At 30.8% G+C, this 243,285-nt stretch overlaps 1 protein-coding gene across 1 annotated transcript; it reads left to right on the plus strand.

Moving 5' to 3' along the window:
* Window positions 1-12,506: 12,506 nt before the first annotated feature.
* On the plus strand, window positions 12,507-147,787 carry LOC148274007 (opioid-binding protein/cell adhesion molecule-like; the record flags this gene model as incomplete). The annotated part of the gene is made up of 5 exons (XM_088237762.1): window positions 12,507-12,769; window positions 14,122-14,332; window positions 68,395-68,572; window positions 144,686-144,822; window positions 147,264-147,787. Coding segments are annotated over 5 exons (884 nt in total), but the record flags the coding sequence as incomplete, so codon positions are not given.
* Between the last annotated feature and the right edge of the window lie 95,498 nt (window positions 147,788-243,285).

Consider the following 243,285-nt stretch of genomic DNA (forward strand, 5'->3'; position numbering starts at 1 on the left):
GTCACGACGAAACCGGTCACTGGTACAAATTATAAATAAAAGTGGTTCACCATCCTACCCAACCTATTTCGTGTTTTTATAATTTAGGACTATATATTGTTTTTATTGTTTAGTCATAAAACATACAGTCATACAAAATAAGTATGAAAAACAACAATTTTTTAACATAAAAAGACCAATTAAGTTTTCATAAATTAAAAAGATATAAACATTAAATGTGTAACAATACTGAGTCCGTTATAATTTCTACAGGTACGTCTAATAAATGAATTCGAGGTATAATTGTTTTTACAAGTTGGTACATAAAAAACGGAATTTAATCTAGTATAGCAAAGAGGACAACGGAAACCAATATTATGTAAAAGATACGGCGAATCAACTATATTATTGATAATTTTGAAAAGAAAAATTAAATCATATGTAAGGCACCTTTTTTGTAGTGATTATACATTAAAATTGATCAAAGATGCGCCATATGTACGTATACATTAGTATTTTTGTGTTTTGGTTTACATAAATAATGATGACTGAGAATTTTAATAGATAGGTATTCAAAATTGTTTTCCCATCACTTGTTTGTAAAAATTAAAAAAATATTTTGAAAAAAAAAGATCTTTAACATTTTTTTTGTATCTGCATTCTCGACGAATGCAACCCTCTTGAGCAATTATAAAAACATTTACGCTCCTTACTTTTTTTCTACTTGATAAAATGGAAATTTTTAAGAGCTATAAACCTGCTCGTGGCAAAGATGTAAATTTCGCTGAAAATTGGATGTAAATCAGACCAATAGATTTTCTAACCGCCGAGGACACACAAACAAATTTTTTTATGTATATTTATAGATTTTATGAGGGTACTATTTGCAAACCCCGCAAAATACATCTTTCTTTATTTTGAGCAAATTGCAATAAACTGATACAATACTTACCTTCCACTTTTTTATACTTCAATTTACTTCAATTTACTTCAATTAACTTCAATTCAACTTCAATTTTTCATTTTACATTCCAACATCCCAACATTCCAACATTCCATTTTTACAATACTCAAGTATAGGTTACCATGTTTGCGACAAACCCGACATATAAAAGTCAAGTTTTTACTAATAAAGCCGTATTTTTAACTGAGAATGTTATAATTGTACTATAAAAAAGTGTACTCTGAATAAGTTTCAATTAATATCTTACTTTTTATTGATTTTGGATTTTGCCGGATTTGCAAGTAGTTTCCTCATATATATGCTTACCAAATAGCATCTTAGATTCAATATTTATACCAAGATCCCTACATCGAGTTTAAGGACCAATGTTTTCATTCATAGAAATTTCAATGGATTTTGAGTAAATATTATGAAAAAACATTTTAATGTTTTCAGTTTTCAACTATTGTTTGTACCATAGTTTAGAAGACGATCCAATTCCTTCTGCAAAGCTTGGCAATCAGATTTGTATATGCATTGTTGAATTTCTGTTTGTCGTTTGATCATTGTATGGTTACATAATATGTTTATTTTATTTTATTACAAGACTGGACACCTTTGTGACGATTAACGAATCCAAGGGTCGATACCGTAAAGCTACAAGCCCCTGTTTGATGCAAGGCGATACTAGGTTCCGATTAGCAGAAACCAACCCGTTTCCTTCACAAGTCTTATTTTTCCGTGTTTTACGAACAAGTGGGGCCCATCACTTAAGTCTCCCATCTTTACTGTTTCGGAACTAGCGTGTTATATTGGGGTTGAGATGAGAAATTATGTGTTTTATGTGGCACGTTCCTTTTTTAAGACCACAGAGATTGTTTTCGGTTAACTATATGTTGTTAAGGGCAGGCGATTTTTTCCGACCATAATCCATTTAAGGGTAGGTGATTTTCCCTTTTTTCTATTAGTAGGTCTGTGCTTCAAGGCGAGTTTACACCGAATCAATGTTGGCGTACCCTTATACAAATGGTGTCCAGGCGTATGAAGAATACAGCTATGTCTCTCAATTAGAACCATAACTGGACGGACAAGTGTTTTCCTCTCGATGGCTGCTCTAAGATGATTAAGTTGTTATAAAAGTACAGAAATAAACAAAAAAAAAACATTTTAAAATAAAAATTGTTAATAGATAAAATGTGCGTCTCATCATGATACAAAAATCGGTCGTCTAACTGTTTTATATCTTGAGCAATCAGCCTATATGTAATGTTTTTATTAAAGGAATAACTATTATATTTTTTTTATTTTATCCAGCGGGAGATTATTGTAAATGTTTGGTGCATTTAAATGACGATGTGCAAAATAACTTTTATACTTGGGTACCATGAGTATTTTTTTTTAGCTTAGTTTTTTTGTCTCTATTGTGTTTAGTGTAAACCAACACCACCAACGATGAAGCAGTGAGTGTCCTGACGAAGAGATGGGTACGTCTCGAAACCGGTAGGCATAAAAATTTGGTTGGTGGTTAAATACTTATATTTACCAACATTAATTAAAAAAGTTAACCACAAAGTCAATGCTTTGAACATAAATAACAAAAGTGAAACTTATTTTACGTGCTATTTGGCTGAAGTAATATTTTAACTATCATTTTTTTCTTATTTTAATAAATTAAACTTATATTTCAAAAGTGTTGTGTGATTAGGTGTTTCGATAAGAGTGTGCTAAATACATTTTTTATGGATTGGGTTGTTGCGATTATTTGCAGTGAAAAGTGATTTTATAGAGCACGAAATTTCTCTTTCAGACTTCAGAGATTATCTACGTCATATTGTTAGGATAGATATTTTTTAAATATTTTTTTCCCTCTGAGACAGTATCAATAAGCACATATTTATACACAGTGAGTAAAATGATCACTTCAGGCAATACTAGATCATAAGGCTCAATTCTTAGACGTAAATTCCCCCTTTAAAAAATGCCTTGTACTTATTTATATATATCTCAAAAATGGCTATGGAAACCGATGTGATCTAACACATCCCACAGCAACGCCTTACCTCAAGCTGCGTCTTTTTCACACCTACGTTGATGTCAATCTTTCGGCTTTTCTCAGTGGAACTGAAAAACGAGAGATTGGCGTTGGAGAAACTGAGAATGCTGGCTAGCGATTAAGTCTCCTGGGGTACTATTTTGAATCTTCTCGCGGAAGTAGAGAGTGAATAATTTGTAATTTTTATTTTTGCATGCGACTACCTTTTGCTTAATTTATGACCACACCAATGATATAATGTTTAATGATCAAACAAAAAAAATTATGAACGCATTGACAAACAACCGATCATAAAAAATATAATTAAAATAATGAATTCATTATTAAATAAATGATATGATGTGTATGTAAGAATGAATGAACGAAAGCATGGATTAAAAAAAAAATGTTAGTAATAAAACCATGAATAAACAACCATAATGTTCAAATATGGCAAAATATGTCAGTTTTACAGTGCATTAAGTTACCGCAGAATCCTTGTTTTTCATAATCTCTTCTAAAAATATATTTATATAAGTTGAGAAATCTATCAACTCTGTAACTATTTAATATTTGAAAATCTTTTCACTATAATATCTTCGAAAATGACTTCCAATGGTGGCCAGTAAGGACCGTAATTTATTTCAGTGGCCATATGTTTAAATATTGAGTTTATAATATATTCATGGCACGTGTGTGCACGCTTGGTACAATCAGGAGTTATTATCATTTGATATAAAGTAGTCAATTTAATCCTCGTTCGACCTAATCGTGGCAAGAATCAAAATCAAATCCATAATAAGAAATTAATAATGGTCAGAGCAAATTTAAAAGGATTTTGATGGCAAATTTTATTTTATTTTATTTTTATTTTATTTTATTAATTTTTCACGCCAGTAAGGCTTTTACATACATGGAAGTTATATAAAACACTAGCGGACCCAACAGACGTTGTCCTGCCCGAACGTTTGCTTGCCTGCTATCATCTTGGAAAAATACTTTTCATGTAGGTACTAGACTTGTTTGTGATTAAATTCCAAAACTAAAAATTGTTGGTATTCAGAAAATATTGAATATGAGTAGGTACCTAATTGTTTATGGTTGAATTCCAAAACATAAAATAATTATTTTTACAAATATGTCATGCTTTTTGAAAACGTCAAATTCCGGTCGTCTCACCAACAAAAGATTGTACTTATTGTAGGAATACGATTTTTAAAAATGTATTGAATTTAATATTATTTTAGTGTTACCAAAAATCTAATAAAAATAAAAAAATGGATAGAAATTATTAGAAGCTTAATGAAAGAATCTGATTGAGATCCACAAAAAACAAATGCTGTTTGTAAACATTCAAAAACAAACTTTTTAATACACAAAAAAACAACATCTTTCCATTTTTTTGCAAATGCATTCTTCTCGAACGCAACCCTGATAGATCAACTAATAAAACATTTATGCTCGTAACTTTTATTTTACATATTCGTTTGAAGATTTTAATATCTACGAAACGAACATGGACAGCGCAAAGATCTATATTTCTCTGAAAACCGCACGTAAATCGGTTGAGCCGTTTAGGAAGAGTACGGCGACATCACACGTATAGATGAATTATATATATAAAGATGAGTATATAAAAAACATAAAATTTAAAACATACTATTTAAAGCAATTAAAGATAGAACTGTGATAAGAAGTTCAGTTGGTTTTAAAAAAAATAGATAAAATATTTTTTTTTTTTTTTTTAATAAAAAAAAAGCTAAAGAAATGCAGTAAAGGGTTTAAAGCAGCTGGGTACATTATGTTATAAAATACAATATAAACAGAATATAAAGTATTATTTGATATGGAACAAATACATTGATATTTAAAATTTACAAGACTCACGTTAAAGACATCGATGTTGTTAGCATATTGGTTCGCGAGTACATGCATCCGCATTACTGGCGAATTCGCGCTGTAATTGGTCTATGATAGACCGCAGTAGAACAGAGTATTACATTGGGTAACTCGACCAGGCACTCGCATATTAATATGTGGATCTGATGGCCAACAGAACGAATTTTGCACTCTTCAGTCAGTTAGTCCGGATTTGAGTATCGCTTTGGGAGCTCCTCAGATGCGCGGACGCCTAGATGAGTAAAATATGGTGGGACAGGCAACTGTTCATGTGGGATGCTCATTCAGTTGGGACTGTGCTTCTTTCCGAGCGGAACGCACACATTCTTTTGTTTTGTCCCCTTGCGGGGTGGTATTCGGATCCTCTGCTTCTGACACCCAGGGAGTTTTTTTTATTCGAAACGGTTCTCTCATTATAAATATCCGTGTTTTTACTCATGTTTGTTTTGTAAATTATGTTTTTTGTGTTTACTACAGTTAAAAGAAATTGTTTTTGTATATTTGAATACGTTTATTTATCTTCCGTGTTTTTATAAATTCGTATTTTTGAAAAAAAGCATTGAGGGAATCCTGAGGGGTGGGGACGACGTCTTGGCCTATGTTCATACATCCTCCTCCACCCTCCTTAATCTGCACAGAGTTTGTATTTCTTAGGAATATTTATAATAACTTTCCTCTATGCGCAGCTGACAGAGAGTCCTCCAGGACTCTATAACAGCTGCGGGTGGATGGTGGGCTTAAGAATTTCCCCTCAATGCTCTAATGCCACTTTTCATATCATCTAACCATCCTAATTTTAGTCTACATCTGTTTTGTCTTTCTCCCGGAGCAGTACTAAAGGGTTACGATCATCATTCATTCTGTAGACATGATACAACCATTGTAATCTCCTATTTTTTTTTATAAATAGCATATTATTTGGTTCATCATACAGTGCTTCTGATTCACTAGTTAATTGTCTCCTTTACACTCAATCTCGATTTGCAGCACAAAATATCTCCCATAGTATTTTCATATCAAATACTAATTACACAGTTTGATTTTTTTGATCACACTCGTAACCCAACATTCGGCACCATATGCGATGGCCGGTCTTGGGAGAGTTTTGTAAATAACGGTCTTAGTTTTTCTAGGAGCAATTTGGATCCCAGATGTTTAAACAAGCCTTAATAATATTATGTTTGCTGCCGATAGTTGTGCTCTAATTTTGGTTCTTAAATAATAACACCAATTATTGCTGTCAAAACGCACTATTAGTATTAGCATTTTTTTTAGTTTCTTCTGCTGCTATTTGGTATGGAATAGTACCAATAAAATATTTACAGTCTGCATTAAGTAATGCTGATTAAATGAACAAAATAAAATAATCTCTAAGCAACTTTTAACAACTGTTTATAAAGTATATAACAGTTTTTGGAATCAAAATCTAGAAGTTATAGGAATTATGTTTATGAATTAAATTTTTTCTTTTGATAAAAATTCAGTGTAAATAAAACTAATTTAATGTATATTTGAAAAAAAAAAAACTTCTCAAATTATTAATTTTTCTTCAAACTGTTGATACTTATTTACTCTGCTTATTTTAAACTAACTCCGTGTCTAAGTGGATGAAATATACAATCATAAATAAATCTAGAACCTTGAACGAGTGTTTTCGACTAGATGCCTGCTCTCAAGCAAAAGTCGTAAATAAGGAAATCCGGTGGAGATAAATTCGTTTTGCTGTGTAGTAAGTTGACGTGTGAATTATTATTTTTAACTTTGATCGTCTGAAGTACATAGATGATCAAACTACGTTGCTTTTGGTAAGTTAATGCGGTGTCCTATGTACCACTGGGTGCGGTGAAAAAAATGGTGATGTGATGGTGGACATCTGTCGCCTTCCAACCCCACGCTTTCCCTCGATCTTTCCCATCATAATAAGCTGTAGAAGCATATATTTGCTTCCGCGCATGATATGGCCCAGATATGCGAGTTTTCTCTGTTTTATTGAGGACAGTAGTTTTTTTTCGGCACTGGCTCGTCTCAACACCTCCACGTTGGTCACTAAATCTGTCCACGGGATTTTCAGCATTCTCCGGTGAAGCCACATTTCAAAAGCATCTATTCGGTTCATGGAGTTCACCTTGAGAGTCCATGTTTCATTTTGAATTAATAATATAAATTTTCGATTTACCTTCAATCTGCAATCCTAGCACCATATATTTTGCAATTCAAATGAATATTGTTATTTTCTTATTTCTTACTGATTGATTTCTAAGAATGCCGTACAGTTTTTGCAGCATCAGTTGGGGATCGCTCAGAAAACTCGGCCGAAAGGGCACCGGGCAACGGGACGAAAAGTATACGCACATTAGGGTGACTTGAAAATGTATGAAAACATTGAGAAAATGTTGATGTTGAAACAATGAGAGTGATTAATTTGAAGATTATTATTTGCTTCATATAATGGCTACACTGACGATTAAACGTAAAACAAATACGAACACGTGCAATTAAATATTAAAATTTTGATTAAGACCATTATTGCGACCGTAAGCATTACCCAAAACACTTCATTACGTTGAATTGACCAAATCGTATTCGTTTTTTTTTCCATTTTTGAAGCAGTTTTATACACCATTTAAGATTGAATCATCAGTGTGGCCATTATATGAACCAAAAAAAACAATAAACATCTTCAAATTTATCACTCTCTAGGGGGTAGAGAAGATCCAAAATACCACCCCTGGAGTGGCTACCTAAAAATTCCTTAATAAATGACAAAAATATTTCATACAACTGCACTTACGAGAAATCTCATCAAGTTTCTTAACAATATTTGCTTTCACATCGCAAAGTAAGGTAATGAAATCTAATGAAAAAAGTCGTCTAAAATATTCAGAATCTTGGGTTGATCCCATGCTTAAATAGTACTTGAACTTTAGTTGCTCGGGTTTAGCATTATTTGTCGCCATTTCCTGTTCACGCCGCGTTTTTTCTCCTTGTAATTGTTTCCAGTTGGAGTATCGTGTTTATTTGACTTTTTCAATGGTTTGTCCTTGTTCGATAACCACAATAGCCATTATTATAGGAAAGATCATTAAAAACTTTGCTTTTCACACTTTTCGGCTAAAGTGATTTTCTTTTCTTTTATTGTTTACTCTTACCGCTAACTCGAGTATTTACACACAAAAGACTTTCAGTTTTAGTGATTTTAAAAAGTGTTTCCGCTTTCAAAATAAATTCGACAATCCGGTTCCCGTCACGAATAAACAACCTTCCATATTCAGTTCAAGATCGTTTAGAATTTCATTTTTAAAATAATATTTGTTATTCAACATTTTGAATATGAACAAATCTGTCAAAAACATAATTTTTAAAACTCTGTTGCCTTTAAATAGAAATAATGTTTATTTGTTTAAAAAGTCAACGCAATTTATAATTATTGAATCAAAAAATCATAGATATGAAAATCGAAATAACAGTTTTGTGAAAATATGTAGTTGAAGTATTATAATAACATTTTTGAAAAATACGTTTAACTACAATATTTCGGATTTGTCCAAATGTTTGTAGAAAATTTCACCTAGTTAGGATTAATTAAAATAATCAAATAACAACAGAGACGGAGAACATTTCAAAGATGGACATTTGGAAGTCCAGGCATTTACAGGGCTTATAAACCATCATTGGGTGGTTCAAGTGATCATTTTACGCACAGTGCAACATTCAACATGTTGCCTTTGTTTGAACAAACGAACTGGTCCAAGAAGAAGTATAAAAATTGGAAAATGGTTTTCAGGCGTTGGCATTGCAAAATATGTGAAATGATCCAATCAGGTCAATCAAATCTTTACAATGATAAATGCTTAGCTCTTTAACGAAAAACGATTGAAGAATTGGAGAAGTACGGATGTTCAAAAATAACATTAGAACCTGATTGTTGTTAGTAAGATTTAAATGTAACAACAGAGATTGAGCTCTGCGTTACTGTTGTAATATTTCGAAGTGTGTGTTCTCACGGAAATCGAACACGAAACTTTTCGTGCGTGATTCAAGCGTCTTAGCCATTACGCCACAGAGGTTACCTTGATTTGTCATTGATTGACGAGATACCCATAAAACTTTTTTTTTATACAACTAAAGACATTTTTTAATACTCAGTTTACCCTGATGATGGCTCCTGCAATGGTACCCTTGAGGTGATTTTCACAAAAATAGGGCTATTTAAATTATCCAAATATATGTAGCTGAAACATTGGAAAAAATCCAACACACACGGCATCACCCAAAAAAGAAACATAATGACTACTTAAGACAATTTGCATTAAAAAATATTTGTGTGATAATAATGATTTTGTTAAAATCTGCAAAATGACTCGTAGGAAAATAAGTTTACTTTGACACATATTCACCAATATCGACAAAATTGTTTTTTGTATGCAACTAGCACTCATTAGTTTTTTTTTAAATGATTGTTTTATATTTGTATTGAAACTGATATAAAATCGACAAACCCCCGAATTCGTAGAAAAAAAACTATTTTGTAGCAAGGGTTGATAAATATGTACATTACAGAAAAATTTAGACCTACTTGACAACGAATTGTATTATTCGGCTGTGTTCGTGGATAAAACAATTACTTTTTACACTATCCATTTAATTATTTTTTTGGAAAGCCAGCATACAGTTAATCAATTGTAAGATGGTTATAAACTAATTGATTGCAGCCTTTATAGGCTTCTTGTAATTATGTACTTACGTAACATTAATATAATATGTATATTTACACTGTATAATATTGCTTTGGGAATAAAAATCTTATATTGATGCTGTATTTATTATTTATATATGTATTCCATATTTGAATAAACTAAAAAGTGATGCTTAATAATTTGTGAATACATATTTTAACTATTGCTAATCAAAACATAAAATTATTTATAATTTTGTGTATTAAATTACATATTCTACCATATAGATGTGTTACTATTATTACTTTATTGAATTATTTTGTATTTATTTGTAGCACTAATTAATAACTGAATCGAATTATAATAAAACTATTCTTTATTAGTTACACATTGACATGGATTATTGAATAACTCTTTTGCATTCCATTTCTTTACATGCATACATTTTTATTATGTATTTATCTTTTTTATTATTATTTTGTATACTGTTTAATGTGTTAATAAATGTTTTGATTTATATGAAGAAGAGTCTCGGCTTAACACATTTTTTTAACAAGTCTAAACATATAAAAATATTATTGTACTATGATAAAATTGTGTAGTATTTGCATTAAATAAAAAAAAGTAAAACAAAGATTTAAATATTATACAAATTACGATGGGAGGTACAGGTCCTATCGCTGGTTTCCAGATTAAGACAATTGCCTAATGTATTAGGCTCATTTTAGAACGTCCTGGACATTGGCACTCTCAGAACTGTGTATTTTTCTCTTTTTCAGTCAGTAGCTACCTATAGTATAGTGGGCTGGGAAGGATGCGAGGCGTCTAGCATGAACCCCGTAATAAATGTAATTCTGATAGTAATGCTTCGATCTCCCCCAACTTTCTCATCTGAGACATTGTTTCAAATTATGAAGTTACTGGATATTTGTATTTTTTTAAAAAAGAGTCATTGACACATTTCTGGTCGTGTGGCTATAAGAGCAGATCCCAGCAGAATGCTCGTACAAGGTTTTCCTGTAATTTGAATATCGTAATACCGAAAACGCGTACGACTTTCGTCAGATAAATTTTTATTTTGTGGCATCAAAAGTGTTTAATGTACTGGATAAACATATTAAGTTATCCAAAACGACGGCCATTTTTAGGAAAAATGTACAAATGTGGGTTTTGTCTAGGAGAAGAGACCATTGCAGGAGACTGCTGCGAGACATTGCATAGATTTATAAATGGTACTGCTGAGCGTGTTGTCCAGATGTTTATCGAAATTTATGTTTATGTAATATTTTTTGGTTTTAAGTATTCTTTAATAATATGGATGTTTCCACTTTTTATTTTTGTTGTGTACCAACTCAGCACTGGGCTCTTGGAAATAGATTTCAGCATATCAGCTTTAAGCTGCTTCCTAAAAATTAATACAATAACTACTACTTCTACTACTACCATCACGCCATTTCCCCGCAGGGGTAGGCAGAGAGAATGGACCGCCACACTCGTCTATCCTGGCATACAATCCTAGCCTCTTCCACATTCATACATCTTGTCATACATGCCCTTCGGTTCTGTCTGCTTTTGACATGACCAGACTTAAGATTTTGCTTTTTCTGATCACGCCACGTCTTCCTTGGTTGTCCTCGTCTCACGATGCCGTTCATTTTTGCCATATATACTTGTTTTACCATTCTTTCGTCGTCCATTCGTTCTACGTGACCATACCATCTCAGAGACCCTTTTTTAATCTTATCAATTATACTTGACTCAGATTTACACTATCGCCTGATTTCATCATTCGTAACCCTGAAGTTTGTCAAAACGTATATTTTGAAAATATTCAAATAAGTTAATGAAATTTCTTGGTGGAAGTTTATTGTGAAAATATATTAAAATTTTAATAAACGCTAGGTTTTCACATTGATCCAGTTAGTTTGATAGACCGACAGACTGTTTTACGGCTCTCGTAAAATCCTTTAATGGTTTAAAATAAGTTCATTACTCTAATATAGGATGCGAAATCAGGATAACACAATTAGAAATAATCTTGATTGATTTGATGATAGCAGCACAGTAAATGCAAATAAAAGTCTGGTTTACGAAATGGAAATTCAACAAGGCTGGTTTTTTTGTGGAATGTGTGAAACCGATTAATGAAATACATTTGATCTTCAATATTCAATATTTTGAGTTTACAAAAGAAGTGCTTTTTTAGTTGATGGTTGATACTTGACGTTAAAGATCTGAAACCTTTATCGATATTTATTTTTATGTATATTTATTCATTTTTTCACATTATATACAATGGTAAATAATACAAATAATAGGATCTCACTGGGGTGACTCGTGCTGAGGACGCTTTACAATATCCAAATTTGTTTATTTTCATTGCAGGTGAAGAATAAAAATAAGAATATTAATATTATAAAGCAAAAAAATATTTTTATTTAAGATCTTTATGTAGAAAACGTTGAAGCGTTGCAAATTGCATTAAATTTATTAATATACAGGCAAATACGATGAATATTATTAATGTTACACAGTGTGTAAAGTGACCACTTAAATCAGCCAATGACAGATCATAACTCCTGTAAGATACCTAGACTTCTAAATTCCCTTCTCTAAAATGTTCCTCATCTCTGTTGCAGTGTGTTATTTTTTACTTTTACACTTTCAGCGCCCTTGAGGTGATTTTCACAAAAATGGCGCCCTATAAATTATTCAAACATTATTATTATTATAATAAAAAAACATACGTCACATGTTTAGACAAAGTAGATCATTGTAAATGAAGTATTTTGTTTATCAGGATCTACGAAAATAGCAAAATATTAAATGCGACAAATATATAAAACATTTATTTTTCTAGTTAGATCACCAAACAAGATAAGACAGGTTTTAAGACCTGTTAATGTCAAGACTTCTACGTCTCATTACTAAGGCATTATTTTTTTAAAGATCTGTAAATATTTCATTTTGTTTTCAGCTGTAAAGACCGACTCCCCTACGGGCCAAGTCAATCCGGCATACTACTGGAAAGAATACCCCCATTACTTCACCGAGGTATATGGAGACGCGCACCAAAAGGGAGCCACTACGCCTGAGGAAGATGCCGAGGAAGAGGAGGAGAAAGGTCCACCCCCTGACCCGAAGCCCGCTTTTATAGACGGGCCGAACGAGAACGTGACAGCCCAATTAGGAGGGAAAGTCATTCTCACTTGTAAAGTGTCAGATTTGGGTGACAGAACGGTTAGTATTTTTTGCTGTTAAAATCTGACATTAAAGGTCGGATATTAAAAACATCGCATCGCATCATTCCAATAAGGAAGAAATGTTACTTATTATTGAACTGTTAATCATTATAAACGCATATAAAAGGTAAATATCTAAATCGTTATATTAAGTCAATCACACAAGAGTAAGAGATCCTTTATTATTATCCTTCAGGGCTTACCTAAATGAAAGAAAACAGTTGAAAGAAAAAAGAAAAAAAAATCTTGACTTCTCCAATCACTGTAACTTTTCCCGCTCCAGAGCACCTCAAGGAGCCCACCTTGCTCCATTATTATTTAATATTTTTATAAATTATATAATCAATACTTTTGAATACACAAAATTATGGCTTTTTGTTAATGACAACAAGATACTTAAACTTATCGAATCTCCCAATGATTCTCTTCTTTTTTTGTGGTGCTACATAAATTGTCTTAAACTTAACATAGACAAATGTAAAATTATATCTTTCTCGCGCCATACAAAACCTAAATAAGTCATCTGAAATACTTATTTTTCAATTGTTTATTCAATAAAGAACATCGGCGTTAATTTCGACATTTAACTTTCCTATTGTGAACATAGAGATAATATTGTAAACAAATCTCTCGAACTTCTTGGTTTTATCAAAAAGATGACGATGGGGCCCAAAAACATTAATACCATAAAAACTCTTTACTGCTAACCTAACAAGTTCGACCCCATCAAGAATATGCTTCTCCAATTTGGTCTCCATTAAAGGATTTATAGTGACCACATCGAGTCTGTCCAACACCGTTTTCTAAGAAATGTGGCACGGTTGCTTGGATTGAAATGGGGTAATTATTTTTATTTTGAAATAGAACAATATGTCTTCATTGGAGAAATGTAGAACATAGATGGACCTTAAAAGCAATTTGAAAACACTAAATGCTTTAATTGATGTCAAATAAACACTTATCCATACCTGGTGGTACATATGGTACTACATTGTTCAGTAAAGTGCAGTGAATCTCGATTATCTGTCGCATAAAAGTAAGGCAATCAGTATAACTGTTCAAGTCTCAGTCCAGGAATAATCGAGTATTTTGATGAAGCTCACCTTATAAACAATTATTTCATATTGACCCTCCGAGGAATTAAACCCGGAATCTCAAGTATGGTAAGCAAACGTGCCAACAAACTTTTTCTACAATCGATTTCTTTTATTATGATTTTTACCAGTAAACAGCCATCAAGTCGAAATAACTCTTTTAGGATTCGGATTATATTTTACACAAATAACTGTTTTCTTCATCCGCCCGCAGAGTAAGGATTTGTAGTTTCTAAAATTGATATTTGTTTTGCAGATATCCTGGGTTCGAAGACGAGGTGATGATTTTGTCCTCTTGTCAGCCGGCAGACTGACGCTGGCTAACGACGGTCGGTGGTCGCTGCAGGCGTCTCCAGGAGACTGGAGGATGGTGCTCCACCCGGTAGCAGCGAGAGACCAAGGGACGTACGAGTGCCAAGTTTCCATGCATCCTCCGCTCGTGAGACGGATAGACTTAACTGTGTTAGGTATGTGAATAATTATTTCTAAACATATTCCATGTCAGTGTTTATCAACGTTTTTGAATACGCGATTCCTTCACGGATAAAAAAATCTGGTGACTCCCCAGGGCCTGATTTTTTTTTTTTTCATATTTCATTTTGAGAGCTATTTTCAACAAGTTGTAAATAACTCTCTATTAGAAAATATGAATCATGTTGGAGTAGAGTGGAATTTGAACCACGGATCATTGAGTCGTGAGTCCAAAACCATAATATTATTAGTCCAAAAATGATGTGCAAGGTAAGTGTAAGGGTGCAGCGGGATTTATAAATATTTTAGATCTTGCTGACAGTATGCTGATTTGCTGAGACAAAAAAATATGGGTCTTTTTTTATTATATATTTTTTAAATTACATTCCTCGTGATAAAAATAGTTAAAACAATAATGGAATTTAATAATACATAATATTGACGACTTTCGGAGGATAAGAAAATATATATGGAGAGCTAGTAAGGGACACATTCAAATTAAAAGTGCCATTTGCCATATTCTACCAATGTGAAGTAACATTGGTATTCGCGTTTTAAAAAAATACGATTCGTCAAACTGTTTAAAAATAAACTGACAATCTTCTTACGGAAATTATTGTATTTTTGTTGATTGCGACCACGTTCCCAAAGAAAAGCTTTGCGACGCTTCTAGGGGTCGCGACCTACAGGTTGAAATCCACTATTCCAGGTCACTGTCTAAGGGCACGTTTTTTTTTGAAAAAACGAAAACATTCTAATTATCTATAAAAGGAGTTGTAATTGATTCACATTTAAAATGGCTCAAATCGATAGTCAAATCGACAACTCAAAAAAAATCTGAGCTGGATAAAAACTTAGATAAAGGTGATTTTTTTACTGTGTCAAAGCTAGATTGAACATACAACTATTATGTAAGGCAGTGCCAGAGAAAATGCCAATTAGAAAAAGCAAACACAAGGCTTTACTTGGGGTTCCTAATCCACAGCTGAGGTAATCTGGACGGCAGGCAACTGTACTCAAAGACACTTTTCGTTCACACTTATTTAAATGGCGTTGGCAAATATAATACTAAAACGCCATTTTTTTAAACATTTTTTTTATTTATTTTTTTGCACCACAACAGACCAGAAAGCCTAATTACAGTGGTGAATTACATCACAGAGCACCCAGACTTGAGAAAAATCACATTTAAATTTTTGTGTTCTCACCGGGAATCGAACCCGGAACCTTCCGTGCGTGAGTCAAGCGTCTTGACCACTACACACGGAGGCCGCCAATTATTTATACACATATATATACACAAACAATTTTTATGTTTGTGTATATATATGTGCATCCACGCATATGTATATGTGAGTATAGATATAAATAAAACGTATAACGTGCGTCTAAACACGGATTTTCTAGCGAGTTGCGGCAAGTTTACAGGTACGGGGTTCCTGATTGTTTCACTTTAAGCTGCCTCTATAGTCAATAATTGTATGTAATATGTTGTTTTTAAATCAATAAAAGAAATATGTTTAGATTATTAAGATGAGTTGTTATATATAATTACTAGGAGCACGACATTAAAAATAATTTGAATAAATGTTTTGAGACCAATTGTGTCCAGTGAGGACATAGAAATAACATAAAATGTTGAATTAATTTAAATAATAAAATATTTTACAAAATGAACGCCGAAAAGATTTTCAGATAAGTATAACAATGCATCTGATTTATTTTAGGGATAAAAAAAATATAAAATAAAACCTTTGGTGGAAGTTTAAAATGCTGTTAGGGACAAAATGTAAGTTGATAAAGAGAGGATAAAGGATAAAGTTGATAAAGGGAGATAAAAGAACAGATTTATTGATTTCGGTAATACTGTAGAACTCTGTTTATATCAATTCCAGACATCCGAATTCCCAAATATCCAAATTCTTTTAAGGAAACAAAAAATAAAAAATATTTTTTTTATTTTAATTCGATGGTGCAATTTACTTTGCAGTACATGTTTAAATAAGTTTTAATGTTATTCCAATTAGCTGTATTATTTCAAAAGCAATAAAATTTGACACTCATTAATCCAGATAATTGAATTTGTGCTGTAAGTTCATACGAATATTGATAGTATTTTTTTTTCTGTAAAATTACCAAACCTGTTTATTTAACTTTTTTTTTTCTCTTTTGATTTTTTTGTGTTTCTACCAACGATATTATTTTATAATAAATAAAGTTAAAAAAATGTCGTTCAAAGAGTTAAAGGTAAGAATGATATCGTTTTTTGCTAACAGATTATGTGATTTTCTTCACCAAGAAAGTTTTATCTTGTATCTTCTAAGACTCTGGCGTTGGCGTTGATTGCCTTCACTTTTGTTAGTTTTAGTTAAACTTTAAGTTAACATAGAACTTAATTTTGTTACCACACCTCTTAATTAAGAACGAACGTAAACTTCGGTACTAGGTAGATTTTCTACACTTTACCAAGAGCATAAAACCTTTAACACTGCACTAACTATAATAAAAGTTAAGTTGAACTCGATAGAGGAAGTCATATATTTTACCAATGATGTTCTTGAGCGCTTTTTTCTTTAGTTTTGTATCCGAGCAGGTGAAGAACACAGTTATATGTGAAATAAATACAGAATTATTGAAAATACGTATAACTTTACCTTCCACAAATATTTGCATGTGTGTTTTTATTTGCTATTTCATGTAGTAAACGTTTATCGTGTTGAGTTATTTTGCTAATGTGATATGTTAGATAAATTACAGAATGTTTGTACTATAAGACACCTTGGCATCACACTTGATTCAAGACTTAAACACAATCATCATATCGACGATATAACAAAAAAAACTTTGGAAACTTGCGTATTCATTCTACGAATAACAAAACCATTCAAAAGCCCAGTAGTTGTTGCAATAACGTTTTACAAATCCTGGATCAGGAGTATGCCATAGTTTAATTTGATAATATAGTCTGCCATCTACGATATCCATAAAAAGCTAATTGAATCCGTTCAACACCAAAACAATTATACGCTAAAACAATACTCACTTACATATTCAAAAACTGCTCTTATTCAAATGAAAGACATAACCCTACAGTACATCACATACAAATAATATAATCACTAGATTGTCAACACAAAGAAAACTTAAACAAATACAAACTTAAACCACTTTCGGACAAAGGGATTTTGAGTATTATTCAATTAAAATCTATAACCTACTTCCACTATCTATTAAAACTATTAACGAGAAAATGTTTAAAAAGGCTATAAAAAAATAGATAGTGGAGCTAGGTAAAAGTAAAATGAATTGTCTTATTCGCCCAAACCAATATTGAATCAACTGCTCCACAAGTGTATAGCTTAAGTTAGGTTTTTGTTATATTCATTGTGCGTTTCGTAATATAAATATTATAGATGTACATATATACCTAGTTTTTAAAACAGTCTGAATATTTTGTTAATTATCTCTGTTTATTAAGTTTGTCTTCTTTGTTTGTTCTCAAGTGTAAAAACATTTCCAAAAAGTATATTAGTAGTTAAGTGTCCTCGGCACGGGTAACCTCAGTGAGGTCACATTATTTTTATTATTGTTTATAGTTTGTAAGAGTAAAATATAAATAAATATATATTTTTAAAAAATGCAAATTTCTTAGAACAATTACCTATCAAAACAGTTTAATCAATACTTTAGATAATTAGCTTGATAGACTGGAATACTTTCATATTTTTAGCTAGAAGTTTAGGAGAAATGTAGCTTCATTAATAGTTTTTCATACATAAAGTTTTATCCGGTAAGATAGACCCACTAGATAGTCTATCTTCCGAATCGCGCCACTTGTATCAACACTTTTTTGCTGTGTAAAATTAAAGAACCAACACTGGCTTCTTTCCACAAATGCCAAGGATGCTTAGGCTTTACAATGAAGTGTCCAAAGACAGATCGATTGATGTATTCCTACAGCAAAGTGAGTTATTCAAAAGAGAAATTATCAACTCACTTTTCGAAAGATAAAACTCACCGACAGGGCAGTAGCAATAACATCTTGTCTCTTGTCTTTCTGATATAATAATAATCTCGTTGTATTCATTTTTACCTTAACATTATACATATGTTGTTTACAATATTATGTATCTTATGTTTAAATCATACTTTTTGTGTATTTATTTAATTATTTAAAAAAAAACTTCAATTTATCCCAATTCATAAGCGCTTATCAAATAACCTGTCAATTGGTTTAAATAAATAAAAATAAAAAAACATATTTAACTAATATTATTTATAAGTAGACTTACTAAAAATTCGGTTTTGCGAATAAATTTAAATGAAAATATTCACCAATGTATTAAAATTGAATTCATAAACTTTAATTTTATTTTAATGTTATTAACAGTTATGAATAATGTAAATCATCATCGTTATTCCCATTCCGCACTTATGGTGCAAAGGACACTGCATCGGTATACAAATTGCAGTTTATCTTAATCATGTTTGTTACATAAAGGTAAGATGATCAGTCTTATGCTTCAGGTACCAGTCCAGGGACTATGAAATATTCTAGTTTGGAAACAGCTTTTTAAATCAATATTCCATATCAACCATGTCGGAAATCGTACCCGAGACCTCTTGCACGGTAGGCTAATGCGCTGACAACTACACCGCGAGCTGAAAATATACAGTTGAGATGAATATGTAGATAATACTGGAATTTTTTTTTATTAAATTAATGATTTTAGGAAATGAATAGAATATTGTGAACAATGAGCAACCAGCTATGATCGGAAAAGGTCTGGGCGCTCTGTCAGCGGAAGCTGGTTGCGGGACGCATTATTTTTTTGTGAATATGTGAGCAACCAGCTATGATTGGAAAAGGTCTGAGCGCTCTGTCAGCGTAAGCCGGTTGCGGGGTACATTTGTTAGTGTGGACAGCATGTAATTGTTAAACTCCGTTGTTTATTTATTTATGCTTTATTAAGTTAGTTCATAACATCTTAAGAACTAATATAAACTTTTAATAATATAACAATTTTTATATTAAAATTTCTCAATAACATTTTTTTTTAAAATTAATTTGAAATGTTTGGATTTTTTCTATTTCCTTTATTTCTTCAGGTAACTCATTGACAGCTTCAATCCCTTGTACAATGAGTTTTGAGATTCTGTTTTTCTCCTAATTAGTAATCTTTTTTTTTTACCCCTTGTTTCATATGTATGACATTGTTGGTTATATTTTGTTATTGTTTTTGATTTATTCATCCCCTTAATTATTTTATGCAAAAAAAATGCTAGATTATATTTAATTTATCGCTTCACTGTGAGCAAGCCAATTTCTTTGTGCATTCTTTCTACATTAGAATAGATATATTTTTTTAGTATTATCTTTGTCGCCTTGTTTGGAAGAATTTGTTTATTTTTTTTATGTGTGGACAGTTTATTGTTATATATATATAAGAATACTTTTTTTTATATCTATAACATTTCTGTCATTTTCTGTCAGGTAGTCCATGTCGTTTTATTCGAATCATTGAAGCAACGCAATATTTTTTAAATATGAAATTCAGTCACTATAGAAGTGACGTGTCTTTTTATTATACGCCTGTAAAAATAGGGTTATGCAATGTGATGTATAAGTTCAATGAAAATATATCACCTTCTTACTTGTTTGATACCCTGTGATCGCGCCACTTACCGGATGATCGAAAAGCGCCCATATACAGGTCTCTGGTTCGCGAATTTATATATTTTGGTTGCAAATTGCGATTTGAACAATGCTCTAAACTCCGATTCAAAACGACAACGGACACTCACCTTATACTGGGGTCCTTCACTTTTTGCTCGAATTTTCTGGTGGTCAGACTCGGCACTTGCACTTTAATAGTGACGCGCGACAACTCTACGGGTTTGTATAAATAAAACCAATAGCAATTCCGTGATACAATTTCCTAAAAATTACAAAAGTTGCGATTCCTCAAATAAATTATTGATCACATATACTTGAAAAGGATATACTCGTAGTCACCCACGATGAAGTTGCTACATTTTGATCAGAGTTCAGGAAGCATATTTAAATAATAACATAGTAACATTTATAGTAAATGTGACGAAAGAACTGATATGCACGTAAATTAAAGATTTGACAAGTGTTTAACGCGCTTTGCGTCAATAATATTTTTTTATATATTCAATAATAATTGTTTACACAATTTGTATTTTATTTGCTGCTTTTGACGCATTCGTAAATACACAACCCTGACATGGATGCAAGGGGCTGAACGTATTAACTTGTCACCTCTGTACTCTCCTGTCACCTCGGTTTGTATATGTACATACAAATATTGTGACGTAATACCTCCTGGTATGTGCTAGAGCGCTGGTTCTAACTTTCCATGATAAAGTAATTTATTTTCTGAAGCGACGGTATATATGTACATTTACTGCGCTCCTGGTTGTGAAAAATTAGTTTCGCCTAGAAGTTTTATTTTTTTAAGTTAATCTGACTTGCTCACTTTAGAGCTTCTTGAAAAACTTAATAAACTACGTTTCATTGAATTCGTTAAGTTGAATGAACCGGGTAGTTCCATAGTAGTGTCGTATTGCGTCGTGACGCTTAGGTATTGCCAAATTGTTAACTGACACAGACACCCCTAGTCTTTGTTTGACCCCTTTGTACTTTTTAACCTTAAAAATACTGAGAGAAAAACCTCATTCGGATCACTGTGCACTCACTAAGGGTTAGTGTCGCCAACTCTTCCGATTTTTCAAAAGATATACCGACCTTGGGAGCAATCTGCTGATCTAGCAAATTCGATGGTAATTCTACCGAATTTTAAATATCTTGAACAATTTTCTATTTTATATCTGTGCCGTACAATGAAAGCACTCACCCCATTTCCGAAATTCTAATTAAGCGAAAATTTAATGTTTCCTTACAATCAAATTGCAAAAATAACAAAATTTGAAAACTTTTAAAGCTTTTATTGTACCCGTCGCTGCAGTATTGTCAATTTGCGATTAATGAAATACACATGGTTAGTACAATCACCTTTTTCTGATTTCTCAGCATGACAGTGAAGGAATACAGTGTTAGTTCCAAATTGAGACAGCGGCCGTATGCTCCAAGTCCCACTTCAGAAAGGAAGAAGAACGTAGTAATACAAACAATGTCACAAAATCCAAATACATATAGGATATTTGAAGTATTTGCCCAATACAACATGCACTCAGGCAACCGAAAAAAAACAGTACGCATTTTTGTTAATTAACTTTTATGACAAAACAGCAGCTACCTCTTTCCCCTGCCACTAATTTCTGGCATCGGATTCGTCGTCTGATAGACAAAATATTTTATTTATAACTGTCGAAGATACTTAAATATCTGCTATGATTTTGATTTTTTACTTGTGTGAAAAAATAGTTGCAATTGTTAGAGGTATAATTGAGTATTTTATTATAATAGAAGTTTTAAGTATTTTAGCAGTATTACTTTGATATTGCACCATCATATATTCACATTGCTACCGGGGAGTGCCTCTACCACGTGACCTTCTTCGTGACTTCCCTTCGTCGCCACTTGGGGGCGCTGCAGGCACGATAACTAGTTCCACGTGATCCTAGCGTTCACAGCGCTACAAAATGCCCTTAATACAATATATGTAGTAGTTGAAAAGATATTAATTAGTTAAGTGCAATCTGCAACGCCAGTTACATCACAGAAACAGGTGTGTAAAAATGCATTATTTGCTGAAGCGAACTACGTACGAGAGTAGAACAATCTGTATCGGTATATATGTATGTAGTTTGCTTGCATGTTAATAAAACAAACTAGTATGTTATTGTAATATTGATAAAATTAAATAATTAAAAAATAATGATTCAATGAATCTATTCAAAAAAATCTTCGCGTATTGTAAAGCAAACTATGCTATAGATAGCTCTATATAGATAGATCTATAGATAGATCTTTATATATAAAAATGAATTGCCGTGTTTTGACTTGCGAAAACTCGAAAATGGCTTGACAGATTTACGTGCGGTTTTTTGCAAAATAATATCATCTTCAGTATATTGAGTAGAAAAAAAGTTAGAAGCATATATGTGTTTTCATCGATTATCTTTATTATCTTTCATCGATTTTCATCGGATAATTATCCAGGGTTGCCTTCGACTGAAATGCATATTCCAAAAACATTGTAATGTGTTGTTTTTTTGTCAAATAAAAAAGTTTGCATTTTAACGTTTACAAACATTTTTTTTTTCAATGGATACTGAATTGATTGATTTCCCAACAATGTTTTAATTTCTACATGTAAACATTTTTTTAGTAATGTTTTAAAAAATAATCAACAATAGAGACATTTTTGAAAAGCGGACTCTTACACAGAATGCACCACTGCCGGTAAGTACCGTAAAGTTTTACATTTGCAAAAATAATTATTTATTTGAAAAATTGTTATTTCATATTTTGGAATTTAACAACAAACAAGTACTTAGGCACCTACAAATAAATAAAAAGTATTTTTTCTTTTATCCGGAAAGATTTTGCATGTTTTCACGATACAGTCATTTTTCTTTTATTATTATTTATTTATTGATTTATTCATGGACTTATATAGTCCATTAATCGTAAACACACTTTCTTATATTTAATACATGTACAAATTAAAAAATAAATAACGAAATAAAATTAAAGCGAAGACAAAAAAAAATACTTCCTCAGGACAAGATCTGGTCTATCTTAGTTTTTTCTTTTCTTTTGGTCTCAAATTAAATGTCAAATTCACGTCAAAACGCGGCTAATGATTAAAGAATGACTAAATTTGCGTTGGGCATGCGTTGAGTTTCATAATTTTAAAAGGCTAAGGGTAAAACACTGTCTGATTTTTCTTCATCAACACGCATTTAAGTATTTTCTCCATAGATTGTGGCACTAGAGTAGTGATTTTTGCATGATTTTTATTTAAACACGATGAAGCCTCTTAGCCAATCACACGTGGAGATAAAACAAACCAAAAAAACCTTTCTTCGAATATATAAACAACTTTAAAACGTCCAAAATAAATAACGTAAGTAATTAATTACGAAAAAAATGTTTGCGCAACCAGCTAATAGCAGGCAAACTAACGTTTAAGCAGGACAACGTCTGTCGGGTCCGCTTGTTGCTAATAAAAATATATTGTGAAAGTTGATTGATTTACAATAAGCTATTTAAATATTCTTGTAAATTAATGTGTTTGTTGCTTAAGCAGCAATTGAATCTGGTACCCTTTTATAATGTTGTAGTTATGGTATTTTGTTTTAAATTTGACATTATTAAATAACTGCAACAAAAGATAATAAAATTAACCACTTTTACTAAATCTCAAAACCAAACCAGCACGTATCAGTCGTTATGACTATCATTATTCTTTATCTGCAAAGACAGGGAAAAATACATAATCCTCTTCACTTATAAAATTGTTTTCGGAATAAAATAATACTCGCTAACGGTAAGTAATAGCGACGTGAAATTCGATAAATTACTAAATTTACCACTTTTGTGATGAAATTACATAGCAATGTATTGAAAATGAAAATACATCAACATAACAATTTTTTTGTCCAAGAAAAATTGAGTTTTAATTTATCCTGAGCAAAACGGAATAGAAAACGAGTAAAATTACGAAGATAAATAAACTCCGTTCTCATTTGTTCATTTCAGGGAAGTACCATATTATTTTTACAGGCTCAGCACTCCACTCTTAAGCCCTTCTATCTATTCACAGATTTATGTAAAGTTCTCTTTCATCCGTTCCCGAGAGCTGAGAGTCCTTTTCAGAACATCTACCGCATCATTTAAACTCTACCTCTTCATTTTCTCCTGGTTTGCAGAAGGAGATATATGATGCCCAAATCGTCGTTATAAAATAAGTCGAATTGAAACTTATAATTTCAATTTTCAGATAAAAACTACTGACTTAAAGGAAAATCATTACTTTTCTTTATAATGTTTACGTTAATAAATTTCTGGATATTTAATTTTTTAAATATTATTTTAATGTTATCTTACAAAAAATAAATACGATATGCAAAGTTTATAAAATGAATATTATTACATTAACACTATTTTTGAGCATTGCCTTGAGCATAGGAACTGATCGCACCACTCGCTGCATAGCAGTGGTATCTCAAATTGTGGTTTCGCTGGTTCGTGGATTTTGCAGTTACAAATTCCTATTTCTTCAAGTAACTCACTGTTGAACTTCAATGCCTTGTACAGTGAGTTTTAAGGCTCTGTTTTTCTCATCATTGATAATCTTATCTTTTTTTTATCACTTGTATCAAGTAACTAATATTATGAGTATCATAGGTGGCCTCCAAGGTGTAGTGGTAAAGACGCTTGACTCTCGTACTTGACTAGTAATTTTTCTGAAGCCTGGATGTTTTGTTGTGTAATTTACCACTGTAGTTGGGCTTCCTGGCCTGTTGTGGTGCAAAAAGAAAAAAAAAGTATTATCAGTATATTTTTTTTATAAGTTTACTTTCCTACAAATTTAGAGAGTTAAAATTATTAAACATAACGAATGTTTATGTATGCTGTTCAATTACAAATACTTAAAGATGGACATGTCAAAAGTCGGAATAATTGACGTGCGTGCACGAGAAGATGTATGAGTATAAAGAAAGTGAGCTCTGTACGAAAATACAGAGTGATATGGCGTTCTACCTTCTCTGCCTACCCCTATGGGAAATGGCTTAGTGGTTTGTTTGTTTGTTTGTTTATACTTTGTTGTTATGCATTATAATAAAAATAAAAATTAAGTAACTTTGGTTTTCAATATTGTGTGTCTGTGGTGTAATATGAGTCTACATTAATTTATTTATTTATTCATACAAATACATACATATAACAAAAAATATAATAATAACATATCCCAAACTCTATGAGACCAAGGGCCCTGTGTTGAGTTGGGATACAAAATAATGGAAAGTGAAAGTACGTACATTATTAAATGATTGCAAAAATAAAAATAAAATATTATTACATAAACATATATTTATATATTTCAAAGGGCATCTGGACAACACGCTTAACAGTATATAAATCTATGCAATATCTCGTAGCAGTCTCCTGAATTACATACAAGACTAACATATCTCTCTTATAAATTTTAATAATAAAGTTATATTTTTTGTAATCTTGAAATGAACATTTTCACACCGGATTTGTAAAGTAAAATTTGTATAAATATGCAAAATTTTAATGCAAAAAGTATTTATTCTAGCTATGCAAAGAATAATAAAATGATTAAAAGTGATGCCAATACCACAACAAATCTGTTTAAGAAAGAGCTCGGAAATATAACTTTTAATAAAGAAGATAGAGACTCTGTTCTGTGGCCGGTGTTTGTGAGAAAGAGACAATAGCAAAATGAGAAATTCGTCAGTCGGTTATTGACAGAGAGCGGGAGTACACGCTAGATTTATGATCGGTGTGTTTATCTTATATCGTATGATAATTTTATAAATTATGGAAAAAAAATTTAAATAAATATGAAATATTAATAAAAAAAAATTCTATTAAACAACGAAATATAAATCTTTTGTTGTAAAATTATCGCATAAACTTGCTTTTTAGATTATTTTAAAGCATAATACTTGAAATACTGTATTTTAAATTTATTTTATAGAAACTTACAGTCAATTACGATAAAATTACAAATCCTACACATTAAATTATAATTTGTTTTCAAATGTGTGCGTGCACAAAAAACATTCATGAAAAAGAACAAAAAATAAACATACATTAATAGATGAAAAAAACAAACATTATAATTTGAACAAAACTGATAGAGGAAGTGTGTGGGGAAGGGTGTGTTGGGCATAGTTAGTCCTACATACTGGCAGATTGAATAAATTATGTATTTCGTGTCACGCGAAAGGGGAGTTAAAATGTATTTTAGAGAATAGGTGTAAAGAGCCTTTTTTGTTATTTGATCATTTGAATAAATAGCATAATTCAGATAAAGTGCGTCTATTTTCAAAGGTAAAAAATCAATTTTATTCAGTAAGCGAGCTGTAGGTGCTGAGAGTAGATATAATTTTACCTATATTTCTAGTACCAAGAGACTGCAATATTTCTGAATGCTTTAAATATGTAAAACTGTATAAAAGTTTATGTCGTAAAACTTTAAAGTTTGGGTAAAAAGTTTCAACCACTTGTGACTCGAAATGAATAAATGCTGCAAATTCACTAAAGGTGAATAATTGTATTAATTTTTCCTGTTTTTAAATTTAACCGGTAAACCGGATATCCGTTTGAAAAGTTTCAAGACGATATTTCAAAGAGACAAAAAGATATCCTGAAAATTAGTTTTACATAAAACGGAACAGTTTGTTCACTCCTGACACTCTTCAAAGACCTGTTTTGAAATTTACAGAATTTTTGTAGCGTGAAATTCCGTTTGAGATTTATCTCTTGAAATAAATTTTGCATTTACAGTAGCTGTACAAAAAATGCAAGCGTCTGATTTATCGATACATTTTAAAACATTTAACATAATAATAATCTCATAATTATAGTAATATATATTTTTCAGCTCGATTAAACAAGTCCGGGTTGTTCAATACTCAACCCGCACCAAAATCATTCAATTTAGTTATACATACTTATATATTACAATGCAGAAGTCTAGGCATTTACGTCGCTTATGACTGTCGTTGGCTTAAGTGGCCACTTCACACACTGTGTAACAATCACTATTCTGCCTATGTTTGAACATTTATACTCCTTCCGACTTAACCCGGAATTTCCTAACGAGTCGAGACATAAAAATTTATAATTGTGGTGTAGTAAAATTATGTTTTTTTTCATCTGTTGATGCGGATGACATTCAGACTGAATTATTTCACCTACATTGGGCAACACCTAAAATAAATTTTTTAATATTTGCACTTCTTTTTGGACCAGCTGGTTTTATCAATAAAATTAGCCTTCTCCAAAATGTTTTTTATCTCTGTTGATTTATATCACAAACTCTCAAGGAGGTTGAATCTCGTTATTTCATTCAAAATTTGGATGTACTAAAAATCAATTATTTATTTTCGAAATTATCTTATGTTTTAAATGTACTTATTATAGCTTTTACACAGGCTGTTAACAATTATCTTATTTTTCGTTTTATACACCATTTTGTAAAAAGGACTGAAATTATATTGTTATGGTATTTGTCACAATCAATATCGTGTAAAGTTTTCGCAAACCAAGTTTTATAAAATTTCCATTGAAAATAAACCAAAAAATGGCATTTTTCAATAAAAAATTACAAAAGTGCCATTTTTTTATCTCTCATTGAATACATTTTTGTTATTTTCTTATGTGAACCTTTTCATTTATTTCTATCTTATTTTATTTACATTTTTTAGATCTTATTTTAAAAAGTTATTTTTAATTTTCTTTTTATTTTATTTTTTTCTGCGGATATGAAATGAAATTTTTGATTTAGTTTGTTTTATTTTTTATTTTGTTTTGATTACATTTATGAACACACACTTTTGATATATGTGTTTAATTTTTTTCTTATATTTAAAATATATTCAATTAAACTGCTATTATTTAATTTCAATTGTATCATTTTACTCTATTTTCTTACTTTAATAAAAAAAAAAATTTAAACTATTTTTTATGTTTATTATTTTACACGTTTACAGTATTATGTCTGTACTCTTTTTATTTGAAACTAATGTCTGAGCACCCGATGACAAACTAATATTGAATAGTTTATCGGGACGAAATATATTTTAACACTTTGTTTTCTTTATAATGTAATTATATTGTAATAATGTTTATATTTTATTGAATAAAGACTCATATATAAAAAATAAAAAATGAAAAATTAGTTTCATGTTTTTGTTTAGAATCACCTAAATTGCAAATTTTCGAAAAATAAGATGTCTTCGTGAATGATATCAAATATTCTTGATTTGAATTTCATATAATTAATAAAAATTATAATATTGTATAGTGTTCAGCTTGAAGTTTTATTTAAATGGTTAATTTGGGATAAGGTTTAAACTTTATAAGTGCAATATATTACAACTAGTATAATGTAGATAAGAACTTGTGCCAGAAAACGGACGATATGCGATACGTGATCAAACGATGTATTATAGAGACAATACACTCACAACTCATTTCTTGTTTGGTCATGATAATGGGGATTCAGATGGAACTCGAGTTAAGCATAACCGAGTTAGGAAAGTAAATAGAAGATTCCCACCTTACGGTCTAAGTGCCAAAAATAATATTTCGAGTCACGTACAAACTAGTCACACATGTTCAATTCTTTTCCAGAAAGTTCGCAAGGTGTAATTTAATAAAAAGGTTTGATTCTCAACGATCCTAATAAGACGTGACAACCCCGTTTGTAAAAGAAATAAATATAACGTATCGAGAAGGTAAGAAAATCTACGTGATTTTGTCAAATCCAAAGGCTTTTTTTCTTCTATTTTCGAAAGAGATATTGAAATATTTTAAATGTAAATTGAGGTATGTTTGTTCCGTAGGAAAAAATGCAGTTCACTTCCAAAACCTCAATTAAATCTGGCAGTTGTAAAAAGTATTTGATGTACGAGAATTATTATAAGATTTTGTTTTGGTTTTTTACATTATTGTTATGTTAGTTTGTTATGTAAGTTTGAACGGCAGGCGCCGTGGCGCAGTTGGTAAGACGGCCAGCTGTGAGACTAACGTCACGGGTTCGATTCCCGCCAGTTGAAAGAAAAAAAATCCAAGAAAGATTTTTTTCTCAATTGGTCTGGGTGTTGTAGTGTATTTTTTCATTACTTTTTTCATATCCCCTCTATCCAACCTTCTAACGAGCCTCTAATTAGAGGCTTAGCGGGTTATTCATAAAAACAAAAACAAAAAATTTTAAAAGGGTGATTTGAATCGATATGGGAAAAATATACCAGTTGCTAAAATCCAATTATCAATATAAATTTTGCTATGAAATATTAATTTAAAATGGTGTTTTTGAACCAGAATATTTCACAGTCCCTGGACTGGTACCCAAAACGTAAGACAGATCATCTTACCTTCATGTTACAAAAAATACGATCAAAATACATTGTACTGATGCAGTGCCCTATGCACCATAAGGTGTGGAAAAAGAATAGTGATGATTATGACAATGATTGCTGGATGGATTTCTCGGATTGCAAATTTTATTTTTTTATTTTGTAATAGAGCAATCTCTCAATATATCTTCATTGGAGGAACGTAGAACGGAGGTACCTTATACAATCTTTTAATAAATATATTTCATCATTATTTCCTTTCCGCACCTTATGGTGCATAGAGCACTGCATTGGTAACCAATCGCAGCGTATAGACTTCGAACCCCAGAAGCCCATTTTTATCTAGCTTGCATATTTGATACACAGTTGTAATTCGTAAGGCTCTCACAATCTCTTTTGTCTTTTAATTGTACCGACATCTGTATTTTTAATTAAAAGGCATAACTCTGCAGGGATATTATATTTTGTATGCAGATGTAACATTTTGCAACCATTGTGAGCGAATTCACTGCGTCAGTTAGCGGTTTCAAACGCGGTTAACAAGGCGAACGGTATGACTATGGGCGGGAACATTTACAAAGCCATACCATATTATATTTACTAGCAAAATGGACCATCTGTCAGAACATTTACATTTTGAGGTATTTAATATAAGGGATTATTTGTTTGACAGAAACAAAACTTATCTTTTTAAAAATATTATAATAGAAAAAAACCACGTACGGATAAACATGCACATCGATGTTATGATAAACGATAAAATATAAAAAAGCTTAATTTAAACCAAAAGAAATACTCAACCAAAATCTAAAACCTAATTGGGTACACATATATTTTTTAAACATATATATTTTTACCTGTTTCTCAACTGACATATGTTTTGTACATATTTTTACATCATTTTTCCAAAGTTTTAGGAAAAACTAATTTAATGACAAGCGTCATATTTGTTTATAGACGTATTTTCAAATGATTTTTTAACAATTATGTATTGCGTGTTAACACGAGTGTTTTGTGATTTATGTCTGAATTTTTTCAAATGTTGAAAATTAGTTCCAAAAGTGTAAATACATACATAATGATCGTTATATACGTCATTCGAAAAAAAAACTGTTCTTTTTTATTTCATTACAAGCCTGTATAATGAAAAGTCTAGTAGACAAAAGTGAGGATTTTCGACACCTTTTTCTTTTCGCGTTTAATCTAGGTAAAAAAGCTGCTAAACCTGCTCGCAAGTGTATGATGAATATGCCATGAAAAATTGACTAATTTGTTGGAAAATAATAAAGGAGAATACATTACTGACAATTTTGTTGTATTTTTTTTTTGTTTTTTGCTTTTGTTCTCTACATTTGGAAAAAAACGGAAACAGCGTATGTTTTAACACCTAATTCATATTTTATTGTAAGCAGACAACTTAATTGAAAAAATGATATAATTGACAATTTATTTTCATAATTGAAAACTTCGAAACAATCAAAAATTACAAACTACAAATTACCAAACGAAAATATGGAACTAATTATTTATAGATGGCGCGGCGCTTATATATCTTTTATTAAAAAATACAATTTTTATGTCTGCAAAACTTGGTTTGCGGAAACTTTATACTGATTGTAACAAATACCATAACATAATTTAGATCTTTAAGTTTGTCCAAATGTTCGTAGACAAAAGACTGGGTTTCACCCCCTCAGGAGTCATTGATTTTCATAAGCCCTGTAAATGCCTAGACTTCCATATTCCCTTATTAAAGGTATTCCCTATCCCTGTAGTAATTTGTTAATCTTAACGACTCCTGAGGGGGTGAAATCCACTCTTTTGTCTATGAACATTTGGACAAACTCAAATATTGTAATGAAACCAACTGGTCCAAGAAGTTTAAAAATTGAAAAATTGTTTTCAGGCGTTGCCTAGTACGTAAAATAATTCAGTCAGATGAATCTCTTCACAACAATAAAGGTTTCAGATCTTTAACTTCACTAAAAAAAACAAATGGAAGAATTGAAGAAATTTGGATGTTCAAACATAGGCAAAATGGTGAATTTTACAGTGTGTAAAGTGGCCACTTAAACCAGCCAATGACAGGTAATAAGCCTTGTAAATGCCTAGACTTCCATATTCCCTTATTTGAGGTATTCTCCATCCCTGTTGTAATTTGTTAATAATTTGGATCCTTTCATAAAATGGTGTATAAAACAAAAAAAATCTTAGTTTTTGTTATTTTATTATGATATAATTAAATTGTTTTGGTACTTGTTACAATCAGTATAGTGTAAAGTTTCCGCAAACCAAATTTTGTACAATTTCCTTTCAAAGTAAACGTAAAAATTCCATTTCTTAATAAAAAAATATAAAAGCGCCTTCTATGAATAATTAGTTCCATATTTTGTTTAGGAACACCTCAAAAACTATCGGTAAGAAAATTAATTAAGTATTTTTTTCAAATCACTTTAAGATTCACTTGTCTTTTCGTTTTATTTATTTCTTATTTAGTTACAGAACTATTAAGCATTTTTAGTGAGAGTAAAATTTTTTTTTTTCAAATGCAGCTATTATAAAAATAAAATCAAACGAACAATTATTAATGCCAGGACAACAAAAATAATCAGGACGCCGAGAAAAGATCTGGTGATCTGGATTTATTTTATTTTTTTAATTTAAAAAGACTTGCACCAAAAATGTTCAGATCCTGTCTCAAATTTATAATACGACACAACTGGAACATCGGCGCATGCAAGTCTTAGTTTATGCCGTACTGATTGAGGAATTGCTCATCATTATTTCGCAATCGGCAAATCGGAACATTGAAAGCCACTTGTTCCAGTAACGATTGCACAACAATAAAACCATTTAGTAAACTAATCACGAATGTAGACTTTTTTTTTTAGAGCACAGATGATCAAAATAATGATTTAACTATGGAGGTATTTGTAAAATCACCGTCATTTTGATTTATTTATTAACTCTTAAAATACTGTGGTCAATAATCCTTTTGTGCGCGGTGATGTAACATCACTAGTAAAATACGGAATATTCTAAAACTCAGATATTTGAGGAAAAAAAAACATAAATACATACTGTTTAATAATTATTTTTCCATCAATTATGCAAATAAACATTTAATTAAGCCCTGTTATAGCAAAGTAAATTCAAAATCATAAATACGCCGCTCATACTACGCGCGTGCGTCCCTCATCACTGTCATCAACCGACTGAAGACTGAATCTGTTTTACGCAACACCCACTATAGAACAGCGTCTCTGTCTTCCTTGTTATGAGTTATGAGTTCTATCTTTGTGCTCTCTCTTATTATACAGATGATGTGTTGCTGAATTAGCGGACATTCATTTTTCGCGTAGCAAGGATAAATAATTTTCGGATTAACATCCAGCATAGCTATACAAAATTTAACTTTTAATTCCGGTGAGAAAATGTACATTTGAAAATTACAAAAAAAACAGGTTTATCACTTAAAAAAATACGAGAGATATTTTTTTTTAAATTTTATTTATTGTGCAAACAACAAGTACTTTGGCAAATTTAATGCTTAAAGCAAAAACTTTGAGCCACTTAAAAAAATATACTGGTCAAAAGAAGAGTTTGTAAAAAAAATATTCTAAAAAACAAAATATATATCAAAAGATACATGCATGAAAAAACTTGATTAATTCAAAATAAATTATTGTTATTTTATGGGGAGTAAAAGCTTGCACACATAAACTTTTAAAAATAATATTATGTTATGCACATTAAAGGTTGAGAAATGTGGTATCAGCTATTGAGTTCGAAAGGAGACAGGAAGAGAAGAAGAACCAGAAAAGAAAAGGAATATTTTAATTTTTTTATAAAAACGATAAAATAAAAGGAGGTTAGGGTTCTAAGGGTATATGGTAATGTTTCAGGCGTATCTTGAAAATGAACAGGGCTTCAATTATGAACGCTATCTTCATCTGTATATATCAAAACGGTATACTTAACTTTTGTACATCTGTATCTACCTCGGTATGTTCTACATACTTGTCATCTCGACATCATATGATCGAAACAAACCAATGAATGACCCCAACAATTCAGTCCGCATCCGTTACGTCACATCATTGACATTGAAAAAAGTTCTCATTTATATTTTGAATAGGTTTCTGTGATAAAAAGTGCTCATTTCAAAGCAATAATAAACTCCAATAAGTCTCAACTCAAGCAAAAAATGCTTGATTTTGAACATGATTTATATATTTTTTTTTACTTCTTCCGAACGATTACAAAGCCGGCTCCTTTAATGTCTTGATCCATACACTCCGGAAAATAGTAAAACAGACGGGAAAAATATAACAACTAATAACTTTTCTAAAGTGGCAACTTTCTTACGCCTAGATACTCTTAAATGTTAATAAGGCAGGATCTAACGACATCATATTTTGCATCTAGCCACTCGTTTCGGAAACTGTCAGTCATGTCAGAATTAAATTCGACTTCAAAATTTACTCATTTCTCTCGTATATTTTGTAAAGGCTTTTAAGAAAAAAATGCCAACCTCAAAACGATTAAAAATTGAAGTAAATCGTAATTAAAGGAGAAATTGCTCTGTGGAACAAAATTTTTGTCACTTTTAATGCGTAGATAAACGTATCGAGGGGTTCTAGATCCGTCGGTATAAACCGATGTACTTACATTTTATAAAGTTTTTTTTTACATTATACATAAGAAGTAAAACGGAGTATTAAAAAAATTAAGGTTGATTACATAGCAATGAAATACAAATTGATGAAGTACATACTGACAGTATAAATAGTAAACAAAAATCCCACAAAGGCAAAGCCTGTTTGTGGGTATACAAGAAATGTATATGAATTTTTCCTCCTATAAAAAGACAGGTATAAAGTTTTTTTATAATATATAAGAAATAGAAAAGAAAATATTCTCTAAAAGATTATGAGGTATTTTTTTTATTTTAGTAATTCAAAAAGGAAATAAAAAAATATGAAAATAACAGAAAAATATTCCTTGTAATTAAAAGGTTACAAAATATATCATAGAATAAAAGAGTTATTTTCTTTAGTTTGAATCCAGGATAGTGCGTATTTTTAAAAAGTAGGAAAGTTCTGAAAGTTTGGGATCAATAAAATATCAACAGTAAAAAAATTTTATTTTTTTTTGAGTAAATAATAACTTAATGGGGGGGGGGGTCGGTAGTGTATCTTAGTAGTCGGTTAATAAATCTGTTTGAAAACTCACTATTCAATTATAACGTTTCATATTCGTAACTGACGTTTTTTCATTAATTTTATCCATTTATTGTGAGCATCTTGACCTTTTACCACAGTTGGTTCTATCGAGAAAAGACGGTTCAAGAACGAATTTTACAGGATAGCTAAAAAATATTTTTTGTTAATATTTTAAATGGTGTTTACTTTTTCTATGAAATGAAATTTTGCTCAAAGACAAATCCAGTCTTCAATCGTCTTAGGGCACTAGATGATGAAATTCACTCTGAATTGTGTAACTATTAATGATGATTATCACAACGACGCGGTACGAATCCGAAAATTCTTATGGAGTGTTTTATGCATAGAATTAAGAAAAGTCCAGAAGGAGCGTAGAATCATATTAGAATACATAGGACTGTGTCCACAAATTCCTCCACTATGCCCTACTTTCACCGCGCGCATTCGTGATGTCACCGCGTAATGTTGCACGATGGGAAAAAAATAACCATAACACAAACGTGAGGCAAAAAAAAAGCAATCTCTCAATTCCCTAAAATTTTATTGTGCACACGGAAATATTGATTGATAACATTGATAAGTAAAGGGTCATTAAGAGTAATAGTCAAATAAGAGTAATTGAATTAATGAACTTTCAACTTAAAATATAAAACAAATTTTATTTTACATAAAACGGATATTTGATGTTTTGAAGATAATGTCGGTCAAATGTCTAAAACAGAGTTGTTTGATCTGAGATCCAATTTTCATTAGTGTTCTGATTAAATGAGCAAAGTAGGGTAAAAAAAATTACCGCCGTGGCAACACTAACGAAATGTTTATTTTGTTTTTTCGACAATCTGACAGATGGAAAAATAATTTATTTTTTAAGTAATGCATTTGCAACTTAAACATTCGTTTGATAATTACACATGAAATGTGATACCATCTTGTTTTTTTAAGATTCTAGCAGTATTTCAACACTTTGAAAGGACACAACACGGCATAGTTGAATTTAAATCAGGAGTTGCGGACTGAGCGACGTCTACACAGAAACTAATGGGTCGAAACGTAAACCTACTCATTTATGAGTAGTTAAGTTGTCTTCTGTTTCTGGACTATTCTTAATTCTATGGTTTATTGTAGTGTCAAAATTTAGTTTATAATGTTACAAATCCAAATGTTCTACTTTTGTATTTCTTCTATCTTGATGAAAGGTAGGTACCATAAAGATGAATGAAAGGTAATCGTCAAGGAATAATATCAATAAATGCTGTTTTAAACTGAACAATATATCGAGGTTTTACTGACAGAATGCATTAAGTCATTGAAACAAGTTCGGAGATAATCGCATTAAAAGCATTTTCATTATTTCAACGCTTTATTTCCCCAAATATTTGTTTTAAAGCTTTGAAAGAATTATCTTAATTCTAGGCGTATCATAAAAAAATAAATCAACGTCTTGCACCTGTACTTAAAAATATTGTACTTAAATTTTTTATGACTGTTGACTTTATGCATTCTTCAAAGATTTCTCAAAAATATTTCTCAAAAAGTATCCCTATTTGTAACAATACATTTTTTAATTTATTTTTGTTTTTTTTCATAAACATAATAATAAAACAGAGTTTTGAAAAAATAAAGCATAATTACATATCAATGAAATACATATTAATAGAAACATAGTAAACAAAAAAATTCCACAAATGCATGGCCTGTTCGTGGGTATACAAGAAAATGTCAATGAATTTTTGCTCCTATAATAAATAATGGACAGTTATAATGTTTTTGTATAACGTAAGAAAGAAAAAATCAAATATTCTGTAAAACACAATAAAGTTTTTTTTTATAGTAATTAAAAAAGGAAATAAAAAATATTTAAAAAAAAAACACAAAAATATTCCTTATTATTAAAAGGCAACAAAATAAATCATAGAAAAAAAGAGTTCATATCTTTAGTTTGAATCCAGGACAGTGCATGTTTTTTAAAAGAAGGAAAATTTTGAAAGTTTGGAATCAATGAAATATTATCAGTAAAAAAAGAATAAAAAAATTTTGGGCCTGTGCGAGCCTGCCTCATGTCTCTGTGCGAGCCTCGTTTTACAATGTGGTATTTATAACACACGATTCCTTCTTTGACTTGATCTATTTGAATTACTTGTAAATAAATTTTGGATTTTAAATATATATATTATACATTGAAAACAATATACTTGTATTAGATCTAAAAGTTTAGCTTCTTGAAACAATTGGAAAGAGGGAAAAGTGCGATTTTTGTGAAGCATTATTTTAAATATAAATTTATGAACAGTTTCTAATGGTTTAATATGATTGTTGTATGTTTGAAAGAGTTTTCTTAATTCTAGGCATATCATAAAATTTTAAATCAACGTCTTGCACTAATACTTTAAAATATTTGAAATTTATGACTGTTGACTTTATGCATTTTTTCAGTATTGCCTTCATATAAAATTTTCGTTATAAGCACCTACTGACGAACTACAGTAATGTAGTTCAGTAGATCTTTATGTTTTTTTTTATTTATGAATAAATAAATAAACATTTGAATAAACATCATTTACTGTTAGTGTAGCGCAACCGTTTCTCAGAAAAAATCCCTATTTCTTGCAATACATTTAAATGGGTGACGTATTTTATGACACCCTATACCTCATCTCTAGAATACTTGTGTTAAACTTTGCTTGGTATAATTGAATTCAGAATTGTAAAGGTAGGGTTACGATTTATCTGATGAAAGGTTCGATTTAAGTTTTCTAAGGAAATTTATAACCATAGTTCAGCTCCTCTTTTGCCATACAATCTAACCTGATTTACGCTCATTTCCTTAATCTATTGTCATCCTGAAAATCCATTAAAAAGGCAGTTTTATGGAAATTCATCCATACTTATTGAAATTAAAAATTCAAATTCACATTATTTTTTTGTTTATTGGGTATGAGAAAGCATCCAAAGCTCAATTCTGGGCGATTTATTTCTATAAAAAATCAATATTTATCATAGTAACTCGAAGTTAAATTATTGGCTCAGTGTTCAAATTCCCTATCGGAAAATAAAATGTTGGAAAAACATTAATAAACCATCAGAAAACTTGGTTGTAAATTTTAATAAGTAATAAAGGTAAATGTTTTGTGACTTTGAGAGGAAATCTTTTTTTAACTTAAATTGATTTTTCAGTTTACACAAAAAAATACAAATAATAAGAAATCTCTTTTGAAATAATTTAACTAAAGAATTCCATTACGCGCGGTTGTACAACATCGTGTTCAAACAAGCAAAAGACGGAATATTCTCGAGGTTAGACATTTGATATAAAAAACATCTCGTCATTATGTTTAATAAATTCTTTTTCATAATTTATAAACATATAATTTAGCCCTCTTATGTAGCAAAATAAATTCAAAACATTAAATACACCGTGTTGGGGCCAAAACTAAATTGAGCAATATTTCGTTTATTAAATAATTCTTTACAGAACGCATTTAAATTACTAACTTCGTTCCAAAGATTTGGCGGGTTAAAATAATACTTTACAAAGAACGCTTTATTGGTTAATTTTGTATACCAACTAGCAATTCAAATGTTATTGTTCGGCTTTGCAACGTGTTCATTTATTTCAAAAGTGTCGTATATCGTGAATTATTGTTTTGTGCCCTTTTAAATGTCGTCTACTGAAGTTGAGATATTTATTTTTCTGTGTATACTTTGTACCCTTGTATTTTTTATGTAATATTTCAAAGAACCGGACATTTGTCCTGTGTTAAGATCCTAGTTTAGTTTATTGTTTCTTGTCCTAGGATGTCACATATAATTTAATTTATTGAGGAAGAAAAATCTCGTAATTGTTTGAAAAGGTCTTAGATATATTTTGTTTGGCACTAAAATATCAGTATTTTTTGTAAAATGTAATCGAAATAGGTTTTGGAAAGCTTGTGAGAGAGGAACAAGCTTTAGTCTTCATTTTGAAGTCTGCAAGTGCGCTTGTAGAGTTGCTGACGGAAAGTCAGACCGTAGCAGGCGAGGAGTGTACGCATCCTCGAGTGTTACGTGTATTAGGTAAATGTGGTTACCTACGTAATCATTTAAACTAACTGCAGTTATCTTTTAAGATAGTTGCAATAATTATTATTTCTGTGACATTCAATAGTGAGCCTCTAGAGACAATGACGAAAGGTCCTAAGTGACAGGCGAGGCTTGTACGCATCCTCGAGTGTTACGAGTTACGATTGTGAGGGTGTGATTGCCCTGTGGTTTTATTTGAACTGATTTGTGTAGTTAATGACTATGTACCGGCTCAACTTTTTCAGACTATTTTCAATTATGATTTATGTGACATTGCGGAATTAGATAATAAATAATATTTTGACGAAACTGTGTGTCTTTTTCCTCGTTCGCATGTCACCCGAGATTGGCGAGACCGTCGAAGCGAGAACCCTGCACCAGCTGGCGTGAACAACACACTGCCCATATTACATGCGTGCGTCTCTCATCACTGTCAATAACCGACTTAATCTGTTTCACACAACACCGGCCACAGAACAGCGTTTGTGTTATTATTTTATTTTTTTTATTTTTCACGCCCATACTACTTCAACACTTGTTTGCTAAAGTAGATTTCAGTGTAATTGTTTTTATGTACGTTGTAATTGGCTGTAGTATTGTATTGTACATTTATATATTTGGTTATTTATTTATTAACTTAACTAACGCCTGGAGCCAATTTGTACAAAATTAAAGTTTAATACAAAGTTATGTAAAATAGAGAAAACATAGTTAGTTGTTACGGTTAAACTCAGTAAAAGTAATGTTTAGTAAAAAAAAAGGATTTACAGTAAAAGAGTGAAGTAAGTGAAAATCGCATATTTTTTCATGTAAGATTCCTAAAGCGATTGTATGAAAGGAAAAATGTAAAATATATTTATTGTTTGAAAAAAATAATTTATGAAAGGTTGGAAAGATCCTTGTGGTTGGTTGGTTAGGATTTTAGCGAAATCTCAGTACCCAAATCTTGTAAGGAATAAGGCTATGAAAATAATGGATGGGTGAACAAGGGGTTATGAAAAGAATAAAAATCCTTACAAGGGGGTTTGGTCATGTAAGAAAATATTCCAGGAGAGACGATTGTCAAACAAATCATTGTAAATAATATATTATGTAGCAAATATGAAAGGGAATGTAGAGTTCCTCAGAGAAAACCCTAAATGGATGATGGAAAGATACGGATGTGACGTCATAATAAGCAAAAAAGGTTTTGCGTAATGTAAAAAACATTGTTTATCATAATCTAAGGTAGGTCCAAGTAGGATCTTATATTACTGAATATTTTCGGCCGCTGCGCTGGTATAATCATATTAATAACACAGTTCTACAGGCAATTTAAGACGAGACTTTTGAAGTTTACACGCTCATAAAATTCTGTAAATATTGACAGTTAAGTATAGACAATAAATGCTGCACTATATTGTTATAGTCACCGCAACAGTGACTTACCAGCGGTAAACTTTACTATCGATCGACAATGTCGACGTTATATTAAATATCGAATTATATTGTGTGTTCATTTTGAAGAGTTTGCAATACGATAATTTAATTTAATGAACGATAATTTTGGAACGCCTTGTTTATGCGCCCATTAAAATAGTTAAATTTAAAAAATAAAATACACTAGCATGCGTGATGGTCACTTTAAATAAAGGTTGTTAACAAATAAGTAACTAAGCTTTATTTTTCTCGCGTTGCCCAATTTTAACACTATTCCTCATCCCTATCACCATTTTACATCCCTACCACCATTTCTTATCGCCAACCTAATATCAAAAATACTGTCGAAAATCACTATTTTACTCACGAATATTATTATGTGATCCATACTACAATTCAGTAAGTGAAGATTACGCTCCCGAGTAAATCTTAATAAAACAATTACTACTTTTTTCATTATTGTATGTATCGTATCCATTCCGTGTGTCATCTAGACCGACAAGACAAAATCTTCTGTTTTACACTGAAAACGCGTCAACAAACTATTTTAAACAATCTACAGTACCAAGAATTTGCGACCAATATAACAATATATTTACCGAGGCTGATATTTTTTGTGATAATGCATGTAAATTTAGGTAATAATTTAAGAAATTTTGAGAGAACCAGATATTTAACTTTATTATTATATAAATATTTTTTATTTCGTTTCTTTTACATTTATTATATTGAACATAATTTAAATTATTGCATTAAGTGAAAACAATTTTTTCGGTGTGTGCATGAGTTTCTTACACTAATATACAAAGAAATTGGCAAAATTTGTGTACATACTGTTTGTTTATCTAATAAAATAGATAAAAAATTAAGTATTGTCTTAATGGTACTGGAACTTTGCAGTCTTGTTAATCGATATGTAAAAAAAACACTTTTGGTTAAAATTTCCTTTATTTGACTAACAATTTTAAAAGTACAACAGTAACAAACGGGCAAAGGTTGACTGCGAAGATAAGGCGTAAGAAAACAGAGGAAGCAAGGTCCGTAAGCACAGACAGATTAAAACGGCGTTCTATCCTATCCACCTACCCCAGCGGGGGAACGGTGCGAATAACATCATCCACTAGTCAAACAAACTGTTTCACTGCCTCTTAATTCTGACTCTGATTTCGATGCGTTCCCTTTTATATAAGAGAACACTTAGTTTTGTTACAAAGCAAATGGCCGGCACCAAGATGCGCCAGTTAAAATTAAAGTCGCCTAAACAAACGACATATTTCCAAAACACGAAACGAGTAGGCGTTTCCTTTATAAGAAATTTTACCGCGCAGTAAATCTAAATACTCTGGTGCTTTTTTTTATTTCTTACACAACAGTCTAAAAATAATAATTAAATAAAGTCCATATTTACAACTACCAAGTAAAAATACAGGTATAAAGAATATGTTAGTATTAATTATATAATACAAAAAATATCCACGTGCATACGTAATAAGACATTATCAGAATATTATAGTAGGCCAAATTCTTAAATTATAAATGTCTAGAAATCTACACATAAAATGTCTAAACAATTGTTATTTGCTATTTTCGTTACTATCTTTGTCGTCTAATAGTTATTTTGGGAGGCATATTATAACTTTTTCACTTGTATCATTTTGTCATAATTTAATTTTTATTTATTTGTTTTACGGAAACAAACAGTCGATAATGATATAATAACATAAAAAAGATACGGTTTAAGGACAGACCAGCGAAGTTTCTAAATAAAAATCATACATTTTAAATTGTAGTACAACAAAACATAACATTTAGCATTTTCATATATACCCAGGAATAGGCCATGCCTTTGTGAGATATTTTTGTTTACTATTTTTACTATTAATATGTATTTTATTGCTATGTAATTATGCTTAATTTTTTTTAATACTCTGTTTTAACTCTTATATTTATTGTAAAAAAACACAAAAATTAAAAAAAATATATAATTTTAAAAAGGGTGTGTTTATGTGTATTTGTATGAAAGTAAGTGTATGGGTGTGTTTGTGTGTATGTGAGAGTGAGTGTTTAGGTGTGTGTAAATGTGTGTAAATGTGAGCGTCATTAAATAGAAAGTGAAATCGTCATACGGCTACAAGAGTAGATCTTAGCAGAATGCCCGTACGAGGTTTACCTGTAATTTGGGTTATTTAATTCTGAACACACGTAAGACGTTTCCTCAGAGGAATTTCCTTTTTGTGGCATCAAGAGTAGTCAATGTCCTGGGTGAACATACTTAGTCCGGCAAAACGAAAGCAATTTTCAGAAAGAGTGTACAAGTCTAGATTTTGCCTAAGGGAAGAGACCATTGCAGCAGACTGCTGCGAGATATTGCATAGATTTAAATACTTTTAAGCGTGTTGTCACGTTGCCTTTTGAACCATATGTATGTTAATGTAATAATATTTTATTTTTATTTTTCATCAACATCAGTGGCGCAAAGCCCGTTGTGGGCCCTGGCCTCATATAGAATTGGTCTTCATTCGTCCCGGCACCCCACGGCTCTTCTGCAGTTTCTACAGACCAATCGATCTAATGTCACTTTCCACACTATCCAGCCATCTTAATTTTGGGCTGCCTCTGCTTCGTCTGCTTTTCGGAGTGGTATAAAAAGTATTTTTTGGGGTACGGTTATCATTTATTCTGTGCACATAGCCCAACCATTGTAATCTTTCAATTTCGATGAATTGTGCAATGTTGGGTTCGCCATACAGTGCCTCTAATTCATGATTAAACCGTCTCCTCCACACTCCGTTTTGGTTGACAGCACCAAATATCTTCCTTAATATTTTTCTTTCGAATACTAATACCATATTTTCATATCTTTTGGTCATAACCCAGCATTCGGTACCATATGTAATGACCGGTCTGAGGAGAGTTTTGTAAATAATGGCCATTTTCAGAAAGAGTGAACAAGTCTAGATTTTGCCTATAGGAAAAAGACCATTGCAGCAGACTGCTGCAAGATAGTGCATAGCTTTATATACTATTAAGCGTGTTGTCCCGATGCCCTTTGAAATATATAAATATTCATGTTACAATGATGTTAAAACTTATATTTACATATAAATTATAAATTAAAAAAATACTTGTTACACTTCCATTTATTTATTTTAAATAATTAGCGTTTTCACCCTCTAACGGGCATCTTCAGACTGGTGAATATTATACAGAGTAAGGATAATTTATATAAAACTAAATATTATCTTTAGTGTGGGTACATTAAAAACTAAGTTGAAAAAGATACAATACGCAATATTTCAATGGAACAGAGTGAGACAAATTATTGAAACATGTGTTGGCGGTGTACTTTAAGAGAAAATTCTGTTATATGAAAAATATTAATTATTTTATTACAATGTACAGGGTCCCACTAAGGGGGCTAATAAGGGTGAGTTTTTGAATTCTATCTGCTGATTTCTTAAAATTCTATCGCTTTTATTTTTTATTTTATTTATTTCTAAAATTTCCAATCTATTTAACTTTTGACCTTCATGTCCTACATGTGATGTCCTACATGTTTATGTTAAAATATTTATTTTTACTATTATTAAATTCTGTACGTGCTTCCACTTTCCATAATGTTGTACCCCAACTAAACACAGAGCCTTTGGTCTCAAATAGTTTAGGATGCGTTATTATTATATTTTTTTGGAAGATATATGTAATTGTACGATCAAAATAAATATTATCGAATATATAAATCGACATACCTAAGCTGCATTTGGTTTTTAACTGTAGTGTTTTATGCACCATATGGTACAAGTAGTGATATGATGGTGATGATCTTTTATAAAAGAAAAACAGCTGTTTTTTTTACGATGAACCCTGTACAAATATGTTCGGTTCAGCAATTTTGGACCGTTTCCAATTCCAGGCTATCCTGTCTATTGAAATAATATTGGAGTCTCAATACTCTAAACTCTAAAGCCCTGTGTACGAGCAAAACTACCGTACGCAGTTGTTTGCAAACCCCAAACTCTAAATTGAAGTTTTTTCCATGGTCGCGAAAGTTTTTTGAAAAACAAATTTCAAAGTTCCTAAAGCTAAATTAACATTTTGTGGCGTGTTTAAAAACTCGGCGCTGCGCTGTAGAAAACGGCATTTTTTTTTCAAAAGTTTTCAGATAAGTATCTTACTGGAAGTTGTCTGAAGATTTTCAAGAACTACGAGAAATGTTTACGTTGTTATTATCAAGTGTTTTTTTTTAACTTTCACCTTCGATTTCACCGTAGAATTAATTTTAATTCATTTGAAATTTATATTTAAGTTTTTAATTAAGATCACATTAATTTTTTTTTGTTTCCTAGATGAAGGATGTACGGAAAAAACGGCTCACTGATTTTTTCAATTTTACGAGGTATTATTAACTCGATTGTTTTTTTTAAATATATTTGATCAAATGTAATGTTAAAAACTATCGAATTGTGGCTCTTTGTCTAATAAATTACAGGAAAAAATGTTCACGACTGGCAAAAGTAAGTAGAATTATTATGTGCGCGACATGTTTGGCCTTGATAGTTTTTTTTTCTTTTTAATTTTTATATATATTTGGACCCCTGTATTTAGTAGCCGTGTCAAATACAAGGCTAAGGTACTCGAAAAAAATCGTTTTTGTTTGTCTTGGAAATGGGATGTTCGATCACTGATTTTGGTTTATTACCTTAATGAGTCCAATCACCATTGTTGCAAAATTCAAGAACAATGGCGCGTGATAACTATTTTAACTAAAATGTGGATATCTGTTAAGGATATTCCATCTTTTCTGCATTCTGTTTCAAAATTATGGCGTTTCAAACTGAAAAATGGGCACTGAAATAACAGATGTTCGATACTCTGTGAATAAATATCATCGCATGGACAATAGTCTTCATTCCTTAATTTAAACCTATTTAGATAACGTCGTTTCGAAAGTACTTTGGTGATGATGATGGAAGTTTGCTGCATCAGCCAGCGTTGGCCTTGATAGTTGTAACGTCAAGATTTGTGACAATATTCCAACCAATCAAATGGTCAGGAACAAATCAACATGATAAGTTACGTATGAGGGGCGTGGCTTATGAAAAAGCCGTTTTTGAAAAAATTCTAAATTACAAATTCAAAAATATTTTTTATGCTATTATTAAGTAACAATTTAATTTTTTTACTGAACCGCGTGTTTATTACTTTTAAAATGTAAAAAAAAAAAATGTGATACCCTATTGCAATCGTTGAACTGAAAAAATTGAAATACAAAAGTAGATTAAAATAATTATTTATAGTTTTATAGCAAAACGACTAACGTATAACTAATAATAAATTATTTGTAGTATTATAGCGTATGTTATGTTACATGACTAAGACAATGCGAAATAGAATTCTATCTTTTTTGTACATTGACCTATTAATGCACATAGACGAGTTTGAGCCCTCAAAAATTTTGACATTTAACTAATGCCCAAATGCTCAGTGATGCCAAACGCGTATTAATTCCGCCTGCCGAATGTGACGTCAGCTTGACGCTTGAAATTAAAACCAAAATGCCTGCTTGTGTCATAAAAACCTTTCGGATAAACACTGCAAAAACACTGGCGTATCTTTTCACTGGAAAGCATTTTTTTATAAGTGATTTAAAAACCTTTGAATAATGAATCATCAAATAATATATGCATCATTTATTTTAAATGTCAAACTACATTTGGCAGCACAGTTAATGTTTTTATTACAGGCAAGTGTTCACTGTAGGAATAAGTTTTTTTATAATTGAGAGTTGTTCAAAAAGGGCGGGTAGATGTTGAAATGAAATAATACAAGTTGTGTTTGAGGTATTAACAAAATACTTTTTTATTTGGAAGGGCCCATATGTGCTATAAAGTGTAAAATATGAAATCGTTTAAATGCCTACCTCGGCTTCTTACGGTGGCATGGATCCGAGTGGTCCAATTTTCAATTTTCAATGACTTTTCCAAGTAGATCCGGCTGAATTTGAGCGATGGCCTGTGTTATGTTTACCTTTGGGGCATCGGTCGATTGTGGTTTATTTGCATAAACCTGAGATTTTTAAAAACCCTACAAAAAAGGTCTAGCGGGGTCAAATTGCATGACCTTGGTGGCCAATTCAGATCACCCCTGCGAGAGATACCTTACCCTCAAATCGTTCATGCAGAATGTCAATCGTGGCGTCCGCTGTGGGACACGTGGCGCCGCCCTGCTGAAACCACATGCCATCTAGGTTCCAGGGGCGAATGCTCCTTATAATCGATTACATGCAGCTTACCATATTTTTTTGACATTGTAAGTAATGTTTTATAATACTGTAGTATTATTAGGAAAAAACACATCACCAAAAAAAAATTTTTTTATTTTTTTATTTTATTTTATTTTATTTTATTTTATTTTGGAAAGCCAACAGATTACAATATTTATTAATTACAGTGTAGGTTGAATTATATATTAAAATCCAATTACAGGCCTTCTCGTAAGCTAAAAGATAAATATTACTAATAAGAAGTTAAGAATAGATATTAAATTTAGATATGTATGTACATTTTACAGTGCGGATAACATAATAATAAGTATACATACATATGCAGCGAGTATAACATTTGCGATAATTATTGAGCCTTATAAGAAGAACAACTTAATTGAAGAAAATAATAATTATAAAAAATAAAATAAAAAACTCAAAAACTAAAATAAAATAAAGTTTTTATAATAATTAACCAAATATCAAACTCACATACATATGCACATGTACATATCCATACACAATGTAACTGCACAGGTAGGTATTTCGGTTAAATAAGATATTATATAAGAGAATATTAAAAAACATATTTTTAAAAAAATAAAAAATAAAAAAAAATAGTGAAACATAAATTGATTTTCAATTACTTTTCTAAAATTGTTGCATGTTATATTGTTAATATCAATATGGTTTAATTTATTGTTATACAGATTGCAAGTTCTACATATATAAGAATTTTGGCAAGCATTAGTTTTATATTTAAAAATATGAAATTGGTTTTTGTTTCTGGTCTGCGCTACAGGGATCCTAAAACCAATTAGGGATAGGAGCTGTGGACAGTCAACCTGATTATTCATAATTTTGTACAGATATACAAGGTCAGCTACGTTTCTACGGGTTTTCAGTGGTTTTAGGTTAAGATGAGTGAGAAATTCATTGGTTTCATTTTCTGAAACCTTTAATTTAAATCTGCAGTATGATATAAATTTTGATTGAATAGATTCAATCCTATGAATGTATTTTTTATAATGAGGGTTCCAGGCATATATTACTTTTCTTTGGTTATTAAATTTATATCATATTCCTTTATTCCATATAGCGACCAGTTGCGCCTCTGTTGGCCAAAATTATTACTACTGGATTACACGAGATTACTCTGCTCCCTTTAAAATCACTAATTCAAATACGTCTTTAACCTAAAACTTGAGAATCTCGTTCGAAAAATTACACTTGCGATTACAGTAAAATCTTGCAGCTTTCATTAGTGCAATTTAGTCTTTCAATACTTTTTCATAAGGGCTAGTATTCTTTAAAATACATCAATTTGACTAACGACAGTCTAAAGGAGGTGATAATATACGCACTCGTTATGTGTAAGAAAGAGATAACGAATATATTTTGTATGTCGTAAGTAATTGATCATACTTATGTTTCGGTGGTTTGAAAGTAAATTTGCTTTAAAATAAATAAATATTTTGATATTTTAATCGAAACAAATTGATATTTTAATCCATAATATAGTATAAATCCTTTAGTGGGTTTTAAAAAACAAAGATTTGCTTGGTTTTTTAATTGTGATTCGTTTTTGTGCATACGATGACAGTTGAATATTGTAGGTTATTCTTCAGTATACATTTAAACTTTTAAAATTTAGTTATGATAAAAACGTTACTAGTGTATAGTGTTAAGAAAATATAAATATGAAGAATTGTAATATGTATAATTTGTGTCGTTTTGTGTATAATAATGTGATATAAAAGTCGACGAAACAATGATTCTTAAAACGTAATTTATGTTTTGTTTGGTGAACTATCGTACTCGTAAGGAATACTTTTAAATTATTATCATTTATTAAGAAATAGTGTTTTATTTCAAGACAAGTTTTAATAGTCTGACTTAACCAAAGATGCACCGGTGCGCATAGAATTATCCAGTTTATTAATTACTTTTTCGACGCTTAGCCCAATACGCGAAATAGCTGCGCGGATGGGTCATTGCTTTCTAATGACGTAGGTGTGGGTTCGAATCCATAGGGGTTCCATTTTTTTTGCAATTATGTTTTTTTAAATTGTATTTTTTAAATCAAATGTTTGTGCTACATTAGAGAATATTTTTACTGAAACTATTAGCCGCTGGAGCCATTTGTTAGGAATTATTTATTAAATATAAAATATACATGTTTTTTATATGCCATACTACCGCTATGGACATTTTATCAGAATTTTCATAGCTTACCAATTTAAAAACTCACCGCTCGCCACTGCTAGGTTCATACGGTTCAATTTGGGCCATACAAAATTGGTTATCATCGTTCTGTAGCGCTCCAGATTAGGGCCTGCCATCGTGTTAGTGCCGCTTGCAAATGTTAAGTCGGATACGGCAATTTCATCAAAAACAAAGATTAGGTAAGTAGCATCCATTCCTAATCTATCTTATTTGATGAGGTTGTGACTGATTGACACTGCATACCGCATGGTGAAGATACTCACTTCGTTTGCATTAGATCAACAAAAACATTAATTTATTTACAAAATTCAAGTACAAAGAAAAAGTACTTTGGTCGAATTATTGCTAAAAGTAATATCTTCCAGCCAACCAAAAAACAAACTGGTCAACAGAAGAGATTGGTCAAAATTGTGTACTAAAAAACATAAATATGTAATTCAACAATGTTTGAGTATGTCCAAATGCTTGCAGACTTGCTAGATTTTCTCCCTAGGGAGTTATTCATGTTTGAATTTGTGTGTAAAGTGGCCACTTAAACCAGCCAATGACAGGTCATAAGCCCTGTAAATGCCTAGACTTCCATATTCCCTTCTCAAATTTTTTTTCCCTCTCTGTTGAAATAAATTCAAACATAAATATGTAAATCAAAAGATACATACATTTGATAAAATAAAATTTAAAAAAAAACTTAATTAATCAAAAATAACATTGTTATTTAATTGGGAGATGAAGCATGCACTTATGAACTTTAAAATATATTTTTTTAAAAGAACATAATTTTAAACGTTTTTCAATGATGAGAAATGTGGGATCAGATAGTGAGTTTGGAAGGAGAAAGAAAAAGGAACCAAAAAAAGAAAACGGGATTAAAAAAAATGAAAAAAAAGCAGTCAAAACTCTACTTCAGGATTCTGGAGATTTATAATAATGTTTCAGGCGTTTCTTGAAGGTGGATAGAGAAGGTGCATTTTTTTATATCAAGAAGTTGCCCATTCCAGAGTCTGGCAGCTTGGACAAAAAAAGAATAGCTGAAAAATGATGTGCCATGTCGAGAAATGGAAAGTGTTCTCTCCTGAAAAGAGCGAAGCAAAAGATCATGATCAGAAAGGTAAATGAAATTCTAACAATATATTTTGGAGCGCAAGGATTATGAAGAATATTATTAAAAAGTGAGAGAGATTGAAAGTTTTTGCGCTGATAAAAATGAAGCCACTTGAGTTCGGAGCGAAAGGGTGGTACATGGTCATACTTTTTGAGATTGAAAATAAAGCGGATGCATTGATTCTGCAATCACGTAAGACGATTAATGAGTTCCGTATTGGCGTCAAGATGGCAAATATTTTCATAGCTCAGAGAAGGCAATAGAATAGATTGGGACAGTTTTTTTTAGTTGTGGTCGGAAGAAAATTTTGCAGTCTTTTATGTGAATGGAGGATGCGATGAATTTTTTTCTCAAGCCCAGACTGTTCTTGCCACGTTAGGTTTTGGTCCATAATACTGCTAAGAAAAATACAGTCCACTTAACATATATCTGAAGAGTCTAAGGACTACGTTGCTCGCTAGCGCGTTCCAGCGCCGCCGCAGGAAAACTATTTTTCCACCCATGAATGAGTCAATAGATCCACATGGGAATTCGTTTACCCACCACCCTGGTATAAATAAACATACTCGGTAACTGAGTTCGTTTTCATGTCACTACGTTCTACTTTTTTGGATGTTGTATTTCTTGTTTTGTTGATTTTTATTTGACTTAATTCGGGATTTTTACCACTATTACATAAAAAAATATTTATAAGACCCAAATAAAAAACATAATAATAAGTCTTCGACCTCCGTGGTGTAGTGGTCAAGACGCTTGACTCGCGCATGGAAGGTTTCGGGTTCGATTCCCGGTGAGAACACAAAAATTAAAATGTGATTCTTCTCAAGCCTAGGTGTTCTGTGATATCAGTAGTCAGATGGCAGAAGACACTATCTGTATTTTTGTCTTTGTTTTAATTTTCAAAAGTTTTAATTAATATTTCAGTAAAAACACGCAGCAAAAAAATAAAAAGATCGGCGTTATTTAGAATAGTAATTTGTTTTTGAAAAGCAACACTAAAATATTTTAGTTTGTGGATTAAAGTCTTGAAACTGAGACGTATTTCAGCTCTCTTGAACATTTTTGAAAATTACAGATGGTCCCTTCTGCCATCTGACTACCGATATAATAAACCATTGTAATTGGGCCTCCTGGCCTGTTGTGGTGCAAAAAAAATAAAAAAATAAATTAAGCAATAATAAAAGTTAACAATGTGATAAATACAACAAATAAAACAAGTGTATATATTGTTAAATGGTGGACTTATTGCCACTAGCAATTTCTTAGAGCCTAAACAAAAAAAAATTAAAAGATTTTTTTTTTAAATAAGATAAAATAAAATAATAAATTAAGAAAACACGAATATGAAAAACATTTTACAAGATTGTGGTGTCTATTGCTTACATTATAAGAAAATAATTGACAAAATTGGATTTGTGCGACTTTTGCAATTATGTGTGTATGTGAATGTGTGTATATGTGTGTGGGTACTATTTATAGTTGTATTTGTATCAACCGCATTTGGCAAAAAGGAATACAATGGTATTGCTACAAAAATATTTAATGATTTATTGCCAAATATAAAAGACTCAAAATTTAAAACAAATTTTTAAATAAAAATAACTGCACATATAAATAGTGTAGAGAGAACTTTTTTTTTAAATATATGTAAATCAAAAAACGTATTACTTTATATAATTGGTACACATTTTATTTGTATTTTTATGTATTTTTATGTATTTTATTGCTTTATATTTGTTTTTATTAAATATTATACTATATTATTTATCAACAATATTTTGAGTTTGTCCAAATTTTTGTAGACAAGAACTGGATTCAACTCCCTGGGGAGCTGTTTATATTAACATATTACAACAGAGGTGGCCACTTTACTTAAACACTTAAACCAGCCATTGACAGTTCATAAGCCCTGTAGATGCCTAGACTCCTATATTACCTTCTCTTGAATGTTCTTCATCTCTGTTGTAATATGTTAAAATATAAAAAACTCAAAACGTAAAACAAATTTTAAAATAAAAATAACTGCACATATAAATAGTCTAGCGAGAGATTTTTAAAAAAAAAATATGTAAATCCAAAAACGTAGTACTTTATATAATTGGTACACATATTATTAATGTTTTTATGTATTTCGTTGCTTTATATTTGTTTTATTATATATTATACTTTATTATTTATGTTTAAGTAACTTGTATTCTTGGCACATATATATAATTTATTTTTGTATAATAACGATTTTTAATTTCTTACATTTGATAAGCTAGGCATTTATAATTAAGTAGTTTTAGTTTTTCTTTTTATGTTGTTGTTTTATTAGTATAGGACTACTTATGCTCCAAAGATAGAATATCTCCATCTTAGAACAGGCTGTGCCATGTTAGATGGAGACTATCATAAACAGAGAACACTTCGTTTTCATTTTACATTAATTGGTTTTATATAGATTCCCTGTTATAAGTATACTATATGTTTTTTTTTCAATAAATTTATTAATAAATAAATACATTGTACCTAGAGCATTTATGTGTATTAACAGGTCAATAATACTGTGTAATTCTATAATAGTATGCAAAGAACTGAGATGGACCTTATATGCATTTTCAAAATACTTAATGCTATAAGTGATGTCCCATCTCTGTTGCAATAAATTTTTTTTCATGTTTCCAACCGTGTCACCAGAAGTCAAAATCTGCTATTTATAAAATCTCCTAAGAGCAACTTTAGTTTTTATGCCCCAATGTCCAGAATGTGTAGATTAGTCAATTCATCACACGACTTGGAACTTTTTGGGATAGATCTTTCGGCTTTTCGTAGATCTCTTCGCGACTAAACAGTTTGGGATGAAGTCGGATTGGCATGGTTTAGCTCAAAGTTGTTGGTCTTTCGTTTTTTTTAATATATTGTATAATATTATTGTTTTGCCCTTGTTTGTCTTTGCTAAATAATTTTATGTTCTTTTTGTTCAGTTTCTTGAATTTGTGTTTCTTCATGTAACTGTTGTAATTGGCTTAGACCGTATATATATATAATAAATAAATAAATAGTTTGAAAATCCGTAAAACAATTTGTTACAAAAAAATAAAAGCTTTTATTGGTGTTGTGAAAAAATTTAAAAAGCAGCCTTCGAACCACAAAATAGTAAATTATCATATTTGGACAAATTCCATAGTATTACGTTGGAATTTAAATTCAGTTGAGGAATGGATTAAAACGGCTAACCAGTATAATATTACAAAAGTTCGAGTTGAGAATAATCTTAATGGCGGCACTTTGTCATAGTAACTCGTTTAATCATGAATTTTGTACTAATATCCCAAATAAGGGAGGCAAGGGGGAATTCTTGGTGATAAACTTTATGCCACGTCTCTGAATATAAATTCAACATTGTCTATACTCTGTTTTGTACACTCCGAAGCTAATTTATATATTCAGGTTAAGCTGTTTTCTGTCTTATGCAAATGTACAGACAAAATAAAAAAATCCATGGAAATAAAAACGACAAGCTGGTTTTCTTTACCTGTCTACAGTGCGTTTGAATGTTAAATAACCCAGTGGTAATGTAATATCACCATTTAAAGTGTTGAACTTGAGGATGAATAATGTATTTCTCGTACGGAAACAAAAGACTGTTAAAACATTTAAATACCTAACTAACAAGAAACTGCTGAAACGAGCCGATATAAAATCGCTGAGTAACACGAAATAAGTACACGACCTTTACCAAATAGTAGAATGAATACTGGACATCACTGGAGCATCTTTAGTTAGCCCATTCAGACAACTTCAGTCAGTTCCATCATGTAGTCAGATAGTCCAGTACATGTTTACGTAGTTACCCTTTTTGCTACTGAATTTATTTAATATGTACTAAATACACAAGCACAACATCCTTTTTTTTGTCGACCTCCAATTGGGTAGGAGCTCCCATGTATTAACATACATCAAATCCTTTAAAACAATTGACTTTGTGGCTAAATACGTTATTAAATGTAAGCAAATACTTGTATTTAACCACGTACCGACTTTTCTGTCTATCGGTTTCGAGTCGGATGGAAATAAAAAAGTCGGTGAGTGATTGCATATTTTTATTATTTACGAAAATTTCATTCAATGTTAAACTTTAAATATCTGTCGGAGAATCAAGTAAGCGTACAATTGTATTTATGTTAGTAGACACACTCTAGAATAATTTATATAAACACGTTTTTATGTAAAAATTTAATTTCATTAAAAATAGTTAATACTCAGTTCTCGCGGTTTCTAGAGAAAAGTTTATTCATTTGGTATTTCTACAGTTCTTTACATAAAAAATAAGAATAAATATATTGACAATACTAGATCCTATTCAAAAATCCACTGTTATTCTTTTAATACATAATATATGAGAAAAGAGTTTATATAGTTTGTATTCATGTATGTGCATATGAATGTGTTGTTATGAATGTGTGAGACGGTGTATGTGTCGGTGCGTAAATAAAAAAAGTTATTTAAAACGTGTATAGGAGAAAACTAGGTTAGATGTTTGACTGTTAAGAAAATGAAAATAAATAGCTTATACCTACTTTCGAAACCTTTTTAAAAATATATTTTTTAATTTGTCATATTTTGATTGTATTTTTAAAAGAATTCTGAATAAAGTATTTTATTTTAAAATTTATTTGGTACATATTCAATGAATAATGTGCAACGAGTCCCATATAGCACGGTAGGTAACCACAAGATGCAGTGTATACGATGCATTATCAACAATAAACAAAGTAAATATGACAATACGCGTCCGTTAGTGCAAAATAAAAATACATATTATGTGCTATGGTTCCCCGTAGGCAGAAACGAGTCAACACCATATCACTGTCTTTTCATATAGACCTCGCTTCCTCTACATTTGTACATATTTTCGTGAACGTGCGCTGACTATTCCGACTTTTGACATTTCTATTGTTAAGTATTATTTGTTTAATTCAGTCATGCCATATGGTTTTCGGTCTTCTTCGTGTTTTGCATCCATTAACGTTAACATCGTAAATATTTTTAGCCAGTACTTCACTGTTCATTCGTTCCACAAGTCCAAAACAGCGCAGACCTCTATTTATGTTGCTGATAAGGCTTAGAGCATCAGGGCAAAATGCAATGCTGACATAGCCAAATATTCCAATTCGATATTATTTAATATCTAGGACTGTCACAAAATGATAATGTTATTGTAAAACAGTATTTCAAAACTGTATGAAATGTGAGATCGATTTAATTTATAATGTATCCCAAATTTGGTACCAAAAGGGTCTAACATTGTGAAAATCCAAAATACCATTGTATGTAAGAGTATATTATGAGATGGTCCATACAATAGGCCAGATTCAATAAAGACGCTGATAGAAATGATGAGATATTTCGTTATCAAAGACGTATCTGTAGGCAAACGACAGATAGTAATTATTGGAAAATTAGATGACTAGGATAGATTTTGAGAGAAATTACAAAACAATAACTTTAAGAGGACCCGATAGGCTGAAAGCTAAATTAGTGGTGCTTTTAGACGGTAAATCTTGTTCTCGTTTCACTAGCATTTAAACAAAAAAAAATATGTTAATACTTTATGTAAAACACTTCAGTGGAAAACTACCTTTTTTAACAAATATTTCCTTTCGACCTTCTCGGGAATCGAATCCGGGACCATAAACATAATTTTATACTCGTATATTATTACTTGATTTTATTTATTTATTAGAGGCCTATCGGGACCATCGGGCTTTTCTGTTTCACACGACAAATGCCAAAGGTCATTTTTTCCAGTACAAACTTTGTCTGCTTATACGGGGCAAATTGCCATCCCAGTAATTTAATTTCCGAAAGCTTTAACTGTAAATACAGATGGTAAAATTATCGTTCTAATTGATAAGTTTAAATTTGAAAAGGGAAACATCACGTTTTTTTGAAGAAATTTAATCTACGGTCTGTGAAATAATATCAAGTAAAAAAAAACTTTTTACTTTTTATTAGTGGCATAAAAAATGATTTTAAATTCTAAATTCCCACGAAAAGGGTCATTGCATTGGCCACGCCCCTAGTACGTCAAGATTTATGTTAGGTTTGAACTTAGATTGTAACTGTTTATTTTTTTATAGAACATCGTCACGAATCTTGAAGTCACAATTATCAATGCCAAACATGTCGCATTTTTCTAGGAGTGTTTTTTTTTGCAATTTATTTTTTAAAGTACTGAATGAAAATTTTTTTCTTTGATTTTAAATATAGTTGTTTTTTCTTAACCCATTTCGTATATTTTTATCGGTATGTGATATTATCGGTATGTAATTTGTGGTATGTGATACGATATGTGATATTTTCCAATTGAATGGTTTGAATGATATGAAACATTTTTACATACTAAATGTTATTAAATATTTGTATAAAATCACTTACTGACTTTTCTGTGTCTACCGGTTTCGAGACGTACCCGCCTCTTCGTCAGGACACCGATCAAACTAACATGCAAAACTCACCATACGCCTTCAACTATGGTGAAGGGCGGAAGAGACAGGTACGTCTCGTAACCGGTAGACATAGAAAAGTCGGTAAGTGGTTATATACAAATATTCAATAACATTAAGTAAAATGTTTAACCACAAATTTAATATTAATAACATTTTTACTTAATTCAAATTGTATTGCACGTGTTTGCGACCAGTGGTATGTTCAATAATAATTATTATAGGTTACCGACAAAAAAACTTATATACTAATATACATATTCTCTTACGTAAATATTTATTTTCCTTTATACCACCTTGATTTGTATCGTTCTACTGAACAAAGCCGGAAGATCCTTATCGGCTGTCTTCCAGGACGGTGATTGTCCGTAAAGAAGAGGCAACTTGGGTGAAGACACTCCTGAGGCATCTGCCGCACGTGTATAAACCAGGTCCAACGAACCCTAAAATCGCTTATTGTACATAGCAGGCTTCCGCTTGTATTTTCGGACTTCAACGTTGTTATAAAATCTCAATGCTCAACTTATGAGACAAATTTATTTTGCTTTTTGCCAAACTCAAAATATTGTTGATAAATTACCTGGTCCATGAAGAAGTATAGAAATTGAAAAAATAATATTTTCAGGCGTTGCCTAGTATGTGGGTGAAATAATTCAATTTGATGAATCTCACCCGCATAAATAAAGGTTTCAGCTCTTTAACTTCACAAACATCAACAGATGAAAGAATTGAAGGAATATAGATGTTCAAATATAGGCAGAATGGTGAATGTTACACAGTGTGTAAAGTGACCACTTAAACCAGCCATTGACAGGTCATAAGCCCTGTAGATGCCTGGACTTCTATATTACCTTCTCTTAAATGTTCTTCATCTCTGTTGTAATATGTAAAAATATAAAAGACTCAAAACTTAAAACAAATTTTTAAATAAAAATAACTGCACATATAAATAGTGTAGCGAGAGATTTAAAAAAAAAATATATGTAAATCAAAAAACGTAGTACTTTATATAATTGGTACACATATTATTAATGTTTTTATGTATTTCGTTGCTTTATATTTGTTTTATTATATATTATACTTTATTATTTATGTTTAAGTAACATGTATTCTTAACACATAAATATACTTTATATTTGTATAATAACGATTTTTAATTTCTTACATTTGATTAGCTAGGCATTTATAAATAAGTAGACTAAGTTTTTCTTTTTTATGTTATTGTTTTATTAGTATAGGACTACTTATGCTCTAAAAATAGAAAATCTCCATCTTAGAACAGGCTGTGCCATGTAAGATGGAGACTATCATAAACAGAGAACACTCCGTTTTCTTTTGAAATTAATTGGTTTTATAAACATTCCCTGTTATTTAGTATGTATATTTTTTTTTCAACAAATTCAAAAATAAAAATAAATAAATAAAAATCGGACTACATTAAAAGTAATATTTTCCTCGATCGCGAACTATCAAAATTCAAATGTTTGGTGTTTTGATTTTGATCAAGATGCCCAGATTCTTACCTATATACGAATACTGCCATTATATAAATGTTTAATAATTAATTTATTTATTATATACACGGCTTAAACAAATTACAACAGTTGAATAAAGAAACATAAATACACAAAACTGACCAAAAAGAACAAACAACAATGCAACAAAGACAAACAATGGCAATACAATAATGGTATATAACATGTTCATAAAAATGAAAGACAAAATACTTCGAGCTAAACCATTCAACTTCATCCCACACTGTTTTAGTCGCTAACAGATCTTCGAAAAGCCGGAAGATCTATCCCAGAGAATTGTAAGACCTGTGATAAATTGACTAATCTACACATTATGGATATTGGTGCATAAAAACAAAAGGTGCTCTTAGAAGATTGATTAAATAGCAGATTTTGACTTCTGGTGACATGGTTGGAAACATGAAAAAAAAATTATTGCAACAAAGTTGGGACATCACCTATAGCATTAAGTATTTTGAAAATGCATATAATGTCCATCTCTGTTCTACGCTTCTCCAATGAAAACAGATAAAGAGTTTGCTCTATTTCAAAATAGGAATAATCACCCCCTTGAAATACGAGCAACCATGTCACTTTTCTTAGAAAACGGTGTTGGACAGACTCGATATGGTCAATATGAGTTTTCTAGAATGAAGACCAAATAGGAGAAGCGTATTCTAGATGGAGTCAAACTAGTGAGCAATAAAGAGTTTTGATAGTATACATATTTTTGAAGTCCGTCATCATTGTTTTGATAAAACGGTGAAATTTAAGAGATTTGTTTACAATATTATCAGTGTGTTCACGATGGGAGAGTTTACTATTTAAAGTAATGCCAAGATCGAATAATCGACTGTAAATTTTGACAGCATTTAGGCTAGAGTTCCATACAGCACGCATCGTGTTTAAAGTTGCTCCAGTAATTCTACGGCGAGTTGCAAGCTCTTTGTGCATACCCTCATCTGGATGGTGTAATGCAAAAATCTATCAACCTACAAAATCGAAAAAAATAATAAGTGTCAGAATTATAATCCAAAAGTGACACTTGGAAACACAGTTTTACGAGTTTAAACCTACAAATAATCTGTAATATCTCGATGTGGTAACCAAAAACCTTGCTACTAGACTAAAAACAATGTAACATTGACTCCAAGATGCTTGACGTATTGTTTATATTTATTTATTTATTTAATTGTACAATACAGCACTACAATCAATTACAATGTACATAAATTTTTTAATTCGGTAATTACAAAAACATGATAAGAAAAAAAGCGCAATAGATTATAAAAGTTCATTAAAACGATAGAAAACGAAGACAATTAAGCCACTTTTACATATTACGATGCATAGGTACTGAGTAATACTGCTAATCTCGGCGTGAAAAAGATCAACCTCTCGAAGTTTTCAGCCAAATGTAGATCTTTGCACTGCGCGTGTTCGAAGAAATTAAAATTTTCAATCAAATCTGTAAACAAAAGTTAGATGCATAAATCTTTTCATCAACTAACCAGGGTTTCGTGTGAATGCAAATACGAAAAAATGGGTGGATGTTCATTTTTGTGTTTAAAAACGTTTGTTTTTTAATGTTTACAAATAACACTTGCCTAGCTTGGAACGGGGTATGTACCCTTGTTAGCCGGGCAAAGTGAACGTAAAATTGTATTTTTTTATGAAAGGTGTAAATAAATAAATAAAAATAAAAACATTTGCTCTTTATGGATGCCAATCAGATTTTTTTCTTACATTCCGGATAATTTATTCCCATTTATTTCTTTTTCTACAGTCAATTTGTAGTTACAAAGTTGTTTTACCGGCAGGACATTATAGAATTTCAAAAATACACCTTCACCCATATGTTTCGCCTCACGGATTATGCTATTCAGTATAACTCCCTTAACAATCTCACCTGAATATTAACATGTTTGAAACATGTTTGCGTTATTGTTATTACAAAGTTGATAATTTTTAGAGTGTTCTTTGAAAATGTGTTATCCCACTTTTGATATTTTTTTTTATTAAAAAATAATATTTGCAAAAGCTTTATTACACTTCTTTGTTGTAAAAAGTACATTTTAAATATATTAAACTAATGATTAATCACAATTTTGAAGATAATGTTGTTAAACATTAATTATATCAGTTTGAGGTGGGTGTGGCTTACTCATTTTTGCATAACACTATCCAGCTGTATGTACCACTTTAAGTATTTGATGCTATCAACTTTCTCAGGATTGGGTTTAACACCAACAAATTACTGCCAAAACGCAATATAAATACGAATTTTTTTTTTTAAAAACTGAATATTTTTAATTTTCAGAATAAATAAAACATTCTTTAAGTTACCCCAACCGTGTTTTAGTAAGAACTTGTAAATTTTTTTCTTTTTAGTATAAATGCAAAATATTTCAAGCTTAATATTACTCTTGGTCTTTTCGTAATATAGGCTTTAGATAAAGGGCTACGGGAAAATGAATAGCTCTCTATATTTGCCATGAATACAAGCACTTTTGTAGAAAGATCTCAACCCCAACTAACAAAAGGAATGGGGTCATTACCCAAATATAATACACTCCTCATACACAATTACTCGGGGTACAGATTGATCGCATCGATGTGGAAATATCGGTTTTAGGTGCGTGTTGGAGATTTGGAAACTAACGTTTGTTATGAATATTTCGTCAATATTTTCGAATAGAAAAATAAATTCTGTAGGCCTTTGCGAGAGTCGCTGACAAAGAAATGGGTAACAATACAATTCGACCTTCAAATTTATCGTCTCAATATTTAATACGTGTTTACCCAGTAGAATTTATTACGGAAAACTTCTTTTCGATAAATATTTACAATACTCACATATTTGACAATCTCAAGTATACTTTTTTTTATTTATTTATAAATATCTATTTTCTGTGCCACCAGTTTGTACTAACTGCGCTCAGAACTCTCCACTTATTCGTTCAGCTCGTGAATATAATTTAAGCTTTCCTCTTATTGATCCGTTTGATTGTCACAAATAAACATTTAAAATGCGCATTTTAAAACAAACTTTTTTTTCTTATACATAGTTTCTATAATAAAACTTTATTTTATCTCTAATCCTTAATATTTATACTTTTGACACTTATGCAATAATATTTACACACATGTCCACCCTTATTCCATTAAAGCACCCACTCATCCACCCTCTCACACACTTACACGAAAACAAACACACTCGCATGTATTGTACGAGTATTGAATGTATTTCTGTGGATATCTGTCATTGGTTTTATTCTTTGTATATTTTATTTGTTATATATTTTTTACATGTATTACAGTTGATATCCCTAATAAATAAAATAAAAAATGAAAAATATTAAATTTACAATGTTAAGAATAGTGAATTAAATGCAAAAGTGAGGTATGCTAAAATTATGACACATGAAAAAAAAAATTGTAACAATGATTGTTGTCGTTTTTAATAATATTTATTTATTTATTTCGACGGCTTACACCTTTGACAAAGTATAAAATAACATTTAAAAACAATCATTATGAAACAAAACACCTGTTCACAAGTATAGAAAATATAGATACATAAAATAAAATAAAATCAGCAGATGATTAAGAAATAATAAAGGAAAATTAAATAAGAAATTATAACATAGGTATGCAGCAAATGAACAATAAATAAATAGTTTGAATTTAAAAAGTATTGAAGTAACGGAGGCGATGTATCATTTTATAAACAGTAAAACAATTATAACACTCTTTGCATTTTTATAATTTAGAAAAGGGTGATTAAAATGTGTATACATATAAATTAAATAAATCAAAGTTTCCATGTTTGTTTGCTAACATGTACAGTGTACAGTCGTAGCAAAGGTATTGAACATAGTTTGAACTATGGAAATCAACAGCAAAAGAAGTATTTTGTCTCGTCCTAAATAAAAATTCACACAATCTAAAAGTTTGAACTGTCAAGAACATTATTTAATAACTTGAAAAGCAGCACTAAATCTGAAATTTCCCTTCTATCACTAATACAAATTAATTTTAACTGCTTCATCAAACATTTATAGTTTAGCTCTTAATATTATGGGATATAAAATGTTGTTGAAAATGTAATGTTTTTCAAATAAAACTATTATTAATGTAGGTTGAGTATAAAACAATAAAAGTAACATACAAAAAAAAATTGTTTATAGACAATTAAACTAAGCCAAAGAATTTTTTTTCACAATATTTGAGTTTGTCCAAATGTTTGTTGACAAAAAACTGGATTTCACCCAGGATTTCATTAACAAGAACGGAGAATACCTTAAAGATGGGATTATGGAAGTCTAGGCATTTACAGAGCTTATGACCTGTCATTGGCTGGTCTAAGTGGCCACTTTACACACTTTGTAACATTCACCATTTTGCCCATGTTAGAACATCCATATTTCTTCAATTCTTTCATTTATTGAATTGAGTGAAATTAAAGAGCTACAAACAGCTTTTTGTCTACAAAAATTTGGACAAACTCAAATTTTGTAACAAAACCATTTGGTCCAAGAAGAAGTTTTAAAATTGGAAAATTGTTTTCAGGCATTGCCTAGTGTGTGAAATAATTCAGTCAGATGAATCTCTTCACAACATCAAAGGTTTTAACTCTTTAACTTTACTTAATTCAACAAATGGAAGAAATGAAGAAATATGGATGTTTTTACATTGGCAAAATGGTGAATGTTACACAGTGTGTAAAGTGGCCACTTAGACCAGCCAATGACAGGTCATAAGCTCTGTTAATGCCTAGACCTTTAGTTTACTTTAGTAGACTTAAACCTTTAGTTTGTTTTTTTTTTCAATTTTTATGCATCGTATTATCAGCGCTACAACTTCTAAAAGTTCTGTATTTCTGAAGTAACTCCAGAGGTTCTTTTCCGGTTATTCTAGATCAGTTCTTCCCATCCACGGCAAGCAAACCGGAAGTCTTCCATAACTCTTATATCATAGGTTGATTCATGCGAACCAATGACGTCATTCAAAGTCGTTTGTTTTTGTAAAAAAATGTTGTTTTTTTTTCGTACATTTTCAGGAAACTTTGCTGTACAATTTAGTGCGCCAATTTTTACCCCGCGCAAACAAACATTTATTGGATTAAATTTTCCGTAGGGCTCAAGTTTCTTATTCAACAGAAGTTTTATTTTAAGATTATTTTGTAAACACTTTTGAAATTAAAAAAAAATACACAAAAAAGTACCTAATAAAACATTAAACAAATTAATTTCATTCCTAAAAATAACCACGTATATAAGGAACATCAATAATATTGACATTTTTTTTGAAAGTATATATTCAGAACAACAAAGAAACGAAGCAAATTTAACATTTTTGTAATAAAATATATCACGACAGTATACAACAGTGGTTGTGGGTAAAAAAATATGTAGAAGTTGTGACAATACTTGACCCATGCATACCCACATAATTCGCCACCAAACGTATTTTCTTATTAAACACATTATCATTTGGCGCTTTGAGCAATGCGTTAATACTCCAATTGCAGTGTAACTACATTATATTTTTGTTTCATGGATTTAAGATAATAAATTACCGTTTTAGATGCCAGGGATTATGAAATAATGCAGTGTAAAAAAATATATATTTGGGTTCTTATGATTTACCAATATTTTTTTAATTGGGGACATTTTCTTATAGTCGTAAACAACCACGTTAGAAAACGTAAAACAAGTTATAGTGTTTAAACCTTGGACCTCTTGATCCAGAGTCTGTTACACTACTCATAGGCCCACGGCCCGTCTCGTTATTGTTCACATAGTTGAAATTAAACCCGGTTCCGTAAGAGGTTGTTCAAACTGAACAGGCTAGTTACAATAATAATGATTTAATTTGGCAATCAGACGTTAATACAGGTACAGTATTCTGTTGATTGAATTTTCAATTAAAATTGAAACCGACTAGGGGTTATTATGGCAGAATGAATTCATTAAATTTAATGTTAGTCACTTGGTGTTCGGTATTCACTCATCATTGTCAATATTAATACTTAGGTTAAGTTTGATGTTGAGAATGGGCCTCTGACGTGTAGACATTAGACACGTTATTATCTTACAACCGCATCTCATGTTTAGTAAATATTTTATTTCCTTTAACAATAATTTGAAATATAATTACAGGACATCGCGATACATATGAAAAAAATCGTCTTAGAAACGTTGATGAATATCTATTTATTTATTAAAATCCACGGTACATAGTGCTTTTTATTGTACAAAAAATGCAAAGTGTACACACTTTCTACAGAAATAAACACGTAAAAATATAAATTAGACAAACAAAAAAAATACAAAAAAAAATTTACACTTTTGTTTCATACAATGATCACGCTACCATATTGTGTAAAAAATAACTAATTTAAAATGAAAACAAAAAACATATTACAACAGAGATGAAGAACATTTAAGAGAAGCTAATTAAGAAGTCTAGGCATCTACAGGGCTTATGACCTGTCAATGGCTGGTTTAAGTGTCCACTTTACACAGTGTGCAACATTTACTATTCTGCCCATATTTCAACATCTATTTTCCTTCAATGCTTTCATCTGTTGATGTTTGTGAAGTTAAAGAGCTGAAACCTTTATGCAGGTGAGATTCATCTATCAGACTCAATCTATCAGACGAGATTCATCAATCTAGTCCTTGTCTAAAAAAATTTGGACAAACTCAAAATATTGTTGAAAACAAAAAATATATATTTTTATTTTTTAAATAAAAAAGGACCGGTAGGTTTATCTTAAATCATATCCATTATCCAAAACAAATCCAAAATCTAACTATACCAAGTAAGACAAAAAATAATAATTTTTAAGTTGAAAATAACAACCCAAAAAAATGCATTTTCATAAAAAATAGCAAAAAAGTAAATAGAAAGCAAATTAAAATTAAAAATATACATGAAAAAAATTTGGAAAAATATATATATATTCATATGTATACACTAGATTCAGCTGTAAGTACCTGTTTTGTGTTCTATTCAACTTTGGTTCCGGAACTTAACATGTAGTCAGTAAATGTGAAGCAGCGTAAAAAGACGCGATATACGCATTTGAACTCACAGCAAACTGGCATGGACAGTTAGTCATTTTTACTCTACTACGCTTTTGCATAGCAATGTTGACGCGATAACGCTCACTTTTCGGAACATAATTTCAAACTCATATCTATTTAATTAAACCTTAACGAAAGAGATATCGTCTTTGTAAGTTTAATACAGCGCGCTGACTTAGTTCTTATATGTTCAATAAACCATTTTTCGAAAATTCAGTTTTGAATGCCAATTTGTTCATTATCTTATTTCGCGTCCATGTAGCTAAAGAATTATTATTTTTTACGTCACTTACTTATCATATCTTGTCACTTACTAATTTTGCTTATTGAACTTTAAAAACAAATAAAATGTATTTTGTAAAATTTGCAAAATAGTCTATTAAACATACAAGAACTAGAGCAGCGAGCGGTAGAACCATTCGTTATGTAATTTTTGAATTGGCATTAACTTTATGGAATAACATGATTACATATAAATTGAACTAATTGTTTTAAGACCACTTGAGTTCGATTTGGAGCACTACTAGTTTCGGAAAGCACAGATCTTTCCATTATTTACAATATTCCCTTTAAATAAACCACTCTCTTCATGATTAGCTCCTCTTACCCCTGTCACTACCTAGATTTTACATTTCTGTTTTGTATGTTAAGTTTATAATACCTGTAGATGAAAGGATCTGTATTTTTCAAAACTGGCAGTTCTTCGAAATAATTCAAATGGTCTTAAAACCAAATGTTTAGTTTGATACATTTAACCATTTTTATGGTTTGGGAGTAAAAAATCAATTTGGAAACAGTTTGTTTTTTGTTGATGATAAAATCTATTTTTACAATCGTGTGCGTCTATACAAAGCTATATATAACAGTTGAACTGGTAGTTACGCATGGCGTATTTGCTATATGGTACCTAATTGCAAACGAGTAAGTCTCATCAGCTGTATTAGATTAAGGGATATACGCGGAATTATTTATATTCTGATGCTTCAATGTCGGGGTCAGTGCTTTACAGGCCACTGATGTCATTGCGATATGTGAAGATCTATTATGATGGGCCCCCATAAATAGTTCTCGCCCTCCAAGCCCGGGTCCTTAAAGAGCCTGGCTGTATCAAAGGCTAGAGTTCTCATTTTGCCAAATCTTCCCCTTCATGCCCAGATCCGTAAAATATAGAGCAATTAGTTAAGGAGCAAGCTGTTTAGCATTCTCAGATTTAATAAGAAGCCCCCCAACGGCTAATTTTATGATGTAAAGTATCACATTCACAAATAATGTGTTAAGGTGTTTCCTCATCTGCACTGCAGAACTTACATCTAGAAGTTTTGGAAAAGTTCATTTTGACAAGGTGTTTGTTTAATCTGCAGTACCATGTAAGGGCTCTAGTGATTTTGTCTAAGCTTTATTAAGTCAAAAGCAAACCTTTGCAAGTACTGTTTCAAATTAATTTTGGTAATTTTTTTTTGAAGTCCGAATGACCACACAACCTTAAATATGCATTTTCCAGAAAACAGCCAGATCAAATGTTGAATGATACCTCGTTCAAACTTTACAAGCATGAGGTGACATTTTTTATTGAAACGTCTGCTATAAATTAATGAACTTATAAAATAAAAATACTTGTTTTAATCCACTTTAATGTACGAGTATTTAAGAGAAATATATTTCTGAGGAGATTCATCTTCCCATCATTTATACATAAAAATTAGTGCTGTGGGTGTTTTCTGCAAATTGAGAAATGCCGTTTTAGTGATCAGCACTACTTTCAGAAGGTAATTATATCAGTTTTTTGTACAAAGCAGCCTGGTTGTTTTTAACAGAACATAGAATTGACCTTATAGTACCCGATAACACCAATATCTCATTTGTTCAAAATTGTTGCCAGTCAATCATTTTCAACAATTTGTCTAAATTGTTGACTGGCTGCTTTCTGTACAACCAAATTCAATTGTTTGTAAGTATAAAACCTGTAAGTGTCATATCGATACTGTATTTTTGGTTATGTCTGATTTTTTCCCGCTTAGTGTTGTATATCAAACGATTCGAAATTTCTTATGGAGCGTACTTTATATGAATTCATTTTGTGATTTTTGTCAAAAAGCTGCCTTTTTTCTTATGAGGGCAGTGTTTTCGTTACCAGACGTGATCCAAATTGCTGTATTAAAACCCCGGCTATTTAATATTTAAATAATAAATAATGATTATTTGAAGCTTCGTAAGTATTCTTCTGTGTCTCATCCTCAGCCGCTATGAAATTTATTTAATCCAAAGTTCACATAGAAAATTAGTTTACAGTTATTATTTATGGTGAAACTTTTATAATATTTTATGAAACACGATGTACTTTACGTGCCTTACTTCGCCATTAAATGTTTTACAGTAGCGTTTTCATGTAAAAAATGACATTTCCGTTTCAGATTGTAAAATGTTCATCAGATAACTTGAGAATATAATCAAGCTTGATATTATTTTAACTTATGTATTCTAAACTGTTCAAAATGACTAATGTAACCTATTCCAAATTTTAATTACTAACAACAACTTTTTTCACAGTCTTTAACAATAGGAATATGTTTATATTGTTTTGTAAGTATTTATAATACTAAGCATTATTTTTAAGAATAAATAACCCTTTTTAAAAAAATAATGAGAAAGTCTAGATATTTACAGAGCTTACTACAGTTAACTATTAAAATAGTGTGGTAAATAATCCCTGTACGTGCGGTGGTGTAACATCGTATTACCATTAGTAAAAGACGGAATATTCTAAAGTTTAGACATTTGGAAAAAATAAAAAAACATGGAGACCTACTGTTTAATAATGATTTTTTCATAATTCATGTGAATAAATATATAATTTAGCCATGTTACAGCAAAATAAATTAAAAATCATCTCGTGCGTCCCCCATCATTGTCATCAACAGACTAAAGACTAAATCTGTTTAAGACGATACCCGCCGCGAAACAGTGTCTTTGTCTTTCTTGTTTTGACTTCTATCTTCGTACTTCTCTGGTATAAGGTATCTGTATAGATGTGTTGTTGAATCAGCGGACATTCATTTTTCCCGAAGCATGGATAAAGGTTTTTTGTATTAACATTTAGCATAGCTTTACAAATTTAACTTTTCAAATCGGGTGTGAAAATGTTCATTTGAAGATAAAAAAAATACGAATTCATCATTTAAAAAAAATATATATATAATCATGAGAAGATGTATGAATAAAGAGGAAACGAGATCTGTATGCAAAGATGTGGCATTCTGTCTTCTCTGCCTACCCTTATTGGGAAACGGCGTGATGGTTTGTTGTTGTTTTACAAGTCATAAGCTCTGTAAATACCTAGACATTTTTATTTCCTTTTCGAAATATTTAAGCCCTCTGTCGCAATAAATTTTTGTATTGAAAAATCCAGTATTGTCTACAAACATTTGGAAATACTAAAATTAATAATGATTTACTTTTATTTATTTTTTACATAAGAGCAGCCATTGTGTCAGAAATACTCGTCCAAGGTTCTGGTAGTATCAGCTGCAAATAATTATGTTATTTTTTCAACCCGAACACGGAAATTTAAAAATTATTTTTTTGGTATTGAACAAAAATTTTTGTTGGTTTTTTCAGTGCCAAAGGTGGAAATAGTCGATGAACGAGGAGTATCAGTGTCCGATAAATTCTACAAGGAAGGTTCCATCATAGAACTCCGATGCGTCATCTCACGGGTCCCCCAGCTGACTGGACAAGTGCTGTGGTCCCACCAGGGCCGTCAACTAAATTACGACACCAAGAGGGGAGGCATCAGGTTAGTTATATTTATTTGGCTTAAGTCCATTTGAGAATTACAAAAATAAAAAATCACTTGTATTTTTCATTTTATTACATCGGGTAATTCAACAAATTTTTGTACTTGTTAAGTAAAATTTATTCCAAAGAAATTATTTGCAAAAGTTGGGAGAGTATCATGAAATATTGTGTCGATTTAGTTATTCCGGCAGTATATGTTATATTCCCGATACATGCGGGCCATAGGTGAGTGGTATATTGCATTACTTGAAAACAAAGGCAGTTTAAATATAGGTGCGAAGGTTTTCGCGGTCACTGTTATCAATATGTTTCACTCAGTTTGCCCTGAAGATGGCTCCTGCAATGGTAGCCGAAACGTCGGAACAAATCCAACTCACACGGTATCACCCAAAAAAAGAACATATTGCAGTTGAAATATGTCCCGATGTCTTAATGTTCTCAATCCTGTATTTATTTGTATTTTTTGAGGAGGCTAGCACATATAATAAAATAATTAAAAAATCTCTTTTCAGATTTAAGTTACTAACCATTTTTTTTCCTTTTTTATTTTTATCATGTTTACTAAATACTACACGTGGAGCAAACAAATCAAGTTTTTTTCCCTAAAAGAGTGGTAATTTGGTTTGATTATTTTTGAAGCTAGACAGGAGTGGACTCAAAGAAAAATTGTTTATTTGGTTTTCAATTATTATTTTCTTATTATGAATCGCTTTTTCAATTTCTAAATAGTTTAATTTAAGTACTTTTAATCCAATGTCTTGAAGTTACGATTATTTTCTCTCAGACGGTTTGCGAAATCAGAAAAAATATTATTATTCAAGTATTTTAAGTGTTCTTTTACTTATATATTAAAGTTTCTTTTAGTTTTTCCAATGTATATTGAATCGCATCATTTCAATTTAGTTGGTTTATCCCAGATTTATTATATTTATGGACTTCGTTAAATTAGCGGTTAAAAACAAAATTGTTTTATTTATTTATTATAATGAATACCCACAAAGTTAGTGATTCAAATATTAAATTTAGGTTAGCATTTACATTAAAGTTTAATATATTATAGAGAAATTTTATATCGAAAACAACGTAGCGTTTTTTCAAGGAATCAGAATGAAAAAGAGTTAGAAGTTGCTCGTAATTTGAATTTGAACGTGGGTTTCAGACTTATATTAGAACTTTTTTTGAAAAGATTCTATAGAGTTTTTTATGATTTTAATATTGCGGACATGCGGTATCTAACAGGGGCGAATCGTGTAAATAAGCGATTATGCGCAACTTACCATTATACTATATTTTACTATCCATAATAATGTTATACGGTAACTTTATTTAAAAAAAAAACAAATTATATTTGCTATTTCTTATAAATCTTGTATATTTCTCTAAATATTAATAAAGCGCGCCCAGCGCCAACAATGAGCCAATAAACTAGCTGATTACTCTAGCTTATTTTGTCATACAAATAAGTGTACTTTATTTTGAACATGTTAAACTCAGTAGTGGGGTTTTTCTCCTAGAGTAAACTTTCACATTACACATATTTTTTGAAAATTCTCGATTTGGAAAACAGTATTTCAAACATTGTTTTACGAGGACTATTTTTCTTTGAGATGATGCTTTTGACATATGACTCACAACACATGTGGCAATCAAAGCGGCCGTTTTGGCACAATTCATTTCTAGAACAAATCGGCCAGTTGACATTTCAATCGTGATGAGAATTTTTAATACTGACTGTAGCTGACGTCATAGTCCTTTCTTTTATTATTGTTTGTTAGTATAAATGTTTCAATCATTATTTAAGTTGTATTTAATATGTAACCTAGTATGTATGGGTCTGTGAGGCTAATTCCGCGTCTAACCGGCCGCTGCCGTATAAAAGACGAATTGAGCGGAGCGTGTTAAGCTAGCGGCCCTTTCACGTCCACTCTAGTCGGCACTTGATTGTGCAATGGAGGGACGGGGCGGGGGTCGAGGCTTATACGTTGGATAGAGGGCGCCTATTTACGTTGGCCGCTCGGGAGAATACTTGGCAAGGGTGGGGGGCCGGCACCATTCCCATACCTAAGTTAACCGTAGGGTCAGATTTTGTAACCTTGTATAAATATGTGCACATGTGAGAAATAAAGACATCAATCGAAAACAGTAAACACTCTCTTTTAACTCTACTCTGCCCGATTACTTCGCCACGTCGTCTTCAGATCTTCATTGCACCTTTCCTGGACGCCGAATCCAGAAGCGGATTTACAACCTGCTAGCCGCCACTGTCAGCCGACAGTATTTTGAATAAATATTCATACCTCCGGGCTACTGATACCTATCGCAGCTCGCAGTAGAATACCAGCGCCTTGCCGAGATTTTACAGTCTCACAATTATTTATACGAGGCGGAAACGCGTCTCGTACTGAATTCATTGTGCTATTTTTTTTTTTTTTTTTTTTTGTTGTTTTTTTAACAATTATTATTTTTTTTTTATTATTATATTGAAAAACATATTATACATAATTATATACAATATTCCAAAGGATTTTTTAAAAAAAAAACTCATTTAGGGACATACAGATAATAATTTTTTTAGAGACGTTTTTAAATTAATAAACATAAGTAATGAAAAAAGTATTCTAAAAATAAAGCATTGCAAAAAACATAGCAATAAAATACATATTAATAGTAAGAATAGTAAACAAAAATCCTATCAATGCATGGCATGTTCGTGGGTTTACAAGAAAATGTCATTGAATTTTTGCTCCTATAATAAATAATGGACAGTTATAATATTTTTGTGTAACATAAGAAAGAAAAAAAAAATATGGTATTTTTATTTATGGTATTAAAAAAAGGAAATAAAAAATATTTGAAAAAAACACAAAAATATTCCTTTTAATTAAAGGGCAACAAAATATATCATAGAAAAAAAGAGTTCATATCTTTAGTTCAAACCTAGGAAAGTGCATGATTTTTAAAAGGAGGAAAATTTTTAAAGTTTGGAATCAATGAAATATTATATATTTAAGTAATATGTTAAATTTATGGATAATAAAGCTACATAATATAATATATCACGAAGTTACGTCGTTTGAATTGATTTCATTGATGAGAGTTGTTGTATTACACAGAACTACAGAAAAAATAACAATTTGTAGTTTATAAACATTATGTTATGTACCTATCATGTAGATACAAATAAACGTTTTTTTTTAAAGCTTTACTGTAAATAAAATCACCGTTCGCCACTGATATCCATACGCATGAGGCATACTCAATATTACTGTGTTTAAGTCGTACATAGACATATAACAGTTTCCGTTCTTTTAGTCAACTTTATACTTTTACTTTTTTAACTGCTTAAAGTAAAGAATAAAATAAATAAGGAATTAAAAGGGATACATCAAGTTTCGTTCAATATTTTATCTAGACTTATTTTACATAATAGCCTCACAAGAGTTAAGGAAATACCTACATAAAAAAACATCACTCATGTCTAAAAATTATGTTTTTGTAGCCAGTTCATAACATAAAGATAGTAAAATACGAGTGTCTGAGTATTTTATGATTATTTGACATGTTATGAAAGAAATGACGAGGATATATTCGGCGTCAGTCTTAGATACAAAATAAATATTAGACTCAAGAAAAACATTTTTGTAAAATCGAAAATATGTTATATCAGCTAAGAAAGAATCTCCCACACAACCAACAGAAATGTTTTTATAGAGCTTTGTAAGTTAGGGGTCAAAATCAAAAGGTTTAAAAAAAGTATTGGGTTCTTTTATTAAAAGAAAATGCCGCGTTGGATGAAATCTCTCGACAGAAATGAAATTGCGAATAATATGCTCGGGCATATTATATTCAAGAAATTTTACTTGCCAAAAAATTCCCAGCCTCAAAGTGAACTAATTATATCGAACACATTGAAAAAGCAGAAATATTTTGAATAACATGAATTTGATTTTTGAAAACAAAATTTTTGCTGCTTAATCCCAAAGGGAACACTAAAAAACCAGGATTCAACCTTGAGGATGGGTCATGGGATTTACCACATAACCTGAATTCGGGCAAAAAAAAAACATGTTTTTAAGACCCAAAATATTCAATGTTCTGCTCGAATATCGGAAAATCATGACACGGATTCAATTGAATAAATTTTATTAATATTTCAAGCATAAACTTCGTGGTGAAACATTTTACTAAATGTTATTAAATATTTGTCTTTAACCACTTACCGACTTTTCTATGTCTACCGGTTTCGAGACGTACCCATCTCTTCGTCAGGACACCAATTAAACTAACATGCAAACCAGCTTGCAAAACCCACTAAACGCCTTCACCATAGTTGTTGCACAAAAATATAAAACCATCACGACATGCATTTTAATAAGCACATGCACTGATTAGGACAAACATGCACTGATTAAATTATGAAAGTTTTCTCCCGTTTAAAAATTAATGAAAAAAGTAAAGGGGATGGAAGGAGGGCATGGAGGGAGGGGATAAGTTTAATCGGTTTTATTGTATAGTATATTTTTCTAGTATAGTTTTATAGTGGGTTTTGCATGTTGGTTTGAATGTTGGTTTAATCCTGTCCTGACGAAGAGACGGGTACGTCTCGAAACCGGTAGACATAGAAAAGTCGGTAAGTGGTTATTTACAAATATTGAATAAATTTGTTAAAAAATGAGTGCTGGGTTCGGGTAGAGATAAATCAAAAGAATTATCTCAATGTGGTGATAAATAATAGTATAAATAATCAAACTTGTATGATGAATAACCTCCAGCGGCCATATGAAAACAAACTCTTGGCCTCATAGATTTAGTGAAACGTTTTTATCTTATTTTTTTTGTAATATGTATCTTTATTTGAATAAATAAATTTTTTTCTCACACTGGAAACACTTTTTTGTAGTGTTTATTTGGCATAGTTTAGTGGTTATTTTTTCCGTCGAAAATCCTCGAGTGTGAAATACTCCAAATTAAGTAAAGTTTTGCAACTGTGCTTTTAATAACAGTGTTTAAAAAAATATAAATGTTTAAGTGAGAATGCATTATAGCCAATACCCACCAATGTACAATTTATATTATGTACAGCACGTTAAAAATTCAGAAATAAAAAATTACGTATCCATAGAATTAAGAATAGTCTAGAAACCGCATACGCACATATAACAGAAGGCGACTCAACTACTCATAAATGAGTAGATTTACGTTTTGACCCTTTGTTTCTTTGTAGACGTCGCTCAGTACGCAACTCCTGATTAGAATTTAACCATGCCGTGTTTTGTCCTTTTAAAGTGTAAACATACTGCTAGGATCTTAAAGAAACAAGACGCAATTACATTTCATGTGTAACTATCAAATGAATGTGTTTGTCACAAATGCATTACTTAAAAATTGAATTATTTTTCCATCTGCCAGATTGTCGAAAAAGCAAAATGAAAATTTTGTTTGTGTTGCCAGAGTAGTAAAAAATTTTATCCTACTTTGCTCATATAATAAGAGAAATAATGAAAATTGAACCTCGGATTAAACAACGCCGTGGTGGATATTTGGCTGACATTATCTTTAAAACATAAAATATTATTTAACATGATATAAAAATATCCGTTTTATGTAAAATAAAATTTGTTTTATATTTTAATTTCAAAGTTCATTAACTCAACTACTCTTATTAAATGACCCTTTACTTATCTATTTTGTTGTGTCAATCAATGTTTCCGAGTGCACAACAAAATTTTAGAAAAATTGACAATTTTTTTTTTTTTACCTTATATTTGTGTTATGGTTATATTCTTCGCAATCTGGAAATATTATTCGGTGACTTTAAGTATGCGCGCGGCGAAAGTGTGTCTAAATGGGGGAATTATTGGACACAGTCTGATGTGTTCAAATATGATTCTACGCTCCTTCTGGACTATTCTTAATTCTATGAACGTATCCAACAAAACAAAGTCAAATTTAATAATACATTTTTAGATAAATCCATTGCTTTTCTAAAAAATAATGAGTGAGGTGATATTTTAATTTATTAAAAGAATTTGTATTGAAAGTATTATATATTTGTTCAAACTGATTTGCATACCTGTGGGTGCTGGGTATTGGTCAGTGCATTTTGAAGTTAGTTCGTAAATTGTTAAAACCAGGTATTTGAATTTAAATTAGCAAGCAGACTAGAGCGGTCTATTTATTGATATCATTATTCTTAATACGAATAACGAATCAGCTATAATACTACGGTCCGACAGTTCAAATGATCTCATTTCACTTCTGAGGAAATCATAGTTTGAGGATTCTAAATGTATTTCTAATTTATAATTTCTAAAGCGTAAGAATTTATAGTGCACCCTTTTGATAGCATGAGAATGAATTTCATAAATGGGTGACCAAACCGAAGAGTTGCATTCAAGTCTACTTCTTACTAATGAGGCGTACAATAATTGTTTCACAGTAAATACATTTTTTAAATTTTACGCCACTCTCAAAACAAATTCTAGCATCTTCATTCGATCATTAGTTTTTTGATTAATACGATAATTACTGTAATTTTCCATCAAGCAAAATACCCCGATCTTTTATTTGAGACTCACTTATCAAATCGATACTAGGTATTTTAAAGAAATGTTAATTTAGTTGGGTTTTAGCATCTACAAAAGGTTTGTACCGTGACAGTAACCTATATTTAACTAAAGTTTATTTAAACTACACCACTTGTACAAAATATTAACATTTTTTTTCAAGAGTAAAAAAAACAGTTACATTTTTTATAATCTTATACATTTTTAAGTCGTCGGCAAAAAGTAAAATATTAACATATTCAAAAAATGTTATTACGTCATTCACAATACTAAACAAATCGGTCTTAAAGAGGATCCTTGGGAACTCCACTTGTCGCTAAAAACTGTTTTGACACAACATCATTAACTTTGGTTATCATACGGGTATATTTACCAGTTATATAACTTTGAAATCAATTCAGCATATTCCCTTTAACTGCTAACAAATCTAATCTTTTTACAAAAAAATATCTGAAATTCTGTCAAAATCTTTACTAAAATCGGTGTAAATGGAATATTCTTGACATTTTTTTATTTTAAGCATTTATTTTATCAATTTGGTCAGTAATTAAATTTGTAAGAGTTGATTTGCCGAGAGTACAACTATGTTGAACTAATGAAATCGCGTGTTTTCTTTGAAAAAAATTGTGTCAAGTACAAGGTTTTCAAATTTGAAGAAGTTGATTGAATGAAAATAAGTCTGTATTTTTAAAAAGCATTTTTGTTACCATTTTTAATTATTTGATTATTAATTATAATTGCATTTTTCCCTCTTTTCAATTGTTTCCAAGAAGCTTTACTTTTAGATATACGTCAAATATATTGTTTTCAATGTTTAAAATATACATTTAAAAACCAAAATTTATTTACAAGTAATTCAAATAGAGCAAGTCAAAGAAGGAATCGTGTGTTAGAAATACCACATTGTAAAACGAGGCTAGCACAAAGACATGCATATTTAATAGGCCCGAAAATGTTTAATTCCCTTTTTACTGATAATATTTCATTGATCCCAAAGTTTCAAAATATTCATTCTTTTAAAAAACACGCACTATCTTGGTTCAAACAAAAAATATGAACTCTTTTTTTCTATGATATATTTTGTTGCCCTTTAATAATAATGAATATTTTTATGTTTTTTTTTTCCTTTTTTAATTATTAAAAAAAAATTAAACAAATAAGAATCTTTTAGAGAATATTTTTTCTCTTATGTAACACAAAAATATTAAAACTGTCTATTTTTTATGGGAGCAAAAATTCATACACATTTTTTGTACACCCACGAACAGGCCACGCCTTTGTGGGATTTTTTTTGTTTAGTATTTCATTTCTATGAAACTATCCTTAATTTTTAATACTTTGTTTTACCTCTTATGTATACTGTAAAAAAACAAAAAAATAATAATAATAAATAAATGAAATTTTTTAAAAATTTACAAAATTTTCTCTAGTTCGGAAATAGACCAAATGACAATGACAACCTTAACAAATATTTTTATGTAAAACTCAATTTATGCACATAATGTTATAAAAAAGTCGAATGAGTCTTATCCGGATGAACTATTTTTCGAATATCTAATGATTTTGTTTTACTTATTATATTTGAAACAGAAATATAACAACAATATCTAGACATTCCTCCAGAGAAAAGTGTGGTAAATTATCATCTAGAACTTCAAATTTACAGTATCTTGCATATGTTAATCGTGTATAGTGAATTATATGACATGGACACCGGTTTATTTGAATCATGATTCTTAAAAATACAGATTTTTAAAATGTCTAAAACGTATGATTTCCTTACATTTTATTAGACGACTTAAATTGTTAATTCAGATATATTATACAAACTTTAGACGGGATAGTTGTGTTAAAACCTTCTTAGCCGTTGCTCTTGTAAGATCTATTTAGTTGCAGACAAAGTAGATTTCTCGAAATAGAAAAGACGGTCAACTTGATAGGAAATTTATCTTCTTTCGTCACTAAAAATCCCTCAAACGAATAAACCGTTTGAAAGTAAGCGAGTTTTATAAAACTTCCATATATAAACCCATTCAGACCTGAATTGATTCCTGTGGATATGAAATATATTTTGTATTCTATATGTACTAAAATAATTATTCGCACATCATAATTGTAGGATTCTAGCTTGATTATGTAGGGAACTCCTACACCAGTTGGAGTTGACTGAAGAAATACGATATGTATGATCAGATGGGGAACAGTGTAATCAAAAAGTTTTGTTCACTTTTATAAAAATCTGTATTTATTTTACAAACCTTTTTCTTACAGCAAATCGAGTGAGAAAGTTTAAACGTTAGCTTAACTTTACTAAAAAGAAACAATAGAAAACATACTTGTTGATTATAAAATTAATGTTTTTTGGAAGTAACTTACTTTTAACGTTAAACCATAGAGTAGAGGGACCCCAGGGGGTCAACAATATTTTGGGTATGCTTAAATGTTTGTAGACAGGTTGGATTTCCTCCCAGGGAGTTATTAAGATCTAAATTAGTTGAAACAGAGAGGCAAAGCATTTTTAAGAAGGTAATATCGATGTCTAGGCATTTACGGGGCTTATGACCTGTCATAAACTGCTAAATGAACCAGCCAACGACATGTCGTAAGCCCTGTAAATGTGTCTTATTGATCTTGAGTGTTCTTTATCTTTAACATCAAAATAATTATTTTTATAGCGTCGAAACCAATCTCTGCATGTTGTTTCCGACAGAACATGTTTGCTGTAAGTCTCCGCAATAATTATTTATGCTCCAATCAGTTTTTTTTTTTAATTGTAACATTCACCACATTGCCTATGTTTGAAAATCCATATTTCTTCAATTCTTTCACCTGTTGATTGAAGTGAAATGAAAAATCTTAAACCTTTATTGTTGTAAAGAGATTCATTTGATCGAATTATTTCACATACTAGGCAATGTTCTCCATCTGTGTTGTAATTTGTAAATCTTAATGACTCTTTTAGGGTGAAATCCAGCCTTTTGTCTTCATATATTTAGACAAACTCAAAATATTTTAAGTTCAATTTTATCTAGGCGTATTTAAATGCTTGAAATTCTATTTGGTAGGATAACAGGAATTCGTTTTGAAATAAATAAACCAGCCAAAAGCTAGCAATAAAACTAAAAAAAATAACTTTTCTTTGTTATTTTGACTAAAAACGTAAGTAAAAGAAAACAGAGACGTAAGTACTTAGGGCTATCAGTAATTGAAAAAAAAACTTAGCCGCTTTTTAACTTTTAAAAGACTGTAATAAATAATTACTCTACGCGCGGCGATGTAACATTATGTTTTCACAAGCAAAAGACGGAATATTCTTAAGTTCATATATTTGAAAAAAAAAATGGAGACTATGTTTAATGTACTTTTTCCCAGTTATAGCGAAATACATTAAAAATCATAAATAATTCGGTCATCTTAGATGCGCACGTCCCCTATCACTGTCAATAACAGTAGCTCAATATAACTCACCTATTTTTAGATTACAGAAAACCGAGAATGAATATGCATCATATTTTGATATATTTAGTTTATCTCTGCCTAACTTAAAAAATAAAGTGACCAACATATTTTTTATCAAAAATAACAAATCAACTTCTGGAGATTTGGTTGGGATAGTTATAATTTGATTGATTAATGTATTTTTTTATTGTATAATTTCTTTAAATATGTATGTATTTCAAGTCATTTATAATGTGTATAGTACGAGTATATTAATACATCATACTCGATTTTTTATTTTTAACCACTATTTATACCACATTTATGTAAATGGTAGAAATGCCGTATGTAAATAAATACGTTAATAAATTAAAATAGTCGACTGAATCTGTTTCACACAAACACCGGCTACAGGAGGCTTATTCTCTCACAATTTTGTTGCGTATTTTCTTTCGTTCATCATGTATCCATGTCACTCTAACGCAATCAAAATAGTAATTCGCTTTCGTTCTCTTTGATATGATCTGGATGAATTTATGAAACATATTAGTTAGAAAATTAGGCCACAAAACAGCGTTTCTGTCTTCCTTGTTATGAGTTATATCTTCGTGCTCTCTCATTTATAGATTTATTGCTGTACTAGCGGACATTCAGTCATCGCGTAGCAAGGACATTTTTTTTTAAATTAATAGCATACACATGCAAATTTTACTTTAAAAATCCGATGTGACAATGTCCATATGAAAATTTCAAATAATACAACTTGGTCATTTAATAAAATAATTAAAAATATATTTATTAAACCCCGTATCGTATGTAGACTAGTGTGACATCACAGCCACACAAAAGCTGCGAAACGATTCCACTAGCAATTTAATGATGCTCACACTTACACACACCTGAACACATTCTCCTACATACACACACTTATTCTCACACAAAAACACAAAAACACACACTTTTGGTGTACCACAATTTAATATGTATGATTTTTATTTAGAAACTTTGCTGGTCTGTTTTTAAACCGTATCTTTTTTTATGTCATTGTCGACTGTCTGTTTCTGTAAAATAAATAAAGAGTTAATTTTGGTTGGTACGTAAGTAGATAAATCTTAAATTTCGTGTATATTTGAATTCACACTAGTGTTGAAAGAGTTAAATCCATTTTCATTTGGATTCTCTGAATTAGCTGACGATGCTTTCAAGAAATAAATAAATAAATCGAAATGTGTGATCAATAGTAAAACATTTATTTAATTTAACCACTTGGCACATTACTGCGACATGGCAGTATCTTTCAACCAGTTTAAATAACAGTTCGACCTCATGAGAAATTGAACCCGGGTAGTACATCAATAATCATCATCATCATCGTTCCCTTTCCACACCTAATGGTGCATAAGGCACTGCATTGGTACACTAATTGCAGCGTATCTTGATTATTTTTGTTACATGAAGGTATGATGATCAGTCTTACGCTTCAAGTACCAGTCCAGGGACTATTTTTTTAAGTTTTTTTTATTATTGAAATTTTTTTGTTTTTTACAACATACATAAAATGTAAAACAGAGTATTCAAAAAAATAAAGCATAATTACATAGCAATGAAATACATATTAATAGTAAAACGAAAAAATCCCACAAAGGCATGGCCTGTTCGTGGGTATACAAGAAAATTTTAATAAATTTTTGCTCCTATAATAAATAATGGACAGTTATAATATTTTTGTGTAACATAAGAAAGAGAAAATAAAATATTCTGTAAAAGATTATATGGTATTTTTTTATAGTAATTAAAAAAGGAGAAAAATACATAAAAAAAAACATAAAAATATTTCTTATTCTTAAAGGGTAACAAAATATATCACAGAAAAAAAGAGTTCATATCTTTTGTTTGAATCCAGGATAGTACGTGTTTTTTAAAAGAAGGAAAATTTTGAAAGTTTGAAATCAATGAAATATTATTAGTCAAAAACTAATTTTAAAAAATTTGTCACATAAAACATGCATGTCTCTATGCAAGCCTCGTTTTACAATGTGGTATTTCTAACACACATTTTCTATGAAATATTCTAGTGTGAAAACACCCTTTTAAATAAGTATTTCATGTCAACCATGTCGGGAATCAAACCCGAGACGTCTTGCGTGGCAGGTTAACGCGCCGACCATTACACCGCGAGGCCGACAATGATACATTCCAACAAACCACTATAATGCATTACATCGAAATATTTTTTTTAAGTTTCACCCGCCATACCTTCCAATGGCACCTCAAATAACTTAATTGGTAAGTATACCCTTGTACCAAATTATGCTGTCAAGGTAAATTATTGTGAATTCTCTATAAACAAGCAATTTAAATTAATCATTTACGAGCTTATGCGAACTTACAGAACTCTGTCAGAAGTAATTAATGTATGGAGATAGTCGAGAGAAAACGAGGGAACAAAATCAAGAAAACAATTCTGTTTGAAGTCTAATCCGGGAAATTAATTGTTTTTCCTCCCCAAAATTAAATGAACAATATTTTAAGAAAAGGATTCATTAAAAATTTAACTATATATGTCGCTTCACGCGTCAATAGAAATGAAAAATATTTTTTGTTGATTTAGCTCGATTTACCCTGTTCCCCTTCGGATGCGAATCGTGACACCTCACTAGGGCTCAAAGCAGCAAAGTTCTGAGTTTTGAGAATAGGTGTCTCAGAAGAATATTGGGTGTGCGGTGGTTTGGCTTTGTAGGGAATGAAGAGTAATAGGAGAAAGTACGCAGCAGCGTTGGGAGGATCATTACCGCGCTTCTTCTGCAGGTAAAATCACTAAAAAGTTTTTCCCAACGCTGGCTGATGCAGCAAACTTTCGTCATCATCACCAAAGTACTTTCGCAACGACCCAAATTTTTACCAGACACGGAGCTATGAGAAGTTATCTTTATAGGTTTAAATTAAGGAATGATGACTATTGTCCATGCAATGATATTTCTTCACAGAGTATCGAGCATCTGTTATTTCAGTGCCGATTTTTCAATTTACAATGCCATAATCTTAAAGCAAAATTTAAAACTGCACTTATTGGTACTTATGAGACAAAAATCATGTTGACCTGTGCTTTTAAAGTATTTTAGTTTTATGAAAAGAAAATACAAGTATCTTTATAACAATTTGCCAAAAAAATACTGTTGATTCCTACCATACAGCATGAAAAAGATGTTGAAAGATATTAATATAATAGAATATATAAACTTTAAACGAAACATTATAAATTATTGTTATTGTTAATATGTTTTATTTAAATTTCTGACCAAGTTTTTTTTCTTCGAGAAGAACTTTTTCAAATGTATCATTTAATTTATTCAAAAATAACTATTTATCACAAATACCGAATATTTAAAAAAATATATTTTTCATGTTTCTGATCCTATATTTGTGGTGATATACTCATTTGTCTATGTCAACTAATTGCTAGTCCCATCTTTAAGTCGGGATGGGATTTATGTCTCAAATAATGTACAATAAACTTATGTATGTTAATAAATCAAAAAAATATTGTTAATTGATTTTTCTTCGGCTATACTTTTTTTATGCTTATGCCTATGCTTTATGCTTTCTTATGATTTTGGCTTGTCAAATTGATTCAAGTATGTAGCAAGGTCTGTAAGCATAGTTTGAGTTACCAGAATAAACGGTATTTGACGAGTCATTCCGTATGTAAATTGATGTGATATCCCTACAGTGGTGAGTATTTGACCCTCTGTATTTATGAGCGCCTGGTTATTGCGTCGAAATGGAATTGCAATACAGCCTCTAACCTACAGTTAACTGCAACATTAATCAGCTAAGCTTCCGTTAAATTGCTCGGAATTCCAGAATATCCCCGTTCACCCATCAGATAGGCTTACAAACAAACAAACAAGGGGCGAGAACAACCCCCAGCTTTAAAAAGAGATTTTCTATTTGCTGCCAAATAAAACGACAAGGTGATTATACAACCGCTTTTTACGTCCAGAAAATCTGAAATTAGTACATTTCTACTCGTAGACTCTTTTAATAATAGGGTCAAAGCACCAATGAATGACTATTTAAGGTGCAGCTTGTAGTGAAATCCACATTAAAAGTATAAATTGCATTATATAAGCGTACAAAAAAAAGAAAACAATAAAAAACACATATTTTTTTCTTAGTACTTTTACTTTTTATTGAAATACGATAATAATTAATATTACTCTAAAAAAATAGCAGAATTACCAGTAAATGGCCACTACCCACCTCAGTAAAAATAATACTCAGATTTAGTTAAATCATAACATTATAAAACACCCTAACACATTAAAATATGGATAAATTCAAAAAATTGCATCAGAAATAGCAGCAAATAAAACACTTACCACACCTTTCCTTATAAAAACACTATCAATCACAGAACAATAACGGGAAGAGGCATTATTACCTTTTGACAACTCACAGTTCAAAACTGATAGATTTGTTTCTTACCAAAAGATGTGTCCGCCTACTGCTTTTGTCATAGTTTCTAGTGTTAAAAGTTTTTTGACTGGACACATGTAGCAATTCTTACTCTATTGTGTTTTATTAACCGATGGTCATTTACTGGGGGGTGGTTATTTACTGGTGCTTTGACAATAACAATATAACCTTTAGTTTTTAATCTGCCCGTTCCTGTGATGTAACCGGCGCGACTTAGCAAATTGCGCTAATTAATTAATGTATCGGCAATACTATGAATATTACCACGAAACATTTACTTATCTTCTAAGAAATCTTAACATATAAACAATAAATTAAATCACATATTTTGGTTTATTAAATAATTTTAAATTAAAATATTTTTTCAATCAGAATCTCTGAAAGTGACACATCTTGTACCCTGAATCAAATATACAAAACATTTATTCGAAAGAGACACAAATGTAATCTAATGAGATCACTAAGCAAGACAAACATATAATTTTTTTCAATGCTGTTAAATATTTGTATTTAACCACTTACTGACTTTTCTATGTCTACCAGTTTCGAGCACCCGTCTTATTGTCATGACACCAATTTAAAAGAATATTTAATCTGATTTCGTAAAATGTTTGACCACAAAGTTAATTCATTACAGATTAATAATAAATGATTTTAATTAGATATAAATAATCAGTGGTTATCGGGCTATCATCCCTTAGCCTCAAGATATCAAAGGTTAATCTAAGATACCCTCAGGGTAACACACAGTGTCTAGAGGCAGTCTTTTCACACACAATGCTAAAGGTTAATGTAGCTTCCTGACTATTTATTGTATAATCTCTATCATACATACTTACTCGTACGTTTTTGACACAAATGTTTTGTAAACATATTACAACACAGATGAAGAACATTTTAAAGAAGGCAATATAGAAGTCTAGGCATTTACAGGGATTATGACCTGTCATTGGCTGGTTTAAGTAGCCATTTTACACACTGTATAACATTCACCATTTAGCCCATATTTGAGCATCTATATTACTTAAATTCTTTCATCTGTTGATGTTGGTGATGTTAAAGAGCTGAAACCTTTATTTATAATAAAAATTGCAGGCGTTGCCTAGAACGTAGGTGAAATAATTCAATTAGATGAATCTCACTCGCATAAATAAAAATTTCACCTCTTTAACTTCACGAACATCAACAGATGAAGAAATTGAAGTAATATGTATGTTCAAATACGTGTAAAGTTTGCAAAGTGTGTAAGGTGGCCACTTAAACCAGCCAATGACAGGTCCTAAGCCCTGTAGATGCCTAGACTCCTATATTGCCTTCTTTAAAATGTTCTTCATCTCTGTTGTAATATGTTCATGTTAATAGCTTCCCAGGGAGTTGAATCCAGTCCTTGTCTACAAAAATTTGGACAAACTCAAAATATTGTTGGGTTACTTTAAATTTTAATTTCAGTTTCATAAAACGCGATTTTCTTATATTTTTTATTATGATTAAAAACCATATAATACGTGAACAAAATAATATACTCCCAGAAGTTTTACAAAATACTTATTTGGGACGATACACAAAAATAAAGAAAAATTATGACATAACATAATATTAGGTAATACAATCCTTAATAGTAAGAAAACACAATGTTAGCAACTTAAAACACAGTATTATAAATAAAATATTTATAACTTCTTCTTCTTCAGCCTTTTTTTCTCCACTGCTTGATAAAGGCCTCTTCCAAACGTCTCGATTCCTTCCTATCACCTGCCTTCATCATTCATGTTTTACCGGGTATAGAGGCAATGTCATCGATCTATCTTTTCGTGGCCTTGCAACACTTGCTTTGTTTGCCCATGGTCTCCACTTTGTAATTCTGTGTGTGCACCGGCCATCATTTTGCCTCGCCAAGTGTCCTGCCCACTGCCATGTAAATTTCGGTGCACGATCCAAAATATCCACGACTACGGTTTAGCGCCTTATTTCTTACTTTCTTATTCTGTCTCTTAGACATACACCGAGCATATGTTTTTTCATGTATTGTTACGTGTTTTCCCAAGATACCTTAAACGGTAATTTTTAGGCAAGAGTTTTAAGAAAAGATTCTCTTTACAGTAACAGTTTACATTTGTAGAAAAGTATTTCAACTGTTATGAAAAAAAAAAATTATTTTTTTTACCACCTCTAATGGTGAGTATAACTTATGATCAGGGATATACCCAAAGAAACTTTAAGCGCTGGTGGATAAAAAATAAATGTTGTCCTTCCTAAACTTCGTTTATGACATATTAGCAAAATACACAAACATTCAACAACATTGCATTTAATATCCAAATTAATGAAAAACATGTTGTTTTTTTAATTTTTATTTTCATTTTAAATATTTTTAATCTTGTCAGTTTCTTTTATTAGGTAAACCTAATGAGCAATTTTTAACCCTTGTGCCTACAGTTTTGAGACTTTTTTTCCCCTTCATTGATTATCTTATCGTTCCTAATGCAGTTATGTGAGTAAAATATAACTTAAACCCTGGACATGTGTTTTTGACTCAATTTTTGGATTAAAATACTTAAAAAATCAAAAAGAGTGTAGTGGTTGGAGTTATTAACATAAATAATCAGCAAGTTGAAATGAAAAAAAATATTTATAAAAACATATATACCATGTCGAAAATCAAACCCAAGACCTCTTGCACGGGAAGCAAACAAACTGATCAATAGACTGTCATGTATTTTATATCGATAATTGTACAATATCTAAAAAACATTAAAAATAATAACTGTTAGCTATCTTCGACTAATACATTTAGTGAATTCGGCATTTTTGGCCTCATTTAATCAGCCTTGCTGGCCTTAATGAATCTATCTTAATAGCCTTATTTTATCAGCCGTACGGGCTTCAGTTAATAGGCTCTTAGAGTCTTTGTTATCGGGATCTCGGATGCGCTTTATAAGTTTTCCATAATACAAATAAAAATTATTAATCTTAGCGCTTTATAAGTTATCGTTATCCATAAAAATAAAAGACATATTATGTTATTTAGAATTCAACGTAATGATTTTAGCAATTCAAAAATGTTTGTTTGTAAACAATTTAAAGTGTAATGGTCAGAGCGTTTGTCTACCATACAAGAGGTCTCGGGTTTGATTCCCAACATGGCTAGCATAAAAAAATTAAAACAGTGTTTTTACAATACAATTTCTCATAGTTCCTAGACTGGCACCTGAAGCATAAGACTGACCCCATTTAAGCATATAAAGTTTATACTGGAAGAAATCTTAGAAAAAACTGGATTTTTTACATAATTTTATTGATGGGAAAGTAATTATAAAATGCACAAATGTTATTGATTCAGACACTCTAGTTAACTATGTTTGTTTTCTACTAAAACCGTCGCCATTTTACAAAACGACGCAATAGAAACAACATCCTTAATATCTTTCGGCAACTCATTAAATATCTGAACTCTTTTACGGTACACGCTGTTCTGAGTTCCTTGATTCTTGTTTTTGGAAGTTTTTAGAACTTTTACTTCCGGTAGTAGGATAGCAATGAAAATCGTTATCACGCTGAATATTACTGAACATGAATTTGGGAAGCAATTCACTTTTTAACTTGAGGTTGTTTTTTTTTGTATTTCGTTTTTGTACCCCACCCCAACAAGCTAGGAGGTTCGATAACAATGGTGAATAATAGCTTAGAACACCAAAGCTTGAGAAAAATCACATGAGAATTTTTATGTTCTCCCCGGAAATCGAACCCGGAACCTTTTGTGTGTGAGTCAAGCGTTTTAGCCATTACACCACGGAGGCGGTGAAATATTAATACTAATGAATTGAAATTACTCTTTGCTTGACTGATACTTTGGTGAGTACCGTCAACATTTATGTTAAACCTAGTGGTTAGTAGGGTTGAGTGGTTTGCGGCTAGATGGACCGCCAGTTGATGAAAGTCAACCTATCCTACCCATCCTGTAATTTCCCAACTTCCAATGTTTATTTATTCTCCTCGTCGCTATGGCCATGGGTAGCCACGGATGCAATGAGAACAATTTTCCATATCCATAGCAACTAAAATCAACCATCTCGTTTTTTCGCTATTGATAATTTTGTTATATCAACAACCACATGCATCATATTTTATCTGTCCGCATCCGCTCGTTTTTTAATCGCATCCGCACATTTTTACATATTCTGCCCACCGCGCTGCCACATTCATCTATATATTCCCCATATGGTGAAAGTACTGTGTAAACCAAAAAAGGAAACACTACCTAGAAGCCGGGACTTGGAGATAGCATCCGGATTTCTGTCCCTGATTTCCTTCCCGGCTTCCCAAAAGTAGATTTTTTTTTCTTTTAAATTGTTATTTTCCGCATGTACCATCATTGCGCCAACGAATTTTTTCTTACCCCGCAAAAATTAACACAGATCAACGATTCATTCAATTAATACACACGCAAATTATAATCTCTACCCCACTTAGTAAATCTGTTACATATAAATATTGTTCACATGCTTCTTTTTAATATTTGTATTGACAATAAATTCCTTCCACATCTAAAAAAGAAAATATGTGTTTGAAGTATTAGGATTAATTATTAACATTTTCGGTGACAAAGTCTCATAGAAAAAAAACGTTTTCTGGAACCTTCAGTAGCTAATGGTGAAAAATATTTCGAACAGAATAATGACGGTATTATTCTCAAAGACTCGAGCTTCCATAGTCGCATTAATGTAAATTGAAACACATTTGACGCTGAATTATTACTCCTAAATCTCTCTTTTAAGTCTTTTACATTAATTATACCTTTAAGGTATTCCGTTGATGACCTGTACTATGCTTATTATTTATTATAAGTTATTTAACGAAATTCATTTTAAACATTTAAGTTTGTTAGAGAAAATCTCTATCTTAAATCATAAAAAAAGGGAGCCCAAGACCCCATTTTTTGCCACTTTGAAGTTAAAAATGCAAAAAATTATCACAAAAAGATTATTATATATAGGGATAAGTCTCTAAGTCCACATTCATCATATGAATGCATTTTTAAGTTGAAATCCATTTTTTTATTTTTTTTTCTATTGTTTCCCTTTTGGAGAGCCGTAGAACAGAGATTTGCACAAAGGCAGAATGATAAATGTTACACAGTGTGTAAAATGGCCACATAAACCAGTCATTGACGGATCATAAGCCTTTTGGATGCCTAAATTTTCATATTTTCTTCTCAAAAATATTGTCTCTCTCTGTTGCAACAAATTAATATGTTATAAACTAACTGAATTAATCATCAATCATCAAGATCCTCAATTTACCTATCACTTAATTGAAAAAAAAATAAAGTTCATATCTCAAAAAAACCAATTCCATTACATGTTGAAAACAAAGGGCGTAAACCTAATATACTCCAACAATTAGAAATTATAAATATCTAAACAACTCTAATTTTAAAATAATAAATGAACAAACCAATATTATATCTTCACCACTATTAAGCATATTTAAAAAACTGTTATTTTACACCATGTCCCTTTATGTACACGCTTGTATGATGCGTTATTAATAGATGAATAATTTTATAATTGCATTGAAATTTTTATAAATTCTTAAAATATAAATATTGTATAAAAATACATTTATGTTTATATAATTTTCTTCATAATATTGCAATCGGGTAGTACAATTAAAAAGAACACCAACCTATAATAATATTATTGACATATTTTCCACAATATTGTCTAAAGATACAAAACTTTAAAGCTTCCTTAATCAATTATCTTAGCATCATTTGTCCAATTATCTTACAATACATACATGTATGTCATTTAATACTTACTTTGTTGTACATTTTTCCGAAATTTAAATATAAATACCTAAATTCCCAATTACTTACCAAGCACTTAGCCTTGCCCTTAACTATTGGTTTTCCCCGCAATTATGATTAATGGACGTATGTTCATAAGATTATTTTTATTTGTTACTTAAGAACCTTGAAATATATACTCATATAAGGACATTTAATCCATCTAATCTTCACATTCGTTTAAAAATGCCCTAACAAGGCGAAACAATTGTCACGAAATTTTTGTTTTTATATTTGTAAAAATAAAATAAAGTGTACAGTAGACTCAAATCAATGTTTGATTTCTTAATAATGTTTGGATAATTTATATAGCGCCATTTTTGTTAAAATCACCCCAAGGGCGCTGTACAATAAATAAATATCCCAGCACGTCATGCAGCTACAGAGCGCATGGACGGTTGGGATTCTAGTTCCTCGTCTCCAATTATGATATATTACAATTATGATAAATATGAGCTAGATAACAGCACGTCTTGCAGCTACAGAGCGCATGGACAGTAAGAAATCCAGCCCCTATTTACATTTTTATTTTTTAACATTTTATTTGACATTAAAAAGCAAATTTCTAAAAATAGAAGTTAGATTACAACAAGTCTTGCAGTTACTGAGCGCATAGACAGTTAAAATTTTAGACCCCATTTACTAAATTTAGATATTTGATAGTTGATAACATTTACATAATATGATAAAAGTAATATGATAGCTTACATAACAAAAAGTCTTGCAGCTACAAAACGCATCGCCGAATGGAATTTCAACAATAAAAGAATGATTTTAAAAAGGTAACAATAAAAAATAATAAAAAAACACAATAATAATACATTGAGCAAAGAACTAGTATGTATGGCAATTAAGTGAACATGTAACAGCACAAAAAGTAAAATATAAAAAACTAAAAAGAAAAATAGCATTCCTTAACTTATCATTAAGGTTAACAAGATGATGGACGCTACTCGAACGGTCCCTGTTTTATTTTGGTAAACAGTCTTATTTTATAAGTTTTAATCATCAATAAATAAGTAATTCAATCTGTATATATTTATATTCAAAATCTATAAGAATGAAGAATTCAAAATTATTTAAAACCATTTTGACTCAATGATTTTTATCCGATGGTCCTTTTCAAATATTGAAAAAAAAGAAATATTAACTTCTTTTAACTTACCCAAATATTTCAATTTTGGTTGTTATTTTCAAAAAATTATAAATAACTCACTATTAGAAAATGAAAGTTATGTTAGGGTAGAGTGGGATTCGAACCTCAGTCCTCTGATCCGTTTGGCAACACTACTCATGGGACCAAAACCCGATTAAAATTTCCGTTATATTTCTGTACCTAATATGCATTGGGTGCTTTATTTAAAAACCAATTGTAGCATTCGCAAATTGATCATTTTCGTTACATGAAAGCAAAAGGATCAGTCTTACGCTTCAGGAGCCAGTCCAGTGAAAATAACTACTCTTGTGTGTTCTTTTTTGTTTGCCAAATTTGTCATGTCGAGAAACGAGCTCAATAGTAAACTTATAATTAGAAATCAAACACTGATTTGAGTCTACTGAACACTTTATTTTATTTTTACAAATATAAACATATAAAAATAAAAACTTCGTGACAATTGTTTCGCCTTATTAGGGCATTTTCAAACGAATGTGAAGATTATTTGGAACGAATGTGAAGATTATTTCATCCAAATAATCTTCACATTCGTTTGAAAATGCCCTAATAAGGCGAAACAATTGTCACGAAGTTTTTATTTTTATATGTTTATATTTGTAAAAATAAAATAAAGTGTTCAGTAGACTCAAATCAGTGTTTGATTTCTAATTATAAGTTTAAATATGGAGTTCTACAAAATAAACACCAAATCAATCAATGAGCTCAATAGTTTTCGTGTTCTAGAAGAAGAACCTTTTATTTAATACATTAGTTCATGTGTTTTTTAAATCATCATCATTTCTTTTTCACACCGAATGTTGCATAGGGTACTGCATTCGTAAACTAAACAAATTGCAGCGCATTTTGATCATTTTTGAATTGATAAGGTAAGATGATCAGTCTTACGCTTCAGATGTCAGTCCAGGGATAATGAAATATTCAAGGGTGAAAACACCTTTTTATGTCAGCCATCTTAGGAATTGAACCCGAGACCTCTTGCGTGGTAGGCAAACGAGCTGACCGAGTTATGTTATTTGAATATGTACATTGTATTTTTCGCATCGTGACTAGTGATTAGCGTGCTAACCTACTACGCTTTAGGTCCTGGGTTCAACTCCTGAAGCTGAAAACTGATCACTTTATATTTCAAGTATCATAAAATATCGAAATACGCTGCAATTAAAGCACCGATACAGTGCTTTATGCACCGCTGGATGTGGTTAGTAAAAAATCGATTTTTGGTGTCAGAATTTTAATTTTTAACACGTGCCTCTTAATGAAAACTCAATCAATGAAAAATAATCAACCCAAATGGTGATTTTCTAATAAATTTGATGAAGTAATTAGTGTGGTAGGCGTGGGAACTAATTACGCAACCTTCTCACGGTTAATCTGTCTTGAGATCCGTTCATCGGAAATCAAACGAGGGTTGTTACCCTAATCAGAATCTAACTTACTCAGAACAACTAAGCACTTCATCTTATATTATGTGTGATGTGAAGAGTGATGAAAAGTTATGATCGCAAACATAATTTCATCGCTTTTATTCTAAATTGGTTTTGGACCCCTGGTCGACCTTTCTAAAACTATAATTTAAGATCACCATCACCAAAAGCTTTTCCGCAGCTGGTGATGCAAAGAAAACTGCTTTTTTACACCAAATACTGCGCATTTAAATTATTTAATAATTTATTTTATTTTTATTTTTTTTTTATTTTATTTATTTCGAATACAAACAGATGTACAGGTTAAATGAATATTTAAAAATATATATATATATAAAATGTAAACATAGTAGGGCCTGCCATCCAATTATATGTATTCACTAAATAATACTGTAATAAAGCGACGACGGTTTGAAGTTTAAACTATATAAATAATAAATATACTATATATTAAAATAAGATAAATATGGACAAAACAAGGAGATAGTGGAAAGGAAAAGAAGGAAATTGATAAGGAGTGGTAAAGGATGATTGAAGGAAAGTGAGAGTGGAAAATTGCATTTGATTTATTGATTAAACGAATTATGAATGAAGAGCATGAATCAAGCCTATTAATTCTCTTCTGTACATATTGTATGGAGTGTTAAATATATCAAGACTATTAAAATTTTTGTTAAAGGTTTCACATATACGAGGGATTGTAGAATGTTTCCGATGATTAGTTTTAAATTTACGAATATAGAATATATTTAATCTTCTTCTTATTCAGCCTTTTGTCTTCCACTGCTGGATGTAGGCCTCTTCCATTTCCTTCCATTTTTCTCGGTCGGTTGCTACTTGGAGCCAATTTTTACCCCCTACAGTAGCGATGTCATCAGATTACCTTCTTTGAGGTCTTACGACGCCTCGCCTATTCTACCGAAGTCTCCATTTTATAATTTTAGGAGTCCATCTTGTGGGCTCTTCTCTCGCAAAATGTCCTGCCCATTGCTACTTTTGTTCTGCTACGCGATCCATGATATTCGTTATTCTGGTTCTGTTCCTAATTTCTTCATTTCTTTTTTTGCTTAGACTTATACCAAGCTTGGATCTTTCCATGGATTGCTGTGAGCATTTGAGCTTTTCTACATTTCTTTTTGTGAGGACCATGGTCTCTAATGCACACGTAGACACTGGCAGTACACATAATTAATATGTTTTCCTTTTCAGACAATTATTTTATACTTCATATTAAATGTAAATACTCTTTTTGCTAAATACAATATTCAGATAATCAAAAAAATGATTCAAGAGTGTTTTAAGTATGTCCAAATGCTTGCAGACTGGCTCGATTTCTTCCTATGTATTTATTCATATTTAAATTGTTGACATAGAGAGGGAAAACATTTTGAAGACGGGAATATGGAAGTCTGGGCATTTACAAGGCTGATGATCCGTCATTGTCAAAAATTTTGTTCCATTGAACAATTTTTCTTTTAATTACGATTTATGAAAATTTTTGATCATTAACGTTGGCACTTTTTTTCTTAAAAGCCTAAAAATATGAGAGAAAAATAAATTAATTTGGAAGTCGAAATTAATTCTGACGTAACTGTAAGTCTTGAAAACGAGCGACTAGATGCAGTAGCTAGACTGGTTAGATGCTCCCCTGTTAACATACAAGAACACCTAGTCATAAAATGTTGCCACAGTAAAACATAACTTTAGTTATTATATTTTTCCATCTGTTTTACTATCCTTCTGAGTATACGTATACAAACGCTAAAAGAGCCGGCCTTGAGATCAATACAGACAATCGTCAAGCATAACGTATTGGTCATTGTCAAAAGTTATGGAAAAATTATGGTCAAGCGAGCATTTTTTGCTTGATTTAGAATTTGTTGAAGTTTATAATCGCTCTGAAGGGGGCAATTTTACTCACAAAAACCTATTTAAAATATAAATGAGAACTATTTGAAACGTTAATGAAGTAAGGAACGCGGAATACATTTTTGGCGTCATTCATTGGTTCTATTCAGTCATATGACGTCGAGATGACAAGTCGATAGAACACACCGAGGAAGATACAGATAGAACAGAAGTTACTTTTTCGATGAAAAAAGCGTTTATAATCGAGGCCCTGGACAAATTTGTACCGTCAGGAAGCAAAGGGTTTAATCAGGCCTGAAAAAAACATTTTGTATCTCTTCCTTTAACTCTCCTCTGTTCCTTTTCTCCGATGGCATTGATTCAAGTTGATTTATTTTCACACGTTGGTAGTTCTATTTAAGTATGTATTCTTTCCACATGTGGGTTGAAAACAAACATAAATAACACCATCAATTTTATTAGTTTATAGTAAGAAAATGGGTGTCTGGCAATAAGCAAAAAATGTGTAAATATTACTGCAGACAAATAATTTTCTTTTGTTGTTTAAAGTTTTTTTTAAATAATTTAAAAAGACGAATGTCATAAAAAATACGAATATATTACTGGAGAGCAGCAAAAACATAGAAATTCATTGTATTTATGAGTTGTCGTTTACAGGTTCTCTGTATATATTTGACATTTAGCATTCTCCCTATTTTTTAAACATGCACTTATAATTTTTGAAGAATACGCTTAACGCGCTATGTGAAAATAATTTTTTTTTTATTTCAGATTTTTGTCTTAGTTTTTTTTGTGTCCGGGCGAATAAATAATACATTTCTGAATGAGTGAAACAGAACGAGAATTCCGAACTTGAAACCTTTTTGGCTCGATAACTCCTCTCAGGTAAAAATCCTGAATCAAATAATAAGTGAAAAAAAATCCGCTTCGTAGTGTAGTGGTTAGCGCGTTCGCCTACATGCTTGAGGTGCTGGGTCACTGGACTAGTACCTGAAGCACAAAATCGATCACTTTACAATAGTGTGACAGATGATCGTTATATGATGTACCTATAATCCTTAAAATATAGCCTGAATAAAATGACAGCTGCCAAACTAATGTCAATAGTGATGGGAAATTACTGATCACTTATCATGTACCGACCAAATCGATTTTATCAATGTTTTTATGCTAACATGAAACTCTGTTTCCAAAAATTGGTATTAAAACGCAAAAACAAGCCAATTCAAGTGTATTTAAGACATTTATTTACATATTATTTACTTTTTTTTATGAAAAACAACAAATGAATTATTTTTAATTCGATCAATTTCCATCATTTAATTTGTCCCATCTCCAACATTTTTTAAAAATGACGTAACTTTGTAAAATTAGGTTTAAGATTAGATAAATTAGGTTTATATTAGGTTTTTTTTAGTTTTAAAGCTGATTTGAAATAATTATGTTAATATGTCAAGCATTGTATAAAAAATTTAATTATTTTGCCAGATACGAATGATACGAATAATTCGTGTGTCTATATAAATTACTTCTTAGACGTCACTAAAAAGTTATGTCGTCACTTTTGCTGATAACTGTCATTCTAATCAAGCTTCATTTTAAGGACTATAGTGTATCAATGCAGTGTACCTATGCACCATTGGTTGTGAAAAAGGTGTGATTATGATAGTTTATTTTTTTTGGATTGAACTGAAAACTACTTAAATCTAATTCTTATGGTCTTTTCATTCTAATATATGTATTTTTATTCAATGACTGTACCAGATGTGACCTAATTTAATAACGACTTTTTGTAGAAGAATTACAGAGATCGGCGCCACACTATATAAAGCATTGACGCAAAAGCAGACATTCTACTATCAACCCACCTTTATTTGCACATAATTAATCATTTTTTTAATTTAAATGTTCATTGGTTCTCTTTCTTTTAATATTAACTATATATATGTACACGTATGTACATATTTTTGTATATGTATATAAATATGTATTTATGTATTTTTTTATTTTTTATTTAGGAAACATACAGTACAGTTACAAAGTTTAATATTTTACACAATTAGACTTAATTCTAATGGACCAGTGAAGTTTCCATATTATAAAGCAAATATATGTTAGGTTAATTATGAAAGTATAAAAAAGAGAAGGAAAAAGAAAAACAAAAATTAAAAATGTTTTAAAATTAAAATTTAAGTGAACAAAAGATATTTTAAAGTTTGTAGTGAGTATTTACAAATGGAAATAATATTAAAAATGAAGAAAATTTGTAAGAGTAATTAAAAATTAAGAATTGAAATAAAGAATGAAAAACATGCTCAGATGTAAAAATAAAATAAAATAGTAATAACATTTTTTTCAAAAAAAGGAAAAACATAAATATACACAAATTTATTTTAAGGGATTCAAAGAAACGATGAGAAGAATCTTTAAATGAAATATAATACAATAAATTTTTAAAAAACATCTTCAAAATAATGACACATTATAGTAAGAGCAGCAATATATTGGTTTTATTTACATATATAATATAAGTAATTAAAAGTATAAAAACATGCCAATGCAGCAGAGAAAAAAGAAAAAATAAAGAAGGAATAAAGAAGGAATAACAAGTATAGCAAGTAACCTTAAAAATTTGATTTTGTATGTTGTATGTTTATGTTTATATTAATTTTTAGTTATTTTTGCATTGTTTTATATCTCGACATACTTTAACTTCTTCCTTTTTCTCTTCCTTTTCTCTTTTCCTATCCCACTTCCATTCTCTTTTAGCAAACTGTACGTTTTGTTTTTTATATTTTTGTTCCTATGTGAAGCCCGTAATTAGTCTTGTTATTTGTTGTTATTCTGTATGTATAGGCGGCCTCCGTGGTGAGGTGTATTTTTGTTCCTATGTGAAACCCGTAATTAGTCTTGTTATTTGTTGTTATTCTGTATGTATAGGCGGCCTCCGCGGTGAGGTGGTCAAGACGCTTGACTCACACATGGAAGGTTCCGGGTTCGATTCCCGGGAAGAACACAAAAATTTAATGTGATTTTCTTCAAGCCTGGGTGTTCTGTGATCTAATTCGCCACTGCAATTGGGCCTCCTGGTCGGTTGTGGTGCAAAAATTATTTTTTTTCTAAAATAAATAAATAAATATTTTAATAGTTCATTGATACAACTGTGGTGGTTTGGTGGTGCTGATTTCCAAAAAAAAAAAACAAAAAAAAAAATCCTCTGCTACTAATATTTATGTAGCGTATTTTGTCGGTCCAATTTGTATCCATTTTTTCCACAAAACTGGCGTTATTTCAGAAATGGTGAGTGTTATGTTGGTTGTTTGGTTTCCACAGATCGTCGACTTAGGCCCGTAGAAAATAATCTGGCGTCGAATCACGGGATTGTGGAAGCCAATTCTGTGGACTGGATCTATAAAAGCTGTCGTTAATCGTAATATTACAAGAGGGTAATTATTTAGCCGTTTTGTGGCAATATAATGTACTATTTTGACGTCTTTGATAAGAAATATTTATAAAAATCATTACTAAGCATGTATGTGTCAGGCGCGTGCGGTGAATAATATCAGCAGGGATGCTGACAACAAATAATCATGTTCTCATTTTTTGTCGGTACAATAGTAATATTCAATTCATAATATCATTGCGTGCGCTTAAGGCATTTAATTACAAATATTGTGCTTTATAAGTTTTCCATTATAATAAAAATATCAATTGATAGTTGATTTTTAATATACAGAATATGAATGGTAATATTACTTCATATGCTGATAGTATACTCATTTTAAGGGAATCTTTATGGGACGAAGTAAATTTACAATCAAATATAGATAAAATAATAGATTTAAGAATGAGAGCAAAACTGAGTGGTATAACTGTTAACTGTCTTCTGTATGTGGATGATGCCGTGCTTCTTGCTAGCAGCAAAGAAAACCTTAAATTCTTGTTAACAAAAGTCTACGATGTATGCAAGAAAAGAGATTTGCTTGTGAATGTTGATAAATCGAAAGTGATGGTTTTTGAAAGGGATGAAAATATAACTAAATGTGAGATCAGCGTGAACGGAGATATTCTGAATCAGGTAGAAGAATTTGTGTACCTGGGAAGTATGTTTACTAGGGACGGAAAGGCCGATAAAGATATTGAAAGGAGGGTGAGTGCCGAAAACAGGGTGAATGGTGCACTTAAATCTACTTTGGCAAACAAATGTTTATCGCAGGAGGCTAAAATAGCATTTCACAACGGAGTTCTAGTTCCAACTCTAATGTATGGGAGCGAAGTATGGAATTGGAAAAATAATGATGAAAGTAGGTTGAATGCTGTCGAAATGCGATCCCTCAGGCGAATGTGTGGTAAAACGATGTATGATAGGTGCACAAATATCAAGATTCGTGAAGTGTGTAAGGCTGAGACATGCATTATTGACAGAATCAAGAAAGGGGTGCTGCGTTGGTTTGGACATGTAGAGCGAATGGACAGCGAAAGAACGGCTAAAAGGATCTACGATGCAAATGTTGATGGATGCAGAAAACGAGGAAGACCGAGAAAGACATGGCACGATCAAGTCCATCAAATACTTGAAGATGGACATGTCAAAAGTAGGAATAATCGGCGTGCGTGCATGAGAAGATGTATGAATGTAGAGGAAGCGAGGTATGTATGCTGTATTACAATTCTTTTTTCTGTAGCGCTGATTAAAAACATCGTTTATATTATTTTTTTGTAATTTGAATGTTATATTAAAAGTATTAATAATTAAAAATAAAATAAGCAAACTATTGTAAGACGTCACTCCCCATTATGAATTGTTTTTTCTTACGTAATGAGAAACGTCAACGTAAATATATTTATTTGATTAATATAAATGTTTTGTAATATTGTTATAAACATTAAGACAGTACTCGAGATGTTCTGAATGTTGGCCAAATTACAATAATACGCTATTTAAAACTTAATGCACTACCTTATTAGTTTTTTTTTAGTTGGATGCTCTTATCTCTACGAGTCTCGTAGAACAATACGACAGCGGTATGAACCTTAATACACATGCGCAGAAATTCGAACATTTGTAACACATCTGGACTCAAAATGATGAGTAGTATCCGGATTTCCGAGTATAATACGAATACTATTAAGGCCAAGGTACCTTGATATTTAGGACGTTGATATGGGAAATAAGCATACATATCGGTGGATATTTTATTGAAAATTTAATTTGAATTTGTAAATCGCGGGCGCATTAATAAACATTTTCGTTAATAGTTTTAGAAAGATTTGTGGATTTCTTTTTTTAAAATAATTTTTAATAACTTATTTTATGTTATTTATTTATTCATGCAAATTCATATATGTATATATCACAAAATAAAAAACATGTTTATTACTTTCAAATATTTAAGGAATGTGCCGCATCTACAGTATGTATAGGTGGAACGCGCCTGGTATATGTAAATAAAATTTGATTCAATTCAATTAATTTATTTTAAATATAACGTATACATTACAAAAATATATTCAATACGTACATGTTATAAAAAAGAAAAAAAAATACACGAAAGAGACTCATGTCAAATTAGTAGAAGAATCCTGCTCCGGAAAACCCCTTCGGATACATGGAACAGATCAATATCGAGAACGATGTTGTTCAGCATAGCGGTAGACCCCTTCTAACAGGCATATCCATAGGCAGGTTGGTCCTGAATATCAGAATATGAAACAAACTATGCTGACGCTGTCTTAGTTAATTATCAGGAACACACAAACCAATGCTCATCATAATTTTAGAATTATAGATCATACCGCGCAACAATCGATTAAAATGTGAAGTCAAATACACATTCCTTCTAGTCTCTAAACTGTTGTAGCCAAGCATACCCTGGAGAAACTCGGTCGAGTAGAGCCTAGGATAATACCCGCACTCTCTCATGTAGAGATATCTCAGAAACTGGGCCCTCAAACGTTCGAGCCACTCTCTAGCCTACTTCGCACCAATGAGTTTGTATTTTGTCTTTGTCAATTATTATGCCTTAAAATAGTCGACTTTAACAAATGGTGGCAAGACAAATACGAAATGTGACTTTGGCCTGTCGATCCAAGTCTAGAATTAACAGGACCATTTTAGGAAATAACGTTGTCACGCAGATTTATTTACTATATTTTTTTCCACATAATCAACATTGATTAACGATAAAAATAATGTGACCTAACTGGGGTTACCCGTGCCAAAGACACTTAGCAATATATATTTAAACATATTACAGCCAAGATGAAAAACATTTTAAAGAAGGTAATATTGTAGTCTAGGCATCTACGGGGCTTATGACCTGCCATTGACTGGTTTATGTGGCCACTTTAAACACTGTGTAACATTTACCAATTTGCCCCTACTTGAACATCTATATTCCTTCAATTCTTTCATCTGTTGGCGTTTATGAAGTTAAAGAGCTGGAACCATTATTTATGCGGGTGAAATTTATATCATTTAATTATTCCATATGCATTTTTAAAAAATATTTTTACGTGTGAGAATATACCAATAAGACTTAATATACAGATATAATTAACAAAATTATGTTCATATATCATTTTTGTGTACCTATTTAATTTATATTTAAAAACGCACAATAAAATAACATAAACTATACATTATACATTTGTGGAGCAATTAATTCAATATTGGTTTGGGTGAATGTGACAATCCATTTTTCTTCTACTCAGCTCTACCATCCATTTTTTTAAAGCCTTTTTTAACATTTTCTCCTGACAAATTGTTTTAATGGACAGTAGAAATAGATTTCACGAGGAACCAACTGAACACTGATTTTTAAAGTAAATTTCCATAATTTACAGCGTTATTCGGGTGTAAGGCATTTCGTTGTTAATTTAGGTACTTTTTTAAAAAGGAATAACCCGCTAAGCCTATATTAAGAGGCTTGTTAGCAGGTGAAAAAGAGGAGATTCAGAAGGAGTTTTTTTAGAGTTATGCAAACTCCTGACGTCACTACGACCCGTGAAGATCTATTGTGATGGAAGGAGGTTATTAAAAATATGAAGAAAAGATCTTTCTTGAATTTTGTATTGCAACTTGCGGGAATCGAACCCGCGACGCCAGTTTAACAGTTAGCCGTCTAACTAACTGCGCCACGGCGCCCGTCTATCATAAAAAAAACTAATACTATTTTTTATAAAACTGACAAGAGATAGTGCAAACAATCGAAAGTTCTATGACGACAGTTCTTATTATAATAGCTTATGTAAGCTCTTTTATTTCAAATATTTTCTCGAACGCATTAATTCATTAAATGAAATCATTTATTGTATTCTTTTTTGCTTTCTTTCCTTTCTTACTCATATCTTTATTTTTGCTGTATATATTTTGATGTGCCGTTTTATTTTTTAATATCGTTTAAACCGTTATTTATTTCTTTATATTATTTTATTTATTTGGATAACCAACAGCTATAATTATTTTATATTTATATAAAACAAAACAAAAAAGCCAATTACAGGTTTTCACAAGTAGCATCACAGTAAGTTTAAAAAAATTATCGAATATAAAATGAATAGTAATTAAAAGTAAATTTAAAAAAAAAGAAAAGAAAAAATACTACGAATTATCTTGAAAGCAAACGCCGTACGTCATTAAGATTATTTGCAAATAAATCAATGTTATATGATTTATTTATTACAATTAAATTATTAAAAGTTCGCCATAAATATGTTATTTCGTTTCATTTTTGGTTACTTCAATTTATACTTTATGTTCCATAAATATACTATTAAAACTATTTTGTTTTTCTATTAACTTTAATAATTTTACTATTTTTAATGCCAGTTTTTTGTTTGTTACTTTTTAGGTATAATTAGTGTATTGTTTTTGATAATAAAATAAAGTTTTATTAGATTTTAATGTTATTTCTTATTTTTGGCTTGATTCTTTTATTTGTACACTATGTCGTTTGCAATTATTTATTATTGTGATTTATTTTGTATTTTGTCGTTGTCAATTATTATAGCTTAACACGGGCACAGCCTTAAAAACAACAATTTGTCACTGAATATTAATTCAAATCTAATTTTAAATTAAAAAATAAATTTAAAAAATGGTTTCATTAAAATATTTTATCTATAAATACGGAAAAGACAAAAATTATTCATTTTTGTTATTTACAAAACTAATTAAGATCCCGTAAATTTTAACCACAATAATTGCAACAAAACTAACTGCAATCAAACATGTTCAGTACTTGACACTTAGACAAAATTAAATATTATCTCGGTACATAGACCAAAACTTAAAATGAAAACACCATATTAGTACCACCATATTACACCAAAATAAAGCCTTTAGAATCATTTTGAAAAAAAAACAGATACACGAGGGTTAAGTCGGTGGTAAATGAAATGAAATTATTAACATATAAACAAAGAATATTTTACAATACAATGATATTTGTTCATAAAATTATAAACTCTAATAAAAAAACAGAATTTTGGAAAAAAATTGATCGGAAGCAGCATGAACACGATCACAATACTAGATAAAAGAACAAAATTAGACTTCCATTTAGGAAAAAGGCAAAGTCGCAAAATTCAATTTTATTTAAAGGAATTAAAAAGTATTACGAAATGGAAAAAAATATTTATGAAGAAAAAAACATATCAAAATTTAAAATAATGGTCAAGACATATGTGATAAACAATTTATAAATTAAATATATTTGCGATGTTATTATTAGAACACACATAACAATATGTATGATATGTGTGCCCTACTTTAAGATTTAAATAAATACATATTAGTAAACTAGTTTGACGTATTAGAAAGTGGAAACGAGTAAACATATTTATAAGATTAACGATTATATTAAGAATCAATATTTGAAAAATTGCTGATTACTCAATTGTACAATCTTTATTAAAATATGGTATTATTGGATAAAATGGTGATGTCAATATATTTAACTCTCTTAAAATAGTACACAGATTATTTATCAAAGTAATTTAAAAGAAAACCTTAATATTCAACATGGAAAGTCTATATAAATAATTTTAAGTTCATACAGTAGGCACTATTCAGAAAAAGAAATATAATTCAAATTTACGAAGAAAAAAAGAAAAACCAATTTGAGATGAATATGTCACCAAAATAATATTTAAATTCCTACATTTGACACAAAAGTCAAAATAGTGTACAATAATCTCACAAATGAACTTAATACTATCAAAACAAATGTATCAGTAAATAAATTCAAAGTAAATTTTTAAAAATGAACCCGAGTAAAAAAAGCATTCTTTTGCGGTTTTCCGTTTTTTTTAATATTTTTAATTCGTATAATTTCAATTTTTTTCTCATGTGTATTCGAAATAACATAACTTCAAATAACTAAATAATTAAAGAGTTTCACTCTCCAAACACACGAGTTGTCTCTTTTTTGAAAAATTACAGTTATAACAAAATTATAAAAATAGATAGTAATAAAAAAAAACCTGCATAATTTATGTCTTCATTTTAATTTAAATTGAACCCAAATTTGTCGCAACAAAGAGGGAAAACATTTTTGAGAAAGAATAATGGAAGTTACGGCAATTACAGGGCTTATGACCTGTCATTGGCTGGTTTAAGTTGTCACTTTACTCACTGTTTAACATTAATCGTTCTGCCTATGTTTTAATATTATATTTGTATGCGTATATATGTGTATGCAAATATGTGTGTATATGCACATGTATGTTGTGTATAGATATGTGTATGTATCAGTATATAAGTGTAATTTTGTTCACAAATTCGTGTTGTCACGTAAAACTGATTGAACCAGGATACCCACCCATTTTTTTTTTGTTTTGGGTATAAGAACATTATATTATTTGTTATAAATATTGTTTTCTGACTAAAATTAACAATCCGGCAGTAGTATTTAAATCCATTTTTTACCAATCTGCGAAGTATAAAAGGGGATTATTATTTTCTTCGTTTCCCATTTAAATTAAAGCTACTTAAACGTTAAGTAATTTGACACTTTGTATTAATGAATTTTGCTACCTTTGATAATATTAGTAACAATAATAATAATATTAAAATGGTGGCCAAAACAAAGATGATGCTGTTTAGCCGAAACCCTCACAATAATGCTGTATTGCGAATGCAGAGTGTGTAACATTCACCACTCTGCTCATGTTTAAAAATCCACATTTCCCCAACTTTTCCATCTTCTGTTGATTTTTGTCACACTGTGTGTAAAGTGGCCACTTAAACCAGCCTATGACAGGTCATAAGCCTTGTAAATGGCTAGACTTCCATATTCCCTTCTCAATTTTTTTTTCCTCCCTATTGCAACCAATTTAAATATGAATAACTCCCTAGAGAGGAAATCCAGCCAGTCTGCAAGCATTTGAACGTACTCAAAACATTGTTGTAAAAAAATGTGTTTTAAAATTGGAAATCAGTTGGAGTAGAGCGGAGTCCAAAATTTCGATGTTAGTATTCTAAGCCTTGACTGCAGGGATCACAACACGTTTTAAAATTATTATCGACTACTCTATTAGGCTAGTAAAACTTAATTCAAGTACCTGTCTGAAAAGCGCCCTTTCAAAGCCATTAATATTCGTTTCGTTTCCCGCGTTAATGAAGTATGGCGGACACTGATTTGTGTGATAATCGAGCTCTCAACGGTACATTAAAAATCCTCAATTAATTTATTCCTCCCATACTTTGACCATTTATTATTCCCGCTAACCAGAATTGAGTTATATCCCATCCACTCGAGGCGTTGTAGAAGCCTAATTGATTTGCGAACCGAAAAAATACCACAGTAGAGTTATAACTATCCGAAATCGTTGAAAGATAATAGTAAAAGTTTGTGGAAAATTAATTGGCTAAAAGGTTTAAATCGGTTGCTTTTCTATTTAAACATTTATGATCATAACGTTATTGATCCAACTAACGTGTTCAGGAAGAAATGTAAAAAAAATATTTTTTATTTAATTATTTAACTTTTTGTTCATAAATGTTATTTGTACATCGGCGGGCTTATTACCAAACGGCAATTTCTTCCAACTAACCAATCAAATAATAGTTTTATTTTTATAATTCAAATTAAAAAACATATTCAAATAAAAATAAAGTTTGAAAAGCTAAAGATTCATACAAATAGAAATAAACGTATTTGTTTATAGATTACCTTAAATCAATACTATTACTCAATAGAAATAGGGGAAAAAGAAGAAAGAGAAAAGGAGGAGAGATGAAGGAAGAGAAATAAGATGTTTCTTGAGACGTGATTTAAATAGAGATACTGTGGTAACATTGTTGATGGTGGATGGGAGATGATTCCACTGTCGAACTGCATGGACACTATATGAATTACAGAAGAAAAACGAGTTTTGGATGGGTATTAAGAGAGTGCTTTGAGAATTAGAACGAAAATATAAACCATGAACTGATGAGCGTTGAAATTTTGCACGCAGGTATATAGGAGCGTTAGGACTATGATGCACATTGATCAGAAGTGAAAAAGGGTGATGGTCTCTCCGCTGTCTAATTTTAAGCCATTTTATTTGCTAACGATAATCAGAAATGTGGTCATATTTCTTAAGACCAAAAATGTACCATATGCACGTATTCTGAAGTCATTCAAGTTTATAGAGTTGCTCACATCTTAAATCAGTCATGGAAATATCAGCGTTATCTTGAATGGGTAGTAGTAATGCTTGTACAATAGTGCATTTAGAATTAATGGGTAAGAATTTTTGTAACCTTCCAAGTGAGTGTAAACTGAAAAATATTTTGCGGCTTAGTTAATTAAAAATTCATTTGTATGAGCTCGCCAGCATAGATGTTCGTCCATTAGAAATCAAATGAAATAACTGGTCGGTAAAATAAACACAACTGCACAATTCGTTCAGATAAATATTCTCTCAGCATGTTAAATATTAATTTACCTTGAGTTACACCAAATTTAACCGTCTACTCCTAACTGAGTCTCAATTGAATAAAAAAAATGTCTTCAGATGCTGTTTAGACTTTTTATGTGTAGATTTCTAGACATATATAATTTTTGTATTTGGCCTTTTAGAATATTCTGGTAATGTATGCACGTGGATATTTTTTGTATTATATAATTAATACTTACATATTTTTTATACTTGTATTTTAATTTGGAAGTTGTAAAGATGAACTTCTATCTCATTATTATTTTCAGACAGTTGTGTGAGGAATAAGAAAGCATATTTTTTATTAATATCCCTACAGAGATGAGGTAGATTTTTTTTCAAATTCAGGATTATGGATATTCGAGCGTTTACAGGGCTTATGACCTGTCATTGGCTGGGTTAAGTGGCCACTTTACGTATTTACAACATTCCCCATTCCGCTTATTAGCGAATATCGACACAGGTAACATTTTTTTTTATTTTTGTATATATGTTATTAAATGAGAAACCATTCACAAGCGTGTTGGAGCGCCATCTATGTATTGATATTGAAGTTAAGTATTTTTAATTAGCATATTACTTTATTTTATGTATTTAAGACTCTTCCGAGTTAAATTAAGTACTAGTAATCGCCTGCAGATGACTCTGCAATTTATTTATACTTATATTTTGACCAGATCTTATTACACAACATTATTTTTGGTACGTGTATTTTGTACACAAATCTAGATTTCTCCCAAGGGGGAGTAGGTATATATTTTTTAGGTATATATTTTTAGAGGGATATTAATAAAAAATAAAAAAATATATACATACTCCCCCTTGGGAGAAATCTAGATTTGTGTACAAAATACACATACCAAAAATAATGTTGTGTAATAAGAAAGCACTTAAATATTAAGATTTGCTGCGCGGTAATATTTTTTATAAGGAAACACCTACTTATTTCATGTTTAAGAATTATGTCGTTTGTTTGGACAACTTTAATTCTAACCGACGCGTCTTGGCGCCGGCCATTTGCTTTATAATAAAACTAATTGTTCTTTTATATAAAAGGGGAACGTATTGAAATCATCCTGTAGTTTTATCCCTTTTTTCTCTCTCTGATTACCAAATGGACCATCTCACTACTATCCGTGGCCCTGTTATAATCCCTGACAGATATACAGATCCAAAAAGAATTTCAAGGCTTTCAAAAAGTTTTGTAATCATTTCGGTGAATTGATTATGTCCAATCAATTTAATCCCAGTAGCGGAAAAATTCATTTCCCTCTTTTTTCAATCCATTCAAATGCATATTACGTACTTCTAGATTAACTTCTTTCATCACAAAAATGCCAAGGCTATCAGATTACAGAGAGCTCCTTCGGGCAGCTTTTCGCGTTCGGCAACGAGAAATTTTTCCGTGTGTTTTGCCACCACCAAGGACACTTATGTACTCAGATGCGGTGTGCGGTATGTGGTGGCAATCTCACATCTTGAATTACAGTGTCTCGTCTCCTGTCGGGATCAGCACTCTATCATCGGGGATTCAGTATCCAGGCAATGAGGTTATCACAAATTCACTGAAGAACACTTCGCGTGTATTATTGAGGTTCATTGTAAATGTCTCAAAATGTTTTTATGATATTAAAGACGATGAACAGCAATACAGATGCGATATTCACAATGCTAAGCGCGAATCTATATATTAATATGTAAATATATATATATATATAATTATATATATATAAAAAAGGCAATTTTTGTATATGTGTCTTTAATAGACTGAATAACTACTGGACCGATTTACTTGTGGTTTTTAGCAAAATGATAAGCTTTGCCATGGACATGCTTCTAAAATTTTCAATCTGTTAAGTAGAAATAAAATAAGTAGCGTTAATGTTACATTAATCAATAACTGTTTTTGAAAAACACAGGAAATTTATCAAAAAAAACACAGGAAACATAGGAAATTTATTTTTGATATTCAGTTTAAAAAAAATAACAAAATCGGTTTAGTTTTGAGGTACGGAAAATGGGACAACGAAACGTTGATTATGTCTATTTTAGCTAGGCATAAATGGTCTGAAAATTATCTGTCTTTATCAGGGTAGTCTTTTACATTTTACATTTCTCACAGTATGTTCATCATACGTGTTATCATATTCCTTCTTTTTTGAGTCCGTAGAAGAAAACAAAATTATTTCCCTACGTCATTATTATTAAGTACGGAAAATAATTTTTAAAATTTGGTAATAAATAGTTAACACTGAATTGTATTTAGATATAGATAAAACTGTCCGAATATTTTTTATGTTTATTATCTTTGTTTATTAAGTTAGTCTTCTTTGTTTATTTTCAAATGTAAAAACATTAAAAAAAAGTATATTATTCAGTGTCCTCGGCATGGGTAACCCCAGTGAGGTCACATTATTTTTATTATTGTTTATAGTTTGTGAGAGTAAAATATGAATAAATAAAAAAAAAACGGGACAAGGACAGTCAAGACTAATGATTTGGGTTTTGAAATTGAACAATAAACTTCCAAACAAAACTAAACAGAAAACTCAGACAACGTTAAAAATATTATCATTAACAATAAAATATAAATTGAGAAAAGAAACATTGTGTTATTAAATTTTTAATCCGTGTAATGTAATCCGTTAGGGTTTTTAAATAAAAAAAATGTCATATAAAAAAAAAAACCTAATTATTTTATTGTTAGGGCTTCAAATATTTATTTTAATCTTATTTTATAACGCAATCTGAAAGTTATCTAGTTAGGAAATAAGTCATACAGCATTTTAATCTAAATCAAGTTGACAGATCTCTTATCTCAGTGGAAAATGTTATTACATTTTTATTCTGTTTCTGTCCGTTTCAGGCACTTAAGAAAACTGTTGTATTTCCTCACTTTCCAAAGCTTCTAGCGCGTAAATTCAGTTACCGAAAATTTCTGAACCAACTTTCAGGAAATGTCTTAACAAGGGAGATTTTTTTTGAATCTGAAAAAGCGGCACCGAAATAAATCAGCAAGACAACGAATGGACTTTTGTTTTAAAGTTTTAACTTTCAATACTTTTTGACGTATTATGAAAGTGAAACGTAATACTGACGGAAGATGGACAAAAGCTCGGTGATCTTGTAAGCAAATATATGTAGGAAATCTATTTTTGTTATTTATTTGAATAATTTATTTTACAAACAATTTGTTCTAAATGAATACCTCACTAAATTTATATAACCCATGTCGAGATATTTTTTTACGCTCTTAATTGGCCTGCTGTTATATTTCAAAAAGCTATTTTGAAAAAAAAAATTCGGAACGGTGATTTTTCATTTTTCATTTTAATTTCATTTCATTATTTTTTTTGCACCACAACAGGCCAGGAGGCCCAATTACAGTGGTGAATTACATTACAGAACAACCAGGCTTGAGAAAAATCACTTTTTATTTTGTGTTCTCACCGGGAATCAAACCCGGAACCTTCCGTGCGTGAGTCGAGCGTCTTGACCACTACACCACAGAGGCCGCCTCACTTTCGCTTTGCCGAACATCGCGTTACATTAAGCAAAAGACGGAATATTCTGAAGTTCATCATCATCATCATTTCATGTCCGCTCCCTAGTTAGAGCACATAGTGTCCACGAAGAGCCTCTATCCATTCCTACAGGCTGTCAGCTCCTGTGCATCCTCCCGAGTCAGGTTTGCGTCTTGTAGTTCTTACATAAACTTTCAACGAACCGTCAGCAGTGGACGTCCAGGACGTCGAGAACCTGATGCCTTGTAAAGTGGGCAAAAAAAATTGAAGTTCAACATTTGACAAAAAAACGTTGAGACATACTGTATAATAATTTCTTTTTCATAATTTGTACAATAATATTTTTATTTAGGCCGATTATAGCAAAATAAAACAAAAATCAATAACCGACTGATTTAAACGAATAAAAAAACACACGGGACTGATGTTTTTCTTGTTTTATGAATGGTAGGGTAGACCGAGGAGAGTTGTCACATGTAAGGAATGTAGGTATATTGTTGGTGACAACAATATATCTACAGTCGTCTGCATACCCACACAGCTTGGCGAGTCATTGATTGGTCTCTCCTAGCAAACAGTCGCTCTCTTACCACAATATAATAAGCATTCAGAATAAACCACAGTCAACTACAATGAGTCTTTTTATTAAACTTAACATACCACCATAGGGTAAAACATAACAGAAGAGAATTGAAACAATGGTGATTTCAAGAAATCTATGATCGATGGTAAACTGTTTTAAGTCGGCAATAGCAATCTGCAGGGAGTAGTTGTGTGTATACGACATCTGTACGGGAAAAAAACGAAAGTAAGTTTTTGGCCACTATTTTAAAAGCCTGTTATTTGATACGTATGACGTTAACGCTAAAGTGATATTATTTCCAATATGCGCGGACTATTCAAGTTTTAAAGCGTGATATTGTTTTTTTATAGCTCGCCCCTAGTTCAGAGGTCAAAAACCATTATTCTGAACATGGTTTGATTTTTTGAGCCTTGGAGAGTTGAAACCGCTTATTTTAACTCTCCTCTTTTATTAATTGTAGTATTAACATATTACAACAGAGATGAAGAACATTAAGGAGAAGGTAATATAGAAGTCTATTCATCTACAGGGCTTATGACCTGTCAATGGCTGGTTTAAGTGGCCACTTTACACACTGTGTAACATTCACCATTCTGCCCATATTTGAAAATCTATATTCCTTCAATTCTTTCATATGTTGATGTTTGTGAAGTTAAAGAGCTGAAACCTTTATTTATGCGGGTAAGGTTCCTCTTATTGAATTATTTCACCTACATACTAGGCAACGCCTGAAAATATTATTTTTTCAATTTCTATACTTCTTCATGGACCAGGTAATTTATCAACAATATTTTGAGTTTGTCCAAATTTTTGTAGACAAGGACTGGATTCTTGTCTACAAAAATTTGGACAAACTCAAAATATTGTTGGTTAATTGTAGTACTTTAATGTTTTGTGGTGTGAATTTGGACACCGAATTGTAAATTGTTCTTATTTCAGAATGCCCAATCAATAAGTACGAAATACTCTTTGCCATAATTGATGATTACTGCACGATAAAATAAAACAAATATATTTTTATTGATGATCATACGAATGCTTGATTACAGCAGAAAAATTTGTTTAGTGCGTATTTTTGTAAATAAATTTTCTTAGTTTTAACGCAGAGAGTTTTTTTCAGTTTTAGCCGATTTTTTCATTGACTCCGATCATTTTTTTTTGTTATTTCATTAATATTATATAGTGTTCAAAATTGGCTACGTTTAATTATAAATTTCATTGAGGTAGGCTTGTTTTAGGTTGAGATATACTAAGTCATGTAAAGACTGATCAAACCCTTCTCGGTCTCCCCTATGTGTATCTATCCTGCTATCTGGATGCTGTTGTCTCTTTCACAAAAGGTAAACTATGAACTGATAAACGTTTCAATTTTTCACCAAGGTATTTATAATAGCATTAGGAATATAAAGTACTGTGAACAAAAGTGAGAGGGTGTGATAGTCTTTCTGCTGTCTAATTTTGAGATATTTCAGTTGGCTACGATAATTACAAAGGTGCTCGTATTTGCAAACAACAAATTATTTTTTACATTAATTTATTTGAATGTTACCCACGAGTAATTAATTTTAAACGGAGAATTAACCAGAAAAGCAACACATAATTAACCGCAAAGCCGTATCGTGTATGAGGTGAAATGATACATTTTACGAGTTAAATAAGTTATTCTTTTGTTGGTCTTTGCGAATCAGAAGGGGCAAGAAATAATGAAAAAATTACTGTTTACATATATGCGACATTTTTTTTTTTATACAAATACATATGTTACAAAAAATAAAAACGTTTACCTACCTATATGAAGCCATGACCCCTGGGTTGAGTTAGGATACAACATACTGGAAAGTGAAAGCGTGCATATTATTTAACAATACCAAAAATAAAATGATTTCAAATGCATACGAGTATGTTTAAATGAACATCTGGACAACACGCTTTGTAGTAAATAAATCTATGCAATATCTCGCAGAAGTCTCCTGCAATTAAAATAAATTATTCAGAAAGCAGCCAAAAAGAGAAAAGTGAAATTGAGGTAATAGCAGTTGTGTGAAAAGAGTGAATAATCAAATTTAAAAAACAAACGGAATGTTTTTTAATTTGACAAATGATAAATAATGCATTCATTTGTTTTTTTTTATAATGTAATGGTTTTACCACTGACATAGGGCACATGCTGCATTTTATCAGCTGAGGGTAGATAAAATCGTACCACTCAGGATTCAATGTAGGTACCTAGTTCCCAGATGCACATATAGCATTTTAACAGTCTGCTAAAATAATGGGTCTCTCTATGGGGTGACACTTGTCTAAGATTATCTGTAATACTAAAAACAGTGTATTTTAGATAATGTTATCTACAGCTGCTTTTAAAAATAGCTATTTATGGAATCCATCAGTAAAGTACCAGATGCATCGCCAAATGGGGGCATGTAGACATAAATAATCATGAAAATAAAATTAACAATTTTTATCTTTACTTTACTTTTTTACAAGGACTGAAAAATTTATTATACAAGTCCATTCATAGTCCTTTGGAGGCTATTAGAAATGTAATCTCACGTGGTTACTACGTCACTCTGACGTAATACTTAGTATCAATAAAAAAGGTAGCTTTCAAGTGTAACAGTTTAATGCTTTTTGTAATGTCTTTTGAATAATAAATTAATATACAACATCTTCGTGTCTTGTCAATTCGGGGGTTAAGGGTCATAAGGGCAAAACTACAAAAACACAGTTTTGAGGTAAATGATAAAACAGTTTTCAAAAAATAATACTGTCTTTTAAGGGTAACAAATTAAGAAAATAAAAAATACAGTTAAAAGAACATAACATGTTTTACAGACAAAAATATGAAACTACGCTTTCGTCTATATGACCTTAACTTGCGTTTACATTAGTAAATTAACAAAATGATGTAAAGGGTGTTTTATTCGTCTGACTTTAAACAAAACGCTTCATTTGTAGTTTCACACAAATTTATCTAGGTAACTACTTATCTCATGAGTTTCATCTTTTTGTCATTAACAGGATATTTTGTTTGGAAATCAGATTAGTACTTAACACAAAACAGCATTTTTTGTAGTTTCGCCCTTATGACCCTAAGCCCCCGAATTGATCTCTGGACTTCAAATATTTATTCTGTGTGTGCCACACTACATCGGCACAAAACAATTACACAAAAAACCTCGTATTGGATCAGTTAAAATTATGTTTGAATTATTTATCATTTGATAACCAGTTGTAATGTTTATAAAGGTTAATCAATGGTTTGTCTGATCACAAAACCTTAGGTGTGTATTTTGCAGAAAACAGCCAGCCCTAGTAAAACTCTGATGTATTCTGTGTAATTTTGTATTGAACATGTTATTCTATATTAATGTTAGAATACTAATTTGTAAAAAATCACTTGGTTAATTTGTCATTATAACCTTAATAATCTTATCATATGTTAAAGGATTTTTTGTGAATTTTAAAGTCTGGCTGATCCTTCAAACCAAAATATACATTTCACAGAAAACAGCCAGATTCAATATTAAATGATACCTCATTCAAACTTTGAATGTATGAGGTGACATTCTGTTTTAAAACACATTTTTTTACTACCGGTATTTTTTAATTAATGAGTGTATGAAATTAAAATACTTCTGCATTTATCCATTTTAATTTATTCAAGTGAACTAGATTTCCTGAGGTACTAATCTTCCCATAAGCATCTATTCCGTAAAAAAATTCAGTGCTGCAGGTGTTTTGAGCAAATTGAAAAATATCGTTTTTGTTATCAATACTATTTTTAGAAGGTGATTATTACAGTTTTTTTATGAAAGCGACCTGGCTGTTTTTAGCAAACATTGAATTGACCTTACTGCTCTCGATAACACCACTCGAAACAAAATTTGCTCTTCTACAGAATATTGTAAATGCTATATTGGGTTACAAACATTATCTTATTTGTTGACGAGCCTTTAAAATGGAATGTCAAGTTGACGAAAGTCAACATTTTAAACACCTTTTTCTGTTTCGCGTTCAATTGCGGTAATAAGGGGGAATTAATTTTCAAAATAAAAAACTAAAAAATTATGTACAAATATCAAAAACTGCATATAACGAATAAGTATTCTCTTGGTCAACTCAATCATTACAGAGATTATAAAGTTCATTTTTTTCCATTTAACTTTTAAAAGACTGTGGTAAATAATCCCTTTGCGCGCGGTGAAAATTAAATAAAGTTTTGTGATTTTTTCGCAAATTAAGATACTGAGAATGAGAAACACGACGTCTTAACCATTATACCTGTACTTGAACGTCTACATTTTCTTCACGAAAATTTTTCTATAGTTATATCAAGTAATATCGTTCATTTAAGAACATTTCCATTAACCTTCAGTGCCTTGAAATAGTATTACTTTATTTTAATTCTAGAAGTTTCTACCAAATGACTTATACGCAATGCGGTAAAATATATTCCAGCCAAATTATATAATTCCTCAAGTGGTTACTAATTTGATTAAAGTAACCATGTATTAAAAATTAAAACCGTATTGTTTTTTAAATCACTTGAGGGTAATTGCGTGACATTATTGTGTTTTAGGGCTTTAGATTATTTTTACAAAATGTGTCATCGTTACAAATTTTAGAGATTTATTTGATAAATAAATAATAATTGTTACATAAACTTTTGCATAGTTTGCTCCAATACTGGATCTGAAAACTTTTTCGGTTGAAAATATAAATTACTTTTATGAAATTAAAACGCAGAGAGCCACATTAAATTTTGTGACATTGATACAGTATTTGGTAATAAAATATGACTTTGAAGCATTTGTAACTTTTGTTTTTTTATAATTATATAAGTCATCAGACTTAAGGATACCAAAAAGCTCCAATGTATGCAAGAAAATTGATTTGCTAATAAATGTTGACTAATCGAAAGAAATGGTTTTTGAAAGGGATGAAAATATTACTAGATGTGGCGTAAAATATTGGCGGCCTCCGTGGTGTAGTGATCAAGACGCGTGAACGGTGATATTCAGAATCATATAGAAGAATTTATGTATCTGGGAAATTTGTGTATTAGGGATAGAAAGACTTAGAGAGAAATTGAAAAGAGGGTGAGTGCCGGGAACAAGGTGAACAGTATACTGAAAGCTTCCTTAGTAAGCAAATATTGGTCGCATGAGGCAAAACTAGCCGTTCATAATAAAGTTCTAGTGCCAACCCTAAAGTACGGGAATGAAGTATGGAATAAGAAGAATAATTATGAAGCTAGTTTTAATGTTGTCTAAACGTGATCTCTCAGGCAAATGTTTGGTAAAACGATGTATGATAGGTGCACAAATGTCGACATCCTTGAACTATATAAGGCTGAGACAAGCATTATTGGCAGAATCAAAAAAGGGGTGCTGTGTTGGTTTGGACGTGTAGAGCAAATAGACAGCAAAAGAACGTTTTAAAGGATCAACGATGCGAATGTTGATGGACACAGAAAACGCGGAAGACCGGGAAAGACATGGTACGATCAAATCAATCAAATACTTGAAGATGGACAATTATGGTGGGCCGATAATTTTTTTTCTGAATTTCGAAATGAAAGGGGTCTAAAAAGTTGCCTTTTGGATTATTCAGAATGCGAAAAATATCAAAAAAAATATTCGATACAACTTTTAGCTTTCAACCAGAGCTTGCGAATTTCGAAAAAGCCATTTTTTTGCGCTAAACCGGCTGTCATTTTGTATTTGAGTAAGAAAATCACTCCAATTATATTTTATAGTGTGCATTAAACTTTATTAAATAAGCATCTAAGGGCGTGAGTTGCAGTTTGTTTTCTAATAAATGAGTAGCATTGTTTAAATGAGCCCTTGTTTTCATCAATATTAGCCAGGCGCTCAACGGAATTAGTTCCGCGGAGTGTAAACTTTTTCCATTTCGGTAGTTTTAAAACGTGTTTGAATCAGTAATGTGATTGAGTTATTTCTTTACTAACGAAAAATAATTTTATCAATATAGATAATTAACAAAATGTTCAGACAGTGATAAACTTCAAACATTGGTTGAGGGCCAAAAGTCGTATGGAATATTTTTTTAAATAATGTTTACGTTCAATGTAATCCAAAATGCAACTTTTTAGACCCCTTTCACTTTGATGTCTAAAAAAATTAAGAACCTCATACATCATCGGCCCACTCTAATAGACATGTCAATAGTAGGAATAATGCGTTAGTACAAATTAACTAAATATACTGAGGTACACTGACTATGTTAGGAGTATTAAAAGCAGTAAATGTAAAAGCCGAAATTGAGGGAATAAAAAATCTTGTGTTTTTTTTTAGTAATTAGACGCTCATTTAAGATCAAAGTGTGTTTTTTGACCTCTAAAACGAATTTTGGTAAGTGAGTGGGGCTTTCAATGCCTCCGTGGTCTGGTCTTCTTTCTTTCTGAGCCAAATAAATCGCATTGAATCAATCCAACATTGCGTGTTTAGAAAAGTATCAAAGATGTTTGGCTCTGAAATAAGTGGCTATCTGTATGCTGATATAGAGTCAGTGTTAAATATTTCTAGTTTACAAAAACGAATAATAATAGACCTGATTAATTTATATATTTAACATAATAATGGTATAATTAATCACCACTGGAATAGACTGAGAAAAAATAAAGTGATGTGTTAATGTCCTAAACGCTCCAATGTCCATTTTTTGTCGTATTTTAAACACAAGACAAGATCTAGACATTTTCAGTTCGAGTCTACTACAATTTAAACGAGTGCTAAATAAACAGACCAGATATTTCCTTATACCGTTGGATGATTGGCGTTGTGTTTTTTATTTTGTCGTTTTTTATATTTGTAATGTATAATTTTTTTAAATGTATTTGGTTTGTCTTTATAAAAGACAATGGTCAATTAATTATAAAAAATAAACAAATATATTTCTTATATATATAACGACATTATTCTACAAAATGTTTATGTGAACTTAAAAGAAAAAATGTCATTAAAATATAATTTATTTTAATTTGAATTTTAAAAATAATAGTTGCCCAATACTATTATGCTTTGTTCATTTCTGAAAACATTTAAAAATAAAAAATACAAGTAACCAAACATTTAGGTATGCCTTTATTGTTGCAAATGCATTTTCGTTTACTGATAGGAGTGAGTGTATTTAAAATTGTTTTTGTTTTGAAATCAGTTAATTAAGCTTTGACACGTGCTATTACCCCCGACGTGCTATAATTTATAAACATGCAACAATAAACAAAATTAATGAACTAACATTTTTTTGAAAAAACAAAATAGGTAAATACAGTTATTTACAACGTATTTCGATATTAAAGTTAGTAAATATTTGAATATCATTGAATGATGACTTTTCCATGTCTACATGTTTCCAGACGTTCACCTCCCTGCCTCAGAATACTAATAACACTAACATTAAAATCCCACTTTACACCCTCACCGTAGTAGTTGCACAAAAATATAAAACCAGCGTGCTGATAGGACACATGCTATTATATGCTTACACCCACATGTACTCGGTGCTGGTTTTTTTAAAATTTTAACTTTTATTGTAATGTTATGATCCAAAGACAACTTAAACAAATACAAACTAATACCACTTTCGGACAAAGGGATTTTTAATAATAATAATAAATTCAAATCTATAACCTACTTCCACTGTCTATTAAAACAATTAGTAACGAGAAAATGTTCAAAAAGGCTATAATGGATAGTGGAGCTAGGTAGAAGTAAAATGGATTGTCTCATTCGCCCAAACCAATATTGAATCAACTGCTCCACAAGTGTATAGCTTATGTTATGTTTTTCTTCTTTCATTGTGCGTTTTGTAATATAAATAATATAAATGTACATGTATACCTAGTTTTTAAAACAGTCTGAATATTTTGTCTAGTTATAAAGTAAGTCTTCTTTGTTTATTCTCAAATGTAAAAACATTTCAAAAAAGTAAATTGTTTAGTGCCCTTGGCACGGGTAACCCCAGTGAAGTCACTTTATTTGTATTATTGTTTATAGTTTGTAAGAGTAAAATATGAATAAATAAATAAAATACGTATTGATACTAAAAAAAAGAGTTTTTTACTTTTATTCATACAAACGTATTCTCGTATTTTCTAGTTGGATTATAGGACTGAGCTAGAGCACTGATTTTTTGCACACTATAGATATTTACCAATGACATGTTGCTATTGATTTGCTTTTTTGATAAATTGTTTCTTAAGAGAGGTAGGATCATCCAAAAACCCAAGTAAGCGCCCAGTTGAGTTGGCGTCTTTGGACGTATTGTATTAAAATATAATCAATAGTTTTGAAAAATTGAAACAGTTACAGAAAAAAATATTCTGACACTAATCTTTTTTTTAAAGAAATAACGAAATCGGTTCAGTTTTGGGGTGCAGAAAATGGGACTGCCAAATGTTGATTTTTAGGATTTTAGCTAGGGAAAATTAATCCAACGTGCAGTCGTCTTTTTTGCACAGTATTTAAGAGGCATTTGCAAGATAGTGGCAGAAAAAAAAAGATTTTTAAATACTTATCCATAAAAATGTTTAAAATCGCATATTTTCTTAATTTGATTTTGATTGATTTTGATGATTTTGATTGATTTTGATTTTGATTTCTTAATTTTGCCCGAATACTCACATTTCTATTTATTTAACGTGATAGATAAACAAAGTTCGAAGTCATCTTCAATAAAACTCATTTATAAATCTTTCACTTAAATGTTCCAACGGCTTGTCAAGATAAATTTATATCTAAGATGTCAGATTTTAAAATTTGCTTCTGACAGGTAAATCAAAATTATTTTAAATCCCTTTCAGTCTCTGAATAAACCTCGGAAATGGATCTTAACTAAATTTTGTACGTTTGAATTGTAATTAAAGTAATTCCGATTATTTGAACTAATTAAAGTAATTAATTGAGGTAATGGATCAAATTTGAAAATTAAAACACACCTAAGTGATTCAAATTATATTGAAAAAATGATATTCCATCAAAAATTTGCATTTATGTATACAAAAGTTTGTTCTAAGATCAAATCAATTTCGCTCTTTTAGCATAATTTTTAATCTAAAGGTTTTTTTAAATCCTACTTCTTAGCTATTTTTTTATCCCTTAATTTATTTTTTTTATCAAAACACGTGCTTTGATTTTGAGGGTGCTCTCTTTTCAATGTAAAATATGGGTGTGGAACACTACAACTTACAAATTCCGACCTTGGCTCTGTTGGCGAACGTTCGCCCTTTTCACGAAATTTTCGATCACATTTGCATAATTGTCAATGAATTTTGTTAAATTTCCGTTTCGAGGTCCGTAATTGTCTGTAAATTATTTGATATTACATTTTCCTTAAGAAACCCTCAAAGAAAAAGTCCAGAGGTGTCAGATCACACGATCTTGGTGGCCAGTTAACTCTCCCCGTCGCGAGATAACCCGTCCTAGAAATTGCATATGCAATAACTGCATTGTTTCTGGCGCAGTATGGCAGGTTGCACCGTCTTAAATCCAAATGTCGTCAACATATATTTCATCCAATACAGGCCGCAAAAAGTTAGTTTACAAATCATGATAACGAAGACCATTGACGGTAACTGCATTGCCGGTTGCGTCCTCGAAAAAATAAGGGCCAATGATTCCGTCAGTTCAAAATTTCACACCACATGGTCACCCGCAGTCGGAGCATAGGCTGCTGATGGTTTTTTCATGGGATTTTGGTCCCCCAAATTCAACAGTTTTGTTTATTCACCTACTCATCAATTTGGAAGTGCACCTTATCGCTAAAGATGATTTATTTAGTAAAATCACCTTTGACTTGTTGATGCTCCACTATCCAATTGATGAATGTGCAGCGCTGCACGTAGTATGTTAGCTTTAAATGTTGTATTAATTGAATCCTAAAGGCGTGCATTTGCAGATTATCAAAAATTGCTGCCAAGAGCTCCTGGAGACGTTTAATTATTGACAACGATGACGAATGGAGGTGGATGGGAGTTCGTGTACACTTTCTCTAACTGCCGCAATGTTTTTAAGCGATCGTCCCGTACGAGGACAGCCATCTGCTTTAACGACCTGAATGGATTTAAATTCTCCACGTCGGCTCGAAATGGTGCATAACGACCAAAAAAGTGCGACATTTTCGAACACTCTCTGTAAAGTTATCACCATTTTGGTAGTGAATGTTTACATTTTCTATGCTTTGCTCGACTGAAAACACTGCATAACTTAATCTCAGACGTTTTAATGACAATTTTTAAATATCCGCGTTCCACGTTTGACACATCGAAAGTTATTCAAAATTCAAGTAGGTTTTGAGACACCCATTACAAACTCACGTGCAAAATTGTGCGAATTCCGAATCAGTTGACTAAAATAGTCGAAATATTATTTATTAGTGCTTAATTTGACTAAAGAAGGTATCAAATCGTTAGCGGAAATTCCAAACGGCGTAAAACTATACAGGTAGTTGTAAAATAAAACTAGAACCCTGGACAAGTATTTTTGACTTGACTTCTCAGGTAAAAATCCTGTGAAAGAAAATCTGGTGGAAATAAGTTTAGTATGGTGCATCACGATTTTTTTTTTGTAATTCTAGTTCAATTTTAAATTTTCACGGTTTCTATTTGCCAACTTTTAACAACATCCACCTGTTAGTATGGCCTGACATATATGCCAGAAATATTTCTGGTCGGGGCTTAACCCGTTAAAATTAACCTCGGGAAATACGGTATATATTTTATTATATTTAGCAACTAGTAAATATGGGCAATTTATTAAAAGCTTTTTTAAAGAACCACTGAAAGAAGTAAGTCCAGAAGTTGGACTATCGAGAACAACCATAGATAGCTTTCCTAAGAGACAGTTTGTTTACTATAAATGAAGCAAGCACACCACTGCATGCTTTTTTTAGGATTTTTACGCACGAATTTCAATCATTTTCAAATAATTACATCGATTCATTGGAGAATCCAAAATTTGATGAGGTACTATCACAGTTAAGAGCTTTAATAGTTTTATCACTAAATTATACTGTAGATATTATTATATTTGTCTTTCCCAGAGCCACTGTCTAGAGTTACGTGTGCAAAATATGTTAAGTCTGGTCCTTAAATCTTATTTTTAAATCATTTAAAAAATGTTTGTTACATTTGTTATTCAAATCACTATTTGATTTTGTGTTTATTTTTTAACTTTCTTGAAGTTCCACAAAATAAACGGCAACAAAAAAAAGAATACATTGTTATTGAAATAGACTAACGGGTATCGGAAAATCCCGTACAAACTATTCAAATCAGAAAATAACCATATGCCTACAGTGAAATGCTTAAATTTTAAAGGAACTTTGAACCCTGAATAGAATTATAGGCAATCTTGTTAGAGTATCTATAGTGAGAATAAATAAGAGGTTCTTTTTAAAAGATTGGGGAGCAGCGGGGCTATTTTCAGAAAGCATTTTATAATAAAATGTTTTGAAAAAATGTAAATATAAATACATTCTTTTGGGTAAAAACTACATACAAAAATCTTTGTACAAATTTCTAAAAGAATTTGAATTAATAGTTATAATAATATCATAGCGGACATTTGCGGAAATAGCATTTTATGTTATATTAAAGTTGATTGTTCTTGCATGTAGAAAAGTAAAAAAATGGCTCTATGCAGAGGAGATATTTTTTTATATGCGAAATAAGGGAAAAATAAAATTTAAAATATTTTATATGAGTAAAATTCACCGCAGGGGGGATAAATTTTAGAAAAAAAATCAAAAGGGAAGATTTCCAATGTACTAAAAAAGTCTTGGAATGATGACCCAGAACTGGAAGAAGAGTGTAAGCTGGCCTCAAGCTAGGTTGTCTGATGACATAAATCAGGTTGCAAGAAGTGGTTGGATGCAGTTCACTCAGGGAAGGGAGATGTGGAGATCTAAATGGGACAAGAGGGTAAATGATGATTGAAAAGGATGCTTTAGTAGGATGATTAATTATATTTATTTTCATTTAATTATGTCTATATTATTATCATTGACACGTTGCACAGAGAGTTATGGAACGCTTTATGCTTCAAATAACATTAAGAAATGGAAAGTAAAACGATTGGATCCGCAATCAATTCAAAGTATGTGATATGGTGGAAAAGATTGGTTGGTTAAACTGGAAATGTGTAGACTATGTCACTCGAACGATTAATTAAAAATAAACACAAGTGCTGTTGGGTGGAGACTAAGGAATACCAAGGACGGCCCACTGATGAGATGATCGAATAGAATAGAATTTTCAGATTCTAGATCAACCATGCTATTTTCAAGCTAAAAAAATTTCTCGGGCTTCTTCGATATAAAATTGATATTTTTAAAGTTAAGTCGTAGCAAAGTTAAATTTGATAACAACATTTAAAATTGCTAGATAAACAGTGATGTATGGAAGATTTTTTTTTCTGAATTTTTGGTAAGAAAAAGAAGTTTTCAACGTTTGTGGAATTTTATTTTTGTTTTTTCTCGATTAACCTTGCTGTTTTCAATATGAAATAAAACGCACTTACGGCAGCGTCCTTAAATCAAGAAAAAATCACGATTTGAAGACAAAATTATATAGCTAAAAAATTACAAGTAAAACGAAATTCAAATAAAATGACGGTATTTCTTTAGAACTTATTAATATTAGTGTTTATTCGATCCCGAGCAAAGCCGAGCAAAAATTTTAGCGCTTTCATAAATTGAAGTGCTTTTTTGTGAGCCTTTTTTATGAAAATTACCTCAAGGGCGCTGTACAATAAATGAATATCCCACCACGTCTTGCAGCTACAGAGCGCATGAACGGTTGGGATTCTTGTTCCTCGTCTCCAATTATGATATACAGGAGCTATATTACATCACATCTTGCAGATACAGAGCGCATAGACAATAAGAAATCTAGCCCCTATATACATTTTTTATTTTTTATTTTATAATGAAGTCTAGAGATTTAGTGATATTTAAAAAAATTAAATACAAAACAAATTTACTTAGAGAGAGATAAATAATATCAGTTGTTACCTTTATTTTGGCTTTTATTTCAAATATAAATTGTTTTGTTTATTATTCATACAATCATAATATATATTCTCACGCTGATTGTAACAAACGCTGTTAAAATAATTCACAACCCTTTTTTTATGCTAAAATGATAGAACAATAAACTTTAATAGTTGCCGAGGTGTTGTATCAATTTTCCTTTCAAACATAAACAAGATGGTTATTGGATACGTTTTCTTTTATTTTGAATTCGCATTTTGGTAAACACAAATAAACATGTTCTTTTACTCTGCCTTTTGAAATTAAATTTGTAAGTTCTCGATATTCCTGTTATAACATATTGTTTTACAAAAAAGTGAAATATTTATTTCAATGCTTTATCGAAAATGTTAGTTTTTTTTAGTTTCCAAACAATGAAAAATAATACGTAATACACATAAATATTGAAACAATAAAAAAAACACTTTTTCATTAATTACATGTAAACACTTATTAAATACAAATTCAAATAAAATAAGCAAAATAAATTATTAAAGTAAAAATAAATCATTGTAAAAATTGAAAAAATTGTACGAATTAATCATGAAATACGTATTCAAATAAAATTTACAATATAAATTATGAAAATTAAATTATTTTTATAAAATCATTAATTTATATAAAATTAATGAAAGCAACCCATAAAATAATAATAAAATGACTAACAAATATGCATCAAAACTGAACTAACAAACTATTTTATTTACAACTGTGTAATTTTAAATCGAACCTTGTTCTCGTGTTTGGTACGCGAACGCGTCTTTCATTATATTACCAGGTAAAAGATTACCTTTTTTTAAAAATAAGTAATTTTTTTAAAAGTAACGAACATGGCATTTTTAAAACATGTATTTGAAAGAATAATACAATTATAATACACAGTAACATAAAACTAGAAATTAAACTATAAAAAAATGAAATATAACCACATCATTGATACTTTATGCATTACAACATTTTACATTTATAAATACATATTAATCATTTACCAGTTAGTCCTCATTTGATCGCAGAAATCCACTCCCGTTCGAGCAAACCAGTTACTCAAACCAGATTTAAATTTCGAAAATAAGTCAGATTCCTCTGTTACCTGATCTAGTAATGATCTAATAATTTCATGTACTTGTACATATTTTTCAATAATCAAAGAATTATTTCACGCCTGCACACTAAGCAACGCCTGCACACTAAGCAACGCCTGAAAATATTTTTCAATCCATTTTTCGGTCCAAGAAAATGTATACAAGTCTGGAGACCATACTTAATCTTATGATGATCGAATAACGGAGTATCTCCACTTGATTTTCTTTTTTAGGGTTGTTACCTGAGTCTAGCAATCGAATTGAAATCACTCATCCAGGGTTCTGATTTTATCATATATATCTCGGATACACAATATATTATCGTCGCCGTTCAGGTAAAAGTCACTTACCCTAAAACAGTCCGTTTTGTTATGTTATGTTTTTATTTTAGATAGTTCTACAAATAAAATTTAAACATTTAGTCATACCTAAACTAACAAACAATATATGTTTTTATATTAAAAAATAATTTCAAAAACAAAACACTGTTACAAAATCCAAAATCTTTCCTATGACACTCCATCTACCTATATTGATGTTTGTTTTTAACCAAAATCATCGCCTATTCCAAGAAACGATGCGATAGATCCTTCATTCCTAATTCCTTTTTGCAACTCATTAAAGATCTAAAGTCTTTTATGATAAAGATTGATTTGAGTTGCCTGGATTCTTATATTGGAGAATCTGAAGCCTTCACCTTCCCTCGTAGCATAGTAATGAATTTTGTTATTACGCTTAACATCACTAAATGTGTATTAGGGCAATAATCAATTTTTTAATTGAAATATTAACACCAAAGTCTTTGATATTACTCTTTGTTTTACCAAAAGCAGGTTAAATGTTGAATTTTTGTATTCCTCTCTCGTAGCTGAACCACAGTTCTACATGAGAACATCTTAAAATTGCATCACATAAATACCAATATTGTTTGAGAACACGCACGGCCAGTAAATATGTCTGTAGCAATTATGTAGTTGAGGGTTGAAGCTCCTATTATCGTGGATTATCGTAGTGACGTCATCTTAAACGCCAAGAAGTTCATCTCCCTACTACTAGTAGACACTTTTGCAAATTGGTTTTATGATTTATTTAAAACTCAACGCTTTGGTCTACAAAGCGTGCCAGTTTGATACGAATAGCCGCCTAAAACCTATTGTTTTTACCCGGAGAGACCACCTCCTATGAGGGCAGAGTAAATGTTGTATTGCGGGCATGACATGCACTTTAATTTCAACGAAGGTTTAATACTGTCACAGGTATTTGATAATTGCATTGCATTTCCAAATTTTGTTTGTTGTGTTCTATGATTTAAGTTATCAACAAAACATTTAAGCTCATTATTATTAATCCCTATACTTTTTGATTAACAACACTACTCTACTTCTTTCGATTGTCTCGAATTCTCTTTTGAAATTTATGTTTTGAGTTGAACGCCATTCGCAGCGTTTGGCAAAAATTTTGTAAACCAAAATTATTTGCTGTTGGTGAAAAACAGTGGTTTGACTTTCAATTAAATCTCAGCAAGCATTAATCACTAAAAGCAGACATGGTTTATTAACAGTTTAGGTAGATTTTTATATTATAGTTTTCTTAATTAGAACAATAGTTTGTTTATGTATGGGTATTTGTATAATAAAACGTAAAACACAGAATCACTTAAAAATTATTTCTTAATATATAGCTAGTTCCTTACTGCAGTACATATAATAATACTTTTTTTCTGCCGGCCGCCTAACCAACTGTAAAACTTTCGTTGCGGGACCAAGATCGATTGAATTATTTTTTTTCAATAGGTCTGGGTGCGGTGATATTTTATTCATAAATTCCGTCCATATGCTTTCTTTCCTACTTAGCGGGTAATTATTTTTTAATATTTTCTTTTTAGAATCGTATACTTTTTTTCTTTGATTATTTTATTTTGCTTGCATTGTTTAGATTTTAAATAAGTAAGAGTCACCTAATTAAATTAAAGCCATCTTGTCACATTAAAAATCTTCCAGATATTTGATATCAATAAAATTTATAAAAATGACGTGACAAAATTACTTTATTCATAAAACATCTAAAATACACATATCGGGCTTTTCCTTGGTCTGCAAACTTACAAATTGCGATTACTCAAAATGGTGTTTTTGGGGTAGTGACTTTTGCCTGAACGGCGATGATACATTATTGTATGATAACATGATATATAATGGGTAGGTGTGTCGTGTGAACTAGGTTAAGTAGCAATTAGAGATAGCTTTTATCGCTAGAAGCATTCGGTAGGTGGCCCCGTTATTCTCCCCTAAGCGTTAAATATACCGTAATATCGTGGTGACGTAAATGCAAGGAAATTGTGTTGTATGCTTATGTCGGCGTCGTGACATTGGCGTCACCAACTCAATTGTTGTTTTCCTTCCGCCCTCAAGTACGTTTACTAACAGAAAAGCTTTTATAAAAACGAAAAGTCAAACCTGTTAAAAAACCAAATATTTTTTTTAGGTATGTTTAGCTCTGTGTATAGGAATAAATTAAAAAATAATAATGACTTCTTTACATTAATGTTTTAAAATTTTTATTTTAGGGAACGAAAACAGGTAACTGGATATACATAAATGACATTCAATTTAATTCAATTCAATTTTTCAGTTCAATTTTATTTACTCATTTATATATATGTACATTACAAAATGGAATATCTTAACTCATACATATATAAATAATTAAAATAATTACGTAAAATTAGGTATATATAAAAAAAAACACATTAGTATACATAATATCCAAAGAATAATATGTTAAAAAAGTAAGAGAATCTTGTAACGAAAAACTCCCTTAGAGACGTGAAAAATGTCAATGTTCAAAGTGATATTGTTCAACATAAAGATAGCCCTTCCATTGGCAGGTTGGTACTGTATATTGGAATGTAAAACAGTCTATGCTGACGCTGTTTAAGGAAACTATCCGGAGCATAAAAGCTAATGCTCCGCATAATTTCAGGGTTGTCAATAACACCGCGCAACAATCGAAAGAAGTGCGTTGTTAAATACACATTCCTTCTAGTTTTCAAACTGCTGTAACCAAACATACCCTGGAGGAACTCAGTGGGATAAAGCCATGGATAATACCCGCACTCCCTCATGTAGAGAAACCGAAGAAATTTCTTCTGAACCCTCTCCACCATAAGAGAGTACTTCAACTCACACGGTCCCCAAATCATCGAACCATGACATATATTCTAGTACTAAATTTGTTACCCATTATAATTGTTTACAACATGCAATTTTGCAACAAAAAAAATGCCAATTGATGCCGCTCGTCAATTAATAAAAGCGTTTGTAGTGTCTTGAGTCGATTATTGCAATGGTATCTACGTAGGTCTATCAATGAATATAATTACTCGCCTACAGTCTGTATTGAACGCCGCAGCGAAACTTATTTTTTGGGATCTCCAAGTTCAGTCGTATCACTTCACTACTTCAGGAATTACACAGGCTACGTTTTCCACAGAGGGTGGAATACAAATTATGTTGGCTTATGTATAAGTCACTGCACAACTCTGCTTCAGAATATCTATCCTTGAATTCCAGGTGAACTAGCTGACAGATGTCTTATGCTTAGATCAGCTGCATCTATGTCGAGAGGAAAAGTTATTATATCTCTACGCAAACAGCGCACTAAATTCGGCGAACGCGCATTTGCGTTTGCGGGTTCTACGGTATGGAATGCTTTCCCAGCAGAGGTGCGAGGCTGTGAGAGTGAAGTGATGTTTCGGAAAAAAACTTAAATCCCACTTGTTCTCTAAACCATTTGAATAACTCCGTTGCATGTGGTAGAAAAGTTATTTGTTTTTCTCAAATTGCAAATTTAAAAAGTTCAAGTTAAATTTAATTATTTCTATAATCACGTTGTAAAGCGCCCTTGATGTATTATATTACAAACGTGGTGCTTTATTATTAATCCGTAATAATAATAATACTAATAATGTTTCACAACCTTTGAAGTAATAAAAGTAATAATTAACTATCGAAACTGGTTTTAAAATAAAAAAGTGAAAAAACTAAAATAATTTAAAAAAACATAAATAAAACGGAAATTAAAATAATGGAAAAATTCTTACTAGTTTACATACTAATATTGGTATTTCTTGTATAAATGGTATTTTTGGATGAATCTCTAAAGTTAATAAATTTAATTGATATTTTATATGACTATATTTTATATTTTATATTTTATATGACTATTTAATTGATATTTATATTTTTATTGGCGGCTTCCGTGGTGTAGTGGTCAAGACGCTTGACTCACAGACGGAAGGTTCCGGGTTCGATTCCCGGTGAGAACACAAAAATTAAAAATGTGATATTTCTCAAGCCTGGGTGTTCTGTGATGTAATTCACCGCTGTAATTGGGCCTCCTGGCCTGTTGTGGTGCAAAAATAACAAAAAAAAATATGAGATTTATTAGATTTACATCTTTTGTTGATGGTCTATTTGAACCAACAAGGTTAACGTTTTAAATCGTTACAATATATTTTACAGATATTTCATATTTTTAATACGCATCATACCGAAAAAAAAATCCTTTGAAATCGTAGAAAAATATAAAATAGTAAAAAATACTTGCATTGCATAGCTATCTGACATTTAGTAAACTCTTTTTTATACACATATATTAAAAGGAATAACCCGCTAAGGCGCTATTTTAGAGGCTTGTCAGCAGGTGAAAAAAAAAAAGAATATAGAAGGAGGTTATAAAAAACACCCAGATCGATGAGGATGTTCATTGTATTGAAAAATATACATTTAGTTATGAATTTGTTAAAAGACTAATATTTTTAATTGAATCGGCATTCACTTCGAAGCGAAATTGTGTAACACTAATAACAAAGTTTTATTTTCATAATGACTATCAAACTTTTTTTTTTTTTTAATATTTATAAAAATTGAATTTTACACGTTTTTTTATTTTAAAATTACTACGCTCGTGACGTCGCATGTTCTGTTGATCGATGAGTTGGCTTTCCGAAAACCGGAAATCTATCACAACACTTTCATTGGTTAATTTGGAAGAACTTATCACGTAGTCAAAGTGGGTCTTTTTTTTCTCATAAATATTCGAGAAACTTTACCGTACAATCAAATGCTCTAATTACCGCGAGTAAGAAACCCTTTTTTATATCCGATTTCCCGTAGCATTGAACTTCCTAGATGAGATTTTTTTTCTTGTTACTATTAACTATTAACCCTTAGTTGTATAACAATAAATAATTTATAAACTGGGTCAAAAAAATAAATGTCAATGTTTTATTTTCTTGGTAAACTTTTTATTTACTATCGTATTTTTTCCTAATTTAACTATCAATTTTTATTTATTTATTTTTTGCTCTACGTGTATTCTTTATATTTTCTATTTTTAATATTCAGATTTTTTACTCTTACTCTAATTTTTTTTTAAAAACCTGAATGTAACATTCAATTTTTACTTATATGTTGTTTTTTCTTTTTTTTTCTTATATTTATACATATGTTATGCATCTACACCATAGAGTTATGTATTCTGGATCTAGTGTACACACGCACAGACTATGCCTATCTATTTTTTTTTTCATGTAAAGTTTTAAAATTATATATTATGTAATAAAATATGTACCAAACGTGAACGAAAAAAGTGTTCATAAAAATAAAATAAAATTTAAAATATTGGAAATCAAACCACTTTGCTAGATTCACAGTTGGCCGTTTAACCAACTGCGCCTGTCATAATATCAAAGTATATTCTACGATAAAATTTATTTCAGGTTAAATGTTACAATATTCTCCATCTGCGTTGTAATATGTTAACCTTTATCTACCTAGAGGGTGAAATCTAGTCATTTTCTAATTTACTAATTTATGTATTGAACTGTAAAATAATTCAAACATCCGTGTTTATTCAATGATTACAATTAAATTGATATCATAATTTGACTGCAAAAACTGTATTGAATTCTCGCTTCTCAGGCACAAGGATTAATGTTCTAATAACATATGGGATAGATAAGTAAAGACAATTAAGATTTTATTAAGACTAAGCAAGTAAGATAAGCGTACGTTATTAGAAATAATATACTTCGGAACAAAGACATTTTATGATTCAGTGCGCAATAATGAAGTTGGTCTCAAATTAACAAAGGGTTGGAATAGTTTGAAAATCGTTATACGTTATAACGCGAGCTTACTATGCTGATGTGATTACATTATAATTTACTGTGTTGTAATTATGCCAAATATTTTTCATTTTTCTTCAATTTAAAATAAAACTTATTAACAGAAAATTGAAGCGACGTGAAATTTGGGTACGATATTTGCGATGCTATTTGTTTATCCACTGCGTTAGTTCCAAACCATTTTTTCCAGACTTTATATATGGACACTTTATAAAGAGCCGTTTTCGTGAACATCACCTCAAGCTATCAGCCTCATAGAATCAGGAGCTATATTATCAGTAGGGATAAATGCTTAAGCAGAGCTGAAGCCGTGTCCACGGCAGTTAGTGTAATGATACCGGTCAAAGGATGTTTGATGCCAAAAATAGGCTTTTCTTGCAAACTTTTATTGGAAAAAAATTTGTAAATCAAGGAGATTATATTTTGAAAATTGATTTACTAACTGGCGTCAACTTAGTCTTTTGGCTTTATCTTTTGCAATTTTATATTTTTTATCTGCCATTCTAAAATTCGCATGAAATAAAGGCATAGCTTTAGTATTATAGCCAGTTCGTCCACCTCTTTCGAAGGCTCTTCGATTACAATTTTAAAGTTTTATAAATGCCGAAATATTATAATTCCGCCATTTGTGACGAGTCAAAGAAGGAAAGGAAGTTCATCCTAGTGCGTTTTCTGCACAGTACATTATCGTTAAAGTTATAAATGGTGCTATTTCCTGACCATTAATGTTCATTCTAGCTATCCGAACCATTTGATAAGTGAGCTGAGCGTCAAAGTTTAACCAGTTTTTAGTTTTTGATTGAAAACGCGATGGGATTGGTTTTGTAAAAGTATGAGAAACGTCACAATAATCAAAAGTGATTAGGTTGTAATCACTGCAAGATACTCTATTGTGCACAAATCAGTTTGAGAACTTTAAGCTAAGATTTTCAGATACCAGAGTAATGTCAATGTATAAAAATCCCAAAACAAATGAGAAAATAGGAGGACAAGAGGGATAATTTTAAACGCTTAGGAGATAGGGTTCAATTGGGTCACTGTATTTTAAATATTTATTTATTTATTTATTCACACTCTTTATCAAAATACAATTCGATGTTTACTTTGCCCAGCTAACAAGGGTACAAAGCCCGTTATTATAATAGTTAACAAATTAATATAGAGCAAAGACAAACAAGATATAAACTTATTCGTATACACATTTTGATACATATAACTACAGACATACACATATATACACACATATATATATACACATATATACACATGTACATACACACACACGTACACACACCCATGCGCATACACATACATACATTCATTAAAACATAGACAATTTATTTATGCGAAACTTCATTTTTGTCATCTATAAATATATATTTTTTTAATTAGTCTGTATTTTTTATATTTTATTTTCGACATTCAGTTAGAATCTCCAATCCGTGGCATGCATCAACTTTTCAAATATGCCAATACAAAAAAAAAATGTCTCGAAAGGATATTTTGACGACAAAAAATGTTTGTGACGACAAATGGTTTTATTTCGGTATCAAAAAAAACTTTATTTACTTGTATTAAATTTTTTAGAACTTTTATTTTATTGATATATTTAAGATTTTTTATATTTTTATGTAAACATTATTATATTGGGTTACCAAAATGTTAAAAGAGAGAAATCCCTGCAAAAAAACTGCTTTTGCAGTTTGGCGGGAATTAAAAAAATGTTTAGAAGAATGCTTATGTCAAAAAATTCAATAAAAAAAAAATATATATCTTATGTGTGGATCAAAAAATACAGTTGAAGCTTGTGGAGGGTTAAATGGTAAAATGCATTTAGAAAAATGCGTGTAAAGTGGTCAACTGAATCTGCAAATAACATTTGGTAACCCTTTATAAGACTCAGAGTTCAACATATTTCCATTTTTTTTCTTTTTGCATTACAACCAATATTAAATTATAAAAAAATAAGCTGTTTTCACTGGAGTAACCCTTGCTGAGGACACTTAAATATCATCACTCTGTAAATCCTTTACCATTCCGCCAATGTTTAAATATCCGCATTTCAACATTTTTTCAATTTGTTGGTTTTTGACAAGTTAAAAACAATTATTTTTTCAACTTACATTATTTCGTCTGCTTAAAAATTCTGATGTTTAAGGGCCAGTTGCAACAAAAAATGGTGAATTTTTATGTTTTTGCCAAAATTGACAAAATAGGTTATTTGGAAAAGTAAGATTACCAACTGATTTTGTCAATTTTGACGAAAATGTAATATATAGCAGTTCACAGGAATGAGTCGTTCCTGGTTATGCCACTATAAGTTTTATTTTATTCGTTTATTTATAAGTAGTTAATAACACATTTTTGAGACATAAGTCCCTACCCCATATTATTAAAAATTTTGTATTGAGTTGAAACGAGTATTTAATGTACACAGATCTAAGAGTTTATCACCACAAATATTAAATTTGTATCAGAAACATATAAATAATAAATTTTACAAAATAAATATATATAGCCCATCAATATGGTAAACAGTAAACTCAAGCATTCTGAAAATTATCATGCAGTTTCCCACTCAAATCTCTCCACATAGGAAATTCCAGCCCTTAAATTTTCTCTTGAAAACAGTTTTTGTCCTTGAGAGCTAAATACGCTCTTCCAAAACATGAAACACAATAACAACAAATATCAATAACAATTATTGTATTTAAATTATATAAAATAATAACATACCTCAAATTCCATAAGACCAAAAGCGCTGTCTTGAGTTGGAATACAATATAATGGAAAGTGGAACCATACATATAAATTAAAAAATCAGATTAAAAAATTACAACATCGACATCGACACTAATCTATCCCCCATGACAAAGTCTGATATCAAATATTATTTGACTGTACATTTTTTATTGTATTGATTTTGTGATTTCTCATTTGCTAATCTGTATCATGTTAATATGTGTGTCAATGTTTTTGGATTTTTTTTTATTATTTAAAAACCATTCATATTGGAACTACTTTTCCTAACTTGTGTGGTGCTACTCTGTCCTTAAATACCTCAATCTGAAATAACTTGGTAAAATCTTACCAACAGTAATAAACGTTTCAGTTTTTCTATTGTTTTACTTTGCATACATTTATATTTTCGCTTCAACAACCTGAAAATCTATCAAATTTAAAATTACTCAAATTTGGCTTATTTATGATAAAATGATATAATATGACTTCAGGGATATCTTTCCTCCGCAAAGCAAAAGGTTTCTCAAGTCAGTGTTTGCTGTTCTCTCGAAATTCTCATTTCGTTTTATTTGAGAGTAAAAAGTTATTCCAGAAACAGAAACGGAAGCATTGCAGTTCCTCGGGGAAACGAAAATAAAACAACAAAACTCTTGTTGGTCCACTTATCTGTTCTGTTCTTATTTTTTTATTACCTTTGAAGTCGCTTATTTTCATAGCTCTATTTTACAATATTTCAAATTTCAACAGTACCTTTCCCGTGTTCTTTTATTTGAATCATAAACAAAATAAAATAATGTGTTTTTTGAATTCCAGGAACATGTTAATATTGTTTACTAATATTCAAAGCAATAACTTTGTGATCGCATATTTCAACAAATGTTAGTTAACATTCGTATATAATAACACCTTACCAACTTTTCTATGCCACAGTTACATTTTTTTCTCTTTTTTTACGAATTAGTTAGAGATCATAAAATTTTATTTTTTGACAAGTTGATTTTATAATTATTCCTTAGAATTTTACAGAAAATTTAATAAACACCTGTTAAATTTGGGCTTATTTCATTTTTAAGTCAATGTAAATATTTTCATTCAATTTTTAAAAAAAAAAAATATTTATTTTTAACGCTTAAAAAGCTTTTAAGTATATAGAAGTAGTTAACAATTTGCAAATACAAAAATTACATTTTTAAATGGAAATAAAAATAAAACGAATTGTAATACTACAAACTCCACTATTATTCAAACAAATAAAAATATTAACATATTACAACAGAGATAAAGAACATTTAAGAGAAGGTAATATGGAAGTCTAGGCATCTACAGGGCTTATGACCTGTCAATGGCTGGTTTAAGTGGCTACTTTACACACTGTGTAACATTCACCATTCTGCCTATATTTGAACATCTATATTCCTTCAATTCTTTCATCTGTTGATGTTTGTGAAGTTAAAGAGCTAAAACCTTTATTTATGCGGGTGAGATTCATCTAATTGAATTATTTCACCTACATACTAGGCAACGCCTGAAAATGTTATTTTTTCAATTTGTATACTTCTTCATGGACCAGGTAATTTATCAACAATATTTTGAGTTTGTCCAAATTTTCGTAGACAAGGACTGGATTCAACTCCCCGGGGAGCTGTTTATATTAACATATTACAACAGAGATAAAGAACATTTAAGAGAATTTCTCTTAAATGTTCTTTATCTCTGTTGTAATATGTTAATATAAACAGCTCCCCGGGGAGTTGAATCCAGTCCTTGTCTACGAAAATTTGGACAAACTCAAAATATTGTTGTTAAATAAAAATAATTGGTTCTTGAAATTTGATAAAATGTATTTATTTATTCACACTCTTTATCAAAATACAATTCCATGTTCACTTTGCCCAGCTAACAAGGGTACATACCCCGTCCCAAGCTAGGCAATTACATTTTAATATATTATAATAGTTAACAAATTAATATAGAGCACAGACAAACAAAATGTAAACTTATTCGTATAAACATTTTGATACATATGCCTACAGACATACACATATATACACACATATATATATACACATATATACACATGTACACACACACACACGTACATACGCTCATGCGTATACACATACATAAATTCATTAAAACATAGACAATTTATTTATGCAAAACTTCATGGTTATCATCTATAAATATATTTTTTTTAAATCATTCCTTATTTTTTATATTTTATTTTCGACATCCAGTGAGAATCTCTAATCCATGACATGCATCAACTTTTCTGACTCCCTACGACCAATGTCATGAAAGAGCGACAAAAATAACAATGAATTACATCAAAAACATCTGTTCTTTGGTCATCTGTGTCTGTTTTCGAGAGAGTAATTTTTTGGGAACATAGAATATTATTATCAAACAGGCAGCGTGTCTCAGTTGATTGAAGAGCTAACTGTGAAAATCGTCACGGGTTTGATTTCCGCCAGTTGTAAGAAAAAAATCCAAGGAAGATTGTTTTCTTGATTGGTCCGAGTGTAAGAGATTATTTTTCCTTGTTTCCTTCCATATTCAATTTTCCACTTGCTGATAAAAAATCTTAAGTAGAAAATAAGTGGGATATTCCTTTTCAAAATATATATATTTACTTAAATAGATTATTAAAAGAGTCACGGCAATTCGTTGGCAGAATATTCAGAGCTTTAAATAAAGAAAACATTTTTAAAAAAATGACATTGTGACAAAAATGTTACCTAACAAACCATATTTGACAGTTTATTCAATTAAACTAAAATACCTTAATTTTCGTCAGAAATAAAATTCAGTGGACGAATTTTTAATATTCTTGTGTAATGTCGCTTAGATAATGCGTAACCCTTTTCATTTTCAACAAAGCTTTTATTTCTTTTTAAACTTGACAGATTAAGTTAGCCGGTTAATTTTCACAAAAATAGCACGGTTTTTTAAATAAGTGAAGATTTATAGTATTTTAAGAAAAATTATATGCTCACTTGATGAAAGTCAAACTGGCTTTTCGTTGTATGATTTAATTTTAATATATTACCGTCCTTCTGCATTTAAAAATAAATATGACACAAAAAAATGGCCTTTATACCATAATTTACCTTTATTTTATTTTATTTTATATTATAATCATTTGTCTTTTAAAAATTCGTTTAAAAAATCATATTTTCTAGGTTGTTAAGTTACTTTGAGTCTAAAAACGTATTTAATACATAAATCTTTTCCAGTTTTTAAGACAGTATTTTCTGGTCGAATTTTTAAGTGGTTTTCTTCCAAATTGTTTAGATTTTAGATCTAATGATAACGATATAAAAAAAATCTGGCTTCAGCTACTAAGAAAGAAAGAATAAAGAGATTTAAAGAACATCATCTTCATTTCTATGGTACAGAAATTATAAAAATTACAATGTGGATCAAAAATATGTGATAAGTTATGTTTTTATTTCATTTATTTCAAAAGTTGGCTAATATAAAATAAAGTTTAAAAAACAATATTAACACTTACTTTAATTACATATTAATATATATCATCTTACAATAAACATGACATTACTTTTCACATTCATTGAAACTCTTTTCATTTTATTTTATTGCCAAAAGTACTCAAATTTAACATAATATCAGGTAACAAAAGCAAATTAAGAAAGTGGCGTCTTGAAGAAAAATATTTAATATAATATGTAAACAACTACTTATATAGTATATTACTGACATTTTTGGCTGTTGATTACATAAATTTGTAAATTCAAAGTTTTTTTTTACTTAAGCCGTAATGTAATTTGAGGCCTCATGGTATAGTTGTCAGCGCGTTTTCGGACGCAAGAGGTCTCAAGTTCGATTCCCGACATGGTTGATGTAAAATATTTATTTAAAACGGTGTTTTAACACGAGAATATTTCAGAGTCCCTGGACTGGCACGTGAAGCGTATGACTGATTATCTTTCCTTCGCGTAATTTTTTAACTACCTAGTAGTTTATTACACATTTTTTAAGACATAAGTTCCAACCTCATAGAACTTAAAGTCCTGTGTTGAGTTGGGACGAGTTTGTCTCATCAGTGCGTATTTGCTGAAGAAAAACGAAAAAAAGAAAAAAGTATTTTGGTGAAATTGTTATTAAACGCCTTAATAGTTTTACTCACTGGTGTTGGGTAGGCAATTTTTGTAGGTATTTTGGTGTTTTTTTGTATTTTACATATATTAACATGATCCGGCACGTATAAATAACACACATAACTTCGGAACTACTCATGGCCTTAGATTGTTTGATTTTATGAGCCCGATCCATCTCTCATCGTGTAAAAGAAGTGTTGGGCCAGTGTTTTGAGGAAAAGATGGACCGATACGCTCTTGACCAAAACTTCAGTCTGAATGTTTTGTATCTACACTGGGAAATACGAAAAATGGCATTTAGGCCATAACGAGATTTCAAACTCCTAGGAGTACAATATTATATCCATAATAAATATTTAACTTAATCAAAAAAAAAAAGTGCATATTAGTGTAAAATTATTTTGGAGTAGATAAGCATTTATTTAAAGAGTTATTTAAATGCACAAATTAAGACAATTACAGTCCAAAATAATGATGAGCTCTTATTTAGAGCCTGATTTTATGCAGACTGAAGATTGCACACTGCAAACACAAAAGCTTCAACATCTGGACCGCAAGGCATCAACTCAACACCATCCACATCTGTATTTTGAAAATCCAACCCACTTACTCCCATTTTTTAACCTAATAATCCTTCTGCTACATCAGAAAAACTAAAAGTATTATCAGTGAACCTGTAAAACAAAAAAGAAAATTAACTCGACGTCACGGTGTGAAAGCCAAACTGGTGCACACTTCGCGCTCTAGCGGCTAGTTTAGAAATTATAGCTCCGGTCTATCTCTCCAGATGGTCCATCTCTCCAGATGGTCTATCTCTCCTCGAATTACTATATTAATATAAGTTGGTATTAATTTAAATCTCCACCAACAAGCCACATAAGTCACTAAGTAGGATTTAAGTTTCTTAAATTTTAAATGTTGTAATTGTATAAAGTTATTGTAATCAATTAAAGAAGACAAATATTATACAGTACAGTCTTTTAAGAAATAGGTGATCTTCAAAAGATTCGTATTTTAGGTTGTTAACTTTACACCGTTCTTTTATAAACCAAAAGACAAGACTAATTTCTTTCACAATTCTAGCTCCATTACAACATTTGTCATGGGATAAATTTAATTTAAAAAATATATTTTAGTGTTTGAACGGTTACCGTGCAAATAATTGCAGTCGACAAAGTCATTTTTACACGAAAATATGAAGTGGTTAGAAGAATGGAGTTGTATTTATGTAAAAAATACTATGTAAAACTACCCACTTACCTATTTAAACTGGTGAAAATCTAACATATTCTACTATGTTTATTTTTTTGTTTGTTTTTCATATCAATGAAAGCTTCTTTCTAATGGTTTTGCTCATACTTTAAACACGTATTTTTTGTTAAAAAAAACCCAATATGTTTTTTTAGTTTAAACCTTACAAATCATAGTTTTAAACACCAAAACTATATGCAAATTATTTTTTTTTATATTAGTTTAGCTAAAAATATAAAACTCGTGTGACTGGTTCTTGCCATTATTACTCCCCCCACAGATGGAAATGAAATTTTTATTAATTAAATTAATTCATATATTTTTTATTATTTGGTCTTAAAATGACAATTTTAATTCAAATATTAGTATTATCAAAAAAAAAAACACTTTATACACTTGAAACTTACACTTAATGAAAAAAACCAAGGTGGTAACGAAAAAGATTTGCAATTTTTTAAATCATTTTTTAAAAGGACCAGAAGATTTGTTAATAAAGATTCACCTACAACACAATAACTAAACCACACACCAACCATTGCAAAATGACATTATCCTATCAAACCAAGAACACTTAAGCAAATTCATATTTCATAACAAAGCTCGAAGAATAATCACAGAAAAAAAAACAGACGCACAAAAGTTGCTCTGAAATCAATTAAAACTAGTAACACATTTATAAAAATGATATATGAAAGCCTAGATTTTTTTAAGGCTTATGATTTGTCATTGCCAGACCCCAGTAGCCACAGAAGCACTCCGAGTTTATTTGAGAGTGGTCCTTTCGCTTGCGCTGTGAACGTGAACGCGAACGTTTTTAAAAATATCACCACTTTTGACTTGAACTAAAATTAATTTATACAATTGCCGATGAAAATTCAACTTTTCCGAATTGAAATTTCTCACTTTGCACGTTTATCAACTGCACAGTACCATAACTTTCTAAAGAAAAAGCTTGCCGATAGGGCAATGTCTTGCTCTCTGAGATAAAAGTATTATTTTTTAAAGGAATAACCCGCTAAGCCTCTATTTAGAGGCTTGTCAGTAGATGAGATAGAAGAGATATGGAAGAAGGTAATGAAAAATAAATATCAGTTTCACAGTTGGCCGTATTACCAACTGCGCCACGGCGCCTGTCTTAGATAGTAGATTTCAATATGTAGCTCAATTTTGTTTTGAACATGCTTTGCATAACTAAAATTAGTATTTTTTTTTACATAGACTTCCATATGAGTTTATTTAATAACGGTTAGCTCGAAGTCATGCGTTGATCATGTTTGTAAATAAATTGAACGTCATTATTTTTTTGCCCTTGTTTGTCTTTGCAACATTGTTTTTCTTCATATAACTGTTGTTATAGCTTAAGCCGTATATATAATAACAGCTTACCTACCACATACCGCACACCGCATCTGAGGACATAAGTCTCCTTGGCGGTGCCCACATACACGGAAAATTTGCTCGTTGTCAAACGAGAAAAGCTGCCCGAAGGAGCTCTCTGAAATCTGGTAGCCTTAGCATCTTTGTGCTGAAAGAAAGTAACCCAGAAGTACATAATATGTACTTCATTGGATTGAGAAGAGAGGGAAGTGAATTCTTCACTGACTGGGATTAAATTGATTGGACATGATCAATTCGCCGAAATGATTACAAAAAAAAATAAAAACCTTGAAATTCTTTTTAGAAGCCACCAGATCTGTATATCTGACAGGACCTATAACAGGGCTACGGATAGTAACGAGAAGCTCCATTCGGTAATCATAGAGGAGGGGGAAGAGACAAGACTACAGGATGTGTTTAAAAGATTGGTTAGGATATCCGCAGCAGCACGAAGGGGAGTCAACAATATTAAAAACAAATAATTTTTGATTAAATTTACCATGACCTGATAAAAACTGCGTAGTCCAGTGATCGGGGATAACCCAAGAAGATTCTAAGCGCTGACGGATTGAAGGAAAGAAAAAAGGTAACCCTCTCTGAAGAGGAAGAATCCCATCGCAATTGCCAAGTATTAAGAAGAGCAAAGTAATTTTTTTAAATATTTGATTGAGACATTCGTTCAGTTGGAAGTAGACGGACGCCACCAATAACATAGGAACCTTCTTTTTCGGTGGAAGTTTGCAGATCGTCGCTAAGTATGATAAATTATATTTTTAATATATATTTCTATTTTTAATATATATAATAAATAAAATAGAAACGCTCGGATGTTTTGGTGCTGTGAGAGAAGAGTTAACCATAATGACACAGTTAGAACAGTTTTTTCCATTTGTTCCAATCCAATTTGATTCTATCAGATTGGTTCTGCTTTTTTTATTTAAAAAATGTGAAATCGAAGCTAAAGGTTAGAAACTACGCTCCTGTAATATATCTTCCATTCCTAACTGACAGTTGACATTCACATTGGCAGCCTAATGCGGTCAAGCTGTATGTGACGTCACCCCAATATAGACTCCATTTTGCGGAGAATCGGAAGGAAGTATACGAACCATGAATGTTAATTGCCTTAAATATTACTGAAAGGACGCACGATTAGTTTGACTTGGAAAAAAACCTATTCTGGCTTTTAGAATACTATTGAAATATTCAATTTCGAAAATGATTTAATTCTGAGAAGGCAGGACGTGCTTAATTTACTTAACGATATAAACAAAATTCGTTTCGACGTACATTTTTAATCACAGTACTAGAAACTGACATTTTTATTATTTAGTTTTTATTTTAAAAAACAATAATAAATGACGCATTGTGTTATACTTTAGACTGCATCCAAAGAAACGTAAATTTGTTTAATATTAATGTTTATCTTCTCGAATATCTTTGTTTTTAAATTTTTACATTACAGCGCGTTTGCCTACCATGCAAGAGGTTTGGATTCGATTCCCGATATGGTTGAAAGAAAATATTTATTTAAAACGGTGTTTTTACACTAGAATATTTTAAAGTCCCTGGACCGGTACCTGAAGCGTAAGATTGATCATCTTCCCTTAAATTTTGATCAAGATACGTTCCAATTTGTGTACCAATGCAGTGCCTTATACACTATTAGGTACGAAAAAGGAATGATAATGATAATGATAAACGATTTTTTCTGCAAATATTTTATTTGAGTAATTTTTTCATTCTTTGTATTTCATTTTGGCTTTATAATTCTATTTTGTTTATAATATTTTCTCTTTATTTCAGGGTTCGAAGGATATATTTGACGATAAATATCACGATATATATAAATAAGTAGGCGTCTATTTTTTAGTTATAACTCTCTCATCCGGGTGTCCATTCAATTGTCATCATTCCCTTACTCATCAAATGGTGCATGGGGCACTATATTGGTACACCAATCGCAGCGTATCTTGATCATTTTTGTTATATGATGGTAAAATAATCACTTTCACGCTTTAGGTGCCAGTTTCGAGACTATGAAATATTCTAGTTTAAAAACACCTTTTTAACTAAATATTTCACATCAACCATATCGGGAATTGAACCCGAGACCACTTGCATGCCATATATGTACGAATTAAATATTTTTTTTACTCTCGTATCTATAGAAATTCAACAGTGGTAAGTTTATTTTTTAATTACTGGAACCTCTAAGTACCTTTTTTTTATTCGTCCGCGTTGGTTATCAGCACTACACGGATAAGTTCGTTTTAAACTTGACTTCTCGCCTTCTGACTGGATCGTTTTTTTCGGAGTGAATTTCTTTTCGTCCTTTTAAATGATATGTAAGGAAAGTTTTAAACTTAATTCAGTAAAATTAATTTAATTTGATCGAATAAAAATTATGTTTTAAGATAAAAACATATTTTAAATTAACCTTATTTTAGATTTTGTCCAAATTTTTGTAGACAAGAACTGGATTCAACTCCTTGGAGAGCTGTTAATATAAACATATCACAACAGAGATAAATAACATTTTAGAGAAGGTAATATATAAGTCTGGGCATCTACAGGGCTCATGACCTCTCATTGGCTGGTTTAAGTGGCAACTTTACACACCAAGAATGATTTACCATTCCTTCCATATTTGAGCATCTATATTCCTTTAATTCTTTTATCTATTGATGTTCGTGAAGTAAAAGAGCCGAAACTTTTATTAATGCGGGTGAGATTCGTCTAATCGAATTATTTCACCTACATACAAGGCAACACCTGAATTTTTTTAAATTTTTACACTTCTTCATGGACCAGGTGGATTTATCAACAATATTTTGAATTTGTCCATATTTTTGTAGATAAGGACTGGATATAACTCTCAAGAAAGCTGTTAATATTAACATTTTACAACAGAGATAAATAAGATTTAAGAAAGGGTAATATAGAAGTTTAGGAAATATTAGTCGGCCGCGTAGTGATCAAGACGCTTGACTCAATACGGAAGGTTCCAGATTCGATTCCCGGTGAGAACACAAAAATTAAAATATAATTTTTCTCAAGCCTGGGTGTTCCGTGATGTAATACACCACTGTAATTGGGCCTTCTGGCCTGTTATGGTGCAATTTTTTTTTTTTTTTTTAATAACTGGGTAGAAAGGTGAATGTTACACAGTGTGTAAAGTGGCCACTTAAACCAGCCAATGACAGGTCATAAGCCCTGTGGATGTCTAGACTTCTATATTACCTTCTCTAAAATGTTCTTCATCCCTGTTGTAATATTTTAATAGTATTTATGAATATTGTCGGTAGATCATCAGTTTGAGATGAACGTTCACTAATTTCTACACTATAATAAAGATTTAACATAACAAAAACGTTCAAATAATTATTTAAGAATGTTAAAGATATGCTTTTCATCGTGGATGTTGTGATGATAATAAAATCCATTTAAGATTTTTTCTCAATTTTTCAGGGTGTTGTGGTGTATAATTCATAACTTTCTTTTATATATTTTCTTTCCTACCTTCTGACAAGCCCCTAAAATAGGGGCTTAGCTGGTTGTTCCTTTAACAAAAAAATCATTTAATTTGGTTCAGTCCAAACTTAGAGATAGGGTGAGTTCTAAATAAACCGCGAAACTGGTATTCCTCCAAAAATATATTTATACCAACACCCTAAAGCCAGACATATTGATTTGAAATGGGTTTGGGAGGCATTGGTCACAGATGCAAATAAAGATTCTTCTTTGTTAGGTGATTGATAAAAAAATTATATCTGTTTTACTATAACTACCATCACGCCATTTCATCGTAGGGGTGGGTAAAGAGAATGGACCGCCATACACGTCTATCCTGGCATATATTCCTAGCTTCTTCCACATTTATACATGCCCTTCGGTTCTGTCTGCTTTTGACATGACCAGACTTAAGATTTTGGTTTATCTGATCATGCCACGTCTTCCTTGGTCGTCTTCGTCTCACGTTACCGTTCATTTTCTCTTTATATACTTCTTTCACCATTCTTTTGTCGTCCATTTGTTCTACGTGACCAAACCATCTCAGAGACCCTTTCCTTATCTTATCAATTATACTTGACTCAGATTAACCCTTTCGCCTGTTTCTCTTTTATTTCTGTTTTATTCTTATATCTGATTTCTGTTTTATTTTGTTTAATTTTTTTTTTTAAATAAATATCAAATATAATATATGATCTCAAATACCTAATTAAACTATATTTTTGACATATATTTCCCCTTAACTCTCGCGTGGCCGTGATGTAACATCAGTCTAGATAGAATACAAGACTTGATATGTCTCTCTTATACGTTTAAATTATGAAGTGTTGTTTGTTATCTTCAAATGAAAATTTTGACACTGGATTGGGAAAGTTACATTTGTATAAATATGCTGGAATTTTATAAAATATTTATGCTTGCTATGCAGAAAGTAAATATACGAATAAGAGTGATGCCAAAACCACATTAAATCTGTTTTACTGTATAAGAAAGAGCACGAGATTAGAACTAATAATAAGGAAGACAGAAAAGTTATTTTGTGGCTAGTGTTTGTATGAAAGAGACAATAATATAAAAAGAAATTTGTGAAACTGATTAATCAGTTGGTAATTGGCAGTAAGCGCGAGTGCACTCTAGTTTTGTTTATAACCAGCGTGTTTATGATTTTTTTAAATATATTTTGCGAAAACAAGACTTAACTGTATTATAATTTAAATTAATTGTGGAAAAGATATTATTTTTATGTATTTTTATCTTACGTTTTTTTTACAAATGTCTGAATTTCAAAATATTCTGTATTGTGCTTGAGGTTAAACAATATTACATCACCACGTGTAAAGGAAATATCTAACACAGCCTTTCAAGAGTTATTTAATGATATTCATAAATAATAAATATCACTTTTTGATATTACGCGATATTTATTTAAATCAAGTTACACTTGTTTACAAATTCATGAACTAATAATGGCTTTTTAGGCTTTGTCCGTGTTAAGCCATAATTTAAAATATATTTTATTGGATGTTTTTATTTTTATAGAAATATGGTAATTATCAAATTCCAGAAAAAACATGTAGAGTTCAAACACTTATCAATAAATTTTTGTTGGAGATTGAAATATTTATTTCATCACTGTCTTTGAGTTTGTTATTTGTACACTAGACATTGTATGATATCTACATCAAATATTTATTTCACGTAGCAACCTCTCAAATAAAGAGTATTGTTCACGTTCATAGATACAAAAAATGTAATGGAGTCGATGAATAAACGGATAACTCAACTTATTATATATTTTCCCACACATTTGTAATAAATACCCGAGTACATTTTAATTGTAGGTACACGGTAGCTGTGTATAACGCTCTAATGAGATTTTACGAGAAGCGAGATTAAAGAGTTAAGTAATATAATACTTTAATGGATTTAATATTTTGTTTCAGTGTGAAAACAGAGCTTCAGAATAGCGGAGCTTTATCAAGGCTTTATATAGCCAACGCCGCCCGCAAGGATTCCGGAAACTACACGTGTGCTTTAGAGGATGTTTCTACGACAACTGTGGCAGTACACGTGCTTAGAGGTATTATTTAAAATAATTTATATTTTAAATTCTAAATTTGCTAAACATTTTTATTTATTTATTTAATTTCTTGTGCATGGCACATATGCTTCAGAAGAGCCTTAACCCAAATTATTTCTTCTTTACATCTCTGGGCTCTCGGCCTGTCCTGTCTCTGTCCTGTGCGCGTGTTCTAATTGGAAGTCAGAATTTATTTTCAGTTTTATCAACAATGTAAAATTATGTTTACTGTATAAAAATTAGATTTTTTTTTTACGTGTTCAACTATAGGTTACCGACTAAAATACTTTGAATTCACATTTTCGTACATATTTATAAATCAATTTTACTTTATACCGTCTCAATATGTACTGATGAAGATAGCATTCATAATTGCGGCCCTGAAAGACTGTCGATGATGATCTTTCGGCTTCATTAAGTCGTACTAAAGGACACAGAATTATTCTTCAGAAACGAATCCAAATTGGAAACGTCTGGCTTTTCAGGAGCTTCTTTTTACAGTCACGATGACGGTCAATATGCTCAATTCAAATTTCCTCAGCCTTCGTCAGTTTTCACCGCGGAATGCATAGCTTTAAGAGGAACTCTTTCCTAAACTTTAATCAAAAACTTTTAAAAATACCTCATTTTATCTGACTCGAAGCTTACATCAAAAAATTAGTAGCAATCTCTTCAAACAAACCCAATCCCAAATTATACTCCGAATCCGCGAAAAATTATATTTCCTGAAACAAAAAAATGTTCAGGTTTCCCTAACCTGGATTCCGAGCCATCATGGTATTTATTTTGTTCATTAACGCCAAAAAGGCATTTACAAAAAATATAAATAAAATACATGCTAACATCTAAATAATAAACACAGAATGTACAGAAAAAATATGTGAAATTAGTTAGAAAGGATATAATAAAAAGTTTTAAAAAGTAAAAAAAACAATAATAACAAAGGTATGCAAGAAAAAACAGTAAGCGTATAAACAAAAAATGCAAAGATATAAGCTTACAAAATAAATTCTGTAAAGCAAACACAGTGAATAAAGTGTTACGGTAAGCAAGAAAGACAAATTTAAGTTAAATTAATAAACAAGCCAGCAAATATTATCGCGAAAAAAGAAGAAATAAAAATATATTATATAAAATATTCCAGGTAATGGAAAAGCCTATTCTTTAGCTAAGAGAGCTATTTTAAATGAAAGTAGAAATTATTCTAACTACCCAGCAGACGATCTTATGACAATCCCAAATATTGATATGTCTTTTAGCTGGTCCCACAAATGGAACTCCTCCAAAATTTCAAAAGGAAAACATTACGCTCTCATTCAACCTTATATCCAATCACGTCTTTGGTTCAAGAAAATTTTGCTGAACAAAAAAGATACATCCACCATTTGTCAAATGAGGATAGGAAATAGCTGCACGAAGACTCCCCTTGCGAGAATTTGTGTCTTTGACTCCTCCATTTGCGATTGTCGTTTTAAAGAAGAAGATCTCAACCACTTATTCATTGTTTGTCCAATAAATGACTAAATGCCAACTTTATTCGAACTTTGGCTCCACTAATTTATCTTCCAACAAATATCCAACTCATTTTAGCCAGCAGGAATCTATTTATATACAACCTTTAGCTTGACTTTAAAAAAAATAACGGAATCGATTTGTAGTGCTTGACTGAGGCCTGTTGTTGGATCGGTGACACGGTAACAGTAGCATGAGTAAGGGTGGAGGATTCATCGTTTGGTGGGGGGATTCCCCTTTTTAGTTTTGAAATGAGAAAGAAGATAATTTTCTCGAAACTGTTAGACTTACATATGTTTATGTTGCTTGCAGACCCAACGGTTGGGCCCAGTTGCTGGTTGCGTACTGCAAACCAGTTTGCTTATAAAATAATTTAAAATGACATTAGCAAAAGCATCAAATTTATTATGCAATGCCATTTTATTTAAAAAAAAAAAAAAGAGGACACGGGATTGACATGAGAGGAGGCGAAAGTGCTGGCGGGCGATAAAGTCTCCTTGAGGCGTCTGGTGATGTCCACATGCTCCATTTAAGAGCAGATGTGGGAAAAAAAAGATATACGTATTTGTACATTACCCGGCTTATTGTGAAATTGCAATGTCTTCCCAATATCCAATAAATTAAAAGGGGTTACTTATATAAATAAAGTTTCCATTTTTTTTTTAAATTTAAAATTCACGTTTTCATTTTTAAATTAAAATTAATCAAAATGTTATTTTAACGTTATGCATATTTTTAACCGTGTACCGTTATTTACGCCATGTAAAAATAAAATTGGTGCCCATAAATATACATAAAAAAATATTCCTATAATGTCCAAACTGCTCTGACTTTGCTAGTTTATATCGTTTTACTTAAGCACTTGATATTTTTAAAAGCTTTGTAGAACTTATGAACTTTTTTTTGCCTAACAACGCTTTTTTTTTCAGGTGAAAATCCTCTAGCAATGCAACGCGGTTCCTCTTCCAGCCACCAACCCCTTGCTGTATCTACGCTCCTGGTAATTCATATTTTTATCAGATGACAATTGATCTGATTGGCATAAATAAATATCTTTTTGACTAAAATGTCATCAGAAAAACATAGGTGCATTACTTAATTTAGACGGCATCATTCAAGAAAAACCAATAGAAATAGTAATTACTAGAAATATTTTTGATTTTGTGTTTTATTTTTGAATTAGCTTTTTTAAAATCCATTCGACCTTTGTTATGTGCATAGTAGGGATGGAAACAAATAATGAAAAATACATTTGATGATTATTTCGCAGTTAATAGTGATTACCAAATTAAAGCTTTAAATAAAAACTGTTTATTTTGAGTTCCACTTTTCGATTATTGAATATTATTTTTTTAAGAAACATTAGTTTGAATAGATCAAAAATTGGCGAAAACCCAGAATATTTGAGTTTTTGTTGTTGTTATTCAAATTGTCATTTTTGGCTTCGACAAAAGATCTGCTTAACATTTGTAAAAAAATCATACTTATTTATTTTGTCATAATTTTATTCAAATTTATACCAATTCCTAATTCTAAAAAGTTTCTATTTCCAAAATAAAAAATACAGAAACGCTTATTTACGGCGTGTTTAAATTGAAAAAGATACATTGGTGGTTAAACCGTAAAAATTTTTTTTTTCTTTAATTGCAATATTTTAAGTTTTTCTACAGGTTTGTTGACAAAATATTGTATTTAACTCTTCTGGGAGTTAAAAACATAAAAAAATAACGACAGACATGGAAAACACTTCAGAGATAGAAACATGTAATTTTAGGCATTTACAGGACTTATGACCTGTCACTGGTTGGCTTAAGTGACCACTTTACACATTGTTTAACATTCACAATTTTTCTTGTAAGTTGTTTATTTTTTTTATTTTCACCCTCCACTTTTTTATTCTTGAACCAAAATATCAATATTAATAACTTAAACAATTAAGCATTAATTGAATTTTAATATTTGTTCTGTTTTGTTGTCAACTCGAAAGTTGAGAAAAACTTTTTGAACATTTCTTTATTTGATTTTTATATTATTTTTTATTCAAACTTTTTAAGCGTATAATTTTAATTATACATGAAAGAAATTCAACGCATTTAGATTTAAAATAACTGCTAAATGTATATTTGTAACATAATAACTATTCGCACTCTGGATATTAAAAAAACACTTTTTATTATGTGTGTACAAAAGAAAATACTTGTTTTCTTTTGTATTTTCAATGCTATTTAATCTTTTATAGCATAGACATTACTTGAGGTTATTTTTTATGAACAATGAGTCTTAAATCAAGAACCAACTTACACAATTCATTTGAACCTTACCATATTTGTTTATTCAATAAAAAATTAATTCATTCTATTGAAATATGTTTAAAACATGCCTTACATATCAGTTTAAGGACCATAAGAATTCGCTTCAAAACAAACCAGCCAAAAGCCAGCTGTCAAATTTAAAAACGATCTTTTTTGTGTAGTTTTCATTAACAACCTGTACAAAAAAAAAGACAGCAAATGTTTTAGTAAAAAAAAACTGCCGTTTTTGATTTTCGATAGGTACGAGAGTGAAAAATTCTTAAATTCGTCTATATTTGAACAAGCACCTGGGATAAAAGAGTTAATACATAACTTTTTCCTTAAATAACATTAATTTTTGTAAAAATATTACAAAAACTCTTATATGAAATTCAATTGGCTGCAATATTGATTATAACTATGATTTTATTTATTAAGATTCAATATATCGGAAAAGATATATATTACATTTTTAATCTCATGATATTCAAGAAATGGGTTCTAGATTTTTTTTGAAAACTATCTTCATTTAAAAATAAATGCTTTATTCTGATTAATGCAAATTAAACATTTTTAAATTTTGTTCAATAGTGTATGAAGCCGTAACCCTAGATAAAAACATTTAAATTTATTAGGTAAATGATAAAATTAATGGTATGCATAATCGACTACTAAATGTTTAATTATTTATTTATGTTTATATATGACTGTGTAACGATACTGTAAATACTATTATATTTATGCAAATTTAAGTGTTACAATTTATAATCCTAGTAATTTATTGAATAGGATTAATTTTGTAATAATGGGAGTACGTGTCGAAATTAAAATACTTATCTGTATTTAATATACGACATACATGAGTTTGCCGAAGAAATATTATTGCGTTAACTCTTTAAAGCAAAGCAAAACTACATTGAATATTTGGTACGTTTTTTTATACAACCGTGATATATATTTACTAACGCATTTATATTACAACACAGACATTACGTTTTCACAAACATATGTCACTAGTCTATGATTGATTTCTCTGAGTTGTTTACACTCTTACTGGCACGTGTTAGTTAAATTGGAAATGCGTTTTCCATTATTTTTAAATTATTTTTTCTTCTCCTAGAAATAATAGTAACTCATCCTTTTTTTATTAAAATTCCTCAAAGAGTAGACATTATTTTGTGTTTGTTTCAACAAAATGGTAATTCTTTTCCAAAGCGATGTTCTGTAAGGTCAGTATTCAATATATGGCCAGTATATATCTGTACCTAAAAGGATAAACTACGCGAGTCATATTGAACAAAATGTTCAGGAAACAAGATTTTGGAATTTCGCAATTTCCAAAACATCATAACTTTTGAACAAAGTGGGATAATTTAAATAGAAAATATATTTTTTGTCTTTGTTTTAATACATAAAGTTATAAAAAAATGTAACAAATGTTTTTTTTTAAAATGTGAATAAAAAAAACTTTCAATGTAAAAAAATTGAATTCAGATTTTTATTTCAACTTAAAAAAATATTTTCATAAAAAATGGATTTCGTTTTTTTATTCGCGTGTAAAGTAGCATATTGCGATAATTTCTTCGTAATCATCACTTAAAAACGTCAAAAAGAACTCCCGTGTTTTATCCTCTAATGTACGAATGTATATTATTCAGACAGGATTTGTATCTGTACCTAAGGATATTTATGATTGATATATGTGTATCAGAATATATATATATGTCTCTAGCTTAATAACTGTGACATAAACCAGATTTTTTTTTATTTGAAGGTTCACATATATTGAGTTTTCCTACTTACATTTCTTGGTGAAACTGCATTTTAATTATAGTAACAACAATACGTTTATAGTTTTATTCCACTATTATTATTTTTACCGTAAGGATAGAGGATTCAATATTATATAATACTAATCAATTTGAACTATTTTTGTCTGAAAGACTTTTTCTCGTCGTCCTTTAGTCTTAAAAATGCCGTAAAAGCGATTAAACCCGTCACTGATTATTCCAAATATGTGGATTTAAGTATCGCTAGTTTATTTCTATAATAAATCACAATAAGTTTCCACCAAGAATTTTCACTGTCAAACTTGAATGTTTTATTTTAAGGAGATATTTTTTTTCTTAAATACAAGAATTCGACGGTCTCAACGCGTTAAAACTGTATTTTGCTATATTTATGGGAGAGAAAAAACAAATCTAATGTTTTTTAAAGAAGCAATCAGATACTGCTATAGATAGTGATCGACCGAAATAAAATTTTCAGCCAAATCCAATACTGAACTACGGCTTTTGATCTAGTTTTGGCTGAAACTGAAACTTATAAAAGTCACTTCAAAACAGCCAAATTTGGGCGTTTTTTTGTTGTACTGGAAGAATTTGTTGAAATAAGTGTTGAATAAAAGACACAATGAAATAAAATGAATCTATTTAATGGTTCGCCGTTATGCTACACAGTACTTGTTTTAATCATAAAAAAATTACAAAAATATAAACACGAAAGAATTGAGAACTAACGAGAGCTTAGAGTCACTAGCCATAGACTGCTTCCGAGTACAGATAAACGTAATCCGACTTACGCGACCGAAGTTTTGGCCAATTTTAGGACGAAACTTAAACCTTGGCCGAAATTCGTTTTATTGGCCAAAACTGGCCGTAACCAAACCCGAAACTTCGGTCAGTCACTAACTGTAGAATTGCCAAACATCTGTCTGTTGTATTTTAATATATAGTATATGTGGGGACCGTCGAATTGTCTTAAAAGATTTAACCACCGCTATTTTTAAATTTTGCTGTTTTTAAAAACACTTTTTTATCGTAGTTTTTATAAGTTACAAAATCAACGAATTTTCTATCCTATGGTCAATCAGGTATTGCTAATTGACAGATATATTTGTATGTTATTACCACTTACGTTTTTGTATTATACATGTGATTGATTTTTTTTCTTCTACATTTGGCTCTACAATAAAGTGCTCATAATAATCTGTCAAAGAAAACATTTATAAAACATGTGTTTTCTTAGATCTAAGGATGTAATCTTCCTCATTGGCCAACCTTATTTAACAATGTAAATTAATTTGTAAATACTACGTTCAATATCTGACTAAACTTTTTTAATTAATTATTAAAATAAACAAATATATACCCGTATTAAAAATATAAGGTTACCATTTAGGTTGTGATAAAAAATCAATGTAATAAATGTTCGTTTGTCGAATTATGGAATAAACTCTAATATAAAAAAATTACATTTTTATAATTTATACCCCCTTAAGTCTTTTCTTTTCCTAATTTTTTTTTTTATGCGTAACAACAGTCCAGGAAGCTCAATTACAGTGGTGAATTACATCACAGAACACCCAGAACACAATCTTGCAGTGCAGATGAGAAAACACCTATACACATTATATGTGAATGAAATGCTTCAAATCATAAAAGGAACCTCATCCTCGGCGGACCACTGGTTTAACCTGAGGATGCTAAAGAGCTCGCCTTCTACCTAATAGCCTGATACTTTACGGATCTGGGCTTGGAGGGGGAGATTTAGCAAAATGTAAATGTTCGCCTTCCAAACAGCAGCCATGCTCTTCATAGACCTGGGCTTGGAGGGCGAGAACTATTCACGAGGACCCGTCACAATAGATCTTCACAGGTTGCAGTAATGTCAGGAGCTTGAATAGCACTGACTCCAACAATAAGAGTGGAAAAGGCGTTATGCAGCAGTTTAAAAAAATATTATTTTTTCAATATTATTTACATAAATTATTAAATAACAAAGTAGACTCTTTTAACCTACTCTCCAAAATTAATCTTAATGTCCCCTTTCGCGTGACAAGAAATAAGTATTTATTTTATCTGCTAGTCTGTAGCACTAACTATGCACAACACTCTTTCCTTTATCGTTCTTGCTCTAACTATAATGCTTTTTTTCATCTATTGATATATTTTAAATTTTCTGGCTGCGATACGATCCCACTTACTATTTAATGATGCTCACACTTACACACACCTGAACACTTACTCCTAAACTAATACACATAAACACACATCAACACTTACTCTCATACGAATACACATAAACACACCCTTTTGTTGTAACACAATTTAATAATATGTATGATTTTTATTTAGAAACTTTGCTGGTCTGTCTTTAAACCGTATTTTTTTTCTGATGTTATTATTTCATTGTCGACTGTTGTTTCTTTAAAATGAATAATAAGTCAATAATAAATAATAAACTTTTGATCGAAAACCTTTATTTAAAAAAAAAAATATATATATATATGTATTTTTATTATAAAGTAACTTTTGCTACACGGTATGTTCCTGATCCTGATTATAATCAGATAATGAACTAATGGTACACTCACAAAGATTTCATCAATTCATTTAGAATCAAAATTTAATGAAATGCTGCAACGCAATAACAGAATACAAATAAATTTATTTGGTCATAACAAATATAAGCGTGAATACAATGGACTGACTAATGGAATGATTTCGATAAATTCTATTTAGCAGGTATATTAAACAAGGTAGATTATTGGAAATTACTCGTTTGAATCAGAGTAACTAGTGAATATTGTAGATTCATGGATTTCGTGTTTGTATGTTTATTATAAATACATAAGTAAGCAATGACATGTTTCTGTCGTTTTAAACATTATTCATTTGCACTTTTATTTATTTTTTCAATTGCGTAGTAAGCGGAAACATATCGAATTTAGTATTCAAATTATAGTATTTGTAAAACGACGCCTTAAAATCATTTGTTTTTTAATAATTTTAGGATTCGCCTCGTATAGTATAATGTCAAATCTAGCCAATATTTTAACTCTTTCGTCAATTGCAATTGAAATTATATTGAAAAATTATTTTCAAGCGTTGCCTTATACATAAATTGGATCAGCCGGATGACACTCGCCTGCATAATAAAGGTTTTAGTTTATATTATTCATTAATAATCATAGAATTTGCAACTTATAAAATAATATTATTGGAGCCAATGCGAGTGATATCTTTAACTTGAATAATGATAAATTCAAAAGGGAAATCAGCGACTGCATGCGGGCATTGTCGTCGTTGGTGAGTAATGATGAGTTAATACAATTTATCTTTTTCATTTTATTTTTAATTTACAACGGTACATATTTACTTATATTTTTTTATGGTTTTCCAAATTCTATTCTTGTAACTTTATTTATGACACACGTATATTGTTAATTATAAGTTTGAAATCATTTTTAGTCCAGTTTTAAGTATCTTTTATATTATAACCGTATTATTGTATATATGTCTGTAGATTTCAATAAATATGTTTTTTTTAAATTAAAAAAATGCCTAAACAAAAATGCAATCTTTCACTCCCAAAACCAGCGGCCACCGGCTAGGCTACAACGCTACAGCCTGACAGGGATACGGAGATTCGAAATTCAACAAAAATAAACACAGAGACGTATTAGAGATAAGTATCTGAAATTAAACTTTTGCTTTGCAGTATATTAATTTAATTATTATTTTAATTAAATTTATAAAATTTATATTTGTTATTTAAGATTCTACCTGATTTATAAATTTATTTAACCATGAAAAATAAAATACTTTTTTTTTCTACAAACTCCTAAAATTTCCATGTAAACCATCTAAACTGGCAAATAGACCAATCCTGATTATAAATATACTAACGTTATTAATTTACATCTTATAAGATAATAAATATAATAAAATTATTTTTGATGTAATTCTTCTGAGTAATAAATGTCATCCTTCTAAGATGATCAATGCAGATAAAATATTGTAGATTAACAGATTTAAAATTAAGTTATCTGAGCGAGACTAGGTGTCAATCAAAACAACATGAAGGTTCGTAGAAGATGGGATTTTAAAAAGCATTGATTTCATCTGGGTCCGCCTCATCAATAATGCTAAAATGTGTTCCACTGATTGAGTATCCAACACCACGCAATGACCTCAGGATGCTTGATAGTTTGTTCTCTGAATGTGGTGCCATATTATTCAAGATTTAGAGAGACATTCATCTCCGTAGCACCTCAGACTGACTTTATCATTTTTTCCACATGTGGTTTGTTTGACAATTAAATGTATTATAAAACGTATGCAATATATCAAATAAATATAAATAGGTAGAAAGGGGGCTCTGTAAATTACAATCCAAAATTGGGGTGAGTTCTAGAGACCCTGGATCAGCATAAATGAAAGTGGTTCAAAGACTTACGCAAAACGCAGCTCTTTATGTCTTGCCAGCGATCCGTCACCTGATATGTTTTTCACAAAAAAGAAAGCTTAGAAGTGCCGCGTTCGCAGACGCGTATTCGGCATAGAAAATATCAAAGATTGGTCAGGTGATTATTGTCTATGACGGCAAGCAATTTAATGATTATAATACAAACTGTCTCGTGTTACGAGCTCAAAAGTTTACAACAATTTTTAAAAAACACAATAAAAAAAAAAATTAAGTATAAAAAGAAAAGTTAACACTATAAAAATAAAATATCTAGTAATGCATATATGTGTTATATATTGAACATCTAATTATTCAAACGTTTTTTTTTGTTTTAACAAATTAACATATACAGAGTGTTTTTCAAACCCTGTCACATCCGAAAACACGATGATCAGTATGAGCAAGAAGACATGTTGGCACATTTGAATATTTTTTTAGAACGAATAATTTTAAAAAAAATAAAATATCAAAAAAAGCAAATGGTTGCTTACTTCTGCAGGGGTGAAACGAGGAGAGGAAGGGGGGAGTCTGACACTGCTCCGCGCTTTCCTCACTTCTCCCCTGCAGAAGTAAGCAACCATTTGTTTTTTTAAATATTTTTTTTTTTTTTTTTAAATTTGTTCTGAATATTTTTTTTAAATATGCTAATATGTCTTCTTGCCCATACTGATCATCGTGGTTTCGGGTGAGACAGGGTTTAAAAAACATCCTGTATATTTTAACAGCAGTCAGAATTCTAAACTATTTATTCAATAACAAGTTTTAATAACTTGTTTTTTATTTTTTACTATTATATAAAATTGCATTGTAGTATTGGCAAACACGCATTTCATAGATACATATGTTTATTTCTTATTTTTTCGTGATAATATATGCTTGCTTGTTTATTAACTTACTTAAAAATGTCTTTTTTGCTTACCGTAACACTTTATATAAATAATGTTTGCTTTACAGAATTCATTTCATAAGCTTATATCTTTGCATTTTTTGTTTATATGCTTACTGTTTTTTCTTGCAAACCTTTGTTATTTTTGTTTTTTTTTTACTTTGTTAAACTTTTTATCATATCCTTTTTAACTAATTTCACTTTTTTTTCTGTATATTCTGTTTATTATTTAGTATGTTAGCATGTATTTCATTTTTATTTTTTGTAAATGCCTTTTGGGCGTTAATGAACAAAATAAATAAATAAATAAACTTGATTTGGCTAGTGTGAAAAATGCCAAAACAACTTATCTGGTTCCCTGGATTCTTGGAATAGGTGAATTAACAGCATAATTTTAGCAGCAAATTCCATATGAAATGACACATTATGTTAAGTAGTCCTAACAGGTAATCGGCATTGAATCATATTTAGCAAGTCAGGAGAGTCCAACGTGACATTAATTATATTAAAGAGAAACATTAAATCAATCAGTTTTATTTTTCTAAATAAACTTCGCAAATCAAGTAAATTCATTAAAAAGTCATAATTTTTAAATTCAATTAAAATAGACAGCTTGTAATTGAAATAGCGTAAAAGTTTTCTCTTCGCTCTCTCAAGTTTTAACGAATGAACTCGGGTAAAATGGGCTCTATATACTTGAATTGTATTCAGGTATGCTCCCAATAAGTGATACATACAAAGTCTTGAAAGATAAGACTTATTTCAAATCTTGGACCTTTCTTTAAATATTTCCTAACGATTTCGTTGCTCTAATCGTAAATCGTAATCTCATCAATACGAGATAAATATAAAAGAAGAAAATAAATTTTTGAAACATTCTGCGACGAGTTTTATTTGCTTGGTCGTAGTCATATTAATGAATCATGTATGTTTTGTACGAGATTGGAATCTGAATTTAGCGAACAATGGTATCATAATACAAAACACAAACTTATGGCACTAGTTTTGGCACTTGGTTGGCAAAACAGCTATTTGTGTGATGCATAAATTTTCTCGATCTGCATACCGCACTGTGCTACTTAACTTCTCAGAGTTATTAAAATGAATATATTAGATTATCAACAAAGTTAGAAACTACATCACTGTGATAGTGGCGTGATAGATATGGGTCTTGTTAAAAAAAGACGGCATTATTGGATTTTTTCCTTTTGAATAATGTGCAGTAAATAACGGTGTCCCTCGAATATTTGTAAAATGATCATTTTACAGGAGAGGAAAAAAATTTTTTGAAGTAATGATATACAAGTTTATGTTTCTTTTTAAATTAATTTATTTATTTATATATACGCCCAATTGGAATTTTTGTGGACACATTTATGCATTTAAAAATATTATAAAAAAATATGAGAGACTCAATGGTTTATAGTAGACTTTGTGGGAGTGGAAGCGGAAGAGAGATGTTTATAATGGAATTCGATTCAGTGATCGTTTGAAAGAAGACAACTTGTTATCAAAGAAATCAAGACAGTTATGTTTGTTGGCAAACCTTAGAATTCTGGGCATAGAGGAATGAAAACCATAGTTAGTTCTATGGTTATAGGTATGAAAGAGTAAGTTTTGTCTGAGGTTTCTAGTTGGGATAACTAATTTTATTGAGCACAGTAGTTCAGGTGCATCAAATAGTGAGTTGAGAATTTTAAATAGGACTATTAGATTGGATTTATTTCGACGGTCTTGAAAATAATATATATTCAAGGGAGTTTCTAACTCATTATACGTATATAGGTCTCTGGATAAGCCCAACTTCCAGCCTATCTTTCTCAAAAATCGATGTTGAACTGATTCAATATTTTTGATGTGAACATCATTATATGGAGACCAGATAACAGAGGAATACTCTAGGTGCGGGCGAACTAGGGAATAGACGAGAGTTTTAGAAGTATTCATTTTTTTTAAGTCAGCTGTGCTTCTGTTAATAAATCCAACAGGTGTTTTAGGGATTTATTGATAACATATTCAATATAAATTGTAAAAGAAAGTTTAGTGTCAAGTATAATACCTAAACCTCGTAAACTAGACACAGATGATAATATTTCATCGTTCAGTGAGTAGTCGTATATGATTGGATTTTCCAGACCGAAAAATCTCATAACCTTGCACTTACTTAAGTTAAAATGTAGATTATTGGATGAGCCCCAGGTGCTTAAAGACAATAAGTCAGATTGTAATAGTAAACAATCAGAAGGGCTGTCAATCTGTTTGAGAATTTAATTTTTAAGTTTTATGTTTTAATATTGATATACTTGATTATGAATTATAATAAACCCGCAGAGTAAAATAGGTCGATGTGCCTTAACGTAAGCCTCCACAATTTTTTTTTATTTTTTTATTTTTATTTCACTTTTTGTACATGATGTAAATTGTATATTGGCGGGTTTTTTTCCAAATGGCAATTTCTTCCAACCAACTAATAAAATACATGGTTTATTTAACTAATTAATTCGAGTTAAAAAACATATTAAATAGAAAATAAAAAATCTAAAGATTAATAAAAATCGAAATAAATGTATGTGTGTATAAATTATCTCAAATCAATACAATTACTCAAAGGGAAAAATAGAAAAAAAGAAAGGAGAAGAGATTTAGGAAGAAAAAGGAGATTCTTCAGATGTGATTTAAACAGAGATACTGTAGTAACATCTTTGATGGTGGATGGGAGATGATTTCACAGTCAAATTGCATGGACACTAAATGATTTAGAGATGCAAAAAGAATTGTGGATTAAGAGAGTGCTTTAAGTATTAAGTATTAGAACGAAGAGGCAAACCATGAACTAATAATCGTTGAAAATTTTCACGGAGGTATTTATTTATATATCAACGGTTCAACGAACCTTTTACAATAAAAAGTTCAACAGAAATAATTACAGCAGTGAACAATTCATTGTATAATATTTAATATGAAATATAGTTAAATAATGAAAACTAATCAACTATTAAGTTGTTCATTAGAAAGTAACATAAGAAAAAAACAGCAAAATAGTAAAAAAGAAACATAACATACCTAAGATGACAAATAAAAGATTAAAATTATAATTATGATTAAATATAAATTTAACAAAGTAAAGCACTGAAATCTACTTTGGCAAACTTTGTAAAACGATGTATGATAGGTGCACAAATGTCGAGATATGTGAACTGTGTAAGGCTGAGATATGCATTAACGACAGAATCAAGTAAGGGATTCTGCGATGATTTGGACATGTAGAGCGAATGGACAACGTAAAAACGACTAAAAAGATCTACGATACGAATTTTAATGAATGCAAAATGCCGAGAAAGACATGGCACGATCAAGTCCATCAAGTACTTGAAGATGAACATGTCAAAAGTAGGAATAATTGGCGTGTGCGCATGAGAAGATGAATGAATGTAGAGGAAGCGAGGTAGTATGCAAAGATAGAGTGATATGGCGTTCTATTCTCTCTGCCTATCCCTACGGAAAAACGGCGTGATGATTTGTTTGTTGTTATTTTGAAGTAAATTTGAGAATAATTTAACACAAACATAAAGTGGCTAGTATTTAACCAGGTAATAATGAAAAAGAAAAATAATGCTACAATAATACTTTATAAACAAGAAATTTTTTAGAGCATAAATAATCTAAATAACACCTTTATTTTATCAGTTGGTTGGAAGAAGTTGCTATTTGTAATAAACAAAAAAAAGTATATGGATACATGGGAAAACGAAGTTAAATTCACACTACTAATAGTATAAAGGAGTGTTTGGACTATGAAGTACATTGAACAGAAGTGAGAGTTAGTGATAGTCTCTCCGCCGCCGCCGTCTAATTGTGAGCCATTTCAGTTGCCTACGATAACCGGAAATGTGGTCATACTTCCTCAGACCAAAAATATACCTTTTGCATGAATTCTGAACTCGTTCAAGTTTATCGAGTTGCTCACAGCTTAAATCAGTAATGGAAACACCAGCGTAATCTAGAATAGGTAGTAGTAATGCTTGTACGAGAGTGCATTTAGTATTGATGTTAAGATTTTTTCCAACCCTATAAGTGAGTGGAGACTAAAACCCGTATGCAGAGACAAAACTTAAGGTGAGGAAAGTACATTCTAATCTCAAATGCGGAGAATAACCCGAAGGTGGAGACAATAGAATGTACTTTCCTCACCTTAAGTTTTGTCTCTGCATACGTGTATAAATATTTGCAGCTTAAGTCATTGGCCGCAAATATATCATTTTCAACTTACGCGTCCCATGGATTTGGGACGCGATTTCTCAAGTGTCCACAAAGGCCCGCCAATGATGCGGCTGTGATGCAGTGGATTGTCAGGTAGACATCGAGTGGAAAACACTCATCCAGGATTCTAGTTCAATTTTACAAACATATCTGTAATTTGTTTTCATCTGAACAATGAATATTTGAAATTTATTCTCTAATCCGATTCTTAGATGCCAGATTTTCATTTTCCCCAGATTTTTTGCCATAAAACCAGCGTTGCCGATCTCCATCAAACTAAAATCTGTAGATTTCGGTTGATTCGTTATCAGCTGAAACACTTTAAGCTAGAACAGTTTCAAAATAGTTTCGCACGCATATCGCAAACAGTTCAAAAATGGCGGTGAGCGGGGGGGACAAGGGGTGGCTGTTTTTATGTCATTAACTCTTGTGTGGCTGTGATGTCACACATGTCAACGTAGGATAAAAAGCTTGATATATCTCTCTTATTTTTTACATGATGAATTTTTTTTGTAATCTTCAAATAGAAATTTTCACATCCGATTCGATAAGTAAAATTTGCCTAACTATGCTAAATGTTAATACAAAAAATATTTATCCTTGCTAGGCGAAGAATAAATGTCCGCTAATTCAGCAACACATCTATAAAAATAAATTGTACAAGAGAGAGCACAAAGATAGAAGTCAAACAAAGAAGACAGAGACTTTGTTCTGCGGCGGGTGCCATCTAAAGCAGATTTAGTCATCAGTCGGTTGATAACAGTGATGGGCGACGCACGCGTGTAACATGAGCGGCGTATTTGTGATTTTCAATTTGTTTTGCTATAACAGGGCTAAATAATATGTTTATTTGCACAAATTATGGAAACAGTATGTTATCATGTTTTTCATTTTTTCAAACGTCTGAACATTCCGTCTTTTACTAGTGGTAACACGATGTTACATCACCGTGCGCAAAGGGATTTTTAACCACAGTCTGTTAAGAGTTAAAACAGTCTTTTGTTCAACATATTTAAAAATCGGTAGAATGACCATCGAATTCGATAGATCGGTAGTTTATTCCCAAAATCGGTAGATCTAAAGAAAAATTAGTAATGTTGGTAACGCTGCGTCAAACAGAAAACATGTTTATTCAACCTTATTTGCATAGTGACTTTCATTACTTATCATGATAAAACTATTTTTCTACATCAAACGTCAGATTTATAATTTGATCAAGATAAACAAAAATAAAAAAGTATTTGACCTACAAATGAACGATATTTCATATGATTTTTGTTGATATGGGACCGATTCAATCAAAAACCCTTTTCGGAGGTTAGAGTTTAAACAGGGATGGCAAATGCGGACAAAAAATGAAATGTTCTAATTTTTTTTCAAGGAATAACCCGCTAAGCCTTTATTTTAGAGACTTATCCGCAGGCGGGAAAGAGAGAATATGGAAAAAGCTTTTGAAAATACACTACGACACCCATGCCCGTATGCAGAGACAATACTTAAGGTGAGGAAAGTACATTCTAATTTCAAATGCAAAGAATAACCCGAAGGTGAAGACAATAGAATGTACTTCCCTCACCTTAAGGTTTGTCTCTGCATACGGGTACCAGACTAAATGAGAAAATCTTTCTTGGATTTTTGCTTGCAACTGGCGGGAGCTGAACCCGTGACACCAGTTTCACAGTTGCTCGTCTAAGCAACTGCACCGTAACGCCCTTTTGTTTCAATTTCTAAATTATATAAATTCATAAATAGTCACTAAAAAGTATTGCGCGAGCTTTGTATATTGACAATTTGATCAAATAAAAGAGAAAGAACCATGACGTTCACAAAAATAGACCTCGTTGATGGCATTTAATTATTAATATTCGGCCGGTCGAGCACCGGCCGAATAAACATAGAATTTACCTTGTGCCCGGTTCATTTTTGTGAAATTTCATGCTTTGTGAAGGGTTTCTTAAAAGTGTCATAATTTTGAAAATACTAGGTTAAATTAATTGAAACTTCTCATATTTATTAAAAACAATGAAATTGGTAATTTTTGTATGATAGATTTGTCAGCATTGGCCTTTATAGAGAGCCACATTGCGCATTGCAATGTTCGCACATATACAGGGTCTCACTCATTTTTTGTGCTTTGTATCCCAGAGCCGTGAAAACACGTGATTATAATAACCATGCATTGTGTCCCGGTCCCGTGTTTTTACGTGGTTTATCAGCTGTCTGAAAAAGTGACTTTTATTAGTACTTTTTTGCTTGGACCGGGACAGAACCCGTGGTTATATAATTATGTGTTTACACGGCTCCGGGATACAAAGTGTAGCTGACGTCATAGTCCTTTCCTTTATTATTGTATGTTAGTATAAATGTTTCAATCATTATTTAAGTTGTATTTAATATGTAACCTAGTATGTATGAGTCTGCGAGGGTAATTCCGCGTCTAACCGGCCGCTGCCGTATAAAAGACGAATTGAGCGGAGCGTGTCAAGCTAGCGGCCCTTTCACGTCCACTCTACTCGGCGCTCGATTGTGCAATGGAGAGACGGAGGCGGGGGTCGGGGCTTGGTTTTCTAGGACAGCGGTGCCCGTATCTTAACGGCCGTAGTGAACGGTGATGCGGTGGACAGCCGTCGTAACGGTGACAAGAGAGTGGTTTCCTAGGGAAACGGTGTAAATAAATGTTATGAAAACCTTTTTCCCAGGAAACCACTCTCTAGTCACTGTTAGGACGGCTGTCCACCGCATCACCGTTCACTACGGCCTTTAAGATACGGGCACCGCTGTCCTAGGAAACCCTAGCTTTATACGTTGGCTAGGGGGCTTACGTTGGCCGCTCGGGAGAATACTTGACAAGAGTGGGGGGCCGGCACCATTCCCATACCTAAGTTAACCGTAGGATCAGATTTTGTAACCTTGTTTAAATATGTGCACATGTGAGAAATAAAGACATCGATCGAAAACAGTAAACACTCTTTTTTAACTATACTCTGCCCAATTATTTCGCCACTTTGTCTTCAGATCTTCACTGCACCTTTCCTGGACAGCCGAATACAGAAGCGGATTTACAACCTGCTAGCCGCCACTGTCAGCCGACAGTATTTTGAATAAATATTCATATCTACGGGCTACTGATACCTATCGCAGCTCGCAGTAGAATACCAGCGCCTTGCCGAGATTTTTACAGTCTCACTATTCTTTATACGAGGCGGAAACGCGTCTCGTACACAAAGTGTTAAAATTACCTTCCTCGCCTTTATTTTCAAATAAACTTTTGTTGAGATTGGAAACGACTCTGTATTTTATTGCCGAGAAATTGCATAGTTAATAAGATTCCACCTACCTCCAAAACGTAGTAGGCAACAAATATAATTTCAAGAAGAAAATTTCCAAACCAACTGTAATAACAATAATGTTATGAACTTGAGTTTGAGACACCAGACATATTTTTTAACGCTCACTTTATTCAGCAGCTGGAGTAATAAGACTGACGTATCGATACCATGCTTTGTTTTAGTAGTGCCTTGCGCGTGGGGTGATAAGTGGGTTCAAAGCGCATTTGGGTGCTTTATACCCAGGTTTATAGCTTGTGTCACATTTTCGGACACAAACAATTCAAAAAGGTCTCCCTACTATGCTGTGCTCAAAACTTTGTTTATTTTTCAATTGTATTAAGGTATGTTCTATTTAAAAGTTAAGTTTTTATTTGAATCTCAGTTATTTCAAAAATTTTATTCAAGGAAAGTTTTCAAATTTCACATAGCTTTACAATTTATCAAATGAATACCCAAACAAATATTTATTGCGGTTAACCTATGCAGAAAAAAAATGTAAGTATGTATAATCCTTGGTGCGAAGTAAACTCGAGAGTGACTCGATGATTTGGGGGCCACATGAACTGAAGTACTTTTTTCTGATAGAGAAAATCCAAAAGAAGTTTCTGAGATATCTCTTCATGAGAGAGTGCGGGTATTATCCTTGGCTCTACCCGACCGAGTTTCTCCAGGGTATGCTTGGCTACAACAGTTTAGAAACTAGAAGGAATGTGTATATGACTACACATTTTATCGATTGTTGCGCGGTATGATCGATAATTCTGAAATTATGATGAGCATTGGTTTGTATGTTCCTGATAATTACCTAAGACAGCGTCAGCATAGATTGTTTGATATTCCGATATTCAGGATCAACCTGCCCATGGTTATGCCTGTTGGAAGGGCTACCGCTATGCTGAATATCGCTCTGGATATTGATCTGTTCCATGTATCCGAAGGGGTTTTCCGGAGCAGGATTCTTCTACTATTTTGACATGAGTCTTTTTTGTGTATTTTTTTTTCTTTTTTATAATATGTACGTATTGAATATATTTTTGTAATGCATATGTTATATTTAAAATAAATGAATTGAATTGAATTGAATAATTTAACTCTTAAAGTAGGGCACACATATCATACATATTGTTATGTGTGTTCTTATAATAACATTGAAAATATATTTAATTTATAAATTGTTTATCACATATGTCATAACTTAATCCGGGTAAATAAAATGGCAATTATTGGTTATAAATTTGAGAAATAATATGCAACAGTCGGCTATCGCCGAGTGTTGTATGCATCGAAGTTTGTTGAGAGTAACTATAGAGTCAAAAGAACTCCATACTTCTGGTTCATACAAAAAATTATATTCCGCATAGATATGGAAATATATTTCCCCTTTATTGTTTTTTTTACTGTTATTCTCCGCATAGGTTTCAGACCCCTGATAAAAATCGTAGGTTAAATACATAGCTTCAGGTTAAGTCTCTTGGGGGGATTTTATCGTTTATTGATAGCATATGATTTAAATAGAGATATGAAATAAGTTCTATTCAAATATTTTTCTGTACATTCTCCTGGAAGCAATAATTACTCAAGTTAATATTTGAAGCACTGAATTTATACAACTTCCATATTAAATAACTTAACGATTTATTCAGTTTGCGTTTATTATTGTAATTTAATGTTTGTTTATTTTTAAGCCTTGACAAAGGAACAGTCATGTTCTGAAACCGGAAGGCATATTTAATTCACTGTAGGGATTTTATACAAACTAAGTTAAATTATTAATAATAATTTCTTATGTTTTTTTTTGTAAGGAAGGAAATCAACAAAAATAGAATATTAAAAAAAAATAACATTAAATTTTTTATAAAAAACTTTTTCGTTTGTTTTAATTTTTCATTATTATTGTCATATTTTTTAATTCATGCATGTGCTTAATTTTTTTTTATTGGTATGTTTTCCAATTTGTATTTGCGTGTCATCTTTTACTATTATTAATTTTGATTTGAATTGTAAAATTATTATTTAATAAAAAAACACATGAAACAAAAAAGATCACGCCTTTACACAGAAAATTCCTAGCTAGTTGGTACCTGACAACAAAAGAGAATTAGTTTACAAAACATACAAAAATAAAAAATGAAGTATTTCAGTTACATATTGAGTTAGCGCGTCTATTTTATAGAACTCCGTTTTGTAATTTTAATTTAATAAAGTTCGTTTTTTTTGTTGTTTTACTGTTGTTTCATACATTTGTTTAAAAAACACTGCATTAAAACTTTTAAAGTTAAATTTATTTCAACAGAGAGGGAAAAATTTTTGAGAAGAGAATATGGAAGTCTAGGCATTTACAGGTCTTATGATGTAAATGCCTAGACTTCCATATTCCCTAGTCAAAAAAATTTACCTCTCTTGAAATAAATTTAAATATGAACAACTCCCTAGGGAGGAAATCCAGCCAGTCTGCAAGCATTTGGACATAATCAAACTTTTAAAGTTACACGGATTTTTTTAAGTGTTTATGTAAGTTAACGTTAAAAATATGAAGTTCTTTCCTCTCTTCCTACCCATATAGGAAAACGGCGTGATTGTTTGTATATGAAACTGAAAATACATCTATACGTTTGTTTGTTTGTCCATCATAAGAAATTCTGTGAAACATTTAAGCATAACGAAGTAAAATTAGGACACGGCATGCAAAATGATAATTAAGATCAATTGTGATATTTATAATACAAATATTTAATGCCTTGTTGGATATAAAATCAAACTTATTAACGATATGTAAGTTTGAGCAACGTAAATTTTGTAAATAAATTTAAAATGCTATTTTTACGTCAATTGTGTTAAATTCAACCCAATTTTTTGTCGGCCGTAGGTACGAAAACCATCAAACAGTAAGTAATAGCGACGATAAATTACGAAAAATAGTAATTTTAGAATCAAATTACAAAGCAAAGTACTTATAGCGAAAAAATAAATATTGAATTCAAATCAATCTCGATCGAAGCCACGTAAAAGTGCAATATAATGCTTAAAAAAGGCGGGAAAATCAATTTCTCTAAAAATGACAACCAATCGCTTTGTTTGGATTTGAATTCCGCTTAAAACTTGTAAAGATAAATGATGTTCTATAATACATGAAGTTCCTCTTAAAATTTGTTTCCAAATACTTAGAATTCTTGTCTTGGATTCATTTGTTTTTCTTGAAATTCTCGAAGTTGTACAAGGAAAGCGCCCGCTCAAGCCCCCGAATGTTGAAGGAATTCTCAGAACGTTTGTAATTGTTTTCATATTTCTTGTTAATATTATTACGTTTCTGCGTTCACAGGCAAAAAAGTTTCCAGACAAAGAACATCTATGTACGTAACTTCTAAGGCAAACATGTTTTACGCACGGTAATATTTCTCAGAAACATTACATACTGAAATAAGTTTTTCAAACGAAAGTAGTATTCAACTTTACGCGTGAAGTCTTATGTTTGATTCTCTGATAAATAAATAAATATTTCATTAATACCATTTAATATAACCTACTTACGTTACGCGTTTAGTTGGCACTGATTAAAACCAAATCATTTTTGTGGTTTAATCATAAAATTTCCATGTTCCTATAAGTTGAAATATTCAACCTACCGGTAGGACGCACATTTTTTAGCTATTGGTGTTATCATTGCAATTTTTATTTTATCCCCGTCTATGTGATATCGGTCATTCGATGGCATGAAATTTTTGCTTAAAGCATATGGTAGAAATTAGAATGTATATATAAATATATATGTGTAGAAAAAGATGTTGAAAGAATAGTGAATGCGGGCAACAAAATGAACGGAGCACCAAGCACAAGAATTTCTAATAAAAATATGTCAATCGAAGCTAAACTGGCAGTGCACAACGGAGTTTAAGTTCCAACACTTATGTATGGAAGTGAAACATGGAACTGGCAGAGGAAGGATGAAAGCCGAGTGAACGCGGTTGAAATGCGATCTCTTAGATGAATGTATGGGAAATCAATGTATGACAGGGTTACGAATGATGAAATCAGGCGAGAGTGTTAATCTGAGTCAAGTATAATTGATAAAATTAGGAAAGGGTCTCAGAGATGGTTTGGTCAAGTAGAACGAATGGACGACGAAAGAATGGTAAAACAAGTATAGGTATATGGTGAAAATGAACGGCAACGTGAGATGAGGATGACCAAGGAAGACGTGGCATGATCAGATAAACCAAAATCTTAAGTCTGGTCATGTCAAAAGCAGACAGAAGCGAAGGGCATGAATGACAAGATGTATGAATGTGGAAGAAACTAGGAATGTATGCCAGGATAGACGTGTGTGGCGGTCCATTCTCTCTGCCTAACCCTACGGGGAAATGGCGTGATGGTAGTAGTAGTAGTAGTAGTAGAATATATATTTACTAATAAAATATTCATCTCAAAAAAAATATAACTCTTTTCCAAAAAAGGCCATAAAATAAATACTAAAACAAGTTATTTATTTTAAAGGATTATTGAAGGCGTAATTAAATTTAATTGGAAATAAAAGTACCGAGGGCAATAGCAGAAAAAACTCTAACTGACAGAATCCGGAATCAAGAAATTAAACGGACTTGCAATACCCAAGACATAGTATGGTGGAACAGAACAGGGAGAAGATTCTGGAGAGATCACGTCAATATAATGGAAAGCTCCAGAATTCCCTTTACCGTGGCTCATGAAATCCCAGCTAGTCACCGTCTGCCCAAAAGACCACCAAAGAAATGGAAAGACAGCTGGAACCCAGCGTCTCAGGAATCACCCTCTACCCAATGACAGATCAAACGTTTCAAACAAAGTAGAAGAAGAAGAGTAATAACTTAACAAAGAACTAAAGAAAAAAATTACAAAATTTGTGTGATTTAAAATGCATCTATTTCTTTTTAAAACTAAAACTGTAGTATTTTCTTTAATAACTTTCCTGGGTATTTTTTTTAATTAAAATCAATAGATTTTTTATTAAACTTTGAAATTACATTTCTTTTAATATTTATTATATATACGACCAATAAGAAAAAATATTTTAACCTGATTACTGACCTTATACAATCTTTTACTGATTTATTTTTTTAAGATCCTCATGATTTCTGAAGTTGTTTTAACTATGTATTTTTTTTTTATTACATCTTTTACTTTATTTTTTAAAACGTTTTTTTTTCTCTTTCCACTCGGTATTTTGTTGTTTTTTTTTAAATATGCTTTTTGCTATATACATAGATTCATTTTTTTACTATGACTTTAAATATGTTTCTTACTAAGTATTCTGTTTTTATTTCGCATTTTACTGAGTTTTTAAATATTTTTAATTACATATTTATATATGTTTAATGGTTTTTACTATGTTTTCACTACATTTATGACTTTGTTTTTATTGTGTTTTTGCTCCGTTTTTAACTACATTTTAACTATGTTTTTACTACCTTTTTACTATGTTTTAAGTACATGTTTTATTATGTTTTAATTCCATTTTTTACTTTATTTTCACTTTTTCCTCTATCTTTATAACGGTTTCTACATATATATTGATTACTGTTTTTTGTATTTTTTGAACTGTCTTAGAACTGGGTAAATAACTTTCGTTAGGCAGTAAAAGCAACTTTGTATAAATTATAATTTTGTGTATGTAATATAATGATAATATATAGTCATGATAACAATAGATAAGATACTCTCGACATCGACATCTTACTTGACTCTACAACATCTTTTAAAAATAATATTCTGATAAAATTCTCAACTACAAACTATCCCCACCTTAATCATTTCACTCTTTATGATACTATCTCATTCACTCACACACATCGTGTTTTGACGGTTTAGACATACTTAGTAACAAATTTAGAATAATAGGAATACAATTAAAATGTCAGTTTATACTTAGAATTACCTCGCTACTTGTTGTTTTTATATGTCTGTTGTATTGTATTCTGTTGTGTTTATAAAATAGAGGTAAACGTTGTTTTGCGCATGTTCGATTCGTGTGTTAGAAATACCACATTGTAAAACGAGGCTTGCACATTTTATAGGCACATATTTTTTTAATTATTTTTTTACTGTTAATATTTTATTGATTCCAAACATTCAAAATTTTCCTTCTTTTAAAAAACACTCACTTTTCTGGATTCAAACTAAAGATACGAACTCTGTTTTTCTATGATATATTTTGTTGCCCTTCGTAATAATAAGGATTATTTATATGATTTTTTTTATATTTTTCAAATAATTAAACTAAACCAATAAATTTAATTGAATTTTTTTACCGAAAAAATAAACTATGCACTCTTTGACTTCGACAAAATAGTCCATTTTTTTTTCTATCGTCCGGGAATCCATAATCAAAACCTATTTATTAATTTATTTTTTAAAATAAATACTTGTATTCTTATTCTTCTTATTCTTAATTACCAAAACATTTCGATTTTGGAGCCATTTTCAACGAGTTGTAAATAACTCACTATTAGAAAATGGGAACCAAGTTGTGGTAGAGCGGGGTGCGAATGCCGCGAATCTCGGACCTCTGATTTGTGAGTCCGCGACGCTAGCCGCGGGACCACAACCCGGTTCATACCGAAAGAAACAATTGGCCATAAATCTTGTAAATGCCTAGACGTTTGATTCTCTCTGTAAGATGTTCTATATCTCTGTTGTAATATGTTCACTGACCAGTTTTTGAAATTCTACCTAAAAACGTATATTTTTTCCTTATAGGATAAAACGCAAGAGTCTACTTTTTGCAATTTTGAAGTTAAAAACGCAGAAACGAAGTTTACTTTCAGCATTAAGATGCTTTTTTAAGTTGAAATAAAAATCTAATTTCTGCTTCGTTTTAATGCAAAAAGCATCAGTATTTTTTTTCAATTTAATTCAATTAATTTATTTTAAATATAACATATACATTACCAAAATACATTCAATACGTACATATTATAAAAAAGAAAAAATAATACACGAAAGAGACTCATGTCAAAGTAGTAGAAGAATCCTGCTCCGGAAAACCCCTTCGGATACACGGAACAGATCAATATCCAGAGCGATGTTGTTTAGCATAGGTAGCCCTTCCAACAGGCATATCTATAGCCAAGCATACCCTGGAACAACTTGGTCGGGCAAAGCCAAGGATAATACCCACACTCTCTCATGTAGAGATATCTCAGAAACTTCTTTTGGATTTTCTCTATCATAAGAGAGTACTTCATTTCATGTGGCCCCCAAATCATCGAGCCACTCTCGAGCCTTCGCACCAAGGAGTTGTAAAGAGTTATCAGTACGTGGGTATGGCAGTACGCAGAACAAATCCTAACATCTTTAATGCATTAGGCGGCCTCCGTGGTGTAGTGGTCAAGACGCTTGACTCACAGACGGAAGGTTCCGGGTTCGATTCCCGGTGAGAACACAAAAATTAATTTTGATTTTTCTCAAGCCTGGGTGTTCTGCGATGTAATTCACCGCTGTAATTGGGCCTCCTGGCTTGTTGTGGTGCAAAAATAAAAAAATAAAATAAAAATAAAAAATTACCACAGATTGTCTCTATGTACTAGTCCTCGATACGCTATTTTAATATGTACTATTATAAAAAAAATCATTGTTTGTCATAAAATGTTTTTTATAAGCTAAAATTATCTCATTTGGTTCAAAAGTTGATGTTTTGGAAATCACTCAACCACAAAATCCTGTTTCCTGAACATTACGTTCAATGTGACTCCCGCGGGTATAGACATTTGTGTATGTTTTGTATGTAGAAAGGTCAAAAAACCATTTTTTTGTTTGTTTTATTTTTCATATTTTAGGTATGTGGACAACACAAACATTTAAAAAATATAAGGAAAACAAGAAATAACGTTTTTTTATACATCTTTATATCTAATAATGAAAGTTGCGGAAACAATTATAACTTCTAATCCCTAAAAACATACAAAGATTTTACTATTTGAACTTTGCAAACTTGCCAAAGCTTTGGCTGAATTACAGTTTCGATGGAACACGTGTAAATTACATTTTATTTCAATTTTTATATTCCAATTTTATCCTGTTGGTGATTTTTGACATAGATTATAAAAGCACATATAAAATATAACACACTTGTCACCGAGTGATAAAACTACTAGAAATATATTTTATACTCCGATTATTAGTATGTAGCAGATTGTCTACATTGGGCAGTGTATAGTTAATAATATTAACTATGGAATTGTAGATTTTTTTTGAATACACAATATGAAATACGTTATTGCGATGAGTGTAAAAACTCTCTGAAATAATAATGATTCGTGTTTGCATTATCTTTTCATAACGCGGTACCACAACCCCCCGTTTCATAGTTATTGTTTTCAGGAACGCAGAGACAAAAGAGCTAATAGAATGATAAATTACGCAATATTGTTCGTTCTCTCTTGTTCTGTACACGTTTTTTTGTTCAGCTATAAATGTGGTAGAAAGCAAATGGCGAGGGTCGTTAATCAGTGGATTTGTCGGAAGAAATGTAGCACTGTTTGCAAATTAAATTTTCGCATTCAACCCTACTACGATTTTTTAAGGATTACAATTTAAGAGCTTTCCGTTCAAGACGTTTTACAAGGTTTTTTTTTCCATTCTCGTTTATTTTTTTTTGACAAATCATTTAAAAATAACACAAAAGTAAGTTGAGTTACAATTTTACTTTCCAGCTGAAAAGATTAACTATATTTTTTTTACCTAAACTTTTTAACTTTTCCTTTTCTCAGCGGAGAATTCTAAGTTACACAATATTTTTTTATAAAATGGTGAATGTCCCTGATTTAACAAGACTGATATCAAAGTACAAAATAGATACAGAAGATTGCAGTCTACCTTTGTTGTGGCGTCTGGTAAACATCATGATTTGGAAAATTCTCCAATCGTCAGACTACACCGGCTCGGAAACGGGTATTCAGAAAATGATATATTTCGTTTTCAATTGTCGGATTAATAATTTTGACTATGGCAAAATCAAAATAACTTACATATACTCGAATACTGTAAAAATAGCTTTTTTTTTTGTATTTTACTGATCTACACTTAAAAAATTAAATCTGTAATATTTTATTAAAAACATTTTGTTTTGTGCCTACCTATTCTGACGGAATACCCCACCTTTATTTATGTATTTATTAAGCATAATGTAATTAATAATTAAATAAATATATATTAAAATTATCACTAAAACTAAAAGGCTTAGAAATAAAAAGGTACCTGTCCTGAAGATGCCTTCTTCGGCAAAAGCGCTAGTTGGTCAAAATTAAATAAAGTGAAACTAAACCAAGAAGTTTTATTGATAATTTCATTTATTATTTTATCTCAATCATTAACTATGGAGTTTTGTCGAGAAATATCTACAAAAAACATCTCATATATTATTATTCTAAAAGTGCGCCTATTCACTTGATCCGGTAAAATTAAGGTTAGCATATTTATTTATATTGATGTTTTTTGTTGATATTTCTTGATAAAACTCCATAGTTAAAGATTATGATAACATTATAAATAAACTTATCAATGAAACTTCTTGGTTTAGTTTTAGTTTTTATTATTTTGACCAACGAGCGCTTTCGCCCAAGTAGGTATTTTTAAGACCGGTGAATTGTTTACAACATTTACAGTTTTCGTACTATTCATATTTATTACTAACATATTACCAACATACTAACATATTTTGGAGAAAAGATCAAATAAATATTTTAACAGGGGACAGAAACATAAATATTTACAACGAGTTTGCTTAACAGTTCATTTTTGGGAGTTTTTGGACTGAAATTGGGATTAATCTTTTATTATTTTAAAAGGTGGGAAAAGAACACATGGCAAAATACAACAAAGTAAGATATACACACTTTAACAGAAAAAATTAGCACAATACTTGATCCCCTGTCAAAAATCAAGTATTTGATATTTATTATTTTACTTTTTGGTTTCTGGCATTACTGTATAGTTTCCAAAAGCATTTATCTTAACAATAACAAATGTAGTTATAAACTAAACCAAATAGTCACGTTATTCCACAAAGTTAATGCTGATTCAATAAAAATATCAATATTATCTGTTCTGACATCGGTTGTTACGTTATAAAATCTAGTAAAGAGATTAAGATTTAGTTCAGAATATAGAAAGCAAATTTTTCAGTTGAGTCCTTGCAAATGTCAGGATACATTTCTGCAGGGTAAGTACGGGAAACTCTATGTGGCAGGGTTCGAGCCAAGCTTAACTTGTAAAGAACCGTTTCTTTATGGATTTAGATCTTTGTTGAATGCAGCGGAAAATGCAACCACCTCAGTTCTTTCTGAGAAGTCTTGTTACCGCATTTCTAAAGAAAATCTTAAGAAAATAAATCGAGCAATGCGACAGATTTATACGAAAGGATGCAAATATGTCTTATTAATAAATTATTTAAACTCAAATACTATTTTAGTAAGAATTTTAGGATAGTATCCTATCTTCATATATTAATATATTTATGCAAGTATTTCATATTAGACAAAATGGCACAAAAATGACAGATTTTGCTTGTAACAAGAATAGGCTTATTATATGAAGGGTTCTGCAAGTCAGAAGTATTAGTTTGTCAAAGTTGCAATCGGTTATTATATGTGTTGTGTGTTATCTTCGTTTCAAACCCTTTTTGCCTTTTTGTCCTATTGAAAACTCTCGAAATTCCTGGTTATATTCAATATGAGGGCCTTTTTTTGTATCTTAACAAACCACATTTTCACCAATACTCCTATTTCATTCACACAAGAGTTATTTATAACATATTTTTCGATGGTCATCTTTGGTGGTCATCTACTTATACACGCCAATAATTTTTGCCTTTTGTCTCGATAGATTCAGTTTTCTCCACGCCGCGAGTTGGTAGATAAGAGTGAAGCCCGGTACATAAAGTGTAAAGTGAATATATTACCGTGAATCAGGTCTTATAGTGTAAAGCATAAAATATAAAGTGCAAAGAAAGAAACCAGTGGTGTCACGAAATTTCAGAAAAGAATTTAAAAAAAAGAAAAAAAAAAATTTTTTTTCTCTCCGTGCTGACAAATTATTGTCACAAGACCGCAAACCACGTGACGGGCAATTTTTATAAAGGCATGTTAGAAACGCCCTTTACAGAGTCCGTACGCAGGACTTTTTAAAGTTATCGACAGGAACGACAAAGTCTATACGATACTTGAAAAAGGAAAAGAAAAGAAAGTTTCAGTAGACCGGCTGAAACCAGCATTCCTTTGGAAAGAGGAAAATGAGGAAGGAAACGATGAGGAACCGAAAGAAAATTCAACTCCGAGCACGATCACTTCCAGGTCGGGCCGGAGGATCCGATTCCCAGACCGATACAGACCTTAATCCTTCCCAAAAACCCCAAAAAGATCTTTCTTCTTCCCCCTGTTCCCCGATAATTCCCTCATCACAACCGGAAGGAGGAGTACTCAAGGAGAAAACACCAACAATCAGAAGAGGAGGAGGACCAGAGAGATGGCAGCTAGCCACCAGAAGCGGAGGAGAGACCGGAGGAGTCGAGACGCCACTCATAAGTTTTTGGAGGTCGTTGACACTTGGGGGGGAGGCATGTGGCGCCTCCGTCATAAACAATCCTCAAGGACCTACCGAGGAGCGAAACCACGCAAGCGAACGCAGCTCGTTAAGTTACCAGCCTGCTGTTCTATACCCAGCCGGAAATAGAGGGCGACCAGAACAAAGGCTATAAAAGGCGCGAAGTTCAAGGCCCGTTCTTCTCTCCTTGTCCGAAGCTTCACTGCCGTACTTCCTTGCATAAAATTAGTCTTCTATAAAACACGTGTTAGATATAAATTCGAAGTAAGTTAGATTTCATTAAACGTGTAATAAAATATCTTTGTATTACACGCCAGTTTTCTTATAAAATAAATAGTGTTATCCATGTAAGTAAGCCGTTCTTATTTCTTGTGTGATAATATATATGTGAATCCTTTTCCCCGCCACCTTCTGAAAAGAACGTAGTAGGGTGTCGAGCGAGAGGCCATAAGGCACCGGCGGGACCGATTGCAGGCTCCAGCAAGGACGACTGCCTAATCCTACCTCACGCACATGCCTGTGCGTAAAAAAGTTACGCACAACGTGTACAGAGAGATCCCGACAGGTAAGCTAAAGGCCACGACCCCCACAATATAATACCAGTCTGAAGATGCCCATAAGAGGGCGAAAGCGCTAATTGGTCAAAATTTATAAGTGAAAGTGTACCAAGTATTTTTTAAATACGTAAATATAAGTTATTACATCATTACAATGGAATTCCATCAAGAATTGTCAGTAAATAATTTAAATGAAATAAAATAAAATTACTTTTAGACCGGCAGATAACGCCATTTCAAATTAGGACTATACTTAGGTGTCTGGGATCTCAATAAAGACTAAGCATTGAACTTAAATCTCTAATAATGGTTTAAAGATAATAAATTAAACATGAAAGAAGCTGAAGCAAAATTTGATTTTTTTGTTTTAGAAAAGAAATACAAGCATTTTAAATCAAATACATTTTTCTTTATTTCTACGTAAAATCATGGCTTCAGTTATACCTTTAAAAAAAAATATTGAAATATTCTAGTTAACGCCTTTTTTATAAAAATATTTTTTTTTTAAACAGAAGATGATTCTGGTTGTATTATTTAATTTATAATAATACCTTATTAACGTTTTTATGACCTTTATGCCTGTCCTTACCGGTATACCTATATATTTCTTTAAAAAAATAAATTTAAAAATTAGGTTTAAAATATTGATTCCAGGACTAAAGAAAAATTAAATAATGGACTCTTTTGTCGAAGTTGAAGAGTGCATAGTTTATTATTTCGATAAAAAAAATTCAATAAAATTTATTGCTTTAGTATAATTATTTGATTTGATTTAATGGCTAGTAAATCGCCTAAGTGCGCAGTGCATTTATTCACATGTCGTAAACTTTATTTATGTTAATTAATATTATAAATAATAAGTCTATCATAATGTTGATAGTGAGCGATACATTCAACGCCAGCCCGGGCATTTGAACTCCGAATCCACCATTGCTTTTGTTTCGGTACATAGGGTAACTCTGGGGCATACCGGCACCATAAATTGTGATTTTTTTTAAACATTATTTTCTCACCGATTTTACCTGAACGGTGGATTTTCCCCAATACGATCACACTCCTTACAGTACCGTTTCAAGAATTGAGTGGACTCAATCCACTCATCACCCAAGATATCCACAAAGTTCGAAATGATATCTTTTTCTGAGCGATTTCTTCAGTAAAAGGAATATAGTAGCGGCAGTCAGTAGAGTAACTTTATTCAATTTTATTGCATCTATTGATAAGTTTTTTATTAATTACATAATTAAAGCATCGTTGAAAAATCTTTGACTAACAATTGCGTATCATGACTCTCATAAAATGATAAGTTAGAACGATTACAGAATATTCGTATGCGTTATATCTTTGATCTTCGCAAATTTGACCACTTAACCGAGTATCGCACGCAATTACACTGGCTCAGTATCAGACATAGAAGAAACATTCACATTCTATCACTTTTTCACAATATTTTAAATAATCCCGCTTCGCCTGTTTATCTGAGAGAACTCTTCCAACCTCTTTCACAACACGGACAATCTCTTCATTCTAGTAACGAGAGAACCCTTTTAATACTCTGTCATCGCCTTAATTTTCTTGCCTCCTCTTTTACAGTAGTAGCCGCTCGATTGGGGAATTTTAACATTTAAGTCAAGATAAACATTTAACATTATAGTCAAGATTAAAATGTCACTATCTAAGTATTTAAATTGTTTCTTTATCCTTATTCTTTCCTTCCCATTCCGTCTCCTCTCTTCACAGTATAGTGTTAATTTTTTTGTATATTTTTATTTTGTTAATCTTTGTTTTTAATTGATGCATAAAATTTTAAAATTTAATATGTCCAGGTGTTTGTAATTTTCTTAAACTGAACGGCTTAAGTAGGTAGGAATAAACTGCCTTAAGACAATATGCCCGCCTTTATATGTACATATATTGTATATATATATAAAGTGTTAAATAAATAAATAAATAAAATAAAATAGGTTTAGATTTTATTACACGAATCAAAATAGTGCCCGTTTGCCCCTTTTTGTTGGTGTCCGTTTGACCCGGGAGGTTATATATTTTTGTTTGTGATATGAAATAAAGATGTTACTAGCTGAACCATTTTGATCACAATGCCAAGTCACCCAGACATGCCATCGATCTGATTGTAACATAACCTCACCAAATTCAAAATATTGGTTACATAATATTTTCAATTCGTCGTGATCGTAGAACGACGCTTGTGATTTTTTCAACATGACATGAGAGTGGTTTAATTTTTTTTAGACACTTTATGTCACAGCTTGATAAGTACTAAAGTGTATCATTTAAAACTTAGGTTGGTTATAAATAAAGTCTTTTTATAAATATTCTGCAACGAATTTAAAAGAACGTCAATGACGAAATTTTTAATACGCACAAAAACAATCGCATCATATTCTAAACAATCACCCACTACAGCTCAGTTTTTTTTTTAATATCACTTAAAAGGCTATATTTAAATACCTGATGACTGCAAATTGAAGTTTTTATAGCGCCAGCAAATAGAATATTTGGCATGATTTGACAGAACAAAATAGTAAACTATCGCATTTTGAAGATGAGGATATTTCAGCATGCATATTTTAAATTTTGTAATGTCCTGCCGGTAAAACAACTTTGTGACTACAAATTGATTGTAGATCACTTTGTTGATCCGGAATATAAGAAAAAAGTTTCCTACACTCACAACACTAGATTAAAAACTAAGGGCTAACTGATCGTTTCCCGAATTACAAATTACTTCAGAGAGCGAACATTAAATTGCGTTGTTCCAAGGCCGTTTAATAATCTCCCTCAAACCATCATTAACATGAAAGATCTTCAACTGAAAAAATAAAAAATGAAAAAAGATCTTTTATATTTTATTTATTTATTCATATTTTTTGCTTACAAACTATAATTAATAATAAAAATAATGTGACCTCACTGGGGTTTACCGTGCCGAGGACACTTAACAATATACTTTTTTTAAATTACATTTGAGAATACACAAAGAAAACTTACTTAAAAAAAACGAAGATAATTAACAAAAATTCAGACAGTTTTAAAAACAAGGTATTTATGTACATCTATATTATTTATATTACAAAACACACAATGAAAATAACAAAAACCTAACATAAGCTTTACAGTTGTGGAGTAGTTGTTTCAATATTGGTTTGGGCGAATGAGACAATCCATTTTACTTCTACCTAGCTCCACTATCATTTATTTATAGCCTTTTTAAACATTTTCTCGTTATTTATTGTTTTAATAGATAGTGGAAGTAGGTTATAGATTTTAATTGAATAATACTCAAAATCCCTTTGTCAGAAAGTGGTTTTAGTTTGTATTTGTTTTAGTTGTCTATGTGTTGAGGATCTAGTAATTGTATTATTTGTATGTGATGTATTGTAGGGGTTATGTCTTTCATTTGAGTAAGAGTAGTTTTTGAATCTATAAGTGAGTATTGTTACTTATTATACTTTATAGGACCTGTTTATAAATACATTTGTAAAATATAAATAAAATAAATGTTATATAAACCTTTCATAAAAAAAAATGTGTCCCACCGAAAAGTCTTTAGACTTGGTGGGTAACAAATTCTTAAATGTATTTTTTAATAATTAAATGAACGCTGCTCTGCGGCACTGAATCTGAAAATGCCCCCCTGTCGGTTTGCCCCAGTTTTACCCTACACACTTACATGTATTATACGAATATAACTAAATCATAGAAATTCTTAAAAATATTCAGTTAGCGTGCATATTTTAAACTAGGTGACAAGCATTCTATCTGGGTATGTTTCGAAACTGTACTGAAGGTGATCATTGTCTTCTCTCTCTGCCGCATGATTTGCCGGTATCAAGCGTAGTCTATCTGGCTCAAGCCACGGTTTTACCGCATTCTGTATTTTTATACAAATTTAGCTATTAGCTTGTTCAAAACAAAATATACACGCGAGATAAGAAAGTCGCCCGCTAGAGATTATCTTGCTAGATCTTTTGACTAAATTCCTGTTTTTTTGTATTTCTTATTTTTCCATGTCAATTGTTTATTCATATTTTTACTTGTTAGTGCACAATTCTAATGCTCGTACTATGAAATCACGCGTTTAGTTTAAAGATGTCTAAACGAGAAAATTGACTTAAAAACCTGAACCTGAAAAAAACTGTTCTTACAGCCCATGTGACGAGTGATATGTGATGTTATTATATCGAGTTTTTTAATACTACTGTGTCATAATATATTATATTCCATTATACTAGCACTTTTGCTGATTGTGAATATGTTGTACAAATAAAAAAAGTTATATAATGTTATATAATACAAAGGCGGTCGTTGGTCAAAAACAAAACGAAACAAAACCATTACGTCGTTTCCTCGTAGGGAGGCAGAAAAGATAGAACACATCACTTCATCACTTAGTCTTTGCATGTATCCCTCGCTTCCTCTACATTCATACATCTTATCATGCATACACGCCGATTATTCCTACTCTTGACAAGTCCATCCTCAAGTATTTGATGGACTTAATCGTTGGTCAAAAACAAAAACAATTGAATAGTCGGTGGTCAACAAATAAATTAATAAAGCGATCGTAGAGCGCTGGTAAATGAATAAAGTAATAAAACAGTCGTTAGTCCTTTAAATAAAAATAATAATTTAGTTCCAAGAAATTTTATCAAAATTATTACCCATTTCATAGCCAGTTAAATACTATGTGTATAATTATGAAAATGAACAAGTTGGAATACTTGTTTGTTTATTTAAAAATATTTTCGTAGAAATTCCTGAAAAAAATTATTGTATTACGGTGATCGTTTGTCAAAAACTCAAATAATTAAATGATCAGTGGTTAACAAATAAATTGATAAAGCGATCGTAGCGCGCTGGTAAATTAATAAGGTAATACAGCGGTCGTTAGTCAATAAATAAAAATAATAATTTCGTTCCAAGAAATTTTATTAAAATTATTACTCATTTTATAGCTCGTTAAATATTGTTATTGAAATAAACACGTTAGAATACATGTTTGTTGATTTAACAATATTTTTGTAGAAAAACCCAATGTTCTGAAAATCGTGAATTCGCACCAAATATCCCCAAAACAAAACGATTTATTTGTAGAATAACGCAAAAATGTTTGACGATTTTCCGAATTGCTTAATGCGAAGAAACGACAGGAAGATAAATTTATTGTGTTTACATTAATAAACAAACGAACAGATTTATGTTATCCAAAAGTAAATATCATGGTCATTTGAAAACAACACAAATCACTTTTTTAATTTCCATTCCCGTTTTTTTACTGCCAGCAGTTTACCGTCGACATAAAAAATAATGATAAGTATTATTAACATACTGAAAAAAGCGTTATTTTCATGCAAATGGTTCATCTAACGGCATCCGTGGTGAAATGGATAAAACGCTTCCCTCGTCCACTGAAGATTTGGGGTTTAATTCACGGTGAGTAAAAAAAAGTGTATTATTTATTTGAGAATGCACCTCTATTTTTGGGCCGCTGAGCTATTGTGTTGAAAAAAATAATCTAAAATAAAAAAATTAGAAAGTTGGTTCTAAGTTCTAAGTCAACAGTTTTTTTTTAAGTAATAGTAATCAAATATACAAATATCAACAAAGACCTCTAATTTTTCTATAAAAAAAGATAAGAGAAAAGATGAAGTAATTATACGGAATATGAAAATCGATGCATTTATAAGGTATTCATTTATTGGAAATTCAATATGGGATTGCCCTGAACTATTATCTCTCATCAACTTCAGAGATCCTGGAAGAATGACTAGACAGGTGCCACCGTTTTGTAGCAACAATTCACGGAGAGTGTATACTTGTAATGCCGTATTAAATAGACTTCATGAACTCGGCAATAGTTATTCCCACGTATCTGATATATTTAGTGTAAGGTATTTTTCCTATAGAACAAATCTTTTGAATTTTTTCGAAGATGGTGAATGGTAATTATATTTATTTATTCATGCATTTCATAATATATACAGTTTTATGTTCACTTTGCCTAGCTGTGTGAAACAGTATTTATGATGATTATGTTTTATTATTTAAACTTTTATAATTATACGGTTATATTTTTTAATATAAATCGTGTATAATTTTTGGTTTCATTTTTTTTTATAAATCTTGGGTATAAGGTTATTCATGTTTACAAAAAAATTAAGCCAAATATGTTAATAATATAAATGTTTGTAAAAGGCAGATTTGCCGTTTATGTTTATAAAATATAATATATATCACTCTGATTACAACAGGTCATTAGCCCTATAAACTTTAAAACTCCCTATTTTTCAACAACTCCTGCATCTTACTCGAGATATATGTTATAACAGACACAATTTAAAAATGATTCAGTCCAATGGGTACATACTTTATCTTCTCTGTCTAGGCGAATGAAGAATAGTTCTGTAAGAAATATAACCAGAACCTATAACGAGTGTTAAATGCTACTCTCAGGTTAACGTCCTGAACAAGGAAATATAGTGGATCTGTTGCGTTAAGGTAACGTGTTCAGTCTTACGCTTTAGAAATCAGTCCAGGGACAATGCAATATTTCACGTAAACTTAGCTAGAAATCAAACCCGGGACCTAAAGAATGTTGGGCGATTGCGCCAAACATTACACGACGAGACTGATTTATCCCAAATCGGTTTCTTTTTTAAATACTCGTCCAGGATTCTGGTTCTATTTTACATATATAACTATATTCTTCGTCTACCAGGAGAGCTAGGACACACATTATAACTTGGACTTGTAAAATTTTAGATGTACAAAAAAAGGATACGTCAATTAAACACAAAAATAAACAATGAAAAGGAATTCAGTTCTTCGTCCGCCTGGCCCCAGAAAAAAATGGTAATCCCGGAAACAAAAAATGCATTATTTGAATTAATAAAAATTTCCTTTGCAGCATCGCAAGTTTATGAGTAAAAATAAGATTTAGTTTATTTACTTATTTATTGAAATTTTTATTTGTTGGCAAATTCGTGAACTTATCATAGCTGTGCTCGGGTATTAGCAAAAAGCGGACTGTAACGAAAAAGCGAATTCCATTTAGTATTGTAAAAGGTTGGAAATGTTTGAAAAGGGAAAGGAACACCGAATATGCACCTACGATGTTAATGTTCTTCAATTTTGGGCACTGGATGATGAAATGCACTATTAAATGCAACAATGTTTACAGCAAAGCGCGCGAATCCAAGATTTTTAATGCAAACTAATGTAATGTCAAAATTTTGTTTTGTTTTGTTCCAAATCCAAATCTTCTAATTTTGAATATTTTCTATCTTGATGTAAGGTAGATACCATAAGGATGGGTCAAGGGAAGAAAGGGAAAGAAAAAATTCATACAAGTTAAATAAATTAAATTATGATAACACTTTATATAATAGAAGAAAAATCCAGAAAAATTAAGTATAAATAGTAAAGAATACAGATAAAACAATTACAAATTACAATAAAAAAATTACTTTTAAAATACTCATATAAAAATCTTCTTATTCTTCTTCTTTGGCCTTATTATCTTCACTGCTGGAGAAGGCCTTTTCCAAACGTCTCCATTCCTTCTTATCACCCGCTTTCATCATCCATGTTTTATCGGCTATCGAGGCAATGTCATCGACCCATCTTTTCTGTGGCCTTCCATCACTTCTCTTGTTTGCCCATGGTCTCCACTTTATTATTATGGGTATCCACCTGCCATCATTTTGCCTCGCCAAATGTCCTGCCCACATCCATTTCAATTTCGCTGCACGATCCATGATATCCACGACTCCGGTTCGGTACCTTATTCTTCATTTCTTATTGTCTCTTAGACATATACCGAGCATTTGTCTTTCCGTGGATCGTTGCGTGCACTATCGTTTCTGGCTTCTTATATGTCTGTAACACAAAAAAGTAGCCAGAAATCATACAATAATAAAATAAAAATATGAAAGGAATGGAAATTAGTTCATTCTTACTAGTAATTAATATTAATAGTAAATAACAAAATTATTCATTAATTATATAAAGAAACATACTTGCAGAACATGTATATCTTATTTAAAAGTTTAGTAAACCATTATAAATAATAGTGCAGTATAATTTACAGCTTTCAGCGATTGATTTTGAATCATAAATCATAGTGGAAAATTTATTTTTCGCTACTTAGTTCCGCCTCATTAGGTTCTGTTAGACGCCAAGCGTCGGCGTCAGTTTATGCCGATTTTTACTATGAGAAAAACGTTGGCTTCGCGTAGTGTCGTTTTATGAAGCATATATTGAAAATCGCATCACATTAAGGTAGGTACTAGACTTTCAATAGCTCTTTTTATTTTTTATTCATTTATAAACAATATGTTAAGTTTGTCCAAATGTTTGTAGACAAAAGATTTCATCCCCTCAGGGGTCTTTTTTTATAACAAAAATCTTTATTAGCATAAATAAACAATACTTTCAGTAAAAAAATTGAACACTTAAGATTGAACTTGCTAAAAAATAGAGTCTGGCTCTTGTGTTTGGAAAATTTTGTAAGTGTTGTAAGTTTAACAAATTACAACAGGGATGGAGAACATTTTTGAAATTGAAGTATGGAAGTCTAGGCATTTACATAGTTTATGACCTGTCATCGACAGGTGGTCAATTTACACACTGTGTAACAGTAAGTATTTTTTCATGTTTGAACATCCGTATTTCTTAAATTCTTCATTTTGTTGATTTTAGTGAAATTATAGAGCTGAAACCTTTATTTTTGTGAAGAGATTTATCTGATTGAATCATTTCACATGTTTGGCAATGCCTGAAAATAATTTTACAATTTTCAAACTACTTCTTGGACTGTATATGCCTAGACTCCCATATTCCCTTCTCAAAATTGTTTTCCCTCTGTGTTGCAACAAATTTAAATATGAACAATTCCTAGGGAGAAAATACTCAAAACATTGTTAAAAAATAATCAGCTACGAAAATAACCCATGTCTATCAAAAAGCTTAAACATCCTGATGTATGCAGAGCAACGAAATGTAGGTACATTTTAAGTCATTAGTCTCTCTCTCAAGTGAATAAAGTCCATACCTTAAATATTATTTTATTCCATACAACACCCATTCTCATTTTGGATTATTTCAATATAAATGATATGATATTTAGTCTCACAGCTACTGCCGTGTAGTTATGAAAAGCTTTTAATACATAAAATGAAAGATAAATTCAAACCATTGCGTAGCGACATGCATAATTGAACGTAGTATGCTATTCAGAAAGCAGCCAGCCATATAAAAATTGAAATAAGATAAAAGCACTATTGTGAAAAAGGTGAATAATCAAATTTACATGAAAGTTAATATTTTGTATAATTTGAAAAATGATAACTAATGCATACTTTTTGTTTTGTCATAAACAAAATATTTAATCATGTATTTGACCAGTTTGAATGATTTTAAAAATCTAGCTGGCTACGCAACCTGAGATATGCATTTTAGAGAAAACACACAGCCCCAGTAAAACTCTGATGTATGTTTCGGCATTATGTATTGAACACGTTATTTTATTCAACAATGTTTGAGTACGTCCAAATGCTTGCAGACTGGCTGGATTTCCTCCCTAGGGAGTCATTCATGTTTAAATTTATTGCAACAGAGAGGTAAAACATTATTGAGAAGGGAATATGGAAGTCTAGGCATTTACAGGGCAGAACGGTGAATGAGCAGTTTAAAGTGGTCACTTAAACCAGCCAATGACAGGTCATAAGCCCTGTAAATGCCTAGAATTCCATATTTCCTTCTCAAAAATATTTTCCCTTTCTGTTGCAATAAATTTAAATATGAATGACTCCCTAGGGAGGAAATCCAGCCAGTCTGCAAGCATTTTCACATACTCAATCGTTGTTGAATAAACTACCTGGTAAAAGAAGAAGTTTATAAAAAAAATAATGTTTTCAGGCGTTGCTGAATAGGTGAATTGGTTCAGCCGGATAAATCTCACCGGCATTATAAAGGTTTCAGCTCCTTTACTTCACAAACGTCAACAGATGGAAGAATTGCGAAAATTTGCATGTTTAAACATGGGCAAAATGGGGAATGTTACACAGTGTGTAAAGTGGCCACTTAAACTAGCCAATGACAGGTCCTGTAAATGCCTAAACTTCCACATTCCCTTCTCAATAATGTTTTCTCTCTCTGTCGCAATAAATTTAAAACGTTATCTTATGTTCACAAAAGGGTTGTTAATTATGAAGAATCAATGAATTTTATTTGCTCTAATTTTTTTTAAATAATTTAATTATGAGTTGCTGACCACATAACCTAGTATATACATTTTGTAGAAAAAAACCAGATCTAATATTAGTTGATACTCACTTGAAAATTTGAATGTATGAGGTGAGATTCTGTAATAAAACTTCTTTTTTTGTACGGATTTCAAAATAAATTAAAATACAAAATTATAATACGAATGTATTTTTCCGCTTTAATTTATTTTTAAAAAACTAGATTTCTGGAGGTATTAATCTTCTCATGAGCATCTATACCATAAGATATTTCTAGTGATTTGGATGTTTTCTGCAAATTGAGAAAATAATAATGTTTTCAGAAGGTGATTTTTACAGTTTTTTTATGAAAGCGGCCTGGCTGTTTTAAGCAAAATATAGAATATTAACCTGGGACGCTAATATCTAATTTTTTCCAAAATTGTGGACTGCCTGCTTTTTGCACAACTACGTTCAATCTACGTATACTTCGGAACGAGATAATTTATTAAACAAAAATTTTAATATTATTTTATGTTGGGAGGTACATTAACAATACCTAATTATAATAAAAATAAAATCAACGAAACATTCCAAATGTCTTTACAATCCGCCCAGAAGGGGATGATGATATATTATGTATTTTGAAAACGTTTTATTTTATATTCGTGAATTCTTCATTGTCATCAAAAGCTCGACAGTCCTGGGTGGGAGTTGGCTGAATCCAGGAGTCTTCTCCACTCTTGCCGGTCTGCTGTTCTTTCTCTCCAGTTCTTCACTTCCAGCATTGTCATATTTGCGCCTATGCAGCCAACCATCGTATTTTAGGCCTTTCTGGCCAATAACCGACTGAAAACACAAACTTTTGCCACAAAACAGCGCTCTATCCTCCTTGTTACGAGTTTTATCCTTGTGCTCTCTATTACACAGATTTATTTGCTGTATTAATTTATTTATTCGATGGCTTACGCCTTTACAAAATATCAAATAATAATAAAAACAATTATTATGAAAATAAAACTTTGTTATCAGTGTTACACAATTTTATTCTTTGACAAGAACACAACTATAGTTTCGGGAGAGCACTCCTTCCATCGACGGGTGATATAAAACGAGACGGGAGTTTTATATCACCCGTCGATGGGAGGAGTGCTCTCCCAAAACTATAGTTGTTACACAATTTTATTCTTTGACAAGAACACAACTATAGTTTCGGGAGAGAACTCCTCCAATCGACGGGTGATATAAAACGAGACGGGAGTTTTATATCACCCGTCGATGGGAGGAGTGCTCTCCCGAAACTATAGTTGTGTTCTTGTCAAAGAATAAAATTGTGTAACACTGATAACAAAGTTTAATTTTCATAATAATTTATAATGAAGTGAATGCCGATTCAATTAAAAATAAAAAACAATAATTATGAAACAAAATACAAAACGCCTGCACGAAAGTAAAGAAAATAAAAATTCATAAAATCAGCAGAAAATAAAGAAACAACAAAGGAAAATTAAACTAGAAATTATAGGTATCCAGCAAATTAACAATAAATAAACTGTTTAAATATAAAAATATTAAAATAATTGAAGTAACAGAAAAATGTACCATAAAATAAATACTAAACACTTAGTACATATTTATAATTTAGAAAACAAGTGATCAAAAAATGATTTTATATTTGTAAGAAAAATAAAATTATTATCGTGGCGTCACATTCATTCTTTCTGTAGCCAGGTTATTTATTATTTGTTTTAAAATCCTGCATATTTATACAAAGTTATTTTTCCAAATGCGGTGTGAAAATGTCTATTTGATGATAACAAAAATCACAACACATATTTTTTCTCGAGTCTTGTATCGTATGACGACTACTGTGTCATCACAGCCACACAAGAGTTATTAAAAACAATGTCAATCAAAACTCTGCCTGTTCGAGGACTACTGTGGCTTTGCATCATTTTGGAACAATTTAATAGTAATCCATTCAAGTTTCCTCTCAAACATAACCATAATACACGCTTCACGTCTAATGATGGCTTGGTAGTACCAAAAGTATGTTATAAGTATGGAAATAAAACTCTCAAATATTTAGTACGTAGATTTTTTAATTTATTACCAAAAGAACTTAAATTTAACTCACATTGTAACAAGAGCAAAATAAGAGAGTGGCTACTCGATCAAGAGTTTATATATGAATAGTAGCTTAGGTGTAAATATTTTAATTTTTCTTATATTTTCTTGTATTTAAAAAATAAATTTATAAATTATTATTTGTATAAACATGTTTATTCTGATCTTTCCGGCTGTTAATTTTTATCTGTTATTCATTTTTTTCATAAATGAAAATAATATTATTAAGTCAGTATAAATATAATCTTCACCAACAAGCTACAAAAAGTGGCTTGGTGGGATTTTAGTTTTAGTAAAAATATAACAAGTGATTTTTTTTTTTAAATTGTAAAAATGTAAAATTATGCTATTTAATAAAAAAAAATATTAAAAAAAACACGTGTAAAGTGCAAATTTTGAAAACAAAGGTTTGAATATTTTTTAAGTTTTATCACTTATAAAACCTGCAATAGTCTTAATTAATGGCGAGCTCAAAATATCATTTCATTGCTTGTTTCTCAAATGATTAAAGAATAAATATTTTCATACACATCCTTAATTAGTTTTCCACATGTCAAGTGACTCACATTCGTTAAACTTAGTTCATTTAACTTCGTATGAAGCAGTAAAAGTGCTAGTTAGTAAATTTAAAGCTTAGACTTTACAATTCAAGGATTAAAGTTAATGGAACAACCTGTATAGAAACTAAAACTACGACTAGGCTAGTAGTTCTTGCTTTGCGTTTAAGCGCCTTTTGAGGCCGAAATGGAAAGGGATTACGAAACGTAAAACAAGGTGAACAGAAATTACAGGATCAATCAAAAACAAAATACTGTACTATCTTAGTTTATGATTGGGTTATATTTTTATTTGTCAACACTTTTCTTCATTCATTATTGATAAAAAAATAAATAAACATAAGCCGAATAGTGAATGTTACACAGTATGTAAAGTGGCCACTTAAACCGGCCAATCACTGATCATAAGCCACCTTGACTTCCATACTCCCTTCTCACAATGGTTTCCATCTCTGTTTGCAACTAATTTAGATATAAATAACTCCCTACGGAGGAAATCCATCTTGTCTGCAAACATTCGGACATGCTTAAAACATTGTTGAATTTCATTATTTTTACCATGATTATTTTTAATTCGGAACGCCTTGTAAAAAAAACAACTTGATGATTTAGATTGAGCTTTCTTTACAAAATTGTTAACAACGTAATTGATAGCCTAGAAATTGTTAGAGGCATTTCATATCGAGTCCCTGTCTGTAGAACTCGTCAATCTGTATTCTTCGACATTCCTAACTCAATGACTAATTATCTAAAAAATAGCACTCTACGAAGAATACAGACTACCCATAATGACAGTTTTAGTGACATCGACATACTACATTGTAAATACCATATTTTTATCAGATCTGTTAAAGACATTTTAAATTCATCTCTTGCTTGACTTTTAACTTTTAATTTGATTTTTAATTTTATCTTTCAATTTTAACTTTTTAATTTTAATTCTTCATTTTTACTTTTAATTTAAACTTTTAACTTAATTTGAATTTAAAGTTTTCATTTTAACTTTAACTTTTACATTTGATTTTAATTTCTTTTGATTTCCACTCTTAATTTATACTTACTTACATCTACTACCTGTATCTAATAATTTATTGTTGGTTGTGATTTTTTACAAATAAATTTAAATTTTCATGGGAGCAGAGAGAGGGGGAGGAAAGTAGAGTAGCTATACAATGTCTTCTCCTTTTTATGTACTTTTTATGTAATATTTTTATTTTTACTTTTTTCGAACTCAATTATTTTTCCCCTCTCCTCCTGCATTCATAATAATTAGTGTGAAATCTGTAATTGGTCTTACTTTTTTAATGGTTCTCTTGTACTTTGTTTTATATAAAGACTGTATGATTTCATTAATAAATAAATAAATAAATAAATTTATAAGGACTAACAGAAAATGTCAATGTATTATTAAAAAATTACAACAGGGATGGAGAATACCTCAAACAAGAGAATATGGAAGTCTAGGCATTTACAGGGATTATGAAAAATGCCTAGACTTCCATATTCCCTTATTTAAGGTATTCTCCATCCCTGCTGTAACTTGTTAATCTTAATGACTCCCGAAGGGGTGAAATCCAGTCTTTTGTCTTCGATCATTTGGACAAACTCAAACATTTCAATGTATCATATTTTTTCTATACCACTCCTATTCCCTATGGATCACCCCTAACATACTTAATGGTGGTTGTTACGCGAGTATGAATCTTATGAATCAGGAGTGCAATTATGAATCTTTTCTATCCTCTAGAGAGAGGTTAATTTGGGTGTATTTATTTTATCCATACGACTAATTTTTGCTTCATAAATGGCCAGATATGACGTCAATTAAAAATTAAGATTTTCATTTAGAACATTATTGCGACCTTAAGCATTACCTTAAATACTTTTTCAGGAAACATAACGTTTTTTTGACTTTTTAAAAATAATAAAGATCTACGAAATACTGTCCAGTAAAAACAATTTTTTGCTAATTATTAGTAGCAAAAAAAATATTTTTAAATTTGTAATTTTGAATTCTCGCAAAAACGATTATTCCGTTGGCCACGCCTCTAATACGTCACAATTCATGTTTGTTTGTTCCTGGCTATTGAGGTTTGTTAAGAACATTATCACGAATCTTGACGTCACAACAATCAAGGCCAAACAGGTCGCGTTTTTATAGCAACTTTTTTTTTTATTAAATGTATTTTTTACATTTACGTATGAAAACATTTCTCGACAATATCCACATTGATTTTGAAAACACAATTAATTTTTCTAAATCCATTTCATATATTTTTATTAGTATTCGTAGTATGTGATATTTCCCTGTGGGGTTGAATTGACGAAACCGAATTAGTTTTATTTCCGTTTTTGAAGCAGTTTTATACACCATTTAGAGTTGAATCTTCAGAAAAAACAAAAATCATCAAATTGATCGCTCTTTAGATGATGATTTAGGTGATGATATCTTGTGTGACAACCCAGAACGACAGCCACCTACTGACACGCCCACTAATCGGAGAAAGCTGCACTCCCGGGGGTCTAATTGTGGTAAATGACAAAGCGATATTCATCGCCGCAAATTAATTCCGCGGACAAATATATAGGACATTAGATTTTATTGTTTTTTTTAAGTGTATGATTTTAAGGTTAACATTCCTAATTATACCAAACAGTAATATTTTTTCATGTGTAATTAGCATTAACACTATCAAAAGATGTTTAAAATTAAATCTAAGACGTAGGTCTTTTCAGATTTAAACCAAATAATAAGGGTACGTTTGTTTTCTCACAGTTTGCTTTAAAAGTATCTGTAAAATAAAATACAAACAGAAAGTTTTAAACAAAAAAACTCACTTACGAAGTATGAACCGAAGTTAAAAATGCTTTTTAGTTTACAATCAAAATATTGTATTCATAACTGGTTTTAAAAATCCAATTTATGAAATCATTGATTTGTGCGATCTTTTAACTGTCGAAACTTAAGAAAATGGTAAACTAACATTTTGCAGCTGAAGGATAAAAAGTTTCTTTAAACGTCCATGAGAAGATGTATAAATAGCGCTATTTTAATTAATATTTTGATTTGAAAAAAGCATTGCATAAAATAAGGTCACATACTGGTTTTGAATTGTGCCTGTTCACCCTGTTTTAAGGTGATTCCAATGTAACACACTTTCAGGTAAGTTTGAGGGCTGTTTTCAGTTGGTATGTTACATCATTAAAATTTAAACTTTTGGTTCTAAAACGGAAATTTCAAAAACGTTGTCACAACCTGTGAAAATTGTTTTATGGTGTATTCACGTTTTTCTCTTTGGGATATAAATAAATAACTTAAAAATGTATGCAACACATCTTACTACACGAGAAAGCTTTGGATAAAATACGCAATTGTAAAATTATCAAAAATCTAATTTATATTTTAACAACGCATGTCAACAACTATTTAAGCATTCCAGATACTGAAGTGCAACAAAGATGCTTCGAAGTAGTAAGGTTCTTGATTGCGAATTATGTGGGCATGCATTAGTCAAGTATTATCACAACTTCTACATCCTTTTTTTCCACAACCACTGTTCACTTCCCTCCTCAGTATCATTTGATCCCCCGGCTCATTAAGCTCCGTGTCGTACATCGCGTGTATTTCGTTAAACGTGTGTGGCGCATTATAAAACTTTGTTTCCACCAATCACCAGTGTTGAGCTACAGATTGCCACAAGTGTCAAGTCGGATACGACAAGTCCATCAAGAACGAGAACCAGTTTAGGGGCACCTCTTCCTAATCCATTTCATTTGCTGGGATTGTGACCGATTGACACCGCATATCGAGGATACTTAGTTATTTTCATAGAATTTAATTGCAGTCCACTCCGCTCAACAATATTGTACAATCTTTAGGGCTTCGTCCTTGCTATTTTGCGCGCCGCATCCACGTGGGAATTATTTTTCCATCATTACTTTATTTTTTCTAAAATTAAGGATCCGTAAGTTTCATGTAACAAAATAGTGCAGTGAGAGTACCGCATTGATACTGCATTAAATGCAGCTCAATTTCGTCATCTATTACGTGAAGGTTAGGTGATCTATTTTACGCTTTAAATGCTAGTCCAGAGACATGGAAATATTGCAGTTAAACTTTTAATATATATTTTCCATTGACTCTTTCAGGAATCAAACTTGTGATTTCAAGCATGGATAATAAACGTGCCAACAAAGGTTGATGTATATTTCCACTCAATTTCCTTTTTCAGGATTTTTATCTTATAGTACTTCAGATAGACCATCATGTCGAAAACGTTCGTCTAGGATTCTGTCTGTAAAAAAAGATTTAAAAAAAACACCTTCAACTAAAAAAAAAACATGAAAAAATGACTACGAATATTTTTTTCAAACCATATCGTCAGAAATCTAATTCAAGTTAGATGTAAGAATTAACAGCAAAAATACGTTCAAGAGACAAAAATAAAATAAGCGAAAAAATGTTCGCTTTTATTCTTCATCCGAAATATTACAAGGCAAAGGACGATAATAAAGTAAATTAGATATTTAGCAAATGGCGTAACCTAAACCGAAAGATGAACATTTACAAAACATAAATCAGGCAAACATAAATAAGAGGATATAAGATACAAGCTACTAACAATATTTATGGCTAACAATGTAATGAAGAAAGGCGAAAATCGAAGTTGACTTTTGTATCAATGAGAAAACTTAATCATCAGTGAATAAATTTGATTCAGACGATACGGTTTTATTTAGCATTGATACATGTCATTTTAGAAGTAATTTTCAAGTTACAGAAAAAACTTACATAAGGTTACTGTTTTAGATTCTGAAAATAACTTGGAAATAATAACGAGTAAACTGGTCCCTCGATAATCCGGCAGATACTGGGAACAGAACTGTACAAAGTAGATGGTTGTTTCAAAATAAATTTTTGATTTTTTCCGACAGGTAAAATATTTGTTTTGAAAGCACCACCCCATCCGATTATTCCGTACTGTAATGTAGATTGAGCTTATGCAAAGTAAATTAATTTTTAATTTTTCGATGGTTAATATATTCATTAATCTAATAAATACATATATAAGTTTTCTCATTCTGTTTACAGTATTATTTATTTGCTCTTTCCATTTTATATTTTTATCAATTATAATGCCTAAATATTTTATGCTAGTTTTTTCAGTGATTTAAATACAATTATCATTATTAAACTGATATCCTTTAATATTTTAGATCATACAAGCCCTGCAACCCTGCGACGACTGTCTACCAGTCTTGAAAACGTCACGAAAGCGATATAACTGGCCACTGGTCATTCCAAATATGTGTATTTTTATATCAATCGCCTATTATATTTACACAAAATAGAAAACTTACTCCAAGATTTTTCACCAACAAACTCGAATGTTTTAGATAATGCAAACACAGCAACCCGGAAACGACTGAATACCAGTATCAAAGATATTAGGAGAAAAGTTCAAAATAAAAAAACGAAAAGAAATACCACGCAAAAAAAGACTAGAAAACCTCTTGTATTAATATCACAATATAGTTTTCCACAAACGGCCTCAAATAGTACTGTTTTAGACTCTCAGTTACATTTAAAAAATAGATTAAGAAAATAAATTTGTGTCTTACATTTATATTTAATAGCATAAATTAATTTTTTCATTATTCCAAGAGCCTTGTGGTTTTAATATTACGTTAACAAAGGAAATATCTGAAACCTTTCCTTTGAGTTTCTCCAGTAGAGAACGTTGTCCATTCCACTAAATATAGACGGAAAAGAACAGTTCATTTATAGGAAGTTATCTTTATAAATCACTGCCTTCCTTCCGGAAGGGAGTTCTACAAGAAATATTAGCAAGTACCAACAGACAAAAAAAAATAAATGTTTCAAATGGGTGGTCAATTAACGGCGAATTGTAATTCATATCGAAATTTAAAAAAATTGGTTCATGTTCCTTAAATAATCTACAATATACATTATCAATTTTAACAACATTCCTTTGAGCATGTTCAAATTTTATCTAATTTTTTTATGAAGGAAAAAGTTGGACATAAATACGTAGATTACTTACAGGATATATAATGGATAGAGATAGACTTTTGACATGCTATTTTAAAGTATTTGTTGAATTTGGCCATGTCATGTCTTTCTGCGTCCATCAACATTCACATCGTAAATCCTTTTATCCGTTCTTTCTCTGCCTTAACTCTACATTTCCAAACCAACGCAGCACCCTTTTTTATGTCGTCGATAATCATACATCAACCACATTACTTCTAAAAGTATGAAAACTTGGGGTTTCATTCTTATAACTATAAAAGATTCTGAATCAGTTAAAATAATGAAACTCATGTTTGTACCCTTGGTTAGAAGCAAATTATAGTACAATTCTAGTAAATGGTCCCCTTTTTTGTACAATTCACATAAATAATGTTAAAAGAGTTCAACGAAATTTTTTGAAATTCATTAATTTCAAATTGCATATATCTATAGAACAAATTACCATGTCGTTGTTAAATTTATTGAATTTTCGTACTCTGGAAGATCGCGGGACATTGACTGACTTTATATGTTTATATAAAATTATTTATTCTAAATTCTATTCTGCAATCTCCAGGAATTAATAAATATTAACACACCAACACGTAGAACCAATTAAAATACTTTATATCATTGTCACCCTTCTCAAACTAACACAGTGTGTAAAGTGGCCACTTAAACTAGCCAATGACAGGTCATAAGCCCTATAAATGACTAGAATTCCAAATTCCCCTCTCAATTTTTTTTCCCTCTCTGTTGAAATAAATTAACAAATATTTCTGATCACAACGATCTTACATTTAATTATACATTCATCACTTTCAAAAACCATTACTTTCGATTTATCGAAATTCATCAGCAAAATTTTTTCTTTGTTATATCTCTGTGTTGTGGTATGTTATCATTTTTTCTCAATATCTTTCTAGAGAGTGAAATCCATATTTTGTCTACCGAATTTTGGACAAACTCAAACTATTCTTGAACAAATATTTCATTTAGAGAAATAAGTTTTACCAAAAATAATTTCAAACTTTTGTACCCAGTTGTCTAGGCAAAGTATATATTATAATGTCCTAATTAGGTTTCCGAAGTTCATTAAAATCCAACTTTATTTTGAAATAAGTCTTTCCCATATCAAATTCACTTAACATTATATTAAGGGTCTCCCCCGAAATAGATGAATACTTGGAACCTAGAAGAGGGGAAAAGGACATTCCAGTACATGTAACTCGAATCACCTTTGACAAAGGGTTAAGCTATAAAGACGTACCTAAATGTTGTGGGTATTTTTGATTCCTTGGGGCTCAGGCTTTTTGACCTTTAATAAAGATGATATTTCACGAATTTATAAAGTCGTTAGTCACGTTTATAATAAAATAACTTTTTGCGTTATTATTTTTATGGACTACTCAAATTTTTAGTTTACAATATCAGCATAATTTATTTATTTATTCAAAATATAATTTCATTTGCGTTTATTAGGAGACAAGTTCCAACTCTATGGGACCAAAGTTCTGCCTTGAATCAGGACGAATAATATATTGAAACAGTATACTACAAAAATAGTTAGTTAAAAAACAAGATCATTTATAAAAAATGTAAAAAGGATGATTAAAGAAAACACATGTGATAAACATGAGACATTCAACCCAAATATTTTTTTAAACAATCATCGCTCTTTCCGTACCCCGTGGTGCTAACGGCACTGCATTCGAATACCAATGCCGCGTGTTTCGATCATCCGTTAAGGTAATGTGATCTGTCTTACGGTTTCGGTGACAATCCAATGACGGTAAAATGTTTCAATGTAAAAACGTTTGTTTAAAAAATATTTTACTTCGACCCCGTCAGGAATAGAATCTAAGACTTCAAGCTTAATAGGCAAATGCGCCAACCGCGAGACGAATTTTTTTACACTCGATTTTCTTGAAATTCATTAGGCTGAATTATTTCCCTTACTAGGCTACGCCTGATATTTTTACATCTTTTTATACCAGCTAGTTGAATCAACAATACGCGGTGAATTCAAATAACGGGATTTTTTTAATTTCGCGGGTTTAAGGAGTCCGATTGTATTTTTTTTCAATTACGTTGGTATAAAGTATGCTAAAATTTTGAGCTGTATTTGTTGTTTACTTTGTCTGTGACATCCGCTAAAGTTAGACGTGTTCGGCGTGCTCGGCGATTTTCGTCTTGGCGATCCAGAATGCCTTCACTGGGACGATTGAGCCTTAGTTTCTACGTCATAAACTTATATTCTGTCACCTGCTATAAAACGTTTTAGTAATTCTGCATCGTCGTTGACTTCATTTAGTGACGCTTGAGCAACTTCCAAATTCAAAATGTTCAAAATTCAAAAATTTTGGAACAAATTTATCTGCAACGCGTTTCATAACCAAAGCATTCAAAAAAAATTATGGCATGAGCTAATTGATATGCCAATATCATCAGCGACTTCTTTGATTGAGCTTCAGTGGTCGTTTTTAACCATTTCGTTAACTTTATCCACGTTTTCATTGATTGTTGATGTGTTGTCGTCGCGGCCGTTCGTCATCTTCAACGTCTTCACGGCCATCTTGGAAACGCTTATACCACTCGTAAACTCTTTATTTATTTATTTGACTGACTTATGGAGTCTACTTTCTTGTTTTAAGGCCTTTCTTTAAATTTCACACAATTTGTTACACTTTATTTCATTTTTATACAAAATTTGATACAACTTCTTCTATCAATTTTTTTTAACAAACGAAAATCGCCGAGCTCATAAAAAACATGTATTACCTTAGCGGCTGCCACAGACAAAGTAAACAATAAATACAGCTGAAAATTTTAGCATCTTTCAAAGGCATTTGTAAAAAAAAAAAAATTGACAGTCGGACTCTTCAAACCCGCAAAATTTAAAAATTCTCGTTATTTTCTGAACACATGTCGTATTTTGAGTATGTATGTCAAAATGTTTTCTGACATGGCTGAATTGCACTCTTTAGAGAGTTGTTATGAAGTTTAAGTATAGTGCAACTGAAAAGGAATACATTTTTAAAAAGGACTAAGGGAATCTCTTGTTTCGAAGACTTCAAACATTACATCTTCAAAATTCAGTGTCCAGTATTTCATTACCTTCAGAATTCAAAACTTTAATACGTAACGGTACATCCTCAAGAAAACTTTAATCACTTAACAATCTGTAGCAGCAAAATTTCTAAGGAGTTGATTCATTAGTTGAAACAAAACGAAATTTTTGAATCCACGAGTCCCAAAACGCACCTTATGGGTTTTCTTTCTTTTGAGAAAATTACAAAAACTGAATCGCACTCACTTATGATTTGTAGAATTGAGTAATGTGTCATTTTTTTTAATCATCTACTTTTTTAAATATTCAGTTTTGATGAAATCATCAATTCGTACCTTCATCACGGCATAACGATGACTTGAAAAATTAAGCTATCAAAAATGTATTTTAATTCTATCTTCGTTTTTCTATCCGCACCTATGGTTATCAAATTGCAGCTCATATATATTTTTTAATTTTATATTTGAGGGAATTATGATGGTGGATGCATAAAAGCTCAGTTGAAGGAGACAAAAGAAAATGATGTTGTGTTTCGATGCGTATTTATTTCTTGTTGAATTAACCGAGTTACAGAGAGATTACCTGCGTAAATGTTTTCTTTGAGTAACTGCCTGAACAAAGTGTTAAACTGATTATATTATTATTTACCAGTGTTCACATTACTTTTTAGTGGTAACTCCAGGTCGTTTACCGTTTTGCTGGCTGTCAGAAATTTGTTTACAGTAATTTTGATGGTTTGATTATATCTTTTTTACATACAAGAAATTTATGATTCCATTTCTTCATTGTCCTTAAAACTGCATGACAGTGAGCATTGATTTTCAGGTGAGTTCCACTCATGCATAATATTGGTACATTAATCTTAAGTAACTTTGTAAGTAACTAAAGTAACTTTTGAGTAACTTTGCCGTAAATCTAGGGTAAGATAAGCTTAGATTTGGTTACCTTTTCTTAGACAGTCAACTGTAAAATATATAATTTTAAAAAAATCACAAATATTTTTTAGGAAAAGTGGTAACATAATAAAACAAATGAACAACCATAAAAAAAAGTTACAAAAAATATGAGGATTGATTTATTACACGGAAAATAAGGTGGTCTGTCTTTCGCTTCAGGTGCTAGTCCAGAAACAGTAAAATATTTCAATAAAAAACGAGTACCAAAAATCGAACTCGGGACCTTAAATATAGTGGGTGAACGCGCCAGCCACTACACTAGGAGGCGGGCTTATCTCCACTCGGTTTATTTTTCAGGATATTAATGTGAAAGAACATTCAAACAATAATTTGGAGGACTCCAGTATAAGGTGAGTTTCAGCTGTTATTTTGTTTTGTGGTGCAGACAGTATAAATAACGCAATGTTGTAATCGAACCAATCAGTGCTTATTAATCTTAAAATAAATAATACGTGCAAAAATACCTTTTCTGTCATGCTCCGTGCGCCTGTTACAGACATTTTATTAAAAAACCGTTTCATATTCTCTATAAAATATGTTAAATAATACTCTACATTAAAAACAGTTTTTTTTTTAAAAATTTTTAAACTCGGCCAAGCGCCGCTCCGATATAATTCCAACAATACATTAATTTTTTTATTAGTTCGAAAAAATACTTTGAGCTGGACGCACGTCAGTTTTGATTGTAATATTTGACTACGTGTTGGCCTCTGTCAAAACATCTTCCTCCTTTCTCATAAATCTGCATAGAGTTAGTATTCCTTGGGAATACTTTCCTCTATGCGCAGCTGACAACGGGTCCCCAAGGACTTTTTAACAGCTGCGGGTGAATGGTAAGCTTTAGAATCCCTTCGATGTAATATCTTTGAAAAATATTAGGTAGGATTAGAGACTATGTCAGTATATAAAATACCTAGCGTCAGCCCTTTAGTTTGTGTCTTGGGCCTTAAGCGCTTTTTTTTTAATAAAAAAAAATTGCCAAAATTTTTTTATTTTTAATTTATATAAAAAATGGATTTTCTTTCAATAATTTAGGTTAAAACAATAAATTTTAACTCTTTAAATACTGTGGTGAATAATTCCTTAGCGCGCGGTGAACGTCATGTTACCACCAGCCATGGTACCACCAGCAAAAGACGGAATGTTCTAAAGTTCAGACATTTGAAAACAAATAAATAAGGAGACAAACTGTCTTATTATCATTTTTCCATAACTTATAAAATAGAATATATAATTAATTTTGCCTTGTTACAGCAAAATAAAATAAAATAAATCAGAAATTTGCTGGTCATCTTACATGTGTGCGTCCCTCACCACTGTCATTAACCGACTGAAACTGTTTCACACAAACACCGGTCACAGAACAGCGGTTGTGCTTTCTTTATTTTATACAGATGTATTGTTGTAATGGCATCACATTCATTCTTCGGGTTGAAAATATATTTTTTTGCATAAAAATCCAGCGTAGTTTTACAAATTTTACTTCAAAAATATGCTGTGAAAATGTACATTTGAAGGTTACAAAAAATACAACGTTATCATCTAAAAAAATTAGAGAAATAAATATTTAGTGATTTGTTGCCAAATATAAAAGATTCAAAATGTAAAACAAATTATAAAATAAAAATAAATGCACATATAAATAGTGTAGCGAGAGATTTTTTTAAACAGTTTTTTACTTTATATAATTGGTTAACGTATTATTTATATTTATATGTATTTCATCACTTATTTTTTTTTTATTATTTACTATACGATATTATTTATGTTTAAGCAACATGTATTCTTGGCACATATATACTTTATATTTGTATAATAACGATTTTTAATTTCTCACATTTGATTAGCTAGACATTTATAATTGAGTCGTTTTGTTTTTTTGTTTTTTTAGTTATTGTTATATTAGTATAGAACTACTTATGCTTTAAAAGATTAAAAATCTCCATCTTAGAACAGGCTGACCCATGTTAGATGGAGACTATCTTAAACAGAGAACACTACGTTTTCATTTTCTATTCATTAGCTTTATATAGATTCTCTGTTACTAAATATGTATACTTATTTTATGCAATATATTTATAAAATAAAATATTAATTAAAAATTAAATAATATCAAGTCTTGAACCGTATGACTAGGGGGACATCACGAGATAGTAAAGTATGTGTGTTTTGGAGCTATGCAGTCAAATTATATTATACGCAAACTTGGGCAGTAGTGGGTTAAGGGTATTTGATCTTGTCCCGTATATCAAATAACGCTTGTAGTTCTGTGAGGTTGTTTGCTCCTAATTTGCACCTTCTATTTACATGAAATGTCCTGAGTACAGCTTAATTCGCTTTGTCTTAAAACGTAGATCAAACACTTCACTATGATGACATATAACATATCAACAAAGGCCGTCAAATAAATTAAGAATAAATCATAATCAAGCCCTTACTTGCACTTAAGGGTGCAAAAGGCACCTGATGGGTACACAAAATGAAGCGAATCTCAATGAGAAAGTGTAAGTAAATATTATATTAACTATCAAACTAAGATTTTTTTTTAATAATTGTAATATTTAACATGTTACCAAACAATATTAAAAATACTGAGTTAAATACAGGAGTGAGACGTTTGCTCAAATTATGTTTATTAGAAAACAGTTTTTTGTATTAGGGATAGTTTTTAATTTTTCAAAATGTATTATGTAATGTTTTTCAAGTAAAAATATTGTTAATGTAAGTTAAGTGTAAATAATCGATGTAATTTATAAGAACCTGCTGACGTATGTATGCAACTCAGCAGGACTTTAATTTAAGACTATTTTGTAAATATTTGTTTGTCTTAGTTGTCGTCAGTTAATTGTTCTGACATTTAAAAAGTGAATCCTGTACGTATAAGAGCACGCTAAATATAGCTTTTATATATCAAAATACACAATTGATAGGCATATAAATAGCTGTTCATCGGAACTTGTGGCGTTTTAAAGTAGTTCACTTTTATTTATTTTTTTATGTTTTTGAGAAACTTTACTCTACAATGCTCTAATTTTTTAACTGTTTTTATTTATTTCTAAAGTAAGCTTATATTACAATAGAAAGTAAAAAAAACTAATATTTGCACTTTTTTAATAACATATTTATTTACGGCATTTTACAGACACATAATATTTATTTTTCAATTCATTTAACTATTTTCCCTCTTCATACATTCAGGCATCTCTTCACACATCTTCAAACCTTTATACATTATGCAATTTCGAGATCTTTTTTTTTTCAAATGACAGTCTTATTCAATCCTTATTTCTTGTTATATAATTACGAACATTTTTATTTAGCATTATCTTATTAATAAAGTATTTTAGCATTCGATTGTTTAAAAATTAAAATAAACAAACAAATATATTATGTATCAGTCTCTTTTTTATTACTTTTCAATATCCAACAAACTATTTTATTAAACCTACTCTTTCTTATCACTATTTTTATGGCTCTATTTTGAAAAATTTCAAATTTATTTAAATTTCCGTCATTGGTCAAAACTAATACTGTTGAGCAGTAATCTATATATGGAATGATTATAGTGTTATATACGAGTTCCGCAGTATTTTGATCCAATTTTTTTCTAAATCTACAGAAAAGATTTTTTTTTAAATCATCCTCAAAGTTTGCATTCATAGTTAATGACGGGTCTAAAATTATACCCAAATACTTTTCATACATACATTTCACCCACTCTCTCTATAGTTTTAATAATCACAAAAATATTTCAGTACGTATTTAAATTTCATTTTATTTGATACCTTATTGTTAAATATATATAGATACATAAAACAAGAAAAATTAACAAAAGAATTTGAGTGTAAATTATAGTAAAACAAAAAAAATTAGTAGTTAAAGTACAAAGAAGCTATCGTCTAGGAACTGTCTTTCAGTAACATGCGTTTCATATCATCATCATCATTCCCTTTCCGCACCTAATGGTGCATACGGCACTGCATTTATGCACCAATCGCAACGTATCTTAATATTTTTTGTTACATGAAGGTAAGACGATTAGTCTTAGACTTCAGGTGCCAATTTTCGGTGCAATTGCACGATATTGCTTTTAAAGGCAGTTGATACAAATGGGACCATACAGTTAATTTGTGTTGCTGAATGGGTGTTTATATTTTGTTGGGTTCTTTTGACCTCACTTAATTTATCATAAAATTTAAGTAGTAGGCACCTCGCAAATAATTGTCTTGAATCCAACATCTTAAACTCAGCGAATAGATCTTCCGTTGGATACCTTAAGAGTTTTTTAAGTATGATTTTCATGATCCATTTTTGTGCTATTTTCACTGGTTCAAGGATTGAACGAGAACGACCTCCTCAAGCGAAATTGCAATATGACTTTGACTTTAAATTTATAGGTCGGCCGGTTTCGAGATCATTTGCTCATCATCAGGATTTGAAATATACCTGTAAGTGACGTAAATAAGTGTGAAATGTCATACCACAAAGTGAAAAATGTTTTTTATATTTAAAATAAAATTTAAGTTTTCATTAAATTTTATTTCATATTTTTCTATAACTATCAATGGAAAGTAAATATTGATGGTCTAGAAGACAAACATGTTAATTAAAAAAAATAAGAAGAGCAGTTTAAAGTTTGACAAGTTTTTTTTGTTGTTTTTATGTCACTTACTAGGATTTAGAAAAATATTAATAACTAGATTTCTAATGAGTGCAAATGGTACAAAAAACTCATTTAACATTTTTGAAGTAAAAAATGTCTAACCTATTTTTTTTTACGCACGTCTTCTAGATCATCGATATAATGTATATATAAACAAAACGTAATAGAAGCAAACGAAATATGGTGTTTCATCCATTTTAAATCATTCATGCTCCAAAAACATTGCCATAAAATGTGATGTTGTCTACGTTTAAGTTTTAAATTGAAAAACTTCCTATTATTGGTTATACAAATGGAGCTTTCCAGCTGATGTATTTATGAGACAGCGCTGCCAAGATTGCATGTAAATCCATGGGGTCGACAAACTATTATTCACATGCAAAAATATTCTGAAAAAATCTGAATATGTTGATTTTTTTTTTGTATTTTCTTGCGCGTTTCATACAAATGTACTGAGATAACTCTGTTCTGTGACAGAGATACATTTTTAAAGAAAATATTTCGACCAATATTTAAAAAGAAACCCAAATACAATGTTGTTAAAGTACTTACGAGTACTTAAATTTACTATTAATATTTAAAACATAATTTTTTTGGTCAAACATCTCCATAAATAAAAATAAATATTTGTGTGTAAAAACTTATTTAGGTACTTTTTTTATCTATTAGATTCGAAAAGTACCCCCCCTTTCTTTGCAAGCAAACTATTTTTTTACTATAGTTATGGATAACCCAGGCATTTCGATTTTAAGCCTGTTTTATTAAGTTCGTCAAAAACCGTATACACAATTGAAAACAAGTTGTGGAAGGGCAGGATTCGAACCTCGGGCATCCTGTTCCGGTGCCGTGACACTACCCACGGGACCATAACCCGTCTAATACCCAAATATAATTATTTGCAAATTTCGGCATACACTTTTTATAAAGTTTTATGTGAAGGTGTACAGTGATATTTTCATATTTGTTTATTTATTTATTTACTCATATTTTTTATACATTTTTGAGACCAACGTCCTGTGCTAAGTTTAGACAAATAATTAATTCACACGGGCATACATCACAACAAATATGAAATTGAATCAAACACACAATAATAAAAATCTTACAAAATATATGTATGACACGTCAATAAACAGGTTGTGTTATTATTGTCCTGATGAAGAGACATTTATGTCCATAAATATTAATATCCAAATAAAAACGTTTATTCGTGGTCACTCACACTAACAGAAATAAACATCTATCAGTTTCTTATCGTTATAAGACTCGGAGTTCCAGTAGCGATCTGATTTCCCGACAAATGGTTAGAACCCTTTCGGCACAGGGACAATGCTTCTACATAGGACAAAAGCTACATAGTATAATGCCAAAACCAAGGAAATGTTGTAAGAGCCACAAGCTAAAGAAGTTACTGACTACTGTTCTCAATGAAATTGGTCGCAGAGAGTCTGAGGGATTGATAGTGGCTGTTGGATGGCCAACACATGTTCCATTTTCAATTGTAATGATATATTTTTAGTTTTTATTGAATTAATTTTAAAAGATCCTTTTTACTTTAACTTCTGTTTTAACCGTGTATAGAAAAAAAACATAGAAAAAAAAATTGACTGTTGTTTTTCTTTTTACTACGTGTTTTGCTATGTTTTTAAAAAAAATATGTTTTTTGCCATACATGCATATTTTTTTCATATGTCTTTTAGTATGTTTCTTACAATGTATTTTGTTTTTATTGCGTATTTAACTTTTTTCTTTTCCAATATGTTTATAACTATGATTTTTACTATTTTTTTATTATTAGTTTTACTTTATAGTTTTATTCTACTTCTATTTTTAAATTTTTACCAGTGACCGGGTTTCGTCGTGACCGACATTGTCAGACTGGTGGGAGACTAAACAAATTTCTATGTTATATACAAGTGCAAGCAGGGGTTGTAAATCATGATTTTATATAATTATGGAAATAAAAGAATTCAAATTAAAATCATTTAATTATAAGGTTATACAATTATAAGAATATAAGTTTTGTTTGAATGCATAAAATAAAAACTGGTGTAAATTATATAATATTATTGAATAAAATCTTGTTTTTGATAAAAATACAAATGTTCACTTTCTTCACACATGCAGCAAAGGCCAAAAATTAGATAAACTTGAAATTTTAGAAATAAACCGCTTAAAAAATTGCCCCGATAAAATAATATTAAACGATTAGGTAACACACGTTCATTCCGCATTATTGTATCCATTAAAATACAAGCAATGAAACTAATCGATAATAATTAACTGCCGGCAATGTTGCTTTCAGAGAATAATTTAATTACCTCGGGCCCGGAGGACATAGAAGTCGATGGAAATACCAACCAGCGGCCCCTCTTATAGTTTTAATTAAATTTAAATACCCCATCTAGAATACGCTTCTCCTATTTGGTCTCCATTCTACAGGACTCATATTGACCATATCGAGTCTGTCCAACACCGTTTCCTAAGAAAAGTGGCATGGTTGCTCTGATTACAAAGGGGTTATTATTCTCATTTTGAAATAGAACAATCTCTTAATCTGTCGTCATTGGAGAGACGTAGGACTGAGATGGACCTTATATGCATTTTCAAAATACTTAATACTTTAAATGATGTCCCATCTCTGTTGCCATCAATTTATTTTCATGTTCCCAACCGTGTCACTAGAAGTCAAAATCTTCTAAGAGCAACTTTGGTTTTTATGCCCCAATGTCCAGAATGTGTAGATAAGTCAATTCATCACACGACTTGGAATTTTTTGGGATAGATCTTCCAGCTTTTCGTAGATCTCTTTGCGACTAAACAGTGTGGGATGAAGTTGGATTGGCATGGTTTAGCTCAAAGTTATTGGTCTTTCATTTTTTTGAATATATTTTTTTGCTCTTGTTTGTCATTGCTAACCAGTTTTATGTTCTTTTTGTTCAGTTTCTTGCATTTATGTTTCTTCATGTAACTGTTCTAATTGGCTTAGGCCGTATGTATATAATAAATAAATAAATATAATTCAAATACATTTTCATTATAAAACTTCATAAAATTATATCATTTACACCAGTTTTTATTATAAACATTCAAATAAAACTTATATTCTTAAAATTGTTATTACCTTATACTTAAATGATTTTAATTTAAATTCTTTTATTTCCATCATTATATAAAATCATGATTTACAACCCTTGCTTGCACTTGTATATAACATAGAAATTCGTTTAGTCTCACACCAGTCTAACAATGTCGGTCATGACGTAGCCCCGTCACTGAAAAAAATTTATAAATAAAAGTGGAATAAAACTATACACGTATTTTTATTATTATTATTACAATGCAGTTCCACCAAGAAATGTCAGAAAAATAACTCAATATATTATTTTCCTATGTTTTTACCATATTTATACTGTTTGTAAATTATCTACCACCTTTGTTAATGTTTGTATGTATTGATTATTGTTTTTTTTTACTGGCTTAGAACGGAGTAAAAAACCTTTGTTAGATAGTCAAAGCAAATTTGTGTAAATGTATAATTCCATGCATTTAATATGACAATAAATCTATAAAAAATTTAAAAAATGATTTTAACAAAACAAAATATTTTTCTTTTTTATGTAGGGAATGCAAAAGTACGTTAAGGCGCAAGAGGGTCCTTAACATTCTGAGTTTCAACCAGTTAACACGGAGGCCTACATTTTATGATACATTCAGATGTAACTAGAGATCCCGTTCTCGTGTTTAGAATTTCCGCAGGATGGATTCATAAAATGTATGTTAGCCGAAAGTTCTGCATCAACTTTGTTCCAACATTTCTCTAGTTAGTAAATTACCCGAACGGCGACAGAGGGTGCGATAAAACAGTAAAATGGCCGGTCTGAATTACGCTTCCGGGTATATCTACGCGTTACACTTCCTGGAAAATGCGATCGCGGGGGAGGTTTTCAGGCTGTATTTTATTGGCAGCGGAACCTCTCATACCTGAAATTTTAAACCAAAAACGATGTGAATATTTTATGCATACTTATCGCGCGTGTAATATATGATAAATCCTTTTATTTTATCGGTTCAAAATAAGTTACTTATTTCTTACAAGGCTAATAATAAAAGGGTGAAAAATAAGACGTAATATGATTTCATTTTCCCATATTTGTATAAGTTTGAAATGAGTCATATTTCATTTTAAGAAGGAAATATAAAAGTCTAGACATTGTAGGTGAATCGTATCAAACGGATGAATCTCATTCAGATGATAAAGGTTTAACCTCTATTACTTCACAAAAGTCAACGTTAAAAGCCCCACCCACATACCAAAATTTATTTTAAAGATCTTGTAGCCTTATTTTAGATCCTCACATTGCAAAAACATTTTTTTTAGCTGTATTAAACGGCAATTTTTTTTTTCCAAATAAAATCTTTGTTTACGAAAGACTTGCGAACTTTATTTTTTCAAATTACATTTACAGCTTTCAAAGCCGCGATCGCTGTCAGAGCAACCTAAGTATATATAGTCAGTTTGTCAGTCACCCTCAATCAAAATTTTCCAATTCCGACGGCGATAGGGTATGTTAGTTCATTAGGTAGTTAGTAAACCGGAAAAAACAAGTCCGATCAGGAGAACCAGAACTGTTCCCACCAAATAATTAAAACCTATCAAAACCCAAAAAGAAAATCATTGTTCATTAATTCGCTTTATTCATGGCACCACCCTATTCAAGAAGATGGTCAAAGTCAACAAATGGAAGAGTTAAAGAAATTCGGATGATTAAACATAAGCAGAATGGTAAATGTTACACAGTCTGTAAAGTGGCCACTTAAACCAGCAAATCACTGATCATAAGCCCTGTAAATACCTTGACTTCCACATTCCCTTCTCACAATGGTTTTCTCCACTGTTTGTAACTAATTTAGATCTAAATAACTCCCTAGGGAGGAAATTCAGCCTGTCTGCAAACATTTGAAAATACTTAAAACATTGTTAATTTACATTTTGCCTTCTATAAGGTTATACGAAAAAAGACCAGATTTTTTATTTAACTGAGTTTACTGGCTTAAAATTAGAGACGCTTTAAATTTCTTGCAAGGCTATAAAATTTGTATTGTGAAATATGACAAATCGCTGTATTTTTAAAACACGCTGTTTTGTTTTAATCAGTTTACCGGCCTCAAATTATGTCATCATCATTATCATTACCTTTCCGCACCTTATGATGCATAGAGCACTGGATTGGCACATCAATCGCTGCGTATCTTGATCATTTTTATTTCATGAAGGTAAGATAATTAGTCTTACGCTTCAGGTTCAGGGACAATGAAATATTTTTAGCATAAAAATACCCTTTAAAATGAATATTTCATATCAACCACGTTGGGAATCGAAAACGAGACCTCTTGCATGGTAGACAAACACGCTGACCATTACACCACGAGACCGACGTACTAATTTATTATAATCTTGGACTAAAAATTGTGTTTGTTCTATTTTTCAATTATATTCTTGTTCTCTTATTTATAATTTTTATAAAGTTTTTAAATTCACATTTGTGTGAATTTTTTAATGAATCATTATTAGTATTTACGTTTTTCAACAATATTTTGAGTTTGTCAAATTTTTTGTAGACAAGAACTGGATTCAACTCCCTGGGGAGCTGTTAACATTAACTTATTACTGTAGATGCCTAGACTTCTATATTACCTTCTCTTCGATGTTCTTCATCTCTGCTGTAATATGTTAATGTTAACAACTCTTCAGAAAGTTGAATCCAGTTCTTGTCTACAAAAATTCGGACAAACTCAAAATATTGTTGATAAATCCACTTGGTCCATAAAGAAGTATAGAAATTGAAAAAATAAAATTTTCAGGCGTTGCCTAGTATGTAGGTGAAATAATTCAATTAGATGAATCTCACCCGCATAAATAAAAGTTTCTGCTCTTTTACTTCACAGACATCGACAAATGAAAGAATCGAAGGAATAAAGATGTTCAAATATGGGCGGACTATTGAATGTTACACAGTTTGTAAAGTGGACACTTAAACTAGCCAATGACAGGTCATAAGCCCTGTAGATGCCTAGACTTCTATATTACCTTCTCTTAAATGTTCTTCATCTCTGTTGTAATATGTTAACTTACATTTTTGTTTAATTTTAAATAAATATTAATGTTATATTTTCAAATTCATATGTATGCTTCATTTTTTATTGTTTCTAAATAATGCTTATTTTTCATTTTTTATTATTATTTCTGATTTGAATCGTTTATGATTTTTTTATGGAAAATAACACATGTAAAAAGGAAAGTCCTGCCTTAACACAGAAATTTCCTAGCTAGTCGAACCTAAAACAATGAACCTTTGTACATTTTTAAGCCGTGAAATAAATAAATCAGTTATAAGGCTTAAAGTAATGTAGTGCAAAGTATGAGAAATTGCTTTATTTTTACCATATTTATTAGTTTTAACTGAGTGTTGTTCCCAACAGAGCGAGAAATTTTTTTTGAGAATAGAATATTAAAGCGTCATTAGCTGGTTTAAATAACCACTTCTTATTACTATTTTTCCTTTGTTTAAGCATCCAAATTTCTTCAACTCTTTCAATAAGTTAGTTTCGTGGTAAGTTTTTTCATTGATACGAGGTAGGATGTCGATGCTTTATGTAAATGTAGAAAAACTCAAATGCACTCAGCGGTCAATGGATAAAATCGTTCTTGGTATTAGCCTAAGAAGCAAAATAAGAAAAAATGAAGAAATTAGGAACTGAACTAGAATGCGGGATATCATGGATCGCGTAGCAGGAGTGAAGTGGCAATGAGCAGGACATGTTGCGAGACAAGACCCCACAAGATGGACCCCTAAATTTTTAAGATGGAGACCTTAGGAGAGTAAGCGAGGCGTCGGAAGACCTCAAAAAATATGGTCCGACGACATAGCTGCTGTAGAGGGTAAACATTGGCTGCAAGTAGCAACTGATTAAGAAAAATGGGAGAATATGAAAGAGGCGTTTATCTAGCAGTGGAGGACAGAAGGTTGTAGAAGAAAAAAATAAGAAAAAGGAACTCTTGGTTTCGTCCAGTATTTATTTTTAAATTGTTATAAAATTCGGGATATTTTTGAATAATATAACCGTTATTGCTGGATACAAGAAACTCCGTTCCTTTCCGATTAAAATAAATAAATCACAGACCTTAATTTTTCTTATACGAACGCTTTGAAGAATTCAGCGTTGAACAATTATTTTAAATTCGAGATTGGTAAATCGGAAAATTACGTTACTTTTCCAGATGTATTCGTTGAAATAAATTTATTTGATTTTTTAAGATAAAAGAGGAACCTGTCGCACCTGGGCGTTAATACTGGCACAAGTCCAAATTTGTGGACTTTGGGTTTAGTATGCGGAAATGTTCTTGAATTTGAGGGATGTCTCAAAATCCACGCGAGATTTGAATTTCGCGCCATTCGTGCGATAAATTATTGCCAATGAAAAAAAAATGCGTGATAGCTGATGGTTCAGGGTTAGTAAAATGCGTTTAAATGTTCCATAACATATTCTTTAAATAGATTATTGAACGAGAGGAAGCTGATTTTTAGAAACATATCATTTTTTTCTGAAGAGGCTCATTTTCATCATGATGGCTTCATTAATCGTCAAAATTATCGCATTGGGAGTTTAAAATCAACAAGTGATTATTGAGAAATAAATCGATCCATAATGTGTGACTGTTGGATATACTAGCTCACACATGACCTTATACTGTATACTTAATGAATCGTTTAAAAAATACTAATTTTCATTAAAACCTTTGATTTTTCTATCAAAATTACTTCTTGTGAGAATTCCGGAATATAAATTATTTCCTATCTTCAAAATGAACGGTATAATTATTGAAAATATTTATGTGACCTTAAAAGTATAACTGTCAAAACAAACAAAACAAACAAACCATCACGCCGTTTTTCCATGGGAGTAGGCAGAGAGGATAGAACGCTATAACACTCTATCTTTGCATACAGACCTCGCTTCCTCTACATTCATACATCTTCTCATGCACGCACGCTGATTATTCCTACTTTTGACATATCCATCTTCAAGTATTTGATGGACTTGTTCGTGCCAAGTCTTTCTCGGTCTTCCTCGTGTTCTGCATCCATCAACATTTGCATCATAGATCCTTTTAGCCGTCCTTTGCTGTCCATTCGCTATACATTTCTAAACCAACGCAGCACCCATTTCTTGATTCTGTCGATAATGCATGTCTCAGCCTTACACACTTCACGGATCTCGACATTTGTGCACGTATCATACATCGTTTTATTACACATTCACCTGAGGGATCGCATTTCAACAGCATTCAACCTAATTTCATCATAATTTTTCCAATTCCCTACTTCGCTCCCATACATTAGAGTTAGCACGTGAACTCCGTTGTGAACTGCCAGTTTAACCTCTTGCGATAAACATTTGTTTGCCAAAGTAGATTTCAGTGCCCCGTTATAAATGTCAATGTTGCACTATATTTATTTATTTAGATTTTAAGTAACAATAGCAACAGGACGGTTATAGAGTGCCGTTGTTATTTCTGAAAACATTTTTAACTAGATGGCACAAGTTAGTGAGATTTAAGTTGTACCTTTATTTTTGAGAATGAGTTTTAATTTTCAAATAGCGCGGGTGTGAGTGTGGAATTGTTCTCATATAAAAGTGAGTTATTTTTTTAATTTTGTCACTATTATTAACGATTTGTATTACTTTAAAAAAAACCAAGAACATAATTTAGAAATCGATATTTTAGGGGTCATATACAGTTAGAATTTTCGAAAAATTGTTTTTTTTTTTTTTTTTCATTTTTGTTATAAACATATATGTAAGTACACATACAGAAAATTGTTGGAGCGTTTGAAGGTAGGAGGCTGAAGCGGCAGCGCTTACCTAGAACGCTCTCCTTTTATTTATCTGCCTATTTAGAGCATACGAAAGTGAAGAATGGTCCGCGGAACTCGAGTTATTAGAAGCTGCCGAAGAGTGAAGGGTGTATTATATGGCCCTGGAATGAACGACTTGATGTTAGTTGGAAAAAAGGTGTTTTTAAAACATTAAACGCGCTTTTCTCAAAACTGTGTTTTTAAAGTCAGTAACCAAGATTTCTCGGAAACCGCTGAACAGATCAGTCTTAAATATTAACACAAGCTTTTTAAACGTATTTTTAGAAATTAAGCTCTGCGCTGGTTTGGACATGTAGAACGAATGGACAGCGAGAGAACGGCTAAGAATATTTACAATGCGAATGTTGATGGATGCAGAAATAGAGGAAGACCGAGAAAGACATGGCATGACCAAATCCAACAAATACTTAAAGATGGACATGTCAAAAGTCGGAATAATCGGCGCGCGTGCATGAGAAGATGTATGAATGTAGAGGAAGCGAGATATGTATGCAAAGATAGAGTGTTGTGGCGTTCTATCCTCTCTGCCTACCCTTACGGGGAAACGGCGTGATGGTTTGTTTGTTTGTTTGTTTTGAATATAAGGTCATTTTTCACTGATAAATATTATTTTGTTTATAAACAATTTTTGGTCAAAATTTTGGTGAAAAATTGTTTTTTTTCTTTTGAGAAGCTGCCATATTGTCAAAAAAAATTTTTTGCTTATTCCTTCAGTTAATTATAAATTAAAACATTACTTCAGCAAAATCCGTTTGGTTTTTTTATTTAAAAAATCCAGTTTAAAGATGTCGTGATCACCGAAAGGCGATTTTTTTTTAAAAGAGCTCCCGGAGATCAGCTATAACAGCTTTCATGATTATATTTTTTATAAATAAAAAATAGTCAAATATAGTTCAAAATTATTTCAATATATTTTCAAATGTTTACGTCAATAAATTAAAAAGTCTTCTCAGGAAAAAATCTTGAAAAATTCTTGTTTTTGGGCCTCCTGACTGTATATAACCCTTTAAACCGAGATTATTAAGATTAAGCAACCTCTTGTCGTAACTTATTTAATGATCGTGATCCTATTAAACCTGCGTGTATGTAGAATACTATTTTAAAATATAAAACCTAACAGTGCTAAATGTTTTAAGAAATTCAATACAATTTACAAAAAGAATTGTGCCCAAACAGCCATTAAAATGTTCTTTGATATTAAATTACAGTAAGTCAGAACTATCATCCCTTATTTCAGTATGGAGTAGGAACATTGAAAAGCTTGAGAGGTGCCTAATTAAACTTAATTACGAACCCTATTATCCAACCGTATTCTTTACACCATAGGTTCTCAACGCGAGCTATAACGCTCCTTTGTGGGCGTTTGAGACATTCCGGGGGGGCAGTAGAAGACCCAGAGAAAATTGGGGGGTGTTGAGATAGCACAGTGAGGGCATGGGCAGGTAAAAAAAACATAGTGTAAAAAACACGCTAATCATGTACCTACTAATTTAGCAAATTTAATTTTTATATTGGTTAATTTTTTTTATTATATTATGTACTATAATATTTTTTATAGCGTGTGCGAAAATTCATTATTTCGGTAGCTCGGCAAGTGGATGAAAATTAAACGTAATTATGCAAAAAGCAGCCAGCTATAGAAAAGTGAAACTGAGATAATAGCACTTTTGTGAAAAGGGTGAATAATCGAATCTAAACAACAATAGGATTTTTTATTAACTTTGACAAATAAAAAGCAATAAATACATTAGTATTTAAGTATTACAAACAAAAATCTTATTAGATATATCTGCGTTATCACGTAATCTAATAACGTAATAACGTATTTGACCACGTTTTAATGATTTTTAAAGTACTGTTTCATAACAATATTTTGAGTTTGTCTAAACTTTTGTAGACAAGAACTGGATTCAACTCCCTGGAGAGCTGTTTATATTAACATATTTCAACAGACATGAAGAACATTTAAGATAAGGTAATATAGAAGTCTAGACTTCTATATTACCTTCTCTTAAATGTTCTTCATGTCTGTTGTAATATGTTAATACTCTTTGATATTTCTAGTGCCGTGGGTGTTTTCTGCAAATTGAGAAACACCGCTTTTGTGATCGACGCTATTTTAACAAGGTGATTGTTACAGTATTTTATATGAAAGCGGCCTTGCTATTTTTAGAAGAATAAAGAATCAATCTTTATGCACCCGATAACACCAAAATTTAACTTTTTCAACATTGTGAACTGGCTGCTTTCTGCATGACTACGTTCATATGAACTGAAAAATTGCATTACGTTCAGATCTGCATTGAATTAGATGATCTGAAAAAAAAACATTTTTGATTTGAATTAAGAAGTTTAAAAACTTTCAATTTCACGTGAAATGTATCATAAATAAATTCAGGTGAAGTTAATAAAAACCTGTTAAGAATAAATTGCAAAAAAAAAATTTGGAGCAATTAAGTTAAAACAAGTTTTTTGCGAACTTTGCAACCCTGCAAGAAATTAGAGTATTATCTGTGCTTGTTCTTACTGGCTCAGTGTATTCGGGGCATTCATAGCGTACATGCAACATGCGTCGACAGGACGAAGCTCCGCGGTCTCCGACCCCCATTCTGCTTCCGCGCCCCCTTGTTCCCGCGCGGCGTTTGCACTTTATTTCCGCGCCGCCTGTCAAAGCGTGTTATATGTCTCCAACCTATATAAAGGCAGTGATTGTTAATTTTATTTTCATTAACATTATCCCGCGCAATTGACAGCTCGTATCTAAAAAGTTAAATCCATGTTGGAAACAAAAAAGAAGAGACGGCAGTATAGTCTGGATTTATCGTCAATCCTACAAATCCATCATCGCTTTCTCTTACATCACATCATATAACATACTTTAATATTGTTATGTTTAATTAAATGTCCTTACTGAAATATTTATTTCTGCTAATATTGCTTGAATTAAATTTTATTTACCACCATTGGTTTAAAATCTTCTCTTAATATTGCATTTTCAAATTTTAAAAACTACTCGATATACTTGTTATTCTTTATTTTTTTTACATTTTTAAACTAATTTTAATTACTTTTGGATTCGATTCTAAAAATTAAATACTGTTTTTTTACTATAATGTTTCATAATTTTAATTTTAATTAAATTTATCGTCTTTTAAAGTTTCTTCCCATTGTTTTTTTTTAATCCCTTAACATATGTTTGTATATATTTATGTTTTTCCTTTTTGAAAATGTTTTTTCCTGTGCATTTGAGCATGTTTTTTTTTCTTATTTATTTTAATTCTAACCTTTCAATTACTTTTCGATTCTTTCTATTTATGTAAATACGTTAGTAGTAGATACTCAAACTTTTAAAAATAACTTTTTTACTTTGATTTTCATTTTTAAACTACTTTCATTTATGTTTTTTTCCCTTCTTTTTTGCACTAAAGTGGTTGATTGACAACCTTATTTCATAGAATTAAGATAAGATATAATGATAATACACCTAATATGAAAACTTCACTGGTCAACCGTACTGTATGTTTCCCCAATAAAAGAAAATAAAAAAATGAAAATCACCTATGTCCTAAAATAAAGCGATGAAGTCTTCTAGGCTTCAAGATCATTCAAATAAAATATACCCGGAAAAGAAAGACAAATATGTAACCTATTTTCAATACATGAAAAAGAAATTTAAAATTCAGCCAACTTTATCAAAACTTTTTTCATCGGCTTCTAAGCAAGACAATGACGGGTTTCAAGCTTCGTATCATTAACATGTCTCATTGTTAATTGCTAAAACAAAATTGCACACTTTATGAAAGATTTTATTATACCAGCTGAAAAATAAGTAATAACCACTGTGCTCCATAAACCAGTCGCAGATATTATCGGAAAAATTCCTTTGAGCAACAGCTCTGTGTAAAGACGAATTGATGAGACTGCTAAAAACATTGAAGAATCGTCTGCAGACTTCTTTTTGCAGTCAATTTTCAATTTATCTGGATGAGTCGAGTGCACTTTACCAACCAAAAAAGCATTGTTATTGTCATAGGTTCATTGAAGATGAGAAATTATTTCAAGAACTATAGTTTGCAACATATTGTTTGATACATGAAAAGGAAATACCTTTTACTTATATTTTGTAAGGAACGATTCCAGGTTTGTTTAAACGTGGAAATATCATATTGGGTTTTGGATCTTTTTTCAAATGTCAGCACAGCAATATCATCTCAGTTAGAAGAAAAGCTAACAGAACTGACGAAAAATGAGGAATTCACAATTACATTTTAGATTGACTACCAAGAATTTGGCTGCAGAAACCGATTTTGAAACTGTACCTAGGATTATAATCGATTGTTCAACAATTTCTGGTAGCAATCCCCTCGCTTTATTTAGTTAAACGCGTGACCGCGGCAACTTAAGGTTGTTTTTAAGTAGAATCGAGCTTATTATTAACACTCTATATAATAGGTACCTACAGAAAAGAACTAATAGGCTTGATTCAGAATAACAGAGAATATATGTTTTGTCTCGTTTTTTTCTCTATATCATTAAATTAAATGCCATTTTCTACTCCTACTTTCCTTCAATCATCCTTCATCACTCTTTATCCATTTCTTTTTCTTCCTACTATCTCCTTGTTGTGTCCATATTTTTTTAATTTTAATATTTAGTACATTTATTACTAATATTGTTTAAGCCGTCGTCGCTTTATTGCAGTATAATTTAGTGAATTCATGTCATTGGATGGCAGGCCTTACTATGTTTACATTTTTTTAGTTTTTATTTATATTAATTTTACCTTTACATATGTTTGTATTCGAAAAAATGAAATAAATTAAATTAAATAAAATTCAACCTTCTCATTGGATAAGTTATGAATTCAATGTTTTTTTTATATTAATTAAAATACTTCTCAATATAATTAAGTATCTTTAAATAAAAAAAAAGATACGTGTCATATATCTTACGACCATATTATAATAAAACAGTTTAATTAAATATAATCGTGGCAATGGCTGTTTCTTAAGATCCTTATATTTTTTAGTGTGCAATATTCTCTTAAGTTTATCTAATAGATGACGATATTTTTTTGCATCTTTGTAGTTCGTATAGGAATAACGTGTCTATTTATGCGTAAGTGAGCATTACGCTGGCCTTATTTTGCATTATCAGCTAGTACTCAATATGAATTAACATACTTTTATCCTTTATAATATATATCACAACTAGATAGACACTATTTCGACAGGCGCTGTGGCGTGGTTGGTTAGACGGCCAACTGTGAAACTGGCGTCGCGGGTTCGATTCCCGACAGTTGCAAGAAAAAAATCCAAGAAAGACTTTTTTCCTCAATTGGTCTGAGTGCTGTAGTGTACTTTTCATTACCTCCTTCCATATCCCCCTTATGCCACCTGCTGACGGGTTAGCGGGTTATTCCTTTTTTTTAAAAAAACAAATTAGATACCTGAATTTTCTGAATCGTAAATCTCACACATATTTTGAATCGTACAATTGCTTTTCTTCTTTTTACAATTTAACTTCCTTTACTAAATATAGAAGCATTTCTGATCTGTCTCTTCTCTTCAAAGTTGTAAATAATTTCGTTGAAAGTCCATATCTATTAGAGCTTTTTTCAACAAACTGTCTCGTTAAGTCAACACGACAGATTCAGTTTTGTTATAATTCATTTTCCAAAAAAATTAAAATGTTAAAAACCGATTTTTCTATCATAGTTGCTCTAAATTTAACTTTGTTTGTAAACATTTAAATATTTTTTATACTAAATTTTGTGACTTTAAAAAAAATTTAAACACTCTCAAATGAAATATTTATCAACATAATTATTTTTTGGGTGATACCGTGTGTGTTGGATTTGTTCCGACGTTTCGGCTACCATTGCAGGAGCCATCTTCAGGGTAAGCTGAGTGATGAAGATGACTTCTGCAATGGAAGCCGAAACGTCGGAACAAGTAAAAAAAGAAACATATTGATAACAGTGACCGTGAAAACCTTCGCACCTATTTAAATATTTATCAGTTTGTAATAAATTTATGTACCTTTTAATATGTTTAGGTAATAAGCATAAATATATTTCTAATTGGTGAAATAAATTATAAAAAAATTATCTCCTTCACTCTTCTATTTTTTTTCCTTACTAGTGCTGTTCTTTCTTTTTTTATTTGATATTTCATGTTCTTCTCTTTATCGTTCTTTCATTATATTTGTGAAAAACTTTAACTGGATGTATTTATTTTTTTTTAAATCATTTTTCATTTTTTCCTAATAAAAATAAAATCAAATAAGACACCCAAGCACATACATAATATACTACTAGAATTGAGGCCTGCTATTTCTATAATTTTGTATCCGTAATAAGTCATAAAAATATGTCTCATGAATATCGCAATAACTTACACTGGTAAATCAGTCTATCATTCATATTTTCAATTAAAATGCTATATTTATTTAGTTTTAAAAATATTTTTTATAAGGTTTAGAAGACGCAAATCAAAACTAATAAGATTTTATTTATAAGGGGTTAATCAAACCAATTTTAAGAAATGATTTTAGGTTCGGAATAATGATTTTTTTAAATAAACCGCCTGACGCAAATGTAACTTAGGAGTATAAAAACCGAAAAATATGACGATCGTTGGGTACTCTCTTTAGTAAGTACTGCTTAATTTTAGTCGTATATTCATATTACTTAGTTGCGAATTTTTTTCATACAAAAAACACTTCGAAAATGGTAATAAATTCAGGTTAAAGTTATTTTCAACGGGTCGTTTTATCTTTTGTTTAAATTACTATAATCTTAAGAAATATTCAGCTATAATGGTAAATTCACAAGATCATATTTTATAAAAGACGACGAAATTATTGAAAATAAATATCTTTTAACAGAGATAGAGATATTCATTTTATTAAACAATTTGATCTCTGCGTGTTTTTTTTGTCTATTTTTAAGTAAATAAAAAGTTACGATCGTATCGGTATATTTTTTTTGTCAGGCAACGGCGACGTCAAGTAAATTTTCCACGTTGGTTTAAAGTACGCAAATTTTAAATAACCCGAAAATGAGATGGTACCCGGTTGATGGGACAAACGGCATATATTACGTTACCGGGCCATATTTGTAAGCAATGATTTATTATAAACTAGCACTCGGCGGTCATGAAGTCAAGGTGACGTGACAGTATCGATTTGTATGACACTTATTTCTAAAACTGAAAATTATGAATGAGAACTTGTTTTGTTTATACTTACTCGTAGATAGTTTTATATCATAAGAATCGAAAAATCTAAATCCAATTATTTTTAACGTTCTAACCGATTTGCGTAAATATCATATTCACGATTATAAATATATATATTACACTTTCATAATACATTTTATATGCAAATAATGACAACGATATTACGGTTAAGCAATTTCTTCCTACCTACTTAAATCGTTAAATTTTTGAAAAGAATTAATATGTATGTCGGCGAATTCTAGGTTTATTATTATGTCATCTTACATTTATTTACAAAAATAAACAAAAAATCTACACAAATTATGAAGAGAGCAGAAGGGATGGTAAGGAAAGAAGAAGAAAAGAAAAAAGACAATATTTGGATCGTGATATTTCAATCTTGATTTAAATGTAAATAAAAATGGGGTGTCTCTAACATTAGTAAGAAGATTATTAAACGTTCGAGCAGCTACTACTGTAAAAAAGGAGGTAAAAAAATAAGAGCGGTGAATGGATATTAAAAGGGTTATCTCGTTACGAGGAAGAAGAGATAGCCCGTGTTACGATATGGGTTGTAAGAACTCTCTCAGATAAACAGGTGAAATGGAATTATTCAAAATATTGTAAAAAGGTGATAGAATTTAAATGTTTTTTCTTCATCTGATATTGAGCCAGTGTAGTTTCGTGCTGTATTCGGTTATGTGGTAAAATTATATAACATATACCGACATTCTGCAATCGTTTTCGTTAATGTTTACTTAAGAATACCTCGAGAATGTATGCAAAAGTGTGAGCTGCAGGTCATATGTAGAACTTAAAGAGCCGTGCAGGACAGACCAGGGTGCAGAAAAGATCCAGAGCTTTGCTGCAAACCAATCCAGAGGATTAAAACCATAATAGAAAAAACATTGGCTATCGTAATGTCGTCAAATTCGCAATGATAAAAGATAAAACGTATACAAATAAAACATATAAATATATTAGTGGTTTCTGGGCTGCCACTAACAACCTTATTCATTATTTAACTTTCGCCCAGCAAACGATTTGAATTAGCTACATATGTGTACATATTTAACTATACAATATAGTATCTCATGTATCAGAAAAGAGTATTATGTTTATTTATAATAATTTCAAATTCAGTCAACCAAAAAAATTCGCTGATTTCAAATTTCTCCAACTTTTAGAGTCAGTGGTGCGAATATTTTTACCCAAGTAACTGAAACATAAGCAGAGAAAAAATATGAGGGTTACCAGACGTCCGGTTTCGGACCGGACAGACGGTGTTTTATCATGTCTGTCCGGTCGTGAAAATCTTCGTCAACCTGACACCATTAATTAAGTTAAAACGATTCGAGATCTATTAAAAACTCCACTCACGCTTTACATTTTTCACTCATTTTTATAATGCCAAAGAAAAATCCCTAAAGATGTAAGGATTTGTATCCAGAATATGTAAGCCTTTAAAATACGTATCATCGATAATTTGTTTATATAATTCACTAACCGACCTGACAGACGTTGTCCTCCCCGAACGTTGGCTTGCCTGCTATTATCTGGAAAAATACTTTTCATCTAGGTACTTGTTTGTGATTAAATTCCAAAACTAAAAATTGTTGATATTCAAAAAGTATTGAATTTAAGTAGGTACTTGTTTATGGTTGAATTCCAAAACATAAAATATATATTTTTTTAAATATGGCATTCTATTTGCTAACGTCAAATTCCGGTCGTCTCACCAACAAAGTGGGGTACTTATGCAGGAATACGATTTTTTTTAATGTTTTGAATTTAATATTATTTTGTTGTCACCAAAATTCCAATAAAAAGAAATAAATGGCTGTTTGTAAACATTCAAAAACAAACTTTTTTATATACAAAAAAAAATCCATATTTTTGCAAATGTATTCTCTTTGAATGCAATCTTGGTAGATCGGAGAATAAAACTGTTGGATGCTCGATATCTTCGACCTCGGGACTGTAAACGCGGCCTGTTCTCTCGCGATACGCGTGTTCGAAGAAAACAGGGAACGTTTGATTTTAGGTAAACTAATTGACGTTATGGTTTTGAGTGTAAATTCTGAAATCAATAAAAGGAGTAACGACTTACGATTTCCTCCCTTTGGCACTGGTCCAGAAAAACACCGTTATCGTTTGCACTGGTCACTTAGAACGTTTCCTTGTATGTTGGTGATTCGAAATCACTGTCACGCTCGCGATACTGTTTTCGCTGTTGTGTTTTATTGTTGTGTTGTCACGCGTTGCTTTCTTGACTCGCCGTCAGGGAGGAGTAGGTACATTGGGATTCAAAACAAGGACTACCGGAATCAAAGGAAGGAATGGCTTGATACTTGAATAAAAGATAATAAATCCGAAACAAAAACATTTATGCTCCTAACTTATTTTTTACACATTAGATTGAATTTTATTATCTACGAACATGTCCAGCGCATTGATTTATATTTCTCTAAAAACCGCATGTAAATCGGTTAAGCTGTTTAGGAGTATGGTGACATCACACGTACAGAGGAATTATATACTCGTATATAAAGATTAGTTCGAAGTAATTTGGAATTTGGATGTGTAGTCTGGTCACCTTATAACATAACTCAGATTAATTTTATTGAATCTGTGCAAGAAAAAAAATCTTCCTAACCTAACATTTAACCTAGGCAGAACCCTTTAGTCTTACAATCAGCACCTAGAACATTTTGGTTTAGATAAGCTGGAATTTAGGAGACAGATTTGAGACTTGTAAATTTATTGAATAATTAATTGTAACGTTGATTCTACATTTTGTTTATAGAATGTATCTCTGAATGTCCCCAGTCGGCGATTGAAATCGTACACTACATTTATTTAAATTTATTTCAACGAAGAGGGAAAACATTTTTGAGAAGGGAATATGGAAGTCTAACATTTACAGGGCTAATAACCTGAGCTCTTTTATTTCACAAAAGTCAACAGATTGAAGAGTTGAGGAAATGTGGAAATGTGGATGTTCAAACATGGGCACAATGATAATTGTTACACAGTGTGTAAAGTGGCTACTTAAACCAGCCAATGACAGGTCATAAGCCCTGTAAATGCGTAGACTTCGATATTCCCTCCTCAAAAATGTTTTCCCTCTCTGTTCAAATAAATTAAAATATGAACAACTCCCTAGTAAGGAGATCCAGCCAGTCTGCAAGCATTTGGACATACTCTGGACAATTGGACATTGTTGGACTTAGTTTGATCTTCCAACCTTTAATTATAATATGGCACACTTTAATGCATTATCAAGTATGTTAAAATTATACAATTATGTGAAGAGTAATGCTAATGTTGATCTATTAAACGATACATAAATTAATTATAGGAGAACTGTAACGCAATTTATAAAATCAAAGTGTCCCTTGTGTTAGCTAGGTAAAATCATTGATAACCTGTTAGTTAAATTTACTGTCATAACTGTCATTATATTAATATAATTTAATTAAGCTAGTCAACTTTAAACAAATATATATGTTCACTTTTTTTTACCGAATTTGTGCACGTTGTGTTCACATACATACAATTGATAAACAATATCTAAACATAACAAATTGAGATCATTATACCGAAGTCGCCTGTATTGTTTATTGTTTGTGAACCATAATAAATTAAATATAATAAATAAATAACAGACTGCCTTGTCAATGAAAACTTGTGCAATTACTACCGCTTGGAACAATACAGTAAAAAATGTGTCCATGCAAATAAAGAATACAGTTCTGCGTGTGAAAAAAATATAGCCCGGTGACAAACATTGTTGACCCAATGGCTACACTCAATCCCGAAAAATGAAATCGATTGGAGATAAATCCACCTGGTTTTGTTGTGATTGGCGCGTTCGCTTACCATTTTTGATATCCTGGGTTCGAATTCTGTCAGAATCTTACATTATAGTACTTACATGGTAGTCTTACATTTCAATATATTTTTTCCTCATAGTAATAATGATCTCGCTTAAAGATAAGCCCTTTAGGTATATTGCATAGAAAAAAATCGTTCTTAATTGTTTGGTTTGGTTTTTAGATTAACAAGAAACGTGTAACAGGCGGTTCCGGATTGCGTTTGCAATTCTCAATCTGAGTACCTACGGCCCGTTGTATTGCTGAAAACTGTAGCTAACGTCGTGGTTGATAATCATGCAATGTTTTTTTATAAGTAAAGGTGACTTTATTAGCCAGTGGCGTATTATTACTCTAAATATATTTGTATGTTTCTGGACTGGCACCTAAATTGTAAGACTAATCATCTTGAACATTTAACTCTTAATATTTTACCGTTTTTGCTTGTATATATAATGTTTAATACTATTGAAATAATTTTTATGCTTTTTCATACTTTTTTCACTTGTATTATGTATATCTAATTTTAATACGCTTTTGATATTTTTTTAACCTGTATTGGGTACATATATTTTGTTAAGATTAAAAACTTTTTCATTCTTACAATTTTTTAACATTTTCACTCTAGTACTCATTCAGCTTGTACATACATGTAATATTTATATAGTTTTTAATTTTATTTTTACAGATTGTATTATGTATATATCATCTCGAATTTATTTCCATACCTTGTTTTATGTTTATTTTTTATTTAATTTGTAGTGTGTCATAATTTTTATTCTGCTTTTGTAAATAATGTTATAGTTTAAAATATAAAAACGTCTGTAAATTAATATTGTTATCTGCATGTCCCTTAATGAGTTTCTTACAAAAACGCCTTGAGAATAATATATAAAATCATGTATAATATGTTTTCAATTTAAATATTTTTAAAAAAATTAAGAATACTTTCATGCAATAGATGATCGAGAAACATTGAATTTGGTTTTACAATACAGTGCCCTATGCATCATTAGGTGCGAGTAGGGTATGATGAAGGAATAATGTGCTGACTGCAAGTAAAAGTACATTGTGAGGCCTGAAGGGTCAAAATACCTAGCATTTAACAGTCAGCAACAGCTTATTTTAACCTACTAGTATAAATTTAAAGCCTTTATTTAAAAACTTGTCAGCAGATGACTCTACCATGCAGAGTATGTAGACGATGAAGGAGTTTAGAACTGACAGTGAAAGGCACATTGAAAGTTTCAAATGTAAATATTTATTCGCGGTTTTCCTTGCTGAATTTGGTTGGAAGAGGAAAAAATATAATTTATTCGAACTAATAAAAAAATCGATCCTTGCTTGTATGAGTGAACCCGAAGAAAGACATGTCGTTTTCAAAACTGATTCAGGTATTTGGTGGATGCTTTTAATGTCAGCAAATGGGAAATATACAATGTAGAAGGAATATATCTGCACCTCAGAGGCAGACAGATGCAAATCTAAACATCAAATGTTCAAAACAAGCCTAAAGTATCTACTTTCTCTAAGTAATATCTAATAATTTATAGTATAAATTTGTATTTTCAGTATTTCAATACATTGGTTTTTTCGTTTTAAGGCTTACGTTTCTTTACAATCAATGAACATGATCATAAACTGGATACGAAAATCGAAATGACATTTCACCAAATTCTGCCTCTGAGGTACAAATATTATGACTTAAATCCTATAAGACTTTTTTTCTTATTTACTCGATTTTTCAAAATTTTATAAATTTTTATAAATAAATATTATAACAATGTAAAACACTCTCCAAGCACAAGAGTAAGTCTCTTTTTTGGAGAGTTACAGTTATAACATTTACTAGATGTATGAAAGTAGATTTGTATAGATTAAAAAAAAACATGGACCATTTATGAAATATATTGATTAATAAAAATAAAAATAAAAAAAAGTAACAAAAATACACCACTACACCCAGACCAATTAAAAAATAACTCTTTCTCTCCTTTGCAACTTTAAATTAGTTTTTCCATATAATTGCAACTGGTGGGAATCGAAACCATGATAACAGTTTCACAGTTAGCCGTTTAACCAACTGCCTGTCTATTTATATATATCAAGTTATTTGTGATTATCGTGCCGTAATTTTTTTTTTCAAATTTTATCCGGTTTTTCATGACACCTGGCAACCCTACATGTAGGTAACTTTGCAGTTTTTTGGTAAATTTAAAATTTGCAAAGGGCATGCCAGAGTTTGAGGGTTTTACCATAATAAGGTTTTTCCATACTTGTTATCTCTGAAAGCTTATACGATATACACGTGACTCGTTGGGGGGATTAACCCAATTCCTGAAAGGGCTCTTTTTATTAACCTGTTTACAATTTTGCTAAATGAGATTTTTTAGTTTATATATATATGTAAAAACCAATTAAATTTAGGAGATTTTTTTTGATGTTGAGTAAATTCTTTAAGTACAGTAAACATTAAACGTTTCTTTTAATTTACCGAAATCAAATACATATTACAATAGAGACAGATGATATTTTAGAGAAGAGAATATTATATGTATTGGTATATTTATTTAAAACTTCAAGTAAAATTAATAATTACTTTGGTGAACTATTTACCAAAAGCACCTTCTTTTAACTCAGCAAAAACCAATCTTGTCAGAAGCAGTGTTTTTCAAAAAAATTGTACTTTATTTTTTTTTTATGTCAAAAGATACTTATATGGAAAAACTTCATTAATTAAAAATAATCGGTTTTTTAGGGGGAAATACCTAAAGCTTGCACATGTAAGCTTAATAAAACTTACAAAGTTCATGACCATTCATTGGGTGATTTATGTGGCTAATATTTAAATCTTGATAATTCCTTGAAAGGTGAAATCTAGTCTTATCTACTAACATTTAGACTAACTTAAAACAATGTTAATTAAACCAACAGAATTTCAACCCAACCCTCACCTCTTATTCTGTACTTCCGCAAACACAAAACACCAGTTGATATAAATATTTGATTTATTACCTTATAAACTATTTATATAAAAGAGCACGTTTAGCTCTGAAACCAGTCGGTAATTAAGTCAGTAATAAATGGTTTTAAAAAAAGGTTTTATTTGAAATTTCATTGAATAACAAATACCCTTTTGTTAAATTTATTTATTCTGGACTACTTCTATTACGCCATTTTCATGAAAATCACCTCAAGGACACTGTACAAAAAACATTCCAACACGTCTTGCAGCTACAAAGCTCATGGGCATCAAGGGATTTAGTTCCTCGTTTCCAATTTTGTACAATTTTAGTTACATACTCGTACATAAGCTAGATTGCAACACGTCTTAAAACTACAGATCACACGGACATTTTTAAATCTAGCGCCTATTTATATTTTACAAATGACGTGATTGGTTTATTTTTAACAAAATCACAGTCAAATTCTTGATTTGGCGACATTTCCTGCTGCTGCAGAAGCGCATGGCCAATAGAAATCTAGACCCTATTTTTTATAGTTGCAATTTATGTTAGAAGAAAGTTATTGTAATTTTGTAAATTTACATAATCTCAAAGCTAATATTACCAAACGTCTTGCAGCTACAAAACGCATTGACGGATGAAATTCTAGCAACTAGATTTTTTTTTTTAATTTACCAAAAAATTCTAAATAAAATACATCGATCAAAGTAATAAGTTTGGCAATTTGTTAATATACATTGGCTCATAAAGTTAATAGTAAAAGAAACTTAACAAAAAGAGCATTCCAATTAGTGCTTGAAATATAAAAAAATCTTGGGGTTGAACGGGTCAAAGCACAAGAGAATACCTGTGTTAGAGTATTTTCTGCCCAAAAGCACCTTTTAAGGTACATTATGTCGTGATATAAATACGGTCAGTTGGTTTTATTACAGAGATACCCCATGAATATAATCGTACCTGTTAAGGAACGCTATTATCACTTTTGTATTTTACAATTTATTATGACATATAAAAAAACAATTCACTCAGATAACAATAGCACTACCGCAAAATCAGATTGTACTTCAAATTATGTGCAAATAATATTATGATAATGAAAATAATGTAATATGTATGAAGGGTGGTAACAACATAACATTTTTACAAACAAGTTCTCAAGGATGGTTTTTAAATTCCCTATGCTAAACATTATTTTAATATTGAAAATTAATATAAAACTACTATTAAAAAGGCCATACATTAATAAAACGTTAAATTTGAACGCAAAACACAAAGCCATCGAAAAGTAACAATATTGCACATTAAAAAAATACAACACTACCGAGTAAATTTTTTTTATTTAGGATGATTTAAAATAAACATCTTAACATCTCTTGCAGACTCAGAGCGCATTGGGCGGTTGAGATCTCAGTTCCTTTTTTTCAAATATGCTATTTTTTTATCATTTTATAGGAGCTAGATTACGAAACATCGATGTTTAGAAATCTAAATCCCGTTAAGAAAAAAATGAGTCAGAAGAGTTTGAAACTAATAAATTATCGGTATTAAAAAGAATCTGGATAACATGTCTTGCTGCTACAGAGCACGTGGGTGATTGAAAATCTAGACTCTTTTTACCGTTGATGTTAAAATTAGAAACGTTTTTATTTTTATTTAATTTATATAATATAGTAAATGTATTTGATATGAATAAAAAGTCTTGAACCTAAAAAGCGTATGGAAGAGTGAAATTTTAGCAACTAAAAAAATATTATGTAAGGTTTTGAAAAAAAAGACTTGTTTGTAAATTGAGCAAAGTAGTAGTATGTTTGACAAGTGCACATGATGCAATGATAATACAATACAAGATTTGATATATCTCTCTTATTTTTTTCAATGATGAAGCTGTATTTTTTAGTAACTTCAATTTGACATTTTTAGAAGAATAAACATGACTCCAATATAGCAATAAATTTAATTAAGAGAGAGCACGAAGATAGAACTCATAACAAGTAAGACAGATACGCTGTTCTGTGGCCGTTTTTTGTGTGAAACAGATTCCGTCGATTATTGAAAATGATTAGGGACGCACGTTTGTACGATAACCGGCGAATTTATGATTTTTGGTTTTTTCTATAACAGGGATAAATAATATACATACATGCTATAAACTTAGTAATAATTAAAAAAAGATTGGCCCACGATAATACGCTGAAGTCTTTGTGGCCTTTTTTTCCAAATTATGTTGTAACTTAATTTTAAGACGTATTTTTTGAAAGTGTATTTTTGTTATTAAAATTCTTTGATAATATATGTGTGAAAAAATGAACAAATTAAAATATAATAAAAGAATGACAGGTCATAAGCCCTGTGGGTGCTAAGATTTCTATATAACCTTCTCTTAAATGTTCTTAATCTCTGTTGTAATATGTTAATGTTAACAGCTCCCCAGGGAGTTAAATCCAGTCCTTGTCTATGAAAATTTTGGACCAACTCAAAATATTGTTGATTAAGCTAGGGTTTCCTAGGACAGCGGTGCCCGCATCTTAACGGCCGTAGTGAACGGTGATGCGGTGGACAGCCGTCGTAACAGTGACTAGAGTGTGGTTTCCTAGAAAATCGGTGTTATCAACACCATTTAACTCCGTTTCCCTAGGAAACCACTCTCTAGTCGACGTGACGACGGCTGTCCACCGCATCACCGTTCACTACGGCCGTTAAGATGCGGGCACCGCTGTCCTAGGAAACCCTAGCTTTAGTTCAAATGTTTGACCATATTTATTCAAAACATAAACAAACACGACTACAAAAAATGTCTGTCTACATATGTACATATGTACATATGTACATATGTGTGTGTGTATATATACATATATATGTGTACATATGTGTATGTGTGTATAAGTATGGATCAAAATGTTTAAAAGAGTAAGTATATATTTTATTAGTCGGTGCTCTCTATTGATTTGTTAATTTTGCTCTATGATAATAATCATATCAAAAATATTTCGAGTTGGTCCAAATTTTTGTAGACAAGGACTGGATTCAACTCCCTGGGGAGCTGTTTATATTAACATATTACAACAGAGATGAAGAACATTTAAAAAAGGTAATATAGAAGTCCAGGCACCTACAGGGCTTATGACCTGTCAATGACTGGTTTAAGTGGCCACTTTACACACTGTGTAACATTCACCATTCTGCCTATATTTTAACATCTATTTTCCTTCAATTCTTTCATCTGTTGATGTGTGTGAAGTTAAAGAGCTGAAACCTTTATTTATGCGGGTGAGATTCATCTAATTGAATTATTTCACCTACATACTAGGCAACGCCTGAAAATATTATTTTTTTCAATTTCTATACTTCTTCATGGACCAGGTAATTTATCTACAATATTTTGAGTTTGTCCAAATTTTTGTAGACAAGGACTGGATTCAACTCCCTGGGGAGCTGTTTATATAAACATATTACAACAGAGATGAAGAACATTTAAAAGAAGGTAATATAGAAGTCCAGGCATCTACAGGGTTTATGACCTGTCAATGGCTTGTTTAAGTGGCCACTTTACACACTGAGTAACATTCACCATTTAGCCTATATTTGTTATCATATATAAACATGTAATTGCCTAGCTTGGAACGGGGTTTGTACCCTTCTTAGCTGGACAAAGCGAACATAAAATTGTATTTTTGATAAAAGGTGTAAATAAATAAATAAATCAAAGTTCATGCTTTAAACGTAAATATAATAAAAAAATAGTTAAATAACTGAAATAAATAATTAAGATAACTGTTACAAGATAAGTTTAAAACATTATAAAATGCCGTCCTGTTACTAACATGTTTTTACAGTATAATACTGAATAGCTTAAAATCTCCAGATCTTTAATTTAAAAATGGTGTCATTATGATAAACTAAAAAAAACACTTTGATTAAAGTTAAACTTTATGAAATATAAAACCTAACAAAAACATGGTAAAAGAAATTTTCATTTTATTACCATCAGCATCATTTTCTTCCTGCCTAATGACGCATAAAGCGCTTCATTGGTTCACTAAGCGTAGCGTATCTTGATCATATTTGTTACACGAAGATAATATGATCAGTCTTACACTTCAGGTGCTATTTTATTTATTTAACACTTTATTTACATATACAATATATATACATTTAAGGGCAGGCATATTGCCTTAAGGCAATGTCTTACTACCTATCCAAACCGTTCAATTTGAAAAATATACAAATACATGGACATATTGAATCTTAGAATTTAATACAAAAAAAAAAAAGATTAACAAATTAAAAATAAACAAAAAATTAACACTTAACTACAAATATGACAAAAATTACACTATACTATGAAGAGAGGAGAGGGGATGGAAAGGAAATAAGAAGGATAAAGGAACAATTCAAATATTTAGAGAGTGATATTTCAATCTTTACTTAAATGTAAATAAAGTAGGGGGGGCGTCTCTTACATTAGTGGGTAGATTATTTTTCGATCGAGCGGCTACTACTGTGAAAGAGGAGGCAAGAAAATAAGAGCAATGACAGGGTATTAAAAGGGTTCTCTCGTTACTAGAACGAAGAGATAGTCCGTGTTGTGAAAGAAGTTGGAAGAGCTCTCTCAGATAAACAGGCGAAGTAGGATAATTTAAAATAGTGTGAAGATGTGAAAGAATGTGAATGTTTTTTCTTTGTCTGAAACTGAGCCAGTGTAGTTGTTCAAGGGACCGTGAAATATTCTACATCAAAAAACATTTAAACTATCAACAATATCGGGAACCGAACTCGAGACTTCTTACATGGTAAGCGAACGCGCTGATCATTACACCACCAAGCAGAAAATATTGATTGACATCATTTTACTTTAATGCACACCTGATGGTGTAAATTTGGAAAATAAATGCAACGTATCTTGATCTTCTATTTCAGTAAGATATAGAGATCAGTCTTACGCTTCAGCTGCCAGTCCAGAATCAATACAGTGTTTATCACCTTTTAAACTAATATTTTATTTTTACCCTCACTGGAATCAAATCTAGGACCTCATGCATTGTGGGTGAACGCTCTAACTAATACACTACGAGGCAGACTTTTATCAGAATTTTTACCTGAGAGTAGTCATTCAATCGAAAATATTTGTCCAAGATTCTAGATCTATTTTACAAATATAGGTGTATCCTTCATCCGCCTGGACGAAGGCTGTATTAATTTAATAAATTAGCATACTCTCAATGCACTTTGTCTGCCTTGTTGCGTAGAAATTAGCCTCCAATTCTTGAGATCCTGGGATCGATTTCTTGCAGCGCGGACGTGAAATATTAATTTTATAGTTTTTTGAATTGTCATATTTTATTGTTTCTGGACTAGCACCTGAAACATAAGACTAAAAAACTTACCGTTATGTAACCGATGATCGAACTACGCTTCATTTGATAAAACAATGAAGTGCCCTTTGCACCACTGGGTATCAAAAGGGGGATGATGATAACTATTTATTAAAAAATGTAAGTGTTTTAGTTTGTAATTCAAATAATTCAGCCAGAAGAATGTCAAGGTAGCTTACCCACCACATACCGCACACCGCATCTGAGGACATAAGCCTCCTTGGCGGTACCCACGTACACGAAAAATTTGCTCGTTGTCAAACGAGAAAAGCTGCCCGAAGGAATGTCAAGGTAGGATCACATAGTTCTCGTGTGTTGTAGAGTTGTGTGTTGGAACCCATTTATATAAGCGGAACGCTCCAAATAACTTTCCAACACACCACTCAACAACACACGAGAACAATATAATCCTTTGTTTATCCACATCCATACGGGCTTCAGCTCTTTTACTTTAGAAAAGTCAACAGATAGAAGATTTGTGGAAATATGAATATTTAAGCATAAGCAGAATAATTGATGTTACACTGTGTGTAAGGTAGCTACTTAATCACACTTTTAAAAAACATGCTAAAAAGCGGGTCATGGAAAGAAATGCTATTGATTACTTCAGCTAAATTGCTAGAAAAACATAATTCTTTTTGATTTTTTTTTCTAAAATAATTTTATGGTGTATTTTTTATATATGAAGGAACGTATATACGAGTATGCAAGTATGCGTGTATATACACATGTATGTTGTGTATGGATTTGTTTATGAGCATGTATGTTTCAGCATATATGTGTATTTTTTTCCATAAAATCATGCTTTAATCAAATCAGTATACCCACGTACAGTCTCTACCTATGTGGGATTTTTTATTTCGTTTTTCATTATTTTTAAAGTTAAATAAAAAAATATAAAATTTAAAAACACACCGACGACAGGTCATTAGCCCTATAAAACCCGAGACTTCTATATTCCCTTCTATAAAATGTTTTCATACTCTGTTTTTATTTGTTTGCTGTCTAAAAGAGTTTCAAAAATGTTGATACAAATCAATTGAATTTGCCTTAATTGATTCGCTGGAAAACATTTAACAAGTTTGTACAAAACAAGTTAGTTAGTTAGTCAATAAAATAGTCGAAATCTACATTCTGTATTAACTTTCGTTCAATAAACTTAATTAATACAAAAATGGGCCAGATGCATTCAATAATGGACCCGAATTGTTTATTGTTTCGATAAAAGCAACCAAGCATCAATAAAAAAAAACTTTTTTTTATTTAACTTTTTGTACATTGTGTTAATTTGTTCGTTAGTGGCCTTATTAGTACATGGTAATTGAAAAATATATTTTTATAGTTTTAGTTTTAAAATGCCATATGCCAGTATGCTATATATATAAGTAGAATAGAAAGTATTCAAAACAAATTTATAAAGTACCTTAAATACAAAACCGGTATTTCTTATGTATATACTCTCACTGCCTCTACCTTCCATGGAATCATTTCTCTACAATACCGCAGAGTGTGTGCGGACCAACTACTGCTTTACAAAATTATGACAGGAATTCAATTCAATTCAATTCAATTCAATGAATGGTTGACTATACAGGGCTGCTTGGTTTAATAACAATACATGTGCCAGCCAAGATTTGAAGACGGTACCACCTGTTTCATGTACTAATAAGAAAAAAAAATCGTATGTTAAAAATGCTTTTTTTCGTAGAACTTTTTCAATGTACAATAGAAAATTTAAAAATATAGATTACACAAACATCACTCTGTCAGATTTAAAATTTACACTAAAAATGCATTTTGTAACTAAGTGGACATTATAATAATAAATATGTACATCTTCCCTCCCCTCCTTATCCTCTCTTCAAGCATTCTTGTCCTTATCCCGCCTAATTTACAGTAACTTAATGTTCTTAAAATAAATATTTAAAAAATCTTTGATTATTGAGTACATGAAAATAACATTTTTATTTGTATAAATTGTATGCATTTATTTGATAATTAATATAGTTTCTTTACTAACTTTGTATACTATGTAAAAATCTGTTATTATTTCTGAGTTTATACACTATATCTGTTTGTTTACTAAAAATATGTATGTAGAACTGTTGATTTCCCAAATAAAATAAAATAATAAATAAAACGTAACTAACGAAAATAAAATAATAACACAAAAAAGATACAAAAATACAAATGGCAGTGTTTGTATAGTTTGTATAATATTTTATTTTGTAATGTACATATATATGAATAAATAAATGATAAAATAAATGATAAATAATACACGAGTTGATTAATATCAATAGTTGTATATAAAGGAAAAGGGGAATAAAGATAGGGGAAAGGAAGAGAGATTAAGGAAAAGAAAGGAGATGATTCTTCTGGCGTGATTAAAACACAGATACTGTAAACTGGGTTGTGGACCCGTGGTAACTATCGCGGACTCACGGATGAGAGGTCTGAGGTTCGCACCCCGCTCTACCACAATTTAGATCCCATTTTCAAATGGTCAGTTATTTACAACTCGATGTCGTTTTATTTTATTTAATCAAAAACAACGTAAAAGTAATTCTCGGTGCACCGTATTTACCTGATTTGACTACGTGATTTTTTCCCGTTCCCTCAACTCAAATAACTACTTTATGGAAAACGTTTTTACTCAATAGGAATGATAAAATTCACGGAGGGATCTGAAAGCCATTCCGAAATTGGCCCACGAGAAGTGCTATAAAGATTAGAGGATTGAAGAAAATGTTGGCATGTGTGTTGGCTCAAATAGAAATAACTTTGAAAGGGAAAAAATTAATTTTGATAAATAATTGAGCTTAAGTTGTTTTTTCTAGAAATTCCGAGTCATATTTGAACATCAGGTATGAAGTATGTAGGACCTGTAAAGTCAAAGAAATTTGAAATTAAATCCTTGCAACACTTTCAACATCTTTCAAACAATTGCATCGATGGACAGAAGGATTAAAAGTACCAATTTATAAACATAAGAACAGGACGTGTAAATTGAACACATGTTTTTTCCTGAAGTATTTTAGAGGTTATTAAAACGGCAATGCTTTATTTTTCTTGGACTTGCACCTGAAGGTTAAGACTGATCACCTTCTTCGTGTAACAGATGATTGAAATACGCTGCATTTAGTTTGACAAGGCTTATGTGCATGTAACGGCCTCCGTGGTGTAGTGGTCAAGACGCTTGACTCACGCACGGAAGGTTCCGGGTTCGATTCCCGGTGAGAACACAAAAATTAAAATGTGATTTTTCTCAAGCCTGGGTGTTCTGTGATGTAATTTACCACTGTAATTGGGCCTCCTGGCCTGTTGTGGTGCAGAAAAAAAAACTTATTCACCACTGCGTACGGAAAAAGAAAATAGTAAAAAGAGCTCAAATAAATATAAATACATTGATGTTACAAAATAATATTATGAAACAATAAGCATTATTGTCAAAATCGAGAATGGAGCTCTGCGTTGGTTTGGATATGAAGAGCGAATGGACAGAGAAAGAACGGCTAAAATATTTACAATGCGAATGTTGATGGATGCAGGAATAGAGGACGACCAAGAAAGACATGGCATGACCAAATCTAACAAATTCTTGAAGATGGACATTTCAAAAGTCGGAATAATCGGCGCGCGTGCATGAAAATATGTATGAATGTATAGGAAGCGAGATATGTTTGCAAAGGTTCATTGCATTGGGGGCCTCCGTGGTGTAGTGGTCAAGACGCTTGACTTAAACACGGAAGGTTCCAGGTTCGATTCCCGGTGAAAACACAAAAAAAAAGTTATTTTTCTCAAGCCTGGGTGTTCTGTGATGTAATTCACCACTTTATTGGGCCTCCTGGCCTGTTGTGGTGCAAAAAAAAAATTGAAAAAAAAAAAAAGCTTGAAAGATAGAGCGATGGAGCGTTCTATCCTCTCTGTCTACTCTTACAGGGAAACAACATGATGGTGTGTTATTACTGTTGTTAAGATGTTAAAATATAGGCAGAATGGTGAAGGTTACAGTGTGTAAAGTGACCATTTAAACCAGCCAATGACAGGTCATATAAGACCTGTAGATGCCTAGACTACTACATTTCCTTATCTAAAATGTTCTTCATCTTTGTTGTAATATGTTAATAGTAACAGCTCCCCTTAGCTCCTCTTAAGGTTGATCCAGCCATGGTCAAATGCATTTTTTGAGTAAAAAGTTAATTGTTGTTTTTTTCTATTTTTATTTACGCAGTTATGGCTAATTTCTGCGTAACCACACATGCATTCAATCCACTTATCGAATTATTGTTTATTTCAGTCCAATAAATTTTTGAATTTTGAATTCCCTAACAAATTGAATATCAATACAAAACCAAGTAATATTTTATATTTTCTACCATGCACAAAATGCAGAGCACGGTATTAATTACTTATAGTACTCGAATTAAAAAAACAGTTGCGTAAATGCCTTTTTACTATCAAAATACTACGGTAGAGATAGAAAGCATTTCATAGGAGGGAATATGGAAGTCTAGGTGTTTACATAAAATACGACCTATCATTGGCTGATTTAAGTGCATATCTGTTGTAATACGTTTTTAGGTCATTGTTTCTGTCGGATATACAGATTTGGTGGCAAATGGACAAATGTTTGAACTTTAGAATATTCCGTCTTTTGCTTGTGGTAACACGATGTTATATCACCGCGCACAAAGGAATTAATAACCAAAGTCTTTTTAAAGTTAAATAGAACAATTGTATTAACACCTTTGTAATATTATGAATTTATTTAGATAGTAGTACAAATAATATTTGAACATCTAGTTATACCTTAACTAATAAACAACAAACAATACAAAAATAATTTCAAAAACAGTACATTGTTATAAAATCCTCACGATTTCCGATCACACTCTATCTACCTATGTGGATGTTAGTTTTTTTTTTATTATTGCAATTTTTTTCACATTTTTCACATTTCTAAACAATTTTTTTAATTCTCGCCAAACATCAAAAACAGTTTTTTTGCTGGGATTTTTCTCTTTAAACATTTTGGTAACACAATTTAATAATGTTTACATAAAAATATTTTAAAAATCTTAAATATATCAATAAAACAAAAGTATAAAAAAGTTAAATACAAGTACACCAAGTCTTTTTTGATACCGAAATATGTAAAAAATAATAAACAAACACTTTATTTAACACTGTTTTAAATTGTTTGGTTTCCCCATTTTTTTTTTTTTTACACACTTAACTAAGAATTTAAGAAAAAGATTTTTAAAACAAATTTTACTTTGTTTTTATTTATATCACTATTCTTTATTTCGTCCGGGAGTCTCTTAACTATGCGAGGGAGTATATACGCCTTGGTCCTCTCTCCATACGCATTTATAGCTCTTCTTTCTATGAAATTTCTTTCACTTTGTGGCGCGTTTCATGCTTTTTCACTTTTTGCTTTACCGAAAGCATGTTCAGTACAGTCAACATTTGTTGAATTTCGGTATTTTTTCAATTTCAATTCAATTTCAATTCATTTATTTTTAATATAACATAAACATTACAAACATATATTCAATACGTACATATTATAAAAAAGAAAAAAAATAAACGAAAGATACTCATTTCAAAGTAGTAGGAGAATACTGCTCCGGAAAACCCCTTCGGATACATGGAATAGATCAATATCCAGAGCGATGTTGTTAAGCATAGCGGTAGCCCTTCCAACAAGCATATTTTTTTTTCTATAGAATATGTTCTGTTACTTGAATTATAAAAATAAAACTTTTATTTTATTGGTTGGTTGGAAGAAATTGCCATTTGGCAATAAGCCCGCCAATGTACAAATAACATAATGTACAAAAAGTTAAATAAAAAATAAAAAAATAACCATAGGCAGGTTGGTCCTGAATATCGGAATATGAAACAATTTATGTTGACGCTGTCTTAGGTAATTATCAGAACATACAAACCAATGCTCATCATAATCTCAGAATTATTGATTATACCGCGCAACAATCGATAAAAATGTGTAGTCAAATACACATTTCTTCTAGTATCTCAACTGCTGTAGCCAAGCATACCCTGGAGAAACTCGGTTGGGTAAAGCCAAGGATAATACCCCATAATGTTTTCTTAATAATGTCTTCCACATCTCAATATTGTCCTCATTCCCCTATTCTGACCTTTCTGCATGACATTATTTTGATTTTTAGTCCTCAAAAAGAGAACGCTAGAACAATGATTGAAATGCGGCAAAACAATTGCTTTTAAAATAAGATCTTTGGTAGTAGATGGGAGATAATTCCACATTCGAGCTTCATGGACACTATATAAGATATAGGAGAACGTGGAATTAATGGATAATATTGATTTATAAAAGGGGTGGTTTAAAAATAAGAACGAAAACGTAAACCATCAACAGATAACCGTTGAATTATTCAATAAATGTATTTCATCATCATCATTCCCTTTCCACACCTTATGGTGAATAGGGCACTGCATTTGTACACCAATCGCAGCGTATCTTGATCATTTTGTTATATGAAGTTAAGATGATTAGTCTTACGCTTCAAGTACCAGTCCAGGGACTTAAAAATATTCTCGTTTCAAAACACCCTATTAATCAAATATTTCATATTAACCATGTCAGGAATCGAACCCGTGACCTCTTGCATTGCAGGCTAACGCAATGACCATTAGATTAATTTATTAAGTTTTAGTGAAAAGTATATTAGTAAAAATTATCTAATCGATTTCCTTTCGAGGAATCCTTCGAAAGGAAATCATGTGAAGTAAGTCGGTCCCATGGTGTACTATGATCGTTCTTCCTCCACATATTCAAAACGCTTCAATTGCCGTCGGTTTTTCTATTGGTTTCGCTCATACAAGAGAGGAGTTAAGAACTAGCGGGACTTCCTTAGCGGGACGGATTTGAGTGAGAAATTCCATTATGTGGAATCAACTGTTTATAAGTATATAAATTAAAAAATTAAAAATAAATGAACCAAAAATCAGATTTTTTGTGGCAATAAACGAGTTACTCTTTTAAAATCTTCGATTTCTTGAATAATGATTTTAATTGAATCTTAATTAATATTTTTATTTATTTATTTACGGACATTGTCAACTTGTTCAATTCAGAGGGATATGTATTATAATGAAAGAATAGCTTAAAACATTAAAAAATTATAAAAGTGGCATTGACAAACATACGGGACACCAAAAAAAGATCTTGACTATTTATTTAGTGCTCATTTAAATAGTTGTAAACTTAAACCAGAAAAGTCCGGATCATGTCTTGAGTTAACAATACGATACGACAAAGACGGGTCTTTGGAAAATTAAGGCCAACGTTTGTTCTATGCTGATCGATGAACAGTACTTCATTGTTTATCAACCAACCAGTTGGAATATAGAAGTTTACCTATCCCAGTAATGATGGCACATCGATTATACTATTATTTAGTATGCCAAAAAGAGTCAATATTAGTTCTACGTTAAATTTACCACTTTTATTGCCCCTTTTACAGTGTGTTTGCTAAATTATACAGAAAACATATGTCGGATATTGTCACTTATCTTAATGGCCATATTGCAAATATGAATGATTGCAAATTCAATGTTGCCAATGAAATAAACAAAATTATTAAAGGAATAGTTCCGAGATATTTTCAAAATAAACTAAAAAATAATGAGTTCTTTCATAACTATGCAACAAGAGGATCTAAAAATATAAGACTGGAAAAGAAATCAAAAGCAATGTCCCAGAACTGCCTTATGTACAAGGGAATAAAACTATTTGAAGAAATGCCAGAAAGCATAAAAAATGAAATTAATGTAAATATATTTAAAATTAAATGTAAAAAGTATATATGTGAAAAATATTAGGTAGTAAATAGTGTAAATAGTGAATATAATTAATGAAAATGTACATATGAAACAGTTAATATTATAAATTAGGATACTAAGTGTATAATAGTGATAAATAATGTTAGAATAAGTATAGATGTAAATATTGTGTTGTAAATATATATTAGACTATGTAAATACATAGAACTAAATAAATAAATAATAATAAAAAAAATAAAAAAAACTGTATTTACTTGTATCACAATAGCCTCAAATATCAGATAGCACAATATCCCATGTTGTACTGGTAAATGCGAAAATACGTAAGAAATAATTAAAAAATAAAACAACCGGAATTATATAAATGAAATCATTTCTCCAATGCAATTTTACCGCGCCGTGTGGAGTTTTTATGATTTTTACCAGAGCTATGCTAAAATGACTTTTAAAATGTCGCTCTAAACTTGAAAAATGAATTTCCGCCTATGATACGACAGACTTCTGCGGATAAACGGTGTTTATCCTTTTATTTTATTCATTAAAGTCCCTAATATTTATGTACGTAAATGGTGTACATTGTACATAAAACCAGGGTCAGCCCAGCCGTATATAAATGTTTAAATATACAATATAATTCTCAAAAGAACAGGTGTCCATTATAATTACGTATCCACACCCAGTGCATAAATGTCTGGAATTCTATTTTAACTTCTCAAAAATGTTTTCCCTCTTTTTTTATTCTTTTTTTATTTTTTTATTCATAAATTTCACAAAAAGTACATGTTTTTGTAAAATTTTAAACATATCTAATTTTACATATCTAGTAAATGTTATCACTGTAACTGTCCAAAAAAAGAGACTTACTCTTGTGCTTGGAGAGTTACTTACACTGTTTTTGTTATTTATTTATAAGAGTTTATATAATTTTAAATACAAGTACAGAAAAAAGAAAAATAAAAACATAAGAAATATAAAGAAAAAAAACATAGGACAATAATACCTTCATTCTAATTAAAATTTAATGTTGTTTTTACACGAGTTCAAAAAATTTCTTTATATTTACTTAAAAATTTATTTAGTTATATATTATTTTTAAAAGTTTTTAGTTCATTAGGAAGATTATTATAATTTTTTGCACCTTTCAAGACAAATGATGAAATAAATTTCATTTATTTCATTCACTCTATGATGAAATAAATTTTAATTTATTAAGATTTTTATTAAAACTCCATAGGGAGTGAAATCCAGCTTTGTTTATACACATTTGTAGATATTTAAAACATTTTGAAATAAACCAACTGATACAAAAAGTAAGATAATTTTTTTTAAAAGTATTTTCAGTCGTTGCGTTGCCTAGTAGCTAAAGTAATCATTCAGTCAAATAAATCTTACGCACAGGCTTTATCATCAACAGCATTCCCTTTCCGCACCAAATGTTGTAAAGGGCACTACATTGGTACACTAATCGCAGCGTGTCTTGATCATTTTTGTTACGTGAAGGTAAGATGATCAGTTCTTCGCTTCAGGTGCTAGTCCAGAGTCTGTTAAATATTCTCGTTTAAAAACACCTTTTTAAATAAATATTTTATGTCAACCATGTCTGGAATTGAACCCAAGATTTCTTAAATGGTAGGCAAACGCGCTGACCATTACACTACGAGATCGACAATTGAGGTTTCAGTTTTTGCTTTTTTTATTTTTTATTATACAGAATAGTTTATTTTGTTTAAAATATTTATCCTTGCTATGCGATGAATAATAATATAAATAAAAGTGATGCCAATACAATAATAAATAGATTTAACTGTATAAAAAAGAACACGATAATAGAACTTATAGCAAGGAAGACAGAGACGCTGTTCTGTGGCCGATGCATATGTGAAATAAACAACAGCACTCAGATATTGTTATAGATACTTGTACCATGCACAAGACAAGAAAAACATCAATCGTTTGTATTTTTCTCATTCGTTCTATCAGTCGGTTATTGGCAGTGAGCGGTGGTAAATGAGTGTTAAATGACCGGCGTATTTACGATTTTCAGTTTATTGTGATTTAAAATGCCGAAATGTTTTTATTTTTATTTATTTATGAAAAGGATTTATCAAACAGTATGTCTCTATGTTTTTTTCTTCGAATGTCTGTACTTCAGAAAATTCCGTCTTTCGCACGATGTAACACATCATTACAGCACCGTACCCAAGAGATTTTTTTAGCACAGCCTTAGACGATAGTAGTTACGGGTTAAAAACTGCAAGCTTTTAAACGTTTCACTAATCCTACTCTGAATTTCTATACTCGCGCATTCCGGGGTAGGTTGCCACCAGACATTAATAATTTAAGCCTCGAGACAAAGAGCTACACCCCTGGATAAAAAAAACCATCCTAGTTGACATTCCAAATTTGAATAAGATTAAGTGAGCGCGAAAATGGGGAAAACAAAATGGATGCTTGCTTAGTAATTTAAATATTTGCGGAAGGTAAGCAGAGTGATGTATTTTAAGAGTAATACGCAAATATAAGCTAAAGAATTTATTCATGAGTTCCGTAAGTTAAAACGTACATATTTTATACAATTTTGATGCTCTATTAAGCAAACGCCATTCGCCCGCGTCATATTTTCGAATTTAGTGTGATTCAATATTCTTATTCCAGTTTTTAAACATCTGAAAACGCTTTCTGACGACAACCTTGAGGCTGTTAAAAAGGGGTTGAACTAAATTGATTGACCTGATTTAAAAAAAATAAATATGTAAGGCATATTTTACCCAGATTTTATTTTTAATTTAATTTTGAAATGATAGCATTTCTTTAAATAAAATAAAAATTTCCTTTTTTTTCATTACTTTTCTGTTCAATCTATTATATATAAATAACTCAACAAATTTTACATAAATATTTTTTGTAGCATGTACCTAAATTACCAATGTACTTATGTTCAGTCTAAATTTTAAGAGGCGTAATATGCTTGTCAAAAAGTAATGAAGAAGTCCAGCCCTACGAATAATTGACTAAAAAAATATATTCTGACGCGCGGTAAAAATCATTGCAATTAATTGTAAAAATAATAAATATGATTGAAATGAACTTCTTTAAACGGCGCAGCGTCACTAGTTCTTTCGTATCAACCGATGTTAAGAGAATTGAGATAGATTTCCGGTTTACGGTAAGTTTACTGACCAATCAGTAAAACTCCCCGAGAATAAGGGGAATAGAGCTTGAGATGTCTCAAGTGGAGTATTTAAAAAAAATAAAGAACGTTAAATAAATCTAAGCCCTGATAAAAATATTTTTTTTATTTTAGAAAGTTTGATTGAGTTTTAAGTCTATTAAAAATCAAAATAGAATTTGAGAAAATCACCTTACTTCCTCATTATGTAACAGGTGTAAAATAATATTAAAAAGTTATAAAACGGACGTTTTTTAGTAAAAATATTTCTTTAAATGGCTAAATCGCATAAGACTAAACGTTGTCCAACAACTTTTTTTTAATAAGTTGAATCTGGTGACAATATGTGGATATTAATATTAACGATGCATTTCCTTAATTTCGGCCATTTGGGAAAGCAAGAAGAAGTGTCCTTAATGCATTATAACAGCCCATTATACTTTGGAAATTGATAACATTTTGAGCATGTCCATTTTTTGTAGAAATGGACTTAATTCAACCGCTTGCTTAGGGACATATTATGATAAATATTGATGTTATTCTTTTTTTTTCATTTAAATCTTAAAATAGGGCACACAACAACATATGTATTCTTATGTGCGCTGTAACAATAACAACGTTCATTTATTTCATTTGTAAGTTATTAAACACACATTTATTATTACAGACCAAAAATTTGGAACGCTTTTGTAAAAAATAGTGTAAAGATATTTATTTATTTATTTACTTAAAAGCAGTTTATTACACATTTTTTGTGACATAAGTCCCATCTCCATA

This window comes from Micrasema longulum, unplaced genomic scaffold (assembly GCF_059751315.1).
Source record: "Micrasema longulum isolate JH-2025_06_02 unplaced genomic scaffold, ASM5975131v1 h1tg001780l, whole genome shotgun sequence".
Lineage (NCBI taxonomy): Eukaryota > Metazoa > Arthropoda > Insecta > Trichoptera > Brachycentridae > Micrasema > Micrasema longulum.